General features: G+C 40.8%; 33 protein-coding genes, 2 non-coding genes and 1 pseudogene across 52 annotated transcripts; 19 read left to right on the top strand and 17 right to left on the bottom strand.

Moving 5' to 3' along the window:
* Positions 1-300: 300 nt before the first annotated feature.
* LOC130695609 (uncharacterized) lies at positions 301-4111 on the top strand. Its single transcript, XM_057518772.1, has 3 exons — positions 301-660; positions 712-3354; positions 3431-4111. Exons 1-3 carry the CDS (start codon positions 301-303, stop codon positions 4109-4111), a joined length of 3684 nt encoding a protein of 1227 aa, XP_057374755.1.
* A 2348-nt stretch (positions 4112-6459) lies between these two features.
* Trnae-cuc (transfer RNA glutamic acid (anticodon CUC)) lies at positions 6460-6531 on the top strand. Its single transcript has one exon. It is a non-coding gene; the product is annotated as a tRNA-Glu (tRNA).
* A 361-nt stretch (positions 6532-6892) lies between these two features.
* On the bottom strand, positions 6893-6964 carry Trnag-ucc (transfer RNA glycine (anticodon UCC)). Its single transcript has one exon. It is a non-coding gene; the product is annotated as a tRNA-Gly (tRNA).
* A 7307-nt stretch (positions 6965-14271) lies between these two features.
* Positions 14272-17733, bottom strand: LOC130695607 (uncharacterized). The gene is made up of 3 exons (XM_057518770.1): positions 17594-17733; positions 15829-17488; positions 14272-15774 (listed from the first exon to the last, which is right to left on the bottom strand). Exons 1-3 carry the CDS (start codon positions 17731-17733, stop codon positions 14272-14274), a joined length of 3303 nt encoding a protein of 1100 aa, XP_057374753.1.
* Positions 17734-21787: 4054 nt separating this feature from the next.
* On the top strand, positions 21788-23137 carry LOC130695606 (uncharacterized). The gene has a single exon (XM_057518769.1). The coding sequence runs from the start codon at positions 21788-21790 to the stop codon at positions 23135-23137; it is 1350 nt and encodes a 449-aa protein (XP_057374752.1).
* Positions 23138-37462: 14325 nt separating this feature from the next.
* LOC130695504 (adenosine 3'-phospho 5'-phosphosulfate transporter 2-like) lies at positions 37463-39451 on the top strand. Its single transcript, XM_057518646.2, has 8 exons — positions 37463-37709; positions 37771-37892; positions 37961-38057; positions 38148-38313; positions 38372-38562; positions 38863-38973; positions 39039-39109; positions 39212-39451. The coding sequence occupies exons 1-8, from the start codon at positions 37509-37511 to the stop codon at positions 39369-39371; spliced, it is 1119 nt and encodes a 372-aa protein (XP_057374629.1). The 5' UTR covers positions 37463-37508; the 3' UTR covers positions 39372-39451.
* Positions 39452-41314: 1863 nt separating this feature from the next.
* Positions 41315-43662, top strand: LOC130695520 (dnaJ homolog subfamily C member 5-like). The gene is made up of 8 exons (XM_057518667.2): positions 41315-41564; positions 41628-41739; positions 41806-41848; positions 41912-42045; positions 42115-42246; positions 42410-42502; positions 42681-42822; positions 43187-43662. The coding sequence occupies exons 1-8, from the start codon at positions 41545-41547 to the stop codon at positions 43261-43263; spliced, it is 753 nt and encodes a 250-aa protein (XP_057374650.1). The 5' UTR covers positions 41315-41544; the 3' UTR covers positions 43264-43662.
* LOC130695517 (uncharacterized) lies at positions 43362-51800 on the bottom strand. Of its 2 annotated transcripts, none has more exons than XM_057518664.2 (13): positions 50998-51800; positions 49121-49229; positions 48914-48999; positions 48493-48681; positions 48324-48393; positions 48072-48238; positions 47342-47533; positions 47054-47248; positions 46837-46953; positions 46633-46667; positions 46447-46556; positions 45607-45906; positions 43362-44581 (listed from the first exon to the last, which is right to left on the bottom strand). In XM_057518664.2, the coding sequence occupies exons 1-13, from the start codon at positions 51173-51175 to the stop codon at positions 43744-43746; spliced, it is 2586 nt and encodes an 861-aa protein (XP_057374647.1). In that variant the 5' UTR covers positions 51176-51800; the 3' UTR covers positions 43362-43743. The 2 variants fall into 2 exon arrangements, with proteins under 2 accessions (XP_057374647.1, XP_059352351.1); XM_059496368.1 differs by having other exon boundaries at positions 45607-45909; positions 50998-51798.
* Positions 51801-52148: 348 nt separating this feature from the next.
* On the bottom strand, positions 52149-59142 carry LOC130695486 (ATP-dependent helicase brm-like). 3 transcript variants are annotated; one of them, XM_057518621.1, is made up of 13 exons: positions 58992-59142; positions 58012-58686; positions 57380-57923; positions 57054-57314; positions 56615-56992; positions 56157-56552; positions 55798-56068; positions 55304-55722; positions 54559-55239; positions 54019-54411; positions 53214-53948; positions 52739-53147; positions 52149-52585 (listed from the first exon to the last, which is right to left on the bottom strand). In XM_057518621.1, the coding sequence occupies exons 2-13, from the start codon at positions 58683-58685 to the stop codon at positions 52512-52514; spliced, it is 5235 nt and encodes a 1744-aa protein (XP_057374604.1). In that variant the 5' UTR covers position 58686; positions 58992-59142; the 3' UTR covers positions 52149-52511. The 3 variants fall into 3 exon arrangements, 2 of the variants coding, with proteins under 2 accessions (XP_057374604.1, XP_059352346.1); XR_009002406.2 differs by lacking the exon at positions 58992-59142 and having other exon boundaries at positions 52149-52589; positions 52676-53147; positions 58012-58726; XM_059496363.1 differs by lacking the exon at positions 58992-59142 and having other exon boundaries at positions 58012-58726.
* A 4970-nt stretch (positions 59143-64112) lies between these two features.
* Positions 64113-64931, top strand: LOC130695513 (uncharacterized). The gene is made up of 3 exons (XM_057518659.1): positions 64113-64227; positions 64293-64526; positions 64619-64931. Exons 1-3 carry the CDS (start codon positions 64209-64211, stop codon positions 64882-64884), a joined length of 519 nt encoding a protein of 172 aa, XP_057374642.1. The 5' UTR covers positions 64113-64208; the 3' UTR covers positions 64885-64931.
* Positions 64932-65273: 342 nt separating this feature from the next.
* LOC130695501 (aminomethyltransferase, mitochondrial-like) lies at positions 65274-66944 on the bottom strand. The gene is made up of 3 exons (XM_057518643.2): positions 66433-66944; positions 65707-66374; positions 65274-65626 (listed from the first exon to the last, which is right to left on the bottom strand). The coding sequence occupies exons 1-3, from the start codon at positions 66693-66695 to the stop codon at positions 65343-65345; spliced, it is 1215 nt and encodes a 404-aa protein (XP_057374626.2). The 5' UTR covers positions 66696-66944; the 3' UTR covers positions 65274-65342.
* Positions 66945-67877: 933 nt separating this feature from the next.
* On the top strand, positions 67878-75415 carry LOC130695493 (epidermal growth factor receptor kinase substrate 8-like). The gene is made up of 15 exons (XM_057518634.2): positions 67878-68598; positions 69565-69665; positions 69810-70312; positions 70391-70563; positions 70879-70999; positions 71066-71301; positions 71375-71483; positions 71576-71634; positions 71707-71926; positions 72009-72156; positions 73888-74076; positions 74137-74305; positions 74373-74508; positions 74593-74845; positions 74957-75415. Exons 2-15 carry the CDS (start codon positions 69614-69616, stop codon positions 75058-75060), a joined length of 2472 nt encoding a protein of 823 aa, XP_057374617.1. The 5' UTR covers positions 67878-68598; positions 69565-69613; the 3' UTR covers positions 75061-75415.
* LOC130695490 (DEP domain-containing protein 1B-like) lies at positions 75213-79612 on the bottom strand. 3 transcript variants are annotated; one of them, XM_057518628.2, is made up of 11 exons: positions 79434-79612; positions 79092-79360; positions 78698-79032; positions 78524-78619; positions 78107-78452; positions 77188-77999; positions 76857-77026; positions 76729-76796; positions 76541-76649; positions 75699-75872; positions 75213-75616 (listed from the first exon to the last, which is right to left on the bottom strand). In XM_057518628.2, the coding sequence occupies exons 1-11, from the start codon at positions 79479-79481 to the stop codon at positions 75470-75472; spliced, it is 2574 nt and encodes an 857-aa protein (XP_057374611.1). In that variant the 5' UTR covers positions 79482-79612; the 3' UTR covers positions 75213-75469. The 3 variants fall into 3 exon arrangements, with proteins under 3 accessions (XP_057374611.1, XP_057374613.1, XP_057374612.1); XM_057518630.2 differs by having other exon boundaries at positions 75699-75824; XM_057518629.2 differs by having other exon boundaries at positions 77227-77999.
* Positions 79613-103400: 23788 nt separating this feature from the next.
* Positions 103401-104565, bottom strand: LOC130695512 (myosin regulatory light chain sqh). Its single transcript, XM_057518658.2, has 3 exons — positions 104437-104565; positions 104024-104216; positions 103401-103954 (listed from the first exon to the last, which is right to left on the bottom strand). The coding sequence occupies exons 2-3, from the start codon at positions 104211-104213 to the stop codon at positions 103623-103625; spliced, it is 522 nt and encodes a 173-aa protein (XP_057374641.1). The 5' UTR covers positions 104214-104216; positions 104437-104565; the 3' UTR covers positions 103401-103622.
* Positions 104566-106521: 1956 nt separating this feature from the next.
* LOC130695487 (uncharacterized) lies at positions 106522-117202 on the top strand. Its single transcript, XM_057518623.2, is given in 23 exon segments — positions 106522-106630; positions 106728-106879; positions 106949-107053; positions 107135-107287; positions 107439-107663; positions 107787-108042; positions 108045-108181; positions 108264-108349; positions 109530-109698; positions 109901-110206; positions 111190-111315; positions 111469-111528; positions 111628-111743; positions 111843-112297; positions 112453-112651; positions 112791-113037; positions 113163-113337; positions 113530-113601; positions 113912-114153; positions 114767-114944; positions 115093-115250; positions 116021-116284; positions 116876-117202. Coding segments are annotated over 23 exon segments (4236 nt in total). The 5' UTR covers positions 106522-106584; the 3' UTR covers positions 117185-117202.
* Positions 117203-123313: 6111 nt separating this feature from the next.
* LOC130695506 (zwei Ig domain protein zig-8-like) lies at positions 123314-135853 on the top strand. 2 transcript variants are annotated; one of them, XM_057518649.2, is made up of 7 exons: positions 123314-123999; positions 131153-131321; positions 132051-132163; positions 132653-132817; positions 132900-133034; positions 135226-135481; positions 135582-135853. In XM_057518649.2, the coding sequence occupies exons 1-7, from the start codon at positions 123934-123936 to the stop codon at positions 135695-135697; spliced, it is 1020 nt and encodes a 339-aa protein (XP_057374632.1). In that variant the 5' UTR covers positions 123314-123933; the 3' UTR covers positions 135698-135853. The 2 variants fall into 2 exon arrangements, with proteins under 2 accessions (XP_057374632.1, XP_057374631.1); XM_057518648.2 differs by having other exon boundaries at positions 131150-131321.
* A 1947-nt stretch (positions 135854-137800) lies between these two features.
* LOC130695511 (frataxin, mitochondrial-like) lies at positions 137801-138653 on the top strand. The gene is made up of 3 exons (XM_057518657.2): positions 137801-138056; positions 138112-138226; positions 138310-138653. Exons 1-3 carry the CDS (start codon positions 137836-137838, stop codon positions 138535-138537), a joined length of 564 nt encoding a protein of 187 aa, XP_057374640.1. The 5' UTR covers positions 137801-137835; the 3' UTR covers positions 138538-138653.
* On the bottom strand, positions 138530-140358 carry LOC130695502 (protein aurora borealis-like). Of its 2 annotated transcripts, none has more exons than XM_057518644.2 (5): positions 140026-140358; positions 139510-139953; positions 139352-139437; positions 139142-139276; positions 138530-139076 (listed from the first exon to the last, which is right to left on the bottom strand). In XM_057518644.2, exons 1-5 carry the CDS (start codon positions 140171-140173, stop codon positions 138699-138701), a joined length of 1191 nt encoding a protein of 396 aa, XP_057374627.1. In that variant the 5' UTR covers positions 140174-140358; the 3' UTR covers positions 138530-138698. The 2 variants fall into 2 exon arrangements, with proteins under 2 accessions (XP_057374627.1, XP_059352354.1); XM_059496371.1 differs by having other exon boundaries at positions 139151-139276; positions 140026-140355.
* A 1804-nt stretch (positions 140359-142162) lies between these two features.
* On the top strand, positions 142163-146246 carry LOC130695508 (uncharacterized). Of its 3 annotated transcripts, none has more exons than XM_057518653.2 (3): positions 142163-142620; positions 144807-144956; positions 145028-146246. In XM_057518653.2, exons 1-3 carry the CDS (start codon positions 142519-142521, stop codon positions 145547-145549), a joined length of 774 nt encoding a protein of 257 aa, XP_057374636.1. In that variant the 5' UTR covers positions 142163-142518; the 3' UTR covers positions 145550-146246. The 3 variants fall into 3 exon arrangements, with proteins under 3 accessions (XP_057374636.1, XP_057374635.1, XP_057374634.1); XM_057518652.2 differs by having other exon boundaries at positions 142164-142620; positions 144685-144956; positions 145028-146242; XM_057518651.2 differs by having other exon boundaries at positions 142165-142620; positions 144682-144956; positions 145028-146241.
* Positions 146247-146716: 470 nt separating this feature from the next.
* Positions 146717-162312, bottom strand: LOC130695489 (TBC1 domain family member 30-like). Of its 2 annotated transcripts, none has more exons than XM_057518625.2 (11): positions 161484-162311; positions 158944-159108; positions 154068-154279; positions 152602-152727; positions 152382-152438; positions 152145-152273; positions 151001-151347; positions 150817-150922; positions 150610-150671; positions 149924-150539; positions 146717-147431 (listed from the first exon to the last, which is right to left on the bottom strand). In XM_057518625.2, exons 1-11 carry the CDS (start codon positions 162115-162117, stop codon positions 146880-146882), a joined length of 3006 nt encoding a protein of 1001 aa, XP_057374608.1. In that variant the 5' UTR covers positions 162118-162311; the 3' UTR covers positions 146717-146879. The 2 variants fall into 2 exon arrangements, with proteins under 2 accessions (XP_057374608.1, XP_057374609.1); XM_057518626.2 differs by lacking the exon at positions 146717-147431 and adding an exon at positions 148750-149647 and having other exon boundaries at positions 161484-162312.
* Positions 162313-163762: 1450 nt separating this feature from the next.
* On the bottom strand, positions 163763-168885 carry LOC130695494 (mucolipin-3-like). 3 transcript variants are annotated; one of them, XM_057518636.2, is made up of 13 exons: positions 168743-168885; positions 168089-168211; positions 167842-167995; positions 167535-167650; positions 167371-167472; positions 166071-166288; positions 165814-166005; positions 165598-165748; positions 165130-165533; positions 164901-165050; positions 164548-164778; positions 164269-164475; positions 163763-164183 (listed from the first exon to the last, which is right to left on the bottom strand). In XM_057518636.2, exons 2-13 carry the CDS (start codon positions 168138-168140, stop codon positions 163977-163979), a joined length of 2184 nt encoding a protein of 727 aa, XP_057374619.1. In that variant the 5' UTR covers positions 168141-168211; positions 168743-168885; the 3' UTR covers positions 163763-163976. The 3 variants fall into 3 exon arrangements, with proteins under 3 accessions (XP_057374619.1, XP_059352352.1, XP_059352353.1); XM_059496369.1 differs by lacking the exons at positions 167371-167472; positions 167535-167650; positions 167842-167995; positions 168089-168211; positions 168743-168885 and adding an exon at positions 166354-167002; XM_059496370.1 differs by lacking the exons at positions 167371-167472; positions 167535-167650; positions 167842-167995; positions 168089-168211; positions 168743-168885 and adding an exon at positions 166414-167001.
* A 6749-nt stretch (positions 168886-175634) lies between these two features.
* LOC130695503 (splicing factor 45-like) lies at positions 175635-177281 on the top strand. Its single transcript, XM_057518645.2, has 6 exons — positions 175635-175869; positions 175931-176174; positions 176238-176331; positions 176392-176809; positions 176910-177084; positions 177148-177281. The coding sequence occupies exons 1-6, from the start codon at positions 175756-175758 to the stop codon at positions 177246-177248; spliced, it is 1146 nt and encodes a 381-aa protein (XP_057374628.1). The 5' UTR covers positions 175635-175755; the 3' UTR covers positions 177249-177281.
* A 635-nt stretch (positions 177282-177916) lies between these two features.
* On the bottom strand, positions 177917-183302 carry LOC130695488 (cyclin-G-associated kinase-like). The gene is made up of 17 exons (XM_057518624.2): positions 183058-183302; positions 182939-183000; positions 182826-182885; positions 182656-182761; positions 182380-182590; positions 182092-182272; positions 181915-182028; positions 181526-181852; positions 181175-181458; positions 180687-181116; positions 180328-180622; positions 180020-180246; positions 179340-179946; positions 178922-179197; positions 178682-178854; positions 178426-178602; positions 177917-178360 (listed from the first exon to the last, which is right to left on the bottom strand). The coding sequence occupies exons 1-17, from the start codon at positions 183194-183196 to the stop codon at positions 178256-178258; spliced, it is 3774 nt and encodes a 1257-aa protein (XP_057374607.1). The 5' UTR covers positions 183197-183302; the 3' UTR covers positions 177917-178255.
* Positions 183303-184069: 767 nt separating this feature from the next.
* Positions 184070-185084, bottom strand: LOC130695514 (kxDL motif-containing protein CG10681-like). 2 transcript variants are annotated; one of them, XM_057518660.1, is made up of 4 exons: positions 184944-185084; positions 184682-184830; positions 184419-184618; positions 184070-184356 (listed from the first exon to the last, which is right to left on the bottom strand). In XM_057518660.1, the coding sequence occupies exons 2-4, from the start codon at positions 184825-184827 to the stop codon at positions 184295-184297; spliced, it is 408 nt and encodes a 135-aa protein (XP_057374643.1). In that variant the 5' UTR covers positions 184828-184830; positions 184944-185084; the 3' UTR covers positions 184070-184294. The 2 variants fall into 2 exon arrangements, with proteins under 2 accessions (XP_057374643.1, XP_057374644.1); XM_057518661.2 differs by lacking the exon at positions 184944-185084 and having other exon boundaries at positions 184682-184855.
* Positions 185085-186004: 920 nt separating this feature from the next.
* LOC130695516 (retinoblastoma-like protein 1) lies at positions 186005-190675 on the top strand. The gene is made up of 8 exons (XM_057518663.2): positions 186005-186353; positions 186550-187909; positions 187974-188110; positions 188170-188488; positions 188560-188834; positions 188900-189079; positions 189151-189624; positions 189699-190675. The coding sequence occupies exons 1-8, from the start codon at positions 186213-186215 to the stop codon at positions 190035-190037; spliced, it is 3225 nt and encodes a 1074-aa protein (XP_057374646.1). The 5' UTR covers positions 186005-186212; the 3' UTR covers positions 190038-190675.
* A 411-nt stretch (positions 190676-191086) lies between these two features.
* Positions 191087-194041, bottom strand: LOC130695499 (hepatic sodium/bile acid cotransporter-like). The gene is made up of 6 exons (XM_057518641.2): positions 193436-194041; positions 193130-193265; positions 192502-192673; positions 192054-192241; positions 191961-191993; positions 191087-191820 (listed from the first exon to the last, which is right to left on the bottom strand). Exons 1-6 carry the CDS (start codon positions 193933-193935, stop codon positions 191266-191268), a joined length of 1584 nt encoding a protein of 527 aa, XP_057374624.1. The 5' UTR covers positions 193936-194041; the 3' UTR covers positions 191087-191265.
* A 1915-nt stretch (positions 194042-195956) lies between these two features.
* On the bottom strand, positions 195957-198578 carry LOC130695500 (ubiquitin carboxyl-terminal hydrolase calypso-like). The gene is made up of 9 exons (XM_057518642.2): positions 198410-198578; positions 198128-198342; positions 197938-198063; positions 197665-197872; positions 197419-197596; positions 196949-197292; positions 196630-196880; positions 196423-196550; positions 195957-196278 (listed from the first exon to the last, which is right to left on the bottom strand). Exons 1-9 carry the CDS (start codon positions 198465-198467, stop codon positions 196206-196208), a joined length of 1581 nt encoding a protein of 526 aa, XP_057374625.1. The 5' UTR covers positions 198468-198578; the 3' UTR covers positions 195957-196205.
* Positions 198579-202352: 3774 nt separating this feature from the next.
* Positions 202353-227900, top strand: LOC130695601 (alpha-catulin-like). 4 transcript variants are annotated; one of them, XM_059496365.1, is made up of 13 exons: positions 202353-204503; positions 217587-217776; positions 219470-219699; positions 220044-220253; positions 220749-220949; positions 221243-221494; positions 221747-222155; positions 222678-222799; positions 222951-223001; positions 223076-223498; positions 223628-223834; positions 224184-224312; positions 226077-227900. In XM_059496365.1, the coding sequence occupies exons 1-13, from the start codon at positions 204297-204299 to the stop codon at positions 226212-226214; spliced, it is 2769 nt and encodes a 922-aa protein (XP_059352348.1). In that variant the 5' UTR covers positions 202353-204296; the 3' UTR covers positions 226215-227900. The 4 variants fall into 4 exon arrangements, with proteins under 4 accessions (XP_059352348.1, XP_059352347.1, XP_059352349.1 ...); XM_059496364.1 differs by having other exon boundaries at positions 202355-204503; positions 221240-221494; XM_059496367.1 differs by lacking the exon at positions 202353-204503 and adding an exon at positions 211338-212460 and having other exon boundaries at positions 221240-221494.
* A 674-nt stretch (positions 227901-228574) lies between these two features.
* On the top strand, positions 228575-230745 carry LOC130695496 (uncharacterized). Its single transcript, XM_057518639.2, has 3 exons — positions 228575-228803; positions 228902-229124; positions 229223-230745. Exons 1-3 carry the CDS (start codon positions 228627-228629, stop codon positions 230470-230472), a joined length of 1650 nt encoding a protein of 549 aa, XP_057374622.1. The 5' UTR covers positions 228575-228626; the 3' UTR covers positions 230473-230745.
* Positions 230651-235862, bottom strand: LOC130695492 (C-1-tetrahydrofolate synthase, cytoplasmic-like). Of its 2 annotated transcripts, XM_057518632.2 has the most exons (21): positions 235709-235862; positions 235043-235131; positions 234785-234983; positions 234486-234718; positions 234283-234424; positions 234082-234193; positions 233790-234015; positions 233532-233705; positions 233423-233469; positions 233269-233358; positions 232969-233183; positions 232790-232907; positions 232581-232715; positions 232440-232522; positions 232167-232377; positions 231836-232088; positions 231638-231722; positions 231428-231501; positions 231230-231356; positions 231020-231172; positions 230651-230955 (listed from the first exon to the last, which is right to left on the bottom strand). In XM_057518632.2, the coding sequence occupies exons 1-21, from the start codon at positions 235832-235834 to the stop codon at positions 230866-230868; spliced, it is 2982 nt and encodes a 993-aa protein (XP_057374615.1). In that variant the 5' UTR covers positions 235835-235862; the 3' UTR covers positions 230651-230865. The 2 variants fall into 2 exon arrangements, with proteins under 2 accessions (XP_057374615.1, XP_057374614.1); XM_057518631.2 differs by lacking the exons at positions 230651-230955; positions 231020-231172; positions 235709-235862 and adding an exon at positions 235466-235528 and having other exon boundaries at positions 231235-231501.
* Positions 235863-236025: 163 nt separating this feature from the next.
* On the top strand, positions 236026-239770 carry LOC130695497 (delta(24)-sterol reductase-like). The gene is made up of 16 exons (XM_057518640.2): positions 236026-236321; positions 236768-236904; positions 236980-237101; positions 237188-237283; positions 237344-237467; positions 237837-237925; positions 237998-238137; positions 238202-238232; positions 238291-238386; positions 238451-238725; positions 238806-238896; positions 238974-239062; positions 239132-239220; positions 239296-239389; positions 239452-239602; positions 239661-239770. Exons 2-16 carry the CDS (start codon positions 236835-236837, stop codon positions 239715-239717), a joined length of 1614 nt encoding a protein of 537 aa, XP_057374623.1. The 5' UTR covers positions 236026-236321; positions 236768-236834; the 3' UTR covers positions 239718-239770.
* Positions 239771-240231: 461 nt separating this feature from the next.
* LOC130695507 (mitochondrial potassium channel-like) lies at positions 240232-241389 on the bottom strand. Its single transcript, XM_057518650.1, has 2 exons — positions 241162-241389; positions 240232-241085 (listed from the first exon to the last, which is right to left on the bottom strand). The coding sequence occupies exons 1-2, from the start codon at positions 241336-241338 to the stop codon at positions 240294-240296; spliced, it is 969 nt and encodes a 322-aa protein (XP_057374633.1). The 5' UTR covers positions 241339-241389; the 3' UTR covers positions 240232-240293.
* A 4135-nt stretch (positions 241390-245524) lies between these two features.
* LOC130695519 (delta-1-pyrroline-5-carboxylate dehydrogenase, mitochondrial-like) lies at positions 245525-248746 on the top strand (annotated as a pseudogene).
* A 4709-nt stretch (positions 248747-253455) lies between these two features.
* Positions 253456-254913, top strand: LOC130695543 (uncharacterized). Its single transcript, XM_057518684.2, has 5 exons — positions 253456-253815; positions 253887-254082; positions 254178-254364; positions 254442-254587; positions 254773-254913. Exons 1-5 carry the CDS (start codon positions 253580-253582, stop codon positions 254911-254913), a joined length of 906 nt encoding a protein of 301 aa, XP_057374667.1. The 5' UTR covers positions 253456-253579.
* A 2309-nt stretch (positions 254914-257222) lies between these two features.
* On the top strand, positions 257223-259852 carry LOC130695518 (delta-1-pyrroline-5-carboxylate dehydrogenase, mitochondrial-like). Its single transcript, XM_057518666.2, is given in 11 exon segments — positions 257223-257513; positions 257574-257662; positions 257733-257866; positions 257937-257984; positions 258047-258261; positions 258318-258390; positions 258454-258549; positions 258608-258807; positions 258862-259081; positions 259150-259636; positions 259698-259852. Coding segments are annotated over 11 exon segments (1737 nt in total). The 5' UTR covers positions 257223-257451; the 3' UTR covers positions 259811-259852.
* Positions 259853-260446: 594 nt separating this feature from the next.
* LOC130695542 (uncharacterized) lies at positions 260447-266833 on the bottom strand. The gene has a single exon (XM_057518683.1). It carries the CDS (start codon positions 266831-266833, stop codon positions 260447-260449), a length of 6387 nt encoding a protein of 2128 aa, XP_057374666.1.
* Between the last annotated feature and the right edge of the window lie 5955 nt (positions 266834-272788).

Genomic DNA, 272788 nt, shown 5'->3' with positions numbered 1-272788 from the left:
GTCTCTCGTGCTATCTCAGACTCCACACGCTGATACACACTTGCAAATACTGGTCATTAATACAAGGCAATTCTACTCGCTGCATACAACAGCGAAGTCGCAACTCTACGAACTTCTGAGTTCCCCTTATTTCGAGCTACGAAACATTTTGGTCCTTCGAGCCGGAGCTCATCAGCAAGTTTGTCGTATTACTATCAGCAACCTAGAGCTGGTTGCCTTTCAGATTTCACACACCGTGATTGCACTACGAAGTATTGACTTCTTGCTGTTTCTACTTTGCAAGACGCAACCTTGAGCAAGATGGATGAATTGGGGCTCAACGATGGAGCCATTGGTGGAGACACAGCCGTGAGAAGAGATGTAGAAGGGGATCCAGCTACCATCGATACCTGGAAAAGACAGAGGAAGGTGGTTCGACATCAACTTACGACTACTACGCGCCAAATTGACACCCTCATTTGCTCCCATGGATCGCGAGGTGCCATCTCAGCGCTGATGCGACATCTCGACAGTTTGCTGGCAAGAGCAAACCAGCTTCATTCTGATTTAATGACGGTTGAAGATCAGGCTGAAAACGACAGACAGGACAGCATGCATCTAAGACATATCCAGCTCGCTGGCGAAGTTGTTGAGAGGGCCGAAGATCATCTAGCCTCAAGAGTAGGATAGCCTCCTTCGGAAATTATTGAGGCTTCATCTCGTCCAGCTCAGTCTGCCCCTGTATCAGACGCAGCCCGTCTGACCGAAAACCTCAGATCCGCCAGGCAGAGAGCAGATGTCGCGCATCGTCAAGCAGAAGAAGCTCGTCAGCAAGCCGAAGAAGCTTCCAGTCAAGCTGAGGTCGCCCGCGTTGCAGCAGAAGAGGCTCAACAAGCTCTGCGACAATTGAGTCTGGAAGAGGATCGCTGCACCTCGGTTAGCCAAGCCAGTATTCCATTCACTTCCCTCGCGTCCAACTGGTTGCAACAACAACGTCAGCTCAGTTCACTGGATTCTCAAGCAGCACCAGACGATTGGATTGATCATTATGCCGCCGGGCGTCTGAGGCCAAACAGTGGACCTCCTTGCAGTTCGTCGGTAAGAACAGAGCTTGAGAACTACACCGGCAAAGCTCTCGACTGGTTCGAGTGGATTGATTTGTTTCGTGCCCTCGTCCACGATACCAGGAAAACCGCCGGAGAGAAACTTGCTCTGCTCAAACGCTATCTGAAAGGCGATTGTTCTGACCTAGTTCACGGACTAGGAGGCGGTGAAGCCGCCTATATGGAAGCATTGCGTCGCTTAAAGCAATCTTGCGGTTGTCGAGATGTGATGAGAGCCGCGCACCTTCAGGCGATTGACCGGTTGGAATTGAAGAACGACCCAATCGGATTCAAACGTTTCGCTGAGAAGATGAGGTCGCATTTGTTCGAACTCAGCAGGATTGGAGAGACCTATGCACCGGACCTGATTGAAAAGGTTTGTCTGCGCCTCCAACTTCCAGATAGACTAGCCTGGAATGACGGACGACTGGGAGGATTGGAAACAAGGAGTCTGGACATCTTCGGCACATGGTTGAGTCATAGAGCAGCGGCTTATCAGAACGCCTACAGCATCGCAGCAGAGCAGCTTCATAGCTCTGTACCCAAGTCCGGTAGTCGTCATCAAGCCCGCAGTCATCAAACCTCCTCCAACCGGAAAACGGATTACCCTTCTTCTCCCTTTAAAGGCGCTTCCAGTCTTTTCTGCTTTAAATGTGAAGGCGACCACAAGCTGGAGAACTGTGGAGACTTCAAGTCGTTGGCAGTGGGAGAGAGAGTGGCTTTTTGTGCCAAACACCGATTGTGCTTCGGTTGCTTTGGTACCAAGCACTCCGACAGGTTCTGTGCCCAGAAGAGACCCTGCAAGTTTTCCGAATGCCGTCTCTATCACCACGGGCTCCTCCACGACTCCTCCAGAGGATTTAGTAACCCGCAAGCAGAGTCATCCAGAACGACCATGGTGCAAACAGGAAGGCAAAGGCCTTGCAGAGTAGCCATGGGTATGATGCGGCCTAAGATCTTGGACCGCGACGGAAACGCAGTGATGGCCAATGTGTTAATCGACGAAGGCAGCGACTCTACCTTGATCCGACAAGGATTCGCGAAGATTCTCAAGATCGTTGGGGTCCGTCAAATCCTAACCGTGGATGGCGTCGGGAGTGTAGTGAATCGCTATGCATCTAAACGCTTGAATTTTCAGATCAGCACCGCTTCCGGCAAGATACTGAATCTCTCTTGCTCCACTCTTCCCACCGTCGCCAGTGCTACCCCTGTGACAGATTGGGCGACCCTTAAGTTTCGCTGGGCGCATCTTGCAGATCTTCCAGTCACGAAGTCCGGCGGGAGAGTAGACATTCTAATTGGCACCGATTACTCTCACCTTTTGGTTCCTCTCGAATCTAGGGTCGGCCGAGACTATGAGTCTACCGCCACCAGGAGTCGTCTGGGTTGGCTTATTCGAGGCGTCGTTCAAAATGACGCCATCATTGCTGCTGTGCGCACGCACAAGATCACTAGCTCTACACACCTCGAAGAGTTAACAGTGGCATTTCGCCAGTTTTGTGATACCGAAAACTTCGGGACGGAATGCAAATTGGTAGGCATGTCTGCAGACGAACGACAAGCCCTTGCCATTTTGGAAGCTGGGACCCGAAAATTGGAGCTAGGATATGAGGTTCCTATCACTTGGCGGACAGGCGAACCAAACCTCGTCTGCAATCGTCTGATGGCCCAACAGCGTCTTCGGGGTCTTTTAAAGCGGTTCGACAGAGATCCGGCATTCAAAACCGATTATCGAGTCGCTATGAAGAAGACGATCGACAAGGGCTATGCCTCCATACTTTCCGAAAAGGAAGCTGTTTCAGCAAGATATTTCCTAGCTCACCACGGCGTCTACAAGGGTCCTAAGCTTCGTGTCGTGTTCGATGCCGCGGCGCCGTTCCATGGGAAGTCTTTGAACGACGCAATTCTCAGCGATCCAGCTCTTCAACCTTCTCTTCCAGCCGTCTTAACCCAATTCAGAGAAGGAGCCGTAGCGTGGGCGTCAGACGTAGAAGCAATGTTTAGTCGCTTCCGACTTAATCCCTCCGACGCTGAATATTTCTGCTTTCTGTGGCAGGATCCTGCGGCTTCCAAAGCTCTAGTGTGCCGGATGAATCGCTTACCCTTCGGTGCTACGTGTTCTCCATTTATCGCCATCCACACCACTCGACGGGCCGCTATGAATGCAGAGGTGGAAGAAGAAGTCGTCAACGCTGTCAAGACGAAGATGTACGTCGACGATTATTTGGGATCAGCCACAACGGTCGACGAAGCGGTAAAGGAGGCTGCAACCGTAAGAAAAGCATTGGCTGCAGCTGATTTACATTTCCAGAAGTGGATCTCAAACTCTGTCGATTTTGGTTCGGGAGATGCACGGGAAAGATGGGCCATCAGTATGTCCTGCGTCAGATTTGCAGCTGACGGATAGTGGGAGTGAGAAAGTGCTTGGAGTGGTTTGGATCTTTCGGGACGATACGCTGGGTTTTCGAGTCAACTGCCCGCAAGACGAGGAATATACTAGGAACAGCCTCACTAGTAAAGTTGCTTCCGTGTTCGATCCACTAGGAATAGCTGCACCACTTGTCGTAAAGGCCAAGATTCGGTTGCGAGAACTCGGAATTAAAGGATTGAATTGGTCCGATCCCGTGGACGAAAATGATCGAGCTTGGTGGGCTTCCTGGTTTACCAGCCTTCGAGATCTCGTTCTGGTCTCCATTCCCCGTTGTTTATTTTCAGAGCAATCTGAAATCGGAAATTCCCAGCTGCACCTTTTCGGAGACGCTTCCGAAGAAGCGTACGCGGCGGTGGTGTATCTCCGCAACGCTTATCGTTCTGGAAGTGTCCAAACACGGATGGTGAAAGCCAGCAGTAAACTCGCGCCTAAAAAGACGCTGTCGGTACCAAAGCTGGAATTGAACGCTGCCCTGCTTAGCTCCCGGATCGCCGCAGCCATTCAGAGCTCCCTAACACATCCGATCCAGCGACGATTCTTCTGGACAGACAGCAGCACCGTGCGTTACTGGATTAGAGCCACTGCATCCTTTTACTAGGTTTTCGTTTCTAATCGGATCGGCGAAATTCAAACGCTAACCGAGACAGAAGAATGGCGCTTCGTCCCCGGACGTCAGAATCTAGCGGACGCCGCCACACGCTCTTCCATAGGTGACGAAGTGTTTCCCAAAAGCTGGCAAGACGGCCCAGAATTCCTCTTTAAAGCTGAGTCGGAGTGGCCTCAAGATCTGCCGTGGATGGCCGCGACGCTGGAACTGAAGCACACCAAGCAGTACCATGTTCGAGCAGCTTCGGATCCATTTGACTGGTCAGAGTTCCAACTAGATCAGACTAACCTCTCTTCTTTTTTAAAGTTAGAAGTTGACGCATTAGAGCTGGTCAAGAGATGTCAGATGGATGCTTTCTTCGACGAGTTCCAGTCGCTTCAACGAGAAAAACCTCTTCCATCCGCTTCACATCTTCTATCTCTCAGGCCCAACCATTGGAGAAGACAGTTTACGGCGTTTAGGAGGACGTATCGGGCGATCCAAATTGCCGTACGATAATCGACATCCTCCTTTGCTGCTGAACAAACATCCATTAACCGAGAAGATAGTCAAAATCGTACATGAAGAAATGCATCATGCCGGCACAGATTATTTGTTTGCCAAGCTTTGCCAATATTTTTGGATCATCCGGGGGAGGGAAGTGGCCAAGAAGACCCGTAAGCTTTGTCCGTCTTGCATCAGGGAGAGAGCGGTGCCCGCGGACCAAATGATGGGTGACTTACCGGCAGTCCGACTTAATTCTTTTTCGCCACCTTTCACTCATACAGCCGTGGACTATTTCGGCCCTCTGGAAACAAGTCCGGGTCGAAATAGAGTCCTCAAGAGATACGGAGCGCTTTTTACGTGCTTGGTGACCCGTGCTGTGAATCTGGATTTGGCGGAGTCACTTTCGTCAGAGGATTTTCTGCTCGTTTTCAGGCGTTTCATCGGCTTGTTTGGTAAGCCAGCGTCCGTACACTCCGACAATGGAACGAACTTTGTCGGAGCAGAAAGAGAATTGAACGACCTTGTTCGGAATCTCAAAAAAAGACCCCAAACTAATGAAATTTCGGACCGAAAAGCTTATTGACTGGCATTTCCAACCACCCCGATAGCCTCATTTTGGTGGAGCACACGAGAGTTTGATACTTTCCACGAAAGGAGCTCTGTACCGAGCATTAGAAATCGAAAAGGGAGGGCTGCGCTATCCCACGGATGAGATGCTCCGCCCCTTGCTGGCGGAGATCGTAGGCTTCCTGAACGCACGTCCTTTGACTTACGCTAGCTCGGATCCGGTGGATTTTCGGCCGCTAACGCCAAACGATTTCTTAAATCGCGCTCCCACAACAGACTTATTGCCAGTTTCCTTTGACGACGCTCTACCTAGAGAGCGTTTTCGATATGTGCAGCGGATGGCCCGGCTTTTCTGGGACCTTTGGACTAAATTGTATCTGCCGTCCTTGGTGCCGCGTAAAAAGTGGAAAGCTGCACAACGAAATCTCTCGATCGGAGATGTCGTCATGCTCCTCGACCCAAATCTGCCTCGCGGAAAATGGAAAATTGGACGAGTGATCCAAGTTGACCCTGGTGACGATGGACTTGTTCGGGTAGTCAAGGTCCAAACGGAAGACGGAGTCGTCTCTATCTAAGGGTCGTCGGATCTTACTAACGGAGGTCGTCTCTATCTAACCGCACAGCGATAATCTTGAAGTATCTTGTTAACTGCGCCTTTTTACGAACTCATCCGTCTTTTTGTTCCCACCGGATTACGACGGATTCGGGGGGAGAATGTTACGGCGCAAATGTAGCGCTGCAGCCTATAATATCTGGCAACGCGTGTTTATTAATCCTATAGTTTTGGCGCTTTTCTGTTTTCCTATATTTGCCTTCCTCTTGCAACTTTTCGTCTGCTGTACCATTTGTCATTGAAGTAATCACCGTGTTTATCGTTAGTGAATCTGTTCCTTCAGACCGCCGTGAACTAAAATGCAGGAAACTTGTGTAGTGTGGTCCCATAGTTTGAGTGGCAAACACTGTCTCTCGTGCTATCTCAGATACCACACGCTGATACACACTTGCAAATACTGGTCATTAATACAAGGCAATTCTACTCGCTGCATACAACAGCGAAGTCGCAACTCTACGAACTTCTGAATTCCCCTTATTTCGAGCTACGAAACAATAGATATTAAAAAGGGCATGCCAATCTACTGGGTAAAGGTTTTCCTCGTCTTCGGGGTTTGGTGCACCGTAGTGGAAGTGGACACATACCGTTTCCGTAGATCCCCTGATTGCCCTCTAGGGGGAAAAGCGCGTTATTGTTAAATTATGCAGATTTGTGCAACAATAATAAAGATCAATCCCATATTGTCTAGTGGTTAGGATACCTGGCTCTCACCCAGGAGGCCCGAGTTCAATTCCCGGTATGGGAAAGACTATAAGATTTCTTAATTAATACTATCTAAGTCATAGACGTATTTCTATGAATTTTCGACATTATTGCAAATTCGTAACTCACACAACATAATACTCTATTTTCCTCTTAGATTTTTCATTTCTTTCCTCTGCCTTTGTGTAACTTTGGACAACAGTTGATAGTTGTTACTGATTTCTCTAATTAAATATTTAATAGTGTGCGATGGCCGAGAATCGGACTCGGGTCGACTGCTTGGTAGGCAGCCATGCGAACCACTATACCACCATCGCCTAATATTGATCAAAAGATTTGTATCACAAATCCATTTCATAATGACATCGCCCTAAAGAAATTCACCAACCAAATGTTTAATCATTTGCGATGGCCGAGAATCGAACTCAGGTCGACTGCTTGGAAGGCAGCCATGCTAACCACTATACCACCATCGCATTACACAACCCAACAGCTCTATTTCCTCTTAGATTTTTCATTTCTTTCCTCTGCCTTTGTGTAACTTTGGACAACAGTTGATAGTTGTTAATGATTTCTCTAATTAAATATTTAATAGTGTGCTGCAACGACAGACGAGGCAGACAAGTCTAGGTAAATACTACTCATATTTTCAGGGCGTGTAAAAATACGTGACTAAATACATTTATCAATGCTTTTATTGTAAAATGTATATTAAAATGCGCAAGCTGTTACAGAGCTAGCAAAAAGTTTGATGCTATTCAGAGACGAGAATCTTGCCAATACATGTCAGGAATTACCCACGGTTCCCGAATGTGATGACGTAACGGTTACTTAATCGATGAACTATGATAACAGATCATGCACAACTTGTATCTGCTACGGGTGCTAAGGGTCAATTTTAGACGTAAAATGCATCGACCAGGAATCGAACCCGGGCCGCCCGCGTGGCAGGCGAGCATTCTACCACTGAACCATCAATGCTGAATATATAATTCTTCTTTTATCAATTGCATTCGTTAAAGATAAATTAAAATGCCTGAATGTGTCAGTCCCCATCCTTGTGGTAACGCCTGTCGAACGGACTCAAATGCTTGAGTCAGTACATTCGGGGGGCACATCAGAGGTGACAACTTCCCTATTGCTGCGTCCGCCAGCCCAGGCTGCCAGCCGTGCAGGACCTCCGCCCTCCAGTCCAATGCGCGATTATCTTTCTCGATTGATCGCGCCACTCTTTGGAGATAAAGCAATTCTCTCGACAGGTGTGTCTAGCTCTCGTTGAAGACCTTTCTCAGCTGAGGTTGTTCGCGGCGCATCTGTCCCTACGCCGCCATCAAGCTGTCTGTTTCCGCTTCATGTTCCGCCAGGTGTCCCAACATGACATTCAGGAGGGTTGCTTGCTCCTGAGGAAGATGTACTACTTCCAGGCCCTTCTTGTGGTAAGAATCGCGCCTTGAATGCACCGATTCTAGTTCCTGGGTGGTAGTTGTCACAAATAACCAGCTAAGTACTTTGCCTCCAGAGTCGAACAGCCCGCGCTTCTGCCGAGTACCATCGCCCTTCAGGGCTCTCTCTAGCTCTCTGAACTCCTGTCGTCGCCGCTCTGCTCTTGTCTCGATCTCGATTAAGTCGAACGCAGGTTCTTCTAAAAATGGCTTTACTTCCATTGGAAAATTCCCCATCGCAACTTTGTCGAAAGTTCGTAACATCTCATCCACCTAGTTGGTTACGCGCTTAATCACCTGCTCTGCGCGTTTCGTCGGTACGTCGTAAATGACGATCCATTCGGAATCGCCTAACGCTAGGGTTCCCTCCTGGTGAAAAACAGCTCCTTCTGTCACCACGAACTTGCCTTTCATTTCATGCGCTTGGATCATCTGTCCAATGGTACAGATCACTGATAAAACCAGCATGTTCTTCATCCATCCTTGTGCCCGTTTTTGTCGGATCGGACGACCCGTTGCGCCTTTCGTCTCGGGTTGTCCAACCACTGCCGCGGTGTCGCTTTCCAGCGATCTCTCAGGACTCGTGCCAGTACGCACCTCCGCCTCCAGTTCCATCGTTGCCTCCGGTTCCTCGGCCACTGCCGTAGTGTCGCTTTCTGGTGGTCCCTCGCTGGTGTCGGCACGCGTCACGGTCTCAGCTTCCACCACGCCATCAGATTCGTCATCCGACTCTATAACAAACCTTATCATTTGAGAAACATGGACCACAATGGTTCTCTTCCCAGTAGGCTTTCGAAGTTCGAGTTTAGTTCAGTGATCTGCCTGATCACCTTGAAAGGGCCTACGTACTGGTGCAGTAACTTTTCAGCGAGACCTTTCTTCCTCTGCGGCCGGAAGATTAACACCAGGTCACCGGGTTCGTATACCGGTGCCTCACTGACTCTGGTGTCATACTGAGACTTCTGGCGCTGCTGCACCAGGGCCAGTCTATCTCTGACCTCTTCCCTCAAATTAGACAACGCCTTCATCAGCTCCTTTGGGTCGGCAAGCTTTGTTTGATTCGGCTCCGTCGCCGCTAGCAGGTCCGTCGGAATTACTGCTTCCCTCCCATACACCGGCATGAATGGTGTGTGATTGGTGCTATCTTGGCGCGCCGAGTTGTAGGCAAAGGTGACAAACCCGAGGAATTCATCCCAGTCCTCGTGATTTTCGTCCACATACATCGCCAGCATGGTCGCCAGCGTCTTGTTTTGTCGCTCCACAAGACCGTTGGCCTGTTGGTGGTAAGCTACGGACATCCGATGGGAAAGTCGAAGAAGGGCGAACACCTCACGGGTTACTTCTGCCGTGAAACACTTCCCTTGTTCGGACGTCAGCTCTCGCGGAAATCCATGCCGCAACACAATTTCCTCGACGAAGAATTTTGCTATTTGCCGAGCCGTGGGATCCGGTACGTCCCTCGTTTCTACCCACTTAGTAAGGTAGTCAATGGCAACGATCACGTTTTTATTCCCGCTTCGTGATCGCGGGAATGGACCCAGGACGGCTATCCCGATCCTCTGGAAAGGTCCTCCCACTTGCGTGATCTCCATGCGTCCTTTCTTCTTCCCATGATCCGGCTTCCGTGTCTGGCAACTTTTACATGCCTTGACATACCGGGTCACTGCTCTATCAATCTTCGGCCAGTTAAACCTCTGCCGAGCCCTCTCCAGACTTCTTGCTTGCCCTAGGTGCCCCGCCGTAGGCTCATCGAGAGCCGGTCAAATTCTTGTCCGAACCTGATCATTCTCAGGTACAACAAGCCTTCCTTCAGCACAAAGTTCCCGTATCGCCTGGAAGTGTTGCTGATCATCCCCTGCTTGATCCGCTTCCACTGCTTTACACGATCTTGTCCGTCAGTCCAGGAATGAACGACCATCGCCATGGCCGCAACTGGGATAGGTGTCGCGTGTTCTTCCTCCACCCCCTCTTGTATTGGGTAACGCGACAGGGCATCTGCATCCTAATGGAGACTTCCCTTGTTGTAGCAGATGCTTATGTCGTACTCTTGCAACGACAAACTCCATCTTTCTAGTCTGCCACTCAACTCCTGTTTTGTCATCAGCCAGCACAGGGCATGATGATCTGTCTTCACCACCACCTTCGTTTCCCAGATATATGGGCGAAACTTTTTCATGGCCCATACAATGGCCAGGCACTCCATTTCAGTGATGGAGTTGTTCCTCTCGGACTTGTTTAACACTCGGCTCGCAAAACAAATGGGCATGGCATGTCCATCCCTGTCTTGCATCAACGCTGCGCCTATTCCGTAGTCGCATGCGTCTGGGTGTACCTCAAAAGTCTTTGCATAATCTGGATGCGCCAGCCGACCTGCCTTTACCAGCGCCGCCTTCAACTCTGCAAAGCTACTCTGCTCTGGCTCTCCCCACCGGAACATTCCTTTTCCCTCGATTGCCGTGAGTGGATACGCCGTCTTGGCGAAGTTCGGCACAAATTTGCGATAGAAAGAGCAAAGGCCTACAAGGCTCTTCGCCCACTTCCTCTTTACTTTTTCACTAGCATTGAGGTTTGGGCCAGGGAACTTTTCGATGCCTTTGCAGTGGTCAGGATCTGGTTCAATTCCGGCTCGGCTCACGACGTGGCCCAACATTCGCACACGCTCATTCCCGAAGGCACACTTTTCGATCTTCAGCTTTAAATTCGCCCTCCGGAAGCATGACAAGACCTTTCCGAGCCTCTCCAGATGTTCCTTTGCGTCCCTCACAAAGATGACTACGTCATCCATGTACACAAGGCAATCGGTCCACTTGAGCCCTGCCAATACCATATCGATGAGCCGCTGGAATGTGCTCGTTGCTGAACACAATCCAAATGGCATCACACGGAACTAATAAAGGCCGTCAGGCATCACAAACGCTGTCTTTGGCTTGTCTCCTTCGGCAACTGGAACCTGCCAGTACCCGCTCTGAAGGTCTACAATACTGAAAAGCGTCGCTCCCTCCAGCTTCGATAACGCATTGTCGATGCGCGGAAGTGGATAGACGTCCTTCGTCGTTACGTCATTTAAACGTCTGTAATCGATGCAGAATCGCCACTTCCCATCCTTCTTTTTTACAAGGACGATTGGCGATGACCAGGGGCTTTGCACAGGTTCAATAATCCCCTGCCGCAGCATCTTGCCTACCTCTGCCTTAATGAGCTCTCGTTCCTGCCAGGCGCGTCGCCTTGGTAGCTGTTTGATCGGCGCTGCATTACCCGTAGGTATAGCATGCTCCAAGACAGTACACTGCCCAAGACAATCGCTGCCTTCAGCGAACACATCTTGGAAACTCATCAGAAGCGAAATGAGGTCCTCACGATCTTTCCCTGCCAGTGTCTTCGCCACACATTCCTCGAACATAGCCGGGCATTTCAGCTTTCCCTGCCGAGCGCTGCCCCTTCCGGCTGTACGTCCATCTTCCATCTCCAGGGGAAGACTGCTGCTCTGGTCGACAGCCACCAATTCTCCGAGGGATGTTCCTTCCACAATCACATGATCCGTGTGATCCACGTTCATAACGTGAACAACCGCGTTCGACTTGGTACAGTCGATTAACGCGTGCCCCGCCGATAAGCCACTTTTTTCAAGCAGCTTTTTCGACGGGCGGAGGAGCATAATTGCGTCCTTGTTTCCTCCGTCTGGGATAGACATTTTCACTGGTACCGCACTTCTCTTTCGCACCGTGACCCGCACTGTTGCGGTCACCTTCCTTATGGCATCTCTGCCTCCGGCAGCTCCGATGTCAATCGCTCCGAGCTCCACCGTCGGAGGGCTACTGAAGCAGATTTTTAGTTCTTTAAAGAGCTTTAACAAATTTCTTCCCATAATGAAGTCGGGTCCGAAAGTCTTCAGCACAACGGCTTCCCCTTCCACCGACGCGTTTTTATTTTTCACTGTCAGCGTAATTTTCCCTCTCGGTTGCATAGGCTGACCATCCGCCGTTACCACCATGGGCCCATCCCATGGGGTGATTTTCAGGTTCAACTTGCTTGCTAATGACGGCGTGATGACGGAAATGACTGCTCCCGTGTCCACTAAAGCTTCCACTGGACAACCACCAATCCAGATTACCTCTGTAGGCTGTTGCTGTCCAATTGCTTTACTTGGTTCTCCGCCAATCACAGCACAGGCTGCTTTTGGCTCCTCCCTCTCCGGCTTCGTAGGCTTTGTAGCCCTTGGCGTGCTTTCTCGACTCTTTTCTTTAGGACAATTTCTTGCCATATGGCCTTCTTCATTGCAATTGTAGCATCGGAACGGATTATTTTTCTTTGGCTTTCGATTCCTTTCGCCTTTTCAGTCGTCGATGCTCTGCCTTCTCGACTGCCCTCTCGCCTTCGCCAGCTCATCCCGCAGCTCCTGTATTTGCCGCTGGAGCTCTTGCATCTTATCAAGGCCTACTGCCGCGATAGGAGCTTTCTCACCCTCCCGGCGTGCATCTTCATAGCCCCATTCGTAGGCCGTTTTCACAGCATCTGCATGGAGTCTGGACTTTTCGAGGAACTCCTCGCAGGTCGTGATTCCAAGCGCATACAGCCTTTCGTAAAGGTCTGGGCTTAACCTCCTGAACAGGTGGTCAATACAAACTTCTTCCGCCATATCTGGTTGCACGATTCGGCACAAGTCCATAACGTCCTGGTAGTATTTTGTTAGGTCCTCGTCCTTCCCCTGGACTCTCATCCGCGGTTTCCTCTCCATTTGTCGCTTTTAAGTTCACTGCAACAAACTGCTTCAGAAACAACGTTTTGAGTCCAGGCACTTCCCTCTCGCGCGCTGGCCCTTGCTCCCCCACAAATCTCTCTCTCCTCTCCGGTCTTCTCGCAGTGACGGGAGATAGAAAGTACTCCATCTGCGCCAGAAAGCACTTAAAACATTTCTCGTTCGCAGGTAGGCTTTCGATAGAATCAGGGGTTCCGTAGCTCGCCCATAAGTTGGATCTTCTAATTCCTCTTCTGCTGCATAATGCGACGGCAGTGTCATAATTCGCCGACCGTACAGTAGATGGGCAGGGGTAAGCGGCTCAAAGCTTACGATGTCAGTTGGAACGCGCGTTAAAGGCCGATCGTTCAATATCGCCTCGATCTGCGCGATAACGGTTTGCATTTGTACGAGAGTCAGCCTTGTCCGACCAACCATTTTTCGTAGGGAATTTTTCGTGAGCGCAATCAGTCGCTCCCACCAGCCTCCATACCACGGTGCTCGTTTTGGGATGAATTTCCATGTAATTCTCAGGTTGGCCAACTCCTTTGCGACGTCAGGGTGCTTAAAGAACTCGTTCAGAATATTTGAGGCGCTGACAAATGTTGACGCATTGTCAGAATAAATAACACGAGGGATGGAATGATGGCTCGTAAAGCGACGCATCGCATCTATGAAGGCCCCGCTTGTCAGGTTCTCGACCACTTCCAAATGAATAGCCCTCGATACCCCACAGGTAAATAATAAAATGTATACAGACTCCTCTTCTTTCTTGACACGAATGGGAATTGCTCCGGTGTAATCTATGCCGGTTACTTCAAAAGGGTAAGACTCGCGGACTCGGTCTGCCGGAAGGGGCGCTGGATCTGGAAGCTTGTACGATGGCCCTCGGTCTCTTCTACATTTAACGCAACTTTGACAGATTCTCTTGACTTGTGTTCTCGCCGATGGGATCCAATAACGTTGGGTAAGTTGAGCTAAAGTCGATTCAGTGCCATAATGGAACATTTTTGATGAATTGAAGTGATGATAAGTTGCGCGAGGGAAGAGTTCTTGGGAATTAACGCCGGATATTTTGCTGAATCCGCCATTGTTGAATTTTGAAGTCTGCCTTTGCTTTTGATGATTCCGTCTGCATCCAAAAATAAATCGAGTTGGGAGACCAATGAGGGTCTCCAGGACGTTTTCTTTGACTGCAAGTGTTGTAATTCAACGGGAAAACATTTTCTCTGATACAAGCGTATCCAAACCTCTTCGGCTTTTTGCAATTCTTCTGAGCTCAACGGTTCTCTGTTCCATGAGTCGCGCGATGGATCTTTTAATCTTAGATTGTGGAACAGACGGAACACTTGAGCTGTCACTCGTAGCAGCATATCAAAACAATAATTGTCTATATCCATTACAATAGAGATACTCTTTTCTTCTGCGACTGGATCTGCTCTTTTTACGGCGACATGCGTTACACTGGAGTTTTTAAACTGCGTGACCGACCATGTTGGCCATTTCTTGCTGTTTGTCAGCCATTCTGGCCCCGCCTTCCACAATTTTGAAACCTGAAATTCTTTGAAGGAGGCACCTCTGGAAACGATGTCGGCTGGATTGTCTGCTAATTGAACATACTTCCATGTAGCTGCATGCGTCCTGTTGAACTCCTTATCTTTTTCACGCGATTGCTGATGAATGGACGTGGATGACCCTCTTCTTTGTTGATCCAATAATGCACAATCTGGCTGTCGCTCCATAGATAGACTTTCAATTTCGATCCGAGCGGCTCTAATGCCGATATGATGATAGAAGCGACTAGAGTACCCAAATATGCCGCCATCAGCTCCGACTCAGGGATGGACAACTCTTTATCATCTTTTCGTTGATAGCTTTTGATCGGCGTAACTCTAACTTTTGATTCGACGAATGATACTTCGCCTTGATGCACTAAATAAGCCACCGCCCTATAGGCTCGACGACTAGCATCACAGAAAATATGAAGGTCTCGAACTGCTGAGGCAGTGCCGAAATAAGATCTTTTCACGGACATAACTTCCCGCCTTGTGGCGTTGATGATTGAAGACACTATCTCTTTCCACCTTTCCAAGTGGTCACTGTCCAATTCTTCATCTAGCTTAACCCCTTTGATGCACAAATCTTGGATGAGAGTTTTTCCGCTTGTTGCTAACGGAGCATAAGGACTTAACGGATCGTAGAACATTGCCGTTCCTCTAAGTACATCCCGTTTAGTGGCTCTTTTTACAGGTGATAAGTTTGGAACTTGAACGCGGAGGCATTCGGTATCACGATTCCAAGTTAGACCAAGTGTTTTTGATTCCCGTGAAGTGTCGATGACTCCTTTCACTTCTAGTTTTTTCTCTACGTCGTGATCGCTGAACCCCCAAGATTGAAGTGGTAGATTCGCACTGCACATGATGCTGCTAGCCTTATGAAAATAACTTTCTGCTTCACTTTTACTTTCACAACCGCTAATGATGTTGTCCACAAAAACACTTCGCTGCATATCGATAGCAACTGAGGATCCATTTTTCGAGAGATGGTGCATGATGACAGAGTTTAGAATAAATGGTGATGATTTTGCACCGAACGGAGCTACTTTGAAGCGATATATGTCCAATGATGAGTTTGGATCCTTTGGATCTGACAGCCACATCCAGCGTAAATAGTCACGATCTGGCTCATAAAGCCCGATGTGATGGAAGGCTTTCTCAACGTCAGCAACAAAGCCTATAGCGTGAACTCGGAATCGAATTAAAAGATGAACTTGGTCGTTGTGAAGAGGCGCACCGGTCTCAACGCAGTCGTTGAAACTCACACTATCCCAACCCTTGTTGGAGCAGTTGTAGACGATCCGGATGGGAGTTGTTGAAGACTCTTTTCTGACATAGTGATACGGGATGTAGTGGCACCCTTTTTTGTCTTGTTCCCAGTAAACCTTCTCGATAAATTGGCGATCTAGCTGATCCTTGATGATGGTGGCAAATACTCCTAGCATGCCATCTCTTACTAGACGCTTAATGGTCGCTTGAGTCATGTTTTTCACCATGGTAAAATTAACTGCAAGTTCCGGATGCTCGTTCTTCCATGGGAATCGCGCCGTGTACTAGCCATCGCAGAACGTGATGCACTTTTTTACGTAGTCGGTCGCTGCACTGACCTTTTCTAGATGAAGGAAAATACCCAACATTTCCAACGACCACAAAAATGACAAGTCTTCAACACTTTCCATTGACTGAATATGAAGGTTCATGACTTGAACTGGCTTTTGCATTCTCAGACTTTCGATTGGGCCGGACACCAGACAGCCTACTTTGGAATTGATTGCCGTTGGACCTTCGCCGCGGACTGGTTTATCACCGCCGATGAAACCCCAATAGAAATCGGCACCGATTAGCAAATCGACTGGGAACAAATCTTCTCCAGTGTAGGGATGGGCCAAATCAAGATCCCTTAGATGTGGAAGTCTCTTTAGATTTTGACGATATTTATTGTCTAATGGATCGACAAGATAGTCGATAACAATTGCTCGTAGGGCAACTAGAGTCTTGTCCTTGACTTCAATTCCAAACTCCACTACATCGAAGAATTCTGGAGCTGAACTAGCATTTGCGAATCCGCACGTTTTAAGAAACTCTTTTGCTTTTGTTCGAAGACCAAGACGTCTTGCTACATCGCGTGTTATCCAACTCCTCTGCGCGCCTTCGTCAAACATAGCATTGGCGTTTACTTCACATTTTGCTGAGCGCGTTTTGAGAATGGCTGTTTTCAAGAACACGTATGGGTACGATACCATGTTGACGGAACTGGTGCTCTTGTGAGCGACTATGGTTAATTGGTGAGGAGCCTTTGAATTCGTTACTTGGAGGTGAGCATTTGTTACTGTAGTAGCTGTGACGCCGATTGGTTTTGAAGAGTCATGTAGGCTGGAGTGGTGCTGCTTCCGGCAGATTCTGCAGACTGCCCGAGACTGGCAATCTTTCCGTTGATGCTTGGCACTTAGACAATTGAAACAAAGACGCTTTTGAAGAACAATTCTTTTTCTTTCTTCAACTGAAGACACAGTAGTGCATTGCGACACTGGATGATCCGCACCGCAAAAGACGCAAGGGAATTGAAATGGGGGCTTCTGGTTCGTTACCCCATTGAACATGGTAGTTGATTGTCGTGAATAGGGCTGTTTGCTTGACGGCAAACTTGTTGGCAATGACGCGACTTGCCCAGCTTCCATAACTCTAATTTCTTCCTTTAGAGCTTTTCGTAGTTGTTCAAGAGTAAACTCGTCCTGATCGTGCTGTCGAGCGACATTTTTGCGTACTTCACCGGGTAGTTTATCTAGAAGGATACATACAAGCAAGTCACCGTATGTATCGGGAGCTTTCCTTAAAGACTCCAAACCGTGGACGTAAGATTCTACCTGTTCATAGAAGCCTCGAAGGGTCTTCAAATTAGCTTCAGGTTTTTGTAAATTGTAGAGTGCTCTCATGTAGGCTGCGATAACCGGTTTTCTTCCATAACGCTCTTTAAGGAGATCCATTAGAACTTCGTAATTTTCGTTTGATGGAGTTAGGCCTGCCACTGTGGCTAACACCTTTTGGTCTAGTTGACCCAGTAAGTAATTGAACTTGTTTATATCAGCTAACGATTCGTCACTCTCAATTTCGGCAACGAAAGCTTGCCAGAAAGACTGCCATTGCAAAATATCGCCATTGAAACGTGGCAAAGTGATTTTGGGGCGACTAGTTGCTCGAGACGGCAGCCTTGGTGTTTGTTGTAGATTGGAATCATCGGGAGGATTTACACGACGCAGTACGTTGATCCTATATCGACATAGATCACCAGCGTCTTGAATGACACTGTTCTCAGCATCAGTGGCCTCAATTTCCTCCTGCAATTCCTCTTCAGGTGTGACTTGTAGAATTCACTGATCCATTTCTTCCAGCGTCTCATAGCGTGTTTTGAGCTCGATTAGCTTGCTCTCAAGCTCGTGAATTTTCCGCTCCGGCTCCAAGTCCACATTTTCAAAGATGTTGTTGAGTCTTTCTATTAATCGGGCAGCAACCATCCTACTCCCGCTCCTCAAAGTTAGCAAACGCGTTCGATCCGCCATTGAGACAATAGAGAAACCTCGACTTGCGGAGATCTACTTTTCTTTGAAAGTGTAATGAATCGTCTAGCGAAGCCCCTTCTCACCCTCTCTTTCTCAAATAGACTAGAATCTTATGCCTGTAGCCCCTTGTTACTCAAAGCTTTCACTTACTAACCTAGTTTAAAACCCCCTTAGAAATATAATAAAAAACGAAGATATGTCCCGGCACGTCGGCTAAAAATAGATTTATGGCGGTTGGTCTAAGTTTGCCCGAAATGGCCTAAAGTTGCCCGACCGATTTTAAGCTATCGTTCAAATTCGTCCGATACCGTCCGAATTTGCCCGCCTATACCTCTCCACGGCGCCCAAAATCGCCCGATACCGCCCGATATCGCCGTCTATCTTTTAGCACTGTCCCATAGGATGGTTAGCGTATAAAAAGCCATCGACAACTCGCAGTAGTTAGTCGTCCCATGAGAGAGCTAACTCGTGTGTACCTCAGCATCCTTCCGAGCCGCTACCTCATTCCCAACAAGCTGAGCGTAAGTACCCTTCTTAGTAATATTCACTACTTGTCTTAGTCTTCCGTAGCAGTGTATGCCCAAGTAATATTTGCGTAACTGTAGGCCGTTGCCTCTCGACCTGTTCGCCCAATTGACTATTTGTGGTATTCTAATACACGTTTCTTAAATACGTATTGTCTTGTGCCTACCTATACGCGACATTGTGAGTAACAGCGCCGCGTTTAAGTTTATTTCTCCGTATTGGAGGCAACATGACAACGTCGTGTCCTCCTTTACATCTGGTGGCAGTGGTTTTTGAACTCACTTACAATGTCGTTGTATACAGGTGCTAAGCCTAAGACAAAACGTACATTTTTCCAAAAAACTAGCAAATCTGATAACATTTGCACGACAGTTTTTGATAACCCAAATTCCGCATCTGAATTAACTCAGTCTGAGACTTATATGACCTTTAACCCCTTACCCTTTCGAAAGAGATCTACCCGTTCTACACTCAATTACGTACCTTTGAGTCAAGTAGATAACCCCGAAGCTATTATACGTTCCAAGAAGATACGTATCCAAGAAACCGATAAAACAAACCTATCCCTGGTAGATAAAATTGCTAATTTCTTTTCACCAAAGAAATCGACAAAACAGTCTAATTTAACAATAAGCTGTGAAATTCCACACGGAGAGTATACTAAGATAGAAACCGTAGCTACCGAACTAAGCCCTATTGCCCCGGCGACACAGACCGCCTCTATTCCTGAATCACGTAGTGTAAGCGAAACCTCAAAAATCCGTCTAGCAACTGCCGAAGCAGGCCAAACACAAAGCAACGTCCCGACAAACAACTCGGTTCTAGAAGAAACTATCACCGACCGACCAGTCAAGAAGATCAGCATAGGGAACAACGAAACTATCATACCCCACCTCGATTTAGTAGACAAACACACGGACGAAACTGTCAGCGGAAGCCTAGCAACAAACAAAAATCCTAACACTCCATATCCCTCTCCTACCGCTTCCGATTCATTCTTCGAGTTAGTCGATCGCCTCTCAGGTCACCTCCACATTGCACCACCAAATACCAACACACCACCGGCAAATATCCCATCACACACGCTCAACTCCACGTTAGAAGTCATTAACAATCCTATACCTTTTGTACCTTACGTCGGTATCGAAGGCATCCTTGCAGCGCTAAGCCAACACAGCAACGCTATCGGCCTAGAGGAAGAGGGCACCGACATCATCGAGTTTCCACACAAAGCCGAACCAACGCATGGAAAAGTGGATAATCACCACCAGCATCGTGACACTACACAATCAATACGCCCATATACTTCGGCAGGAATTACAACGTATACGGCCGGCATACCCGCAAGCCAGTGCAATAATCAGCCATATCACAACGACACTAGAGGACATTCCGTCCGAACAACAAATTCACTCACTTCGACAAGCCATTCAGCGCGCATACCTGGGGATTTGCGATCAACACTCCCATTTTCCACTTCCACCTCACTTTTCCGACCTATTACGCAAATTAACCAAACTCGTAGGGAGAACGAAACTCGCGGAAGCCCAAAAAGCCACACAACAGCAAGCGAACGATCTGATAGCCCTTTTGTGTGCATTTGTGACCGCTGCCTTAATCGAAATCCAATCAATCATCGAATTCATCAAAGTAACGGGCCAATTCGTGCAAACAGCGCAGACATACACAAGCGTGCTCCGGAAGCAAGCCAACCCCAAGCACGCGACACGCCAGGGAACCCACTCTCTCATACAGCCACTCAAAACCCTTGCAGCGACTCTGAACACAAAGCATCAGATAGCAATCACGCTATTTTGTACCAGAATCAGACAATTGATCAACCCCTTGTTAAACCTCAGCCGCGTCACAGTTCTTCCACCGCCAGTGAAGGCCAAAATTCAATTCCTCGGAATCCAAATACAAACCGTCCAGTTTATTGCCCGCCACAAGAAATACAAAACTCTTACACTATCGGGATTGATACTAACCGAGCTCAGCCTCTAAACCAAAACGACACACACACATTGTACCCAAAGGGAGTGGACAATCAGACAGCCGAAGAACAAACAAACGCCTGGGGATACCTCGGCGACCACTCACCCACCAAGAGGACTACACACCAAGAGCAGTTATTCAAGGAAACAAAGGCCCACAATCACAGTGCCCAGAACAACCAAGAAATGGCATCACCATCAAATACTTACCGTAAAACCGAACAACGAAAAGGCAGGGAAGCCATCACCATGCTGAATCAACTACAAAATTTTTCGGGAAGTCCCGCCGTTCGCTTCGACCGTTGGATCAAACTTTTCGACAACGTCGTGGATATGTCCAACTGGGACAATTCCGAAATAATTAGCATGCTGTCAACTAAAATGTCAGGCGAAGCTTACGATTTATTGCAAAATATCTTGGAATCCAGCGATACTTAAGAGTACGAAGACATAAAAAAACTCTTCCAAGAAAATTACCACGGTTCCGAAGACATCGACTTTTACCAAACCCAGTTCGACGAAATTCAACGGAAACCTAAAGAAAATATTTTAAATTACGCCTATAGATTGAAAACTCTCTATAAACGAGCTTATCCCTCTAATTATCAAGAAACGCCAGAAGAACAAACAACTCAATTAAGACTACTTCGGCAAAAATTTCTGCAAGGGCTCGAACCTGAACTGCAAAACATTGTAAGACACAAAATTGTGTCTAGCTTCGAAGAACTGGGGTCCATCACACAAAAATACGCCAAGCGCGTCCAGTCGGACACAATAGAAAAAGACAAACGAATATTTGTCAATGCAGTGACTAATACACAAAATGACACAGCGATATTACAAGCAATCGAAAAGCAACGTGACCACATTAACTCAATCGCCTCCACCCTGAAGATGGTCACAACGGAGCCCGCTCGGCAAGAAACTAACACATCTCCTGATTTAAACAACAAAATCGATCGCCTAACAGATATCATTACAAATCTCGGCAACCTCATGCGAACAAACTTCCGCCAAGAGAATGGAATCCGCCAACCAATAAGAAGCAACTCCAGTTATTCCCCAAACCAATCAAAGCAAGTCAATTTCCCAAACCCCGCCCCGCGCAACACTTTCACTCGCCAAAGCCAAACAAACGGATTCCGTCAGCCATTCACAAACGCCTTCGGCCAAGGCGACGGAAATATCTCAGGTCAGCAACCTCCCCAACAAAACAGATCAGGTCAGGTGCAAAACGCCGTAGGGTGCTCCAACTGCGTTCTCACTAACCATAGCATCGAATCTTGCTTTCGATATTTAAAACGGCAGACAGCACCAGGTACGCCACCTACCTGTTACATTTGCCAACAGCTGGGCCATATAGCAAAGTTTTGTCCCAATAAAAGAAACTTAATAAGGCCCAACGAAATTAACGACTCTACGAATCAGGGAAACGAATAAGGGCCGGCCATAGAGTGGGGTCGACGGAGAATAGGTCAGTAAGCCCCGAAATGTTACCATCAGTCGCAAAAATTACAGCATTCAGTAAATCAGCAGCCCCACGACTCTCGGTAGAAATTCACGATATCCCGTTCAAAGCATTGTTCGATACTGGCGCGGCCAGAAGCCTATTACATATAGATATTTTTAATCAAATAGCGTTGGAACATCAACTAAGTTGCTCTGAGTCCGACGTAGAATTATTCGATGTGCACAATAAGAAATTGTTCACGTTAGGGATAGTTTCCCTACCCATGGTCTACGGCGCCAATATACTAGACCAAGAATTTATCGTCACGAACGGTATATCTGAAGCATGTATATTGGGTTTGGACGCCGCAGACAAACACGAATTTATTTTTGATGGTCGCTCTAAAACTATATTTCTTGCCCGTGACGGACCGGGAAGTCATCAAGAAATCAAGCAAGAAGGTTTATTGCCGAAAAGCCAAGAGCCGACAGTTAAAATGGCAATGACCTTAGTTAAGAGGGTTCTAATTGCCCCCAGATCTTCTCAAGTTGTAGAGGCCACATTTAAGGAAAATGGTGATAACATGGACACCAACTCCCTCTTTTTGTTTTCCCAGAGTATGGATTTACCTGAGGGAATATTTATAGACAATTTTATAAATGCTAGAAAAGATAACGGGAAATATCAGATCGTCGTGGAAAACAAATCTAATAGGGCACATGCTCTGCCGAGGGATAGTTCCCTAGGAGAGGTAGAATTCTCTTGTCAACTGATAGGCAAAGTATCATCAGGTCAAGAGTCTGCTTCTCCGGCGAACCCTCCGGACAAGGAATGCGTACCCGAACCAGATGTAGACCCCCAATATAAAAAACCTTTGGCGTCACTTCTCAACGAATTTACCGACTTATTTGCGACAAAAGACTCCGGGCTAGGAAGTACAAGTTTAATCACACATTTCATCGACACAGAGGGAAAAGGACCCATTCGACTTCGACCTTACCGTACAGGCCAAGGCCAAAAAGAGGAATTAGAGAAGCAGATAAAAGAAATGTTGCAAGCAAACGTAATACGGCATTCCACGTCCCCATGGGCAGCACCAGTAATTTTAGTGGTTAAAAAAACAGGAGAAATGCGTTTTTGCATCGACTATAGGAAACTAAATAATTTAACAAAAAAAGACTCTTATCCACTTCCCAGAATTGATAGCACTCTAGACCGGTTATACGGAAAGAAATTCTTTACAACTTTGGATTTGGCTTCAGGCTATTGGCAGATCGAGCTAGAAGAGTCATCTAAAGAGAAAACCGCCTTTATCGTAGAAAACATCTCTACGAATTCATTAGAATGCCTTTTGGATTGTGTAATGCGCCGGCTACCTTCCAACGATTAATGAACCATATACTTAGAGATGTAGCAGGACAAAAAGCTCTAGTTTATTTAGATGACGTAATCATCTTTTCCGATTCCTTCGAAAGTCATGTGAGCGACGTTCGAGAAGTCTTTACCTTAATTAAAAATGCAGGACTAAAATTAAAACTAAAGAAATGTCAATTTATGAAGCAATCAGTAAAATACCTTGAGCATGTTATTTCCACCGACGGCATCGGTCCTGACCCAGAAAAGGTAGACAAAATTGCCAATTATAAAGTTCCCACTTCAGCAGAAGAAGTACGATCGTTCTTAGGATTAACGGGGTATTATCGACGTTTCATCGAAAACTTCGGAGCTATTGCTCAACCACTGACCGCAAAAACCCATAAAAACGCATTAAACAAACCCTTCGTTTGGACTAATGATGACCAAATATCTTTCGAAAAGCTCCGCACATGGTTAATCACTCCCCCGCTATTAGCCTACCCTAATTTTGACCTCGAATTTTTATTGTTCACCGACGCCAGCGATTACGGCATCGGCTCTGTCCTCTCACAGATACAGGACGGCGTAGAGAAACCCATAGCATACGCCAGTCGGCATGCTAAAAAAATACGCCACAGTAGAAAAAGAGGCATTAGCCGTGGTATTCTCTATTAAGCATTTCCGACACTACTTACTAGATAAACCGTTTACAGTAATTAGCGATCACCGCCCCCTTCAATGGTTGGAGGAACAGAAAGACAACAACGGCAGATTAGGCCGTTGGGCCATCTTATTAGCTGGTACCAATTACAAAATTAAGTACCGGCCAGGCCGTGTGCACCAAAACGCCGATTGTCTGTCCCGCCTTCGCGTCGCCAATATTCGTGCGGATAACGTAGAAATAGATATCGTAGCTAGCCAAGCAGCAGACCCATTATGCCAAGCAATAAGGAAATATCTGGACGACGGAGTTCTTTCAGAAGAGAACGAAAAAAATATGCCAATTTGGGCAAAAGAAATTAGTTTTTATCAAATTACAAGTGGTGTGCTTTATAGAATAGAAACACCGACGGCAAAAAGCAAGAGAAATATTTTAAATCCCCAAGTTATTCTGCCCCTTACTTTACGGTGGGTTGTGCTAAAACAAATGCACGACGACCCCATGTCAGGTCACCTTGCCTTCCTGAGAACTTATCTAAAAGTTAAGAATAATTACTATTGGCCCACAATGAGAAAAGATATAAAAGAATACTGCTCTGCTTGTGAAATTTGCATCGCGAATACTAACTCCAGCCTCAGAGCCTTCCTCTTCCCACATGAACTAGCTAAATTCCCATTTCAGGTTATAGGAATAGATTTTTTAGGCCCCATCCAACCAATCTCCCCTAACGGAAATAACTGTATTTGCGTAATCACTGACTACTTCACGAAGTACGTGATTGCTGTCGCCCTACCCGATCAAACTGCCCGTACCACGGCAGAATGCGTCTATAAAAATGTTGTACTAATCCACGGACCCCCATTAGCGATCGTCTCAGATAGGGGACCGAATTTTACCTCCAGTCTATTTAGATACTTTTGCAAAAAACTCAATATCGAACAAAGATTTACCGCGGCATATAACCCGGCAAGCAATGGGGAAACGGAAAGATTCAACCGAACCCTCACGACTATGCTAAGAAAAGAACTCGTAGACGGGCAGCATCATAATTGGGAAGACGTATTAGGGGAAATATGTTTCGCGTACCGAGCATCCGTTCATTCCTCCACGAACGAGTCACCCTACTACATGATGCACGGTCGGGATTGTAACATGCCCATAAACAAAATTCTGGGAGCAGTCCCCGAGGCCGTACCCCCATCGGGTGGCTACGTCGACACGCTGTTAGAAAGACTGCGATACAGTTTTCAGCGGGCGCGAGAAGAAAATGAGAAAGCCAGAGAACGCCAAAAAGAACAATACAACAAAAGGGCAAAAACATTCGATTACAAACCGGGAGATAGAGTATTGTTAGATGTCCGGGTTGTGCAAAAAGGAGACAATAGGAAGCTTACATCGAAATTTCGAGGCCCTTATCGTGTCGTCAAAGTGTACTCCAATCGTACAGTGGATATAGCAGACAATTCGTACAACTGCCAACTAGTGCACAGTAACCGGCTTAAACCTCTGTACGAGACTATGTTATGGACGGACGAACCCATGCCAGATATCGAGTCCTCGGTCGAACCAAATGACCGATTCCGAAAGCACATCGCTACTCAAACTCGTGCAGAGGAACGATCCGATAGTGAAAACGAACTCGACCAGAATATTGTGGACCGAAGTGATGTCACGGACGATATCGAACTAGAAAGTAGTGCGCCCCAAGGTGCGGTTACATTGGAACCAACGAGTGCAACCGTGTCGACCCCAGGCGACGTGGTTCCCGAACACGTGGGCAATAACCCTACCGAAACCCCGAATGAAAACCTCCCACGGTTGCGTGCCAGGTCAACGATCCGGCCAAGGACACGTCTTATAGCAGAAATCTAAACTAAAATACGAACAGCAGTGCGAATAGTGGTGGCCTTATAAACATCTTGTTTTGACCTTAGGAGGAAAACAATAAACTAATAGAAAAGGTTAAGTGCTACAGACACTCAAGTGGGACCGGCGCGACCGTTTACAACCAGGACGAAACGCCCTAACAAGTTCATGAACTCTACGCCACATTGAAAATGGGACGGAAAGGAGTATTTAGGCAAACCAGAAACGACGAACAAGCATCCACTTCACCTCCAGATCCAACAGAACAATCATGTCCGTTCAATAGGAACCCCTTACCGATGAAGACTGGAGCTTCATTGACAACATCTGGAAGCAGGGGACCCCTTTAAGCGGCACCATCGAGCTGGACAACTCAAACGACAGCGACGAGACAGCCAGCCTGCCGGACGACCGCTCACCGTCCGAGAAAATAGGCGGAAGCCTAACAGACTCGGACTTAGATGCCTACTTTTCAAACCCCTGCAGCCTGAACCACTTGGTGGAGGACGCATTCGGGAACACCGATTGGGGGAAGTTCATGGCATTGGATCGCTATGTGACCCGTTTGAAGAACGGCACGAGCAACAGAAAATGGACACCGTTCGGCCTTCCTACCATGGAATGGCCACCTACTGATTTCATCCACAAAGCAAGAAAGGCGATGGAGGCTCAGCCGAGCAACCCACCGGCAACCAGCCCAGGATGGCTGCCAACGGCCAGGGAAGCACTACTAATATTTGTGTTTTCCATTATCATTGTATTTGTTGTCCTAAACATGTAATGTGCTCAATGATAACAATAACAACAAAAAAACAAACAAAAAAAAACCCCTCTTAACTTCTTTAGTAAAAAAAAAAAAAAAAAAAAAACGCAAACAAAAAAAAGGGGTTCATAAGATAAAAAAGAAAATAAATAAATAAATACAGCAATGATCCAACAAAAACAAAAACAAAAAAAAAACGAAAACAAACAAGAAATAAAGAAACGAACAAACAAGCAAAAAAAAAAACAAAAACAAAAAAAACAAAAAAACAAAAACAACAAAAAAAACAAAAAAAAAAAAATAAAAAAACATAACAAAAAAAAACAAAAAAACAAAGTGACTGCAACATAGAAGATACATATACGAAAGCACGTACCGACTCCTTTTTCTTTTCCCACACTACCATTTATTCCCGAACTTCTTTCTTTCTAGCCCGGGGATACGCCGCGGGCAACAATATGGTGCGCCCTCTATGTTTTCCTCGCCTCCTTCATATAGCCATACGAACTAAGCACCATACTGCCGGCTCCCCACGCCCCATGTTAAACCCATGTTCCAACTTTTTACACGCGTGACACGACGATCACGTAGACCTTCTCTCCCTCCCGCCACCCCGTATGATGCTCCGGATACAAACGGATAAAATTCCCCCACGCCTCCTACTTCAACGAACTCTCCACTAGCCATCTCTAATAAACACATTCCCACCCCACCAGGTCCTTCTTCACGCTCCCGCAAGAGTTTAAATTACCCCCCCCCCCCATGCGTGTAAACTCCCCTCCAACAACCCTTCCATCCCTCAAACACCCCCCTTCCGCCCAACGTTCAGGATGTCTTGAATAAAAACGGATACGAACGGCGTACGCGAACGTACGTCACCGTAGCTCTGTAGGCCATTCCCTCTCTCTTGTCTCTACCTTCTCTTCATGAATTTTTCTTCCCCATCCTTTCCCCACAGCAGCATTGCCATGTTTCTCCTGTAATTCTCTAGCGCGACCATTACCCCCAACCGTTGTTTCCCCCCATATAAGCTAAGATATTTTAGACCCGACCAGATACAGCCTCATAAGGCTAAGTAGCCTTAGATATTTTGTGTCCCTGTAGTTCCATACATATATGTAAACCCCCTTTCAATAATTGTATAAAAAGGAAAAGAGTACTGCCAAGCAATATGGTAGTTAAACGAAGATGTTTTTTTTTAGATCATGCTGACCCTTATCATACTGACGCTACTGCTCTCATCGACAGAAGCATTCCAAACCACGGTATGCAACTGCAATAACCCGACGGGAGTTGGACTTCTCCAATTCTCCGACGGTCTGTGCGAGCCTGCCACGCGCGCTTCTCACACTAATGTGGAGTACCGAGTAATGACCGACAAAAAGGCAGCCTTCAACTTCCCTGGATATATCTGCGGCAGATGGAAATCAATCAAACACATCACAATCAATTTCGTGGGACAAGCCATAATCGTTCCAGAACGCATCGCCATGGAAACAACAGCCGTAGAGTGCGATATCATGAGACAGTCAAAGCGATGCAACGAGAACCCAATGACCATATCAGAAAACAAATGGGTATTCAATCAAGAGCCAGACGATGTAGGATATTGGCTGAGGACCACTACTGTGGTCACCACCAACTGCATGTTGGAAGAAGTCGTTCTCTCCCGAACCGATGAAGGCGATATAATTAACACACCATTGGGAAAAGCCAACGTGTCGCACGGCTCAATATCCCATAATCACCTCACCTTATTCTGGATCGACACATATGGGAAAACAACCGATATCTCCCTCAGGCAACTAGAAAAAGGTGTAGGATACTGGTACGAGTCATCAACAAACGGAACTTGGATTCTCCAAGATGACTCCAAACAACTAGACTTCCATGTACGTCGAATGTCACGTTGCCAGACAGTGAAATGCGACAAAAAGATCGACAGTTGGACCGTGGTTGGAGACAATCATTTATTCCTCATCACATACCCTTTGGGACCAACCGCAACCACCGTGCCTTCAATCATCAAGAACAGCACATCTAACGTGAACGACTTCCTGGACATCAATATCCGGCAAAACGCTAGGATCCAATATCTAGAGGATGCCGCCATCCGCCACGAGAACGAACTCATCCGAATCGTCCAGAGCATACAATGCGACCAGCGCCGCGCCAAACACGCACAAGCTGTTTCAACTGCGCAATACAATGGATGGTTGGCAGCCACACAACTGGGTCTCCGTCAGTGCGTTAAGCTGATCGCAACCGGAAACATCGTCTCAGCCATCCAATGCACTCCCACAACGGCTACATTCACGACAGACATCACCATTTATGGGCCGCAGCCGCGGTTCGGAAACTCTACCATCGGCCGATCCGGTTGGGAACTCGCAGAGTTCACGCCATGCTACTGGACTGGTGGGATCGTTAATTTCAACGATAAACCGTATGCCTACCGCAATAACACGTGGCAACTGGTCGAAGCATCCGTCGTCGTTCCGCAGCGTGACCTAGCCGACGCTTTTCGTTACCAAGATGTCGATTTCTTCGAGTACCAGCATCAAACCAATCCCGCATATACCGATACGCCGGTTAGCCCAATGGATGTGATGGCCGACATTACAGCAGCCATGAACGAACATTCCGCGACTGGACCAAATCTAAACACAGGAGCATCCGCAATCGTCGTTTCGGCAGCTGAAAAAGCCGGTCTCGGCACTTTTACCAATTGGTTCGAGAATTTTAAAGTATACTCGTTTATTATTCTACTTATCGCTGCCTTCCTCTTACTCGCTCGCGGCTGCTATGCCCTTGGACTTTGTGGTTTAATATGGAAATGTTGTTGTAAACCCCCCCCCACCCCCCTCCTACAGCAGTGTACCGACCGCAGAATAACCGCCCAAGAGAGCCCTAAATTTCTTTTGGATTGCGGGACGCAATCTGGTATGACGGGGAGCGATGTAATGAATCGTCTAGCGAAGCCCCTTCTCACCCTCTCTTTCTCAAATAGACTAGAATCTTATGCCTGTAGCCCCTTGTTACTCAAAGCTTTCACTTACTAACCTAGTTTAAAACCCCCTTAGAAATATAATAAAAAACGAAGACATGTCCCGGCACGTCGGCTAAAAATAGATTTATGTCGGTTGGTCTAAGTTTGCCCGAAATGGCCTAAAGTTGCCCGACCGATTTTTAGCTATCGTTCAAATTCGTCGATACCGTCCGAATTTGCCCGCCTATACCTCTCCACGGCGCCCAAAATCGCCCGATATCGCCGTCTATCTTTTAGCACTGTCCCATAGGATGGTTAGCGTATAAAAAGCCATCGACAACTCGCAGTAGTTAGTCGTCCCTTGAGAGAGCTATCTCGTGTGTACCTCAGCATCCTTCCGAGCCGCTACCTCATTCCCCACAAGCTGAGCGTAAGTACCCTTCTTAGTAATATTCACTACTTGTCTTAGTCTTCCGTAGCAGTGTATGCCCAAGTAATATTTGCGTAACTGTAGGCCGTTGCCTCTCGACCTGTTCGCCCAATTGACTATTTGTGGTATTCTAATACACGTTTCTTAAATACGTATTGTCTTGTGCCTACCTATACGCGACATTGTGAGTAACAGCGCCGCGTTTAAGTTTATTTCTCCGTATTGGAGGCAACATGACAACGTCGTGTCCTCCTTTACAAAAGTAACAGTCTGGCACCTTAAACGTGGGTTTAACTCCGATGGATGTCGATAAAGTGTTGATGAGTGTGGATGAAGGTGGATGAAGATGGATGAAAGTGGATGTTCCTACGTTGTGTTTGATGACGCCTGCTGCTGCAGGGGGTGTCTGTATCGCCACGCGTGGTGGTTTGAGATTTGCCTCTCTCACTAAGGTCTGTCGGAACCGTCACGTTTGTAACGCCAACACAACAGGACTTTATCCTGGTTACGGCACCAAAAAATGTCAAGAACTTTCTCTCGACATTAACTTCACTAAGTGTATAGTTTGTTGAGTAGCCTCTTTATTCAGTTTCACGAATGTGGGGGGGGGGGGCGCAACACATGAGACTAGGCCGTTTGAAAACAATGCGTCCTGTCCGTTTGAGACAAAAAGGAATACTGCCTATACTTAGGCCAAGATCTTGATTTTTTGATGAGGGTGGGGGGGACAAACAATTGGCGCATCAGCCCTGGAGGGATAACAATTGCGCGTCAGCCCTGGAGGGATAACAATTTGCGCGTCAGCCCTGAAGGGTAAACTGGTTCGCTACACATTTAATAAGTAGACAAGAGTATCTGCGTTTTTTGACAAGTACTTAAGGACAAATTAATGAAATTGTAATTAAAGGGTGAGGGCTTCTTAGGGTCGGAAATTTCCGACATACTCTTGGTTCAGGAATTTCTGCTTCGACAAACTCTGAAAGACCAGAGGTTGATAACACTGATGTTGCCTTGGTGGCTCGTGCAAGTTTGGCAATTCAGGACCTCTTCTTCTTATTTTTCCTTTTTAATTTCTTTTTCATTTCATCTAACTTTGATTTGGTTTTTGTCTTCTTATCATAAATCCAGCTTTTTCCTGAAAATCAATGGAGTAAACTGGCCGTTTTACTCAAATGTATAGGTTAACACATACCTGTGAAGTGTGAGAGTTTAGCTGTTGGACGTTCTTCCATTTCTTAAGGATTGTAAGCACGGTTCCTGGTTCCAATTTTTTGGAAAGAACTATTGTGGTCAACACCAGCCTTATTACTATCGAGATCTTGAATTGTAGAAACACTTTGAGTTGGAATATTGGTCAATGAGCTAGAAATGAAAACGTCTTCCGAAGAGAGTTGCTATTTAAGAGCGCCGACGTCAACGCGCCCTCGCTTTTTATCAGGCTCTTCATTTTTTGGGTCCAATTCCTACAAATCTTGTTTAGACGACACTTTCAAGTTTTCCGTTTTTCCATTTACAAAACGTGCCTCTAATATCATAATCTTTAAACTTCATTATTATTTACCTTGGTCTCTCAACATTATCATGGATCAATCCATAAATCACACTATACGAACCTAGCTTATTGTTATTTTAGAGAACAACATTTTCAACCATGTCTAACCATGTTTAATCTATAGAAAAAAATTTATCCAATAGGAAAGGATTTTCAGCATACTGGGAACACAACTATCAACAATGCAACATTCTAGGGGTGCTGTTTTATCATTCAAGAGCCTTATACAATGATTTTCATCTGCAATTTGTATGGCCTTTCCCAAACTTCTGCCAGAAGTTGAATCTATAAGTCATGTAAGTCACATGAGCAACAATTGAGATGCTTAATGGTGTTTTTTTTCTTTTCTCAGCATAGGTTAATAGTAACATTGGATCTGAAAAGATTCTTGGTTGGGGCAGGACACTGAATAAATTGTAATGATTGAATGGATGACATGACATTTCTATACTTAATTTGGATTCCCGAGACGGTATTTTGTATTTAAAAAATTGAAGTGCATATCTGGGCTCCCTTCCTTTCCGTAGCACCGTTTCCCCTTGACTCGTAATAAGCCCGTAGGGGGTCATGCCCCTACTGTACGGTATATATAAAAACAACATATACCGAGGTTTGGAGGGCTCTGGCCGGAAAGGGGACGTGGGGGTCCGCTTAGTCCGATGATGTGTTCACGGAGGGCGACGTGGCTACCCACAAATCCGAACTAAAGGTTAATCGCTCCTTTAAAAATGTTCCAAATCTTCAGCTCTTCTTCCGGCTTCTCTTAGCCAAACACCGGGTAATCTCCCCGGTGGGTCAACAAGGCGTGTCTCCCCCTGCCTGGGTTGACGGCAACTTTTGAAAGGGCTATTGTGCCTTTTAAAAGTTGCAAAAATAATTGTAATGTGCAGAGAATTGTCAATAAATTTTTTTTATAAAATTTTTTTGCAAAATTTGTCTCTTTCATTGTCTGTGTTCGCTTTGTTCACACATTACATTTATCAATTTTTTTTTATTTAGCTTGCTCAATTCATCTTTATTGTTTTTGCCACCGTCATGGTAGAAAATTGATTTGTCATTATTAGTAGCTTTGTTAACGTAAAGTGTAAAGCTTCCTTATATCTCAATGTAGTATGTGATGTGTAATTAGGTAATCAATAGCTGCTTGAAAATGTCCAAAAGGTGAAAACAGGACACGAAGAACGAACAAAATCATTTATAGCAGTAGGTTATAATTTTAATATATTTATTGGGCTCTTTGTAATTGTTAAAAGAATTGAAAACGTAAAAGGAATAAATGGTATTAGAATCAATATTGAATTACAATAGTCTTTGTTTTGGTCCTTGCCTCAGACGATAGTTTAAGTTTGTAATATTATTCCTATAAACATTATTTATTAAATGTTCCTATAAACATTATTTATCAAATGTTAATAATAACAAACTAGTCTTCGTGGTAACATATCTTTGTTCCCAGCAACCACAAAAGCCCCGCGGAACACATTCAGTTTCCGTATTCACAACGAATCAGTGGTCTTTATCTATGGCATAAGCATCGACAAAGGGAAACAATAAGGGAAATGGACTGGGGGTTGGGAGGAATGATTAGAGAGGGTGGACAGAACAAGGCTAAGTGCGGAAAACATGTATTTCTTCTATTATATTTAAAGAAGCGATAGTTGTTCAGTAAACAAAAATTGTGAAAAATGAACCTTATGTAACGGGATATTAGCAATAGATAAATACTAACATAATCCGAAATTAGATTGCAACCGAATAAATAATCAAAGATTAACTAGCGTACAAACGCTAACATTGTTTGATCTCTGCAAACCTTAAAGAATATCACGGTTTCAGCAACCTTTGTACATTCCAAATTCCACGGAATAGAGGTGAGAAATACAATTTTGGAAACAAATATAAAGTTTGTAGGAACATGGAAATTGAGCGGAGAAAAAGGCCCAGTCCAATGGAGAAAAAGGCCCACTTTTGAATTTGGAAAAAAGTGGGCCTTTTTCGTCTGGGCCTTTTTCTCCGACCTCCCAAATGCGTTTAGCATTGGAAAATCTTAAATATTTCCTCTCCAATTCTACAAGTTTCATTTGCTTTGCTTTTGCTAATTTCCGTTGTCTCCTCATTGTTTCCCGGGCTTGACACTGATCAAGTTTATTAAATGATTTTTCACCAGCCATTTTTCGCGCTTGACCGTGTTTACACAAATCTTTGTATTTTCGCCGGTAGGATCTCTGAGTGGCTTCGCGTTGAACCGTGTGACCGAAAAATTTTGCCAAACTCTGTGAAACGGTCCAACGCGTTGGGCGGTTCTGTGTTGCAATTTAAAGATGCCTTACCCACGAATGGGAAATTCGCAAAAAAACCTTAGCTTTACGAACAACTTCATTTCTAGAATCTACGTCAAAATTATTGCTATCTTTTTACGATTTTACAAAAATGGCTTTTTCGATAAGCTTCTCTCAGCTGTCAGGAAACTTTGTGTAGGTACTGTATACCAGGATTAATTTACTATAAATTACGTCGACAAGTAGGAAGATATACCTATGACAAAATCGCAAACTTCATCTATTCCATCATTCTCGATTACACAATTACTGGAAAAGTCCAACACATTGTCACAGACGATAGGTCTAATTTCGTCGAAGCTATGCGGATGTATTTAGCATCTTCTGTCATTGCTTCTGTTGATAAAAACAACAACCAAGAAATCAGTAAAGAATTTTGCGTTGAAACTGTAGAAATTGTCAGAGATACAGAAAAAATTCTAGAAGACATTCTCTCGTCGTGTCATGTCTCAACTCCTTGCCCAGACTTGCCGCGCCGATCAATTTTCCGATCGCGATCTCCGATCCGATCTTTTGAGTTTGATCGGATCGGGCGATCCGATCAAACTGCGAAAGATCGGATCGGCGATCAAATTTTGCCGATCATTTTTAGCGATCATTTTTGTGCAGCATCTAACGGTAAAAATTTACACTGTTTCGCGAAAATAGCATTGGCTGTCACAGCGACAGTCACTGGCGGCCATTGAGGGTGAACACTAACAGTTTCCTTCAATTGGCATTCGCATAAATAGCAGTGAAATAGAACCCTGCGGCTGAAAATCTACAGCTAGATGGCGAAAAGTTTGATCGCTAAAAACGATCGGATCGCGATCAATTTTTTGGGATCGCCGATCCGATCTCCGATCTTTTTCAAAAGATCGGATCGGCGATCAATTTTTTGATCGGAGATCGGATCGGCGATCAATTTTTGATCGCGATCGCGGCAAGTCTGTCCTTGCCCAACAAAGTGGAATTCTTTATTTGATTCTTTGGCTGTGGTACTAAACCTTGACCATAAGCTCCGAATTTCCTTTTGCAAACAGCTTCCATCCCATCTACAAACGAAGAACTAGAATATCAGTTTGAATATGTTGCAATAATGCAGCCTATTGACGACAAGTTTCTTGAGTCTTGTTTAGCCGACATTAGCAAAAATAAGAGTAAAGCTTGAAGGTTTAGTGCTCAAAAAGGGCAATTTAATCCACGACAACTTACTTGAAAAACTTGAGCAATGGTAATTAGTATTTCTAAATTAGTAGCCTACTGATCATGTAATGTATTGCCTGCTTAAGATTTGACGCTCTTTTCACTAGGGATCCGTGAAAACACTAGGTGTTATGAAAAATGTCTGGAAAAAGTAGTGTATACCCTTTTTTTGTTAGACCCCTAAACCTCATCCCCCAGGCTAAGATGAAAAATATCGCACCAAAAACATTGTCAAATTCCACCCACCTCTTAGGACGAACTCGAAATCACAACGCGGGAAAAATGTTCGGTAGTTGTCGGGATTGAACCACTGTTATCCGTGTCTAAATCCGACACAATACCACTGAGCTACAACATCTTAATACACTATTTTATAGATATATATAATATAATTTATTTCATGGAGGCTGAAGGGAAAATTATTTTTACTTTTTTTAAGTTATAACATTTACAAATCATATTTGTGAACGACATGATGTATAAAAGTAATCATCTATATGAAACCTTGAACACCGATTTCCCGCGTCGCAAGCCAATACACACCGCTTACGCCCTATAATTACTACATTAATCCGCAGCACGTAGCACTGCTTTTTTTTGTATTCAACCTCCACATCTCCACATAACCGAAAGTATAGACAAGCATGAGCAAAAGTAATAGCGCAGTGGCATAGGATCGGATTCGTATACGGATTGCAGTGGTTCAATCCCGATATAAGATGAAAATGTTTCCCCAGTGATGTGAAGTTTATCATGACCTAAGCGGGAGAATTACAATGTGTATATTTGATATTTTTCATCTTAGCCTGGGGCATCGGGGGTTAGGGTAAAACAAAAAAAGGGTATACACTACTTTTTCCAGACATTTTTCGTAAAACCTGGGGCATTAGAAAAAGGTGTCTAGACTTAAATTACCCAACCCAACTTATAGGGGTTTTGCGCCAAACCAGCCCAACCCCTATTTAGAAAAGGTAAACAATTAATATATTTTGCCCATAGATGGCTTTTAAAAATAAAATCGGGTGTTCTCCTTTTTATGCAGGATACTGTACAAATATTGCCTAGCGAGTAGCGACCAGCCTGTGAAAACTTCATGGCTATAGGGAGAAAAAAATCAAAGAACATTGACGCCATCTAACGTCTGGGAGAAACAGTACGTCGATCGCATTGTATGTTTTTTATTTAATTTATTCAGGTTATTGAAGACTAATTCATTAACTAATTTAAATCTTGCCACTAATAGAGGCATTATGAAAAAGTTAAAGAATGGTGCCCAAAGTTACGCTTCTCATGTAAAAGAGGTGCGGAATGTACAACAACGTTTTTCCTAGTCGTAGGATGACGCTAATGTCAGCCAAAAAGTGCCAAAAAGCTGTCTACGTTTTTTAGCATGGAGTTACCCATCTCCCCTTCTTCTCTGGTTAAAATGTACACCTGTGTGTCGACTTCTGGTTGCTGTCTACAGCATTTTGTTGTGGAAAAAATTGTTTATGTTACAAACTAGTAACGTTGGGCCCGTCCAGGGCCGGGGTATAGGTGGCGCTAGCGTATCCTTACGTTATTTCTAAGAAAATCTTTCCACTCCATTTTTTCGCCCGTCTACGTTTAATTCTTTTCATAATCAAGAGTTCCTTCCTCTTGCCCGCCTACCCACTCACTGTTTCGGCCCGTCCATCCCCTCACTTTCTCTGCCCGTCAAGAAAACAGCTGAAGTTACCCGTTGACCCCCCTCTCTGCCCGTCAAGCCAATATTTGCCCGTCAAACCACTTTCTGCCTGTCAACCCACACTCTGCCCGTCAACCCACACTTTGCCTGCAAAAATTACTGCTGTAGAGGCACATCTACCTTTTTTTGCATTTGCCAGTCCTTTTGTCCAGTCGTTGCCCGTCAAAACGCCCGCCGTAATTGCTCGTCCACCCAAATTTTGCCTCTGTCCGTCTTCCCTCGCAAAGTTTCTGCCCGTCAACCCACTTCGCCCGCTAAGAGCCCGCTGTTATTGACCGTCGGCCCCCAACTGCCCGCCTGCCGTCTCTCTGCCCGTCGACCCACTCGCTGCCCGTCGGCCCACTCGCTGCCCGCCAAAACGACCAATATAATTGCCCATTGACCTTTTCCTTGCATTTGCCCGTCTTTCTCTCACAGTCTCAGCCCAGAAAACGCCCGCTGTAGTTGCCCGTCCACCCACTTTTTTCCCTTTGCCCGTCTTTTTTTTAATATTCTCTGCCCGTCAACTCCCTTTGCCCATACAAAAAACGCTGTAGTTGCCCGTCTTGCACCGTACAGTCTCTGCCCGTCGGCTGAAAGCCCGTGGACTGAAAAGCCCGTAGACTAAAAAACCCGTAGACTAAAAAATTTCCTAAATCCACATTCCACCCGCAACTTAGTCTTCCGATTCCCCATCCCACCAATTCACTGTAGCAGACAGCGGTTTTGGCGCCAGCCAATCACATCCCACCAATTCACTACAGCCAGCGGCGATTTCCCTCCAATCACAGCAAAAGCACAGCGTGACAGACACAGGCTCCACCTCCAATTTCCTTGTTGTTTTATAGAGTATAGATTTGAAATAAAATCGTAAAATTTTATAATATCTCTTGAAGCCTTTAATCTGTGGTAATAATGAAGTATGCCAGTGATTCGGCCATTCTTGTTGAGTCAAATTCTTTTTCTGGAATTAATAAACCTCCAAAGATTTTCCAAGAATCGCCTTTTAACGTAACACTATTTGGAATCGACATTTCATATCTCACCCAAACAACCCAGTTCGCCTTGGTCTCGTGTGGAGTCTTTGTCTTTTTCATCCTTTATGGATTCCTACTAGTAAGTGTGTAATGGACTAAAGAACATGAGGGAAGGGAAAATGATTTTGTTTTCTTTCAAGGAAACCATATTTGTTCAACCGACACTCAAATCTCATGGACTTTATGTAACATTTATACAATTTATTTTGTACAGCTTCTTTGCAATGGTAGAATCACACTTCAAAAATGATACAGAAAGGAGGTAGGAGGATTGAATCACTAAAAACTCTTTATGGTTTTCAGGAATATTATTTTTTGTATACATTTTAGAATACCAGTACCAACTTATATCATCATCTCATTTTTGACCGTTGCTACAATGACCATGTCCAACTTGTCTTTGGAATATCTAAATTATCCAACACAGGTGTGTAAATAAGCTGATGCATAAGCCACACTTGAAACGTTTAGTTAAAGATGGAAAATTAATTTGTTTGCACTATAATTCTCCCAATAGGTGATTTTCAAATCATGTAAACTAGTTCCAGTTTTATTAGGTGGAATAGTTATTCAAGGAAAGAAATATGGGGCAAAAGATTTTCTAGCAGCCATTATAATGTGCATTGGATTAATTTGGTTTACACTGATTGATGTAACCATTTCACCAAACTTTCATCCAATTGGTTTCTATACTTTTAATTTCAGTTTTAGAATAAAATTTAATTGATATATTTTTTTAAGGTGTCATTATGATAAACTTTGCCTTGGTTGCTGATGCTATTATAGGGAATGTGCAAGAAAAGGCTATGAAAAAATATGGAGCTTCGAACAGTGAAGTTGTCCTGTACTCATATTCACTTGGTACCATCTATCTTTTCGTGGCTTTGATAATTAGCGGCCGCTTGATTCCTGCCATCACTGCGGCTAATCAGGTTTTGTGGAAATTCCAACTAATAAGACGTTTTGACGCAACACCACTGGTATTATTTCGTAAACATCCCGATTCAGCGGTTTCGTATGACAGCGAAATATTTTTTTAAAATCGCGCATTTGTTTATTCGCTATTCTGATTTGGGAAATTTCTTGGACCCTCAGATATGTGAGAAAGCCTTTCAATCGGTCTATTGCGAAATAGTTTTTGTGATGTTCAGCGTTGCTAAAAAGCTTTTTTTATTTACTGGGAATTAACTATTTCTTTGCATAAATTTTGGTTATTAAAATAAAACCAAAAGTTTCCAGTTTCGATATACGGTTTAGGTTTTTTGCTTTCTTTTACTGGATATGTGGGAGTAAACTTGGTTCTCACCCTTGTGCGAGTTGCTGGTGCCTTTGCTGCAGTAACAGTAATACCAGTTTGAGCTGTTATTTGTTTATTCACATGATAATTTTCTATTACTGCGCATTGCAGGTTACAACATTTCGGAAAGCCCTTTCCATTGTTGTTTCGTTTATGTTCTTTACAAAGCCTTTTACATTTCAGTAAGTTGAGTTGAGTAATCCTGGCACTATTGAATTACTTGATGCATCAGCTTTTAATTAATCTTTATAATTTGCATTCCTTCTTTTACAATATGTTTATAGGTATGTTTGGTCGGGATTCCTTGTTATTTTGGGAGTGTATCTTAGCCAACGGCAAGCTCATTTGGTCTTTGCTGAAACTCGCCTTTTCAAAAGTGCTGTCAAATTTATTAAACAATTGATGGCTACGAAGAAATTGACTAAGGCTGCAATCAGTGTGTAAAGAGTTTTTCACTTTATTTATTTTTTTGGTTAAACATTTCTTTTTTGTGTATTTATTTTGTGGTGGTCTCAGTGGCAATTAAAGCTACACATGGTTAAATAAATACGGAAATTTTATAAATTGATTGTTGCCGATGTACAACTTATAGTGTCATTTTCCGTAAAGTTGCTTTTTCTTTCTGAAATCGTGTAGGTGAAATTAGAGCGTGCAACAGCCAGTTTGAAAACTAAAATAGTTCTCCTCGTACAAGCATTTCAAAGAAAAATAAATAACAATAATGAAATAAGCAATAATATAATCCTGGATAAATAATTACGACCCGGCTCAAACAGTACTACTTGAAAAACCGGTATGAAAAACTGCCGTCGCATCCCTTCCCACGCATTAAATTCGCCCTGCATACTTTTAGCGTAACATTCAAATCGATCCTCAGAAGTTGGACGTGTTTTGATATTCGCCCATAAGATAGAATAACCAAACAATATGGGAAGAACAAAATTTAAACAGGAAATCTTCGTACCCGTTAATTTGGTATTGGCAGTAGTCTAAGCTCACAAGAAAGGTGAAATGTGAAGACTTGAAAAATCCTAACAGCTTATTTGTGTTTTTAACTTAACCAGATATTGAAATTTAAATAGTGACAAAAACACGAAACAACGGAGGCGGTAAAACTCATGAGAATCTCATACACTTGTCCAAGAACCGCATTGTTGAAGAATCACAAGATCACTCTTTGCATCAATAATTACATTGTTACGGTAAGAATTTATGATACTTTTGTTCAAGAATCACAAATAACATTCCGAATCACTTTTACACAGTCCGCAAAACACGCATTGGACGTACGACGTTGCACATAGATTTCTTTTAACCCATAGGATAGTCTGTTTACTTTTTGTTATTGTTTTGTTTTGCAATTTGCAATTTAATGTAATAAAAAAATATTTTTATTTAGTATTTTAGCATACACTTAACAACGAATTCTGTGATGGCTTGCAAAGGAAAATATTATAATTGTATTATAGCAAATCAAAAATGATGTTCTACAAAATTAAGAAAAAAGAAAAATAGTTAACTTGTCAACGTTAAAAGTACGTTGAAGAACGCAACTAGATACAGAAATGTTTACCCAAACTTCAGTTTTCAGCAGGTTTTTCACGTTTCGCTAATGAGAAACTTGAAACTGCCGGGAATAAAAAAAAAACGCATCAACCGATCGCTTTTTTACCTTCTTGACTGGGTAACCGCGTCTTATCTGGGAGTTTGAAGATTGCAGAGATTACAGCAATTTCTACACCTTCGTCATCCAGAATGAATAATACGAGTGCGTGACGTAAAAAAATGTGACCTGTAGGGTTTACTAAGCGCTGTCTGTAGGCCACGCTCAAGATATCACACTTCAATGGTAGCATTACGAGCTATTTAATTCCAATTTTTGGTGGTATCAGTAGATGGGAGTTCAATTGGTGATATTCGATAAATCAGGAATGGGAGCACGCCCGTCATTTCTTATCTTTATAATTGTTCAACCACTTACACGGCTATATACTAACTTGCTTTACACCCGTTTCCCTTGACACTTTTTGGCTCTAACCGACTAACATAACCATTTAATCAATAAAAATAATAGTAGCTCCGATGATTTTCATGATTAATCGGAGCAATAGGATTTGCCTTTTAATGAGCACATCCTTAGCTTCGCAAACAGCACATCAGTTAACTTAATGTTTTTCAAAGTGGCGCAACAATATGGCTCAAATTAACAACGCTGTGTTAAGCAGTTAACTTTACTACCTAATTTTCTAATACATGGTTCGTTGCTGCTTCTTACTTCCAACATTGCTCATGAAAACCGAAGTGCAGGAAGATTCACTTTAAAAAATTTTGATTTAAAAAATAACGCTAGATGGCGTCAAGGCTTTCTTATCACCAGCTACTGACACACCGCGATTCTAGTCTGCGCATTGATCCGATTGCAGCTAGAAGCTTGAATGAATGCCGATTCTCTTCTTGTCAAAAGCTTAAGTGTGTAATATCAACGGCATTTAATTGTATTGAATTTTTTAGTTTAAATAATTTTCGGCAAGGATCTGTTTAGTTTCTGACACGTCCTCTGATTTAAGGGCGTGCTTGTGTTGGTGACAAATAACGAAAAAAAAAAGGAAAAAATATCATGGAAAAACGCCGCTATTCGTAAGTTATACAGTTAGAGCTTAACAAATAAATAGTATTAAATAGACATTTTTTTTCTTTTAGGACTACGGGTGACTCATTGTATATATGTATGGGTCTAACCAAGCAAGCTACAAGCGATGACATCAAGAAAGCATACAGGAAGTTGGCTTTGAAATATCATCCAGATAAAAATGTAAGTGGTGCTACACATAAGCCTCCATCATGTTGTCTTTAATCATACCTTCATATTTCAATTCAGCCAAGTCCAGAAGCAGCAGAAAAATTCAAAGAGATCAATCATGGTTAGATAAATCTGTTTAAAATATAATGTCCATGACTAATAAGTATATTATTAAAATTACCAGCAAATTCAATACTGAGTGACTCAACCAAAAGAAACATTTACGATAATTATGGATCACTTGGTCTGTACATTGCTGAACAATTTGGAGAGGAAAATGTCAACACCTACTTCCTAGTCACATCAGGGTGGTGCAAAGTAAATGAAAATTCCAAAAGTAAAGAAAAGCTATCTTGTTTAACACTAACTTTTGGGTGGTGTATTAAGGCTCTGTTCATTGGATGTGGAATTATTACTGGCTGCTACTTCTGCTGCTGCTGCTGCTGTTGTTTCAACTTCTGCTGTGGCAAGTGTCGCCCAAAGGCCCCTGATGAGACAGGAGATTACCATAACTTTCAGGCAAGTACCAAGAAATCCCACCTCTTCCAATACCGAGTGCCTTTCCATTTTTGGTTGCTACTTTTGTCTTCTCTCATTTCGTGTAGTTTGTTATGCTATCAAGGTTGCGCATGTCTTTACTTATGCTTGATCTTTCCACCTTTTCCCTGGGGAAACATAATAGTTGATTCAATATACTACACAGGATGGACAGCAAGAAGGTGCTGCTGCTAGTCAGCAGCCAATTGTAGTTGAACAGCCGAGGAGCTTCACAAAGGTTAGTTAGTTTTATAAATTCCACTGTTTTAGTAAATAGTTATCGTGTTCTTTTTCTTGATTAATTTAGCTTTTTCTTTATTGGCTTGTTTGAGTTCCACTTCACAACCTCTCCTCCCTCACTACCTATAAATTAAATGTATATCGATAACGAAAATTTGTTTTCGTTTCTCATAAAGAATGACGATAGCAGCGATGAAGAGGAAGCAGAAGAAGTCAAAAAGGCGCAGAGAGATGCGATATCTGTTCAACCTGAACCAAGGAATGTCAGTGAAACAACTAGCCTTAATTCATCGGACAAGCCCCCGGTTTACACCGCAGGTACAGAATAAATGCTAGTGACAAGCTGTAACTATACCGTACCGAGGTTGTTTAAGGGTGTATTCTAATATTAATGGGAGTTAAGTTCTGTGTACATTTAGACTATTTCATTATCTAGTTAAAACTTTGGCAAGCATGTTATAATCGTAACGAGAAAACGACTTATTTTTTGTGGTAGTTCAGGGTTAATGTAACAAGAACTTTGCGTTCAGCCATGTGAAGACCCAAATTTCTAGATTTTGGATTTCGAGTTTTTTGATGTTGTGAAGCTTATCCAGATCTAATCAATTTGTCGCCCTATTTCTTTACAATAATTTCTTCGTGTAACGTAAGCTTTTTTTTTATTTTTTCGGTCGGCTGATAGCAATACCGCAGGGTGGAACACCACAACACGGTTCAACAGGAAGGGCTGCCATACCTCTTCAAAGCCATGAGCCATGAATCGCAATTGGTGATTCTAAAGGATAAAGTCGTAATCTTTTTCGAATATTTTTAATTATTAGCTTCACTACCCCTACATTTGATTGACGGGGAAAATATCTAGATTGTCCGTTTATTTCCTTTCATAAAATTTGAAAAACGGTTCATTTTCTGGAATCAGTTTGGTATTAATTTTTCAGTGTGCATTTTTCAGTAGCCGAAAGAGTAAAAACGGCCGTCATTTTTCTCTTGGCTTCGAATTTTTGATTAATGTATTTTCCGTCTTTTAGCAGACATTTTCCTTTGTCTCTTTGGTAACTGACATTATTGATGATTACTTGTTGTATTTCTTTCAATTTTTCAGTTTTGTACAATTATTCGCCTAATGGTATACAAATATAGTTCTGTATGTATGTGGTACAGTATAACCAAACTTAAAATGTTTACAAAATATTGACGTACGACAAAAGCGAAGGATGGAAAAAGATTGAGTGATACTGACTATGGTTTGGTTAAGGGAAGAGTGGCGTAGATATTTTGGCTATCGGATTCGTCATTGTGATCCGTCATAGCTTCGTTTATCTTGGCTGATGTGGCTTTCCCCATCTGGCTAGGCAAAGCTGGCAATGGTCTGCACTCCAGTCCACACGGCGTCGTATTCTTGTCCTTCCAATGAATGCGCGAATGTTCAGCAACAAATTCATTCAGCGAAACGTTGACCACACTTTTCGGCAGTTGCAGTTCATTGACTTTTTTCGGATGAAAATCCCCGAATTTGGAGTGCGATTTGTTGACACGGCCTGCTTGTAATTCATTGTCGATGTCCGCTTTACAAATGGAATCAAGTGATGGAGGATTTGATTCACTATCATTGCTGCAGACTCGGTTTCTCGTTTTCTTCGTTTTGTCTATCTTGGCGTAGAGAAGCACGATTTCGTCTGGTGTAAGCGACGGTTTCGATTCGGTAAATGATGATTCACTTTGATGCGATACGTAAGGTAAAATTGACTTTTCCGTGCAGTGTTTCAAAGAATAATTCTCCTCGTCGGCGATTTTATCGAGATCAATATCCAAATAAGTGCTTTCCTGCTCCGAACTGAGCGATGAAGATGAAGCTTTGGCGTGGCAATCCTCCGGTTCTCGGCTAAAACTATCATCTAATTCGTTGTAGACAGGTTCGCATTCGGCTTTGACGACTATTTGACGCTTCTCGCTTCCCCCATTGCTGGCTGTTTTGCACACGCCATCCTTTGCGGAAGAACCAGAAGTGTGGATCAGCAACAGATTGCTCGATGCCTGCAGAAAGCGTTTTCTTGCTTTTTCAAAGGTGGTACGCATCCTACGGAATCAAAAGATTTGTTCAGTAAATGAAGAATTGCAAATGAAATGTCTTCAAGTCCCTTGAATCATTCAAAATCAAGTACTGATGAACACGATGTGTTCTTTGGTCGAAGGTAAGCTATGTTGTACAACTAAAAGAAAAATTGCATGTTTCACATTTTCGTGGGGAACAACGATCCTTATTCGTTTGAGAAACTAGATTTCGGTCATACAGCCCAGTAAATGCAAATCAAAAGTGACGAGAGAAAATGCCAGCTTGTGGCGTTGATCTATAGAGGTAGCTTTCACATATTGCGGTAGGCTTCGCTTTACTATTCAAGTGAAATTAAATAGCTCTCGCCAGCGGTTCTGATGCATATCTGACAGCTCAAAAGTCACGCATCCCGTTTTCAAAACAAAAAAAAACTGAAGGGGAAAAGCTAACGTGTGAGGCATTTGTGGGAAAAATTTGAATATTCAGGCTAGAGTGCAATCAGAAACTTTCCCATGTTCAAGAAGAACAGGGGACACGTGGAAGTAGGAAAAGAACATCGCACAATCTTGCATCTCTCTTGTTTAAATGGAATACATACTGTCTCCACTAGTCCACTGTGATTTTCGGGGATTCTAATTAAATTGTCCAAAGTTCCGTGAGTGAAAACGACGCAGACAAATTTTCAAAAGCTCCGCTTCCAACTTCCACGTTTCTTTTGTTTTTCTCTCCCATGACGCAAACTTTAAAATAGCAACTGAAGACGTTCCTCAGCAATAAGCAGTCAAATTTCTTAGTACCATCCGCTTTTTCAGTGACAGATCTGATGCGGAAAATCAGTACAGTATGTCACTGAGCAAGAAGAAAGCAGCTTCGGCGGTATGCACGGCGACAGTCAGATAAATCATCGTACTTTGTGAGGGGTGACGAAAAAGAAAAACGAGACAACTAACTAGGTTAGCCGTCTGTTAGCATGCGCATCTCGAATTTTTAATCCAACGGAACGAATATACTTGTCGAAAGAAAAGGAAAAATTTCATGGAAAACGATACCTGCACAGGTTGAGGGCAACGCCAACAACGACCATCAGGAAGAAGATGATAAAGGCGGCGACGAATCCTGTTGCCGCTATCGCTGTTCCAGCGGATGGCGTATTTTCTGATGCGTCAGTACTACTGGCGATAATCAAGCTGGAATCGGTTCCGGGTGTCACGTTTTTTTCTATCAGTTCAGCCACCGAAGTTGTTATCGGAACTGGTTTGACGAATTCAATTTCTTTAATGGACGAGGTCTGCACCCGGGCAGTAGTGCTGTCCAATGGGTCGGGTATTATCGGCTCTTCCGTCGTTTCACTGCTTATGGCAACATAAAAAAAAAATTATCATTTTAGGAGATGGAATGATTTGACTTGCTGTTAGCTCACAAATGATCCACACGTGGAACAACCAGCTTGCAAATAAACGGCGTAGAAAATAAGAGGGCAAGGATTTGTTGTTTGCACGGAATTGTCTCATTTGCGTGCACTCCGCTATTCAGGTTAGTGAAATGATCCGAAAATATACGGCCAGCTGCCCTACTGCATTCACGAAATCAATCTTTTTGTCGCCATGGGGTTATTGAAGAGCATGAAGAAACAAATGAAAAGAAAAGGGCCTTTTGTGTGTTGTTTTCTTCGTTTCTTTTTTTTTATGCCATCAATTTAGAGCAAAAAAGAATTGGTCCCTATGAGAATGTTCAGCGTGGGGGCATACTTGACAGAAGTGGGGAACTGAAGTTTACTACGCAATTTGAAGTTATTGAAGCCAATCGGAGGCAACGAAGTCGAAACGACCAACCCAAAAACAACACAAAAAAAAGCAAGTCACAGAGGCTTACAGAAGATCACCGCCTACCTCATATTGTCTACTGTTGTGGAAAACGAAATGGAGACCGGTGGATAATATGTAGTTCTCAAGGCGCAGTGAAAATTCCCCTCCGTCCAGGCGCCATTTTGCTGACACACCTGTTGAGGTCACCCAAAATACATTGAAATCGCGTTCGCAATTTTGAAAAACACGATTATTTTAAGGACGACTCACGATCACTGTTTGAAGAGGTTTGTCTGCGAGAATTCCTACAGCCGGCACAATAACCCACGTTACAAAAAAGAAATAGCAATTTAAAGACGAGGTTTAATTTCAGTAAATAAATCGACTATTCAATTATAAATGGTTCTCAGCAATCGGCTGTGACCCGCATCTAACGGTTGGCTACATGTACGTTGTGTAAAAGCTTTGCTTTACTTTGTGGGACGTATCCGTTGAAACACGTATACTGAGCGATGGATCCCGGCCTGGTGTGGCTGTCGACCAGTTTGTAGACGGCGTTGGAAATGGGCCGAGGTAATTGGCAATCAGTAGCTGCGCATACCAATAAGTAAGATTAAGTCTGGCGTAACCGAAGGCGACATTCACTTTCATTATTTACGACTTTTAATCATTTTGAATTGAATTTTCTCACGTCGACAAAAAGGCGGGGTACCAGTCCAGCGAGCGTCCTGACCACAAGTTCTCGTGACGTCGCCACCGAAAATCATATAGCCCTCGGAGCAGCGATGTCGAGCCACACTGTTGAAACTATTGTTGCTCAGACCGCGGACGGGAAATAAATCGATTTGTCCGTTGATCACAGGAACCAGCGGGTGGCATTCCACAGCTATGTTTCGAACAAAAAAAAAAAAAGAAAAATGTGCTGCGTAAGAATGCGACATGTTGTCAAACGAGTAAAAACACATGGAATCACTCTTACCGACACACTGGGTGACCTCGCTCCCGATCCAGTTGCCATCGACGCATCGCAACACTTTCGATCCGTGTAAAACGAATCCGGCTTGGCAAGTTGGCGAGAACATGTGTCCATGTTTCTCTTCCAGCAATTGGCTCTGATTGGCTGGAGCTGCAAACGCCGGAAGATCAGGTAAACCACAACCCATCGGCACGTCTAGACGGTTTTAGAAACATAACATGTAGAAAAGAAAAAAATACTGAAGCTGGAGAGCGTGACAACGTTTACTGTTGGGTTCTTGGTCTTTTAACTGTCGTTTCAACCATAGATGGGAACTACACAAAACCTACAGGAATTTCATTTCATATTTAGCGCGGTATGGTGCTAACACTTGTTTTCTTTCTCTTCTGTCCTTGTCGACGAGCTATTTTTAAATAGATACATACAAATATTTTTTTTTCTTTCATGCTATAGCTGTAGTAGAACAATTGCTTGAAGGCACTATAATTACTTAGATTTAAAAACGCTCATACAGCGACGTAAATGAGCTCAGTGAGTAGCAGCTCGTAAAGGTAAAAATATCGGGCAATGCCTCGTAGATGTGGTGGCTACTTTCCAACGGGTAACATCGAGTTGCTTGAGCAACAGTTTGAGTAACCTTAACCAAGGCAACCGCGGACCTTTTTGGCTTCAGATGAGCAATTGACTTGAAATTGGGCAAGAAGCCACAGTCGTATTGATTTTTAAAACATACCTGGCAGGCCGTAGATTTCGATTTCGCACAGAGCAAAGTAGAAATCGTGGATTTTTCTTTCGTCACGGATGTGAAGGAAACGGCCCGGAATTGCAATGGGTCCGTCCTCTCCCCGGCATTCAATTTGTACTTTGGGGGCATTAACTTGCGATAATCTCGGCGTACACCTAAACCAACGTGCATAATAATGAAAAAGGGCTAACATAGAAATCGAGATGAGCAGATGATAGGGTTGCGGGTTATGGATAATACCTGCGATATTGGATGCCGGGGGCAGAGTCCAACTTTTCGGCTATGAACACTGTCAATTCTTGCACAAAGCCTGGCAATCAAATAAAATGAAAGAGAGGAGTTGAACAAAACCTAACGACTGACGTATTTAAAAATCAGCTCGAATGCTGTCCATTCCCTTTTTACGTACCATCTGGCACGTGCAGGATGAGGCCGCTGATTAAATGGTTTTTCTTCAGGTCAATTTGAATGAATCGGTCGACGACTCTCGTGTCCAGGTAAACGCAAGATTTTAGGTTGCCGTCTACGATCAGATCTGGACGGTAGTTATTAACGACGCGTGAGGAGGCAACGGCTTTTTTGTAGGCCAAATTATCAACTGTGTACAGAAAAAAAAAATAGCTCATCAAAGCACAGCCTTAGTCTAACGAACACATTCGTAAGGAACGAATGGCAAACGGAAGTGCGGATAAAGCATTTGGATTAGCGAGGAGTGTGGTGCGATGACGAAGTGAAGAACAGGAAAATGATGGCTTTCCGTAAAAGCTTTTTCCGTCCTGTCGTTTTGTGAGCGCACACTACTGTAAATCAAGAGGTGACAGGAGACTCACCGCAACGAGGCCGACTGCCCGACCACAATCCGTCATTCTGGCAGGTACGGATTGAATCTCCCAGCAAAGCCAAACCGGGCTGACAACTGCAAAAAAAACAAAAAAAAAAGGAATAATAATAATAATAATAATAAAATAATGGGATAGACGTAAGAATCCGAATTGGTTATATTGACCAGATGATTTGATATTTGCGCTTGTACGTACCTATATTCCGCTTTCTGACCAGGATTATAAAGCGCTGCAGGGTACAGCGATATTTGTGTTCCATTATCGGCACGACCTGGAACTCCGCACATTGGCGTCGCTTCGGTCCCTAGATAGCGAATGTCATAATGGAATGAAAATAATTATCACATTCTAAAATGTAACAATTAGCTCTCCTTTTGTTAACTCATTACTTTCAACGTTTTTGTTTTTCTGGAAAAGGTGATTGGTCCATTTAAAAAACGTTGTATAGTTGAATAGTTCACTCATTAAAAAAAAAGAATGTTTCTATCTTCAATGTCGCGCTGCGTTTAGATTTAGGGGACGGATTGCCCCTCGCTAAGCTCACGGCTACGATTAATTTCTCGTTTGATGTTTACATCTCTCTTGTGTTTTAGGCGGACGTTAATTCATCAAGTCCTTCAGCTATGTCCCTCACAGCCATTTCGACTGTGATGGCCTCGTAGATGTAACACAATTTAGCTATTTGATTTCGTTTCCCTCGGCGCCAGCCATTAAGCCGAAGAAGCTGCCCTGCGGTTGTCGGTCAGTGGTTTGCGTGCAAGTGACTTTTCCAAATCAAATCGATACACTATATTCTATTATAAATATGTGGTTTTACAACCTGTTTGGTCTCGTACGTTTATATTTGTCTCTCTCACTCTCCGTTGCTCTCTTTCGTTGCTCTCTCTCTGCCATTGGGTGCAACTTGGATTATTAAATAAAATAAGCGCTTGGCGATGTCATTTAGAAATTTTTTTTGATGACGACGATGCGGAGAACAACGATTCCAAGTGTAACGTACGTCGACGACGGCGTGGAAGTAAACTAGTATGAACACATAAAAAAGTGTAGGCAGACTTGTTGAGACTCTAAAGTCAAGTGGTGCTTAACAAAACATGGGTCGAATGTACGTAGTCGTTAACACTAAAAAAATGTGGTAGAAGGCTATCTGTTGTATCTTGGCTGTGAGATGTTTTGAATTAATTCTCGTTGCCAACGGCCAGCAGATGGAGATTGCGAAATAGACGGAGCCAGGAGCCATCATATGAAGTGGGTTGATCTCGATCTCTAGCTGCGAGTTAGACAACTAGGGCATCTAACATCATAATATGACGATCTTTAAATAGGTAACATGACCCAATGGCGCATCAGTCAATTCAGCTTCGTTCTCTCCATTTGTTAGTGTAAACATATCCAACAAACCGATATGACTACAAACGCTTTTCGGGGATTTTCCGCTAATTTCCATTTGTTTGTTTCTTTCGTAGTTTCATCGCGCTGATCATTCACGTATTGAACGGCTGGCTTCTGGAGCAAATAGACTTTTTAATGCTACGTAATCTAGCGAATTCCGCTCCCATTGACTTTCTCGGCTCTGTTGTAAATGTTTTGGCAGTAACACGAAAGGTGCCTTAAACTGGGATAACTTCGAACGGGTGTGTAATTCTATTGGCACAGGTGGAATCGTTATTATATGCCAGAAGCAATCTATGCAGATTGTCGTGAAAGTTCTTCATTAAAATCGTAGAAATGAATAGATATTGAAAAAAAAAAAAACGTTTCACAGCTAGAGGTTTTGCTGGCAACAACGCTGGTAGTATCCTTGCCTTTGTTTACCGTCATAACCATCAAGTGACATAGTTGTATCTACGAAATTTCATCCAACCACGCAAGATCTCGATAAATATTTTCATTTCGAAAAATGTTTAAATCTACTACATCGAACGTAGACGCTACCTCAATTTATAAAGGGAGAAACTAGAGAGTAGCACACATTCCGCGGATACCATGACGTCCATAACGAAATGTTCCACATTGTAAAATAAAAAGGAAAAAAATATAATAAAAAGTATTTGCGAAAAGCAAAGACTCACCGAGTAGCGAAAAGAGGAGACAGACGAAGAGCATCAGCACTGGTGTTGGATCCAAGGCAACACGTCGAAATAGCTGCCTAGCAGGCTGATGTGGGATGACGGCGACAGCCTCCTCTTTCGACATAGCGGGGGAGCGGACCAACGGGTGGCTGGACAGTTGTTGAGCTTTCAAAACCATCGCCGATACGCGGTGATTTGTGACTCGATTTCCTTTTCTGCGTTTCCGTTAATGGCCTCTTCCCGTTCTGAAGCAAGCTGTTGATTGGAGATGGATCAAATTTTCGTTTGGCTCTAGATTTCGGTTTGAGTGTCAATCAACACACGTGACGAATTATTATGTTTCCTCAAAGCATGTGACAACTCTTCTTTTGAACAAGTCTTTGACCATCAATGCCTGTTACAGATTTTTTTTTCTGTTTGTCTGACGATATAGCACAAGGTAAACCCAATTAACCAATGAATAACTAAGAAGTTGGGAGCATAAGGGACAACTTTCACTGCTAAAACTCACGGAAGTTAATATCCCATAAAGGCAATTTTCGAATCTTTATTGCTGTAGTATTTTCTCATTTTACGGAAAACTTTCCAAGTCAAGTACGTTTGAGAAATATAATACTAGCTATTAACGAACGATGATCCCCCTCTCACAACAATAAGTTCCAAAACACCGCCTGTGCACGCCGACGTCTAATAAAAGCCAACAGTTTCCTCTCTGGTAACGTAACTAACCAGAAATGAGTGTTCAAACGAAAATGCTCGAACGAACGAACGATCAGAATGAATCGCAATCGGCACGTTCTATACTTCAACTTTGACAGTGAAATTGAACTGGTAACATCCGCTCGCCGCCACTACCTGGTCACGACTGACAATCCGGCCAGCTACTGCAACTCTTTTTAAGAGACCAAGAGCCCTAGAGTTTCTCACGTTTCTTTTCCGTCTGCTGTCGGCGCTATACCATTGTGTCGTATGCGATCGCATCGAATGTAGGTCAAAGGAAAGAGGCGACATAGCATCAAACATATTTTTTGAAAAAGTTGCCTGGTGACGGGTACCAGAACATCCGCAAAAACCTTCCGCCGCTTTCTGATGCACAATCCAGCAGAGTTTTGTCATTTAAAGTAAATGAAAGAAACATGGAACAAAATAACTACCAAAAATTCAAACCAATGATATTGGCTTGGCGACGTTTATTATCCAACCAAAAATGTTATACTGAGTTCGGGAGAACGAGAGCTAGTCCTTCTTAAATCGACAACGTATTCCAAGACAACAAAAAAGGAAATCGTAAGATTTGGAGAGAGCTCTTCACCGAATAGCGAAAGATAAAACTCGACCTACACGATGATGATAAGTGTAAGAGGGGGACATGAGACAAAGGTAAGGAGCAGAGCTTAAATTAATCAATCGACACTTTGGATGGTCAACATGCTTTTTTCGCTGTAAGGGCTCTATAAAGATTAAACACGAAGGTGTATGAGGAAAGCGGGTCAGAGATAAAATTAGAACGTGATTTAACGGTTACGACGAGAAGGTGCCGGCGAAGCTACGCGTGATGAACTACGAGAAGAAGTTCTTTCACTAGCACCTTCCTGAGGAACGAAAAAAGAAAAAAAAAAAAAAGAAAACGAGACAATTAAACAACTTGGATAATTTGGTTGTTGTTGAACTACAATACCCAAACAATGACAACATAGGCGGGGTGGTCGTTAGTAGGAATCATCCAACACCTATTGATAACTTGCCTCTTCCTCTCCAAAATCATCCTCTTCGTCGCTAACGTATTTGCGGCTGGTGCGCTTGCGTTTGCTCCTCCCGCCGGCAGGGGTGGCATGCCCGCTACCATCGCTGTTCTTACCGCTGCGGTTTTTACCGAGTTTGATCTTGACTTTCACCGAAGATGCCGCGTTTGAATTGTCATCCGATTCACTGGGTTGCGCGTCGTCATCGTCGTTGCCTTCATCTTCCTGCTGCTGGTGTTGTGGCGGTGCCTGTTGGGGCTCTTCCGGTTCATCCTCTATACGCTGTCTAGCGCTGGTGAATACCGACTGAAGGACAACAGAGTCCTCGTAAATGAGCGACGACTCTTCGTTATAATTTTGGGCGTTCTTGCACAACAACATAAAGTCTCGCTCCAGCTCGTCGAGTTCCTAGAAACTCAAACAACATAGTTATAGCGAGTACACAAATAGAAAACAATTTAAGAAGTCGTATACCATATATTTATCCGCCTGAAGTCGCTGGAGGATTTTATTGATGTCGATAGGTTTCTTGATTACTTCATAGTAATCGGGTAGTTCTTTACGGGTTGGAAGCTTCATGAAAGGTTGACTGAGCATCCTACCCTCGGCATCTGTGTATTTCATGACGGCTTCCAGAATCTTCTTCATCTTGCGTTTGAGTGGCGCATTGACGGTGCTATCCTTTTCGGCGTTTAGCGATCGACCTCCTCCCCGTCGTTTTTTGTTCGACGGCTCATCGTCTTCATTGCCCCCATCACCGTCGCCTCGCTGGCGCTTGCGACGCGAACCACCAGTGGTCCGCGATCGTTTAGAGCCACGACCACTTGGGCCAGGTTCTTCTTCCTCTTCATCATCATCGACGTTGCCTTCTTCTTCCATGGCACCAATAGCTTTAAGCCACTCTTTTTCGGTGAGGCTTTCACCATAATCGACATCCTTCTTCTGACGATTTCCTCGACCAAACACGCGTTCTTCTTCTTCTTCGCACGTTAACCGTTCCACCTCCTCTTCGTCTTTGGACATCCATTCTGGCAATTCAGATTCTTCCATCAGACGCGGTTTTCTTGCCGCTCCTTGACGTGCCTCTTCTCTTCGGCGTTCGATATCCATACGTTGATATAGTTCAAACTCGCTCTCACTACGAGCTATCATTTGATTGACTGTTTCATCATCAGGGACTTCGTTCTCCTCTTCGTCTTCCATTTCATCCTGGATTCATCATTATAAAATTGAAGTGCCTTACATTTTTCTTGGAAATTTTTAGAAAGGTTAAACTTACCGCATGTAGAATTGTCTGTAGGAATTGGCGTCGATCTGCTCCAGTCGATTTCTGATCAAATTTACCAGCCTGGATGACTTTCTGGTCCATATTCAACTTGTACCTAGCAGCAGCAAGAATACGTTCTTCAACGGAACCGACGGTCATCAGACGTAAAACACGCACTTCGTTAGTTTGACCGATACGATGGGCACGATCCTGTGCTTGCAAATCTTGATGAGGATTCCAATCGGAATCGAAAATAATGACAGTGTCGGCCGCTTGGAGATTGAGACCCAGACCACCAGCACGAGTTGACAGCAAGAAAAGGAAATAGTCGGAAGACTTATCGTTGAACTTCTTCAATAGGTCACCACGATCATCAGCTTTTGTGGTACCGTCTAATCGCAGATACTAAATTCAAAAAGAAAAGAAAAAATGTACTGCCTGCTTCGACATACTGACAAGCAGAATCGGGTTTATGCGAAAAGAGATGACGTATTTAAAAAGCAAAAAAAAAAAAAAAAAGAATGCAAAACAAAACAAAAAATGTGAATGTACCTTAAAGCTTTTCCAATTGAGATAGTCCTCCATGATTGTCATCAACTGTGTCATTTGACAAAAGAGAAGTACACGATGGTTCAAATGTTTCAATTTGGGAAGAATCCGATCAAGCAGTTCGAATTTTCCAGACGTACGGTAGAGATCGGGGCCAGAGACAAGCCCACCCGGAACACCCATATGTTCGCAATAGGCTTCCTCGATGTGCTGGAACATGAACGGGTGATTGCAAAGCTTCCTCAGCTGCATGATAGTGTTCATCAAAGCCTTGGCCCCTCCCTTGCCCTTCTTATCCTTTTCCGAGCCGTCAGTAAGCATAACACCCTTGCTTTGCATATGACGATACAAGACCTTCTGCAAGCCGGACATGTCGCACTTGACGATATATTCCACCTTGTCGGGCAGCTGCGATTCTACTTCTTTCTTGAGGCGACGAAGAAGGAAAGGACGTAAGACTTTGTGCAGACGACGAATGATCAAAATTGTTTCTTCTTCATTGAGTTCCACTTTTTCACCAGTCGTGGCAAATGGTGCGTTGAACCATTGCTCAAATGTAGAAACCGACTTGAAGATGGACGGCAGTAAGAAGTTCAGCAAGGCCCACAATTCGGGAAGTTTGTTTTGCAGAGGCGTACCAGTCAAAAGCAAACGGTGAGGCGCTAAATAGTGTGTGTTCAAGACCTACGTGTATGGGTAAACGAAAAAATATGTAAAAAGGCAAAGACATTGGGTTTAAGAATATTACCTGGGTCAATTTACAATGATGGTTCTTCATACGATGTCCTTCATCGATAATCATGTACTTAAAGGGTAACTTGGCCAAAATTGATTTGTCCTTAATGATGTACTCGTAGGTCGTAAGTAGCACATTGAACTTGACGGCTCTCATTTGATTTTGCACGATACGGCGCACCGTGGGAGATCCCTTATAGCATACAACGTTGACCGAAGGGGCCCACTTTTCAAACTCTAGAGACCAGTTGGAAAGAGTGGACAAGGGCACAATGATGAGATACGGCCCAGCATTTTTCTTTACTTCCATCAAGTAAGTGATCAATCCGATAGTTTGAATAGTTTTTCCAAGACCCATTTCGTCAGCTAGAATGCCGTTTAGGTTATTGTTATACAACGAGACAAGCCATTCCAAACCTTTCACTTGATATTCTGCAAAAGTGCGGAAAAAAAGTGCAAAAAATGTTAAGAACGGTAGTCATACACATGTTCACGACCCTCGTTTACCTTTCAATTTGCCGTTGATCAAAATGCTGGCCTGTCCATGGACTTTTTCGTGTATGGTGTGGGCAATCGAGTAGTAATTCTTCTCACCATCGTCAGTCTTGTACTCGTCATCCAAAGCTTTCACTTTTCTTATGACCCCAGCAGCAGTTTCTTCACTTATTTCGGGTTCGTCTTTTACTGCTACTTTGGGTTCTTCTTGGTGCTCTTCCTCGTTATGTTGCTCTTCCTCCTCCGATGCTTCTTCCCAGCCAGGATGAGCTTCCAACCAGGTCTGTCGAAAAAAAAAAATTCAAGAAATTTCATGATAAAAAAAAAGACGCTGCAACGTAAATTATAAAGCGCAAATGCTGCGACATTACCTGAAGAACAGACGCAAGCGGCGCTTCCTCGCCTTTAAGGATATTTCCGGTAGCCGTTTCTACAACGGTAACATGGAAATCATCAACAACTGTTCCATCATCGTTTCGTTGAATGCGTCTCTTCATCATTTGCTGCTCCTTCATTTTTCGTCGCTGTTCCGTTTTATGAAGTTTGACCATCTCCGTGAGATTGGCAATGTATTCGTCAGTTTGCTGCAGAAGGAAGGCGAGACGTTTGTCTTTTTTCTGATCGATCAGCTTACGATAGCCTTCTTCATCTTCAGCCATCAAGCGGCGCATACGTTCTTTCTCAATGCGCTCCTGTTCCTTCTTCTGTTCACGCTCTGCGTTAGCATGATGTAACAAAACAGCTTTGTTGATGCGCACAATTTTGGCCTGCAGCAAGGATGGGCAATTAATTGTGTTTAGGAAAATCTAATCGAAGATTTATTAAATACCTGATTATTGCGATGGAACTCTTTAAGGTCTTTGCCGTGTTGGAGAACAGCCGTGAGGTATTCTTGGTGTTTTTGACGCCTACGGCGCTCGGCTTCCATTTTCTGTTGTTTTTCCAACTTCTCAGTCGCTCGAGCTTCTCGCAGTCCTTGTTTCTTAGTCCTCTTATAAGCTTTTACATTGACAGCTGTTTCCAGTGTCGTGTCTCTTCTTGTGCACGCCAATACTTCAGATCGCAGCTGCCTCTGGAAGTTAAGTAATCGTAATGCGCGCAACTCAATCTGCGCCTTTACTCGTAGATCTTCGCCCATCGTAGTAGGCAGGTTACTCAACTCTTCTATCCGATAGGCAACACGGCTGGCCATGCGATTTTCTCTTTCCTGACAACAAATTGATGTTTATAATTCTATTCGAATTTCATAACCTCTCTGTGAAGTATACCTGTAAAATTACTACGGGATCTAGTCCTGTCGGCTTCGCTATTGGGGTGACTTTGTTTTGTTTGGAGACGAGCGTTTGCTGCTGCAGTTGTTGTGGTTGCATCTGTTGAGAATGAGGCATAACAGGTTGTTGCTGCATCAACGCCGCGTTGGGAGCAGAAACTATCGGTGGCGCTATAATGGGTTGCAGCGCAGCATTTCCCATCTGAATTGCTGTGGGTGCGGTGGCTCCTTGCGATGGTTGCATGGGATGTATTGGAATCTTCAGTTGTGATAATAAGTAATTATTTAAAAAAATTTAAAACTCATGTGATCTTGAAAACTAACCTGCGGCTGAGAAGGTCGAGGATTTGGTATGGTTCCCGGGACTGGACTCGCAGTAGTTCCAGATGTCGGCGCTCCTGCCGATGGTGAGGGGCCCATAGGTGGAAGCTGGGGCTGTTGCCCACCTGCTGATGGTGCCACGGGCTGCTGAGAAGGATATGTAGGACCCATAGGTCTAATATTGGAAGGTTGCATTGGAGAGGAAGGGACAGAAGGGGCGGTAGGTCTTTGGAACGGTTGTCCGGACTGTGAAGGCGACGGAGCGTACATTTGCTGCTGCTGTTGATCCAGCTGAGATGCCGAGCTCGGTTGTGCCTGCAGTGAAGGTAGATCCGTCCTTTTCCCTTGCGCAGCCATTCCAATATTGGTTGGCACAGGCTGATTCCGAGCCAATAAACGGTACGCCATAATTTGTGCCCGAAGCTGGTGTACTTGGGTTGGCGAAAGGAACGATGATTTCATGGAATTGGCTCCTTCAGGTCCAGAAGAATTACCATTCAGCACCGCAGAGTTGGGTGGTCCATACGGAGAAGGTGCTCCTGGTTGCCTATCATTGTAAAATTATTCATTATAAATTATATCCAATTACAACATGCCGTAAATGGCTGAAGTATGACTATATAAATTAGCACTACCTGTTGGGGTCTAATGGAGGACCAGGACTATGGCTAGTGGGTGCCATTCCCCCTTGTTTAGCTCGCATGGCAAGGAGGGCAGAATACCGAGGATCATCTTGTAGACCACGGTCTTCCATTGTAGATATGGCTCTTTGTAAAGCATTAATGTTGTCAGGGGGGTAAGGTGGTGCTCCAGGTTGTTGTTGGGATGGCTGAGAAATCGGACCACCTGGCTGTGATGGATAATTTGCTTGCTGTGGAGGTTGATGGTGTGAAACTGGAGGATAGCCTCCTCCTCCTGCCATGTAATGAGGCTGTGGAATTCCACCATGATGTTGCCTTATTGGTTGTTGCATCGGCTGGTGAGGAGGGCCCATTGAAACTGATCCTGACATTGGAGGTGGATAAGCTTGTTGTTGTTGTGGTTGTTGCTGGAACTGTGGAGGTGGATGTTGCTGCATTGGTGGACCCATGGGTGATGGAGATGATTGAGGATGATTCATAGGTGATGGTGGTTGAGGTGGAGCCATCGGGGAAGCCACTTGCTGCTGCTGATTTCCAGCATTTGCGTTTGGATGGGAATGGGGTGCAGGAGAAGCAGTTGGGTGTGTTATTGGTGATGGCTGTGGTGTTCCAGGGCCTGGTCCAGGTGAAGTCATCATGGAGGAAGAAGGTGGCTCTCCAGATGACATCCTTCACAACCAGGATATATACAAAGAAGATTATTGTTAGTATCCTCAACCTACTGAAAGTAAGATGGTAGCTGATATGGGAAAAACAATTTTTTTTTTTTTTTTTTTAGAAAAACAAACAGATAATTCCAACTCAAACACTTTGCAAATGCTCTGCAAGTAAGAATACGAAACACTAGGACTGTAAAGGGGAAAAAAAAAAGTCTCGTCTTCAACTATAACCGGTCTAATTTCCAAACAGTTAAATTTTTACGTCACATGATAATACCACGACAACCTTCAAATTGAAACAAGTTAAGTTTTTACCTCGAACCTTGTTAACTGTTACTCCAATAACTATTTTCTTTTGACAGTTTCTGTTTGGAAATTCCTTTTCAGACACAAAAAAATATGGAAAACTATGGCGTTGCTTTGCGATTGCTTGGCTTTTTTCATTCAGGTCGGGTGCCCTCTGTGGGGGTACAATGTACTACGTGGTCAACAACGCTGACTTTTCTGGAATGCAGTATTGCCACATGCATTATATGAAAGTTTAAACACATTTTATTTCCTGTACCATGTATGTTTAAAAATAAAATATGATATTGTACAGCTACTACAGCATGCGATCTCTGAAATCACAAAAAATTTAAACTACGCTTTTTGGTTTTCCATAGATGTCATGTATATTCTGATGGCAATGAAGCTCTTACTATTCTGAAGAATTGAAGTCTAAGCAAAGAAATATTTTTCGGCTTTACATGGTTATGACAGCAAGACCTAAAAAAACATTTGCGTGAAGAACATTTCGTTTTTTTTTCCGTTTCTCCAATGGAAAAAGTGCAAAAACAGTGAATCGAAGTTCAATTGGAAAACGCTTGTATAAAAAATACTGCGCTTCTTCCAACAGTGAAATCCCTGGTATACCACAGTGAAGTTGGCTACCAATATTTTGTTCCAAAACAACTGTCCGTTTCCCCGAAATAAGAATGTAGAAAAAAACATGGAATCGAATTATTATTTTTTTTTTATGTATAAACCTTATTTTTCTTTTTGTTAATCCACAGGCGCTCCCCATTTCCATCGCCTCTGTTTGAAAATTAAAATTAAAAAAGTGAACACGGAAGCATCTTAGCTGGACAGTATTGAACCCACAATGTTGGTTCAACCTACAATGTCGACTATGCTGCACAAAATGATCTTGCCGAGGGTAAATCTGTTCCTAAAAAAAAGACGCAACCAAGCATTCGCAAGCAATAATTTTTATTGCAGCTTTAAAAACATGGCACAAATGCTCGAATAATACTTTTCCAGTGACGTAATAGCTGCCATCTTAGAACGTGTCAGTCGATCGTCTGAAAATAAAATAATCAAAAAGTTTTGGTGGTGGATTATATTTTCTTGAAAATTCCTCTCAGAAAATTGTCTAGAAAGAGTAACGTGAAAAACTGATACTGCGCCTCTGTTCGTTGCATCACGTGTTCGATCAAATCAATTACTAGGTTTAAAGAAACCGGTAACCTTCGTTGCTTTATTTTCCATAAGCGGAAATCGCAGAAAAATGATAAAAACGAAGGTAATAACTGCGCGAAGAGATAACGTCTACAAGGTAAGGTCGGCATTGAATCAGATTTTTGGTCAAATAAAAATTACAAGGATCTTCCATTTCAGTTGCAGACAACGACGACGGAAAAAGAAGAGTCGAATACGAAGAGTTCGAACTCTTTTTCATGCATTATTGGGGAACAGCTAAAAGAGTTTCTGACGGCCATTTGTATTCATCACCGGGCTGGTATACCCTGATCCGAAAGCCGGTACTGAATTTCAGACACTCATCTGAGGGCGTTGGCCAATTGATTTCAAGCGCTTCATTGCTGGCATAGACTCGAGTTTAAATCTATACAAAAATAATCGGTTTTAGTATTGTATTTTCTAGAGCCTATTATTAATATCAACCCAAATGAGCTAACAAACACTTGGCCAATCCTTTAAGGTAGTCTAACCATGCGCTCTTCTTGTTGGAAGATTTTTGAAATTCCATAAAAACATAAACGGGAAAATAAAACGTTAACTATTTTTTTTTTTTAATTAAAATAGCACAATATAAGTGTTCCATCAAATTACCTTTCGTTACTCGTGTGCTACTCTCGATGGTCCCATTTTTATCGATGCCATTTATTATTTTATTATTGCCACGGGATGGTAGTGGCATTTGCTAAAAATTGTGTTGATGAAAGGAACGGCCTGATAGACGGATCTTGTACCAAGATTTCTTTAATTGGAGGGAATAAATCGTTGGATTGATTCGAAAGTGCGGACACCATAGCTCGGAATACATTTTCCATTATTTCCAAACGATGCACTAAAGATAATTGGCCTTCTGGTGTGCCAGGAACACCTGGAGCTTCTGCTGAGGCTCCATCATTTTCCTTGTCCACTGTTTGCCCAATCACTTTGAACCTCTTGTAAACGAAAAAAAGCGAAGCAATTCAGTCTCAACTTTATTGCAACAAAGTTCCGTTTTTAACCGTACAAGTTGAACAATTTAATAAATAACTGAGGAAAATTGGATTTTTCACAGTTCTTACATACTCTGCCCATGAGAAACATAGAGCGCTGCTCTCTCTATTTGATATTTCTCTTTCTAGCTGACACGAAAGACAGCATTTCGCGCAGTTACTCTCAGGTGTCAAGGCTTGCTGCATATCAGATATTGCGGAGACTGATCAATTTTAACTTTTAGAATTTCATGATTGAATGCAAAAAGAAGTTCGGTTTTGTTATTTTTTTGGTTTTAGATTTTAAAAAATTCACGGTTGACCGTAGGGAACTGCCTCCTAGACTTGAAACTGCCCGTGCTCCTTTTTGGCCCGTAGACCGAGGCGGAAGTTAGTTCCTCATAGAATGGTACTTGCTGATGGACGCAATGTACACAAAAAAATTGTGAAAGCTTGAGTAAACTGGGCATGTTCGGTTTGCTTCCCCAATTCTTAGCAGAAGAAAGCCCCACCTGACCATTTACGTGAACCATCGCACAACCCTAATCGTTTCTACTTTACTACCTTGTGGGTATTTTCGAAACTATCGGGATTGCAGCCAGGACTCACGTCAAATTTACTTGTTTAGCGGGGGGTGGCAACTCCCATAACCGACTTTCTTCCTACTCAAGTTTTACTTTTTTTTTCAATTACCATACTTACCAAGTCTCTCCTCGTTCCGCTGGATCCTTATCCTACGTCTTTTTTCCGCGCCACTCTTTTCCGCCGTCGCTCTTCGTCCGCCGCCATTCCCGTACCTGCAATTAGATAAACATTCATTATCACTTGTAAAAGGCTACAGCTCATTAGGGCACAATCTGACGTTTAATGTTCAATTTAGCAAACAAAATAAACTCAATTGGCAATTTTAACAAATGAACTTTATTCTTTACTTGTTTTAGTATCTTTCGAATAAAATTTCTTTTATGCTAGAGAAGTAATTATACGCGAAAAAAGCCACAAGAAAAATCGTATAGTCCAACCAGAGGTCGTGAATGGAAAGTGTCCCGCCGTAAGACCAGTCATCTGGCACCGCTGGCTGATTTAACTTAACAGGATCGTCTGCTATTTTTCTGAAAGTTTTGTTTACAATGTGAACATTTAATCCTACAAATAATTTTGCAAAGTATTCGATTCGTAAATCCAAGTTTTTCATAATGAGTGATCACAGGAAGTGGCCGTAATTATGTATAGTTTCATTGGGGATCGAAACCAGCACCATTTTATTCATGTTTATTAGGGATCTGTGCGCTTGTGAGGGTGTCCTGCCTATCTACACTCCCTGAACTTATCAGTAAAGCAATCGACTGATGATAAAAGGTATTACACGTGTTCGCCAGCAAATCCACAATTAGTAGACAACGTTTTCACCTTTGGGAAAACTCCGCTTTACTCAGCCATTCACATTGTCAACAAGGTTTCAGAAGCCGAATGGTCTGACTTGGAAAATCTATTTAAATTGAGCACCATATATGCAAGTGCTGACTGAACGTTGTGGAATGAAACCAACAGAATTGATTGCCAAAATTACCAAGAGATCTCTTGACAGCTTAGTTAACAATGGAAGCAAGCAGTTATGTGTTGGCTGCCAATTTTGCCCCAAAAATCAGAGAGCTTCATAGTGTGGTACTTAACCTAAGTTGGTTGCTACAATTGTATTGGTAAATGTATCATTTCTAATTATTTAGGTAGAGTCTCTTACGTTGCGCCATCCGGTCACGCGTGCCATCGTTTGTGCAGCACTGAAACGTGCGGAGCTACAGGAGACAACGCGCATACCAAATTTCACTGTAATTCAGCCTTAGCAGTTGTTTTCATAAAATTTGTTTTAACCACATGGTGTTTTTTTTTCTTTGATACCTCGATTTTTAAGGCCCCATTACTCGCAGCCAAAAGTCGGCGTCTACGGCAATCTTACTTAAAACTACTCGCCACAACGCAACTGACAAATTGGACTAATATGTAACATGAGTGAGACTTCAAGAATTCGATTGATTGCCCATATTGGCAATTGAAACTGTACGGCTCGCATTATTATTTTATTTCGATGTGCTTATCATGAAATTAAGAAAAATTTGTCATAAAGATTTCAAATAGTTAAATCTGCTTGTGTTGCCAATTCGTACGTATGGATATTCAGTAGCCACAAAGGAGTTTTGATTACACTGTGTCAAAGATACACTATGCAAGACTCACCTTTGCGCATTTAGACTAAGAAACATGTTTCATCTTGCTCTCAAGTCTCAACATAATATTCAAAATCAAACTGTTTTATCAGCAAATACATGTGCTCTAGTAGTTAAGTTATAAATAATTTAAAGCAAATTCAGAGTTTTGAAATCATAATAAAAACAAGGTTAATGACAAGGGCATTTAAGAATATAGAATAATTTCGAACCTTTTGCATGAAAAAAAAAAAGACGTATGGCGATTCCTGAAGTTACCGAGCGCCACTAATGGTTTAAATCGGGTTGCCCCATAGGGCTCCGCCAAAACAAGGGTTGATTCGGGTTAAAAACAAAATTTATTCATTTCAGCATTTGTGTAATCAACTCTTTACTTAGGAACAACATTTCTTGCGCCTATAATTACTAAAATTGTTTTTTGATACCATATTTACTTTGAAAATAATTGTTTGTTATAAGGACTCGAATTGAATATATCGAACCGGGAGCCCGAAAAATGCAGTATGTAGACCCCAGCGGCACAGCCTATGAGCTGAATTAAGGAGTTGGAGCATGATCATAAAAGGCACTACAAAGAAGTCATAAAATATAATGTTACGTGATAATCGTAGGAAGCAACAACCCCAACAGGCAACACAAAAGCAACAAGGACTAAAAGTAGCTAAATCCTGAAGTTCGTACTCCATCCTGTTAAATTTCGTAACAACAGTGTTGCCACTCAGAAACACGCTTCACGGCTTCTGCAGACGAACTGATTTACGTTCCTAGTGTGTCGCGTTGTTTTACTCCCGTCACATGAACCTGATCAACAAAACATAGTGATGACATCAAAAGCCCTAGGTAAATGACAAAACGCATTCGTTATTTCACTTTGGACACGTTGATGTCTTTTATGTGCATTCTAGACATTGGCAAGGGCGGAGAGTTCTCGCTGCGAGCCCTGTTCGATCAGAACAACCTTGGCGTTGAACCAGAAGAACAATCTTTAGATGTGCCACAGGAACCAGTCGCTCAGAAAGCACACAGAATAACCTTTAAAAGGGAAGAAGTGAGCCATGTGGAGCAACAAAGCTACTGGAAAAATGCTGGAATGTGGACAGAACCACTGTTTTTTTCCACTGGAGATACACGCTTCAAAGGTAAAAACCAAAGGTTTATTCAGCCTTTTTTGTTAATCTGTAATCATAAGGGAAAAAAATTATTTTTGACATTATGGGATGCTTTTTTGCAGAGGCTGTAGATTTTATTCACCAACCAGCAAAGGAGGAACCGTACCGCGATAGAAACAAATGGTATGAGCAGCGAGAAATATTGAAACAATATTATCGAAACAAAATGCGCCGAAACGCACTATGGTTGGCGGGAACTAATCAGCGAACACAGAAGAAACGGCCATTGATAGATGCGTCAGACGAGTCATCGTTTCAATATTTTGGCCAGCAGGACGAAATCGAACGTCAAAAGAAAAAGAAGCCCCACAGGACTTTTTTCAAATGAATTTACCATATTTTACAAAAGGTTCAATAAAAATTTCTTTTTTTTTTGCATTCTTTTTTTGCATTCTTTTTTTCTGCAAATACTTTAAAAGGACTACTCTTCCCTGTAATCTTTTATTTGTTTAACTTTTTCTTTGATTTTCAACTCTCTCCACTGTAGGTACTGGAAGATGGATTGTAGCTAAACTCAGCAAAAAAAAAAATATTACGCTCTATGTGATAGGAAGGTTATTCATCATTTTTCCTTACAATCACTTGACCTACTTCATGTCTGGCATGTCTGCAGTTAATGTACGGACGGATCTAGCTGAGGGAAATATCTGTTAAAACTGTCAGCTTCCTCTTAGGTTTATGTCTACGTAGTAATAAAAGCAAGCTAGATTATCTTGATAAAGATATATAATCTATATTGAACTCATATAAACTTTTGAACTAAGGCGTGGGGCCATAAAAAATTAATCACTTTTTAATATAATATTTGGTAGGCACAAAAGGCATTTTGGTTACTTGAGCATTAATCATTTTTTTTCGAATTTCGAATTGCACTTCTGTTCCATTTTTCATATACGGGCGCTCCACATAGCCCATAGACACGTTTACTCCTGGCAAGCTGGGAGATGGACATCCCGAAGTGATCTCCCCTATCAGTTCACCGTCTTTTGAATGAATAGGGGTGTGTCCTCGAGCTGGTGGTCCACGAGACACAAAACCTACTCGGCGCCGGCCGGTAGTGGATTTAAGTTCTGCAAATTAGGTAATCAGTAGTTATAATTTTGTTTGGGTGTATTAACGGCTGCTAAAATCACAGAAGCAGACTGCAGACCTTTGAGAATGTTGGTTGCTCCGGGAAAATCTGCAGCCAATCTTCGGCGTTTAGCGACTAGCCAAGCCAAAGATGCTTCAATTGGATTTATTTTCTCGTCCATGTCGCTTCCGTAAAGACATAGACCAGCTTCGAGCCTTAAAGAGTCCCGAGCACCTAGTCCAGCTAACTTTAAAGCCCCTTTTGAGGAATTCAAAAGCTTATCCACAATATCAGCTGCAGCTTCCGGCGGTACAGAAATTTCCACCCCATCTTCTCCAGTGTAGCCACAACGAGTAATTCGGCAATTGGGAACTCCGCAAACAGTAGCAACAGAAGTCGTCATGAAATATAATTGGTTTAAAGGAATATCAACATGAGGTTGCAGTATAGACATCATCAAGGGGCCCTGTACAGCCAGCAATCCTCTTCCTTCCAAAATTTCTATATCAACATCAAGACCATCCTTCTTTGCTTGTGCTAATTTTGAGTTAAGAAGTGACAAATCTTTGTCCCTGCAGCCAGCATTGGAAACTACATACAAATAACCTAGCGAGGTTTTATTAACAATAAAATCATCAATAATTCCTCCATCATCTGTAGTGAAAACAGATAAAGTCCCATGGTTGCTTGGAAGACTCTGAATGTCACCTACCATTAGACCTTCAAGAAATTTAACATTGTCTTTCCTAGAAGAAAAATATGGATTGTGACAATCATTGAGGTACTAGCTATGTCTATGTTTACCCGTGAATGTTGGTTTGCAGCATGTGAGACACATCAAACAAACTGCAATGTGAACGAGTATGTTTGTGAGATGCAGCAATTCCTTCAGATGCATACTGCACAGGCATAAAGTACCCAGCAAAATCAACCATTTTCCCATGATGTTTAACGTTCAAATCATAAAGACATGTTTTCTTTGGGGCACTTTTATCGCTGGAAAATTTACGACTTATAAGAGGGGTAACTTTTGATGCATTACGATACTGTCGGGCAATATTCAACATTGTTTTAGTCTACGATGTTTAACAATACCTAAAACTGACCTAAACTATCGGAAAGATTAGAGTGTTCTGTTACACAATTTTTTTTCGGCTTATCAATAGCGTTAAACTTTTTTGTAAACGTGTGAATCCTAGTCAGACTAAGTATATGAAGTCCTAATATCACAAAACAATGCAACAGCTGATATCTGTTGACAGCAGCTTAAAAATGCGACTGATAGATACAATACCGGGCGATTCAAATCTGTTGCCAGCTCAAAAAAGTCCGAGCGACGTGCGCAATATCGCATTCTCGCATGATATTTACTGTGAAGTTTATTTATTCTTCATCACGCCTGAAGGGTCAATAATTAACTTTTCTCAGCCATATGAATTGTAAGGGCAGTTGTGCCTGTAGCTAATGTTTAATATTGGGATAGTGACCAAGCGACTTCTGCACACGCCGTTGTGTACTATGATTCTCTTTATTAATGAAGCAAGTTTCCATGTGCAATAGCATTCCGAAAACTTGGCAAAGCATAGCTGCAAACGAAAATTGATAATCTCGACGTACTCAAGAAAACAAACAAACGCCAAGTCAAATCACGTGTCCTTGAATACGATTCACGTATATAGCCTATGGCATCGAGACAGGAAGAAGAGTTGATTTTTTCAGCTGGAGGCACTTTTGACTTGAGCTTTCCCGTTTTCTTGTTTTTTTTTGTTGTTTTTTTACTCTCCCCCGCACCTCTTGTACAAACGGGTTTAAGCACACTGGACGTAAAAGTTGCTGAAACCGTCAAACAGTTTATAGGTTTACGTGAAATAGTTTTTCTTTTTCGAATCAACAACTGCCTACGTAGTAGTACATGATGAAAAGTAGACGAATATTTTTAAATAGGCAAAGACATTAGAAATGACGAAACATAAGAATGTGATAGCTTTGTAAATGTATTATTTCGCTATTGCCATTGAGAAAATGGGTGGAATGCCAAAATGTGAATAGTGATACCGCCACGGTAGAGTTGATGGCGCTAGTATCAGAGAAGTTCTACCTGTCCCACCTGTTTTTATCATGCCATCGCCTTTTTCTGGCTTTCTAAACCCCTGTTTCGAAATTCTTCCTTCTCTCTCAAGAATGTTGGCGACGAGGGAAGGGAAGGAGAAAGAATGGATAATGGAGGAAAGGAAGAAGGGCCAGCCAAACCTCCAAAAACACCACAAGCAGCGATGCACTCGGGCTGGTTTTACTCGCACCAACAGAGGCTCGAATCTATCGCGGCATATATAGTACTTTGGCTTTCTACGCCACGAAAAAGTGGATTCCCCAATTCTCCCTCATCAGAAAGTTTTTCCGTCTCTGTCTTAACATACTCGTCTCTCCTTTCTTCTGCTTTTCCAAAGAAACCTTGAAGAAAGCGGCTCGTTAACACCAGTTGGACGCCATTGACGTGTTATTAAACATCATTGTCAGTGAATTTTGTGTTAGTGCAGCAAACTAGAATCCATTTTCGGATTGTTCACTCGACTTAGACAACCTCCAATACTGAGTGTTTCTGTTCTGTGTTCCGAGAGTCGTCGCCATCATTGAAAAAACGGTGCATAAAAGTAAGGAATACGAGACGTGAGAGGGAAACGACAAACAGATAAGCGACCGAGCAGCAGCTAAAGTTGGCAGGGCAAGTCTATCTCCTTAATATAGAGAGATATCGGGCAAAAGGCGAGGTCATTCAGTCAGCACAGGCAATCGACGGCGTAGATGGTTTTTCAAAATTGTTAGTCTCAGACGAGACCAATGTGAAGTTCACTGCAGAGGCATCGTCTGAAACACCTGTTGATGTGCACAGTGCCGTCGTGTCGTCCATTCTCAAGCACCACATTGATCGAAACCAGCATCAGAACAAATTACACTATCGCCTCTTCATAGGTTAGTGATTCGTTTATGTTTAACTAAATTTTGGATTTTGACGTGAAAGAAAAACAGCCTGTCTAGAGCTATTGACCATCTATTATTTGCTTGGCGCGCAAAGGTGAAAGGCACCAGATGTTTGTGCTGATCCGTCAACCAACGGCCTTCACATTTCAAGATGGCCATACGAATCGGCTGCATTTTCGTTTGCCCTATAACGAGTATAGCGAAATCGCATTCCCACTTGAGTCAAAAGGTCAAAAGTAGAAAATTTTTAATCGTTTAAAAGCTTAAATTATGCGTCAAAAGTTGAACATTTGTAAAAGGTTATAAGTGGTACGATGTGAAACGGCAGCAGAGCAAAGAGGGTGTGAACCTTTCGAGGGCATTTCATTTACAATTTCTCGATTCCTTCAACAAGTGTGAGAGCGGTCTATCCAGAAACGTGTTTGAATGTAAGCTAAGGAAATCGACCCTGTGCTTCAAAAAAAAAAAAAAAATTTTTTCTCTCTCTCTCTCTCTCTTTCTTTTAAAGTAGGATTGGCTTTTTTTTTATTGGGGTCTTTCACACAGAGAAAGTAGGTACGATCGTGACTTCAAAGAAACGCAGCTTTTTGGCTGCGGCTGGACATAAAAATGGCAAATTTTACCCGCAACTAGGCGACGATCACAATTTACAAGGCTTCGCGGTGACGTTATTACATTATTTTAGTCAAGGTGTTGTTGTTAGTTGCATTAGTTAGACCTAGATGGATCATCTAAGCATATTATCAGCTGATAAGATGCCATTGTTCTTTGATAAAAGAAGCTTAAGGGAATACGTCACGAGCATTCAGGTTGATTATTCATTGTACATACGCGAGCTCGTTTTGTGTTAATCAGTTGTAAGATTTGACAAGCACCGGATTTGCCTATGTGATAAAAAAAAACGTTTTATGTACTAGTGGAGCCTATTCCTATTTTCATTTTGAGTTTTTCTTTCAGAAATTAGTTCAACGCGTTCGAGCGGAGTTACTCTGCTGTTTAGTTCACCATGGCTTATCGAGAAAATCGCTTGCCGGGCCCAACCAACGGTTACTCACCAGGTAGGAAAAACAATATAATTTTCACTTAAGTTATGAAACCTAGATTACGCTATCCGGGGTGAGACGAAATTCCAACCTTTTGTTTAGTTGTCGCTGACGTGTGTTTGTTGGCATTTGCCGCACGTATGTTTATTTTGATTTCAGGTGGAGGCAACGGAGGTGCACAAGCGGATATTGAGGACGGGCCAAGCTTTGTTGTCGAACACTTAGCTACGTTTACCGTTTCGCAGCAAAATGAAGTCATGTATCCAGCAGACGGAATGCGCCGACTGTTGCACATGGAAAAGACGTCGGGCATCTGGACGCAGAAGATGATTTTGCGTCTTGACCGTGAGTGGGTCACTATTCAAGATTTCGAGAATGGCGAAGTGGTCGAACGTTTCCCGCTTAACCTGATCGTCGAGCCGACTGCTTTCACCAGTTTGGACCCAAAGGATTTGTACAACAACATTTTCATCTTCGTGGTTGGTGAGGATCCACTCAACCGTGACCCACCCGAAATGCACATCTTCCAGTGCGTTGGCGTCTCCTCAGAACTCGTTACCGAAGATATGAAGATGTACCTTGCAGGTAATTACAGACCGAGCAATCCTTCGCGCATTCCACCGCCACCGAACAAGCCGCCACCAGAGCCACCACTCAACGGGGTACATTTGATTCATTTCGTTTCCAGTTGTAGTGTGTCATCAATTCTTTTAATTCATCGATTATTGTTCGTGTTGCAGGCCAATCAAACAGTTTTTATGCGCCACATGAACGATGACGCCAGTTCAACGTCGAGCGAACGCTATGAAAAGGACGTGACGGTACTGAATCGCTGCTTTGACGACATCGAGCGTTTCATAGCTCGTTTACAACACGCTGCTGCAGCTCGCCGCGAGCTCGAACGCCGTAGGAAGTATGTCGCCCTTTTTAGAAATAAGATACCAATCACTTCCCTCCCCATCGGCCATTTTGGCTCCCCGTGAAAAGAAAACGAAAGAATTCGATAGTTAATCAGACGTAGCTTATTTCAACCCGATGTGTAATAAGGTTTCAAGCGATAAAAAATGCCCTGAAACGTTATCGCACTCGGATATTTATATTCGATGAGTAATGAGAAGAAAACAAAAGGAAATCGTTTTTCTTTTGATCAGCGTGCATTTCCGAACATTCATGTCAGCGTTTTGAAATCAACGGAGGAAATAGTAAAATTTATTTTTTGGCACCACAGGTCGCGGAAATCCAAAAAGAAGGAACAAGGTGATGGTATGCTTTCCATGAGAGCTCGACCACCTAGCGAGGCCGAATACATCGACATCTTTCAGAAATTTAAACTTTCCTTTAACTTATTGGTACGGATTAGAGTTACTTTTCGTAAATGAAGAATTTAAATTAAACTGATCATGCTCTTTCAACAGGCCAAACTGAAATCGCATATTCACGACCCCAATGCTCCGGAGTTGGTACACTTTCTGTTTTCGCCATTGACGCTGATCGTGGAGGCATCACACGAGTCTAATACGGTGCCCAATCTTCCGGCCTGTGTCGTCGCTCCACTGCTCACATACGACGCCATCGAATTGCTTTCAAACTGTTTATCCAGCAAAGAAACGGAGCTGTGGCACTCTCTTGGAGAAGCTTGGCACACTCCAAAGTAGTTCTTCATGTTGGAAATGGTCGTTCCGTTATACAATTTTTTTTATTCTTTTACATATTTTGACTGATAGGGATAAGTGGAACAGCTACGTCGTCCCTTACGTGCCCACGTTCATGGATGGTTGGACACCGGATGCCTCGTTCTTCCCTGAGGAGAAGGAAGAGAACAAACGCTCAAATGTATTTTTCTGAAATGACTAACTTCGTTTTGTCGTTGAAATCGAACGTAGTTTCTTGAAAAGATATTGATAATATATTGTTTTTTATTACAGACGGAAATGACGCGATACAGTAGTGAGTTTTTCTATGACAGCGACCGTGGAGATAGAAGGTGTTTGGACAAAAGTTTAAATCTCATATTTTTTTTCGATCGAAAATAACATGAACGATTTTGGCTGTAAAGATCGCACTCGCCACCGTCTGATCGCGATTTTGGTCCACGTAGTGACATTTCTAATGATTCGATCGAGAAGAACGGCGACCCGGCTGCTCGTTTCGAGCATCAACAACGTCGCTGGCTGTCGGAATTGAAAGCCCGTAACGCCAAGATCGTACAGGTTACCTATCCGCGAACAGCCAACAACGACAAGGAACTGACTGTCGTCCGCGGTGAATATCTGGAGGTAGGGAAACTGGACTTGCCGTAGTCTCTTTCTTATGTTTTAAATCTTGTATTCGACGTATCAATTGACGAATATTCTGTAGGTATTAGACAATAGCCGCAAGTGGTGGAAGGCCCGGAACATGCATGGCGTAACGGCGCACGTGCCGCACACAATCGTGACGTTGCTGGTGCAGGACGACGACGTTTTCACTCCTCCTTCGTCTGCCGGTTGGCATAAAGGCAAAAAAGGTGATTTGCGCTATTTTTGATTAGCACCGAACGAACGTTTGCGTAAGGTCTATTCAATATTTACATCATCACAACAACGTCCAAAAAGGCGCCTCTTGCCGTAATGGTGAATGAATAAGTGAAACGCCATTCACCGCCCGTCCCTTTTTTTCCTGTGAAAAAGAAATTATCGGCTTGCTTGCTTTTTTTTTCGGTTTTCACCTTATGTCCAATCATCATACATCAGCTTTCATATTGTTTTATACATAAAGCCTCGCTCTCTTTCTCTTTTTGTCTGTCTGGTTTGTCTTTTTTCCCTTTTGTTCTGTGTGGTCGTTCATCTTCGTCGTTTGATGATTTCTTTTATGTATGAATGGCTCACGTGGCGAATAGCAAATATTCTTTCCTTTTTCCAAGAGAGGAAATATTGACACGGTTAAAAACAGAATAGAACAAACGATGGATGATGTTGTTTCCGCTCCCTCTTTGGACTGTTTCTCCAGTTTGCTGTTGAACAAGTGTGGTCTGTTCACTATGGCTAACCGTCCACTGGCTGACCCCCAAATGTTCATTACGTGCACGCACTATTGCTCACGCTAAAGCACCACAAGCATCAATCATGCAGACATACACTAACACATGACAAGTGAAAATTATATATGTTGACTTGTTCAAGTCTCATTTGAGTAGTCAATGGTCAGAATTCTAGCTATTAAATACGATTCCAGATCGGTTTTTTCAAATCCTTTTTCCCCTCCTTTGACTTCTCTTGTTTCCACTCACTGATTCTTTTTTTTTTTTGCCTTTTATGTGCATTTTTTTACATAGTACGATGGCATTCTGTTTGTTGTCTTGCTTTCTTTTGACAATTATTTTTTAAAGCGCTAAATTGAGGACATCCCAAAGACGGTCATCGACCCTTGCATTATCCTCTCACGTTGTACTACTATTTCTATCCGTCTGTCATTACAGTCCATGTGTGTTTTATTTTTACTCTTCCGTTTACATTTGAATTGTGTACGAATATTTGCTATAGGTGCTAATCGTTGTGTTTTTTCCGGCTGATGACGCATGACGAAATGTGTGCCGTTGTGTTGAGTATGTGGTTGATGACGCTGATCGTTTAAATCTGAATGCTGTTCTCGTGATGGAAATATACCGTCTATATATATATATATATTGTCGTATATGTTTTCGTGCCGTTAGCGCATTGATGTCTGTCCGTACGCGCTGCAAATCGCTATTCGCTCTCTCTTTCCTTGCTTCGAAAAATCCTATTATAACTTTCTTTATCCAGGACGGGTTTTGAGTTTTGCCCAATGACCACCGACGCTCCCTTTTTTTTATTATTCACATAGAGAAATGATGGTTAACTAGCGAATGCATACCTATTACACAGCCACTTCGTCATGGTCCAGCTGTGTCCAACTGCAAAGTGCCGCTGACTATACGTCTGTAACCTCATGAATAATTCTAACGAGCAAGTTGATGTGGCTTTCTCTTACTCAGAAACCGAAAAACGAAAGTAGGCCAGCAGTTGGAGCTAAGCAAATAACGACAATTAACTGATTTAATTGTTGAGTATATGACTGGAAGTTGGGCCGTAATCGTTCTGGCCGAAAGGCTAGTTCGTTACCGTTACAAAAATGAACGCACAGCGTGCTAAGAGACATGAGTCTGAACATTTGCTTCGCTCAAAACATGTAGACAGCATAATTGTTTGACTAATTACTTGGTGATTACTTGATGAAGGGGACACGAGTGACAGCTACAGCGAGGATAGCGATGGCCTGCCAGCGAAGAGCCGTCGACAAAGACCAAGAGCCGAATCTGTTGTCTCCATTCCACCACCACCTCCACCTATGCCGCCTAAAGAATCTGAAAAGAAGCATAAACCAGCCAAAAAGGAGGAAGTCATCAAGCCTAAACCTTTACAAAAGAGTATGCTTCAATACCTATAGTTTTAGATGGAATCGATAATTAATCGATCATCTTTTATAGGCGCCAGCAATCAAGACCTTATGGTGGAAGAGCTGAAACATCTATTGGACATTTACCAACCAGAAAAAAGTAAATTGGACATTCGTAAGACTCCCGAAACGTACATCACACTAAAATCGACTCCCGATGAAGTCCGTAATTGGCTTAAAGCAAAAGAATTTGACATTGTGTAAGGATTGATTACGATGGGCGCCTCGTTTTCACATTTTTTTTATCAAATGCATTTGTTCAAATAGAATTCAAAAACGCTTGAATGGTATGAGTGGCGAAGAGTTGTTTAAACTCAAGAAAGCCGATTTGGAGAAATACTGCGGTAAGGAAGAAGGTCGTCGACTGGACTCGCAATTGACGCTGCAACGTAAAGCCTCTGGGGTATTACATCATTTTCTGATTTTCATTCATAAAAACTGAAACTGTTCGAAAATGAAGCAATTAATTCATTCATTACCTTAATAGTACCAAACAATGCGCTCGTCTGAACTACACGAAGCGTTGAAGAGGGCAAGGATGAAAACCGAAACAGATGGCAAGAACGGGAAAGAACAGCCGAAAGCTAAAAGTCAACCAAAACGCGAAGAACGCGATACTCCAGAGCCCAAGGAGTTTTACTTGAACAGCGGGTCTAGTGATCGTACGCCCTCACCAACGCCCGTGAAAAAACATGCAAAAAAACCAGCTAAAACCAAAGTACCTCTGAATTTAGACGTCGGTAAGAATCTTTTTTTTTGACATTAAGATGCTGATAAATATTTGAGTTTCTCTCTACGCCAGTACGTAACTCAACTGATATGCTCCTTATTAATTTTTTTTCAATATATAGACTATGATTCCGACGATGACGTCCCAGTTCCGACCGGCACGTTGCGTGACATCATTCGCAAGCAAAAAAAGAAGATGCAAAGTAATAGCAGCTATGACGACTAAGCAATTTGATTTCGCCATTCCACATGTTACATCAAATTCTTATGTGTGTGGTCCACCACACATTGCTGTTTTACTGAACCCAACAACTGAAGCAGATTTACTTATATTATTACTTATATCAGAGCAATTCAAATTATAGAAATTGTTCGAGAAATTTATTTCAGTATTCCGTCAAAACTAGAAATGTTATTTCCTTTACGTTTTCGAGTAATGCCCCACCCTTAATATGGCACATTTTTTTTTAATTTCAGAGTAGTAAAAGACTTCAAGTAAATCGCTGATTGGTTTAAACAGCTGGTGCAACAGCCCGCTGTTCAGTTTCTGACACCGAAATACACGTTATACAGCATAAGAAGTTAGTTAAAAAAACTAAGAGTTCCTATTGAGTATTGTCATAATATTTTTAGAATCAATTAAGACGTAGATTACGGATGCGGGACAGCACTCTAGATGGGTTGCTTGGCCGCTTTCCATTCGATTGAGGTCGTTCTAGCTTGAGCACATCCGCTTCCGTAGGGAACTTGCTTGCGTAAATCTCCGGATACGCAACTTGAAACTATTCCCATTAAGAAAATATGTATTTTAACTAATGCCTAAGAAGATTGTATATTTAAAAATTTGATTAACATTGTGTTTACCTGCTTCAGTCTCTTGCGTTTTTCCTTAAGCGGCATATTTTGATTATTTACAATGTGCTCCAAAAGTTGATAAATTTCTTTTTTCGATTCGTCTCTCCGTTGTTCCTCGAAACGTTGCGGCGAAACCTGAACACAGTACGTCAGGGGTACGACATCGTCAAGTTGAAAACGGATCTTTTTTGTTTTTCAAAGAGAAACGAATGGGAGGGACAAAAGTTCAAACAGACAAGAAAGCAAATAAAAAGAAGAGCAAACGGAACGAATAAATAGAAAAACCACGTGCAATCGAAAGAAGATGGACGAAATAAAAAGGAAAAAAACAAAACAAATAAAAACATCGAAATAAGTAAAATACCAAACGACGACGGCATGCAAATACATTAAGACGACTAATTTTCTTAATAGAAATCTTAGCAACGAGAACACAACTTAATCAGTTTAACGTAACCTACATGTCGAACGTAATCTAATATGTACTCTACACATACCGACTTCTAACATATGCGAGGACAACACTGTTGGCAACAATTTAACTGCTCCTTTTCGAGTCCAACTAACGAGTATCGTTACCAAAGACGGCTGTCGTAAATATAAACATCTGTCTACTCTGAAACGTAAAACGCGCCGGGAAAACGCGTTGTTTGAACATGTACGATAAAATAAATTCGATTTGGTCGAAGCGATTTGGCAATAAATGTTCGCTGGCTGTACCGACTACCCAGCATTAATATGTGCCATAATTCACAGTTTCTCTAATATAAGCAAAACTACAAACACAAAACTAGGATAAGAATAGAACAGAAACTACCCATGACTAATAAATGAATAAAAATGTAGCATACTTTCTCGCGTTGAATGTCGCCCAATAGGTCACGGACTTGGGAACATAGCTTATATGGCACCGTCATTATGGCTTCAGAATTTTCCATTAAGAAACTTACAAGTCGCACGCTGAAAGGCAGAAAAATAAATAAATATATATAAACGTCCATGTATAAAATAATGTGATAAAAAATAAAATAAGATTTACGCTAAAAGTTCATCGTAATCAGCTTCTTCACTCGAGCAGATAATACAGCGATAAAACGTGTTCACCATCTAGTTTTGAAATACAGTCAATTTAAAAATGCTAATCAACCAAAAGTTCAACTATCTTACCAAAGTTTTCATTTGGATTTCTGGGTCAAGTACTAGTTTTTGATTTGCCGATACTTTCGCCATAAAACGAAGAAGCAGGTGAAGTTTTCGCCGCCGATCTGGCGGCAACAGTAACGTAAGTAACTGAAGCAGCTCAATCGCCATAGCTTTCCCACCAGCCGTCACCAGTCCTGAGCAAGGAAAAACATGTCTCGGTTTAGCAAAACGCCTTCAAAACATTGTTGATTTTATCCACTAATTAACGTGACAAGCAAACGCCACAAACACACAAGCTGTTTTTAAACGCATTGGAATTTGAGGAGGTTAAAGCGGGGAGGTTGAAGCGGGTTACCGGGTTTGCAAGCTTTTGCACCATAGTAGAATTCAAGACCTTTCCGGCGACCAATGAGTCGTTTGCTTGGCGAATTACGGTAAATGCGAAGTTGTCCAGATAATCCATGCGATTTGTCTTGTTCTTCTGAAACGTGATAGAGGTTCTCGTAGTTGTGATGCGTGGTCGTCGTTCCGATAGACGTATCGGAGAAGGATGGACTCAACCCCGTTGCCATTGTTTGGTGACAGCTAAGACTGGAGACGCTTCGACTGTGCATGACAGTTGCATTACATGCCATCCATGAATCGTTTTCAATTCCAGAAAATCTGTCGGAGTTTGACCGATCCAGACGGTCGAGTGAGCCGAATGCAGCCACATTGACATAGCCACCAGATTTACTGCGAAGACGATCAAGGCTATGATACATGCTCGGATTTTCGCTGTGATGCTGGCGGCGATATTCATATGAATTTAAAGTTCCACCCCGGTCTCCATTGCAAATTTGATCAGGCGATTCGTTTACACGAGAAATAGATGTGCGACCTGCAGACGTAACGATCCTAGTCATAGGTTCGGCGGTCGTGAATGCTGTTTCGTAACATGCGTTAGAAGGAACCCGATGAAGTCGCCGGCTAACAGAAGTAACATGCCTAACAAACATATTCCTTCCTCCACCGGTTTCGCGATTCATCGCTATGAAATCATCCATGCATTTTCGAACGCTTGGCATTTGGTAGTTGCGTTGGGTATCGTTAGCCATCCTTTGACTTCGATTGCGGTTACAAGCTAACGGGCTCTTCGCGACAGGCAATGTTTGGTGATGCAACGGCCTGTCACAAACAAAAGAGGTCATAAAAAGACAAAAACAAAGTCAATAAGTGGTATTTGATCACAGCTAAACGACTGAGTCATTTTTTAAAAAGGGAAACCTAAATACCGGTCTTGATGCTCTGGCAAAAAAGTGCCAATAGGCGTTGAAGTTTTGCGATGAATCGGTGACGCCATTTCTAGGACTAATCCTCGGGCAGAATCACGCGAATGAAGGCTAAAAGCGTCGTCTTCCCTGTCATCTGATGGCTCATTTGGTTTTCGAAAGGTAAGATCTGCCGCTTCGGAGCGAATAAAAGCCTCGACCAAGATATTATACAGGTAGAATGTTGAAAGCGGAGTAGACGCATTTGTGAAGTAGTCGCAAATGACTTTGAAAACATCCTTTTCTGAACCTTGATATTCAGGCAGCTTATGATTCTCATTTGAAGGCCAATTTACTAAGGACTTCATGCCTGTAAAACCATTATTATTCATAATTATAGAGCCACATACACTAGAAAAATTTCAGCAATTAAAACTGTACCATACAACACCCATGAAGGAGGAGAGTCTGAATCCTCCATTGGTTGAACAACACCCCTTAGTCCAACATGGGATACATTCCATAAAACCCATTTTCCTACACAAAAGAAATAGTAAATAGAAAACAGGTCAGTTTTAACAAAATTATGTTAAATAATTATATATTATATATTACCTTTGATCTCGTTTGGGTCAAGAAATCCATTTAGGTTTGTAAGATTAAGGATCTTTGCAACCTGTCTTAAAGCTGTGTTTTTCCATAACTCCTCAACTTCATGATGATTAAGTTGTTTGGCTGTTAGTTGGCATTGTACCAAAGTTTTTGCATAAGTTGAAGTTTGAGGTTTAGTGGTTGGTGGTGCACAGTTGGTCATTGGTACATCTTTCTTAGCTTGGGCTAATTTTGGTGAAGAGTGGTATTCAGTACAATTATTACGGTTAGCTAGTGTAGCCAATGGTGTTCTACGTCCAGGAGTTCTAGGATTACGAAATGGTGATCGATTTGTCAATCTACAAAATAAGAATACATTAGAAACGGTCAACACCAATGGCAGTCTATAGATATCTACCTATATAATCCATTTGTTTCCATGCGCAGATCAGCTTTGGAACCAACACCACGGACATCTTCAAAAACACCTGCTTTTAAAAATTTGGACAGAAGCTGCTGGGTTTGTTCTTTGGAAACACTGGGTCCAAAATGAGAATTTTCTTTCAGTTGAGAATGTAACCAATTTGTAGCTTCTGTGGCAGTAAAACAGTTATCATACTGCTTGAGCTGTCTCCAGTGCCTCTTCTGTGGTACACCATTGTTAAAAATCCGTAACGCTTCATTCCACTGTCAACATAAAAAAAAAATTTAGCTTAATATAGAAGTGGATTTTCAGTCAACATGGAATTTATAAACTAACGAGTCGTGTGGCACGGTAGGGACCAGTAATAGGCTTTGGCGTTTCCATTTGAGGAATTAAATAATTATTAGATTACAGCAACACCAAAAAAGGGCTTTTCAAATCATCCACTCCTCCATCGAAAAACAGCACTCAATAGCATCGTAAGCTTTACAAACGTTTGTTAGTAATCAAACTTTTACAGCCGGAACTACTGTAACCGTAATTTTCAAAAAACTTATATGAATAAGAAATGCCGCTATCCTACGCTGCCAAACTCTTTCAACACATGATTGCCAGATTTCCTACATGAACCATGGTTAGGGCTCGGCCCCGATCGTCTTTGATCGGGGCAAACCGCGGTTTTTCATTTAAAAATCGTCAAACCGTCGGTTCGGTTTGGCCATTTTTGACTGCGGTTTGGTTTTTGGTTTGCAACTGGGCCAAACCGGTTTGAACCACGATTAAAATCTTTTTTTGAAATTTTGCTAAAATTTCAAATCAAATAATTATTACTAATTGTTGTGAGCGTAATGGCGGTCAGCAACTCGTTATAAATCAAATTTCCGATCAGATTTGTAGGCATCGCGATCGAAAATCAGTCGATCTTTCCGCCATCTAGCGACAAAATTTGTTACTGATGATTGTCTGTGCAAACCGCAAATTCGCGGTGCAAACCGTAAAACCGTGGTGCAAACCGTGCAAAACCGCGGTGTAAACCGCAGTTTACAAACTGCAGGTACAAACCGTCAAACCGCGTTTCAATCGGTTTGAAAAAAACAACAAACTGAACCGCACTGGTTTGACCTTTTTTTAAAAAAAAACCGTGCGGGTCGGCCAAAATCGTACCCCGATCATCGCGGGGCCGAGCCCTAACCATGGTGTCACAGATGATGGTGTACTCAACTCCATCTCGCTCAGCTACCTGCCACCGTCATTTATGATACTGAATATTTTAATAATAACTTACTGTTTTTTTCTAATGCTTATATAAATAATAAAACACCTATTATTTTTCAAATATTTTACAAATTTTTTGGGTTTTCATTTTAATAATCAAAGTATTTTAAGTTTCATAAGTGGAGCTCGGTACTTCGATCGAATAGTTTCGATTATCGTGCCAGTACATTCCCGTTTTTACACGCAATTCAGAGCTGTGACTTCAATTATCAATAATTATATCGAAATTTTTAATCTTAGCTTTTTTCCCATTACGGTCTAGCAGTTTGTGCCAGCTTAAAATGCCCCTTGTAGCCTATAAAACCTTGTATAAACTTAAAATATTGCGATTAATTGACGAAAATAAAAAAACTAAATAAATGAATTACATGCTTGGTATCCGGGGTACTAAGCAGTGCAATCAGGTTTTCAAACTGGTTTTCTTTTCTCCCCACACCGGTTTGGACCCGGCTGATTACCCAAACGCCCATAGGCAGATAAAACCCGTAACCGTACACCGAAAGGTGCAGGGTCTTGGTGTTTCGTTTAGCATTGTTTTTACTTTTCTATGATAACAAGACAGTTACTGAATTTCTATTAATGTAACAAAAGACAAGATGAAATTTTAAAAATGAATTATAATTATTTGTAATTAAGTTAAAAGTATTGGAACGTACGTAAAAATATCGAGAAATACTAGCGCAGAAGTAGTGACAATTTACATGAATTTCTAAGAAAATGAATAGTTGGTTAGTTAAATATTATTCTATAAATTAAAAAAATATTTAACGAAGATAAAATGGAATGTGTTTAATATACAAAAATGAAAACAAACAATAATGTATGGTTACGTGAACAATAGATGGCGTTTCCAGTTTGCAATGCCAATAGGAAAACTGACGTGTAAACATGGCAATACGTTTTCACAATGGAATTACAGCCACGTTCCAATCGGATAAGTGGGTGACGTGTTGATCTGCCTAATGAGTCTGAAGATACTTACATACAATTGGTTTCGCCTTTAACGAACGAATAGACTACTATAGACGTAATTCGGGGTGGGATCATTTAAAGGGTTTTTATTTTGGTATGGAAAAGCTGCCCTATCGGGATACATCTGTCCATTGTTTGAAAAACAATGGAAGCTTCATTTTGGTGGACTGCTGATTTGTGCTCCTATTAATGCAATGGTTAGAGCATTCTTGAAATTTCTTACCATTTTCACGAAATTTTGTGATTTTGGTTGACTGTTAGTAAAAAAATTCAGCAATAAATGGTTCGATATATTTCAGTAGATGTTGGGGCTCTTTTTTCTGTTTATACAGATCAATTTCTGTGTGGTTTTGAGCATAATTTACGTACTTTTAATCCTGCATTTCTTTTTGACCTTCATTCTTTCTAAAGGAATCTGAGCCCTCCACACTCTATTGCTTTCTTAATGTTTTTCCATTTTTTTATCATATTCAATTCATCTAGAATTAGTCATTTGATGTCTGTTTGCTTCAAATCTTTGTTCCGCTGCACTCATTGTTTCATTATCGCGAACGTTCCCATTCCTCAATATATATTTTACACGCGTGACGATTGTCTGTTCTTGTGTTTGGATTTTGAGAGCATTTCTCTGATGGGCAACTAATGCTTATAGAGACTCTTTCTGCAGGACCAATTCTTAGCTTTTTAGCTTTCGCCCATTCTTGATTTTTCTGCAATTTGTGTTCCTGAACTTCAGGAGTTTCTGCAAACCTTTTCACTCATTTAAAATTTTTTTGCTGCCCTTTTGTTCTTCTGTAAGGAAGCGTTTGGATGGAATTAAAAAAAAACGCAAGGATAACCTAAACAGTTCTAATACATCTGAGCCAACTATTTATAATGACAACCATTCAACCTTAAGGAACTTGACGTCAGTTATCCTTTTGGTTCACGATGGTAACTTTAAAAAACTAACACGCATGACACCGGACCAACACTGTTCCTATTTCTATATTAACTGCCTTTGCTTTAAACTGTCTCACAGCCTTGGTTTACCTTATCGAATCGTGGCAGGCCATTAATGACATGTCAGTAAAAGTTAAAACACCCTTGTTAATATAATGTTTCATGAAAGTTTAAATATGAACCACACATTTATATATATATATGTATCTTGCGTTTGACTTTATAAATAATATGCAGGACTTTGTAAATACAAAGCCATCAAAGGAACATTCTAACCATATAATATTCATTGTATTTGATTTTGGTAAATCATATCTGCAAAAAAATAAAATCCGAAGCCAATCCAATTATTTGCTGATTTGGGTTGGATTTTTGGATCATTCAAGACAGTAAGAGTCCACGAGTAACCTAACCTAACCTAACCTAACCTAACCAATCCAATCCAATTCAATCCACATCCGCAAATGATGTGATTTGGATTTGATTTGATTTGCGGATTTGATTTGTTAAAATCCAATACACTGATAATATTTAGGTTTCTATGCAAATCGCATTTTAATATCTATATATTTACATCCACAGGGAATTTTACTACACATTAGTTTACCAGTGGATGTTCTCTGTGATTTTATATGAGATGGTTTCTTAATGGATTAATGGATGATGGGATATCATCATCCTCAGATACTATCACAGATTAATTGCGTGGGTGGTGTAGATACAGATCACTCTTAAAACAAAGGAAGCGCTAAAGCGCGGAATGCGTAGATGTTAGATCTGTTTTAATGAGCAGGACAAGCTCTGTTCCACCTTGCATATTTCGATTCTTTTTTATATAAACGCAATTGTTTAATACCATCTTATCTCCGTAATAAGGCTCGTTGACAGGAGGTAAATTACAAGTATTTGCTGCCGAGTTGATGGCGGATCTTGGCTTTCAGTAACAGTAGCGCCTGAGATGGTATCAGAGTTACTTGCTTCATCCCCACACGGCACGACGGGCTCCTCAGTACCTCTGCAGAACTGCCTACTTTCCTCCTCAGTCTTCTACATAACCATACTAAAGTCCTCTTAGAACCTTCTGTTTGGTCGCCTGGTAGCTGCTTGACAGGCTCTTTAGTCCCTCTTACATCCTCCTCAGCTAGTACCTAGAACCTCCCATGATGAAAAAAATTGTGTGACATGTCTTCGATATACCCAGGGGCTTTATATAAGTTTTATAGGAATTGAATGTAATTAACACATAAAATGAATATTAAACGCCAACAGAATATTGGAAATTTTATATTCAATTTCAAAAACTTTATCTTTTATTGGAATTGTGGGTGAAATAGGACTGACTTTTAAAATAGTTTAGGTCAGTCCGATTTTTCCAAGGTATTTGTCCTATTTCTATTTCGAGATAGTACTATTTTTTAAAATTGTTCCAATTGGAACGATGGGCCTCCACACTTTCCCGCTTTGGACAGGGTCAAATGAGGTTGGAATGAGCTGTATTTAGTTTTTTAAATACCTACGTTTTTGCTAGAAACATAATGTCCGTTTCAAATGCAGTTTGTTTAAAATATATCTAAAATAACAGATTTTTAATCCCTGAAGCAACTTCATTTTGCTCACAGACCGAATATCTCGAATATAGAAGTAGGTAGAACCAAAATCCTATAGATAATTTGGTTAAGTATAGATAATTTGGTTAAATTAATTATTTTTTTGTGAACACATTTTTTTAAACACATTTCCCTGATTCTTCATTTTCAATGATATGGCCAGCTTATACCGACGGAATATTACAAGACCTCCCTGGAATATGCCGATGGATACCCGAAGGACGTCCTGTTGGGCGGGAAAAAGACATGCCATGAACAAGTGGGAATTATGCAAATACCTTTGTTTTAGTATTCCTGGTTACAGTGAGAAATGAGTAATAAACAATCGAATACACGAGGATTGAATTATTATGAGAAATTTCTTTGTATTGATAGGTGACATATACCGCAACATACAACATGTAACTTTCGATATCAGAAGAGAAATAAAAAACCCGGTCAATTATATTATACACCCCTTGCATTATTATTTTTTCCCTTGCTCTTACAGTGCCGCAGCAAAGCTTGTATCACCTTGATGGGATCTTGTTCGGTTATGATTGGCTGAGTCTTTTTCGCGGCCACTATAATGAAAAATATTAGATACTATTGAAATCAATTACTTTTATTTTTTATACTTATAATAGATTTCCCGATGTTCCCATCTGAGAGGCTGGGTTTTCTCTATGTTCAAACCAGCTGAAGTGTTTTCCTACATCCTTGGTGAACAAGCGCCGTGTAATGAGCCGAATGATGGTTTTAGGTTCGTGGCCACCAATCCCGATAAGATGATTGTTCAAAAAATAAAATTGGAACAAATTACGAATGTACTACTGATAATTATTTATAAATTTACCAAGCATTTTTTAATCCACGGCTTGTTAAGGTCTTCACTAAACTTCTTGAAATCCCCCATTGTGGTGAGAGGCAGAGTCTCCAAAATTTATTCATTTTGGTCTCTCTCCAGATCTTTTTGTTTGAGAGGCGACTATATGTTCTTTGGTCGGTAAAGAACGGCAATTCCCAGAGAGCTTTGGTCTCGCATTTCATGCGAAAGAGACACTATCCCTCGCTGAACAAATTCATCGTGAGATTTTACATTTTAAAAAAGTGGCTATACAGTAACAGACTGAAATAGAAAATAAGAAAACCCCATACCACAGTGATTTTTGGAAATTCTGTGCCATCGATTGTTGGCTCCATTTCCATTCGACACCAATAAGGGGCTGTTTGAAATTGTTGTCATAATATTTCTAGATGTATTTGCAACGTCTGATGTATTATCATTTTCATCATCCCTGCAGCCTACATAATAAACAGCAAAAAAAAATTTGAAATCCAAAACATAAAAACAGAATGTATAAGTTTGAATAGTTAATGTTACCATTATTCGTTCTCAACTTTTTCCTGACTGTAATGTTTGATACAGCCACCAGATAGCGCTGTTGCTATGTGGGGGAAGACTGTAGAAGAAATACAGTGCGTCGTAGCCAGCCAAGGAGCATGGTCACAACCAATCTGCCTAATCCAAATTATATCATCGGCATCCGACTAGTTACTGTGTTGTTATAGCACAGGACATTACACTGACTACTAAATAAGTTCTTGTCATTACCAACTATTAAAGGTGGAAAATCACGCAATGGGGATGCCGAACGCCTAACTGATGTGGCCTATTCAAAATAAACAAAATAAGTCTAAAACTGAACGGGAAGTGGTGGGAATACTGATTGAAAGGATTATCTGTTTTCGTTATTATATGAATTTTACTTAGTTAATTACCTATAGAAGACGAAAGAGACAAAGAAAATGGAGGAGAAGGAGTTGGTGGGGACTCGTCTTCGGAATTATCAGTCAAGACTGGAAGAAGCGTTTTTTTCAAGGAAGGTGTTGTCCAATATTAGTTTCGCTTTCCTGGCGCTCCTGCTGCGTTTATCCTTTTCTGAATCGTCGTCAAAATATCTTCCATCTCTAAGGCCTTTTTTCCTTACGCCTTGCTTCTTGGTATGTATCTAAAGGACAAATTATATTTAAAAAATCAATAATAATTGAAAAAAAGGTTCGCTTTGTAATCTAAACAGCAAACCCATACCGAAGCCTTTCGTAACACGGGCAGGGTGCTTTTCCCATTTCTCCCTTTCTGGCTCGTATCCTAATTCTATGAACTTTGTCAAGTCCTTGCATTTGGGGAGCCACCAACAAACTTCGCCGTCAAAACCACGATATGGGTACCGTTGCAACCCATGGGTCTTTGCTGCCACCCAAAATAACAAACTTCCTCTACAAAAATAAACATTTGTATTTCAACTGGAAAAACTAGACTACCATTCATACGTATACCTATCTTATAACATTTCGAACATACGTTTTCTTACTCAGATCTTAACAATCTTATTGCGTAAAGTGAGATTAAGCGTGTTCTTCCATGGCAAGTGGAAAAACTGCAAAAGAATTTTCAATGTCAATCCTATTCCCTATAAAAGTTGGTAATCTTACTGCTTTAAATTTGATGTCATTCAAATGCCATGCTTTTGACCTTGGGCATACATCTCCGACGACAAAAATATTATACGAAGATGAAGCTAAAGGATAAGAAAACAGATCAATTTTACGGCGAAAATTTTTCCCCACAATGAAGTCCCCTTCCTGGTTTCTTATTAAATTGTCGATCAAGACGAGAGACCAATCTTTAAGAAAGACACAGTTATCCGGTGCCTTGCAACTAAGAAACCAGGGCCCAGCCACATTTCTTTGTATTCTACGGTTAGTTTAAAACTATTTGGTACAGGGCCGCTATCATTTTGTACTCGAAAACAACGGTCATGGAGATCGAATTCCAGTTTCTGTGGCGTTGAATTTACATGTACTATTTCAAGTGGGCGCTTTACTATTTACTGTAAAGCTTGATTAGATTGCCGCAAAAGTTTTTTTTAACTTTTGAAGATAATTTTCAAATGGATAAGTCTAAAAGTTTGGTAATAATCCAAAGCGCAACACATCGTTGCGGCACATCGGTGTAGCAAATTATGAACATTAAAAGACAAAATGTGTCCCATAAATTTGTTTACATTCATTAACGAATAAATGTAGAAGTTGCCTAGCATATTCATTATGCATAACGCATAAAGTGTTTGAAGAAATAATCTGCACGGCGACATGGAAAACAAGGAAATTGTTGAAGCATCTGATTGGCAAAATACCAGCAAGGACAGCAGGGCCGACATAACTGTTGAAATGTCCGAATTCCGTGGCCTTCCATCTATCTATAAATTTTAAGGATTTATCCGTCCTAGCAAATTCCCTAGGTATGTATTGTTGTTTCTAATCGATAGCTTCTAGCAAAATTCTAAGAAGAAAGACCCTTTGCGGATATGTATTTATATCCGTCTTTGCGTTTATGCATAAACTCTTTTAAGCATGGGGTCTTCGAAATTTGTTAAAACGTAGTTGGTTACTTAGAATCATATGTATGCTAGATTGCTGATTGCCTTGCCGGAAGATATTTTAACTATGAAACTGCTAAATTCTACAGAAGCAGTATTTAGTTAACTTTCATGAAGAGTTTTATGATTGTCCAGATGAAGTATAACCGGTAGCCGGTGAAATAGGACTGAAACGAAAAGGAATGGAGAATTAGGACTGAAAATTTCCAGTCCTATTTCTACCGGAGAAATAGGAATGGGAGAAATCGGACTGAATTTTAAAAACTTTTATGACAGTCCTATTTATCCATGGCCTCACTCCTATTTCTCCTTGGCATTAGTCCTATTTCTCCTTAGAGATAGTCCTATTTCATTTACTTTGTTCCACTAGGAACGATCCGGCAAGCAATTTTAAAGTATAGATAAAGGTAATATATAAAGCAAGATTTTAAAAAGGGTAATGAATAGAAGCCGACGCTCTTACGCAATATGTTGCCTACCGGATTGGAGGCTCATCGTTCGGCGTTTATGAATGGGACCACATGGATGAATCATCTACTAACATGTGTTCATCTAGGTCACCCGCGCTGCGTATGTTGTGGTGCAATTAATATGTTCACCCTTGATGAGTAATAAAGATGTCAAGAAGAAATATATGTTGAAGATGTCTATTTGGCTTCGTTACACAGCATAGAAAACTAATATTTGGGTAGCAAGAATTTGATGATGTTTCCCGACTAGAAAAATTGTAATTTGGAAAACCTGTAACCTTTATGTTTTTAAAGTTGTAAGTAGTAGCACAATGCCTTTTTGATTGACATTTTATGGAGACTTAGAGTGACATCTTGGCCATGTTTTCCTTTTGAAATGTCTACGTTTATCTGAACCAAAGCATTCTTTGAAATTCCGGAAGGTGTGATGCTAAGACGAGGTTTAGACGGAATTGAGTAATTGAACTTGTGTATTTTCGGAGCGATTACAGTATACTGCCTGTCAGCGTAAGATGCCAGGTGAGGTCGCTTCCATCACCGGTGACAATCACTACGGGATAATACCAGGACGATGGGGAGACTCTTCCTCATCAGGCGTAGTAGATGCATCCGCAACACCCCTCAAAAGGATAACGTTTGACTTTCCAAAATTTTTTCCATTGCCGTCGTAAGCTGTCAACCGCTTTCAGATGTGAGCTCACCTCGCTGTATCTATACGCGTTAATAGACGAAGCGCTGCTGGTGCGATGACTGGGCTTTTTGCTACCGGTTGCGGTTGCCCCACCACCAGCGCTAGCAAACCGCTTAACATCCCCGCAGCTTTCTTGTCAATAACACTTGTGATGTTCAATTACAGTATCTGTCAAAAGCTTGCTTGTAGAACCCACTCATGTGAGGTTGCCGAAAAAAATTCTTCCGGTTTTTACTATCCTTGCTGCTGGCAAAACCCGTGGCAAGCCAATTCCGTCTATCTTTTTGCCGGCGCACTGGAGCCGTATGGGGATAGAGACAGTGGTACCCCCGCCGTAAGTACCTAGAGGTTTCGACAGACCTACCCCAACAGACCTACCCTTACAGAAAACGAAAATCATCTCCCGTTAGACCTACCCCGACATATCTACCCATGAAACAAACTGAATAATGCTTCCGGTACAACTACCCCGTTAATAATTGATTATAAAAAAGCCGTCTTATCTACCCATTTGTTTAACTGAGACCGACAAGCCTACCCCTTCGCTGAACACTGATCGACAAGTGTACCTCTCAGATTAATACAGTCCGGCATATCTACCCTTTCGATTAATACAGTCCGATACACCTACCCCTTTGATTAACACAGTCCGACATACCTACCCTTTCGATTAATGCATTCCGACTTTCCTACTCCTTCGCGGGAAATTGATCGGCACACCTACCCCTGCGGTTAATACACCCCGACACACCTATACCCCTTCGGTTAAAACAGTCCGACACTCCTACCCCTTCGTTTTAAATATCCGATTTACCTACCCTAGAGCCCGGCGCACCTACCCCTTTGTTACAGGGCTTTTTAAAAATGTATTTAGACTGGCTTTAGCCTACCTCTGAGAAGCAGCATCCATTTTTAATCATCTTTTTGCTCGTAAGAAGATAAGATGAGGAAACAAGATGCTTCCGCTTATCCTACTGTTTGCATCATTTGGAATTGGCGGTGGCAGTTTTGTTATCAAAAACTGAAAATATTATACGGTTAGAGATTGGTGAAAATAGTATCGAATAAATTTTCACTTACCAGGTTGCAGGTGTGGAATTTTATTTTTTACTGTTAATAGTCTTTTTTTATTAAACGATGACTTTCTGGTGGCTTTCGAAGAGGAAGGGAACCTGCAGTGGGTTTGGTCAACGCCCTTTTAGGAGAAGATTTCTTTGATAGTTTGGCCTTTACTGCTACTTTTCTAGAAGGTTGAGCGCAAATCTCTTCCGCACTGTCAATTTCAGTTGTTTCTCCAGGAATGTTAAGCCTTCTCCTCTTCTTTTCTCGCTGTCCTCTTCCTGTATTGTGAATATTCAAGATAGGAAGACCAGAGAAATAGAGGATGTCGTCTTGGATCCAATTCTCAGCTACAACAAGTAGCCAGTTACCTTTTTCACGTGACGTTTTCGGTATTTCTACAATCCAGAGAGACATAATGGCAGCAAATATTTCACGGTTTACAGCAACAAACGTAAAACAAGCGTTTGAAAAATGGTGAACTATACTGACTTCGATCCACATGCATTACAGTTGCCGTTTACAATAGTTTACTGTCTTATTTGAAAATTGTGGTTAAACATATATCAAATTATTTAAGTAAAAACCTTTTTAAGGTATTATTTCTTTTGTTGGAAATTCGCAATGAATATTGTCATACCGGATTTGCTTTTAATGATTCTTGTATTTAAACTAGAAGAGCACAATACAACACAGAAAATAAATGTGACTATAACTTTACTTAACTCGAACGATCGAATGGGAAGAGTTAGGATGATCCGTGAGAACTAATACGAGGGCTAAAATTGTATAGTTTTTATACCCCATAACTGATATACGCCCTTTCTCTAGAACTTGGATAAATTCTTAAACAAACAATCTTTGCTAACCTGTCTACGTATGTTACAGCATTTTTCGTGGAAGGCTGTACCTTGCGCAATTACGACGTCGGTTGTCACGTCTTTTCAAAAATGATAGCCGCGTCAACTGTTTTTCCCTCGCGACAGTATGTTAAAAATACGTCCATTAAAAACAGTTTGACATCCTTGTTAAACTAATCAATCGATTTATTTAGTTTTCCACATATAGTATGTTATTGTTAAACATCGCTAGCAGACAATAAGTGGATGGGTTTCAGTTCTTTTCGTTCATTGGATTTCTAAAAGGAATTGATATTACCAGCCTCCTTTGGATTGCTCTAGAAGAGATTTTACTCAAAATTCTTGATCACTGAGGTTGGTATTTATTGGTTGGTTGTTGAAAAACTGTGTTTCTTGAACGTGGTATAGCCTACATTAGCATCTGCACAAAGCAAAAAAGCTTTTATGGAACCTAGTTACGAACTGCAAGGTAGTTTAACACAAAATAATTTCACCGTACTACTTTGCTTCTTTGTAATTTGCGGTACGTAATTTAACTTTCTATTTTTCTGGCTTTAGCTGGTGCTTTCACATGTGCATTTTGCGTAGGGACCAACTACTTTATTTATTCTTCCAACTAATTTCGAGTGTATTATTACCTGCCTAAGCCTTACGGTTCTGTAATCCTTCAATTTTCATTGTCCTATTACTTGTTTAGGTGAGTTTTCATTCATAGATAAACATTATGTTTTTCGTAGACATTCATCGCTGTATCCATACTCTCTTCGGCAGTACCCATGAATAAGCGAAAGGTTAAAGATTTCGTTGGTCGGAGACAAAGAGCTCGTAGAATTCGTAGAATTGCTGATGAACAACTAAATGGAAATGGAAATGATTCCGTCACTTGTGACAATGAGGAAGTGAGTAATTTACCGGAAGAGACGCCGATCAATTATATGGAAGTAAGGGATGTTGGTATTGTTGTTGGCGATAGTTTGTCGAGTCACGGTGAACGTATTGACGTTTCATCCGTTGGGAGACATAGTGATGTTGAAGGAAGTCATTACGGTTCTACTGAAGATGAAGAAATCTTTGTAGATAACTTAAGTGTTGGGGATTCAGATGAAGCTCAAGAACTCGTAGAACTCGACTTAGTAGGTGTTGATGACGGTTAAACTGTTCTAGAACGGCAGCAATTATTTAGAAAACGAATCGCCCATTGGGCAGTGGAGCCCAACGTTTCAAGGGATAGTGTAAACAAGCTTTTGGCTATCTTTAGAGCTAATCAATATCTTTCTCCCCCCCCCCCCCCCCCCCCCCCCAAGAATTATAAAACGCTGTTAGGCACACCTCGTAAGGTAAACACAATCGAAGTTAGTCCCGGGCGGTATTTCGAATTCAATCTACTCGATGGTATTATCGCTTCTTTGAACTTAATAAATGTAATTTTCGAATTTGGGAAACTATAGTTAAAATGTTTGTTGGTGGTGTATACTATTGCTGTATGAAATGTGAAGCCCAAGGAAAGTAATGTTTTAAACGATAGCGGTATATGTGGAAGGGTAACATATCCGGAATTAGATGCGTTGCTAAGAACGGACGAGTCCTTTAGAAATCGTGAACAGAGCGTTCATCATTTGGGAAGATCAGTTTTAGAATATAGATGTGATTGCCTTTTTTTTCATTAATCCAATGCAGCTTGTTTATTTGGAGCGTATGAAAAAACTACTTCAGATTTTGATCAGTGAAAGACGAAACATGCGAATCACAGAGTGTCATCCCATCAAATTGCTGAAACTTTCTCGCTTCTTAATTTCCATCAAAGAACTTATCCCAATCGGGTGCTGGATAGCATCCGAAGTTGAGATGCTCGCATACAAGGTGACGGTGATAATAATGTCACTAAAAACTTGCCATAACTGAAAGACCCTTAATTAAGTATCCAGTCGCTGCTGTGCAACCAGTATTGAAGCTACCACGCAGGTTAGTTTTTATGTATTGTTCATAAATATTACATATCTAACCTGCATATTGATTATAGTAAATTGTTAACTCGGCATTGCTGCATAACATTTTTCTTTTCTATCTATTAGATAAAGGAAAATTTATTCCGGTGAAAAATGTTTGCCAGTCACATCCTGAGATCGACACCGGAACAATTCCAGCTTATTGTCATTTCCATATTTTCATGAAACGTTTTACTTTAACCATGAACGACGAACATTACACAGTCTTTCAATGGCAATAATTTTAATTCCAAAAAATAATTCAGCCTGTGAATAAAACAATTTAAAACCACCAATCTATTTACTCATTTGTATATTGCATATATGGTGCGAGAAGGTTAAGGACGCCTCGGTGCCGCGCACGCCAATTGTAATCTTTCATTTTGGGAACATACTTTTTAACTGTTGCTTATAGTGTTACACGAAATTGTTGTTGTAATGCCGAAAATAGTTTATTGAGGGAAAAAGTGGAAAGATGTTTTTCACAAGACAGCATGTAGACATCTGGTGGACATCAGTAAACTACACTAATATCTGACATATCGTTCTATAGGCTTACAGTTGTTTTAGATAACTAAATACAGTAATCAGACAAGTTGATATCTATTAGATATCAAAAAGTTATCACGTTCTACTAGGGAGTAGCTCTTCCTGGCGAGTAACTCGCTTTTGTTCTTTTTCTTGCAGGAACTTGATGATATCTTCTTTAGTGGTTTTTTGCGTTTTACGGTGGACGGTGAGCCATCTCCCGTAGAACATTTGCTGCTTCTGCCATCGGAGTCATCTTCCGTGTTAGCCGAGCTGCTTGAGCTGCAGGCGCTCCCGGCAATTGGCAGTGTAACATTCGGTTTTGGATAGACTACCGCCCCTTGTCCACGCATGACAGCTGGGATCATGCCGTCGTCCTTTGCTCCGAGTTTTTTAAACTCCTCATCAAATTCGGAGCGTTGCAGTACTTCACCAGTTGTTCCATTCTTTCTGCTTGCAGTGGTATGCCGCTTTTTCACAGTTTTAAATCTATTGATAACAAATGGGGTTAACAATAATAAATGACATGCGCAAAGTAGTATTCTTACCGGTTTCCAACATGTTCAGGAGTGAAATGAGAAGCTAAATACTTCTCATTTAACTGCTTAGCGAGCTGCACCCACAACATCTTCTTGGTTTTGAATTTTCTCATGGGTCCAACCTGTTGGAAAAGTGCAGCGTACATTGTAAGCATCTCTCTGGTTTGTGCTTCGTCCTTCCACTCGAACCTGCCGCTGTCCGTTTTGGATTTCTTTGAGACTTCGTTGGAATTTGTTTTTAGAGCCATTCCCTTGTTGCAAGTAGACATAGCTACTCTGGAAGTATCCCCAACCTCATCGAACAAAGTTCCCACTAAAAAAAGATCAGTTATAGTAAGGGAAAGGTAATATACGAGAGACTGATTAGATATAGTGTATAAATAATAACAATATATAACTGCACACCTGCTCACCTGAGTCATCCTCTATATTGTATACAGCATAAGTAGGGGACATCGGACTGTTTACACTTTCCATCTCTGGTTCGATGGGTTTTTCAGGGATGGCTACATAACCAAAACGAAGAGCCTTAGCATAACTTACCTGATCAGTCCTTGTTAAACAAATCAGGATCAGCAGACGAACGGGGCATTTACTAGTAGACGATTTTTTTGTATAATGTAACAGTTACATGGTTTTTGTTATGGTCGAAATTTGTTTACATTTTCAAAATGAGTGATGCTAGCGAGAGTGGAAGTGTTTGAGAATGCGTTAAATTATATCGTGATGACGATAAAGCGTTGTCCATAAACGAAGAAAAGATGACAATCGTTTTTTTGGGGGAAAAAGATTCCGCAGGTATTTTTTAAAATGTAACTATAAAATAACAAATTTTAATTGTTGTTTCTTTATTTTTATTTTAGGAAATATTTCTATTTACAAAATCTATTTTCAAGAACTTATAGACTGTAATCTAATTACAGTATCTACCGATCCTGATTTGTTTAACTAGGACAATCAGGTAAGTTCTGCTGAGGCTCTTCGTCGTGGTTATGTAGCCATTCCTGAGAAACCCATCAAACCAGAGATGGAAAATTTAAACAGTCCGATGTCTCCTACTTTTGCTGTTTACAATATGGAGGATGACTCAGGTGAGCAGGCGTGCAGTTATGGTTTGTCATTTTTTAAACACTATATGTAATCTGGTTTTCATATTTTACCTCTCCCGTATAACTGATCTGTTTTTAAGTAGGAACTTTGTTCAACGAAATTCAGGACACTTCCAGGGTAGCAATGTCTAGATACAATAAAGGAAAGGCTCTGAAAAAAAAATTGCAACGAGCTATTAAAGAAATCAAAAACGGACAACGGCAGATTCGAATGGAAGGACGAAGCACAAACAAGAGAGATGCTCAGAATGTAGCTGCATTTTCCCAACAAGTTGGACCCATGCAGAAGTTCAAAACTAAGAAGATGTTGTGGATTGAGCTCGCTAAGCAGTTAAACGAGAAGTATTCAGCTTCTCATTTCACTCCTGAAAATGTTAAAACCGGTAAGAATACAATTTGTGCATGTCATTTATTATTTTTCACCCCATTTTCTATCAATAGATTTAAAACTGTGAAGAAGCGGCACACCACTGCAAACAGAAAGAACGGAACAACTGGTAAAGTTCTGCACCGCTCCGAGTTCGATGAAGAATTCGAAACACTTGGCACAATGGACGACGGCATGATTCCAGCTGTCATGCGTGGACAAGGGGCGGTAGTCTATCCCAAACCTTTAACACTGCCAACTGCCAGGAGTGCTTGCAGCTCAAGCAGCTCGGCTAACACGGAAGCTGACACCGATGGCAGAAGCACTAAGTTGTCTTCGGGAGATGGCTCACCGTCCACAGTAAAACGCAAGAAGACAACAAAAGAAGACATTATCAAGTTCTTGCAAGAAAAAGACGAAAAGCCAGTTACTCGCCAGGAAGAGCTACTTGCTGTTCAGCGCCAGCAGGTTGAAATCAAGAAGCGGAACACGAAAACCGCAAAAAGTTCCGCGAACAGAAACTGAAGGACCTGGAAGAGAGGAACTCCTTCTAGCTTTGCTTTCCGGAAAATTGTTGCAGAACAAGCCGGCTGGTGGTGCTGAACAATAACTGCAGCTTATCTTCAACAGCCACACGATTATTAGCATTTCTTTAATTCAGCCGTAAGTTACAAAACACAGAATTCAAATTTAGTCAAATGACCTGTTCAACCCTGCCATCTCAATTCAGTTTATTTTGCGTACCGTTTCAGTGTTTGTTCCTGTAATTTATTTTCTATGTAATGTAGTTTCAAAAAAAAAGTAATAAAGAAACGTTCATTTGTTAAAGTTATTAATTTGATTTATTATTACCATTAATTTCATGATTTCATTCATTCATTCATTCTTTAATCAAATTAATTATACAGGTTCTGTCGAAATTTGGTATACAGATCATCAGCCCTACATCTTCGCTTGTGCTCTCCGATCATTTTTGAAATTTCCCGGTTTTCTGCATTCCCTAAAGTCCATGGGGCCGGTTCTTCGTCTTAATCGTTTGTTATCTCGCCATTCCCTCCGTTTTCAGCGGAAATGGATCCGTCAAAGTGTCATTTCTAATTAGACATAAATTATGAAGAACGCAGCATGACACAATGAATTTCGATCCAGTGTCAGCTGTATGAAAATCCATCCGCACAAGCTGTCGGACGCGCTGCTTTAAAAGTCCAAATGAATTTTCAACGATGACTCTTGTTTTGTTGAAGCGTTTATTATAGAACTTTTCTGCATCAGCCTCTGGGTTTGTGTATGCAGTCAGAATCCAAGAGGAAATGGGGTATGCACCATCACCAAGAATGTGATAATTTTCACCACAAAGCTCTTCAAGTTTTGGATACATAAACGACGACTTGTAAATTGTAGAATCATGCATCCTACTTGAAACCCCTAAAGTAATTTCAAATAACAGGTAACAGTAATCAAATATAAAATATTATATTCGCTAGAAGTCAATTACCTGTGAAAACGTCGATGAATAATTTGTAGTAGCTGACAATTCCTTGATGGATCCTCGAGGTCTGTTTGTGCCGATTAACATAAGATGACGCCATCGATCCAGCTGGTGTTCTAAGTGGCATATAAGATCCATCAATAGCTCCTAAGAGACCAGGAATACCTCTGATCTATTACAATAATGATGTAATGATTAAGTAATAATGGATTAAAAAGTCAAACGAAAAAAATGCACCTTTTCAAATTCATTTGCCATATTTTCTTTTCCCCTTTGGGTTGCTGGAAATGAAATTAAACGGGAAGTAATATCATTAAAGTAATCCATTACTCTTCCCATTACTCTGTGGAATGAAGACTCTCCTATGCCAAAACGGCCTGCCACAAATCTTATAGTGCTTTTATTGCCAGCGTACCTCTAAATAGTATTAGGGTGTTATGCGATTCCCATCAACAGGTTGAATTTTTTTTTATCATAAAAAGGATTGATTGTTCAGCATTTATTTTTTCAACTCCTCCATGGTTTGTAGTCTTTGAGAAGCAGTTTGAGTTTGTGAAGTTTTCGATAATTGACTCGCAGGTTTCAACTTGCATTCTAAATTTTCTTTGAAACTAAAAATATAACGTAATTCGTATTATTAAATAAAGACGTTTTCTCTTGCTTTATATTACATAAATACATAACTCAGAAGGGGAATAATTCTTTACCCCACATGTGATGAAGTAGACAACTTTGGGTCTTCCAATTTTTTCTTTTCGATGAAAAAATTCTCTCAAAACAATGAATTCACTATCACTATCGGATGTGAACTTATCGAATTCGATCAACTCAAGATCCGATTCGTCGGAAGACGATGAACTTTCCATAATTAATGGCAATAACAAATCTCCTACAACATCAACATTTTGAATACCTGCCATTTTTTGTTTACAAACAAATGCGACTGCTTGCACCCGGACAAAAAATGTGTTCCAATGGACTCAAAACCAGGCAATGCTCCGGCTGGTGCATGACGTCATGGCTAGTTTTCTGACTGCCCTAACCCTACTCTTTACTAGCCGATACAAGTTAACATCAAATTGCACTGCCAAATAGGTCTCCATTTCGACATAGGTCACAAAACCTGCAGTGTTTTAACAAATGACTAATCGTCGAACGGATGGATTTTGCCAATTTTTGAAAACAAATTTTCTAACAGCACCTGCATTGACAACATCCTCGAGAGATTTAGGGCGCGAACGCACTGACTCTGAAATTGATCTGAAGACAAGCACAGCCATGAGGTTACAGTTTTGCATGAGTGTTTTCCGTAAAAGCTTCGGTTCGTTGTCATATCCAGGAATGTACATTGCGATTGTTAGCATTAATCTAAACAACGAACGAAGTCAGGTGGAACATCTAGAGGAAAAATTGTTATTGACACCGCTTTTACAACCACGTTATTGGTCGTATTACAGTTCCAGAAAAAGCCAAAGAGAACCATCACATTTGTATAGACGTCTACGGATGAATTGAGGTTTTGTGGAAATAAATCTGAATACCCCACAGTCATGTAGTTGTCTTGGTATCTCCATTTGTATTAAAGGAACTAAATCCCTCCCGAAGACCTGCAACAATGAATTTATCAGCAATCACCTCACAGCAATGTATAAATAGCTTACTTGAGAAGTTTTCAAATTCCAATATAGTGTTGAATAGGACTGACCCATTCAAGGCTGCTTCCATTATGGTATTTCTACTTGAGACACATTTCTTAAGATGGAAAGCCAGAGATTGCGTATAAACCATGATTGCATCGTACGCGTAAGCAGCGTAAATGGATGAGGGCAGCAAAGACACCACATCCTTTCAAAAATTCTATCTTTTACGAGCTACAATATTTAGCATTTTTGAAGCCATTGTATACCTTGTCTATTGGGTGTTTTTGTCTGGAAAACAGTCGAAGTCGCCGCGTAAAGGATTTCAGCTTCTCGTTTTGCAATGTTGCGGACAATCATTATATTTCGAGGTGTCGTTTTCGCTTTGGAATACGTATGTTTTGGAGCCTGTGATGTGTTGGGTAACCAAGTGTTTTGTGTAGTGTCAAAGCAGCTGAACAGTATCTAGTTACCACCACTCATGGTGCCATAAAGATGCGATAGAGGCACTGCTAGATCCAATGTCGGATACGACCACGATTTGTATTGTGGGCGTCATGACAAACATAAATTAATTTAAGGACATAATTGCTAAACTACATATAAATACAATGAAATACATGTGAAGAATAGTTTGACATCCAAAGGCACGTGAAAAATTTCTTAAATATATTAAATAATGATTCTAGCCCAAATAAGCTGGTACCAAGGACCAAACTTTTTAGCAATTCTCTGCGAGCCGAGCATATGAGCCGAGCCGAGCATATGAGCATTTAAAATTCTATTCTAACGACCCCAACACGTTACAACAATGGCGTCTGCATACTTAAACACGCCTTCGAGTTTCTATTACCGTTTCCATCAGCCTCTTGATGTATTTTACCCTAATAGTGTTCCCACCAAATTTGGCTCCAAGGAATCTACCAGCTACCATCGCTCGGATAATCCGACGAAGAGCTATGAAAACCCCCAGTCCGTCCGTACGCATAAAAACCCACCGGTCGCTCAAGCGGCCCTAACAGGCGCTCAAACGGAAGCACCAGAAGATCAAACGGACGCACCAGAAGAGTCAAAAATCGTTGAGGTACGTACTGTAGCCGGAAGTTTCAGAACGCGCGGATATACCTGTAAAGGCTGCATGCGCACTATCGGTTTGATTGTATTCACGATCCTTGCGACCTTTCTTGCTGTCTGTGGAATTATGTATTTGGCAGACATGGAAAAATTTAGTCTTTGGACACAACTTCCCAAGGAATTACTGAACGTAAATGCGTATATTTTTTCGGGCATACCGTTAATAAAAAACAAAATACTTCCGTTCAAGTGCAAAACCAAGAACATGAGTGCAAGCTAAACGAAATCAACGTTTTTTGTTGCCGTGCGCTAAAATGGAGGACGCCTCAAGTTTCTCAACCACCGCCAGAAACGGCAGAACACTTTGCTACAACATGCACCTTTTTTAATCTAATAAAAATTAAGTGTGCTATCAACGCAGAATCAGCTTGTTGCGAAGAATGGAAAAATGGCAGAAACCAGAACCAAACTGTGTTACCGCTACCGGAAATGTTTAATTACTTGAGTAACAGTACAGGGAATAATCAAGAAAATGGAACAGCATAATCGTCAGTTGCAAGGTCATTTACACTGTATCACAGTTTCACTTGATAAAAACCAGAAATGGTTTTATGTGTTGTTTCATTTGCTAAAACCAGAAATGGTTGCGTCCACTGGTAAGTGTATCGAAATTGTGAATACAAGAATATAATGGCCAAGCATATTATTATTGTACTAGTAACTTTGGGCCCGTCCAGAGCAGGGGGATAGGTAGCGCTAGCGTATTTTTGTGCCGAGCATAGGTCACCTTAACGGAAATTTTTAAATTAGCTTTACCTTTTGTTGCCACTTGATGGCAGCATATTAGAGACCGAGACAATTTAGGCAGGAAGCCAGGCTGGTCGCGAGGCAATATGTACTACTTATTACATAATCGCGCCTAGAGTTGAAACGAGCTTCGCGTGAACTTGAGCTTTTCGTAAGCGCGCTCACTCATTTGATGAGCTTGAGCGCGCTCTTTTTAAAAAATGCGAGCTTGAGCGTGAGCTTTTGGTCCATGAGCGAGAGTTTAAACTGAAAAGCAGGTTGGCTTGAGCTTGATAGTTGACATCTAAGTGCTAACTTCTTTAACAATTAGTGCAGTGTATAATACAAACCCTGTGTCACTTACTGAATTGTGTTGCGTCATTTCTCCGCCACAGTCTCAAAACATCCTTATCTATCTTATTTCGTGTAGTTTGTCTCCCTCAGTGGACAAACCTCACACTTGTAAGTAAATTTCCTTATTGTCTTTTCTTTACTGAACTAAAACTAAATAACTTCTTATTAACTATATTAAGACTAGAAATCTGAGAATGTCACCGAAAAAAAGGACAACTGCTTCAGTTTCAAGAACCCCAACTCTTCAAACAAAAAGGCATCGAGTTGTGAGTGATCAACCAAATCAAGTTGATTGTGAAACTGTTGATTTAGATAGCAATCCTGATTCTGCCAGTGAAAGGTAAAAAATTAACTGATGGGCTATTATGCCTACGTTGACTATTGTCATTATTTAGTTTCTATTGTTACTCGTTACTTAAAATACACTTTTTCGTTACGAAAAAATACACTGTTGCCACTTACTAGTTTTATTTTTTAAATAATTGTTTAAAAATGAGCTTGAGCGAACGTGAGCTTGAGCGAGCTCAACTTTTTTTTACGAGCTTGAGCTTGAGCTCCGCTCACTTTTTAGCCATGAGCGAAGAGCTTGAGCTAAGCTCACGTTTCGGTGAGCTAGCTTCAACTCTGCTCTTTAGGGCAGCCATTGGAAATCGACATAAGTGTGATTTAATAAACCGGGATTGTTGTAACGTTTCGTGTTTCTCTATTCTACCGCCAGTCACCGATGCCACTATGAGCCTACCGTATGTAAAAATTCCAGTCGTATACTCCTCTCTCTCTTTTTATTTATAGGTATCTTAAATTTGTGGCCAATCTTTGCAGAATTTATTTTTGATCCGTTTTTGGTTCGGCAAACTGCTTCTGCAGGAAGAGGTACGACAGTGACTACGTTGCAGTGTTGTTTTTATTTAAAACAGGGAACGAACAAAATTGACGAAACACCCCCTTATTGCATAGGGAAAAATAACAAGCTGATGGAAATAGACCGATAGCACAGAGATTATGTCAGCGACACCTGTGAGCGCTTTGTCACCGACTGCCTGCTGCAAATAAACAAGGTTCATTGCAAAGGCGGACCTAATCGCAAGACCCGGATAGGAGAAGTCATTATCATTCACGACGACAACACAAAAGCTTCTGTCGGTTAATTTACCGCTTCTGTTGGCTTGGGCTGGAACCAGCCATAATGTTGCCGAACGCGGTCTTCGGATGTTTGATGACTAGCATGCTATCCACAAGCATTGGTGATAAATTTTTTTAAAATTTACTAAATACCCTGTTCTTAGATTAATGAAGAACCAAATTTCAATTAGCGTGCGCTGATTCCCCACCCCATCTATCCGTCCGCGCAAAACACCGGCCACCATATGAGCCCATGTTAAAAACTCAGAAAATGGGAGGTGTTCAAACACTTAAAGCGGACACTACCTCTAACTTCGTGCAACGACCCCCTTGTACACACTGTGACGCACCTTTAAATACTTAATTGAACACTAATTTGAAATTTTCAAATGGACTGAAAAATTTACTTGATTTAAAATACATTGATACGAAGTTCTATTGCTGAGTAAAATGAACTGGTTGTAGGACAAGCTATTTCATGGAAGAAACCCAAGAGCAGTCGATATTATGTTCAGTTGATATGTCACTTCGTATATAGGATGTAGTAAAATTGGAAGCCTAGGGTTTACGCATTAGTTGTTCGGGTTTGAATTGGTACAATCTGCCTAGTTACATAAAAGAAAGTAAACAATCAAAAACATAGGAAAGATAATGTTTGCCCCTTAGTATTACTTGATATTTCACTTGTTACTTCCATTGTCATCCTTCGTTTGGACGAACATAGAAAAGATAGGACAAATTTGCAGTTGTAGGTTCCTGGAGTTATTCGCTTTTCGGCCCTTGGCATACCTAAAACACTATGAGAGAGTTTGAGTTTCCTTCGATGGCCCTGCTAACTTCGATTGATTTTTTCCTGCTTCCTAATGTTTTGTTATTTTTTTTATTTGCCTTTTCTAAGAAATTAATTTCGAATCCGAATAGGAAAGAGAAAGATTTCAAAGCGCATTAGTTGTTCCTAGGAGCCAGAACTTTATATGCTTCCGTTCACAGCAAAGTAATTGTTTGCACTAAAAGAATCAACGATTTTACCCACTATATTCTTAAGTCCGTTTTTTCCTGGTAAGGTACAGTTCTTGATTAGTAAAATTTTCCAAAATACACAAATACAAGTAAGTAAACCATTGTTTTTAAGTGGTTGTCTCATAAAATGCCATTGTCTCTGAATCAGTGGATCCTATCTTTCGGAAAAGATAAGATAGAATGGCATAAGTTAAGATACCTCTGGTATCTTTTCGATAACTTGTATCGGGCGTCAATTTGAGCGAAAAAAAAGTAGCTCTATCTTCTGCTAAGCCAGTTTTAGCCTAAAGTTACCGAAAAGATACAAGATACTTTCGGCGCCGTCTAGCGGCAACAAGTTCATTTATTTGGAGTAAAATTTTCGGCTCTCATTGTTTTAGTCATCCCTTGTCTAGTGGATGTGGATCAAATAAATGAATTATGAGGCTACAAATTCGATGCAACCCAGAATTTCAACTAAACTTCAATTCAGAATTTTTTTTATTTATTTTTGCGTTATTGCTAATTATCTTGTATCTTATTTTATCTTATCTTTAGCCTAAAATGGGAATTTTTAAAATTTTTTAAAATATCTTATCTTAACTGTTTTTTTTGTGTAGTATCTTGTATCGAAGCATTTTTTCGGTATTTACAAAATATCTTAACTTAACTTTGTGTTTTAAAATTTTTTTTACAGTAACTTTATCTACAGGGTAAAAAAAAAAGATAGGAAGCACAGCTCTGAATCTGAGTTTATATATGCTGTACGGTAAAGAAAAATTCGAACAAACTCTGTGAAAGTGCTTATTATCGGTTCTCCTCTCACAGTTGCTGTTTAGTAAGGTCTGTTCGATTAAAATGAAAACGAAAACAAAGTAGAGCGTTTACCTTACTGGCGCTGCAATGGACGCTATTGGCACCATAACATCCACATTTGCACAGTAGATATGTCACCTGATTAATTTAATGCAAATGGTGTGCACACAGTATGAATATTTTCATGCACAACTGCAAAATAGTTAGTGAATATTTTTATTTTTTAAGCCAGCGTAGCCATAAAACTGTAGTTGAAGCAGTGGTCAAAGAGGCAAAAGCCCTTCATTAGTAGCATATGGTATGGGGGGAAATATTCGGAGGATGAATTACAATAAGAAGTAAGGTTATGGAAGGCAATCTGTGTAGGGAATGATATTGACACAGATGATAACATTTCTCATCATGGTTGCAATTGCAACAGCCTAATCATCTTTATCAATGGCTCCATGCTTCAAAATACGGGTAAACTCCAAGTAATCAAACATGCTCTTCTTGATGGGAGCTTCTCGGTACATCTCATCTACATCTTCATCAGTGAAGCGGTCTCCCATGGTTGTTAGAAGTTCTCTCAACCTTTCTTCATTGAGAAACCCAGTATTTTCTTCATCAAAACACCCAAAAGCATTCTTGATTACTTCTTCCGGGTCAGTACCCTGCAGTTTCTCTCCAAACAATGTCAAAAACATTGTAAAGTTGATGGGACCAGGTGCTTCATTCATCATGGCTTCCAAGTATTCATCAGTTGGGTTTTTACCTGGAATTGTAAATCATTTGTATGTTTTTTTAAACTAACTCACTCATAAAATTTGATAATGTGTTTCACCAAGAGATGCAAGCATATCATGCAGATCTTCCTTGTCTACGAATCCATCACGATTTTGATCAATCATGTTGAAGGCCTCTTTAAATTCTTGAATCTGAGCCTGGTCAAACATGGCAAAAACATTGGAAGTTGCTCGTTGTGCACGCTTCTTTGTGGTCCCACGACGTCCAGCTGTTTTACGGGATGACATTCTCTGCAAAAATAAAATGTATGACTTAATATTTTAAGAGGAATAAATGAGACAAAAGAAAGTTTCACCAGAAACTATTACCATATATGGTCACAAATTTTACATCTACATCTAGGTCAAAAATACAACACAAACGAATCCAAATATTGCGTACTTAATGAAGGTAAACTTAAAGTTTCTCACACATCTTCAACAAACAGTACTAAACATGCAAAATATTTACCCTTAATTGATCAAATCACAATAATAGAACGGTTTTCAAAAGAATGAACTGACACTTCGATGGGCACTCCCAGCAGTGAAATTACTCAACTGAATACTGACCAAGGATTCCGCTAGGCGGTGAGGCAGTTGTTGGCTGCCACCTAGCGATGGCTAAATGTTTTATCAGAAGAAGATTCTGAGAGCGCGTAAATGACACGCTTATAGACGAGGTTATTTATAATCCTTATCTTTCTCATGTAGTGTATCTGCTAAAATCCATTGTTTGCCAATTCATTTGTATCATTATCACAGATAGGCACTTGCGCAGTAATTTGTTATAATGCAAGAATGATTGAAAAACAAGAAAAAACTAGAAAAAAACTACGGCTGGTAAACCCTTTAAATGAAAATCCAAGTCATGAAATATACCTTGAAGTTTTGTCCATTATTTCACTCGTATGCTCGATGAAAATCTTGTGTTTCCTTTGATTCTCAATAGCAATATGCATAAACGTTGCCAAGCAAAAGCAATCGCACTTTCTTTGAACGCGAACAATTTGTACCCACTAGCATCCCGGTGGAAATTATCTTTGCAAAGAAGAAAATCAATGTAACACAAAACCCATGAAACAAGCCTAGAAAAGAAAAAAGGGGCTCAGTATACGACAAACAGTTTCGTTTGGCGTATTAATGTAGCCTTTTGAAATACGAGCGGTTGCGTGATGCAATAAAATAACTTTTTAAGCGATGATTGGCATACATAGATAGAAGGCATGGTAAAAAAAAATATGTATATAGTGAAACCAGGGAAGAGTTATCGTACCAGAAATTAGATGAGTGGGCGATTTGATTCCACAATGCACAGCAGCTATTGAACATGGCAACCATTGAAGATACAACAACACAAATCGAGCACAAAAACACGATAGAAAACTGGTAATGAACGATTTTCTTCTAACGAAATATAAAGTGAAAAAACTAAAGCGGCTGACAAATGCTTATGTGTCAGTTTTCTTGTGCAGCAGGCCATACGAGCTATCATTAAAATATTTAATAGGCCCACAGTAATGCGACGTTATGCCCTGTTTTGAAGTTAAATTCGTTTCTAAATTCAAAAATCCATTGACGAATCCGATTATAGAAAAGTAGAAAGTATTATCACATGCATGTTTCAACTGCTTCGTCACTTGGTTTTGTGTTTATCTGCCTGTTTCCAGCATTAGTCTAGACGATGGTAATTGTATCCTTTGCTAATTATTAGTAAACATTTTTTTCTCCAAATTTGCCTTTCCATGTAGAAGATATTAACTGCATTTGAATACGGAAAAGATACAGTATTTTCTCCTCGAATTACCAAAATCAATGTTTTGATATTTCTTGCTTATACCGTTTTAAACCTTTTTTGTCTTTTGATCCAAAGGTGGAGGTGTAAGAAATGAATAATAAATAAATAAAAATTAGATAAATAAAATAAATAAAGAAACAAATAAACAAATAAAATTAACAGTATGCTAGCATCTGAAATTTTAGCATTTTTTGTGATTTGTTTATTCAGGTCTTTAATGCTGGAATTGCCCCTAATTAGTCATCGATCAAACACGCATGATAGGTAGCAAAAATTGCCTTTTAATATGAAATTTAGTCACATCCGGTTGAGCACGTATGAGAAAATGGAATGAGACGTATTACTCGTTCCCTTTTCCCCGTGCTCCCGATCCTCTCGATCTCCATAGCACCGTTGCTATAGAGATTGACATATCTAGTCAAACCGGATGTCTTATAAGCTTGGCTAGCGACGTTCTATACGTCTACATTGCTCGATGACAGAATGAAAACAGATACGACATTCCTTTAGTTGTTTTCTTTTTTTATTTTCCGTTCTTTTGCCAACTTGAACTCAATGCCACGTATTGCTGAAATCCGAGCTTTTCAGTCGTCCTCGGTCGTCCCCTTTACAGCTGACTAGCGCACAACCTCTTACGACGTTAGCAAAAAAAAAAAAAAAGCCGTAACGTGGTACATCAGCTCTAACCATCAACCAGTAATCAGTCAAATCAGCGAAATGAACGAAAATCAGCAGTTCGATAACCTAATATTCAAGACATCGTAATACCGATAAATGCGTCGAATCAAAAATTGGTAACCAGTTGATCTCGCATTGCCAGACATGAACCGCTCCGGCTTACTGATCTCTCTCGTCCTCCTCCTCTCCTGTAATAATATAAGAGTTTTGCTAGGCTTCAAGTTCATCGAATTGTAGTGTTCTCAATCTGTACACTGTTTTCTTTTGTTTTGTTTTTGTTCGAGAAGATGCAGCAACATGCAGCTGCTGGGATCCTAACCACATTTACGTTTACGACTACTCAGGAAGAATGGAAATTGGATCGCCGAAAGCTAGTTCCATTCAAATCGAAAGTCAGCTCAGCGTGCGCGTCGTAAATACAGATCACCTGATTTTAAAAGTAGGTTTTAGGTTGACGTTGCACACGCAATAAACCTACTGACAAGTAACTTAGTGAAGCATTTTTTAGTTGACAAATTCCAACGTCAGTGGCGGGCCAGAGAACGAAAAGTGGTTAGATTCATGTTCACGACATCTGGAGGCAGAATTTGAAGTTCAACTAAGAAACGTCACTGTGAGTAAACACATAGAAAAATAACGTTTTTAACGTATAGTGTGCTCAATTTTTCAGTGTTAACCGTACTGGACTTGTTAGGTGCAATCATTAGGTTATTCTGTGCGCTCACGTGTCAGCCAGTTGGCTATCGGTTTTCACAAGGGAATCGCTAGTTTATTGAGTCTTCGCTATCCGGAAGCGGAACTGAAAGATGGATACATCCCCAGCAGTCGGACGTTCACGTCGATGGAAGTACGTTCTAAATACTTGGCACTTTGACGATTTGTTAGCAAATAATTAACACATTTCCTTGAAACGCAAGCATTTTAAGCCATCGTAACATCTCAAATTGCTTAGCTGAGTACCTGTAGTTCTGTTGCAACTATCGAATTTTTTAACATAGGAGGAGGTAACAGGCCGATGTGCCAACGTCTACGAATGGTATACGTTGGAAGGCGAACATAGACCAAGCAACGAACATCTCTGCCCGTCGATTTCCCCAGGCCGATATCAATTATTTAAGACGAGAGATTTCGATAATTGCACTCATTTGCCCATGTATAATCTCATGTCCCCGGCTGGATGGAGATGTCGGCCAGGCACAGCCATTTGTGAAAACTCTCAATCAGTAAGCCTGATGTCACTCTATCAAACCAATAAAGTCGATGATTATTGCATGCCACCAATTTCAATTTGAAAAAAAAACGATTAACAATTGCAAAAAAAATCTTATCTTTAAATGTTAACATAGCGGTCGCTAATCGAACGCGTGGACCTTTGTGGAAGTTTGGCCAAGAAGAAGCTGGACATTCTGCACTTAGAATCACGAGAAGATTGGATTGGCCAGCCATGGGGAGCCAAACATCGTCAATCCACGCCTGGCAGAATGAGCCTCATTCAGAGGATGACGCTGACCACGAAGCGTCAAAGCCAAAGCAAATCGGATGAGCCGACTGATCCGCACCGAGATGCAAAAAAAAAAACGCAATCGCTGACTTACGTTTCGAGATGCCCGAATCGGATTTTGCGCTGCTGATGGACGACAAGGCGACCAATGACTTTCTAGGCGAGATCAAACAGTTGCGCTCAATCACTTTCCAGCCAGTGGAGCTCGTTAATCGAAAAGCATCCAACTTGAGAATAAGGGTTACCATATATCCATTCATTTTAAAACAAATAATTACCAATTTATGTTTTTCTTTTTTTATTATTATAATTTATTTTCTAGTTGTCAAATCGCTTCCAGTCCCTCAGTCCGCTCCAGTTGGTTACGCTGACAAAAGAGGCACGGCGTCAGCTTACACCGCAGCTATGGTACGGTAGGCCTATTAGTATTCAAACGTTCTCCAGGAAAAAAAAGCACAAAAAGGGCAACTAATTTACATTGTACAAGCGTCACACGTGTAACACTTATACAGAAACCTGCATGCGTGGCACAATTTAAGATTTCATGCCTTGGGGGCCCTACGTGGTAGAGGACTTTTTTCTTGTTATTGGTTTTTTGTTGTCACTGTTCTTGTTTCCTTTTTTTTTAGGGGGAGGTAGGGTTGTGTTTTTATTTATTTATATATTTATTTATTTATTTATTTATTTTTGTTTTCGTGTTTGATTTTCTTTTTGCTTTTGTTTGTACACACCACTGCGTTCAGTAGCGGCGTTATAGTACCCCTGCGCTCTGTTCTATTGATTGTGAGTAGATGCTCCAGCATGTCGATGCAGGCTATAAATAGTATGCCAATACTGCGGCCAAGAAAGAATTACAGTGCGGTGTAAATGGGGCTGTATTCGCAAGGCTAAAAGGCTTCAGGCATTACCATATTTTACATTATGTTTGAGATCAGTTTACATTTTGATACGGTAAAATAGTGCTTTTGAACTCGACGAAATTATTCGAGGCGTTGGGCTTAGTTGTGGTGGGTACCGGAGGAAACGTTTCATCATTGCATTTTAGAAACGTTTAATAATGTTGTTGTTGGATCTAAAAACGATGTCGAACTTCTGTTGCTTTCCATATCGTGTTAGCATGATTTTTACACAACAAATAAAAATCAGTTATTTTACCGTTGATTTCAAAAACAATCAGTAGGAAATTACAAGAGATTTTTCTTTGCTTGATTTTTTAAAATACCGCATGTGCGCACTGCAAAATTTTGCTAATAAACGAAAAAGTTTCACGTGTAGCGATTCGCACGAAAGGGCATAGTTTCGGCTAATGGGAGAAGGAAAGGGCTGAATATATAGGATACTAAACGAACGAGGCTAATAGCCTGACTTGCAATCAATACGTTTCGCTTAGAGAGTTTTCGCGAATGTTAAAGAAATACGGTTGTCTAACGAGCGTGTCAATTCAAGCCGACACGAGTACGAAAACAAGTACACTAACTGTCTGTCTTATAGTCACTCTACTTCCATGTCGCCAAGGAAAAGTGAAGCAATTTGATTTATTTATTTATTTATTATTTACTCAATCGAACGTTGATGTCTATCGGAATAGGTCGTTCTACTTCCAACAAATGGCTATGGTGGGGTCTGCCACGACACTGGATATTGCCAAGGAGTTGATCGAGAGACACCAGATCTCCAACGAAGACATCATGAATATGATATCGGGTTTCAGCATGTTCCTTCGGGATCCATCTGATCATGTCCTCGGCCAACTTTTGGTAAGCGAACCCTACTGGGGAAGGCCAACTTTGTCATTCATATTTCCGCTGTCTACATATACTTGCTTTCAGGGAAAGTTTATCACATTTACTAATTATGGGTAAGCTGTCTAAACAAAAATATGGAGAGTGTGTTTTATGAAGTTTCGTCAAACAGCATTTGATTCGTCTTTATTTTTGTTGTGTTTTTTTATGCACAAAGTCTTTGTTGGACTTGGAGGTGGTGAGACGGGAGCCGGATCTCCGCCAGACGGCCATGGTTTCTCTTGCCTCTTTTTTTCGCGTGGCTTGCATCGATCGATTATCAGCCGAATCCCGCTTCCCGTTCCAGTATTTGAACACGAGCGGAAACGAAACGCGAGATATTTGGCCTAGACGTCTCGTGAGAAGAATTGCCGTTGAAATTAACCGAGGCGATTCTGGTGACCGCAGCGCCGCTCTATCGGCGCTTAACATCCTCGGTCATCCGTCCCTTATTCCAGTCGTCGTTCCCCTAATCGAAGGCAAGGTAACTATACGAAACTATAAAAAAAAGGGCAGCAAAAAAAAGAAAGAAATTATTTGAAAATTATTTTCTTTTTGACCAAGTTGTGTGAGACGAGTAACTCCAAATATTAGATTTGCTCTCGCACAAAAAAAAAAAATCATATAGCAAACTTCGTCTATCAGCTTGTGCTTGTTCGTGTTGCCATCCCCTTTAGACTTGCATTTATGTTTGACCTCCCACCTTTTTATGATGAAAGGATTCATTAGGAGGCCGCGCTGTGGAAATAGGCGGTGTAAATCAGTAGGTCCTACGCGTTTCATCTGACGATTTATTTGAGGCCCCCCCCCCCCCCCCTTTCGCAGTACGTAGACCAAATGACCGGCACTCGAAGCTTTGCTCTTTTTTCGGATCTCTTCAGCTACAGAATCAAATCAAAACAAATCAGCTATGGAAGGAATCGATCCGTGAATCGCTGGTTCTAAAAACTTGAGAAAATGGAGGTACTGCTTTCTTCGGGGTTTTTCGCTAGTTGCGCGCGAAGTTGATTTAAGTTCAAAAAATAAAAAGGAAATCAATCGACATACCTATATCGTTGAGACGTTCCACTACAAAGAGCATGACAGCTCACGGTGAACTGAGGGAAGGGGGTAAGGGGGTTCGAATTACGGAAACGGAAACATTTCATGGCTGGTAAGCCTCAAAGGCGCGTCGTTTCGTTCGCATTGACGCTAACAAGGCGACGATGCGTGACGGAACGAAATGAGAAACGGGAATGGATTTATTGTTGATTACGTCACACGTGGGTGTGTATCACCTATGAGGCTTACGACTCAATCTGACGTTTACCGATGCGATTTTACATTTTGCGTGTCGCAGTCTTTATTTTTTTATGATGTTATTTAACCCCCCCTCTCCGCCCCCTCGCCCACCTACTTTTTTGTTGATGCAATACTAAACAAACAAAACCTAGCGTTAAAACGAAAAACGTTCCGTCGTCTGGTAAGGTTGACGCAAATCCAGCAATCCGGACAAAGGCTGTACTGGCGCTTCATAAGCTTGCGCACCACGGCGACGCTACGGCGATCAAGATCCTGCATACAGTCTACGCCAATCCGTCAGAGAATTACCAAGTAAGACGAACTTAATACCTTGACTGAGATATATAGACCTCTTTTTTGCCGGCATTACTAATAAGCATGACGCGTAGAGCTTACTGATGCAGGGAATTGGAAATTTAATTTCTACATTTTTTTTTCTTTTTGTGAATCCCGAAAATCGTTAAGGTTCGATTGGCAGCGTTCACTTTGCTGATGCTCAGCTATCCTCCTATTCACGTATGGCAGGTGAAATTTTACACTTGTTTCCATTTGACCGAAATAATTACATTCAAAGCTTAATATCCCTTCATTTAACATTTAAAGAAAAACTGAATTCATTTACAGGCTGTGGCGGCACGAACTTGGTTCGAACCAAGACAAAGTCACGTAGCTTCATTCGTCTTTACCACGTTCGATACACTGGCAACGCTGCGCAGTCCTCAGCGTTTCCTACAGAAATTGTAAGCAATTCGCTATAGCCAAAATACTATGAAAGCGAACACGAAAAGACGTACGTCGTTTTATGTTCGGATTGTTCCGTCTTATTGCCTTTTAATTAGATCAATGAGAGCCAAACAGGTGCTTCGGTTGACCAAGCCGGTCACCGGAGGACGTTCAGCCAATTACATTTGGTCATACGAGAAGAGGCGTCGTCTCCTGGCCAGTTACCTCAGGTTGGAGACGTTCGCCAACAAGGCGTCCGTTTTCCCCAAGGAGATCTATGGTCGACTCAACTTTAACCTGGGCGCCGTCGACTTTGATTTTCTCGAATTTGAGATTCACGGCCATCACATGGAGTCGATCCTCAACCATATTCTCGGTGAAGACAAGCTGCGAAACACGTCGAGTTTGCACGACTGCTACAACAGGATGTCGGCCCCCGTCGATGCCCTACTGGCTCGTCTCAACGTGAGCCATCCTTCTGGGAACCTGGGCGAAGGTTTCCTTCATTGGACATTAATGGAGTCGATTGAAAAGTTTTGGTCTTTTGACGGGGCCGCTAAAAGCATCCGAGGTCTTTCCCTTTTTATTTTCTATTTCCAGCTCCTTTTGAATGTATAAAAAATACATCACCCTTTTTTTTTCTTTTTACTTCAACTATCTTGCATGAGCAGAGGGATTGAAACTGTTTAAACTATATGCATTTGAAAAAAAATCAAAAACATTCAGGGTACTTGGAACCACCGACATCGAGCTGGAATCCCGAGTGGCTTTACCTGCTACCGTTGGTCAACGTCGACATCAGATGGGCCAATTCAATGGGCTTTATCACGCAATTTCGGGTGACGGGTCAAATCACTGCCACTCTGAACGGCACTCTACGCTACAGTCGTCAACCGGCGGCAATAGACAGCCATCTGAACCCAACGTAAGTGTAGGAAAAAAAAACAAGCTTTCGATTTGAACACTGTCCCCCTTCTGGTTGCATGTCCCCAACTGTTTTTTCGGTTCTATAACGACATATTGATTTGGGTCTTGACTTGTTTCTTTTTCTGATTAAACCAAAGTTTGGCCCTTGAAATCGATTCGTCTATCGGCATACAACCGAGTGGCAGTGACGTGGACGGTATAACATCGACGTCCAGCATTCTTCTTTTGGCCTCTCTGCCGGGCCGTCTGACTGCCGAGTTGACCCAACGTCCCGTCGAGCGGCTCGATGTCAAATGGAGCGTCGACGACGAAGATGAAAAGCAAGAATTCATATTATTGCATAAAAGTCATTGCGTGGATTCCTGTCCGAATGAAACGTCTCAGGTGAGTCTTTAAGAGAACTCACCATCTTTGAGGGCCTTACATTGGCTCATTTTGCTGGTGCAAAACATCTGTAGAAGTCCTTGTGTAGAAAAAGTTTTGAAAGTGGGTTGCTGTTGACATGTCAGGTGGAGACGTTCGACTGGAAGAATATGATGGCGAACAAAAATGTCGACTGGCAACAACTCTTGTCGTTGATCAGTTTCTCCTGGCTGCCGAACGAGGATATGGCCATCGGCTGGAGGCAGTTCTCGTGGCGCAAATCAATCCATCCGACCGTATTCCAACTTTCCGTCCAACTGGGTATGGTACACACGATTACTTATTATCTGTCTTTGTCCTGTTCTTTTCTTTTTTTTTTTTTTTTTTTAAGTTCTTCACGCTCAGATGGCGATCGTCTTCTGGGCCCCTAACCCGTTTCGCAGTGGCTAATCGTATTTGGTTTGATTTTTATTTCGTTTCCCCTTTTTTTCCGACGTGGGTATTGCCGTGAAGATAGGGCACAAGAACCACTCGCATGGATGATGAAGTCTGGAACTTCTGATTTACTAAGAACGTCAATCTTCGGTACGTCAGTTCAGTTTAGCCTTTGAAAAAAAAAAATAATAATAAATAGATATAAAAAAATATAATAATAATAAAAAGAGGGAGAAGAAGAATGCGATCCCGTTCTTCGATTTGCTTTTTGCGTCTTACATTTTCGGCTTTTGATCTGCTGTTCTGAAAGCTAAATAGATTTATGGCAGCCCAGATTTATTACCGTAGCACACGTCATGAATAAGTTCGCCTTGCTGGGATCTGTTGTTCAGCTAAAAAAAAAAATTCCCCCCTTTCCCCCCTTTTTTATTTTTGGATTTTTCATTTCTCACACACACAGCAGGGAAAAGTCAAACGATGATGGGAAGAGAGGAGCGGGAGCGAGCGTCGCACGAGAATCACAAAGCAGCGCAAGTGACAGCCGGAAAAGAGGCGAGCGTTGCCGCCGACGATCTGGTCGATTCCACCGCCATCGAAATACCATACGCAGTGGGAGCAGAGGCAGCAAAGCCGATTGCCTTAAGTGCAGCTGTTTCTGGATTCTCCACTTCCTCTTCAGCCTGGCTTGAATTACCCACGCAAGTACAGTATATATCAATTTATCAATCTTTTTTTTCTAGCCTGGCTTTTCCTCGGCCCCGTCTCTCTCTCTGTTTGGGTTGTCTGCCCTTATCTATCCGTGTCATTTTTTTTTTTGCCCGGGTTTTTCTTTTTTCCTTTCTCGTAGTTGTAGATTTCTTGCGAGAAAGCGCTATCCAGAGATTCTCTCTGTGCTTGCCGACAAATATTGATCTCCCTTTTTTCTCCTTTTTGTCTCTCCCATTTTGCGAGGCACATCGTCTCGCGTAGTCCAACAAAGTATCGCCAACCCGTTTCTCATATCCCACCCCGCCCTCTCCCCGTTTTGCGACCTACTTTGCCTTTAGTTTTATGCATTATCACGCTTGCGTTTTTTTTTTTTTCAGCCGAGTGTATTTTTGTTCGAAACTCATGTAGAAAAGGAAGCTTCTCTCCTGCCTTTTTTTTTCTTTTTTTTTCGAAATCGATCGCAATGTAATTTTTAGATGCTGCAATATTTGCTCGAATTCCTTGACAGCGTATATATGTGACTGTTCTTTGCGGATATTTGCTCCAATCGAGTGTCGTTTTTTCTTTTTTTTTTTTTTTTTTTTTTTTCTTTATCCAACGGGGAAAGATTGGACGGCTTTTGCTCAGCATCATCAGCGACGAGCCGCACGGACATAAAGGAGAAGGAAAACAATGGAAAGGCGATCACCTGGCTGTCCGATGGACGTGGATCTGGAAAGACGACGTTGCCAACGTGACGGGTTTTCACGATTTTCCGTTGGAAGCCGATCGGACCCATTACGTTGGTACGTAACGATGTTGACAACAGGAAAAACCCTCTAGCCATAATTTGTTGTTTGATTTGATTTCAAAAGCGAGCTGATGTATCGTACAGTAAAAAATGATGAACATGCTGATATTGGAAGAGCGTAATGTTTCTATCCTCTTACATAGGAGAGTGCCGCGTCGGAAACAACCAGATCACCACCTTCGACGGAGTTGTTTACGACCCTCGTTTTGTTGATGATTGTCAATACATGGTCGTGGCAGCCACCGGCCCCCAGGATAAATTAGTCATCTTGCTCGATCGCGGGTCCAACGCATTAAATCAGGTAGGGACAACATCGACGTTGTCATAACATATCGCGTCACGTTGAAACTGTTCTCGTTGGCTCCTATCAGCTCATAGGCAACGGTTCATGGAGCGTGCTGATCGTGCTTTCGTTCCCGTAATGTTTCCTTTTTTTAATTAAAATAATTCCAACATTTAAAAAGCTTAAGTCACATAGTACGTCCTAAAGGTTCAGCCAAGTTGTCGTATTGATTTTATTTTTATTTATATTCTTTTCTTTTTTCCATGGGCATAGATGGAAGAGCAAATAAAAATGGCAGTCAAGATAATTAACAATTACGTCTAGGTTTTTGATCAAATCAAAACAAAAGCTAATGTAATCTGCCATTTTAAAGTAGTTTACTGTTATCGATACGGAGCACGGCACGGTTCGGTCACATCCAAATTGGCTTTTTTAAAAGTCTTGTTAACGTCAGGTCGTTAACTCTGCGCAACAAAAACAAACAGGCCCGTTGCCGTGCTGGCAAACGAACTGTTTAGTCAATATTATATCTATCTGATACGCTTATCAATGTAACAAGCATACTGCGCGTAGCTGCACTATTTGCGTAATCATGGATACTGTGCCTGTTGGAGACCCCTCATTAAATTGGCGTTAAATCGCTGATAAGTATGTATTAAGCAGGAAAAATGAGATGTCAACTTGGCGTTAGACTATGTTCTTATTACGTGTTGGACTTAACTCTACGCCCTACGTGACGATCAATCACGTCTCGATAAAGAATAACGCAACAGAACATCTATCAACAGGTTCTCCGACTGATTGTGTCCGACGACGTCGTCCACATCGATTTGCCTAACAAAAGATTAATCGTCAACGGCGTGACGATTCCTTTTCCGCAACTCGCCGATGCCGACAGGCATGTCAAGGATCTCGGCGGCTTCTCGCTGGAAAGCCCTTGCAACGGACCGTTGCTGTTCGCCCGAGTTAAAGGCAACGGCTCGCTCGAAATTGAACTTCCCTTAAGTGGATTAATGCTGCGCATCCACTCTGAAGATGCAATCGTCATCAAAGTACGTATACGCGTTCAGTATTTTCATAGTTCATTTCCAGATTGAGACTACAGTAAATCATTGAAGTAAGCTCGAGAGCAATGTTTATTTCTCCTTTTTCTTTTTCTTAGATAAAAAAAATAATAATAAATAAAATAACAAAAGATTTAATAACTATAGGAGCTTTAAAATAAGATGGTGTAAAGTTTATAATTTTTTTGTTTTTTTTTTGGGGGCCAATATAGTCTGTCAGTTGCTCACTAGAAAGGTGGTATTAAAAATAACGATTTCCGTTTTGAGCATTAGCCCATTCTCTATAGCGAACTCTTTTTCAACTGAGATTGACGAAGACAAGATGGACGAGTCACGAACGCCGGCTATCGATCTGCTGCGCTATAAGTGAAATACAATAGCTGCTATTCCCAAGACGGTGGGCTGCGATACGTATACTGTTTATCGCATAATAAGTCATTTTCTCGATGGATTTGTTTCCTATTCACGAGTTGCAGTTAAGAAACGGAGGGGTTATTAGAGGAACAAGGCACCATTGTGCCGTTGGCTGGGAGCTTTTCAATGTTGGATACAAGCTCTAATTGTACTGTTCGTTTACAGGCGAGAGAAAGTTTAGGAGGCCAAGTGCAAGGACTGTGCGGCGATATGAACGGCGAGCGTTTATTTGAATTCCGCGGCCCCCGTCGGTGTGTTCTCTCGTCTGGGAGCCTTATGGCAGCTCAATACCAAACTTCGGACCGTCCGCACTGCTTCGTTGTCGCCTCCCACGATCCGCAAAAGCATCCAGCGCTTCAATCACCAAATGGACGAATTCCACTTCATAATTTAAATGACTGTCCTCGGCAAGAGGGTGCGCCAACTGTCATCAAAATGCCCGTCGGTGTTCACAGTCAAATTGATGACTTGTAATACAAATGTATTCATCATGTGTACTCCGCCAAAGCGTCACTTTGTTCCAACAGAGAAACATTAACTAAAAATCGAGAGGGGGCAAAATAAAAAACGAACGGCATTCGCTTGCCTCTACATGAAATATGACGTTTTTTTAAATTGAAGCACGGGATTTCAACATTTGTTAGACGTATTTTCATTTAATCATCTAGTATTTCTTTTTCTTTTTTTTTTTTTTGTCTTTTTCTTTTTTTGGTTGTAATTCTATTTGTTCGTGGAAGGTCGTCAGGGTCGGCCAAAGAGACAACAGTTTTTCAATCTTCGACGTTTACTGTCTTGTTTGACGTTGTAGACCATTGGCTATTTATGCTTCTTTTTTTTAAATTTTTTTTTAAATCGATCGATTTTTAAAGAGAATTTCAGTGAATAAATATTGTTTAGAAAGATAGAGTTTATTCTTACGTCTATATGTTGCAATCGCGTTACAGACGGTGAAAACCGACCATAGAAATAAAAGTACATATTCTCGTTGCAAAGGCTGTCCAGTTCGATGTCGATATTCACTTACCACCATTCACAGATCAAATCTTTGGTATGTTTGGCATGGTATTTAGCCTCCTTTGACATTTTTGCATTTTTGTACAAAAAATAGAGATGCAGAAGAAAGAGAGGAAGAACAAAAAATGTGTCCATTATGACAATATCTCTGTACAGATGCCAAAATCACTGTAAATATGCAAATATTTTTGTCAAAATGCCAGTAATGTGAACCTGCATTTGAGGTACTCTTAACTGAATTATATACTTAAGATCGGCCCTTCATAAATGGATATATAAAATGGATATGCGATGTACACTGTACACATCAAATTTTATCAAAAGGAACTTATTGCCTATTCAAATTCGAGAATTGGCCGATTTTCAACTTGTTTCCTTAAAGATAATCTATCGCTTTCACAAGCATTCCTCGCTTGGACGAGAAATTTTGATTCTTTTGCGGCATTTTTATGAAATGAAAATTCAGCAAAATTCCGCCACATGGCTCAGAAATTCCAATCGCTTTGCAGACATCTCCGACGTTTTTACAGGAATTCTGGTATCCATCAGCTATGCGAAGAATTTCTCCTCAGCCGGTAAACTTCTGCCTAAAATTGCAGCCGTGGCGGTATTACATTAGTGTGCCATTAGGAAACCAAAAGTCTCATTCCGTTCTGCGCTGCGTATCGTATCGTAATCAGTGACAAGAAAATGGGAACTCGATACACAAGAAAAGTCCTCTCATTTGTTTTCTGAATTACGGATGCTGCCCGTTTAATGGCATTTCATCGCTTGCCACGCCCTCTCAGAAAATAAAAGACAATGAAAATGAATTAGCGGACAACGTATATACGTTTGTGGATCTCCTGGACAGCTGTGCTTAATTTCATCCACTGAAACAGACAATCATCAGACTGCGAAAGGACATCTACGCCAAACAATGTTACGTCGGCTTCGAGGCTTTATTCGGTTACGAGGTAGGTCTATACACACGCACACAGTGTAGTATGTTGTTTTGTTTCAGCAGAGACAACGTTTAATTAGGAGTGGGGCGCTAATAGCTAAAGGATTTCACGCTCGACCATCTAAGTTAGCGGACGAGCAAACTATACTTCACTGACGCGCAGGCCACAAGGCTCGCTTTCAAGTCCTACGGCTTCTTTTACGTCCAGTCATAGAAACAGATTAATACGGGCAGCCACCAGAGGAGCTGCCGTTTCATTGAGTATTTGACCTCGCTTACTTAACTGGGCGACTGTATCTTATCCGCAGTGACAATATGGCAGAGGCAGGCAAGAGAAAAGCGAATAGTGAAACTGCAGTAAGCAAGTGGCACCATACGTCCTGTAACCCCGGACAGTCGTCGCAAGTTGTGTTTGCGCCACAGTAGATATGACGACGTCATTTTCTTTTCCTCTCTCTTTTTTTTTTTTTTTTTTTTTTTTTTTTTGTTTACAAAGAATATCGCAGAAATACGAAAAATAAAATAAAGAAGAATAGGACAAGATGGAGAAAGAAGGAAATGCGTTTAGACTAAAATGGGAGACGCGCACACAAGGAAAAAAAAAATAAATAAAAATAAATAAAAATAAATAAAAATAAATAAAAAAAAAGGGCTCACTGTTTGGACGAAGGCTAGAAAAGCCACAGCCGGCCGCGTGATAAATCCATGGAAGAGAGCTACTCACGCTTGGCCGAGTGGAAGTGATGCTTCATAGACCTCAGCTGTAAGAGCGTATATATATATATATATGCGACTATACGCGATACATTTAGACATAGGTCATTGCTACGTATAATACTGAAATAGGGCTGTCGTGCAAGCGTCTGCCTCATTATGGCAATGTATTGCGATGCTGGGACAAAAAGCGACCGCGTCGACGATATGAACACTTGGCTTGAACATCGGGAGACGGACCAATTCAATGGCATTGCTTTCAACTGGTCCAGGCTTTCTTGTATGCACATCACGTGGATTTTTCGTACGCTGTTTGACCAGATATATATTTATCCTTGTCTTCGTGCAACAAAAAAAACAAAAACAAATCAAGCGAGCGTCGTGCAGCTTTGTACCGTCTGTGTCGCGCAATTATAGACTGGCAAATTTTCGTTCCAAGTTCGCGTTCTAAACTGTACACCAAACTTTCGGAAAATTGTCTAACTTGACGCCGATAACCCCTCGCCGCTGCACGCAGCGGGTGCCCCGTGGAACAGCGGTTTAATGAGGACGAAACACACAGAACGAGCAGCAGGACGGTATAGGGCCGTGTAGAGCTCTATTTATTTGGAGTACAATTTGGGAAACCTTCGGTGTGACGCCTGGGGGGTTCGTTACGCACTTCAAAAGATCTATTGGTTTTGATCCCACACCTTCTATGGTTGAGCTTAACCTAGTTTACCTTGTCTGCATATACTCCGTGCGTCGTCAACTTCTAAGCGCATTTGCCTCTCCCCCAAGAACCTGTACACCCAACGCGAACGCATTTGATCCCCTCATATAGGAGAGGAAAAAAAAAAGGGGGACATGTCGAAACGCGAGTGTTAAACAAATGTTGAAAGAGATATCGACAACTTCAGTTTTTATACTGATCGAAAGCCGCTTATGCTTTATATAGCCTAAACAAAGTATATAGGCCCTTATAATGTACAAGTGTTGCACGTGGGTGTGCTATCATTGAATTCAATTATGAAAGCATCTACAAAGTATCTTTATATCAGAAGCCTGTATAAAAGACGAGCAATTGTACAGTGCTCCCTCCCCCCCCCCCCCCCCCCCATTTCGTAAGGCTTTTGCGCTCTACAAGATAGTGCCTTCTGTTTGGATGGGTCGGGCTGATGTTGGCCGTTTATAAAATATCGGGTCGAAAACCAGTCAGGCGCTCCACTGATGGATTGCGAACGATCCCTCATCGAGTTTCATCTGGTGTGGTCGCTCTGTCATCGTTTTCTAGAAAGCAGCTAGCCATTTGGACGTCAAGAGCAGTGCTGTACAAGAAGGCACGCGCGCAAAAGAAAAGTAGCTGAGTAGACCATACCAAGCATCACAAGCAAGTATAGTGTAGCAAACAAGACCTACCAGAGTGCTACCAAGCGATCCCGTTCGCTTCACTGATTTCTCTCTCTCTCCCTCTCTCTCTCTCTCTCTCTCACTCTCGTTCAACTCGTCTCTCCCGTTCATCTTGCCATTTTATTATATATATATATATATTCTTTTTTTTTTTTTAACATCGGTGGCTTTGGTATATAGCCCTTCAGCATGCAAGTCGTCGGCTTGGGGGCTGCTGTTGGATTCTTTTGCTTTTTGCTTCCGCTATCCATACATAGTGTTAAAGCTTGCTCGCCAGCTCGCTTGCTTAATGCTTCATGCCTGCTATCGATGCCTTTTTCCCCGGATGACTTCCATTTGGCGTGCTCTCTTATTACATTTCCCCCTACTATGATGATGGTTGCCCTTTCGTTTCTTGTTGTGTTCTCTTCCCCACATTTCCTTCCGAGAGCTCCGCTGCGGATGATATGAACAGCTGAATCGGACGCAGTTAAACCTGCGTGAGCCTTAATTTCATTAGTCGAATGGAATAGGCCGCGTCATTAATTGCCATTGCACTTTTTGGAATGAATATAAACTATGGCCACATCTCATCCGGTGAACTCTCGCATTTATTTTGTTATTTGTTTTGTTTTGTTTTTTCTCTCCAAAAAAAACATTGTAATGTATACGATCAATGTTTTCTCTTGATATAACGTGAGCCTACGTCTATAACTGTGTGGCCCTGAGTCCGAAATTTCGTAGACCACAACTGCCGTCATAAAAAAACAACAACAAACGAACAAGCCAGGGATAGCCGAAAAACATTTCACAACGGTTATCTACATGCTTTGCTATATGGCTACTGTATATACGCCATACCGCACATGCAGATGCAATATATTTGTATTGCTTTTGTTTATTTGCTTGGACGACAGACATCGTGTTAACCGCACACATCTGCATTCCTTTACAACCGGCGAGCAAGACCGTAGAAATGGAAAACGATAAAAAAAAAATAAATGTTAAAGTTAATGCGAATAAAACACAAAAATAAATAAATAAATAAATAAATAAAACGAGAAACAAGTGTTACTCCCCCGGTGGACGACGAATGGCAATAGTGGCCTGGTGCAGATGGTTTTCCCCGTATCAGCTAATTAGTGGTGCGATGCTGGTCGAATTGTAGATACGCCCTGTAATAAGACGACATGGCGCTGGACGGCGGACACCGCTTTTGGAATACCGAGTACGTGTAGTCTACTCGCTCTCGTGGCAACGCGCGTCTATTCGCGAACTGAAAGAAAGAGAGAAGTCGAGGTTTTGAAATATCTAGACGTAAAGAGGAGCATTTTTTTCGTTTCCTTTTATTTCTTTGTGACAAAGGATAAAAGTGGATGCATAAAGACGGGAAGGCGAGGAAACGGAAACCCATGATATGTGCAAGTTATTATCTGCCTGGTTGACATTTCTTGGTCATCCGTCACTCTCCCATGATGGGTAGGTACGGGATAAAATTTTTTTTTTTTTTTACACTTTATTTCTGATTAATGCTTAAAAGAAAAGAAACAAAAAATGCAGCTGTAGGTACGATTTTTTTTTTCCTTTTTACGTTGCGTGAAGTTCAGACTTGACATGTTCAAATAAAAGAAAAATAAATAAAAGTTTCTCGTCTCCTACTTGAATTTTGAAAAATGGAGTTTGGTAAACAATTTAGCTTACGCAAGACGGCGCACGCTTCGAAGAAAACAGCGAAAAAAGTTACTTTCCACTTCCAATAACTTGCTGTGCAGTACTTTTTTCTTTTTGCAAATCGAGTTTGGAATATGCCCTGTATCTGCTTTCCATTTGTGCTAACAGTTGAAAATAAAGAAAAACAAAACGAACATTTCGACGTTAACTTATGGACTTATATTATTATTGATTAACTTACTTATATTATTATTATGGAAATATTGCACTTCTTATAAGTGTAGACAACATCCCCTGCCAATAAACCTTTCCGAAATCATCCCACATGATATATGCAAAATAGAAGAAAAGATAGTTTTTGTGCGGGATGAGCTCACCCATCTCAACGGTGCCATATTGCCAATAGAACAAATTAGAAAGCTTCTTGCATTTTCCAATCCATTTTGCACAAGTTTTTTTGGTGCCATTATAAATGGGTTTTCATTCTAAACAGTTATTGCGTGCGCTCCAGCACATTTTTCACGTAAAAAAATAGCACCCGCTGCTCCGAGCGAATAACGTAGAACGCCAATGTATACACTATATATATGTATATATATATATATATTTGCGCTTCTCAAAAAGATATTACTGTATCCCAGACGAGAAATAAGTGCTGCTGCGAAATACTACAATCTCATTCTGTATGCGCTGTACTATCGGCGCGATGTATCGACTGATGTATACAGTCTATCCGCTTTGCGAGAGACATACAGCGAAAGAGAGCGGAAGGATGTACCGATGGGAGCGCGCACGCGTAGTACGTGCCGAAAAAGAAATAAGGAAAAAAAAAGAAAAAAAGAAAAGAATATAATGTACAGAGATATCGAAGAACGAGCTCCACATGTCACCTCGGTGCGCGTTTCGCTCTCCCGGAGAAGCCAAGAAGAACAACTTGACGCTATGCGAGTCCACTGTATATCTGTACAGCTCTTGAAGAGGCACGTCGTGCCGTGCTCTCGCACAGCTAGTTAGCAAACGTTTCTCGCTTCCCCGCTTTGACTCTCAGCGTCTCTTCTGTGTAGTACCTACTGACCCTTGCTGTTATAGTGATAGCGATTCGCTTTCCTGACTCTCGTATTTCGCGTTACAGTTCGCTGCTTCGCCCGTGTCTGTTGAACGTACGAGTTGATGCTTGTTGTCTCATTTTCGTTTCGTTAGTGCAATCTGATCGCGTCAGATGATTACGTGTGACCTAATAGAGCCTAAGGATAAAACTGGCTCGATTGTTACGTACTCCTTCTGTTCATTGATGTAATTGTGCCCTCTGGAAATTTGTTGATTCAACGGGAGCTTTGGAACGTATTGTTGAAAAAAAAAAAAAGGACAAACTAATAAAAAAAAACAAGCGATAGTTTTCGAAACGTATAGAACTGTAAAAAAGTGAGTAGAACTGTATTGACTAATCTTCGAAATCCAATGATTTTTGAAGTTATTCACCGAGTAGTCGTCGGTGCTGAAATTTAGTTCTTATATGTGGGCTCAAAAGAAAATGACGCCGAACGCGATGAAATCTGACCGAAGGCGATTGCCTATTGCGGTGAGTGCATTCATTTGATCTAATTAGGCATTGGCTTTTATCTGAATGCGGCATATGGTATATTTGAATCATAAAACATGCATGTGGCGCAGCTAACGTCTATGGCGTGTCTTAATGAGCTTTCGGTTTTGTTTCCAAGCATTCGGTCTGCTGCAATAATTTAATTATAAATCCCGAATTCCTGAACGAGAGCGGAAAGGTTACAGTCGAACGAACACTTTTCTTTTTTCATCGTGGAAAGTTGTTTTAGTTTAGTTTATCAATTATGAACATCCAGGATTTGAACGTTACGTTGCTGCTCATACTGTCGAATAGAATTTTTAACGTCGCATCAACCTACGCGCTTGAAATAATCTGACAATTCAAAGGCATTTCCGTTTTTATAAATACGTCTTTGACAAACAGACGCTTTTAATTGTTTGCTTATTAACTTTTATTATGCGTGAATTTAGAATCAAACCTTTTTTTTTTCTTTATTCGATTTAGTCCCGGCCATTGTTCGGGGTTACTTGACTCCCATCTCCGTACGTTTTGTGTGTGACAGTGTGATCGTAACGGAATAAGCTGATTTTGACGTCAATACAACAAACGTTTGGACTACAACAGAGAGGGATTGAGACAAAAAAAAAAAATCTTGCTTAAAAGGGAACCCGTTTTGAATTTCAATGCAAGTGATAATGCAAAACATTGCATTAAAATGGAATATGACATTGGAATAGTTTAAGACGCGTCGACGGTTTGCCTGAAAAAATAAATAAAATGCGATGCAGTAACTACTGAAAGTTTCGCGTCCCGAGGATAAGTTTTTTTTGACATTTTCAAGTAGAAAAGTTTTTCCTTGTTGCGAATAATAATTGCTTTTTGAGAACGACTATTTTAAAGTTTTCGGAGCTCGTGAATATTTTCCGCCAGCGAATTTGTCCCGTATAATTAGGTGATTTTCTTTTTCTTTAGTTAGCTGTCACATAGGCGCATTTGGGTTCGTAGGCTTTTTAATGAACTGGCGCTAGATGTGGATGCATGCAAAAAAAAAAAGCTGTCGGCCTCTTTTTTTTTTTTAAGTGCAGCCATAGGGCCGCCGGAGAGAACTTTCGGCAACGAAAATATATAGTTGACAGTGCAGCCAAAGTAAACTGTAAGATACTGTTAGCACGGGCAAGAGATCGTCACGGGCTGGAACAACGATGTAGGCCTTTCGATATAGCGCAACTTCTTTCTGCAAAGACCATTTCTTTTTTCTTCTTCCTCTCCGTTTCCTTTTTTTTTGTTTTAAATTGCCTTGTCAAGACGAAATCTGACACCAGACAACCTACACAACAGTTTAATCTTTTCTCGTCACTCTCGTCTCTTTTCTCGCATCCTTTTCTTTTTTCTTCGTCCTGCTCATATATCACGTATTGCGGTGGTTCGCACAGCAGACACGGGATTTTCCTATGACTGTGCCCCAGCAGGCTCAGATGCCTATCTCTCGTATTTGCCATTTCTTTCTTTTTTTTCTATTTAGCTGGTGGGCGCAATCTCATTTCTGCGTTCCGTAGGATATGCCATGAAACAACACCCCACACGTTACCCCCAAATCTCGAGTAATATACATACGAGCTCTATACTGCAACAGCGTGTGTGTATAGCTAGTTGAATAGCAACACGCAGCCTTATAAAGAAGATTAACCGAAACTGTATATGCTCTGGGCGTAGTCAGTGTAAAACAAAACAAACAAAAAAAAAAAAGGAGACGAGACAAAAGTTTCAATGGCTATATGCATCTACAGAAGTGTGTCAGCTGGCCAATCAAACATCCATAAGCGATTTAGCGTTCACCGCTGACTTCCTGGGAAAGACAGACAAAATTCTCAAGAAGAACAAAGTAGGCTATAATTAAACGTCTCGGCCGCATAGAAATGAATGTTGGCCTATGCTGAAAAATTGCCTAAACTTGCAATATTATAGAAGATCAATGACACGCACTGGGGCAGCTTCAGCAGAACACTCAGATGTATTGTTTAAGTTAGTGAATTGCTTAAATTGAAGCTGACCCTCCTTTTCGTTGTGCTTTAAAAATATATGTGCATTGATGTATAGATCCATATCGGGTGCCCGTATTGATGTCGTTTATCGATTTGAATTGTGAATGGGAAATGAATGGTTCAATGAATGTTTTGTCTATGACGGGGGAAGTCGAGTGTGTATAATCTTTCATTCCGAATATATCTAGCCGCTGTGAAAAATTTTCAATTTGCAATCGTCCTATTTTCAAATTTCGCGTAGAAAATATTGGCACGTCTTCGCTGACAACAACCAATGTAGCTAGTCCCTGATTGAATTTGAACGCGGCTTGTTCATCTTCATTTTATCTTCTCGGAAAGCCCACTATATATGCCGAGACATGTTTAAGAGGACTGGTTATTTGTTGTCGGATACCAATCGAAGTATGGCGACAGGGGGGATTTAATGCACTTGTCATACTTAACGGATGTGGTTTGGACGTATATATATATATACAGTATATAATATATATGTACTGTATACGTGCACACAGTAGTCAATATCCGCATTAGATGGTGAGCCTGTCCTGTACTTGCCAAGACGGGGATCTGCTGATGACAAAAGAATTATTTTATTTTCTTCTTTTTCTCTTTTTCTTTTTCGAGGTCTTGTCGGGAAAATCGTAAATAGACTAGGCGTAGCGTATGATTGTACTGTGTGTGTGTACACTGTACATTAGGGCATGGCTATACAAGTAACGTACGCGGCTAAAAAGAACTGGCTTTGCGCGTGTCGTTTATATATACACAACGATAGCAGTCCGCTTGACTTTTCGACCGGGAAACGAACAGGCTTTGGCTATAGCCTATGCGTGTGTTTGACGGACAAACGCATCAGCCTGAAAAGGTTTCTGCTGCTTGTTTTTAATCTATACAAACGGCCCGTAAGTTTAACTCCTACGCTATATATCTGTATACTGGATATAGCGAACGGGGGCTGGCATTATGTGGCACATGTGTACTCTGAAGTTAAGTAGTTGCACTAGCTGTGTGACGAAACTATATATATATACAGTATATATATATATTCTACGTGGAGGGAACTGATCAAATGGGCTTTGTCCGAATGGCGACTCGTGCGCAGGTTTTCTCCGCAACCGAAAGTTGTTGATCTCTGACTTCAAACTGAGTAGATGCTGTAATATACGTGGGCAGGTTGAAGAATAACTTCGTGCGTCACACCCTGCCTTTTGTTTTCTATGCCTAAAACTTGGTTCATAAAAATATTACAGTATACACTGCATATTGTATGCGTTGTATGCGCTTATCTCGCTCACCGACAACGAGTTTTCGAATGACGCGGGGAAAGAATGGCTCATCGAAAATGCACACGCCCCAAGAATACGGTAAACATTGGGGAAACAATGGAGCAAACTCGCTCGACAGTGCGCGTCTTCATATTTCAACAGCAGCAGCAATGTGTGTCCAGAAATAGACCATTGTGCCCCACTGATATTGATTTGTCACAATTGAAAGTTTTTCTAACCATAGCCGCGTTGCATTGTGGATGTTCATATCTATGTACAGAATGGCACCCCCATCATTGTTTGCCAGATGCATTGTTATTGTGAGTGTGTTGTGACTGCGGTCAAACATCGTTTGCCGCCACGACATCCGTCTGACTCCTGAAAACACTACCATGAGCAGCTGTGCAAGTCGAAGCAGATGAATTACGATTGTACGATTTTCCTTTGTTATTTTTTTTCCCTTTTACTTTACTTGCCAATAGAACGAGCAAAGGGGGACGGTTAAAGAACCATCGTAAAAAAAACGTAGTGTGTTGCATAACGATTCATTTTCCCTTTCTCTTCTATAAAAACGGCTTCTATAAATTTTTTGCGATTGTTCTGTAAATGTTTAACGATCGAACATAAGATAAATATTAGTCGCTTTCTGATCCAAATTTGTTTTGGATTTAACAAGAACAATTGCTGCCACAGGCTGAAAACGCGTTCTGAGAAGCTAGACTGTTTCATCCCTACGTATCCGCGGAATTCGCCTATGTTATAATTCAAAAGCGCCTTCCGACTTTTCGGAAATGCATCGCTTCTTCCTGTTAGGCTCAACCTTTTCTCCAATGTGTTAAAAATGACGTAATTCTGTACTTTATCTGAATGGGGAACTATAGGCTACCCAGAAGCTGTCATAATGGAAACACAGTTCCTACTCGGACGTGATAATTTGTTTGAATAATTAAGACAGTGGAAAGTAATTTGATATATTCTCTTTACGCACTCTAATCGCCATGGCCTTTTCCTTCAGGAATAACACTTTTACACACAGAAAAAAAATTATATGCCCAGGTCTACTTCACACTTAAGGAAATGTAGCTTCGCACAGAAGTTGTTTATTGTTGCTTACTCAATCATCCTCACACATTTGTCAGGAAAAAAAAAAAAAATTTGGCAGTCGTAACAACATCAGAGACAAATTTGACGAGCAATTAATCACAAAACATTTAATAGATGAAATCAATTTTGCTCAAATTGGCCGACTCAGTTTCGTTGAAAGTCGACCGTTTCGTGAGTTATTGGTATCGTGAATAATTGAAATTATTATCGATAAACGCCATTCCCACCAAGATTGCAATTCTCTTGATTTTATCGGAAATTTATACGCTGGGAGCGATACGAAATCTTATAGCTGACTGCTGGGCGATCGAATTCCATGTTGCTTTGCCAGACTTGCAACAACATCGCCACCACCCTTGACATTTGATTATTTTGTCCTGCAATTTCTTTTACCAATATTTTTCTTTAAAAAGCGATATATAAATCTGTGACCTCCAATAAATCTATTGACGTGTGAATTCAAAGTTCCATCCGTACGCATCTAACGCTGTAAAAATCTCCAAAATTGCATTTGCTTTTCAATATTAAACGTTAATGTGAGGTTATATTGTATCGAGCTTTCTATATTTTGATGAAGCCTGTTTTGAGCTCTTCCTTAGCTGAAACTCATAATGCTTTTTGACATCCATCTTTATACGCATTGGTGCGCTAAAGTTCCATCAAAATAATTTTGGCTGATAAAAATAAAACGACCTAACTTCGTGAGGCATCGCTGTAGATTACGGCTCAAAACGCGATTGACGTACGATAAAAAAAAAACAATTTATCGATCTGCCCAGTTAGAGTGTACGCGCCTTCTCGATGTTGCCTTTAGCGATGTAGGCAAGCTTGGAAAGAAAAGCTTGTTATAATACTTAATGCCACAATATTGGGAATGGGCCCAGAGGTTTAGGATTCGCCTTGTCTATTCGTCTACGGATCATGACGGAAAATTAGAACAGACCGTGCCATAGTCGATTGAAAAATTACGAGCGGAGGAATGCTTTATAGTGTCTTCTCTAACCAGCAAGAAAGGGGAGATCGCATTTGCTTCCAGAATTTAAAGACCCATTCGACGGCTGAGCTTTTTGTAAGGAATATAAAGGGAGAATCTCGATGTGTTCCCAAAGCCGGCTTCTTTTCTTTTTTTCATTTTTTTATAATAACCTGTGACGCACTTCATAGTCCAACGGCCAGCCTGTGCACTCACTAGGGAAATTAAGAACGGAAAGAGCTTGGTATCGCGGGTGCATAAAATCTCGAGAAGGAGGAAATATTGCGAGTAGAGACACGCTTGACCCAACTACGAAGAGCCAAGCAAATAACATGTCAGTGCATGATTACCAAGCGTTAATGGGTTTATTGTCGTTATGGCTCCCAATGCCAAACAAATGTTGGCGTCCTTGGCATAGGTTTTGTTCAGTTTTTCGTTTCTGCCTTTCCGTACTTATCACCTACCATATAGGAAGCAGTCCACAGCTAAATAATTTTATGACGAAAGAGAGTTAAGTTTTTAAAACAATTAATTTCATAGTTTTCCCTGGAAGAGCAGATTGGCTTTCAAAAGTACAAAGTTTTGTAAGTAGGCCTAATTGTTTCGGCTACTGAAGCGCATCTGTTTAGAGGAAGACCTAAAGCTGAATAGATATAATATTTCCAAAACTAAAAGGCCCCGCCAGGATATTTTCAATTATCAAGACGGCAAGTTCTTGAAAAAAGGGCATGCCCGGATTTTGCCGTAAAGAAGCTCGTGCAATATACGGCTAAAAAATGAGATTTGGATAGTTAGTTTAAATTATTCCAGGAATGCTATTACCTAACCTGAAGAAACAAAACCTATTCTTCATTTTTAAAGATCTGTACCGTACATAATAGGCCTATCTTCTTTTTTACATAATTACATTTCAAGAATTTAAATTGGGTTAAAAAGAAGCTCCGCATGTTGCCATGAAACAAAGATTTCGCTGCTAATTTGAGAATAAGAATATTTAAATCACATGTACGAATTTTACAATATTTCCTATCAGTTATTTATTGCTGATAGTAATTTTACCGAAACAACTGTCAAATAAAGTTTGAAAATGTGGAAAACAATAAAGTGGAAAAGTTTATGCATGGTTGGCGCCGCTAGATGGCATTAGTTTCCAAGAGCCTGTGAAACTGTAACGATGCTGTAATAGCGCACGATGTTGCCAGATTGAACTTATTGTTATCTACTAAAGCTAAAGAAAGATAAATGCGTAATTAATTTAGATAACATCCTACTAATAGGGTGTGATAATACCTTCAACTACGATAACTTTGAAAACTTGACCGGTTAGCACTGTGTTAGCATCGGTTATCAAGCGTGAATGAAACACGTTTTGAGCTAATGTGGTTGCTCGCCATCTCTTAACTTTCTTCTCAATATAAAGTCTCTTCACAGGGAAAAGGTCGTCGTCTTCGCTACGCCCAATATTATATCTTTGCGGGTGGTTTATAGAACAAAGTTTCAATATTATACTGTTGATAAAGTGTATAAAAGAAAACTTCCGAGAAGGTTAGGGATCAGATTTTTTTTCAGTCAGGTTTTCTGCCGATTGAATGTTTTCTTTTTCCTTTCAAAACCTTACTATGTGCGTATGATCTATGTTTTACTTAAAAATGCTAGGTGCTTTTCAGGTCTTAAAGAAATGTGCGTACTTATATAGTGTAAAACAAAGTGGAAGGCGTTAAGCCTATAAGCTTCTACTGTGATTTTCACATTTAATAACTGGCTTTATTTATTCCTTATAAAAGAAGAGGACCAGTTGGATCACGCCCACGATATGGTGGTTGATATGGACAAGCCTGCAGAGCTCAGCTTCGTGGACGACTTTGGGGAGTATTGTTATGGTTGGCAGTGGCAATAGCGGAAGCAGCCTGCACAATTTCAACGCATCACAAAATAAATCAAATTTCGTCACCTCGGGTAAGAAGAAGTTTTGTTAATTTTTGCAAGTGTAGACATGTTAACTGAAAAAAAAAAGAAAAGAAAAGTAGGAATTTTGAATGAAATAAAAACGTGTTCATGCATCGCTCGTGTACCTTCGTAAACAACGTTCGTAAAGGTAAAGAAGGCAGCCGCTTATAGCGTACTTCGGCTTTGACGATGTGGAATCGCTAACCAAAAGCGCAAAAGAAAATCGTAGTAAAATTTTGCCAAAAGGGTACCTAATGCCCATGGTGCCCTCATGTTATACTCATACGTAATTTTTTTTTTTATGAAATCACTTGAATTAGCAACATCCTGCCAATCAAATGTTGGTTACCAATAAATCAATCAGAAAGAGTGCGCCAGTTAATAGGACACGCTAATTAGTAAAACTGAATATAGCTGACTCTTTTCAATTCAAATGTTCTGCTTCGGAGAGGAACAAACGCAAATCCTTTCGGGAACGTGGGGGAACTTCACGACATAAGAACTCCTCTCCGAAATAAAACGCGAGTATTCTTCATGCATCAGTGGGCATAGGCTACTTTGTGTCATGAAGACTGATGGAGAAATGTTCTCTATTCAAACATTATGTTCTTTAACAAACGTTTAGAGAACTTAGAAATGCAAATCTTAGACCTTCATTGTATCAAACTAATTTCTTGTTGCATTTGTGATTGCTAAACTATAGCGTAGGTTGTAATGACAACCCCATTTACATTCCAGGACGGCGATGGGATTCAAACGAAACAGAACCAAAGATTAACACTGTCATCACCGCCCAATCGGGAGATACAGCTTTTCTTCCTTGTCATGTGGCGCTGAGAGAGGATCATGGCGTAAGTTTGACGAATGAACACCAAAGATAAAAAAAAAATGATTGGCAAAATATTAGACGTCCTATATAATTGCTCACGTATGCACATGTAAGCTGGCACAAACAGAACATAACTTAACGAAAATAATACATTTCAGTTTTAGCAACAGAAAAGCAGCTAAGCGTAACCAACTAAAAAAACTTCTAAAGCAAAACAAAAAATGCGCTACACGTGAAGTTTTCCCTACAGTGTTAGATGAGATATAAAGTTGCTCATAAATAAAACCCTTTTTTAGTAATTTGTATATAGTTTCAGTTGCCAGAACATCACAGCGAACTAATAGCTACATAAATTAGAATAGAATATGTTACGAATTACTTCAACGAATGACTTACATTGCAATAAAACTGTTATTTTTTTCCTTTGTTTGCTGTAAGCATTTGGCTACTTGACTTGTTTTTCTGGTATTATGTCAGAAACATCCCAATTCTGATAGGTATTACTTTGTAGGTATCTTGGGTACGTCGACGAGATTGGTATATTTTGAGTGCAGACTCTAAAGTATATTCAAGAGACGAAAGGATTCGTGTTACTTCGGTGGACAATACCGAAAACATTTGGACGTTGCTCATAAAATACATAAGAAAAGATGACGAGGGTATCTATGATTGTCAGGTTGGAACAGCTTTATTTTGCTCTTGAATTCAGAAGTATAACGGCCGCTTCTGCTTTTCTGAACTGATTTTTCTACTTACAGATCACGACTAGGAAATCCGCATGGACCCAGTCTGTCGAATTACGAATTGTTGAACCACAAGCTGTGCTTGTCGGGTCTGAAGATATATATGTTGGTGTCGGGAGTCCTTTTACAGTTACGTGCGTCATTACGAATGTAAGTGAATTCTTTTTAAGTTTACGTAGTTTTTTTTATCTACGTTAATCACCCTGATTTTACGGAAAATTCAAAGACAAAGAGGGCAGGCAAATATAGTTTGTTGTTGAACGCTAGATATATTTTTCTGAGTTTTCTGTTACAAGCGAATTGGTATAACACGGAAGTGTACCTGGTTAAGAAGTCCTTAATTTAGAGTTTAGTCTAGTTGTATGCGTCTTTAGATTTAAAAATCACCGGCTGTTTTCAGAGATTTTTAAGATTTGCCCTTCCGCTATTATGCTGCAATTTGTTGATCGATTTGTTGATCAACAACCTTCATTGATAATGCATAGTTTTAAAAATGAGTCGATAGCTCATTTTTTTCTTCAAAAATTACTCAAATTTAATTGCCATAGCATAATCCTTTTTAAAAATTTACCCTCTCATGTACGTGTGAGGCAAACTGCTACCTTTAAGAACATGTAACAAAAAAAATAAAAATCCTGAAAAGAAAGAGTTGGTATTCAGATATAAAAGGGCAATTGTTGTACTGTACGTTGGTCCATCAAATGATTTGAATTATTAGGAACGTAAAAAACCACTTTACAGACATTGTTAACATCTAAATTGGACAGCTGACGACACGTAAACCCTGATTCATGCAGAGTAATGGATGTGCATTTCGTGTAACAAACGAAATGTTGTTGTAGTGGAATTAATGAGCTTTGCCCTTAAAAACCTATAACAATTATATTTGACTACCTGCTACCTTACAAAGAATATTCTCACAAAAATTATATAAAGGTAATAGTAGGCAAAATATGTATACCGCATTTTCTTTATACATTTCATCTAGAAAATATCGAACAATTTGTATAGAAAAAGGTAAACAGTAACGATATTTTCGTGGGCTGTGGTCATCTGCTACCAACGATCGCAAAAATAATCGGCGATAAAATTTATTTGAAAATATCCTTATGTTAAATCAATTTTGATTGATTGTTTTCCTATTGTTTTTTGGCAGCACCTAGCAATAAAAAAATCCTGTTTTCACTTCAACAATCAATAGCCAATAGCCGATTGTAATGATTTTAAAATGATTCGATCACCGACAAAATTTTTATTGAAATTTAATCATTGCCAGTTTTAGTCGCGATTACGGAATCTGTTTGATAATCCCTCCGAGGCTCTGCGATGCTATAGGAAATGTGGTACGAGTACTTCTGCAGTCCTGCCTCAAAAAATCCAGACAAGAACGTAATATTTTGAAAATGAAAGGGTTTAGCGGTCTCATAGCGCTGCTATTTTACATGGGAACTTACGGGATTAAAATAAATTAATTAAAGCTATATGTAACAAACACATTTTATGAGGGAAGCTGAATATGATCTGGACGCATACTTTTTCAAATACACATAGCTCATTTTATAGTAAATTATTTTTCACTTTCTAGCAATTATTAATAGTAAAGAAAGTGGAAAAAGTAGTTATAGCACCAAAAGCTTACCTTTTGCTTCCAATATTTAAAAAATAATTATTATGAATTGAGAAAGGATTTCAGTAAATGAGCTGTGTGCTAAAATATCTACTTTCAAATAATATTCTATTTCCTTAAAAATTATGTTTACCATAAGTAGATTTAAGTAATTTATAGTAATCTCATAAACTCCCATGTAAAACCTGCAAATTCGAATTTTACGTTGCCATTTACAAAATTTCCCGGTTTAGTTCAGATGCACCCATTCGAGTACGCCTACACAGTCTCATAAGCTTTGGCTCTACTATTGCGCTCTGAAGAAAGAAAACATCTATGCTTTCTCTTGTCTCACTGTTTTGCAAACCACAGACTTCATGCCACGCTCTTTACGTTAAAATAGTAAAAATTCATGTCCTCTTTCTTACTTCCATTTTTTGACCTCCAAAGACATTGCAATTAGTTTTTATGCTTATCTTTTTATTCTATTTATTATCAGAATAAAATAAAATAAATATAGATATTTTTTACGATGAGATAAGCATGAAAATTTTCATTCGGCAACGAAACCGAAATCAGCCATGTTCATCCTGCTGTGCTTTCCTTTCCTGCATTTAACAATAAATGGACGGGCAGAATGAAATCAAGGCTGAGAATTTTCGCGTGCATCTCCTAATCCATTTTTTTTTAACTTATGAATTACTAATCAATGTCCGTCGTCTATTTCACTGACAGACCTTGAAACCACCAGAATATGTCTCTTGGAATTTTGACTCAAAGTCTCTAAATTTTGGAAGTCATGAACAACTCCAGCAGCCATCCAATTTACAAAAAAAGTGGAATAGGGCAGGTCATACGATAACATTTGATCCTGGACCTCCATCCGTCAGTCGATTACTTGTGAATAGTGCCAACACTTCTGATTCAGGTCGTTACACCTGCCAGCCCTCCAGTGGACTTTCAGCATCGACAAACGTTCATGTTGCACTAGGTAAAATACATATGGTAAAATGACAGAATTTGAAGTGTTAATTTGATGTTAATGATACGTTTTTGTGGTATGCTTCAATTTTTTGTCTTCTATTTCGTAGGTAACGAAATGGCTGCTATTCAAGCGACCGACTCAGCTAGCAAGAACGGACATTTTCTCTTGGTTCTGTTAACAGTTTCGGTGTTGTTTCCTTTATGTTTCGGCCTTATGTTGTAGTATCAGAGGCACATGGTTGTACAAAAAATCACGTATCTATTTAGACATTTTCTTTACGTTGATGTCAGGTAATTATGATCCAAATCAAATAAAAAAATTTAAGCATGGCGTTGTATTATTGGGACCAAAATGATAACACAAATAGATTGCTAAAGTTATATTAACTAATACAATTGTGAAATACGTGTTTGCATATCTGGAATTCTTACAATTGGCAACGTTGAAATCGATGATCTTGTTGGGGGTAAATCAATAAACCATTGTTGTTAACAATCCGAATGGAAGCGATAAATAGGTTTATTGTTTTGGAATTGGAACATAGGACTGTTTCAATTAGTGTTTTCATGTAAGCGTATTTAAACGTTAACAAAATCGAATAGCCCACAGCAATTTTTGAATCAAACCCCAGAAAAGCATGGCCATCGACTCATCCGTCACCAGTTTTTAATTCCCGATAAAGCAGACTTTTAAGTTAGAAGAATCTCGCGAAGTGCATGGACATGCAAAGCAATTCTATAACGAAAATCTTGTTTTTCCGAATTTTTTAGCACATTACAGAGTTGCAGATATATTTTTTAGCTTGAACATCCAAAAAGATGGAAAATTGCCTAATTTCCCGAACTTTAGGTAGAGAATTCTAATTAACATAGAAAGATTCATTTCAACTAGCAACATTTATCTCCATCTGTGTAAAGAGATTATGCAAATGTTATACTAAAATAGAAAGTCTGGTCTGGACAGTTTAAAATCGGCAACTTCTAGCGTTGACTGAATTATTATTTAGCTTTGCTTCACCAGCTGCTCTTTATCACTTGTGATTACTAGACTCGATCCGCGTGTGCCGCCTGTTGAACAACCTCTCGTCTCCGCAAGGATGCGCTTGAGGATCCTACCCGAGCGCCATCTAGCGCTCGCAGAGCTAAGTATGGGAAGCGAGATTGACATGGAAACGAGCAAGGAGGATTGTCATAGCGGTAAAGGATTCGTATGCAACTTCCATGCAAGTCCTTCTAATTTTTTTCAAAATCACCCAAAACCACATCTCTTGGAATTGGATAAGAATCACACGACAGAATCAAAATGAACACTAAATTTTGATTAAGTTATTGGTTTTGTCGTTGAACGAATCGATTTTAAATTTAATAAAACAAAGTGCTAATAACGCCCCAACTTTATTTATCGTTCCTCGGATTCGATCGAGATCGAGAATCGACATCATTGCTGATGCACTTGCAGACGAACAATACAGTAACGTTAAAATAATAGTTAAAAAACGCAGTAGTATACATTTTCTTTAATTATGCCAAGTACTCCTAATCAGTTAACAACCCACAATCAATTTGATGTTAACTACCCACATCTTATTACGCATCGACCTTGAATACATTATCGATCAAATAATAATAGAAACTTTTTTTGCACAATATTATTTGTTTATTGCATTTTGCCCTTCGTCTTGTCACTAGGACTCGGTCCCTGGCTACTCCGGCCGGACTATCGGAAGTTACATTATTTTTAAGCATCGTGCCAAAATAATATGGATAACTTTTGGCATAGTTAAAAGCCCTCTCATAGTTTAGTAAGTTGGAATAAAGAATAAGGTTTCCTTGAAAAGCACCTTCAGACAAGATTTCAGGCTGGAAGATGAAAGGTTAGAGGTTACAATTCTCGTTATTGTCACTTACACGGGAACGGTACCCACAACAAACATTCACACAAAATGATACATATTATATACACATACTATAAGCGAAGGATATCCAGTTAATGCAAGGCTCCTTCTTAAGGAGTCACACGAGGGTAGTCAGCTTACTGAAAGCTCCATCGTAACGTTCTGTACTTCCTGGTTACGTAAATACAAACGAGAACAGAAATTCTTGTTTACAGAAACAAATTATTTACAAGTTCTTTAACTTACGTTTTTAAATTAGGTAAGTTTGATTTGTGAAGAGCGACATTTGGAAGTTGGGGAAATGTAGATATTTAATTCTAGGTATGATTCGCAGACAAAATAATTCCATCAGTGCCCTCTAGCGGATGAAACTTTAAAAAAACAAAAAAAACAACAATTTATCTGGGTTTGATACCTAAGCGGACGACATCACCATAATTTTGCTAATAGCATGATCCGATAGAGAATGTTTCCTATCAGACTTTGGCAAACAAGCGCGCAGCGGTTGTTACCAAAAATTTCATGTTATTTCACATTCAACCATGGTTATTCGTCTTCCAAAATTTTAGTTCAAAGTAATTTCGGGAAATCTACTTATCAAACAGTATGGTCACCTTCGCCTAGCAAAATTGGTTGGATGTTATTCTCCGAGGGTCACGCTGCAAATAACAACCATATTCCTGAAGAGTATTTATTTGATTAGAATAAGATATCTTCACATTCTTGTCTTGTTTCTTCTTAGGATATCTCTACAGCACTATGAAAAAATTTGTGAAGAAACTCTTGAGAATTTGTGTGAAACACTAGACCAATTGCTTGAAGAAAAGTACCCCAATAAGTTTGATGTTTCCCTTGCGGTAAGCCACTTAATGAATTATTTCTATGTATAATGCTTTACCATTTTTTTTTTTTAAATCTCACACTCATTTGATTTGAACAGAATGGGGTACTCACAGTTCAGCTTGAACAGCATGGCACATATGTCATTAATAAGCAAACCCCTAACCGTCAAATTTGGTTATCAAGTCCTACCTCAGGTCCCAAACGGTACGACTGTTTAAATGGTCATTGGATATACTCACATGACAAGACCACTCTTGATGATTTACTGAACAGGGAGTTCAGTGATATTCTAAAACAAAGTGTAAAAATTGTATCACTTTTTTAGTAAGATTCCTGAGCAGTTTATTAAATTTCATCATTTTATTACCTAAATCACATATGTAACTGATTTGGCACAAATTCTAAAAATCATGTTAATAAAAGAATCACACTTAGTTGAAATATTAGACATACAATTTGTGTATCAGGCTGTTGAAAAAAAAATTATTAAAAGAGGATTTTTGTGGGTGTGGAACATTCCTTTGGTTGACCCACTTTGTCAGCACCAAAATGCATCGTCTCGGGTTTGATTTCATCAACGAAATTCGTATCCCTAGGTTTGATAACGTTTGGAGAACCACCAAAGTAGCCAGCTTCATACGTTTCCATTAGAACTGTTCTGTCAGGAAAACTAGATGGCCGTAAATCAGTGCTTCCCCAGTTCTGGCTTGTCGCTTCATCCATAGCAGCACTTTCTTCGAGATGCGCACTTATAGGTGATAGAATAGGCGGCGAAACCGGATGAGATGAAGGACTGAAAGAAAAGCGTGAGCTATGAGGACCAGTAGTTAAAATCGGACTGGAAGACTGCTCGCGACTCCTTACCTATAGAAAAAAAAATATAGGTTTATTAATATAGCTGAAGAGAAATATATCATTGTGTGACATGCATATGTTACTGCATCTTCAGGCTGTGGTGTGGTATTCATCTGAGAAAAGAGCTTTCGCCGAAGGCTGGAAGCGTTGAGACTGGAATCGTCGCATTCACTGTTAGATGAGGTTGATGACTGAGCAGCAGTATGGTCCTATACGTTCAAAGATATGAATTTAGATTTTTACCTTTGAGATATTCAGGACTTTTAACAAACCTATGGCATTACCTGGGGATCATTCATGTACTGACTGAGTATTTCTTCAACTTCTAGTGGTAGGACTGGAGGAAATGACAAGCTAGTTTGAGTCCATACTGTACAAAGCAAGGTCCAAGATATCAAGTTAAATATTCACGAAGTGCCGCGAATTCTGTACGAAACATTACCATTTTTGCAAGTAGCTTGGGATGGTGAAACTTCTCCAGGCGTTTTGCTTTTAGATCTAGCAAGAACTCTGGTACGAGGATGACTCCATGGAGAAGGAGCAATTTGTTTTTGACTAAAGAATTGCAAAATTTTCTCTTGAGCTTCAGCTTCAGTTGTTGGGTCTGTCAAATGATGGTTGAAATTTGGGGAGAAATCGGTTGGGTTAAGTAGAGCAACATGCTCAATTCGCCAATTAGAATCTTGGTCTTCAGATGGACTTAAGACACGTGAAAAGACAGACGGTGAGAATGTTTCTAGGTGAAGGTGCTCAGTCAAGTTTGCATCAAAAGGGTTTTTAGGATTATTCTTGATTGGTGTCTTGATGGATGTAAAAGAGGGAGGAGGGGTCATAGAAGGCGAGTTCCACTGCATTGGACTTGCACCAATGTTTTCTTTATTTGGTTCTACAAACAGGGAAACAATGTTTTAAGATATTGAATATCTACAATCCTAGAAGAAAAATTTTAAATAGCAACCTGCTTTCATGGGAGTATGGTATTGCACTTGTTCCATAAAATGACTGAAAGACTCTGCATATTTAGTTTGAAGGATGCGATTTGGACTCCGATAAGCATCTGACTTCGAAAACTGGTCGTGCAGAGTTCTTCTGGTATTGTCAGTCATTTTAATTCACGTTACAACTTATAAGACTTTTTCAAAGTAACTTGGATTGCTTCTTCGTGTGTATAGACAAAACCAGAAAACTACCTTGAAATGCAGTAAATCAATAAAGAAAGGCGTTGGAAAACAAACTATTGCTAAGTGCCGAGTCTAAGAGAAATTTCGAAGTTCGTTTAATCGCTAGAGCAGCTGAATTTGAAAGTAACTCCGCCCACGGAAAATGCCAAGTCGCTCAAAACTCCAGAGATTGGAAACCCTCATTATTCTGAAAACCGACATGAGCGCCATCTGAAAGCAAAGACGTTCACAAGGAACTCATAACAAAGTGAGTTTGAACAATAGTTTTATTATATCGTTGGAAAAATACGTTGTGTCGAACTGAAAGTCAAGGTAGAGCGGGTTTAATTTAATAGATTAACTGAGAATTAGACTTGACGAGAAGATGGAGGTTCGACATACAAAGACCTCAAATGCTACCATCTGGCGGCTGACTAAATAATGGTAAGCGACGAACAACCTGCTTGCGAATACACAGTTGAAACGAACCAAAATAAATTTCTGCATTGGAAAAACGCCATTTATCAATCAAACCTTCAATAAAGCTATGAAAACAAAACAGGCTTTTTGTTTTGTGCTACAGTATTTTTAGATAAATATATTCACGGAGAGCATTTTGAAATGATTTGTTACTATAATGACGCAAGAATACTTTTGATTAACTTATCAATACCAGGAGTTGGCTGGAGCCGCTGACGCCAGTCTATCGGGATTCAATAATGCATTAGCGTAAAAGAAAGCTATGAAGTTTGTCACGGCTTTGGCACCTCACACTTATTCAATTGATCCAACGAAAAAATAAATTTTTATGTCTGCCTTTTTCAGAAATTAAATGAGAAATGTCGCGAACTTGACATGATGAAATTCATCTTTTTTTAGCAAAAAAAATAACGAACGGTTATAAAAGAAAATTGCCGAAGGCGATATTTCCTACCATATACGGAAACGTTGTTTTTGAAGTCCTCATATTTTTTCTCTATTTGTTAATACCCGATTCACACATCCCATCGAAACAACGTGCAATTGAGACACGAAGTTTCAAAATAGCGTAATCTTCTCGAAAATCATCCGTTTACCATTGCCTTACTTCAATGCATTTTTCGGTGGCGCTACGAATAGTTGACTCAGTTTTTAAAATATTAGCTGTTCCCTCTTGCTTTACACTTCTCGCTTATTCTGTTGACCGGGCTTACTTATCGAGGTAGCACTTTCTAAGGGCTTTGAGGTTTGCGTGGTCTGCATTAATCTTAAATTTTAATCCGAACCACAGTGGCTTCAACTGATCGTGAAATAATTTACCCTGTTTTTCTGCTTTGTTGAATATTCAATGATGTTCCGAATACAGCCCTTTAGTGCAACATCCAGGGCATGATTCATATCTTTCTATAGCCCAATAAAAGAATCTTTGTGAGTTTGTAATACGTGTGCATTCGGTATTATCCCGATTCTACACAGGACAATAGAGCAATCAAAATCTTATGACCGTTGATAAACATAATGGCTTCAATCTATTGCTTACGCGTTTGAGTTGTTGAATCTTGTTTTTGAAAATTGTCTACAATTTTTAGGTTAGCTGCATTTATTTATTTCTTAACTGAAAATCTGTCTAGGATAGCCGTCATCAGTGTAAGTAATTTTCCTGTTCTGCCAAAAACGGGTTTCCAAATTCCACAATTAAATAATTAAACGGTCAATGGCGATGTACATTGATAATAATGCAATCATCTAATAGGCCTACACAAGGACATGCTGAAGTGCAGGAGTTGCAGACACAGTTGTGCAAATGATATATTTTCCTAGATTTTTCTTAGAACGACGTCCGTGCAGTGCGCAAGTGCGGTGGTGGCCTCCAGCAACAGCGGCGGATAATGTTGCCAACCATCTTTCGAATAAAGTCGATACGATAGTCGTCACGTGAGGGAGACTCGATACGATAGGCATCACGTGAGGGAGACTCGATACGATAGTCATCACACAACGGAGAGATCCAGGTTTAGTGGCTCTACGAAAAGTTCGCTCCGCTTTGCCAAGCAGGAAATCGGCGTGGTAGAACAATGCATCAAAGAAACGTTCTTTGCCTGTCGTTACGGGAAGTGCATTGCTGTGCACACATCTCAAGAAGTGGATAGTGCTTTCTATTTAACCTTAATCGTGTACAACCTGTTTCCAAACGATTCCAGACGCTGTCATGTCTCAGAGGTTTTAAACTCGTGTCTTTCTTCTGCCATATTTGATGCTAGATCTATCTGAGATCATGAAACGAGGTGATAAACAGTGTTTAGCTTTGATGGATGCTCGTAAATGGATCAGCAGTCTATTTACATCCTACTTTTGTCCATGGTTCCTCCCGTCGCGGTCGGCAACACCACCCAGAACATCCACATCGGAAGATGGTACGTCTAAGTGGTATCTTCTCCATTATTCAATAAACGGAAGAACGGCAATCAAGCAAATGGGGGGGGGGGGGGGGGGGGGAACAACGTCGATCGCCTCGAAGAACTAGGAAGGGGAACAAAGGAAAGCGGAGTAGGAGGGAACGTTGGGCGAACAGGAAGGATCAGGAAAGAAAAGAGGAACAACCAATAAAACAGCAATAGAGTCGATGGGAGGCTGTGTAAAAAAAAAAAAAACAGGAGGGTGAGAAGAAATCAATAATCAATAGTCACATGCGAATACATATTCAACGGTTCAAGCAGAATCAAGAAATGGCCGGAATGGCCGCTTTTCCTTTACACGTGACATGCTGCTAGGAAAAGAAAGGGGAAAATAAAAATCATCATTTTTCCAACCACAAGTTCGTGAAGGAAGCGTACCAATTCCTGTGGTTTATCCTATCCTTTTATTCCTTGCTAGTCTCTTTTGTCTGTTGACAGTTAAATTTGTCAGTTCCTTCTCATTGCGATAATGAGGATGCTGTCGGTAGCGGCCAGGAAAAACTTTCTCCCTTTCGCTTTTGATGAAGTCTGAAGTCAAAGAGGTATTGGACATAAACTTCTACGCCTTGCAGTCCTTTCGGCTCGCTTGCTTGCCGTGTCGCTTAAAGAGTTTTGCTTAACGCTGGCTGCTTCGCACCACTATTGCTGATAATGAACAGCTCAAGGGAGAACACTGGAACAGGGAATAAAAGTCAGCTCCTTTCGGTTTACCGAAGCTTTGCCTATCTGCAAGGCTAAAATCGAATGCGACGCATCGCATATGCCAAACTCAATATCTTCTGCCGCAAAAGCAGTTGCCAAAATCAATTCCAGGACGATACTGTCTATCCAAACATTTTTTTTTTTTCGCCGATCTGAAATTCAGTCTGCCAATTGTGCGAGGGCTGTCTGCGTGCCTTGCAATGCGATACAATAAAACGTAGAGAAAAAAAGAATATACCGAAAGGGGAAGAATTGCAAACTATGCGGCAGATTCACGAATGCAGTCTATCGGGAAAAGGGAGCAAGGGGGGGCTAGAGAACATGCAAAGCCATTATTAGGTTGTTCTCTGCGCAACACAGTAAACGCACGCAGAAGTAGACCAAGACCGCTCAACCGAGAATCTCCAAGCTTCATCCTCCCCTGGTAGTTGGTGATAAAGACGTTGCGTTCTCCGAAAAAGCGAGCAAGTTCCTAGTTCTCCGCCGACCGAGAAAGTCGGCAGTACAGTCCCTGTCGAGAAACGAAGTTGTATCACGAGTTTCGAGTCCTAAATTTTGTTCGGTATTTTAGACCTATTGTAGAACCGGTTTAGACACGTAAATCATTGGATGAGGGTCCAGAAATACAGCCGTTACTACGCGGATTCAAATGAAGACATTTAACTAATTCAGTGATTATCGAGGGTTTCTCGGATAAAGCGAGGATAATGAGGCTGAGGTCTGCTAACTGTTAAGGCCATTACTGGGAGTAAAGCGAGAGAGGAGATCAATACATTATTCGCTGCAACGATCAAGGTGGGTAGCAATTTGCATGGTGTCATCAGGATATGTCTGTAGAAAGGCTGAAAAAAAAAGCAAATCAGGAACGTTTGAAGAATCCTGATGGTTTGCACATATCAAGAGCTGCTGGGTCGGTTAACAGAGGATAAAGTATGTTTCTCGTTCTTGGGTACATTCTTTAGAAAGACTAGACAAATTACTTGAGTGAATGACAACGCACCTGTCTACCTCGTTTAAATAAATTAGCATTAACTGTGGAACTACAAAATCATTAGCTGCTGGATAATCTTGGACGTTTCACATAGAAAAAAGAGTAAAATCAGCAAGTGGAAAACTGACCTGCGCGGCCTTTTTTGTGTGATTACCATCAGCCATATGATGAGCGGCAATTAACAACTTGTCATCTACTTGTATTTATTACTGGAAATATGGCATATACTGCTTTCCTAATCTACCTCTAAACAGACTATTTAGCTTACAAAGCGAGAGTATGAACTTTGCCAATGTATAATGGAAAAAGTTTTTTTTTTTTTTTAGTAGTAAAGTCACAGCCAAACGATCCAATTGTCAAGATGAAAGGAACGATGACGAGAGGGGACTCGACTCTGAATTGGACGCACCGCGACTTTGATTTGCCTGATTTCTGCTTCCGCACAATACAGCAGGAAGACGTGAGCCAAGTTTCTGATTTTCTGCTCAAACACTTCTTCGCCAAAGAGCCACTCGGCCAGTCGCTGAAACTCGACCCGAATGAGGAAGTTCGTCCTTGGCTGCCCAAAATGCTGGAACACGAGATACGCGAAGGATTATCGGTTCGAATAATTTGCTTCCATGTTGGTTATGCTGCACGACAATTATTTTTAACGTTAACTGTTGTGGTTAGATTGTTGTTCGACATCGGTCTGCTAGCGACGAAGAATCGACGAGCGAAGACGTTGGCGAAGTCGTTGCCGTTTGCCTAAATGACGTTGAGCGCAGAGTTAGCGATCCCGAAGATGTGAACATCTTTTCGTTCGTCAGTCGTGATTCGCAGCCAAATATGTGGAAGATCACTCGCGTGCTGGACGAACTTGTAGCTGACGCGGACCTATTCAACTGTTATCAAATCGAAGCGCTCGTCTCGTGTCAGATGCTGTGCGTCGATCCGCGTTTCGGGGGCCGCGGTCTCGCTCAAAAACTAATTCAATTGACCGAGGACTTGACGAGAACGTTGGACTACTCTTTGATCATCTCGGAGGCGACAAGTGAATTCTCGGCCCGGGCTTTCCTCAAAGCTGGCTTTCTTTGCCAAAAGACGCTGCAGTACGACACGTTCGCGTTCGACGATGGCGAACAGCCATTCCAGCAACTTGCGTCCACCAGCGTCCACAAGACCGCCCGACTAATGATTAAATATATCAAGTAGTTGTACCGAAATGTTTTTCGTTTTGCCTACATCTATTTATGTGTTTAATTTGTCTGTATCCGTGTTTTTTTTTTGGTGCTTTCACTGTGAAGTTATTTCCATCGGTTTTCTTCGCTTGCCTCCCTTCTGTTGAAAATTCAATTAGCAGAAGTGATGGGGAAGTATGTTACGGTAAACGTGCGCGAGCGAGCCGTGAGACCCGGCTATGAAAAATGCTAACAATTTAGTGTTGAAACGACGATCTAAGTCAATTGAAAAAAAAAAAAATCGATAGCCATACGACATCTTTATTTATACCTGATAATAGAACAATCAGCAGTCATTATATTTGTAAGCAAACTGCGCAACATAGAGCTCTTTGGAATCGCCAGTCTAAATTTTTGATTCACCATTTTTTTATTTCCCATATTGAGCCATCCAAACAAAAAAACTGCATGAAATACGTAAATTTGGCCTAACAGTGGAGTATTTCATTCCTATTGGCCCTTTGAAATTTCTGGATAGGAAAAAAGGAATCAGAGAAAAAGCTTTAAAGAATTTGGAATATATGTGTTTTTTTAAGAACAAGTTTTTATAAAGAAAGGGGATTTTTTAAACATTAAAATTACATAATGATGAGGTCAACAAAATATTTAAAAAATTCCTACGGTATTTGTTTTCGACTGCGACGCATATAATATTTTGCGCATCTTTTTTTGTGTATTCTAATCACTTTATAAAGTTAAGCGCTTTTTTGCTGTTTTTAATGGATATTTTCGTATGTTTCCATTCGATCGTATTTTATGTACGGCAGCATATCCAATACACGTAAAAATAATGGCCCTTTTGTTTTATCAACTTTTTTTTTGTGTTTTCCCAGCCAATTTCCTCTTATCTATAAAAGGAAAATCTATTATGACAGATTGTTCGTTATGTTTTATAGTCGATGATATCCCCTTGAAAGGATCCGTTTGGAAATTCCTCGGTTGCTGAAAATCTAAACTGTTGCCAAAAACCTTTTTTTGCTTGCTCAGTAAGGTAACCACATATTTGATTTATATTATTTTTCTGAGCGCTATAATTCAATCCCTTCCAATAAAAATGGAACCCAGTGAGACGGGTAATTCACAAATCAGCTAGACAACCAATTTATTTTGAAGTCGTTTTTTTTCTTTTTTGTCTTCGTCCATAGAGCATTGTTTTCCTGCTGTGTACAAGTGAAGAAGCAACGTAAAAACGTATTAATTACTACCGTCAGCTAATATTGGAAATACAAGCTTCAATAGAAGTTGCGTGATAATAACAGAACAATTCTTTTCTCATACAGTAACTAGGGGAGTGTTAGACATAATCAAAACTTCTGGGTAGGGCTGTATAGTCCTAATTTGACAGTGACGTCTTTCGGTGTTCGGGTCGCTTGTCTCGGGAACGGATGGTGATGGACGGGGCTAATAGCGCTGTTACTATTGTTTAACGAACTTCTTTGTTGGTCATTAGCGTCCCCGAGATCTGGTTCCTTGGTGGTGTCTAACGAAAGGGACGACAACCCGGTCGAAGTCGTTACCTTAGGACGGTCTTTTAGTTTCAATAACATTGCGGAATTCTGCTCCAGCAGTTCTTGAACCAAACGCGAACGGTTAACGGTTATTGGCGGCGCTCGGGTCGTGGTTGCCATCATTGACAGTGATGTTCCTGATTGACACGATGACGGCGTCACCCATTGTTGCTGTTGGATGGTGGACGACGTGGCGCTTCCGCTGTTGCGACGCTGCTGTTGACGCTGTTTATTGTGCTGCCGTTGATTGTGATCTTTGGACGGATACGCCACATCAGCTGTCATGTTGCCAAAGGCAGGTTGGCCGTCGGGTTTGTCAGAAGGCGTCGACGGTGCCGAAAAATAAGCCTATATACGTTACACACGTTTACGGGCATTCAAGAATACAAAATAAATACCGAAATGTAACCAACTAAAAACCAATCGATATACAAACTACAAAACGTGATTTTCAAATGATAGCCAAAATAGTGGAAATGGAAATTTTTGGTGGGATTTGAGAAAACTGGGTGTGGCCTACTGTGTCGTGCAGTAAAAGAAAAAAAGGATGCCCTGCATTGTGGGGACTCCAATCAAAAGCAAAGAGAATTATGTAACTCGACGCACAGTATTATTCAAATACTTCAACCCTTAGTAAAATCACAACCCATGTCTTCCTTTCTCATCAGCTGTGCATCCATTGCTAAACGGCTTTTGCCGCGAGAAAACTGTTCTCTCATTTAAGGTGTAATCATAAAATATTTGAGCTGATGATTTTTTTAAAGGCCTAGACCATCGCCGAGAGTCAAGAAGTTTTTGGGATGAAACCATGCGGCAAACATAAAATGCACGATGAAGCTGCAAGCGGTAAGATAAGAACAGATATTCAAGCGAAATTAGAAGGGGGGCTCGTGCTGTAGCTTCAGGGGACGAATACATTCATTTTTTACTGTCTATATGGCCGTACCAATACAACGTTTTCGGGTTCCTGAGTTAAAGCAATAGAACCGAAGACACTTTGCTTTACGGTGGTTAATGAATTAAGAAATCTTGAACAACATAATTGAAAAATAATAGATAGCTTATAAGATTAGATACATTAGCCTCTACTACATATTGTTTCTATCCAAACTTAAAGTTAAAAAATTAACCTTCATTTGGTCCCAAATTCCGACTCAAAGTGCTCGTTGCTAGAATTAAGTGTTATACGATCATAATGCAATGTTGATGCATCGACCGTGTCGAATATAGCGTTATCTTCAATTCACTTACTTGCAAGGAAAAAGTGTGTTAAAACTGAAGACCCTTACACGTAATGTTACATATACAGCCCAACAATAAACTGAGAAAAACGGCTAAATAAACTATCGGTTTCTTTATTACTTTTAAAGTGCCACTAGAATTATGAAAAACATTTTCTTAGAATTGCTTTTGTAGATTCCATCGCGACGATATAGCATTTCTAAATTTCCTGAGACATTTAAACTTTTTCTTAACGTATACTTGTTTGAACCATATCTCATGAAACCTATAGTTGTGATGGTTGAACTATATCAGAACTATATCAGATACATGGAAGGAAGGTACTCTTCCGTACGCCAGTTGCACTCTTTGTTCGTTCTTTTAGCTCTATATGTTCACGACCAAGCATATATGACTTTGCGATAGCGCTTGCAGACGTCTAAGGTCACATGTACGCACATATTATTACGTACACAATTCAGAAGAGTACAGAGAAAAGCGAAAAACAAGCACAACAAGTAATTAACAAGACGACGTTTTCAGAAAATAGGATGACTGTAGGGCAGATCGGTTGACAGTGGTTCGAAAAGAGCAACAACGAAAGACAATCCGGCTGACGAACAAGCAGTCAGTGACAAGAAGCAATGACATAATAATATCAATAAGAAAAGCGGCGCTTCCTTCAGTCCTAATTACACCGTCTTATCGTCGGAAGTCGAACGGGTTGGAGGGGGAAACGCAAAAACAAAAAAAAAACTTGAAAGACATTTTAAACCGTTTTGGATTGCACAGACAATGGAAACGAAGAACACAAACAAGGGTACGCGAAGAGAACTAAAAAAAATTTAATCGTTTATAAACATTGAATAAAGGGTACGCTTTGGCGTGGTGCCTCCCGTTCAAAATATAGTTTGATTCGCGGCACAACTAACAAACTAGCTGAGACGTATTATACACCTTTGTTAAATTTCCACGCCATCAGTCTCAACTCTTAGATAAATAGTTTTGTCGAATAGGCCCTAAAATTAGATTCTCACGTCGCCACAAAGAGCCGTGGGGACTGCTTTGAAAAATGAAGGATGCTCTCTAAATATTCTGTTTTTAGCAGCCGTAAAAATGTTGTATTAACAAGACCGACGCACTGTCCTTCATCAAGTCCTGTCTTCTAACCTTTAAACCTAACATAGACGAACTTTTCTTCCAATTTTTCATAACTTGGTGAGTGAAACGCGATTTGATATATTAGGCCAACATCATTTTTCTTCGTGGCAGTTCCGAGAACTCGTACGGAAAGGGCATATTCAAAAAGCATAACCATCGTGTTCCAGTGCAAAAGGCCTAACCTGGAAAATCAAAATTTTTAAATGCCAATGCCTTACACCGTGACAAGGATTATTATATTTAAAAAAAAGAAAGAAACACGCGATCGCTTCAGATTGCCCATTAAAAATGAATAGATCAGAGTGTGCAATAGCAGTGAATTGTGAGCTGTAAACTCGGTGTGAAAATCAAACAGCAGAAAATCTGTGCGTTTGACACGCTGACAATGACAAGAAGCTGACCTTATATTCAATCCCCTTTTTCACCCTGCAGCAATCGAATGATAAAACATTTCGTACCTTGTCATCGGTGGTGTTCGTTCCCAGTGCCGGGGGAATCCGCGGAGGCGGCAGCCTTAATTTGGGTGCTTGCTGCGAAGGATTGGACGAAGTTGAAGGCGACGACGATACCGAAGGCCTACGAGTTAGCAAAGGCTTCCTACCCGCTAACAAGTGGTTGACAGGATTGGTGCTAGACGAGGCGGAAGATGACGAACAAACGGTAGTGGCTTCTGAGGATCCACGTCGAGCGCTAGTGGCCGCACTGGACGCCACTGACCAGAACATAACGTGCGCTTGTTTCTGCCTCTCGCGAAGCTTGGCGTATTGTTTTCTCAAGGCAGCTATGTCCAGCTGGAGTTTCTCTTTCTCGTTACTGGACGAGCCAATAGACGAGGCTGATGAAGGTGTGTGCTTTAAATTGCTCGATTTCCGGAATGTAATGTCTGTGATGCGTCGGCCAGTGTGACGAAAAATGGAAGATGATGTCATTAGACCACCAAACACGGTGGCCACGGCGTTCATGGCTTTCGTTTTTTCCTCGTCATCGTCCTCTTCCGCTTCGATATCCGGATCGTCGTCACTGTAAAACAAGCGAACGCGGCCACTTCCACCACTCCATGGCGTTATGTTGTATCTGGTAATGAGAGGCGGAAAACATTGAGAATAAAGCAGTCATTTCAGCAATGAATAACAGGAGAACCTACCGGTATTTATCGCGGAGTTCATTCAGTCCAGGGAAAGGGAATGGTGCCATGCTGACGATTGTCTGCAAACGTTCAACCGAGAGAGGATGTATATTTGCATACACGATATTTACATAAGTGATAGAGTCATTGCTTAGTTCTTGCCATTGAAATTCAAATGTTATTTTTAAAAATTATGCAATTCGTAGTTTATAAAGAAAATCAAACCTGGACCAGGTGGTTGGGTTCCATTAATCCGAATTCGAGCATTTCGCGAGCCAAAACCGCCATGATTGAATAGAAATCATCACAGGTCCGCACCGTCAGAATGCGTCTAAGATGAAAGAAATAAAAACATTAAAAATTCCAATTGAAATTTACGGAAGGCAGAACAAATAAACGGACAACTTACTCTGCAAGGGTTTGCCAGATGGCAAGAGCGGTGCGCAGGAGGATGTCGTTGCCTTCGAGAAAGATCAGATCCCACACACGAAGGACGGCAGCCTTAGGTAGGCAGGTGGCGAAAAGGGTGAGAAACCATTGCATCGTGAAGACGTTAGTTAGTGGAGGCTCAATGCAGTACGAGGACGATGAACCGGTGCTCGACTCGGACTGTTGGAGCATTTCGAAATGACGCGACAGGGCAGGAAGCCGCTGACGCAAAAGATCTCGAAACACAGCCATATCGATGGACAAGCCCCGTAGGTTGTTAGCAAAGTAGCCGGTGGGAAGGACACCTTCGATCAAATAGATCATCATCTATCGTTTTAGAGAAAAAAAAAAGTCATGAAGGACATGTTGCATATTCAATCAAGACAAAACGTGGCAATTTGTGCTGCCGTGTTGAATAAGAGATACTTTTATGGAACATTTAAAACTTGATAAGCTTGAGCTTGAGCTCGATGAGGGCTTGATAAGACTCACAAAGATTAAATATTACTATTATGTTTACATTTTGTATGAAATAAAAAAGCATTGAAAATGTCGTTCAGTAAGGGCCAAAATTTTTATACTTTTGGGCTTAATTGTTTGTTATTATTTCATTTTTTTTCAGCTTCTTTATAAGCCGTTCGTGGGCGACTCATGGATTTTGATTGCTAATCAGGGAAGTAAACTTCAATTTTTCACTAGTTTTGAATAATAGTTGCTAGGCAAAAAGGCTTAACATTCAATAGAAGGGCACCATAGACTTCCGCTTTGCAGAGAATACGGTAAGAATAATAGATGGTAACCTCTGCATAATCACATTGATCCTATTTTTCTTTTGTTCCTCTCTCAAGTTGTTAGCACCTTGTCTGGTAAGGCTCTTGGGTTCGTGCCAAGTCCTCTCAATATTCATGCAGAAACACGAACTGTATACATGTCTTTAAATCTGAGCTTTACGACAGAAATTTTGCCACTCACGTTCTAAAGTGTCAGTACAGCGGTAAACGCAACCTTCCCATTGTACGCTCTTCTTACTTTCGAATTGAACACGTATAACTAGAAATATACATCGCATTACGAAACTTACCCAATGTAAAATGGATAATAAAAGCATTGAACTGCTTACGTACTTTAAGGCTTTCGACTTCGGAACGGTTCATAACTTCAAGCAGCAGGGCGGCCAGAACATTAAGCCCTTGACAGTAGCCAACTTCTTTGTTCCAGCGGGCATAGGCCAGCAATACTCGCTTGAGTAGCGCCTGTAAATAATGAATATCCATGTGTGTGTAATGAGATTGCACATTTTTTTTTCAACTTCAGAATGGTTCGTGGGGAATTTTTAAGGGTTTCTTTCCGTCCATAGTTACCTGATTAGGTAAGGCATCTTCTCCGCAGAATAAACTACATCCCGTCCGATGAAGGTCCTGCATAAAATCAAACCGATTCATTATTACAGCCAAGTTTAGATAATGTTGTAGGATTAGTTTTCCGTGAAAATCTTCAATTATTTCAGGGTACATAGTTGAATAGGGAAATTTTTTGGCAACAACATATTCACGCTATGAAAAAAAAATTCAGTCTCTTTACCCGAACAATCTGGGCACCGAGATCCTCGTCATCTGGGTTGATCCGATCATTGAAACAATTTCGTTCGACGTCCGACCAATCAACGCCAATCCGTAAAAGATGTTGTTCAGCCAGCGCCAGCCACAGCTGATCGCGACAAGGGGCGACATAACAGAAGCCGGTCGTGACCAGATTATTTTGTTTAAAAAAAAAAAAAATAAAGAGATAGAAAAGATAAAGCAGTTTAATAGTCACTTCGTGAAATTGGCTGAGGAAGAAGAAAGAACGAAATAAAACGATGGTTCTACACTACATGAATTTCATAATTTTATTGTGCAATATGTCATAGTGCATATCTTTGAATACTATTGTAAATTTGTACTACAGAAACCCCATAGTTTAACTTCCTCATGTATTCATTTGCTGATATACTTGTATATGCATAATAAACAACATGCGAAAATGCGGACCTATAAAGCTACAGATTTCATCCTGCAATAAAACTGTGACGAGAAGAAAACGCTATCCGTTAAACCACGTTTGTAACAAGGAAGGCAACAACTCTTTGCGATGTACTCTCCTGCCAACGCAATCCTATCAATTGAAGCATCGGCTGCTGCTAGTGCAACGAACTAGTTATGCCATTTGCAGTGGATCGCAGTAAACAACTTTGCTTTAGGCGGCCACTCTTCAATGTTACCGGTAGATGTGGGATCCTAATCAACCAACTCTCTTTCCCCCCATTCAATTTGCCTTTTCCCTGTGTGGCTTTTTGATAACCACCGCAGTGCACATTCCGTTATAGTTTTACAAATGTAAATTTCAGTTATTGAAATTGCAAGGGAATCTTGCTGCGAATCGTACAGCATTGGGAGATAACAATCCAATGCAATAGATTTCTGCGTTTGCCCACAATTTTAAACAGATTTTACAGATGTTATGGAAAGGCACATCCATTTGATGGTATGTTCTCGTAAAATAAACAATAGTTTACTTTGATTGTTATTTCTTGCTTACAGTTTCAGAACAAAAAAAAATATACAAAAGCAAATATGAATGTTCAGTATATAAACATTTTTCGGCGACGAAATGAAATGGGTATCAACTGGTTATACGTAGGCTCAATAGGCCTAACGTACCGACACGCAAAAATCCTGTGCACACCGACGGAAAACATATCGATAAGAATAGGGAAAATACCGTGATATCCGAGCATTCTTAAACGAGTAGGAAACAGTCTCACTAAAGCTGACGAGGAGCCTGCAAAATATAACCGACTATTTTCTGAAATTTCACTGTTTAAAATAAGCTACGCTAAATAACGCAATTTAGCTCCAATTGCTATAGAATTGCTAAATTTAGCAGCGAATGTGTACAGTTTAATATATACGTAACTAAATTTAAGATATAGTTCAACGAGAGCAAAAACAAAATATAGTTGAGAAAATATAATAATAAAACTAAGCTTCTAAACGTAACAATGTTACCTTGCGACGAAACTCGGGGGGAACACCTCCCGGAAGTCGAGCGACCATTCGCATAGCATCGTGCCATTGCTGAAACCCGGAGGACTCCGACAGCTGGTGTTGTGCTGGTTTCTGTTGTGGAGAGCCGGAGCAAGGCGATTGAAGTGAGGAAGTTGAGGAACCGATACTGCTGGTTGGTGGATCAATGCTGAATCGCATTTTGGTATCTTGACCTAATCGAAAAAAATTGGCCCATGTGTAAATAAAGCCAATCGAAGTTGAATCACTATTACGAAATACTACTAATTAGACTGCTGACGAGTTCTCGCACAGCAACGCTTATCGATTGCTTTTTAGGTTCTAATTTAGGAACGTAAGTTGTTGTTCGCTATAGTAACATTGGACTGGAGGTGAACGTGCATTGCTAAGTCGAAACTGACAGGCGAATATTACGAAAGCCAATATCCTGTTGCAAGTTTCTTGGTATATTTTCATAATAACATGAGACATAGCAACACGCACACTCTGTGCTCGCCATGCATTATGCAGGAGTGGCATAATGAAGTCAGCCGAACGGCCTCCCGACGCGAGACGTCGATTCACGTTATGTTTTGAAACACAACATTATTTCCTTCATTTTTCTGAACTTGAATGTAAGGCAATTTTTGTTTACACTTGATGATATGGAAGCCTCGGTTGGTTCTAGTTAAGGTCGCTTTAGCGATACCGAGTTAATGAAAAACCAGTATTGGCCTAAATTTAGGACCAATTCAGTTATTTCCAACACACAATTAATGTTCCACTGTGCTCGTGTTTAACCGGACGTAAGTTTGGCGACTATGCTAAATGAAACCTAATCACCCGTTCTTTATTTAAGGGGATCCGTATCAGTATCACTTATTGGTTTTGGTTTCTTATTGCGCCGCGCGCTAGACATTTCCGGTTACCTTTCTTTGCTTCACCCCCTTTAAAAGAAAAAAAAAAATCTTCCCTGTTTTTATTTTGTTGATATCCGTCCTCCTTTTACTAACCTCTGACGTATAAAAAAAAAACTAATTTTAGTTGGCACTTATTTCCGTTAAGGACTAGGATCCTTGACGAACATTGCAAGTCCTCAGGACTTGTATGCATTGCGATGAAACGGGATGAAGTAGTTAGAAACCATCAACAGAAAAGAATTAATGATTAGTTTTGAACAGTTTTGTGCCCAGCCGAAAGCAACGCTACATTTGCCCTGTCGTCGTACATCATCCCATGCGTTAGACTATATGATGGATAGATTCCCAGAAGCGACCGTTGCATTCGTCGTGGATACATTGGAAAATAAAAATCCATTTTATTGAAAACTCCGATAAAGTCCCGGCATTGTTTTGTCGATTCAACCTTCTTTTCTTTGCTACTTAATTTTCTATTTTATTTTATTTTGTTTAAAAATTTTTTTTTTGTTCTTTCCTAGTTCGTAGATTATTGTTCTAACACTTCGCACGGCGTCATCCTAACTCGAATGACAGATAATTTAATGAGAAAAGATAATCTTGTTAGCGAGTGTGATTGTCGTGTACAGAACCAATTTCCGCTGTTGACGTGTCGAAACGCATAACACGGGGAGGGGGAAGAGAGAATGGATAATAACGAAGCGGATGGGGGAGCGAAATAACGAAACAGTAAAGAGGGGCAAAAAGAAGAACATAAGACGAGTGACCTTTTCATGCAAAAAAAGGAAAAACACACAAAGGTGAAAGTCGATAATGTGCCGGAAGTTCCAAATGGAACGCGTAAAAGAAGCCAAACTGCGATTTTTTTTTTTACATCAGTTCAAACTCTTTTGAGAAGGTGCTAAAGAAGATTAAGGGTTCGTGATTCTGATCTAATTCATAATGCTTCGATTTTTAAATTGCGGGTTGAGTTTTTTTTTTTTTTAATTACAGTAATTAGTAGCACGTTCGATTGTTACAGTATTTGTTAACTACAGCATATTTCAAGCAAAAGACGTTTCACGCACGCTTGCCATAACTACGAAAACACGTGCATTGAGCAACATGTGTTTATCGTGTTGTCCATTTGATTAGCTGGAACATCAAAATCAATCACATCAAATAGAGATAGCGACTTTGATGCACGCGGATCAATACTTGACGGAATTAATTGCGCCATTTTTCAAAGCAGACAGTCAGAAGAACAGGCGAATGTAAATGAAGAGGAAAGTCTCCATTTCCCCCTGTCCTTCGACGTCCAACCGCCGCGCTTCCTTTACTCTCCATTTTCCGGAAAGGGAAAGAGATAAAGTCCTTAGTGGGAGCTTTTAAAGAGACATTTTTACGGCATGTGCCGGCGACAGGTATTTCATTGGTGTACACGACATCGAAATAAACGACCGCCCTGCCAACTCATCCACTTAATTTTCAAGAGCTGCTGATGTGACGTGAGTGAGCGACCGGCATCAGCGCTGATATTTTACGATGATTGCGAACGCAAAAGTACCAAAAAGTATCGCGAAAATTTATGGCTAAACAAAAGCAAAAGAAGAAGATATAGGGGGGTTCCAAGTACGTGTCAATAAAGTTTAAGGGAACGAAGAAAAAATTGAGAAACGTTGTACAAGCAGGAAAGTTTAAAGCAAAAAAGGGATCCAGAATTTAAACCTTTGGTCGACGGTACACGGCGAAGTGAATTGAAGAATTCGTTCATCAGGAATCAGCGGACACAAAAAGAGATCACCAAACGTTGGTACCGCAAAAAAATCAGCCGGAAATGAAAAAAAAATGGAATTCACTTTTAACAATCCCGCTCCCTGGAACACTTTTTATTTTAAAAAAAAGTTGGGGGGGCAACTGGAGGAAGAGAATAACACACGCTAGTCGACGATAATTGACACGCACTTTAGCGATACGTCATATAGAAACTGTATCGGCGTAAGAGCGAAGGCAGTGGCTGCCTTGCTTTGTTGGAAGGGGGGGGGAGTCGCTTTTTAGTTGTTTATGTATATTCGATGAGTATATTGTACGACGTCGGGGAGTTTCAAAAAAAAGAAACCCTGCCGCGATGGAGAGGAGCCGTGAACTGGCTCGTCGTTGGGCATTTACAAAAGGCTGAGGATATTAGGCACCGCACAAGCGATACGATCATTGTGTGTATGTGTGTGTGTGTGTGTATGCGTTGGTTGTGGGCGGACGAACGAAACGAGCATTTTCCCAATCCACGCGTTTTGGCCAGCACAGCGCACGCGCATTGATACGTTCCAATCGATCCACGCACAGGAGCCTTTCCCCACTTTACTGTTTTTCCGCCATATAGATCCAGCATCCTTGTCCGCCCACCATTTCGTCCTCATCGATGGGCTACGCTTATAACTCACGCACATGCTATTCACGAAAGCGTCATAGAAAAATCTTTGCCTTTACACGAAGGATCATTTTCTTTCAGCTTTTTCTTCTTTTAATTCTTATTTTCTACGTGAAATTTCGTTTAGCGTCTTGTTATTATTATTATTGTTTTTCACCGTTTTTCATATTGTTACGAAACATGCACTTGTACAAGTAGGTCCTTCAAAGCATACGCCCTATTGTCTTAATAGAGTTTTACCGGCTGTCATTTAACATGGGACCCAAATCAGATCAGCCGGGGCTCTTTGTTGCTTGTGACGCGAACGTTCTACTTGAATGACCTGTCCGTGATCGTTCACCCACGCAATTGTAAAGATGGTGGCACTCCTTTTATAATACATTAGGCCCACGCCATTTTTGCCCATCGATTTCGTTGCCTTCTCTGCGTAAAGGTTTTCATGTATTTTTATTGTTCCGTTTATGATGCACTAGTTCCTATCAATCGGTTCGTTCTCTTTCTCTACCACAACCGATGGTTGTTTCTTTTGTGCGAGGTGAAGGGCTTTTTCGCTAACGTGAAGGTAAGGCTGGCTTTTTACGATTTGTAGTAATACTTAGTACATACATACAGAGATGGAGGCCACGTATAGAGATTATGCCGGAATACTGTACGACGTAATCGCTGTGAACAGAAAGAAACCTTATCTTTCCCCCTGACTCGATTTTCGCTCCATATTCGATTTCCCCTGAACATCTTTTTATTTTTCTTATATGCCAATGGTCTTTTCTTTTTACGTGGGTTTTTTTTTTTTTTTTGCTTCTTGTTAATCTTCTCCGTCTGGCTGTTTTCCTTCTTTCCTATGTTTTTTTCCCTGTTCTGCTTCCTCTCCTTTCTTGCCATTTTGACATGAATGTATTGTTGAGAATTGAAGAGGGGCCACATGGGATGGCGTTGTATGGTCTAGCTTCGGTAGGAGAGAAAAGCTCTATAAATCTGCATATCGAATAAGCGATCTTGAAGGGTTTACCGATTCCACTTCCAGCCAAAAATCTTTGACTTATTTTCTTTTAAATTTTATTTAAGGATGCAAATGTTGATTGCGCATTGGCATTGTTTTTAGTTGTTATGCCGTCAGTAATTGGGTGGCCTAGAGAAGATGTGGAATGGCTATGCTAATGCCACCATTATTTTTTTAAGGAATGGAGGACGATTGTTGTTTTTCGGAAGGCAGTTTTCCTTTTCTTCGTACGAGCCAAGAAAATGTACAGAAGAGGGCGCTCTTCAGTGCTTCAACGCATTAGCTACTTAATTGCGTTTCATATAATCGGAAACGAGTTATGAAGCACCAAACGAGCCGTTTATGCAGTGCATTAAGAGTGGCATGCGAAAGTCAGTTTTCATTAGCATTTTTAAATATCAGTTGTTTCATTATGTCTTGAGCACATTGTTTTTAAAGCTTTTTTTTTTTTTGTTTGGATGCCACTTTTACGCAACGAAAGACCGGGATTTGATACTCAACGCCATCGTGCATCGCGTTTATTCGTACGCTAATTATTCGTTGACAGTGGCTTACTTCTTTTTGGCGAGGCGGCTTGGAGAATGGCCGTGATGACATCGCAGTGACGTTCACGCTCAAGGACTAGGCGGTCACGCTTGGTCAGCTGTTGAATCAGTGACGTTGTTACACGCGAAAGAGCTTCACGCAAATGATCGCGCATCACCACCAACTCCGAGGTATCTGTAATCGTATAACATTTAAATTCAGCGACAACGGTTTTTTTTTTTTAAATGCTATCTAATTGATTAAAAGTCATGTATGCACCAGATGGTTTAAAACAGTAATCGTTTTAAAAAACATATTACGAAACGAATGCGATACGAAATGGCTAAACATCAGTAACAAAAGTGGGAAATGTAAAACTGTCGGAATGCGAATGACTTATTCGACGCTCGTCTGGCCTTACAAATGTGGTATCAATAGTTCTCTAGTGCCTTACCCGACCTACTCATCTACGTCGTTTCGAGGGAACCGTTTACTCACAAATTGCACTCTATTTATATGCAAACGTGTTTTTCTTCTGAAACGTCTAGCAGAATAATCATTCATAGAGAGTCAGCGCTTCGCTTTGGGCAAAATGCGTTCGTTCCAATTATGTTGGTTGAATTCAATTAGTTTTCGCACAATTTCCTACCTCATTTTTGTTTTTCCCCCCTTTTGTTTTCTTCCCAAGTCCCACTGTTTTCGCTTTATATAAATAAGACGGGAAATTGATTCTTGCTGCCCAGGCGCATAGGATGTACATCAGCGAGCGAGCGTATTTCAGTCACGGGCCTACCGAAGCGCCGCATTCGATGTACGTGTTTCCCTAATCTAAACGAATCGGGATCACCGGTCTTATATGGACAGGGCGCGGTGTAAAGGTCATCATGTCTGTTGGTTCTGATTTTAATTAGAAACGTAAAGAAAACGCTATAGATTAGAGAAAAGCAAGTAAAAGATGAAACACGATTTTCGGCAATCACATCTATGTCGCAAACATCAGCCAAGCCGTACACGATCAGTAATACTAACGAGAACATAGCCATGGCATTGGCCCGACTTTTTTTTTTTTAGCAAAACTGAAGCGTCGTTTCCACTTTGGATGGGCGCAAGTGTTTGTCTCTGGCAATTTCATCATGTCCTGAAAGCTTTTTGTTCACTATCCGTTGAACTTGCGACGATATTCCATGAGGAAAGAACAAATCAATATCGGCCTCTTTGCCTTTTCGACTTTGTTCCTCCCCCTCACTCTCTCTAACAGATTGGCTGGGTTGTGTAATCTGATAAAACATTGTTTGTGCTTAAATGTCAGCGCTGCCAGTTTTTCGTAAAGAAGAAAATAAAATTGCTTAAGAAAAAAAAAATAGGTTCATTTAAAAAGCGACAACATGGCGAAAGCTGGCGTCTATATATTGGAAAATTCCCATCTAGCGTTCGTCTATTATGCGAGTAGAGAAGAGGAAGCGGCCTGAAGCGTGGGAAGGAAACGCAATTTTGTGCTAACTTGGCATAAGTGTGGGTTGCCCGCAATCTAGGCACACCGTAAATGAAGACATAGTGCGCAAAGGAGGACACTTCCGCAGCTGAGCACAAATATCCAGTTAGTTATTGCGCAAATTACGCGTTTAACATACTTGTATAGGGCGAAAACAAAAGCAACGTTTCAGACTTACAGTAGTTAGGTTCTTAATTCTAGAGATAATTAGAATTGAAATCCCTACTTGTGCAACTATGGCTTAAGTAATTAGGTTTTAATTATATCCTTAAATCTTATTTTATGCATTTGTTTGGGAAATGGTCGAACGCAATTTCGTTTTTCCTCTTGTTAGTCCAATTTCCTTTTTTCAAATAAATGTATACTTAAGGGAGAGTGTAACATTTGTCCCGTACCGGAAAAGGGTGCCGTTTGGCCTAGACTACGGGATGCATCTTGATAACACAAGTAAATAAAAATAAAAGAAAGGGAAGTCGCTCGCGTTTGCAGGCCTTTGTCCTTCATAATTACAATCCCATTTCTTTTTTTGGCAGAAAATTTACAGATAACGTTTGGCTGGTGAATTGGAGCCTTGGCCGAAAAATCGTTATCACGGTTCAACAAAATTGACTTTAGAATAGAAATTTTTTGGACCGCCCTAGATTTTTAATTTTGTTGCTCGCTAATCAACCGATGCAACTCGAAAATTCTAAAACGAACTTTTGCATCTTATACGAATGCGTTATAAACTGTATCCTGTGGTTAATTAATGTGGCCCGGGTGCGTAGCCAACACGAGATGAGATCGGAAACTCGGAGGTTAGCCGAAATCGCTGTAAGAAAAATGAATGAGCTCAGTTGACAAAGAATCAACAAAGGAGAATAAAGGCGAAATAAATCGAAAAGTTACATCCACATTGCTCGGATAGCAGTTCTAAAGGCGTCGAATGGTGTCAGCCACTCGCATACACATATATATTATCAATACGCTGTGGGAGGAGGAAGCTAGGGTTGGCCGATGAAATGCGTCATGGTCGATACCCTTGGATTAGGTTATACGTACATGGTAACAAGAAGAGAAACAGGATTCGAGTTACCACCTTTCTTTTTGAGGGGCTCGACGCACTTGGATGAGAAACGCGAGCCTTGTATCACTTCGCCTATTCCATTGTTGGCCGACTCGCTGTTGGACACGTCTTCGTTACTGGAGAAGGCTTCGTCTTCGTCCCCGCTGTATTTTCTGCCAGGCTGGCGATAGATTTCGTGTAAAAGATCGTCTACCAACATGCTGGAAGATTTACGACGCCGTTCCAGCAGGCGGGCAGATTGCGTGGACGGGATAGTTTCTACCGTTCTCGGCGTCTCCGACAGAAAGGCGGACAGTCTCAACAATTGGCCAGGATCTAACGTATTAAACGCGTCGTCCAATTCGACCAGATTTGGAATTCCCGTCACTCCCGTCACCGCACTCACACCTGATTCTCCATTGGCCGGCGACGACGTCATCGCCCGGCTGTTTTTGTTGCTGCCGTTCGCCGAAATGGTCGTTGCCGAGTTGCCGGTCTGGATCGGTGTCGCCACCCATCTGTACGGATCGACAAATCGACCTCTGTCGAGATACGCTGGCCGTATGTCGAACGAATCGAAACTTCTTGCGTCTCCGTATGTGGCCATTTGCAATTTATGGCTTCGGTAGGATAAATCGGGTAACTTTTTAAAGCTAGAATACATCATGGCCGCGGAGCGCTAACACACACACACACACACACACACACACACACACACACGCCCTACGTCATGCACCTGGCGGCTTTTTTGTCCAAATCGACAGCTGGTGCGTCAACTGGCACCAGTCGAAACAGTTTTAAATACACAAACGTTTCGCGTTCTCGTTAATGTTTACTGACGTACACCCGCCAAGTTTTTACGAGAGCTCTCGTTGTTATGGCTCCGTAACAGCACCACACGCAAAAACGGGCATGGATTACGACGTTACCACTAAAAAAAGGTGACACTTAGAAGTTTTGTCAGAATTTATTTTGAAAGAAAAGAAAAGCGTTAGGAAGAATTGCACGCGGGACACGGACACGTTTGCCGATGTTCGACATGGAACACCACACAGTTTGCAGGAATTGAAAAAAATAAAAATAAAAGTACGGAGTGGGTCACTTCAGGCTCGCTTTGCGATACGAGAGAACCGGTCTGATGCACTGAATGCTTGCGCTACGATGACGATGCGGTTCGCTTATCTCACTTTTGGAGTTTTGTTGATACGTGCGGTGCACCAACGACTGATTAAGGGGAGGAACTGAAACTTGTTCCTAGCGGGCGGAAAGTTTCCCCTTATTTGCCCTTCTCCCTACCCTGACACACGCTAAGATATACAGTGGCACACCAGAGAAATGACTGTTGAAGAGGTTGGAGCAGGTGGATGTCGCTTTCAGCTGCCATCACGCACAGTGGAATGCCCATTGTGTGTGGCTCTTCCTGTTATCTATCAATCCGTATTGTTGGCCTATAACTGAACCAAACCACTTTTGGACTGAAATCAGATGGTGTTTGTATCAAACTGTGCGTACACATTGATGTGTGGGTGACGGTTGCTATGGAAACGAGCTGAAATAACAGCCCTAAGCTCCATGACAACGGACTGACACCTCTTCAAGTTGTTAAATCGCTACGTGAGTTTCGAAAGCATTTCGAAAAGAATGCAAGACACGAAATCGGATACTGGTCATCTCTCGTCTAGCCGTTCGCCAACCACGCAGACGTTGGATATTAAGACACATCTGTCAGGCGGGAAAACTATCACGAACGAGCCATTGCGCTATTCGACGACCGCTGGAGAATACGGACGATACTTATCGCTGATAAAGAAAGATGAAGTGACGGTAACAAGGGCCGACAACGAGGCGACGGCCGCCGGTGCTGGCGACGGACGCAATCACGACACACCCGAGTGTTCGACGAAAGCAGATACGTTATCCATTCCTCTGGGATGGAGGCGATTCACTCGCCTTCAGAGTCAGATCGGAATGTACCGCAGCAGTTCGTTCAATTAAATTGCTTTTGTTCTCCGCCGCGTATTAATGGCTGCCTACTTCCGGGTAAAAATTGGTTTCCCATAAATCCACATATTTCCTCAAGGACGACGTGAACTATTTTTCATTTCAAATATTACCGGGTTTTGTTGTTAGTTATTCTTTAGAATTCTAGCGATTTTTTCTGCTTGTGCGCATTATACTTTCGAGAAGCATCGTAGAGTAATACAGAGCTAGTGCTAACCTGAAATATTGGCCCCACATATTTTTCTTTTTTTTTCTAAGGGCATCGTTGAAATGGCTGAAAAAAAAATAATAAAAAAGAAAATGCCAAAATATAAATGCAAATTGTGTATAGAATCTTGCTTGTCATACGGCTTTCAATTATTGGTCCCCCGGGGAAAAAAATTTCGAATTAGAATTTTCCATATTTGTGGATACGTATTTTGTTTTAATAGACATTTTATCTTTCGCTTCCATCGTTTTCTTTTCCCCGTAGCCCTGAAGAAAATGAATCAATCTAGCAACCTGATCAATCAAATTACAATGCTTTCAAGCTAAAATGGGTTGCCGTTCTTCCGCTTCTTCGTCTTTCTGACCATCGCTGATCACCTCATAACCACATCTTCTTCGGGTCAGCAATGACCAGAGTTGAGGAAAGCAGGCTTGCGATTCGTAAACGGGCAAATTGTCGACACAGTCGTCATTAGCGATAAACTGGCGAAGGTCAGACTTTGGGAATCCATCCGTGTAGTACATCTAGAGTTCAAGAGAAATCACTATTAAGCTCCCATCTATTCAGGCACGAAATGAATTAAGAGAATCAACTAATAACTTGACGTACCTTGATGGTCTCATATGTATCCATAATTAGGGCTATGAAGAGTGAAAGCACCACGTAGATAAAGAGTGAGATGAAAGAGTAGAGGTAGAGCCGTGAGAACCACCAGACTAGCGCCGACCTTTCCGACATGCCTGCAAACGTGGCAAACATGTCGTCGCCGTTGACCAACGAAAACAGACATTCGGAGGTGGAAGATATCGTTTGAAACTGTAATAAAAATGAATACGTTGAATGACTTATGTGATCGTATTGAAGTAAGGGCCAAATTGAAGTAAAAACCTTGAAATGATATGGGCCGAAAATAAGCCATCCACAAAAAGTGAATCCGGCATAGATCAACATGGCGCAGAGCAGAAACCGGAGCACAGAGGGGAAGGCTTTCTTCAGCGTCACGATCAACATGTTATAAGTTCGGAAGAAACCCAAGTAGCGTAAAACTCCAAACCAGACAAACAGGTTGCCCGTCCCTAACAAGACGCTGCACACATCCCACATGTCTTTTTCTATATGCTGAAGGGCATTCGTAAGAAAAGAGTTAATTCTAATTAATAATTTCAGGTTAGAAAACACCACATTACACACGCCAAATGATGATAATAATAAAATTATATGCCGAAGTAATTTCATTTTACCTGATTTTCCATAAGTTCTTTGATGATCGATCCGCCAACCAACAAGACATCATTGATGATGATGAGGACATACCACAAATTGAGAAACTCAAGCCGATCATGCTTACTCATGCAGCGATTAAAACGGCGTTTGAAAAACTCATTTGTTTCCTAACGAAGAAAAAAAAAGTGTTTTTAATGGGGCCAATAGTTTGATTTCAGCAAGTTAAAAAAAATAAAATAAATATACCCATTTCAACAACTGGGCCTTTATGACAGCCCTAGCACAAAGAAAGAAGGAGGCGGCACACGTGAAGATGACAAAGATGTTCACAGTGCTACGGAAAGACTTGGATGGTCCATCAGTGACGGGAGGATTAACTTTTCCATGACAATCAAGGTGCTGCGCAGATGTAGTCAGGCTGACCAATAATTGTCCGTCTTCACCTTGATTGTTGAACAACAGCGCAAGATCGAAAGAGTAGCAGTCCGGACCATTAAGTGGACCATTGGGTTTAAAATGGATTGATTTAATGGAGAACAACAAAGTAGCTTGCACCAGGGAGAGGCCGTTAATAGTTATGTTCTTTTGTCGCAAGAAATCTTCGCTGCTGAAAGAGGACATATCTGCATCGATCGGTATTTCCACGCATTCTTTAAAGATAACGAAGAAAAAATGAGGACGTGGTGCGATGAAACAGCTTTTTCATTATATTACCTTGCTTGGTGTGACTATCAAAATTAAATTCATTGCTCTGTGGCTCAAACTGGCTATGGATGTAATCAGTTTGGCAATAGGTCATCCAAGAACCTTTGGAATTCTTTAAGTGAAAGTAGGCACCCATTGAACTGGTTTCCAAATTAACATACTAGAGAAAAGAAGGAAAGTTTTGCTGGTTTGTTATTGCCAATGTTTTATCAATACTCAACTTACATTATCTATCGCAAAGTCCAAGTACTCGTGAAATTGTTTTTTAGAATACACTGCTAATGGTCCAGCAGAGGGAGGATAAGGAGGGGCTTCTCTTGTCACATCCCACTCTTGCAAGAAAATGTGTGAAAACACTACCTCTGTGTTTCTGGCATAAAAGACATGGCTATCGCGAAAAGATGCAAATAAACACAACTGGACACATAAGAAAAATTAGTTTGGTAATCTATGTGCAATAAACAATTATAATACACAATTACCTGCACAGTAACAAAGATAATCTTGATAATTTGAGTGAACAGTTTAAATGGAAACCTTCTTGTGGCTGCCCATTTTTGCACTGGGTTGAGGAAAAAGAACCTCAACCTGCGCTTCAGTCTCTCCTCTGCTGGAGTGTGTCTTGGAACAAACAAAGGGGAATCCATTGTCACACCATACTCAGCTGCGCTGTTTGTGCTTGTTGCAGTAAACATTTCACCTAATGGAAAGACAAAACAAATAAACCATATACTCTATTTCAAACAAACTCCATAGCACACCAACCATTATATTCAAAAACTAATTGATTGTTCTGATCAGATACCCATTCACCAACTTCATTACCTAACACAGGGAAGCTATGAGGGGGTGAAGAAACCGTAGAATTGATTGTGGTAGTGCCTTTGAGGTCTTGGCTGACTCTTCGTTTCCCAATAACTTGATTATTAGAGAAAGATAGAGAGTCATTATACACATTGTTTTCCTCTGGTTGAGCAGAAGCATGACTCGAAACGGCGGAGGCTGAAGCTACAAGAGTAGCCATACTACTATGTACACTGTAGTTATTGACAACTTTGGATGATCTAAACAATACTATACAAAATTAATCCCTACACTCATCTCATTCTCGAAACCATTAAACTACGAAAGAGCACTACTGTTTTGACTGCTCTTTGAGTTATTTTCTTCTTACAGCTGTTTACGTTTCGTCTGCTTCATCACTTGTTTATGTAGACGTTTATAACCGTATTTCAAATGTCATTTATAGGGGCAAGATTTGCGCACGAAAACGAAATTCCTTCCAAAGCAACATACATGGCAAATTTTACCACAGCCAATTTCCAGTAACTAATAGCAAGCTCAGAATTTCCTTTTTAACGCCCCGTAACATAGTTTGTTCAATGTGAAACGCCCGAGACCTTTTACTTTTTCCCAACGGTGCCAAGATATTCAAAGAATTTTTAAGACTTTCTCGGAACAAAAAAAGGATACTTAAAAATGCAGAACACAACGCAAAAAAAAAAACTTTTCGGAACAATTCGGACAACGACACGTAATTTTTTTCTGGTATTTCTGATTTTTATCGAATCCCCAAACTGTTTCACTGATGAAAAACGCCCAGTCGCTGCAACTGAAACACACGTGATTCAATTCCGATTACGTCACACAGCCTTTCTATTACTGCTGTTTTATCTGACCGCCAATGTTCACAAGGGACAGCTGTCTGGTGACTCATTTCGCGTTTAATTATCTGATGTGCCGTCTTGTAAAGAACGAATATAACAGGAATTTGATACGTACTATGCGGCAGAAATATGCTCGGATGAAACTTCGAAAACCCCGTTGGTTTAAGATTAAAGTAATGGTGATCCGGCGAAGGCAGCGGCTGTGGTAGCTGGTACGCTGCAAAAAAAAAATTTATCAGTTGATTTTTTTTTATATTTACAATCGGTTAATTGATTTACAATCACGGCCAAAGTTGATATCCTCTAGAATCAGTTCGCTGCGGAAGGGCACCGCTGACAGATTCGGGGCAGCTGCCGAAAGTCGAAATATGCGTCGCCATCGATGGCGGAATAACCTGTAAAATTTTAATAATTTATTTCATTTATCGAGCGGAAATAAAAAGATAAATATCTCTTTGTCTTTCGTCAACGTACTATTTAAGCCACGTACGACGAAAGGTGTATTAAAAACGAGCCTAACGCCCCTTCATCATTCTACATCATGGATACGTTTGTGAGTAGTTAGCCAAAGGAGCTCTAGACGAACCTGTGAGACTGTTGCGAAGGGGCGGGGCCGGCGTGTGGGCACTGGTGTTGGTGTTGCCGTTGTTGTTGATTGTGTGATCCGGTGATAGCTGATGGACCGGACGGAGAGCTGGAACGATTCGACTGCTCTTGACCCAAAGATCGGCTCCGACGTGCTGTTTATATTCAATAGAAAATAAATAGCTTAGCACAAAAGTAAAATGGGAACAATAAAGAATAAAGAAAACGTCCAATCCGTTGACCGTTACCTTTGGTATGAAATGTAGCTGCAGCTACAACCGACGTACAACATACCCCCATCAACTTTCAAGCAACCCCTTTCGGTTTCCTTCCGCCCCTCGCGTGCTCGGGTTTGATTGGCTGGCTCAGATCTAATAGAAACATTGGTATATGTTCAAACAAGAACAGGCTAACAGATCACTGAAAAATAAGCTTTGGTAACAGTCGTTAATGCTTATGATGCATCCTAGTCTTGATTTTTAACACGTTATGCCATCAAATGCTATTTGGCACTTAATTAGTGAAAGAACGTGGGCACAAAGAAAAAGAAGCCTGTGACTGTGATGATAGTCTTTCTTGTACTAATATCAAGAACTGTACGTCTCTCAAAAATAATTCGTTTTTTTTTAGTTAGGCAACTGTATAAAACAAATGGCCCACTTATTTGGCGGTCATTACCCACGAAAATATCAACGGCCTTCATTTTAAATCTACCGAAGAAACGAGCACACACACTTAGTGATGAAATTATCCATCAATTCGGATAATGCCTGGCATGAATTCGAGAAATGGCCTTCTTGGTTTGGACACAGCAGCTGAGAGAGACAATTACACAAAGTGGATTCAGTTTTCTCTGAGAAAAGGCAAATCACAGACAATACGGTAAGCATTGAACACCCTACCTGATGTTGAGAAGACTGTCACTTTGGAAGGTTCGCTGTGCGAGCGTTAGCTGTCGGACTCCTTCGTCTTTGCTAGGTTCGAGTGTGACTGACGACTTGAGGAAGGTTGAGAAAGAATTTTGCGGAACTTCTCTCCAGAGACTTGTGGTGGATGAAGGCCTATTCTAATACCAATAAACTGCCTTGAACCAGTTTCTCCTTGAACTTTGGACTTCTTAGTTTACCCTACGAACAGAGATACTTACCCTCTCCCCCCTCCCCTTCCCAAAGAAAAATAAAAAAAGTTAATCTTCTCCTTTTTATGATACGATGACATTCCTCCATTTTTTGTCCCCCTCCTATTTTATCTCGAAGCTCATGAGGCATAGTACACTCTGCGGCGTGTATGCAAGTAGACAGTGACACTTGTTTTGTATAAAAAGGATGCACAATCTCCAAAGTACGAAGAGTGCAGTAAGTTACAAGTCATAACATCATCCGTCGTTCTAGCTGCACTGTGTTTGCTGATGGCGGTCACGCACCATTTTTGTGGGACTTTCAAGTAATAAATGTCGACTGCCTATCGTGTGTGCTTCCTTGGCCTTCCACAACACGTTGAAATCACATGTGCTTCTTTGAGTAACACCACATCGCTGTTGTCATTAACAAAGCATGGCTACCGACTGCCACGTCTTGGAATTAGACTGTGTTAATTGCCCTGAGGACTTTGCTTCTTCAAAATCAAGGAATTTCCAAGATAGTGTTACAGTTTGTAGACCGACAATACCCGGGCATTCTAGAAAAAGAATAGTAGTTAGCGCCATTAAGCAACAGAGTTGATTTGATTTGATTCAACAGAGGAAATGAGCAATTGCCTCATTATGCTTATGACTGAATGTGGGTAAATGACTGCCTTTAGAAGCGTTTTCTAGTTTCAGTATTTTATTTAAATTAGTGTCATAATAAATTTGAATTTGCAGACATTGCAAATATTCAAATTGCAAGCATTAAAACACACTTTAGATAAACTTTCAATAAAAGACCCCTCTGTCCTTACATTTAAAAGAAAAAAATAGCTGTCAATATTTTTTATAGTTCGAATATGAAGGTTTGAGAAATATATGCGGAATATAAAAATAGATTTTCGTACGTTGACAGTTTTTGGCAGTGTCAGGAAATCAGGAAATCTATAAGATTTACAATATCTAAGTCCTAAACTCTGAAAAAAAACGAGGCGAAGGAAAGGGGGTCTTTTACAGCAGTGGAAGAATTTCATGCCTTTGTAAATCTGCAACAACACAGATACATCAAATTAACGTGAAAGAAATGGTTCAAACCAAACTGCCAAAATAAGCTGTACGGAGTGTAGTTGCATAAATAGTTACATAACTAGCTGCAAAAATAGTTGCATAACTAACTTCATGAATAGTTGCATAACTAACTGCATAAATAGTTGCATAAATAGGGGTTATGAACGCTATGGAACTGATGCGTCAGTGAAACGTAACGAATGCGTTGTCCACCACTTAGAGTAGCTGTTTTTCATCGACGCACAAACCGGATATTTTACAGGGCACAGGTGAAGAGTACGGTACGCTAATCTGCGTTGCGGTAATTGGCAAGGAACTTTAAAAAGTTTGTTGTTTCATTTCTTTCATTTTGTTTTAATTTTTCGTTTCCTTTTAGTATGATTAGTAGATCAGTCCGCGTCCACCATAGATTTTACAAGTATGGCATATGTGTCCCTAACAATTTTCAGAATTCCCGGAAATTGGCATTAAATAAAAGTAAAAAAAATAATGTGTTTGTTTATTTTTCTCAGCTTACCTTTCAGCAGTACCTTAGTAGTAGTTAGACGGTCTCGGAAATATTGGCAACGTTGGAAGAGGTAATAATGCGATTATTCGGGAATTTTCCCACTCCAGTCCGCGATGTTGGCCATTTATTGAGTGGCAACACCGTTAACTAACCATTCCGCATGATGGTTCGTGCAACGCGGAGAGTTAGTCAAATCCTATTTTAAATATATATTGTTATTTCATGGCTTTATAAACCATAACCATTATAGATGAAATAGATGTGAAAAAAATAAATAAATAATTTCTAAGAGTAACTACACAGCTTTTTGTATCCACCTAAAAATAACAGTAGGAATTCTTGCATGTCACTTTGTCACATGTCCCTGTTCTGCAACCAAGTGAATATTAGCGTTTCAATTGTGACCGTCTTCATTGTCGGCTCATTTCCTATCGTACAAATTATTCAAAATGCGGCGTAGAATGCAGCGCGAAAGACAACAAGGTAAACCAGAGCAGAGAATGCCCACAGCTAATGGTACAAGTACCGAAACCCGGAATGAGAAGGAAGTTCTTCCAGAGACCAAATCCAGTACGAAGATCGAAACGGGAAGTTCAATTTTCTCCAAACTAATAGACAGATACAGAACATCAAACAAAGAGAACAAGGAGATCTCCACTGGTCATCTAGACAGAACTAGCACTTCCAAACAACCAGAACAGACCAAAGAAACCAGAAAAGAAACCAGAAAAGAAAACCAGGAAGGTGACATCACTGTTACTGCAAACCAAGACGCCACCGGAACTGCGAAAAACAAATGGTGGAAATTCCGCTTTTCCAGAAACGTAGAGGTGAAAGATGTTGTAAACGACACTGTAGAGCATCCAGAAGCTACGAACAAGATAAAGCATTATTGGCGGAAATTTGCCAATTTCGTGAAACTGAAAAGCAAATCAGAAGCCACCGATAGCTTAGTGACACCAGAGGAGCTTTCACACAAGACTAATGCCGGACCTGAAACAAGCAGTACGAAATCATCAGAAATCACCGGAGAAATTCGAGAGAGACTCTCGAGATCCGGAGATGCATCTGGGGATCAAACGAAAAGTGGACGCAAAGAGGAAACTAAACTATCGGATCAGAATTTTCGTGAGCCACCGAGCAACCCTAACAGCCCATACAGACTTCAGCTGAGGATCAATGGACTATTGGTGAATATGACCGTTGATTCCGGCATTCACCATTCGGTTATTACCACGCGCACTTGGGAAGCAATGGGGATGCCAAAATTAGTGCCTGTCGAAGTTAGTTTGCATGGAGCACTTGAGGGCAAAAGCCTCACGGTGACTGGAAAATTTATGGCTCATATGCAATACGGCCAACGGACCTTCAGCCTGCCAATGCTAGTGATAAGCGAATCAAATTCATATTTAAAATATGAAGGTTTACATCTACTAGGAAGACAGTGGCTTTGTTGTCTTAACTTGGATTGGAATACCTATTTCAATCCAATTCAAAGTACATACCTTCGAGAAGAAACTGAAACAAGCAGGAAGTTGGCCCTGGAATTGAGATCCTCTTGTAATAGCCAACCATATTTCGTCATCGTAAGTGTGAATGGTGTGTCAATCAAAATGATGATAAATACCTGGTACGGACGATCTGTTATTGGCCATGACGTATGGGAAAAACTAGGAAAGCCTAAGCTAATAATAAGGAAAATACCTTTCGTAGAACCAAACGAAAAAGTGATGTGGCAGGAAGGAGAATGTTCTGTTTACGTAAAGTATTCAGGACAGAGGCACCGCTTTTTACTTAGTGTACTACAGCGAAGTAGGCGTACGAATTCCCTTGCGATACTTGGAACCGATTGGTATAATGCTTTATCACTCGATTTTAATTCAATCTTTGGATCAATTCAAAGCTGTAAAGCAAGAAGTGAAGATCAGAAAGCAAAGTCCGGTTTTATAAATCTCATTCCTCCTGCAGAACCAAGTGAAAAGTGTCAAATATGTGGATATAGTATGACTTCTACACCCATTGCTGAAGCTAAACTTGGCCAGAAAGAGAGTGCTTCAATAACGTGTAATGTAAAGCAAACAAAAGCCGTTGATGGGTTGCTGCCACCTGAGGAGCTATCTCGCGAGACCGAAGCGCAAGTGAATACACCTATGAGCGCGTTGCCAAAGTTTGAAAACGTTAACGAAAATCAGTTGGCCAGCAGATTTGATACAATGGACCCAGACGTGGGTCCAACTGTATCTGAATGCGGCAAGGAAATCATACCGTTTAGTGAAACGTTTCAAGAACTACCAGTCGTCCCTACCAACCTAGTACTCAATTTAGAGATAAATGGATTAGAAGTGGTTATGGGCATACATTCCGGCATTCATCATTCGTGCATTAGCGCGTGTTTGTGGGGAAAAATGGGGAAACCTAGCTTAGAGCCTGTCGAATTCGATTTCGTTGGCCTGATTGGCGGCAAGAAGATCAAGCTAATGGGCAAATTTATGGCTACTGTGCAATACGGTCAACAGACATTTCATTTGCCATTGCTAGTGGTAAGCAATTCAAAACAGAAGAGACTTTTCAAACTAGAACTCATAGGACGAAGTTGGCTATCCAGTCTAAACTTGGATTGGAATAAGTTTATGAAACCCGTCAGCGTAGATTTTCGAGAAGACCAATATTGGAGGGACTTGGCCTTGGAATTAGAAACCAGTCCTAACAGTGAACCATTTTTTATCACAGTAAATGTAAATGGCAAGGACTTGGAAATGTTGGTAGATAGTGGGACCATCATCACTTTTATAGGTCATAGTGTGTGGACATCTTTAGGAAAACCGAAGCTAGAACCAACGAAGATGACTCTGCTAACACCCAATGGAAGATCTATAGAGGCGACAGGAAAATGCTTTGTCAACGTGGAGTATTCCGGTCAAAAATGCGTTCTGCCACTGTTTGTACTTACGCGTAAGAAGTGTATCGATTCCCTGGCACTACTTGGAAACAATTGGTTTCACCGATTGCCAATCGATTTTAATGATCTAATTGGAAGGATTCAATATTACAAGAACTAGTGAGCAAACAGAGAAACCAAAAAGATCACGTAAATAACGAAAACAAAAGCATGCATACGATGGTGACAAAAAAAATTTACATCATGAGTAATCCAGCTGAAATCAGAACCGAATTTCAATAGTTGAATCATTTAAGAAAACCAATCAACTGAATGAAAAAAATGAAACCCTTAACAAAATACAATTCGGAAAGCTTTCGTTTTTCCACTGAAGACAGTATACTGGTAAGTGGATGTCCAAAGGGAAAATCGGAATCCTACGTGATTCAGCGCTGAAAAAACTGAGGTTGTAGAGAATTCCAGTGAAGAAATTAAACTGATAAGTTTATGTTCAACTGGAGAATCAGTAACCTACGTGATTCAGCGCTGAAAAACTGAGGTTGTAGAGACTTCCAGTGAAGAAATTATAAACTGATAAGTTTATGTTCAACTGGAGAATCAGTAACCTACGTGATTCAGCGTTGAAAAACTGAGGTTGTAGGACTTCCAGTGAAGAATTAAACTGATAAGTTTATGTTCAACTGGAGAATCAGTAACCTACGTGATTCAGCGCTGAAAAACTGAGGTTGTAGAGACTTCCAGTGAAGAAATTAAACTGATAAGTTTATGTTCAACTGGAGAATCAGTAACCTACGTGATTCAGCGCTGAAAAACTGAGGTTGTAGAGACTTCCAGTGAAGAAATTAAACTGATAAGTTTATGTTCAACTGGAGAATCAGTAACCTACGTGATTCAGCGCTGAAAACTGAGGTTGTAGAGACTTCCAGTGAAGAAATTAAACTGATAAGTTTATGTTCAACTGGAGAATCAGTAACCTACGTGATTCAGCGCTGAAAAACTGAGGTTGTAGAGACTTCCAGTGAAGAAATTATAAACTGATAAGTTTATGTTCAATGGAAAAATCGGAATCTACGTAATTCAGCGCTGATCAAACGTTTTTGTTTGAGGATTTTGTTCTACATTTTTCGATGTTTGTTGAGGAAATTGAGGAGCTGGAGACCTCCAAAGAAGACATTAAACTGTGAAGTTGGTGAACTTGGTTGCGTACATTTTTTTTTGTATTACTCTTCTGTGTGGAATTGAAACCACGCTCAAATGTCCATCGTTGTGGGTTGTGATCATGCTCATATTGTCACGAATTTAAATACAACTGCAGTTTACTAATACTTAACTAGTTTCTTACCGTTCATTTAGTTCATTCACCTTGATTTCCGGCTGTAGAATTGATTACTTTCGATTACGTAGAAGATGACCATTTTTCTTTGATTTCCAAAGAATAAACATTCTGAAGCAAAATTTCTCAGCCAAAACAAATAAATAAAATCTAGTTTTTTCTTCAATAGAATGTTTAACCCTGCCTACCTTCGGTGGATATAGCCTACCTTTAGTGTAGACACTTTGTGGATTAGAAATAGAAGTCAGCACAGTTTTCTGGGGTATAACACTACTGCGTTTGGCCACCTCTCCCTATTACATCGTGGGCACAGTTATCCAACTTGTTTTCTTTGGCTGAAATACGGCATAGAATCGCAAGGTTTTAGCTGTTGGAATTGGTAGCTGGGTAATTGCTGCTCACTCAGGACTGCGCCGGTTGCATACTCATGTCCTTTCGGCGTTTGTTGATTGGCCCTGTCTTCTTCTTTCAGTTCATTCGTCAGGGTGAAAAGCGAATTTCACTTTCCGTAAACGAAATGATTGAGCACCGTGGTGCTCAGACATTGATCACGTCCGATCCGCTGGATGAGAGACAGAGATGCCACTTTACAACTGGCCAAGATCCGGACTGGAGGTGAAAAGTTCCCAAAAAATCTCAATGCCAGTACCGCCTTGAGATAAGTCGTTCGAATACACTATGTGACATTAACGACATCATACCATAGTGATATTAGATCATTTGTGCAATCCAATCGGTTGATGTGTACTGTAGCGCCACAGTGGCCTTCAAAGGCAAGAGCCACATACCATTGGACAAGTATATCAACATGGTGGGCCGTCATTGCAATACACTTGACGGAAAAAAAACATGGTAATATTTATCCGCCAGTAGAAGCGTCTGTGAGTGTGCTAAGTGCTAAGACAACAAAGCTAGAGACGTCGAGTATTTATATTTATAGAAAAAGAATTCTTCAATCCAAAAGGGGTTGTCCTGTTGCAGGAAATGTCTCTGTATGATGACATAGATGAAAATAAAGCGAAGTCTGTCACAGGATGGTCTTCAGGAATCAAGCTTTTGCATTCTCAGCTACACTTAAAAAAAGCTATGGTAACACAGGTATTCGAAATTTACATCTTAGTTGTCCATTCAGGCCTGGAATTAACAGTGTTTTCTTTAGCCGAAACGAGAAGGGATTCGGAGATCTGCACATACTTCTACATCTGCTCCAACTACCACCACAGTTGAATTACGAATTAAAAGTGAACCAGAGATAACAAAAATAAATATTCATCAGGCAGCCCCAATTTTGACAACAATCATTCCTAAACAAGAAAGATCATCACTGTTCGCAGAACTAGAGTGGGATCCCAACCTGGAATATGACCCCTTACATCCAACTGACTATGACAAAATCATTAAAGGTATACAAAATTCTGTGCATTTTCAAGAATAGCAACTGATGGTTAATAGTTTGGGTGGTCTAGAGAGAAAAGAGAGACGAGGCATTGAAATTGAAATAGAAGAAGCTGAAAAAAAAAGAAAGCCAAGAGAGGATCGTGATGTAAAGCCAAGAGACAGGTAAAATAGGGGTTTTGGTGGTCATATAGTACTTATTTGTACAATTTTGGGGTAATTTAGGTCATCTGTAGGGGGTTCTGGCTTTGCGGGGCGCTTGCACTGTGACGACGAAGATGAACCGATTGTAAAAAAGTCTTCCGCTACTGGTGGAGTTGCCATTGCCCCACCTCCTTCGCTCCAAGACACATCATCGCCATCCTCTTCTTCTGTTAGCTCTTCCGCAAGTGGAGTTGGAGCTCTTGGTGTTGCTGCCAAAATCATGGCAAAATACGGATTTAAGGAAGGTCAGGGACTTGGACGGCAACAGCAAGGTATTGCAGCTGCACTTCAGGTCGAAAAAACAAGCAAGCGAGGAGGACGTATTATCAATGAAAAAGAAATAATGCCTCCACCCCCACCTGTGGCACCGACTGCTCCAAAGGCAGAATTGACGATCGCTGACATCATGAAGAATCCATCGAAAGTCGTATATTTGCGGGTATGCTTATATGCAATATAGACAAATAGAAGAATCTTCTTTCTTTCTCTCCATTACAGAGATATGTGTATAAATCTATAATTTTTTTCCTCACTATTAGAATATGGTCGGCCCTGGAGAAGTTGATTCAGATTTGGAACCTGAAGTTCGGGAAGAGTGTCAAACTAAATATGGAGATGTCAACAAAGTCGTCATATTTGAAGTACCAAACGCCGAAGAAGAGGAGGCTGTACGAATATTTGTAGAGTTCAAGCGAGTGGAAGCTGCAGTCAAAGGTAAATTATTCGATTTATAACATACAATTTCAGAAAAATTATAACATTGTTTTCTTGGTGTAGCCGTAATTGATCTCAATGGCCGATTCTTTGCCGGTCGGCAAGTGAGAGCTGGATTCTATGAAGTGGAAAGGTTTCTGAAAATGGAATTAAATGACTCGTAACCTTTACAAAATAGACTCTTAAATCACCAAAACTATTAATGAACAAGGGAAATCAAACGTCTTGTTTTACAATGAGGTTATTTTTTTCTTTTAATTTTTTTAAATTTCTAGTTAATAGTTCGAGCAGATAAACGAATGCTATAGTGTAGAATATTTATCATTTAGTTTTGTATACATAGGTACGACCATAGCCTTGGGAATGTTAAATTAGTAACTCACGATTCCCCGTTTTTTTGTTTCGTTTAAAACCGCTTAATGTCGACGAAACTTGTTGCAAAAAAACGGGCTTAAATCCACGGGTCTGACGCCTTTCGTAAAGCTGATTAGTACGAGGCCTCGTATTATTAGGTCTGATGATCGGATAAGTACTTCGCCTACCGGTGTAGGACGTGGCAGGAACTGGAGGTAGCTCCTGAATCCGTTTTTTAAAGTTTGCAATTTTCTGGGGAAAAAAAATCTATTTCTTTTTCATTCTAGAATTTTAAATAATTCTAGTTTTCGCTAGTAAAATACAGACGGGTAATAAACAACATTCTCACTCGTTAATGCCAGTTGGCTATGACACTAACAATGTCCTTAATACCCACATGCGACTATAACTCTAAAACACCTGTAAATTTTAGAAACTCGCCATTTTCCAAAAATGAAACACATTTAGCAAAAACTCGTTGACGATGATGCAGACACGTGTATTACTTCTTGAAAACCGGTAGGAATTAAACTTTAACCGGCGGAGACGACTTCTCCGTAGTAGAAACAAAAGAACAATTAAAATCACGGAGAAGAAAAAGAAGAAAAGCAGTTGAAAAAAGCTCTAAAAACGTGATGCAAGCTATTGTAGCTGAATCTGAAAGGAAGTATGGGACGGTAGGGAGAGACATCGATTCCAAGTTACGACTAGATCATGGGCTTTTCGTCTGAGTTTAATAGCCCAAGCTAGACAATTATAAACACGTAAATAGAACAATCAACGCTCGTAAACTATGAAGAATGGAGGAATGTATCTGTTATCGAAACATGTTTTGCTGTGTTACATCGTTTTCAAATTCGGACCAGGCGTCGTTCAATTCCATAAAAATCATCTTCGCAATTTTCTCGTTGTCAGTTCCAGCCTACAGATAAAAAATTTTACGATTAACTACTGGTGTCTCAGTACACTTATTGAAAATTATTGAACCTGCTTGTCCGGATGAACTGCCAGGCAAGCTTTACGATACATTTTCTTGACATCCGTGTGCGATACCAGCTGATGCATCCCCACCTCTTGCCATTTGGTGCCCTCCCACAAAACAGTATGAAGAGAACAAAGTAAAGCTCGAATATTACGTTGCTTCCCTTCCGTCCATTCCATTATCTGTCGTGATATCCAATGGAAAACATTTTACTAGGCGAATGTAGGTTGGAAGGGAAGCATGACGTGGCATTACACTAACCTTCAATTTATCTGGATCTATGTCTTTCGCTAGTTCCTCTTTACGCATGGCATTTATGGTTTTAGGACCAGCATCTCTCTTCGTGCTAGTGAAATCGAAACCCTGGGTTCCTAGCAAATCCCCAAACATATCACCAGCCACTTTAGGTCTCGGTAAGCCGCCACCTCCTTTACCTAGAATTCGAAGAAAAGCAAACAGTTAATAAACCCCTTCCTTTGAATTTCCAAATTTAGCTATTACTGTAATCGTTGCGACCAAAAACTGAGTCAAAATTTGTTCTAGAATAATCAGCTTGGGCTTCGCCAGGTGTTTTGACAGGATGATGAGTGGAAGAATTTGTAGATGCCGAAGAGTTTGAGGTGGGATGTGGGCGAGTAGTCTGTGGTGGCACACTATTCGACCATACGTTTTGTGGCTTATGAAGAGGTGACCCACTTAACGACGTTGACGGGCTCGTAAACGACGCACCCGGCGCTGTTGGAAAATTGGAGAAACCGGTAGCCGGATTCGCCAATCCTTAACAAACGAACATAATCGAACCATTAAATAACGTAATAATGAAACTTCTTGAGCAACTGATAGGCATAAGAGAAGACTTCTGGAGCCCAATTTGCATATTAGTAGTTAAAGTTGTAATGGATAAGTTTTCTGTCAGTACCAATATTAATGGGCGGATTGGTATTCAAAGATGGGCCCCATGCCGGTGCCTTGGCAGTATTGGTATTTGCTGCTCCAGTTAGCCCAATTAGATTTCCGAAATCAGCGAGTGGGTCCTTAGCTTTAGTTTCCAAATTAGGGGTGCTCGAATTGCGAGGAATGTTGGGTAATGTCATTGGCCGAGCTCCGCCATTTGAAGGCTGTTTAAGTATTGAATCCCAGTTACCCAAAAGAGATTCGTCAGGCGGTTGAGACTGCTGAACAGTGGCAAAATTGCTAAAGCTGTTCGAAGAACTCAAATTATTAATCGGAGTTGATGCAACGCCTGCAGCCGTTCCTGCTAAGGGATCAAATGGGTCCAAAGTAAAGAAAGGATTGGCTGGGGCTGCGGTTGGAAGAAAAGCTAAATTTGCAGCTGATGATTCATTCGAGGAGTGAAATAAGTCCTGAAGAAAGTCGCCATTGTGACCACCTCGGTTCTCGGTCAAAATATTACCAGATGTGTCGGATGTCAAATTCAATAACCCGCATTCTTCATTGGCCAACGATCGGTTAGGTAATGAACTTGTAGATTCAGATCCCAAATTCAACAGATCTACATTCAACTCCTGTGAATTAAAAACAATGGGAACTAATGGTAACGAGAGGACTTCTAATACAAAAAACAACAAACAAAAAAACCTGAATAGGAGAAGAAGGCCGTACAGGACTGACTGACTTGCCAACCAAGGTAGGCTGTCTGTCGGCAACATGCTCTTCAACATCCCCAACCTGGATGGGTTTACACGATGCTTCTACATCACTGGGATTACTCACGGTTACATCGCAAAACGTATCAAAGACTTCGTTAATTTCTTCTCGAGATGCAAATAGTACCATTGCGTTTTTAGCAGCGTTGTCGCACGCGCCTGGAATTCAAGTAATTTATCATAACAATAATTATAATTTTTAATACGCAATATTTAAAGGATAAATTGTAGAGTGCTTACCCCAGGGTTCTGGTTGAACCGTACGCTCTTGATCAAGTACGAAAAAGCTAAGTGATGCTGTGAAGTTGGGTCCATGTAGGTCCCCAATCTCAGCATTGATGGCCACTTCGTCAAGTTGATTACGTGACAATCGTAGAGTTGTTTCTTCCTCATGAATGAAACCAGTATGGATTTGAAACTGACATATTTTAAGCCCGGCTGGCCTTCCCTGTACAACTCCTCCAAGTGTATTACGGGCGTGATAGACTGCAACAGTAATATCGCCACATACAGTTGTGTTCAGCTGCAGTATAATCTAAGGATCCAAAGACAACATTATTATTTTCAGGTAAAAAAACGAAGGAAAAAGTAAAAATTACTTTATTCTCTGAAACGTGATAAACGCGCATCCGTTCGTACTCGATCAACGTGGAGAGAAGCCGTTGATCACCTTGAAGAATTTCTACATAAGGTCGACACCCGTCTCGGTTTTTCGTAAACAATGGTACTGGACTCAATGTGAGGGTAGCCAGAGTGACGGGTTTGTGGTGAGGCCGTGCAGGCTGTGGTTCAGCAAACAGGCTCAAATAATAGTTAAGATAGCGATACTGGGACGCGTTCAGACCGGGAGGGCAGCGTTTGACGGCGAACATCTGCAATCCTTCTTCAATAGAACGGAACAACTGAGTATAAAGAAAAAGCGCTGCTACAACCACTGCTGAAGATGCTTTTCCATCCATGCAATGAAGGACGCACACATTCTTTGGGTCTCGGTCAAGATAATTATACATGCTTTTACACAGGGCATATCTGAAAAACGGAAATGTCAAATAAGTTGCTTAAGGCATTACGAACTTTCATTACGTACAAAGTTCTCAATGACGGAGCATGACGCTGAGGCCAACCACAACAAACCAAATTGTTGAACTTGGTAGACGGGTATGAACGTCCGGAAACATTGTACACTGTATAATGTACCCCATGTCGGGCATCGAGAGCATTTCGGACATCGTCAATGTGGTGGCGATATGCCGATTCAATTCCTTCAGCTGGAAATGATGTAACGATCAACCGCGAAGTGACATAGCTAAAATCAAGCTCCAAGCGTGCCATACTTTGCTGCACTGTTTGCATCACTTTCGTGGATGTATCCTGCAAAATACCAGACTCCACATTATTTGAAAAATTAAATAAATGTTTATAACAAATTGCAGTCCACCTTGAGGTTTTTAAAAAGACTTCCTGCTCCTCCTTTTAAAGAAGATAATAATCCTAATGTAGGTTGAGAAGCAGTCGTTAAATGCGAAGTTGGAGCAGGAGTAGGATGATGGTTGGCAGAGGGATTCGGAGGTGGAGGGCGGCGTGGTGGCTGAGGCGATCCTTGTGTTGCGATTGGCGCGCTCGGGCGACTTTGCGGTAGCGGCATGGCTGCTTGTATTGGTAGGCTCAATTTAAGTCCACATTTCAACTGATATCCTCGAGTTTCTCCTATAGCTGCAAGACGGTCAAGAACGTCAGTTATCGTTAAACGCATTCGTGGATCCACCTAAAAAACAAAGCATCATATTTCTGCATTTCCTCAGCGTGTTTTCAACGATTGTAAGGTACTTTCAACATTCCACGGATAATATCGTGAAAGATATCGTATCGACCGTCATTGCTCGGTAGCATAAAGTTGCCGTTGAGAATCCGCAACTTTGCCCCATCTTCAAAAGGGTGCACCTAGTGTTAAAAAAAAATGGGTTTTAATTTACGTTCTTCAAATTCGAAAAATAGTAAATCTACTTGATAGCAAAGCACATAGAGTACGCATCCTAGAGCCCAAATGTCTGCTGCGGGAGTTATAGGAAAATTACTCCACGTATCGATCATTTCAGGGGCACGGTACACTGGCGTGGTATACTTCGCCATTTCTTCTTCAAGTAAACCACGCTGAGATGCTGACCAATCTGGACCAGGAAAATATCTAAAAGATAGTTATAGTTACTTGTAAGACTACCTCCAATTTTTAAAGAACTAGCACATATTATGAAGGCAAACATAACATAGAAATTGCATTCAAATAAAACCTACTGCTGGGTTGTAGCACTCCCAAAGTCACACAATTTGATAACACCTTCCGCAGTGAGTAGTAAATTTTCAATTTTAAGATCACGGTGGATTATGGGTTGATCCAGGCTGTGAAGAGCTTGAACAGCTTTACAGGTCTGCCAGAACACAGAAGTTATTTCTTCTGGGGAAAGTGGTGTGTTTCGAACTCTCAATGCATCAAGCATAGTTCCTCCTGAAAATACCCGGCTTATGACATAAAAATCTACTAGATTTGAAAAGATATGCAAGTGTCGATACCTGAACACAGCTCAGTAACCACCAAGTACTCTTTTGAACCTCCTCCTCTATCATTACAGCAGGCAGAAATAAAATTGATCACATGAGGATGACCAGCTAGTTTTTTCTAGAAAATGATATAAAACTATAATGCTGATTAAATTTCACTTCAAAACCTAGAATTTATTTACCAAAAAAGCTACTTCCTGTATAATGCTTTTGACAGCATCTGAATCAGCTGCAATAAGTCTCTACAGAAAACATGTTTCGTCAGACATGTCTAATGCAATATAATATGGGTTACTTTTAAAGCATAATCTTGGCCGCTCTGTACATCTTGGGCAATAAAAACAAAAGCATATCCACCTACAGACTTGTAAATATATCATACATGAAAAATTTTGACAAGGCAGTTGGTTGCACCTTCTCCAATTTGACGTTTTATCCGAAGCTGCACCGAATTGACATGGACCAAAGCGCCGATGAGAGGATTCTCTGCAGCGCCATTATAGTTACTGTTAGCACTAAAATAATTAGCAGCTGACTTTAAAAAATCGGCCATTTAGAGGATGAGGAGATTGAATAAAAACTGAAAAAGAATTAGCACGAAAGACGTAGCCGCGAAACTGGTTAATTTGGAATCGTCTCTTCGTCTTCCCCGTATATACCTGATTACCCCTGGCGGCAGCACGCCGATCTTCCCGCAAATCACCCTTCCCTTTAACACCAAGCCTTTTAATATTCTGACACAGTAGACCAACTAGTGATGCCGAACATCCGGACAAATAAAACTAATGTCAAAGATAACAAAATGCAGGCAAAGGTAAAAATGTAGTTTTTGAAAATGTAATTTTTTTATAGTCAGCTGATTATTTACTTGCCAATTTAAAGCTTAAACAATATTTCCAGGCGAATCCTATTTACCTTGATTTTAGTTGGTGTTACAGCGAAGGCTACGTCAACATTGGCATTTTTTAAATTGTTGTTTTTATATCGTGCTGTCGTTACGCCTCTGTAAACTTCTTGTGTGCACAACTTATTTTCGTCAAACGCATGATCAAATAAAACAATTTTTAAAAATTCACAAAAAAAAAAGAGCTGCCTTTTGTTTGAAAGCATTTTCAGGTAACGGAATTTTAACAAGAACAAAATACCACAATTTCCTTGAAAGAAGAAGCAACAAAATTGAATAAGATGTTACCGCAGGGGCGCTGAACGCTATATATTTACGTCAATGCAGCTATGGCGTAATTACGTGACAGTACAGCGCCGATCGATAGATTTCAGCATACTTCTTCTTCGTCAATGGATTTCTTACGCCGTTCAATGTTATGAGAATAAATACCACCTTGGTATCAATCTTGTATACTTAACTGAGATCAATTCTAAAATTTTTGGCAAAGTGACAGAAAAAATAAAATACAATGCAAGTGCATCCCTATGCAAAAAGGATACTGCAATAGCTTCTCATTATCGAAATAAACATAGCGCACGGGAACAGCTAGTTTTTACAATGCTTACATTGGTTAAACGATCATAAAGATTAACTGACCATTTCACATTTTCACTCATTAAAAAGAACATAATTAAGTGCACCAGATACAGTTTGGTTATATAATTAAGATTCACACACTTTCCATTGCTGATTGTCTTTAAAGCATCATCCATCTTTTGCTTTTTCGTCTTCCTCCTCTATAGGTGTTTGAATTTTATTCATTGCATCTGTTGTGGCAAAAATCCAAAAATCCTTTTTGTTTTAAATATATAAGAGCTTCAAAACTAACCTTCAAACTGGTGTGGATACTGAGCTGCTGCTTTAGCTTTCATGATTTTAATTCTCTTGAAAATATTCTCCAGATCCTTCTTCACTTCATTTAGAAGTTGTACATGTTTCTTGAACTCTGTAGTTGCTTTTTGTAGATGGATTTGAGATAGTGCATTACAGTTGACTAGCATTTCATTTGTCTTCTCAAAACGTTGAAGCCTGTGTATGTTAAGATAAGAACTGAGTTTTAATAATTCCTTTAATTAACAACTAAAATTTTACATCTGTTTCTGTGCTCGAATGATGTGTTCTATGTCATGTTGGTTTGTGAATCCTGCACAACCTTGAACAAATACTTCAGCTGGAGTAAAATTTGAAAAGCATTCAAAACCCAGTTCACTTTCATGCATTGACATGAAGTTTTCCATTTTCTATTTGTAAAGAGCAAGAGAATCATTTATTTATAAAGTAGGAAATACTAGTAATTATTCAAAAGTAAAACTTTTACAAGAAATGAAATTATGTATTCAATGGATAAACATACCAGCTACGAGATGAAAATCACAGTTCTGTTATATTATGTCTTGTTCCCATCCACAACAACACAATAAACACAAATAATTTACATTGACGCAGTGCGGGCCTGTTTTTGCTATAGCTATGCCCATGAAGTACAACCGTGCACCCATCCCCTTGAAGCGTGCGAACAAGTCGTTCTCTATGGGCAAGCTGGGGAAGACACCCTGAAGCAAAAGTCTAGGTGGCACTGTTAAGCATAGCTGATCCGCATGTTGGCGAGATCTGTTAAAACTGTCTGCGGTTTCAGTTGTTGTGAACATTTTGATGTCGAGGTTGCTTCTCTATTGAATGCAAAAATGATAAAAATACGACCGGAAAGCATTAGCGTTATTGGAAGTAAATAACAAGAACGTTGGTTTTTTTTACATAAATTTCACCTGCAAATCATACAAATAAATCACAATGTTGCTTCAAGCTATCTTACTTTCCACATAACCCAAGGCCAATCTTGGGTTGAGAAGGTAGGCAAACCATATATTCAATGTCGAAAACCAAAGCTTATTGTGTAGTTTAGGTTAACATTTATATTTACGCGCCAATTAAAGGTTCAACTATATGCTTAACAGTGCCATCTGGTATCAAGTTGCACGGTACCCTTTCCTCTTAGCTAAAAAGCAAGTTTTCGCATTTGATTCCGATCTTACACTATTATGCTCATCCTTCAGATTACGAGAGCTAAAGATCTAAAAAATAAACCGTTCAAATAACGTATTCTGTGGCTTCTGCCATCTATCAAACTTTTGTTTAAGGTATTCACAACATAAGTTGTGTATCAAAACAAATATTTCAGTAATAACATTAGCGGAAAAGGTGAACATATTTTTTTCTTTTCACTTTTATGGGTATTTGGAAATTATGAGTTGCTTAGAATTTTAAGTTTTTGTGCAACCCAATATTACATCTTGTCTGGCCTTATTTAGTATATGCATCTGATACAGCTGTTTTCATTTCGCGCCAAATGATAGTTATGGTCCCAGCCCGGTTCATACCACCACTAGAGGCGCCCTTAAGCAAGAGGGCGCGAGAGCCAGTCGTAGCTCGGAAAGAAAAAGGGAATTCCCGCCACGAATCGGCAAGAGTAAGCTTTGTGTGAGTTTTTCTACGTCTGAGGCGGCGAATTGCAGTCTGTTTTACTTGTGATACTTTGGTTTTCACCCGATGTAGCTGGCTTTTGTTATTAGAAAGCATAGCTGCTTTATTGGTTTGATAGTTACGTGCTTATTGACTACTCAAGATGGGTTTATCTGAAGATGCCGACCAAGAAAACACAGAAGAGAGGTTTCGTGGCCTCTGTGCCGATCTCAATATCGACAAAAACACAGCGGATGAAGCCTGGCGAAACTATGAAACCATTTCAACTAATTACACTCTAGAGGTAAATATGTATTTATGGCAAATAAAAGAATACATTATAATTGTACCACTTTTTATAAAATGACATCTTCACATTTACTGTACTTTTTCTGTCTATGTGAACCAACTTTTTTGCATCCCAGTGCATAAAACATACGTCTAGCTAAGTTTTGTCATTTGCTTAAATCATGACTTTATTTTGTGTGTTTTTTAAATAGGGGGACCGAATCCATTGGCTATGTTGTGCCTTGTATGTTGCCTGCAGAAACAGCACTGTTCCAACAGTGGGACAAGTTGGAACGGTTGAGGGCAACTGTGTCAGTCTAACCCAGCTTAGGCGAAAATGCAATATCAGCATGTTGGATTTCTTTGATAAATCTAGGAAATGGTCAGACATGGCTAACCTTTCTGAAGAATTGCGTCGAAAATTCGTAAGCTTGGAACGCAACTTTGAAGTCTGCTCAGTGATTTTCAAGAAATACGATGAGATGTTTAAAGAAATTTTCCAAGATCCGGCTAACGATCCTCCAAGGCAGCCACGCTCGAGAAAGTCGCGCAAGCTCCCTTGCACTGCCAAAGATGTTTACGACTTTTGCTGGGCTTTTTTCGTTCGTGTCAAGACAAATTTCTCACAAATCCATGAAGAGCTAGTCAGCTGTTTCCATTTGCTGCTAGCGTGTCTTGACTACATTTATGGCAATTGCCTTATTGCCAATCGCCGAGACCTCTTCAACCCTCAATTTCCTGGTCTACCCAGCGATTTCAACAGTCGCGATTATAAAGCGCCTACCGAACCCGGTTGTATCGTTGAGTGCCTGTATTCACGAAACAGCGGTCAAGACGAAAAAACCGTCGTCGACGTAAAGCGTATCAAGACACACGTACTTAAACCTTACGTCAAAAGCCTCATTGATAAAGAGACGCTCAAGGGGGACAAAAGGACTCTGTGTGGCATTCTCGACACTGCAGTTTTCGATTTGAACAAGAAAGTAGTCAATAATGACTACGAAGATTATGTGCATCGCGTCGGCGATTTTGATGAACGCATTTTCTCCAGTCCTGATGCATTAACAGAGATCGGAACCCCGGTGAAGGCCACTTTTAATAGTATCGCTTCTTTTGAGGAACAGAAGCTTATGGTATACCCAGCTCGTCGCAATTTGCAATCGCAGTTTGACGGGTCTCATCACTTGGCACTGGCCACGCCTTTAACCGGCCGAAATTTTCTCAAAGCCAAAGAACCTGGATCAGTAACGCCCGTGTCAACGGCCACTCAGAGTGTCAGTAAGCTGCAGGCTTTAGTCTCGGGTCGCCAAACGGGCCCTAGCGAAGAGCTTAGGCGCATATTCAGTGAGTGCTCTAATAACCCAGGAGAAAGCATCCAGGCCCGCGTTAAAGAAATGGGCGAGAAATTCTGCAACCACTATGTTAACCAAGCCGATGAAGGTCGTACGAATGGTTTCAGCATGGATATGGCTCGCAAACGTCTGCAATTAGGAGAAAGCCTTTACTATAAAGTTTTGGAAAACATTATTAATGACGAACGAAGGCGTCTCAAGCCAGGCACTGATCTATCAGGTAAAATGATAAAAGTTGATTCCAAATGGTAACTGTTTCTAACTTTTTTTTCATGTTCATTTAGGAATTCTTCAGCAGGACATGCTTCATCAGCTGTTAATCACGTGCTGTCTAGAGATTGTTCTCTTCTCCTACAACTCACAGCGCACATTCCCGTGGATACTGGAAGTCTTCCCTATTCAACCTTTCTACTTTTATAAGGTATAAGCATGTTTTTGTTATGATGCCCTTTATCCGTCTTAACGTAAATTGAAATGCAGGTTATTGAAGTGCTGATTCGGGCTGAAGATTTATCCCGTGACGTAGTAAAACACCTAAATCATATGGAGGAACAAATTCTCGAGTCTATGGCATGGCGTTCCCAAAGTCCGCTGTGGGAATACTTGAAGAGCTGCGATCAACCAATTCCCTCTTGCGAAGAGGTATCGCTGCCAAGCCAACTTCAACCAGCCACGCCCTCGGCTGCTCAGACGCCGTCCCAGTCATCAGATCCAGTCAAAAACACTCCGCAGCAACCAATTCCTTATTCGCCGTCGACTTATGTCACCAACAAGAGAGCAGAATCTAGTCTCGCTGCCTGTAAGTATAGTACAATCAACTTTGGCTGTTGCAGCACTGGATTATAAGTTTCGGTGCCTCTCTTTTCCTAGCTCTTCTGCAATCACCCGTTTCATCAGTGGCCTCAGTAAATGAACGTACTCCAGCCCAATCTTCGAGACGAAAGTTGTTTTCTGGTTCTGAAACAATTCAATCAAGTCCTTCTACCACAGTGGCTGCTGCTGGTTCCGTTGGCAATGCAATAAAGGCTCTCTCTGAATCGGAAGCCAACGAACGTAAACCTGAACTTGTCCCCAGTCCCGGTGTGGTAGCAGCTGCCGACAATAAACCTAAGAGAACGGGATCGTTGAGTCTATTTTTTAGAAAGGCAAGTTTAACTGAAATGCTATAAATATGTACAATCAGGAAAATAACATTATTTTCATTTTTTAGTTTTATCATTTGGCATCCGTTCGGCTACAAGACTTGTGCAATCGTCTGGAGTTGTATGAAGAAGATTTACGCAAGAAAATATGGACGTGTTTCGAGTACTCGGTGATGAAGCACAGTGACTTGATGCAAGATCGCCACCTCGATCAAATTTTGATGTGTGCTGTCTATGTGATATGCAAGGTCAGTTGTACCGCGATTCCTTGTAGAACTGTATTTGCTAATTGTTCCTGTTTGTGGGTCCATATTTTTAGGTTACTACTAGAGACAAGAACTTTACAGACATCATGCGTTGCTATCGAACACAACCTCACGCTTCCAGTCACGTATATCGCAGTGTTTTGCTCTGCACCAGAGCCCGGCGTGGATCAGCGTCGTCCACTTCAGGATCAGCGTCATCCGTAACAGGAGGCAACAATCCGTCAGCAACGCCTAGTCCTTCTCCAAGTGAAGAGGAGGACGAAGCAACAGCTTCTTCCGCTGTCAAAGGTAACACTGAGGAAAAGAAAACCGAAACGAATGGAGAGAAGGCCCTTCCACCAGTTCGCTCTTCGTCGACGTTGCCGTTCCCACAGCCATCGTCTTGTCCTCCCACTCCGACAGGATTAGCTGGCACTTCATCCAGCTTCGAGTATGAGGATCGAGGAGATCTAATTCTGTTTTACAACACAGTCTATGTTCGCCGACTTCAGGCGTTCGCTCTCAAATTCTCAAATCGGAATCGCCTGGTAAATAAGTATTTAAAGTTATATTAAATTAAATAGTACTTAACGAGCCTTATTTTCCGGCTATGCCAATGTAGGAATCATTACCACTGTCGCCTCTGCCTTTACAGCGTCCCGTTACTCTTTCTCCACGCCGTAAAGTGTCTGCCAAGCACACGATCTTCATCAGTCCTCTGAAAGCCAACGTTATCCCGCATTCGCCATTGCCGATGCGCTATAGCTTCAACCGTAGCCCGTCCAAAGATCTTCAGGCTATCAACGCCTTTTTACGTGAGGAGCGTCCGACGAAACGCTTGCTCTCCTACGAGATTGGTTCACGCGACCATGTAACTGACGCGGCCATGGCTCCTCCACCGCCTAAGTTCGCCATGACAGTTGAAAATGCCGGTGCGGCGCGCAAGATCTCTTTTCATTAAAACAAAAAAAATAACATTCTGTGACACTTTGCTGCAACCAATTTCGCTTGATTTTCTGACCCTTCTCGCTCGACAAGACCGACCTGGATTCTTCGCGCGTCGTTCCTCCTTCCCTTCGTTTCTCGCTTTACTTCGGCCCCCGTCATGCATCTGAACCATTGAAAACACTAATTTTGTTTCTCTGCTTCATCGTCCCACAACAAAGCAAGAGGTACCTCCCTCCACATTTTTTGTTCATCAAGCATTCATCTTCTTTTAATGGTCCATTTTTTTTTGTTTGTTTGTTAATTTCAACTTAATTGGTAAAACTACTATAGTTTTTTCCTCTTTTTTTTTCTTTTTTCATTTAATTGATTGTGGAATTGGATTTCGTGTTGGCTTTGGGTCGATGTTGAATGTTTATGAAAGAGTTTGTGATGTGTTGCTTGTCTAAAAGGAAATCGGTGATGAAAGTACGACGGAACGGTAAAATAGCTGCACCACCATCTTTGGAATTGCAAACGTTATTATTATTTTTTTTTTCTATTTTCACAATCAATATTTCAGTTTTGAGATTTTTCTAAGACTTTTGAGCAAAAGAATGTGTAGTACTTTGTTTGGAGCATAATTACAAACATATGGCTTTCAATATTTTGCAACAGATGGTTTTATTTATTCACACAATCCTGACAGAAGCTATCGTTAATGTTTTAATAAAAGTGAGAAGAGATACGGATTGGATAGTTCCAAACGAAATGCGTTGTGGTATGTCGTTTTAAAAAAAGATGTAGACAATTCACTTGAAAGGTCCGTTGCTAGGGTACAGGTGCACAGCTATCACGTTACCGCACAAACCAATGTCTTTAGCCTTGTACCAGTCTAGTACGAGCATCTAGTTGGCATAATCTGCCATACCCATGCTGTAACGCCAAGCAAGAATTTTGTGTGAACAATGTGTGATGCCGTGATTGCGTCAGCTGGTCCACTAGCTAATTATCAGCTTTAAGATAACGTAAAACGTGACTGAAAGCCATGACTAGACAGAAGCCAGCTGAATATGGGAAACTGGATTGGAATCGAAATTTTTATTTGTATTTTCTTCAAGTGGCGTGGCTTAGGCCTTTACCGACGTTATGCACATTCACTCTGAGCTGTGGATAAACTATTCTGATAAAAAATGACGAAACACGTAAGAGGCAGACTTGTAAACAAGTATCGACGGCTTAATTTCTTGCTGGATGTTGTCTCTTCAAGCGATAATTCTGGGATCAAGGGTCGGTGAACTGGGCACAATAAGGCTTGGTTGTCTTGCCCAGGAGAACTCGGGGGGAATCTCTCCACCATAATAGTTGGGCGGTGGCGTTTCGATTTTTTTGCTATTTCGATAAGTACCATTAGTACCGTCAGTGTAATCTTTCAGCATCAAAGCTTTTGCAGTTTCCTCCTCATCCTTTATGTTCGTTTTTTCTTCTTTTTTACTACATTTTTTGCAACATCTATAGGCCATGATGATGCCAAAGCAGACGAACAAAATGGATGTTGTCATCACAATCTGGGCAATTGCTGGCAGGGCAGCAATGTCGCTGTATGGGGTCGGAAGAGTTGTCTTGAGTAGAACGAAGGCTATATTAGCGTTTTGCATAGCCGTCTCTAAGGAAACAGCAACAATCTGTGGACGACCGAGCCGTGTAATCCAAGCAAAAAAGGCACCGAACACGAAACCGGCAAGAGACACTGCGAGACCGGCTGTCACCAAAGTCCAGTCCAAAAGGATGAAGATGTGCGACATGCTGTAGAAACCCAACTATTGTAAACCAAGGAATGGATTTAAGATACACGTTTTAGATACAAGGTAGTATTGTACAGTTATGCTCTCTATGTTAGAAAGAATGTATAACGATTGAAAGTTAAACTGAAATGGCTAGAACAAAGCTACTAACTTACCCCAAAAATGAAGATTATGAAGCAAAACGAAAACTGCAAATAAATTCGTATTAATTAGAGTCCAATATGGATCATCGATATTAAAAAACTAACCGGCTTGATTATTTTGACGGTGAGGAATTCAGCAAGGGAAAGCTTGAATCGACGAATTAAAAGTCCGATTCCAAGCGGAAAGGTTAACAGAATTAAAGAAATGGCCATATCCAGGAAGGGCACTTGCACGGACGAACCTTCCGGCAGGAAATAACCAGATAACAACCACAACCATAATGGCATCATACCTGGAGAATGAGCCACCATATATTCAAATAACAATTCAATTATTAATGTTATGGGTAAAACAAAAGGCAAAGTAGTAATATCATAATCACAGTTTTCTGAAAAATGTTTAGTGTTTGAGCATTGATTTCCCAATAAAATAAAGCTTTCTAATATTTAATTTTTTTAATTAGTGAGTTATTTTTTATTTTAATTAGTGAATGTAAAATTCAATTTTATGTCTACAGGAAACTGCTAGGTATTCAATTAGTTAATTACTGACCCATGGCGGCTATTGAAGAAATGAAGGTCATGGTGATGCTTAGATTGACGTCACCATCCAAAAGCAGCGTCCAAAAATTTGAGGCTATGCCGCCAGGACAAACGCCAATTACCAGCAGTCCGAAACCCATCAAGGGATCGTCGATCATCAGCAGGGCCACACCAAAGGCAAACTATTGAAAAATTACATTATTTATCGTTATTCCCTGACTTTTTCCCTATTCGATTTGTTTATTTATTTTTCTGATAGTTTTCGTTCATTTTTAGGGTAGCGTTGCATTTTTCTTGCGAACATAATGCAATTAAGTTTTGGGTGCAAGATCTTTCAGGATTATTTAAGATAGCATTCGGTGAACAAATTTCGAAGGCGTTTTCGATTTCAAGATCCCCCCCCCCCCCATATTATCTTACAGTTTGTGTTCTCACAACTAATCGTACAAAGCCTTTGTAAGATCTCACAATTAATTTCAAACCTTACAGGAATCAAAATTAAATTAAATTTAAGTCCTTGGATCGTCAATCTCATCAAAGTCAAGGCCATTCGATTTGATTGATCTTAATTTCAAAATACATTCTTTGGTTTGATGTTCTACCAGAACATACGGGTAAAGGCACGGGCCGGCACTTACCAGTGGCATGAAAGTAAACTGAGAGAGGAAACCGACAATGGGTCCGACTGGGCGTAGGATGTTTTGTTTCACTATGGCCATATCTAGTGCGCATCCCATGTTGATTGTGTTCAGCACTGCCATAATAATCATGATCCTGCCAAATATAAATATAAAGTCTGTTCAAATGTTCCTCGTCAAATTTTTAGAATCACGAAAGGCGTAAAAAAAAAATTAATAAAAAATCTACAATTAAAATTGAAAATGCGACTAAACCAGAAAAACATTCATTAAAAAATGAAACACTGAAAATGTAAAATAACTCACACAGTGAATATATTGTCCATTGTATCGCTTGCGCGGACTACCGTCACTTCGTAATCGGAAAGCACTGCGATTGTATCCGCGGCAGCCGAATTATTATTTGGCAAAATATCGAGAACAAAGTTAAGGTCGACGTATCCAATGACCTGCCCCGTCACTTCGAGGGATTTATTGTTGCCCTCGTTGACATCTTCCAAAGTAAACACTAGCTCTTCTCTGTTTAATACTGCAGTCAGATCGTTAGTTGTAAACACTTTAACGACGAGAAGGGCTTCTGATGTGACATATTCTGGTAGTTCTTCGTTTCCTGAGTACGTCAAGGTTAGATTGATTGTGTACGGAATATTTTCCGTAATGCGTTCAAGCTTGGGTGGATAAGCAATTAATACCCATGGACCAACATCTTGAAAGGGTATTGTTTCGTTTTGGTCCTCCGCCTTGCTGGCTAAAAATCCAGCGAGAAGAAAAACAACGACGATCCGATTTAATAAAACGGACCGCATTGTGATGTTTGCCTGCACTTGATCACACTTGACTACTGGAAATGTTTAAGCTGAGTAACGACTATTTGAGTGTAGGCCTATGTGCCATCACTTTAGAGCATAGTAATCTTTCGAAATATATAAGAGAAGGTGGGAAGCAATGATAAATGCATGTGTAAATCGCCTAAGCTGCAATCGATGATGAACCAATAATCACTATCGTGATAAATTTTGTGTCATCATATGTTTTCCCATTTCGACCCGCCCAGCCTTATGAAACTAATCAGGTTAGCCTTCGCTTTTATCGTTTAAGTGACATATCTCATCAACGTACAGCACATTAGACAGGCAGTGAATAATTTTCGCTTTGTGCAAAGTTATCACTTTTGAGCCCAAACAAAATTGGTACACCGTCTTCTGATTCTATAGTTGATGGTGCTACCATAGCGGTGAATATAACATAGTGTTTTAGGGTTGGCAAAAATAAATGGATCATTATTTTTCTAATGTGGAACCGATATTATTAAAACGATGAAAACAGGAAAGAATTATATAGGGCTTATCGCGGCCTTATCATCTCGATCCCCTATGCGTTTAATCAATTTACAAGTGTTTAAAAAATGCTAAAACTGCCAATACCCAACGAATACAACAAATTTAGTGATGGCAAAAAATCAGGAACTCTTATACATCCAATTAGAGAGCCTTTTATCTTTGGAGATGTATTTCCTGGTTTGCGGTTAAATGTTAGCTTTTGAATAAAATTGCAAATAATCCGTCCTATTCTCTCAAGGATTAATTATATGACTGCTAGGCTCGGGGAATAATAACGACTGATTTTGAATGCTATTTACGTGAGTAGGCATTACATTTTGATAATAGTGAATCCATTATGATGTTTCAAACTCTCGCTTAAGTGACGAATCGGCGATTACGGAACGGGTTTTTCCACCACGCGATTTACTGTATCGACTGTGCCGTGGAAAGTTGATATCACTTATTTGACATTCGACAATGAAGGAGGGTATGAATTCATTGACCTGTTGCGAAGCGAATCAACAGGTGCTCAACGATCAGTGCTAGCCACCCTATTTCAGGAAAGCAAATTATTTAACATCAAAATATTAACGTAACGACACGTGATCGGTGATCACGGTCCATATCAGTCGATCAGCATTTCGTAGTCGCCATGACATAGTATTAAGTATTGCTTATTGTTATGGCCCGAAGACTTATATTAACGTTCTATACGTTTGAAATACATATCACACAAAAACGTTAACTGAGTCGAGGTCAAGACTAGGACGCCAAATGTCTAGCTTAGATAGTGTTATCCGATTAAGGGATGAACCAATTAAAGCAGACGTTCGATGTTCTTCAATAACTGAACCACTATAAAAAAAAAGATAGAGGAGGATTAAAATACGAAGAGTCAGTGGGTACATCGCCTTGTTTCTGATTTAAAATGATAGTGATGGCTAGGCTGCATATGAATCTTGCTTGTTTTACAGCAGTCAGACAAAATGCAACTTTTGCAGAACAAAGGTGCCGCAAAGAAAACAGAAGTGACTAAACAAAAATAAAACAATAAAGAGAGCGAGAGAAGGGAGAGATAAAGAAACTACCAATCGGCAGTTTCGAATAGGTTTACCATTAAGTAGTTGGATGAGTCTTGAGACGACATACCACAACAACAAAATAAAATCTACAAAGATAATATACTGCTTTACTGCAATAAGTTGGTCAGGTTAATTAGATATGATCAAATGAAAACAAACCATCTACCAAAGATATGGCCTTATCTAAAGAATTAAAAGTGGGGCAAGGAATCCCGTTAAAAGCGAGTTATATAGATAAACGTACTGTTAGCAACAGTAAGTTATTACCACACTGTCCGAATTCCATTTTTCATCTTCAAAATAACTAGATCGGACAAGATTGAAAAAAAAGTAAAATAAACATGACAGATCTCTGGCCTTCGTCTCTTATGTTAGTCTTCCCAGCATACCAACTATAGGTAGGCTATCATAGAGAAATAAGGCTTATTACGAAGTTTGATTTATTTTTACGCAGCGAATCGAGTAAACAAACGGCAGTTCATAAATTGTAGTATATGGGCTTAGCGAGCAAGCATCATCGGTCTCGGCGACCGACATCAGTCAGACTGGCAGTTGAGACCAATATTAAGGATAACATCCAACGCAGATGCATTGAAAAAGAATGTACAATGTCGAGGACGAATGATTCCCTATGTTTAAGGAAGGGGGTCGATGGTCTTGCAACACAGCAGTCTATCGGCGGCGTTTGTATCGAGAACGGCCTTTCTTATGGCGCCCATTAGGTGATTCTGTACCAGGACTACTCCTAAAACCCAAAGGAAGACATTAAATATAGTAACTTCAAAGTTGATCTTGAAGACAGCAAGATTTGGTTAGCACGGTAAACGGTAAACCCTTGCTGGTACCCGAGCATAAATCATTGCGAAAAATGAAGTGATAAAGTAAATACCTGTGCGATCGCTTTCTTCTGGTTGTATGCTGCTCGACAAGTGAAGCCAACGTTCCTCTCTCTGCTAACATGGAAAGAAACGTGCAAATAAATTCGTCATAATTATGGGTGCGGCGACAATCATCAACCTATTAATCATTAAAAAAAAAAGATTTTCTATAGGTCATAAAACGTTGAACGGCGAAATGGAATCAGCAGTAAGCGAACCCGGTATTTTTTTCGTTTTTCTATCTCTTCAGCAAGAAGAACTTCATACGTATCAATTTCTTTTTCCAAACTTTTGAGAAGAGCCATTAAATCACAAGGTCCAAAACGCTGTTGTTGGTTTTTCCGTTCTGCAGTAATATTTGTATCCATCTCTATCATTCCACTTCTAGAGCTGCTGATACGGTCTGATAATGGTTGAGAATCGTCATTAGCTCTCAATAAAAGATTTTCGGTTTTGCTGGCGACCGCGTCTGTAGGGGGCAGGTCAAAACAGTTAAAAGGGAATAACATTTTAGGATCAGCAATAAAAACTTATTACCTCCCACCAAATCAGCTGTTTGGGCGCTCATTTTAACGACGACAAGCCGACTGAAATCCTTGACAAAATTACTGTTTGCTAGATCGGTGCTCGTTGGTTGTGGCTGAATCAGATTAGGAGAGTTAAAAGCTGATCCTGATTCTGATGCGGTGTCTGTACTGTAATTGCTAATTAAATTCGGAGATGTTTGGATTGCCAGCATTTCGAACGAAGGATTCTCGGCTTCCATTTCAGTATTTCTGTATTCTTCGCCGGAGGCCTTATCACTTGGCGTTTCTCTCCCAGTTTCTCTGGGACCACCGGAGAGCAATGTCAATTGTCGTAAGGCATCTAAAACAATTTTCCTGCTCCAACATCAATTAACAAATTGAATAATCGTAGAAGTAAGCAAAGTAAAAGAAGAGGATATAAATGCGTGTACGTTAAAAAAAAAAAATAAAGTGTCAGCTTGTTTGGTTTTCAGTTGTTACCTGTTTGTTTTTAACAGATTTAATCTCTGGCGGACCGCCAATCGTTTATCCGGAACGACAGCCATAAGGCTGAACCGGATATCATGATAGGGCTCACCTCCAGCGGTTGCTGACCCGATTCGTTCTTGTATTACACGCCTAAATAGCTCTGTCCAGTCTTCGTTTGCAGCCCAGGGTCCTATGTGAAAGTTGAGGGCGTAAAGAATAGCACAAGAAAAAAGTAAAATGTAAAAAGAAAGTGCTAACCATGATCAATTGGAAAAGGCTTTAAGCCATCTAGCTCAAATAGTTGGCCGTCGACGGGTACATAGCTGACGAAGTGAAACGCTTCGGCACTAAATCGACCTGACGAAGGGACGTTGGCATTACGCTCGTTTCTGTCGCAAGCAACCGCCGGAGCCGCATGCGAATTGTGTGCCAATGCCAGCTCAGGTGTGTTTCCAATGGCTAAGCCCTGTGTAAAAAATGATTAAAAAATTATAATTTATTGTATCACAACTTTACTTTCCAGTGATATACCTTATTATCAGGACTCATACCAGAAGTATCTAGCTTCAATCTAGATAGTGTGGGGCCTAGAGTAACCTGTGGGCAATTCAAAAGGATGGAGAGCAGTGCATGTGTAGCACAGCTATTTGGTACCACCTGATATGAATAAAATTGACTTTTAATAACATGCAAAGAAAAAGATTTCTGGAGGACAACAGACCTGATGGGCAAAAAACATATTATTAATGGCTGCTTCATCTTTGATAAACTGCTCGGCATCCAAAATGGTTTTTCTTCTGGATCGTTCTCTCCATCGAAACAAAAAAATGTAGCCATAAACAGGGGCATCCCCATCAAGGGGTTTCTGCAAATCATATACTTCTTCTACTTGGACTCCACATGCACCCAGATCTTCCAGTAACAAGGTGAAAATTCCTGACAGGTAAAATTATGTCACATTTTAGTAAGGTATACAGTGACCTCCAATAAGTAAACAAATTACCTGGATCACTTTCAAGTTCAAGCCAGCCTTCTGACAAATCATTGATGTCTATCGGCATATTGCAAAATTTTCAGTTTACGCAATTGAATTCAACATCTTAACTTGATAAGTCAATAAATGAAAATATTTATGGCACAACAAATTCAATTGTAAACCATTTCCTACTCCAGAGGTAAGACATTACACTCTGAAGGTGGCGGTTCCCTACATCTACGTCGTCTGCGCTTGAAATACGAGTTACCTGGGGATCCAATGCGTTGGACGATTCTAAGTTGGTCCAAGATGCATTGCATTTAAGATTTAACCACCACGAGGCGCCACTCGACATGAGTTGCAACAATCGCACCAGAGAGGCTAGCAATCTAGGACGAAAAAAGTCCCCGTTCTAAGCGAACGCAGAAGGCAAATCCTTCTGAAAACATTTTAAAATATACACTCGGCTTGTCCTCATGAGTCAAATCGAAAGGAACCATTGTTATGTCAAAGTATTTCCATTGGTGAAAAAAAAATCTTTACTGTTGCAAGAATTATACAAAATCGGAGAATTAGCGGCAAGAACGACGAACCTGAAGAAAAATTTCATTTCAGCAGAAACCACGAAAGTGAATTCTTGACTCAGATCTGATTCTAAGTTAATTAAGCACTCCATTGGGGACGTTACTCAAGCTGCGAATACAACCAACACGTCTAAACGTTCTTTTGTTTGGTTTTTCTTTTATTTATTGTTGGATGTGTAAGTATTTCGATCGGTGGTCTCCTTGGAAGAAATCGGAACGGTTCCGTTCCATCTATGCTGACAAATAATGTGTTTGGCATACATACATTTCACATCCATCTTACGATCGGCACAAAACGGTATGTAATGTTACGAGGAGTTGCTTAGCATGCAAATTATGGAGAGTACGATAGTCCTATAATAAAGGCAACAAGCCAGACTATTCGGCTTTATTGATGTTGCCATATCTTAAACGTTACTGCCGGTGTCTGCCGTTGGAAATCGTAGTTTTAGCCTCGATCGATTAATTGGTCAGCTCACTAAAGTATATAGTTTGCTAGTGTAGCTCAGGGCCATCTGGTCGATTGCTGCAAGGCAACCAGACGTTACCCGTAACTAAAGAGGAGGGGGAAAATAACAAAATGTCATAGGGTTTGGACGGTTACAAGTACTAAGGACTACATACATGCCCTGCCAATTCACCGAAACATCAAAAACCTATCGCCTTCGTCCACTTGACATCTGGCATTTGTCCTTTTGGCCGCTCTTTATGCAACGCGGTAGGGATCCCTAGTATTCTCCGATAGTCTATATTTGCATCTTTCATATCTCACGTTTACAATGTAGAAATTTTCCACCTTCATCTAAGAAATTCATGAAGTCCAACAGTTTGAAATGGAATACTCGAATCTGTGAGAAAGTATCCTGACACTGCCTAAGGCTCATATTTGATAGGATACGTTAGGGCAAGGTAAGGTTACGTTTAAAAAATACGATATATATAGTGTACATCTATAAAGCAAAGCAAATGGAAAGAACACCCAGAACTCCTACACGGCATCCGCCATGACTGCTAAATAATTCAGTGCTATAGTCTAGTTTGCTGTACACTATCACAGGCCAAGATCGATGCTTGTGATAAAAAAAAGATTCTAACCGGTTGCCATGAAATCTATACTAGAGCATCATTCGATTTATTAGGTTGGCCATACGTTCATCCGCCAATCCGTAGATGCCTTTCGTATAGAGCATCAAAAGGAATCTTGTGATCTTGAACCGTATTAGAGGTTTATAGCTTTTCCCAATGAACACTAGAATTAAGATACGTCAGCTGGGATGGCATTATATGTAAAGGACGTCTGCACATGTGAAAACTAGGATGGTGTATACCTAGATGGTTAGAATTTAGCTAATGACAGTTGGGCTAAGTATAATAAGAATGCGAACGGCATCGGTGCACTGAGTTAGTATTCGCATAAGGCAATTATGGAGGATTCACGCGGATTTCCCCGTTACCAAGTCAAGCGTGTATGCGACATTAAAATTATTTTCGAAACCTTTACTGTATTTCTGGTGACATTTTTCACCACAACATTCACGCCATACCACAATCACAAGTTTCAGTATCCGAACTTTTGTGAATGATAAATTTAATTTGGGAAAACGTTTCTCCTCCCCGTTCTACGTTTCCCGTTTCGAAATAATGGTTCGTTGTATTATTGCCAAATGTCTTTAGTTCAGGCTTTAATAATTACATGTTTATGCGTTTCTCTGAGCCATACCTTGAATTTCACCATATACACAGCTGCGAAATTGTAAAGAGATCAGCGTAAGCCGTTTGTTTCGTAATAGTTCCTTTTTATGTCATCTACCCATCTCGTCATACTTGTCCAGTTTTTATCCGATTTTGAAGAAATGACGTTTAGACGAAAATAAGCCGACAATCAGCTTGACAACTTGATACCTTAAACTTTTCTTTTTTCTTTCTTTTTTTTTGTGGTTGGTCAATATCAAACGTGTCACTAGCTCCAGGCCCCGAGTTCATTTCATACGCCATCCCCTGCATTTCACTTTCATTTTTTTTTCCCTATGGTTTGATGCTTCATAGTCATAGTCAAGCGGAAATCGAGAAAACCGAGCAATTCCTGTAGACTACTCGGCGTGTTTGTGCTAGCACGTCATGATGTACGTCAATACTAAGCCAATTTGTGCAGTTGCTTTCTAGCCGAAATACGTCAAATTTTTTTTCAGTTGTGAATTCGTTACAAACGTCTTGGTTTATTCCCTGGCATACATATATATTTTTTATGACGCTTTTAGTTTTATAATTTTTTTTTTTAAATCTTAAAGAAGGATGCAAATTCGAAATTGTGCCAAGACAACAAAAACCTTGATGTCAAGTTTCCGGGATAAAAGCAGGTTGCTTATAGTGACTAATTCTGCCACCTCTTGCTTTCTTGCCAATAGTGTTAACAAGCTGTACAATATTTCCATACTGTTTTTTTTTCGTACGTAGAATGTTAGTCGATGTGCCGGTTGTTCTTCTTGGGTTCGTCAGTTCATTGGACCTTTGGCGCACGATATTAATAAACCAATAGAAACACGAGGACATTCAGGACACGTTGACAATAACAAAACATAATCAATAGATCTGTTCCTAGTCTACATCAAGTATCATTTTACTAAGAAACAAAACAGAATAAGTCTTTAGCAGCATGTCGTTATTTTGCCTTTGTTTTTCAGGAAAACATCGAGAAAACTACAAACAATATTTAGTATTGTCTTACAGTCGTCAGAATATTGGCTCGGCAACCGCACACAATGACATATACGTATATAGAACGTGAAGCCAGATGCCGTTGGGTTGCATAGGGAGGGATGGAAACGTAGGGCAACAGTGTCTGGCGCAGATAAAAAAGAGACGAAAGCAAAGAAGAGAGCTAATACGAGTTCACGCTCTTTCGTTCAGGCTCTAGGTGGTGTGACGCGCATCATTCGACCCCGTGCCGAGCTAAAATAGCATCTACTACATAAGAGCGGGTGTGTCGGCCAACATATGTGACTTCGTGTGTGTCGCTGTGGACGCGTGAGAGCTGCTAAGACAAGCATGGGGAGGCGAGAGGCATGGGGCTCACCACGGGAATGACGTGGGCGTAGCCCTATACACAAAAGAAATCCAAAGGAAATTTCCAGTCTCCAAAATCAAAACTCTTCCAACTCCCGCATGCAGACACAACCTCTTCTCCTCTTCAGAAGAAGAAAACACAAAAAAATATATATAAAATAGAATACCAAAAAAAATATATAACTCTCTTGTTATAAAGGAAGCCAAAAAGAGGAGGAATCAAGAAGGGTCGGTGGGAGGAGGAAAAGGTGTAGGATGGGGGGTTGAAGAGGGAAAGTGGGGAGTTTGGGAATAAGAGGAACGAAAACACGCATTGGACGCCAAACCTTCCAACGTCTCTCACTTTTTTTTTTTTTTTTTCAGTTTGCTGCATTACAGAGCAGAGGATATATAGCGAGCTTGTGTGTATATGGACGGCCAGCTTCAAAACTTTGAGAGCCCGAGATCAGTACGTACACTGTCAGCGCCGTTGCTACTTGTACGTTTTGTTTTCTGCTGCTGCTTCTACTTGTGCTGATTCTCAAACTAGTGCTACGAATGCCGCTGCTACAGCTGCTTCATCAGTATATACGGCACTGCGTGAGGCTTGATGTTGCTCATTCGGCGTCGAGTTTCTGTTGAAAGTGGTGGGCCGCAGGAACGTGCAAAAGCTTTCGGTCGCAGTGAGAATTCCTTACACTGAGCTGGGTATTTTGGGAAGAAAAAAAACAACAACACGAATAAAAGAAAATAAGAAAAAAAAAGACAAAACAATAAAAGGAGCTGAAGAAGAAGGCATAATACTTTTACAAAGGGCAGCCAATAGTTGTTGTTGGTGTGAGGCAAAGATGTAAAAAAAAAAAAAAGCCAAACTTATCTATTGGAGAGTGCTTATCGCGTTTAGTAATGCGTAGAATCGTTCGCGGTTGTCAACCTTCCCCTGCGCCAGTAACAACATGAAATCAAACGGTATAGTGCAACAAAAGTCTGCGTCAGCGCTAGAAGTCAGTTAGGAACGTGTTGACTTGTACTGTTGCTTTTAACAGTTTTATTTTCCTTTTGAAGGGGGTGAGGGAGCATTGTTTTTTTTTATTGGAAAATTGGATTTGAATTAGATTTCGGTTTTGATCAGGCGGCGGCAAACCCATTAGATAGTGAACGATGCACTTTTGGTGAGAGGTTGTCAGTGCGCACGATGGAAGGGCAGCCAAGGGTAAAATAGGGCGTGGTGTTATCGTAATTTATTTCCTCTTTTTTCGTGTCGGCTAACTCAAATGATAATGGAAATTTTAATTCCACGGCAAGCGCTGTCCATCGGGTGGCAGGGAAGGTTCACCAGTGCAGTCGTTTTCTTTCTGCGTTAGCTAACCAGATTGTAAAAGTCTGAACAGATGTCGGTACTGTGGTATCGCGTTAGCATGTGCCTTTGCTAATGTCTGTGCACGAGTGTCCATCTGTTGTGTTTCTGGTGTCTTCTGCATCTCATCTGTGCCTTCATGAAGCACTCGAGGACGACCGATACACAATCCAGACTGAACAGACACATACCTTCGCCGTGCAGTTGGCCTGTGCACACTCTCACTTCTGGAGTTTTCATGCCTGTAGACGGACGGATCAGCTGGACTATGGATTGCTGTTGCTGCTACCGGTCTCGATCGATATATAGATACCGTGTGCTGCCCTCTTTTTCTATTCGTTCGTCAGCTGGCGAGAACCACGGCGGCATCCCGGCGAGTGAATCGTCGTTATAACTACGAAAAATAATAGACTAAGCAAGTGGAAAGAGGAAACTCAATTTGAATAAAACGCAATTGGTAACGTGAGAATTTAACGACAAACAGTGAAAAAAAAAAAAAAAATTTTTTTTTTTTTTTTTTTGAAGACAAGTGCACAAATCGAACGTACAGAAACAACAAACTCGTGAATTTGAACTGAAGGATTCACACGGGGGATTTTAAATTTGCCCCGTTGACTGTATGAGCTTATGTAAATCCAGTTGATTTCGATTCACGTCAAACAGGAGACTCGAGATGAGCCGGAGTGCGTACAACCGAGAATCCATTACCGTCCTGCTAAAGAAATGTGCGAATAAAAAAAGTGGATAATCGCACAACCGCCAGCATCTTACCTTTTATTTTTAGCTGGAATTTTGTAACTATTCAAAGCAGTCGCATTGTTCTACCCCACAATTAGACACTGAGTACAGCCAATGGTTGATAAAGAAAATTGTTTTCGCCAACTACTTGAACGTGAGCTGGGATAGCTAAGTGGTCAAACTGAGTGGTGCCATGGCTTGCTCTTCTTCTGTTGCTACTGGTGTCACTCATGTAGCCACATCATCTTCGTCATTATCGGCTGCCCCGGTGACCTCATCTAATGCCCCAAGTGGTATTTGTTCATCCTTCGCCAGCCACAACCCTCGGCCACCGGAACGTCACAATCTGCAAATCCATACGAAGAGTATCGAGCAAACACTCATACCGCTCGTCACGCAGGTAGGCACACGCAAAGCTATATACCGTATGCCATGCAAGGGAAATTCATAAACGTGATAGGCTATACACTCGAGAGCCAGCGTCGCTACGATAGATTAGCGAAACATTATCATTATTGCTGGTTGTTTGCTCAATGGGCGGCCGCTTGCCGCCAGTAACCATATACCCCAAACGATTCAAATAATTTATTGAGCTAAGTAAAAATCTATCGTTTCACAATAACGATATACATTTTGTCAGTCAAAAATGTGTTCAGCTACATTAGAATTTCTTTTGAAATAAATTTTTTTTAAAGCAAGATAAGGTTATAAGACAACACGGAGACTATAAAGGCTACACGTATCGACGAATAGAGTTTCGCTAATTATTTCTCAACATCCAAACAAATGTGAAATATATCCACAGTATAGCTATTTCCTTTGATGCTACGAGGAAAATTTTTGTTGTTTCTTTTCCAATATGTTAACCTCGGCTTACACTCGTTAGTGTAAGACACTCTCCCCCATAAGCACCAACGTAAAAATGTCGAGAAAAAAATGATCGCTTTAGGATATTTTTGGCGTGCAGTGTAACTGGCCTATGCTTCTGCTGTTCTATGTTAGGCTGAACGAACTCCAGGTTGTTTCACCAACATTTTTATGTATGTTTGCGATATACGGGTATGGGCCGTGAGGCTGGACTAAAACAAAGAAACCATATTGAAGTTTAAAAATTCCTTCTATTTTTCTAGTGTAACTTTTTGGCAAAGCCGTTTGCTTATTAAAGAAGTTTCAAAGGCATTGCAGTCATTTATTCTTACAAGAATGAATCTCTTTACTGGGAGACTGAGCCTATTGTTTAGGGAAGCTTTCATCTTTCCTTTGAAGCTTTTGTTCTTATATTGCATCAAACACTGACATGTTGCGTCGTACAGTAACAGGTTGATGTACGATAGAAATCTGATATAAAACATTGATTGCCCTAAACCAATATAAAACATTTATTCTAGAAATACTTTGTTTGGTTACCAAGAAGATTTAACCCATCCTGCAAGTTTTTTTGTTTTATAAATTGTAACTTTGTTAGATATCTTTCTGTTTTGATTTCATTCCGTTCAACTGCCCTTTTTCCGAGAAGCGGCGGAGATTATTCAAATGGTGTAATTGAGTTGGCATTTAAAGACCCGGTATCACGTAGCAATTAAAATTAAAACATGACCGTTAAACTAATATATCCATTACATGGCAACGACTTAATGGCCATGATAGTAAGTGGCCAGGAACATTACACGTTATCGAAATGATAAAAGGTCTAGAAAATAGACGAACGGTGGTGTTGAACTAACCCCAATTTCGTGTATATGTAATTGTAATACGAGCAAGGGAAATGATTTGGCTTTTCCGCAGTAAACAAAGGGCTTCCTCCCAATATTCACCATGGAAGTGCACAAAGTTTAAGTGTATGTTTAGCTGGCATTGACCACATTTTTCGTAGCTGTACAACCGCATTAATTTGCGCACCCAACAGTTGGAGTATACCAAAAATCGATAAAGTTCATCAAAAGTAGCCTCTCAGCCGGTAAACTCCTTACAACGTAGTGGCGTAATAATACAGAGTACGTCATCGAGACCACGGGAAACTATAAGGAGTTGAGGGAGGTGGGACAATAAACTGGAAAACTATTCTATAAGGTAATCAGTTGTGATGTCGCCTCACTTTAAAAGGCACAAGGGTAAACAAAACATTTGTAGTCATGTTCATAAAGGAAGTGTAAGAAGGGAAACAAATTAATGTCCAAATACTGAATGAAATATATCAAGGTCCTTAAATACAGCTCAAATAAAATATAATGAACTGCGATAAATAAACGAAGGGATCAATAATATAACGGCTTTTATATGTGTATAGCTTTAACTTGGTGTCTTGGCTGTGACAAAGGAGCCCTACTGTTCAAAGTCCGTTACTAATGATATTCTTTTTTAATCCTTGCCTCCTTACACTAAACACTTACGTAAGACCTAAAGGGCAATAGCGCGTTTCCAATTATTGTATTGACTTTTGCATAGCGGCCCATTAATTCACAGGCATCAAGACCTATATGAAGATACAAACTTTCATTTACCTCAACTCCCATCAATTAGCTTACGTAGGAGAATAAATTCCAATGCCTAGCTATGTGCCATAAACAATGAAACGTCTTTAATTCGTTTTATTCCACGATCCCATCATTGCATAGTTTATTTTGGATTTGACTGGTATAGGCTATGGAACCGAGGAACTGCTCGTATTTCAGTTATCGATTTATTCCCTTGCAGATGTTTGATCCATTTTTTTTATTGGAGAAAGACTTAGTAGAAACGCACTGTTCCAATTCACCACACCCATAGATGTAACCAGAATTCAAGAACGCATTTTTCATTTTTGCTACAAGTTTCGGTCTACTAACACCCTGCCCTACCCAACGAAACATTTCCCGGAAAGCATTTGGAATGATTAAGTGGGCGAGAGATTAATTCCGCTTGAGATAACGTTCTTCCAACCAGCAAGTGAGTACAACATCTGCTAGATGAACCCCGCCGCTGCTGTATAGGCGCTCATCGGTGAACAGGCAGTATTCCGGCCGCCATAAGATATTTATAGCCGTTCAGCCGCACGTTCTTCGAAATCAGAACTGGCTTCTCTATCGGCACGTAGAGTGCAAAGAGCGTTACGTACAAAAAAGCCAGAGCGGCATGTTCAGCATAGTTCAGTGTTTTGTTTTGTTTTATTTTATCACAAACGCTCTTTCGGGGAGCGGTGCTGGACCTGGGAGGGAACTCTAAGCACCAGGGGGGATGACAATTTTGCAAAAACAAATGGTTGCTCCAATTGAAATGAAAATAGCTCAGAGCTATAAAGTTACACTGTTTATTTGCGATAATTGGATAACGTCCCACTGCGTAGTCCATTGTTAATTTTTTCAAGTCGACTATTTGAAACAGCATTTACTTAGGGTTCGTAGTAAAGTTAGGAATAATACGTTCGGGAATTCCTCAATCCTCGGGATGTACAAAAGACATAATTTGTAAAGGCTTGTTACTTCACAAAGGGATTCATCTAACACGTCTCAAAGATCTTCCGGCTGGTATCTCAAAGGTCTTCCGGTGTACATCTCATAGGTCTTCTGGTTGGCATCTTAGGCTTTGGTTCGGCATCGGAACTATACCTCGATAAGTGGAACTATAGATCCAAATTCGAAGAACATTCGATGAGGTGGGAATTCACTGTAGTGTAGAGGTCTAATGGGAGCTTTTGTCGTTGATCCTTCATATTTGGTGTGTTACCCCACAATTTATCGCTAGATGGCAATCCTACCACAAGCATGGTTGAATTTCTATCGCCCATCTCCATCCCTTCTTCTATTCAATATCGTCACGAAACCCGAGTAAACACAAAACTTAATTTCGACAATACTTTAAAAGTTTGCCAGAAAAAAAAGTGGTTCGAATTCTTTTTCCCAATATTTTTATTGGTATATTTGAATACTTTAACGGCTAAGGCTCAATAATGGATATCTCTCAACTCCTATACGCCCGACCGATAAATTTTTACAAAGCTCTTAAAACATAGTGCAGATGCACGTTTTTTTTTTTGCGATTTGTTATTAAGCTAAAAGGTCGTGAACTCATACTGATACACATTCCGATCAGGGTTACATCGAAGATGGTTTAGTTATCTGGGAACTATTAAGAAATTCATAGAGGATCTCAGTAGGGTCTTGTGTTCAATAGAACGTTGATACGTGCTGTATGTATGGAATTTAGCTTTACATTATCAACCACAAGAAGTGGCCATCGACGAGTGTGGATGGGATGTATACTTTAGAGGCGAATGGTGCGCCACAACGGCCAATCGGAGCTATTTAATGGCTATACAGCATTAAAGTATATAGTTGCATTTTTTTATGGTTATGAAGTGATACAGGAAAAAAAAAATCTAAGAATACCGTAACATATCTGCAGTACGCATTACGAGTGTAGAAAAAGCCCCCGTATATAAGCCGACATGCAAATGTCGGTTTGCTGCATCGACTTAAGGGGGCGGCATAGTACTTTTCATTTTTGTTTCGTATTTTTTATCCGAATACATTACGTGTCAATACGACCGGTAAAAAGAAAGAGGGAATATACCTTTTTTTTTTACTTGGGTTTTGGCCCTAGTTGACCTGAACGTGAATTTCCGCATTTTCGTCCCCTTTGTTTTCCTGATCTAAGTAGATTTTCTTTTTTTTTTTAAAATCTATTTGACTTTTCTCCTTTTTTTCTGAATTTCAATTTTATGCGAGAAAAAGTTTGCATGAATTCCAGCAAGCACAGCTGATGGAAAGGCACGATTAAAATGCACTGTTTTATCGGACATGCGCAGAAGCCGGCGCCTACGATGTTCTGGCGTGAGAAAATCACGCCCGGATGGGACGGTTAAAAATTCGCTACGTATCATGCTCTCCCTGCGTCTTTTGCTTTTATAGTCTACATACCTCTAACATAACTAAGCCGTCAGTAGCTAATGAATCAATCGAGATAGATTGTTTAACGGGATGGAGATTTGTAAACCACTTATGCCACTACGTTCCTTTAAAAAAACGAATTTTTTTTTAATTCTGGTGCTTGTATAAGTTTCTAAGTTAGCCCTCGTGCATTACTTAATTTCATCGTCAAGTGTGCAGTTAGAAAACTTCTTACTTAAAGTGCGTACATCATATACAAATTTAGTTGCCTATATTTGGCACGCATTGTAATTTGGTTAGCAATCCCATAATACCGAACAATTATATTTGTTGAACAAATGATTACTTGCCATTTATTAAACGACAGATAAACTTCTCCAATCGAGCTAACCGTATGATTTCGCTCCCTTCAAATTATCTTTCATTTTGCAAAACTACATTTTTGTACATAGAAGTAAGACGGCCTTACATTTGTGTGTTCCGACCTTCCTAAGAAGTCCCGTAATTTCACATTGCAATTTGGCCATTTTTTGTTCTATATATATAGCTTTTATGGTTGCATTGTGTGAGATGGCACAGTTAGGCATCATTTGGACCTTCGTAACGTCTAATGGACCCATTCACTATTTACCCACTTGGTCACTACGAAATGCGATCGATCACTACGCACATCAATAGTATATTGGATGACAACAAACCTTATGGAACTTGAAGTCGGGAGTCATCGAATCAAATGTACCCATTACGTTTATTTGGGTGATTGAGCGCTTGGCTATTGGTGGCCCCAGCTTGTGGCCAAGGGTCGATCGTGAACATGACTTTTTCCTATCAGTTTTAAGTGAAGCCTGCCACTTTGAAGTTTCCTTAGTTTCAACCACGAACTGACGTGTATAATAACTTTATTTCAACGGATTCATTGGATCTTTTAAATTTGAGGGTCAAGTTTTAAATGCACTTCGTTCGTTACTTATAGGGCTAAGCAATTCATGTTGAAAGGGCAAAATTAGGATATTTACCATTGCTTTCATTTTTCCGCTTTATCTTTGTTTGGTGTCATGCAATGGTCATTGAAAGTACTTAATTAACCAAAATAAAAGCGTGGGAGATAATTTAACAAAAGCTTTATACCTTTTCTGGTAGCACTATGTATATATATATATATAAGCTGATATTCAGACAGATCTTACAAACCTAACCCAGACAGTTGCTTTTAAAAAGAAGACAGAACGTTGCTACTTTTCTTATTTATATATAAATATTTCTTTTTTATTCTCTGTGCTTTTTTTTCCCTCTCGGCTTCTCGGGGCTCCTAGTTGCTAAAGCATCGATTTCATCGATCCTCCGCCAAGAACCCAGCGCTGCTGGTGGCTGAAACAGACAACCCGCCGTATTTACAATACAGTTGACTTGCCATTTTTTTTCGATTACTATTTTTCGCTTCTGTCATTTATTATGGGTGAATGTTTTTAAAGAAAACATTTAACAAAGGAGATTACAGTCCATTTTGTGCCAACAATCGTTGAATCGTGTGGCAACCGCCAAAATTGCCAGTTTGGCATCTGTAAGGTATAAGTTACGTGACTAATACGGCTGATCATAACCCAATCGATCCACGCAAGTTGCAGCAAGTCGATGATTCAACCCTGCGATGTAGGGTATCGGTAACAAAAGTTCCGGACAACAACTTGTAGCCGTTGAATTCACGCACATAGATACGCATTTATACCGCGTGATGTGTGCGATAGAGAACGTACAGTATATAGTATACAGTAAATTCGAAAATCGGATGTTCTTTATTGTAAAACAAGACGCGTGCAAGCGTTAGCAAGTACATTTGGTTTCCAATGTCGTGATTTCTTCTTACCGCTTGACGCAAGAGTTTCTGCAATTTTATGAAATCTAAGTTAGCGGGTCTGTCTGTCTATAGGCCTATACGGAGAACGGCAGACATCGAACATCTTCGGTAGGCTTACAAACACGTTTGCAAGGCCTATACAGGAGCAGCAGGCAAGTCTGAAACTTCTCGAGTTGCTACCGGAGAAGATGTATACCGAAGAAAAGAGAAGAATGGGAGAGAAGTTTAGAAGGAAAAGTGAACAAAGAAAGAATGAGAGATATAGAAAAGGGAGACATCAAAGACGACGAAGAATCAGAGAGGCAGGGGGTAAAAGAAATTGTAGAACGGAAAAGCCGACGTGAGCAGACATGTTCGAGAGCTATACACATAGAAGAAGTGGGCGCGAGCGCAGCAACCGGGTCAGCTTTATTGATCTAAAGGCAGGGACTGAGCCCCCTTTTCCTGAAGTAGAACCTATACAATTGGAACGCTCCACCCATGCGTCTATAGCTCCTCCTGTCCTATCCCCCCCCCCATCCTTCCTGCCTTCCTTGTGAATCTTCTTGCTGCTTACGGTCGTGAACGAAAGAGTCGACGAGCAGCGTAGGGAAGGAGAAATGGTAGAATACGAGTTGGATTTTATTGGAGGGAAGTAACGATGGTGTAAGAGCCGTGCTTGTGCTAGTTTCTAGTGGTGAGCAGGGAAACACAGCGAGGTTGAGCTGAGAGCTAGAAAAAAAGAATTGGAAGGGTCTACAGCGCACACGCACCACCAGTTGTGGCTTCACTTTCGTTCAATCAGGTTGCAGTTTGTAGGCAGCGCGATGCTCAACTGTTAACATCGTTCAGGTCATCGGCAAACATGTTATACCATCGTATAACACGACGACAAAACGACAAAATAAACTCAGCTGCTCCGACCAAGAAAACAGTTCAGTGAAAAAAAAAAAATAAAAATAATAAATAATAGAAGCAAAAATAAAGCGTCCCTAGATCAGCCTGATCAGTAGTGGAACCAGAAGTGGATCGTAATTGAAAAAAAAAAAAAAGATTATTCTCCTATTTGGATTTTCTTCCGAAGAAAATATATTCTAATCTCGTACTCTCCTTCAGTGGCGTTTCGAGTGTTGATTTTTTTTTCACACACAAAAAGTCGTGTCGTTCGCCGTATTTGACATCACCAGGCTTGTGGCAATCGCACACACGAACCAACTTGTATATGCTCACAAGTATTCTGGTCCGAGGAGTTCCCTGTAGCCCCAGAGACTGTTTCTCCATTCCGTTGTGTATTAAATATATTAGCACGTGAGCTGAGTACCGTCGGCGATTCTTTTCCTCTCGTTTGACTATCGCCTGTTTTTGCTTCGTTCCAAGTACACAGTGCTTGGCGTTGCTCTTTCGCTCCGCCATTCTCGTTCGTCTATTACCAAGATTTCTTTACGTGCCGACGGTTCGAGAGAGAAAGGAAGGAAAAGAAAAAAGAAACAAAACATCGGAGGATATAGAAAAAGAACGGAGAAAGCAGATCAGCAAACTCCGTGTTTATTGAGGGGCAACATCACGCAGCGGACGTGAGAAAATTACTGATTGAACCCCCAGACGACAAAGTGTTGCTCCGTGCCCCAACGATGTCGTCAGCAGAACACAGCAGAGCGGTGAGTCTGGCGTAGCTCTAAAAATTCCTTCTATTTCGTTTGCCCAGGAGATATTTTGATTTGGGGTCCACGTGCCAACAGCAACCAACTTCCATCGAATCGCTAGATTTGCGATTCATCTGAAGAACAGAATTTGAACATTCCCCGTTGATTTTTTCTTCTTTTTTTTTTTTTTTTGCTGACTTGAGCAAGATCGCGATTGCAAGTGACACATCCGTCAACATGGAAATCGCACAATTTTAACCTACATTTTCGTACGGCATAGCTATATTTTACATAATAGATATGGAAAGAAAACAGTAGCCTTCTCGGCCATGGCAAACGCAAAGCAAACATTGAATTACGGCACCTCTAAGCACTCTATGGATTCATTAATTTTCGTGTTTACTGTCACCATTGCAATATATATAGCTTATCAAGGTTTGTCTTAACAGACGGGAAAGATCGACGAGCCGATCCGTTTTTCTCTATAACAAGGGCGTTTCTCATCTCTTCAGGGAAAAGCCGCAAATGGTTCGCTAGTAAGCTAAATTACAAACGGATGAATCCCGAGTAGAAACGTGGCGATTGCCTAATTATTTTGCAGTGCATTTGGGTAGAACCAGAAACTTTGCGTGTACACTTTATTCGTTGTCCTCAAGCACCCTTGAAGCAGCACTGTAATAGGCTAGTTTTTCTTGCAGGCTTTAGGCAAATGGACCAGTTGATGAGGACTGCTTGCCATTTACCAGGGTGACTTAGCTTCAACGCAAATAAGACAATCTTTTTATAAAGATTGTCATGTAGAAACGTAGGTCTAAATATATAAGAACTCAAACAAAAGGAGGCTCTTTAAAAAACCAATCACTCGTGTAAAAAAGCTGATTTTGACTCACCACAATATCAAGTGTTGATTAGATATTCAGTACCCGCACCCTCATGTCTTGGTGTATCGGACCGAAATATGTATTCTTTGCCTTTCTATTCAAGTGACTGTATCTCCACCCACCGATGTATACCTCTTCATTGTCTTTATGGACTTGACTTGCTTTCCCTCTTGTTTTGGGAGCATGTTTGCTTTAGCACATTAACTTGGTGATGGTGCATCATAGCAGACAATCATCTCAAAAAGTGGCCGGCAACTATACAAAGGGGCATACTGGGTATATATCTGTACAGCTTTCGTTGCCTCTATGGGAATGTAACTTAACGTGCGGTAAACGTATAATATTTGTTCATTAATCTTCGTTTCGTGTAACCAGCTCGTTTGCCTTTTCATCCTCGTTCGGACGTTTCTTTCTCTTTTTTTTTTCATATTGCTTTTTCAATCATATTTACTGCTAGCCAGTTTGTCTCCCTTTCTCTCTTTCTCTTTCTATCTCTCATTCTCACTCCTTCTCCTTTCTTCCCTATTAATCAATAAGTTGGACTATTGATTTCGCAAACCTACCGAAAAGAGGACAGACACAAGAGAGAAAGATAGCGAGAGAGAGAGAGAATAAGAGAGAATGAGAGAAAATGAGGCGAGGAGACAGGAGCGTGAGCCTCACGCCGTTGACATTCTCAGATACAGCCTCTTCATAAAGCTCTCGAAAGTCAGATTAACCCGGCGACCGGATCCATGCCCACCGTGACCCGCAAAACAACTAGTAGCGATGTGGTCTGGCTTGCTAAATGGTCTAGCGTATAGAGCTACTCTATAGCTTCTGCTTATATCAAGAGAATGATATCAAAATCTCAGCGGAGACTTGCGTTTATAGCATTCAACGTATATATGCCGGTATTACTATGTATCTATACCAGAACTAGTTACATTTGATTTACTGGGATCTACTGCTGCAAGAGCTGACAAAATAACCAATCACCAAATCAATCGGCCGTTTTTTTTTTCGAGAGAGGATCTATATTGATGTAACAATCTGATCGAAAATAGTTGCAAAGGATTTCTCTTAAATACGATGCCCCGTCGTTGCTGTAGTGTCTCCCTGGTGACTCGAAACAAAGCCCAATGCTAAGTGACTAAATTGAGCGTTATCGATGTAATGCCACTGTCCTTATATATGTGCTCCCCTAAAGACCATTCGTTAGTATACAATTCGTACGCTAAGTACTATTTACGAACGGGAGGTTGCAGTTGTACGCCCCGTTGTTTCCTTACAGCCATTCAGTTGCGCCGAACATTAGTCCACATGGATAGCTAGATAGCTAGAAATTAATTCCAATATACATAGCGAAAACAGAAGCGTGATAAAAATAGAATTAACGAGCGCTGAGATTTGTTGCGGTTCTGTTTTTTAATGAAGAGTGTCAAAAATGGTCAACACTCATTCCCAACTCAACGGAATTCAAATAATTTGTTTTTATATTAGGAGGGAAAAATAGGAGAAATAATTAAAAATAACGTAAGGAAATACAACACAGATGATCAGTGTCACTAATAATCAGTTCCTTTATATTTAAATAACGTTTAATTGAGTGCGGCGGAATTTGTAACCGGGTCGATTGTGGCTGTCACACCGCATTGACGAGCTAACCTTATGTTGTTTTTTCGTGCTGTTTGGGCCAAGAATTGTTGATAACGTAAGAAAAATTCTTGGATTAATTATAATTGTTCTCAGGTATGATCCAAATGCCTGAATTATTTCCGTATATTTGTCCTAGAGAAGTGTCTCAAGGTTAAGTGAGGATCGCTGTTGCGCAATCAAAAAAGCAAGATAGAAAATTGCTAGAGTCATTGGTTTATTTTTTCTTTTGTTTTCGTTGTTTCTAACGCAACCGCTTGATCGATTAATGTGAAACGAACCTTTCAGCAGGAAATAGGAAAAAAAAATATTATCAATGTTCCGTTTTTATCGTTAGCTCAGCGCATAGGTCTTATACAGCGACTGTCTATTGTAAGATAGACGAAGGCATGTTCTGAATTTTTTTTTTTTTCCAATGTTCAAATCTCCTGGTATTTGTGTTAACTGCTATGCAGTCTGGAATGATTTGCATATTTTTTGAAATTTTGGAATTCCTTCAACGTTAGAAGTCGCTAGAAAGTTTGTGCGTCCACACAAGCGATTTGTTAGCGTAAGGCAAGTTTCACAGGGAGAATTTTACTTTTAGATGTTAAAAAATTTTTTTGTTTAGTTAATTTAACGACCGCAATAATAGCTCATGAATGGTGTTAACTACTGCTGTCGAAGTTGTAGTACTTGGTATACTTTACCAAGCGTTGCAACAAAGAATTGACTGTCAATAGGTTTTACATCTGGTACAAGGTGAATAGCGAAACAAATAAACCTTAAAAAGTTTTATTGCACGCCCAGTCACATCCACACTTTTTAATAGTAACATTAGTGGCTTTTGTATCTAAAAAAATTCCTGGTATGCACCCATAAAAAAATGCACGATAAAATTCCTCAAAAAACGCCAGGATCGCCATGGTGGGCTATCACTCTGAAAAGCTGGTACGGTTTTTGCGATGGGAATAAAGCCAATGTTCAGTTAAAAAAAACAAAAAAAAACAAACAAAGATTAATGGAATTCCAGAATGTGATGGGCTAGGCTACATAATGTTTGAGAGACATAGCCTCCACTCCATACCGACTTCGGTATTTTCCCACCCAAAAAGGCCTTGAAGAATTCCAGAATAGGTCGTAATTGATAAAAATTAACGTGCCTAAAACAATCAATCACAGGAAAACGATTAAGAATGATTAAAAAGCTAAAATTCACTTAGAAAAGGAAAAATAAAAATAAATTCTGCTGGGCCAATTATTCCTCGTTTAATTTTCAATTTAGTGCTTTGCTACGGAACTATGTACACCTATCAAGGTTTTTTGTTGTTTTTTTTCCAAACCTGCGAGCTGTTATCAATCCCAGAAGCACAAAATAAAAACCGAGTCTGTACAGATTTCAGTTTGAAAATAGTAGAACAAAGCAGTAGAATACAGGCACGATTGCGTTAAATCCGGTGCAATAGTTAGATTTATCGTACGATCCCGGAAACAAATACCATTTGGAACAGGGGGATTGTCATCTACAGAACCTTGGCTTCTTGTGCGCCACTGGCAAATGTAAATGGGGGTCCTGGGGTTCAATCGCAACATAAAGAACCAGCGCGCCGCCTTCCCCCGTATACTATATTTATAGCAGGTAATCTTTTTCGACATCGTCTATGGTCCACAACATGCCAGTATTTTACATGAACACGTTAGTCTTCATGGGGTGCACAAAAGACCTGAAGTACCGATACCAGTAAAGAATGATGTATGGGCCTTCGTGGAACAATGATTTGCAAATCCCCGATTCTAAAAAAACAAAACAAATTTTGATCAAACAAAAGCAATGTATTTCAGAAGCAAAATAGTATACATAGAAATAAAATGACGGGGGAATGAATAAACTGCGACCGTGTGCGAAAAACCCATTCAACGCATCCAGCAAGGTGTTTGCAATTATAGGCGGCCGTTGACATATGGCTCTAGAGACTTAATTAAACATCTTAAAATGATATGTCATTCGTTGAGAGTGAATGTACACCATGTACTTTGCTGTATAGATTACAAAACCAGTGTCCCTAGGTAGTAGAACTAAAGTTATTATGGGAAGTAAAAATACTCCAACAGCCTGTAAAAGCTGAATTGGAATTGAACTTTGGAAGCAGTAAGCGATCCGTGTCTAATCCAGACGTTATTATTTATTTTTTAAATTCCTTCGCCTCGTGGCCTTCTTCCTCTTTGCGTAGCAATCTCACAGTCTGAAAGGAACAGATGGAAATGTAGCGTGTAAAGGATGCAGACTCATTATGATTCGAAACACTTGGGCCACAGTATAGCAGTGGGTGTTTGGCTATATCTTATTCGCCATCACAGACACCGCATAAAATCAAAAATAATGAATTTTCATTCAATACGATTATTCAGGGAAAATTAGTAAAAATTGTTTAACGTTCTGTTTTATGCAAAAAAAAAAAAAATAATCTAACCGTTGGTTGGTTAGTGAATATTCAATTTAATAATGCATTGAATTTAATTTGCTACACATCACACCGGCAGCCCAATTTTGAAAATTGACTGTGATGCATAAGATCGGGTGTTGGAACTGAAAACAATTGATTGAAATAACTGTTTCTATTTCTATGTGCATGTGTTTTTCGTTAGATTACGACGCTGGTGTCGGCTCCCGATCGACCTTTGAAAGCTGAGCGCTCCCGCCGAGCATTAGGCCGTGTTGGTCGGGCTGTCCAGGCTGCTGTCGAACGATTTGTATTGGTTGGTGAAACCATTGCAGATGACAACAGTGAAATCAAGCTGGATATGTATGAAGCCTGCAGGGAAGCCCGCCAAGCAGGTATGACCAAATCCGTTTCCTTTGCCCCAATTGAACAGTAATGCGCTCAAACGAAAAATAATTGAACAAAAATATGGGAAGAAGATAACAAGGTAGACCTCCTTGAAGTGTGATTTTTAAACACCAGTTAAAATCATGTGTTATGCGCGATTATAAGAAATTGTAAATGAAACCGAGAGTTATTGGCACTGTAAAAAACCGCTATTGATTATAGCAACAACCGTACACTGTTTTTGGCGCACGAATCACGCACAATAAGGATTCTAAACAGTTTAAGGCTTCCTCCCTATTTATGAAAATATGTCAAAGCTATTTTCTAAACCAGTAGAACACCACTTTTTTATGGCGAGACCTTCAGAATATCATTAACAACTCTTCCACCTGACACATCAGATATTTATAATTAACGAACAGGGCTTAGACGGATTTCACGGAGCCAGCTATGCACCAACACACAGCAGCGACCCCATCAGCCTTATTCTTGACCTTATATTATACTCTTGATAACATTATATTTCAATTACGATACTATACGTTGAATTATTAAAACTTTTGGGGGGGGGGGGGAGTTGGCAGGTTTGAGAACATTTGGTTTTAAATTCTAAAAATGATTTTGACGTATCTGGTATAGAATATTTCAGGTACAAGTGGCAAACTAAAATATCGAAGTATCTTGAGATATTCAATGCAACATTGTAAGCCCCTAATACCTATTTGTTAGACTGGCCTAGGTACATTCTATAACTATTACGACTATAAATTAGCTTACTATCTCCATATTTAACTTCCACATTGTGCGTTGGTTTGCTTATTTTTAAAATCTAAGTAGACCAAGTCTAACATGGAAAAACGAAACCCCCTATTTTTTTAGCTAAAACAAAACCATCTAAAGGTTTCATAAATCCAGCCAAGCCCTTAGTCTTCTAAAGTGCGCTGGGTTATATATTGGTTGTATAGCGTCGAAGTAAAATAAATCTCCACAAAAAATCCTTCGACTTGTATGCAAATACATTTAAAATTGAATTCCCATAAAACAAGCAATTAATTGGAAATGCCTGTCGTTTCGTTATTTTAAAAAAGCTTTTTCATATAGGAGCAAGACAAGTCCGCCGTCTTCCTTATTGTTTTTAAGCACTGCGTGGTGCTGTGGTTGCTAGTAACATATTCGCTTTGAAGTATATAGCATTTTTTAAAATTATGGTCAAGCAATTTCAATATCGCGGTCTCGTTTTCTATTAAATTTAATCTTTCTCAGGGAGGCCAAAGCATTTATTTATTGTTATATACTGTATACATATTTTTTTTTTATTTGAAAAAGAGCTCTATTTAATGCAGGAAAAAGTAAAGGAACATTGAAACTGGTGATTTGCGAACGTGAATGTTACGGATTGCCTTTCTAACTAGAACATCATCAATAAATCTAGTTTGAGCTGCGACTCTCAAAATTTCCCTCTTAATCAGACAAACCGTTTAGCCGAAGAGGAAATTGCCAACGTTAGAAAAGCAATAAACAAGGGGACGGAGGCGTTTTTTTAGTTCTACTTGTGAGTGACTATAAGTCTACCAGCACTTGCTAGGCTTTCAATCCCAATGGTCAGGATTGTTAGTTGCCTCGTGTACCGATATCGTATTAAATAACAGTAACTTACATTGAAAGGAGCATTTTGTTTTACATTGCTATGTAAAATTCTAGGTATAGCCATTGAAAAGCTTTGCGAACTGCAATACGACGAAGCGCAATCGTGCTGCACGGACGGAGAAACAAGTCCATCAGGTGGAAGCGGTTCTATTGTTGGAAGCTCTGCAATTGCAGACAAAGGTTCTATGGTACGAGCAGCCCGATGTCTACTGGCGGCCGTCACCCAAGTTCTCCTGCTGGCTGACACTATTGTCGTCAAACAACTACTGCAAGCTAAAGATAAAGTAAGTTGATTAAATTGGCTTCTGAAACGAAAGAGTATGTGAATATTCACCCTCACGATTACCTGCCGAAGAAGAGCTTGCTTATATAGGTTAAAAAATGATATTTTAAAAGCCAAGTTTGGCGGCTATCTTTCACGGGTTTCTTGTACAACGCGAGTTAAGAACAATGCACAATAAGAAATTGATATTATATTAAGTCTCTGACGAATCGAAAGTGCGATTAGGTGACAGAGAATTAGTGGTTTTGGTATTCAAAAATGTGTTTATAACTTATAGTAGTGTCTGATAGGACACGGCTTCTTTTGCTTTACAATTGTTATTTTGTTCTCTCCGTGTCTTTTCAGGTGTCGAACACGCTGACGCGTCTAGAGGGAGTCAACAACTTCACCGAGTTTGTCAAAGCCTTCAGCCAGTTCGGCAGCGAGATGGTCGACTTTGCTCACGTGACGGGCGACCGTCAAAACGATCTGAAAGACGAGAGACGGCGAGCCCAAATGAGCGCCGCTCGCACCATCCTCGAACGATCCACACTCATGCTTCTCACTGCCTCAAAGGTACTACTTCCTGATATCTAGTTTATCTACAAAATTCTTGTTCTGCGTAAGCTATGTGAACCGTTTTAAAACCTATTGGGTAGTATTTTAACATTTCTACAGTCCGTCTAAAGCCTAATACGGTACATCTCAGAAGATTGCTTAAAATTGAGTATACACGTATTAACAAAAGAACAATTGTTTGGCTGAAGGTTTCACTTCAAATTTCGTTAAGCGTAAAATAGGGATGACTTGCGGTGTTTGCAACGCAAGTAAAAAAAATAAATAACAAAAAATTGATTCATCGTAGAAATTTACTGCTAATAAGGAGGCATTTCGTTCATTATCCATCAAAAATGAACATTTACATTTTTAAACGACAACTTCAGTTGAGGATGTTGTTTCAGCCATACAAGTGCCTTGAAGTGATGAGTTGTGTTTTCCATAGTGTTTCGTTTTATCTGTTTATCTCGCAAACTTTATCTAAAATTTAAAAAAAAATGTGACTTGCTCTAGACGTGTTTGCGACATCCAGAATGTACATCGTCTCGAGAAAACCGGGACACTGTCTTCTGCCACATGAGACGCGCCATTGATCTCGTTCATTACGTTGTCAAAGATGGTCTTTTACAAACCAGCAATGACCATGCGAGCAACGACGTACGCACCACTGGAAACGGCTCTAATTCTTCACCAGCGCCCAACCAACCCAAAGAGGTAGGTTAATGCCTTAAGCAAATGAAATGTATACGTGACGCCCTATAGAATATATTTCCCAATAAAACGAAGCACGATAAGAGGCAAGCAACGCTCATCTTGTTTGTGCTGTTGCAACAAAATTTAGAGCAAACTTTCACAAATCGTTTTTCCATCTTCGCTACGTGTTAGAAAAGTAAACTTTATGCTATTTAACTTTAGCTACCCAATTTCGTGCGTTTCGCAGTTGATGTAATTCCCTTACCCTTTTATTACAAAACAAATGTTCCATTCTATGCATGAACGCAAAGGAGGATTGGGACGTCTTGTTAACGGCGTGTGGAGCCATACAGCAACTTGACGACTCCGTGGAGATGACACGGCTTACATTGGCTCCAACGGCTTGTCGCGAACGCTTGACTTTGGCCCTGAACGCAGCCATCGAGCGAACGCAAGATTTCACCGATTCGGCCTACACATCACACGAACACCGTGAAAACATACTTCTCCTGTGGGACCGGGTTAGGTCGGGGCTATCTCACGTCATTCGAGCCGGAATAAATTTAGTATGTATAAACTTTTTTAAACAAAAAAACAAAACAAACATTCTCGTTAGATGCGCATTCATAGTATAAAACTTGTATGACACAGTGACGCATAGAGTTGTCCGAAAACTATATTCCCAGTTTGCGTTTCATTTTTTGAAATGCAGATATTTCATTTGAATTTGCAACTGAATTGTGTAATTTAGCTGGAATAGGAAATGCAAGTCTATACTGAGAAATGATAGAACTAAAGCGGACATTTTTTTTCATTAGGAACAAAGAGAAAGGCATTCGCCAACTGAGGAACTAGAGACGGCTATCAGAACGCTGTTGCAGTGCACTCAGGAATTACGACTTCAACTTGAACAAACGGCCTTAGAGCAGGCAGCAGATCTATTGGCCTCGTCGAGGGAGGATGCCGATTTGATAGGCCATCTTCGGGCAGCCGCCATTTCACTTGATGGTGACAGGTTCGATGAATGCGGTGAACGCTTCCAAGAGCACGTCGATCATCTGCAAGAAGTGTGTAAGCTCCTGCGTCACGTGGCGCCCACCGAAGCCCTCCAAGTTCAAGCCAAATACGCCGAGATCACCGTTCGCATCTACGGACCCCAAATGCTCACAGCTACCCACACCCTCTCGCTTTATCCAAATTCCAAAATCGCAAAAGAAAATTTCCAAGGTACTGTATATATGGTTGACGGCGTTCCCTTATACTAAAATGGGGCGAGCTTGTCGTAAAATTGATAGGTTCCCATGCATTCATAATATTTCTAAACTATAGGTTTTACGTGGCATGAATTTGAGACTTGGGTAATTACAGTAGTTTCGGATCCATTGCTTATTATTGATTTTAAGTTATTTAAATATTTTATGCAACAAAACGCGGTGAAATTCAAGTATCAACATTTTGATGCGCAATTTGCGTATAACGTGGGCTTATATGAAATCTTCGTTAGATTATATAGACATGCTTCAAGCTATTTGAGCAGCTTAAAAGCCCTATTGTAAAAATAGAGTTCTGCTGTTTCACTGTGTCTAAAATGTCATCCTTAAAGTCACCTGAGTAATAGGTAATTATTTATTCTAATTAACACTTCACCATTCTATTTGTTTTTTTACATGATTACCACTCTACTGCTGTGGCTCAACACGCTCGGTGCAATGTTTTGCTATGGTTTCATTTTAACGTGCCCCTGCGCAGTCTTCTCCGATTGCTGGCAGGCGCTGCTCAATGACGTCACCAATCTGGCCAAAGAAGTATCGGAGCTGCTGCAAGGACGCGCGGCAGAGAAGCACGTCTACATGTCCCTTCCGCGACCGGGCGTGAGGATATTTTATATGTTTTGGAATTCCATCATTTCATTTTCGTATAACATTTATATTGAGCCTGTCATAAAGGCACCGCTTGCAAATGCAATAATATCCCAGTATAGTACAGTTATTGTATTTCTTTTTTTTAACCTTTATTGCATAGAAACATGGGACCACTAGTAAACCACTGAAGCCGGGCAAACTCGACTCTGAGGTAAGCCCGTTGAATCATTGTTTTGAATCATAAAATCATTGTTTTACTATAACAATAAATGTTGAAAAAAACAGGAGCAAGCGAAAATAGCCAAAGCTGGTCTGGAGATGAAGCTCATCACGAGCGAGATGGACGCTGAAACGGACAGATGGACGGAGGCTCAGAATGCCGCTCAACAACAACTTGCGTCTGCAAGAGGGATTGATAGGGAATCAGCTGTTGGGGTGGCCAATCAAGGGATGGTTGGTGGCGTTGGCAACGAAGCGGTCAGCAGCAGTGGACCGGGCGTGCCAGTAAGTCCCACTAATGGCGGCCTCGACGAGAACAATGACATCGTGAAAAGAGCGAAGAACATGTCTTCAATGGCCTTTAGCATGTACCAGTTCACACGTGGCGAGGGCACGCTTAAAACAACACAGGACCTCTTCACTCAAGCAGAATATTTCGCTGAAGAAGCCAATCGACTGTACAAAGTCGTCAGGCAATTCTGTTATCAGGTACATACGTTTATCTTTTTTTTTTCATTTAAAACATGAATAAGTTAAAAAAAACAATTGCAATGAAAGCTGGTGAAGCAGAAAGAAACCACGAATAAAAATAGCTTGTATTTCAATATTGTTTGACAGGTGCCGGCTGGAACGTTGAAGAAAGAATTGTTGGACTACGTCGATCAAATTCCCACCTACGTCCAGCAATTGCAATTCACCGTTAAAAACCCAACGGTGGGCAAGGCAGCGACGTTCACCAAAGTCGACGCCGTCATTCAAGAGACCAAGAACTGCATGAATTGCGTCTCAAAAGTGGTCAGCACTTGCTTCGAATGCGCCAACAAGGTTATTGCTTGTTTTTCCAATCTTTCTTTTATACTTCATATTAGTTGTTTACATACCATCCTAGCGCACATAGCTACTTTAGATTTTTATTTAACTTTGTCGAAAAAATTCTATTCAGCAAAAATCTGTTGAATGACGCGGTTCGATGCCACGGGTTCTAATCCTCGACATAATTGCTGTTTGGTTAATAGTCTGTTCATCTAATGGGACAAAAACATAAAAATGAACGAGTGGAAAAAAAATAGGCGGAAACGAAAACTTCCACGTTTCGAAAAGAACGAATGAAAATTTAGATTTAAAAGAAAAAAAAACAGTTTCCACTTTGGGATTTTCTTTCTTCAAATTTCAGTATAACTTGTACATGTCGGACACTTTGGTGTCGGATGCCATGACAAGCAGCACTGGTAGCGAGGATCACCAAACCTCATCGTCGATGATGTTCAAACCCGTCAACGACATTCAGTCCAGACTAGGGAAGGTATTATACCCGTAAACAAAAACAAAACCAAATGCAAGCGTACAAAAAAAAAAAAAAAAGACTTGAAACATAAAGCAAGCCAAGCTTCCCAGCGCATCCGAAAATGACGATGTTCTACGTCCTAGTCGCAGACCTTCCCTTTGTGTTTCTGTTGTTGTTTTTTGTTTATCGTTCTTCTTTGAACACCGTGATAACATTTGAAAAATCAAACTCTTCTGGTGTCTTCCAGCTTTTGCTTTAAATATTCATGTGTATAATATGCAACAACAACAAAATAATCGCCACTGTGTCTGCACCTAATTCATTGGTTCTATAACAAAATTGGTTAATTTCTGAATGGTGGCCAGGGTTACGTTGGCACCCCAATCAGGAAACTTGCCTCTGTGAATTTTGCTTTCCGTATTGCCATGAAAACCAAAAACAAAATGTAACGAAAAACAAAGCAAAAACAGAAACCAAAACCAAAAAAACAAAATAGTTTACGTATTCGCAACAACAAAGGCTTTACGTTCTACGTAGGTTTTATGTTAACCAGGAATCCTGTAAACTAACCTAACTAAAAACATCCGCCACATCGACGGTACCTAAACGCGCTGCTCTAGCTTTTCAAATGAGCTTTTTTTTTACATGATTAATTGAATGAGCACCTTCTTTCATGTGGTATGCATTGGAAATCGACAAATTAACCGAACCTCAAAATAAAACTGAGGTGTTTGTATCGATGATGCTCCTTTCAACGGATGGTTGTTAAGTCCGGTATATAGCGCTGAAAACCAGACTCACAGCGCGTTTCATTGTAACGTTCTAGCAGCCACCTGTAGTCGTCTATATCTTGCATAATGATTATACAGTATATCACGTAATTGATGTCAATCTGTCACGCTGCCACATAGCCTACCAGGCTTTGCTGCTACTTGATGCGTCTCGTGATGTTTGTTCGTCCGTTTCGAATGAACTTGTTGGTTCAGTGTGCATATAACAACTATCATTATAAACTTAAAATTAATACGTATAAGAGAACAATGGGGCGGTATAATGCACGGCCGCTCTAACGCATTCGATCATTAAAAATAAAATGTATTTACATTTGCTATTTAACTCTAGTGGCAAATAGAAAACGATTAGTTATCGTCGTTTTGCCACGCATTCTTGCTGCATTTTTTTTATTATTAATTTTAAAAAATTTAAATTTTTTGTCTAACCTTCTTAAATATGTGTCCTGGAATCACTCAGATTATTCTTGGACACGGAGAACAGAACAAAAGAAAAAAAAAAAAAAAGAACTGCATGATTTCAGCTTTCACGCTGCGTGAGCGCTTAAATGAGCCATGGACGGCGTTTTCGCGAACAGCGCACTCACAAGTGTCAGCCGTTCATGGAACTGCTATTGAACATAGTTTACTGTGCAAGTAAACTACCGTACTTGCTTACATGCGTTTTAAACGGTAAAACCAGATGATGCTAATCCCGTCCGTTCCACTGTAACACACAGTGCGTTACAGCATTCACGTACGACGTATGGTGATGACCTAATCTACGTTCATATGTCTAACGTGGCGAGCTTTTTGTATTACGTATGCAACATAAGTGTTTGCCGCAATGCAATTAGTTGAACGTGATTAACAGTTTGACACCTGCTCGGTATTTGCACACATTAATGAAACAAAAAATACGCTATTGAATATGTGTAATATTAATTAAGTGTGATTCTTTTGTTTGTTTTAACAACTCACGTCACTCAATGTGTTGCTTATTTTCCTACAGTACAACCTGGACTTCCGTGGATTGTCACCCCGTGGACGTTCTCCAGGCCAGCGAGGTGACGACGATGGTGGTGGTGCCGGAGGTGCATCAGAAGGTGGCAAGGCGAACGGAGGGGCAGGCGGCGACCCGTCCATCTGACAGTTCGGGATGGCCCGAAGGGGCAAAGGAGATTCACGACGGACCCGCGTTTCATTTTTGCTCTTTTAACAAAGCCAAAATCCTGTCATAGTAACAGCTTACAGAAGACAACAACTACAAGTAAAATGCCCGATGACAAAAAAAATCCAAAACAAGCGTAAATTTATTTACGATGTTAATCGCCGTTTAACAACAGCATACCAATTACTAGTACAATAGACAAAAAAAAACGCGGACAACAAAATGACAATGCCTACAGCTATCACTTTCATCAAAACAAGTACATAATTAAAAATTGGCTTGGTAAAGGCAAATGATTTCAGTCAAGATGTATTATAAGTTTGCCATATTTGCACAGTTTTTAATCGAACATCGTGAATATTTCGCCTCTTGATTTTTGTTATTTATACGACAATTTCATCTTCCACTCTCAATCTATTTACGGGCTGCTCGTAAACAGTGCAGGAACACGTTCAGTGTATTAATCAAACGATGGAGCGTTGTTTAAATTCTTTATTGCGGTTGTATACGTAAGATGGTTGTACATTGTTAGTCGGATATATGCCTCTTCCCATAATTTTTTTACCACCTTAAATTCTACACGTGTTCGTTATTTACGGCAAATCCAGTAAGAGGAATTGTCTAAAATCGATTGTGCAATTTACTTGGCTAACGAAGTCTACTATACGAGCTTGTGGATGGAGTTTTTTTTTTATTGTTTCAGTAAAATTGACGTTAGTGAAAAAAAAAAAAAAGTTGCGAAGCTTAAAAAAAAAATTAAACAATTCGATTTCTACCAAAGAATGAAAAAAAAGAAATTTTCCTCGTTCGTAAACGGAACTCAACAATGATGGTGAAACGTTATCTGCCTTGTTTAGTAATCCAATTGGGGACTTAACGAAAGATAATAATTAATGAATGATTTAATCGAAACGGTAAGAAAAGAAAAAGTCAACCAAATTATTCAACACTGAACGACGGCATTATCTTCATGTTACAGTCTTAGGGACAAACTTTGCCAAATTAGTTATAGTCAATTGTTTGAATGAATTTACGGAAAACTGATCGCCAATACCTTAAACGACGTCAACGTTTTGTCTACGATTTTCTTTAGATTATGTACTCGACATCGGTGGATATTATTTGACACAAACCTATTCGGCAATGTTTTTCTTTCACTTTTGTTTTTCTCTTGCTATACATCCAGCACAGGTTTTTCATGTTCAAGAATATCTCAAAGTGTTGATTCTGTGTCTCCCAAGTTGTTAATGTGTAAACGAATGAATAATCACCTTGTTGTTTGGCAATTGTTTTTCGGTTTCTATCATTGTTCCATTTCTTTACATTTATGGTCTTTCGATGTTTCTATGTCATCCACCATTGTTCGCCATTGTGTAATGAACTAAATCTGCCTTCAGTGTATATCTCTCAACCGAATGTTGTTTTATTGTCATATAGGCTATGTTGATGTTTGAGAAAAAGGAAAAAAAAAAATTTACGAAGCACGGTAATAATGATGGAAATTTTGTTCACTCACCATACAATCAATCTTCGTTCATCTGTTGCATGTAGGCAACCTGCCACAAAAATATCTGCAGTTCTATGACGAGCCATCTGATGTGTAATAAATCTGATGGACGTGCTGTAAATTGTGTTTATGTAAATCAAATAAACAAATTTAAAACAAATTTAAGGATCTCGATGCGAAATATCAAATTTCCTAACTGAATCGCCTGAACCAGCTTCTGTATATTCTTATAGGCATCCCTTTTCACCCATCTATATCGTATTCCATGCTGTTCATTTTGCGATAAAAAATAACGAAAAAAAGAAGATTGTTTCTTTTTGCAGGGTATGGCTTTAAAGAACGCCAATGTGTGTTTCATGCGATATTCAGTCAACAAATTTGTATTATTTTCTTTGAAACCCCAACTCACATTCCATACAAAGTTCATAGTTGTTTATCGATCGTCTTAGTGACAGTCATAAACAAATTGTTTGGAGTGTACGTTCAGTCGCAAGCCACACTTTCTTTCTCCGATGATTGAAATTTTTGATCCACCAATTTGTATAGATGAGAAGCAGTGCACCTTCTCTGAATCTCCTTCTTCGATATTGAACGAAGGCGGATAAAAAATGGTTGCATAATTGGTGACCGCCGCCAGCATTGCTGGGCATTTAATTATAGATTACAGTACCACAGTAGATTCTCATCTGGTCACACACTCACATAAAAACGCCCCTGTCTCATCCTTGCTGATTTGACTTCCTCTTACTGATAAACGCTGACGGGGTTTCGTTATTAGGGGACAATGGGCAGTCACAAGCGAAGCTGAAGTTGAAAATAGGCAATGAATCAAGGATAGCACCAGTACCACATAATTGTTAGAACTCAATGGACTTGTAGTCAAAATGCTCTTGCTTGTGCAAGTGTTTGTGGTTACTTCAATTTTGATTGTCCACACGCATTGTCTGAATATTGACGAGGAGAACATTACATATACGGACATCCAATCTTCCAACCTATATTGCCATTCATCCAAAAAAAATACTAATGGGAGAAAAGTTGTTTGTGATTTCCGCCACACGGTTAGTCAATGATTTCGACAGAACTAAATACAATAATAAATGCAAAATAATATTGAATTGTAACCGATTTGTGAAAATGCATTGATAATTCATTTCAGGCCGCAAAGTTGGGGAACGCAGTCCTTTTAAAAGAAAATGATGGAGTGCAAGATGAACAATTGTACCTAGAGGTTCACAACTGTTCCAAACTTTTCATTTCGTCTGCATTCTATTCGTGGAGGCGTATATTTACCTCACTGCATCTGACAATCGGAAATGTCGATGACGTCGAGCAAGAAGACGTGTCAGAAGATTTTGATCAACCTCTCGGTGGTTTCATCAGTACGGTTTGATTTAGTTTTTTATATTTCTATTTCCTCCTAAATTTAGTATAAATCCCCATTCAATCATTCGATTTATGGTTATCATATTCTTTTCAGGTTTGGCTTTAAGAAATGTGAAAATGAATTCGTTGGCACCGTACTTGGTTTCCGACACCAAGGTTCTGCAGATTGACATTCAAGGATGTCAAATTGGCATTATATCTGAAAATGCTTTCCGCAACGTGGATAAATTGTGGCAGCTAAGGATTGTGAAATCCAACATAAGCCGGATCGAAAACCGTGCCATGCCGAATGCATTACTTATAGAGCCCCGGAAAGTCGTCAACGTAGACGAGCGAAAGCCATTCATTTTCGACGAAACACGTTTTGGGACCCTTGAATCGGATGCCATTCAGTTAAACATAACGGAGAAAAATGATTATTTCAACATAATCAGTTCTCAGTTTCTCAGCATTTTGAAAGGGGGAATTCGCATTTCGGGTTCGGGTCATGTTTTGGTGGTTGACTCGCAATTTCACCAAATGGATAATGATTCGGTTGTCATTAATCTTCGAGGAGCAGATCCTGAAACCTCTCATAAACTATTAGCCTATTCTACTCTGACTTTGATGGGCCTTGATATTTTCTCTGTGAATGTCGATAATTTCCTTCGTAACTTGCAAATCACGAATGGTGAGCAATATTTAATGCGCCTTAACTTTCGCTTTCCTGGTGCCCTTTCTTCTGTCGTCACTTTGGACAATAACACGTTATCCCACATTTGGAATCCTAATCGAAAAATGTTTGTACAAAACTGGACAGTTGTTTGCAATTGTCACGATATTGTTAATAGTTTATACGCGTTAGATGATACTGGTTCCGGAAATGAAAACCAAGACTTCGAAAATGGGACATTTTCTCAGATGCCGGGCGAACTAGATGAAGCAAAACCAACTGAGGCCTTCTTAACCATGGTTTCGTCTCCCAATTGGCCAATCCCTAACGAGCTGAGATGTTATAAAGATGATGTAAACTCGGTTAGCATGGGCGAGTACAGTGCCCTATTTTGCACTGATAATGTGGAAAAAACAGCGAATACGAAACATGCAACTTTAGAACCAGATCAAACATCAAATAATTACGACATGCGAACGATGTTTTGGTGCCTCGGAATCACGGGAGGTTGTGTTGTTGTTACCGCCGGAATCGTGTGTTTCGTTGCTATTGTAAGACACCGAAGAAAAAGCTGCAAGATCCATAACAAGAAAATTTCTGCCTACCGCCACAATGATGTTAAACAAGTGGGTGTTATCAGTGAAGATCCAATATGTGGATGTGACGAAGGAGAAGAAGAGAGTCAATTATAAAACTGGGACATGACGCTTCCGTCTAAAAGCTTTACGACAATTATTCATTTCCAAGCAAAACTTGTTTCCAGGAAAAGAAAACAAGAAGAATACTACATTTTTGGCATAATCTTTTGGTTTTGCATATTCACGAACAAAATTTCAATAAGAGTAAAATTTGAATGAATCGTTAAAAAACTTGATGCCAATATTAACGTGTGTATTTACTAGTGTTATTTTAGCTTTTAGGATAATGAAAATTTAACCACCCGTTCTGAAAATATATGTTTATATCTGATGGTTAAGTTGGGCATATCTATAGTGTTCAACAAACAAAAATGGTTTTTCTTTCGTTACACCTACTGAAAACTACGAATTTGGTCATTTTTTCGATGGCAAAGATCGCCAGCTTTTCTAGAACAGGCCTTCAATGTTGCCCGTTTCCAAGTTCAAGTCGATGTCAAAAATGGCTGGGCGAGTTGGAAGACCCGGCATTGTACTCATCTATTAATAAACAATGGTTGTCATTTTACTGCCCAAACAAAAGCCTACGATGACAACTCGTTACCGTTCCAACCAAAGGGTACAAAAATCCGGCTCCGACACTTGCTCTAACTTCACGAATTGGCAGGGTAAATCCAGTGGGTGCTCCTTTTAATGTGGGGTCGTGCGACAGCGATAAATGGGTTTTCGCCATGCAAATTGGGAAGTCATTGAACCCCTTTGAAAATTAACGAAAATATTTCGTTTTTTTTTTCAGTTTTAAAAGTTTGCTAACCTGCGACTTGTAACGTTCGATCTGAACTTTAGCTGCAGGAGATATTTCAATTTTCTCAGCGCCATAAATTTCTTTAGCGATAACCTCAATCTTCTCTTCGATTGATTGTTCCAAGTTGTACAAATACCTGGATATCAAAGTGGCATGTTCAAAGCAAAAACTAGTAAGATTAGGTTATTTTGCAAGTAGTTAATTTGCCTGAAATTGGATGGCTGCTCAGCTGCCTTTACGACCGCTTCGGCTAAGGCTGCAGCTCCTTGACTACCTGTTGCCTATGACAAAACGTTTGAATCAGTAAAAGTTGAGTAAAATAAAATAAATAAATGAAAAATCAAACAATTAACATAAAAGAGATAAAAAAAGAATGTGGTCCAGTTTACTGAACGTCAACCGAAAGTAAAAGAGTACCCAGTGTGAGCAGACTACAGCATCAAAAGCTCCATTATCTTTACACAGGCCCTGGAGAAGACTGAGTTCATCTATGGAATCCGTCCTACAAACAGCAAGCAGCAGAGAGAGAACGAGAAAAAGAAAATGAAAATCAAACAAAACAAACAATCTTAATTAACATCAAACTTGTAAAGTAATCAAGAAAGAGAAACTTACGTGAAACGATTGATTGCCACAACGACTTGTAGACCAAACTTCCTTATGTTCTCTATGTGTTTTTTCAAATTTGAGAAACCCTTCTCCACCAATTCACAATTGGGTTCGATGTATGCGGCCGGGATGGGATTTCCTGGAACTACTTGAGGACCACCGCCATGCATTTTCAGGGCACGTACTGTAGCAACCAAGACGACGACATCTGGCTTCAAGCCGGAAGCACGACATTTGATATGCATGAATTTTTCCATTCCTGAAATCCAAAGAACAAACACAAATGGTACATAGGAAAAATCTAAAATGATTATTAATTAAGAAAGAAATACAATACCTATATCAGCCCCAAATCCAGCTTCTGTTAAAACAAACCCGTCGCTGCCAACTAGTCGTAGAGCAATTTGATCTGCCAACACAGATGAATTTCCATGAGCGATATTTGCAAAAGGTCCAGCATGAACGAAGACAGGTGTTCCCTCTAGAGTTTGCATCAGATTTGGATGAATCGCATCTTTCAGCAGCACCATTAAAGCCCCACTTGCTCCCTAATTTTGAATTACATGGAGTGGTATTGTTGACATCACTTAAGTATGGTGAAGTAACATACCAAATCGTCGGCAGTGATTGGTACCCCTTGTTTACTAGAAGCCACTACCATTTGGCCCAAACGGGCTCGGAAATCACTGTATCCTAAATGCGATATGAGATTAGAGGTTTTCTACTATGATAGATGGAAGGATACGCATACCTGTGGTTAAAGCTAGTACAGCCATTATTTCGCTTGCTACAGTAATGTCAAACTGGCAATCACGCTCATGTCCCTTTTCGGTGTCACTTAGTCCAACTCGAATTTTGCGTAAAAATCTGTCATTGGTATCCATAACTGTACAGCAAATATTGGCGTTATGAAATGATTCTAATAAAAATCGATGACGAACAGGGCCACGTCTAAATTACCTCTTTGCCAAGTTATAGTTGCCGGATCAATATCGAGACGAGCAAAATTCCGTATTTCGTCCTCAGTTAACGAATCAGGATCGACTTTGTTAATGCCCAATTTAGTTAATCGCTTTAGCTAGAATAAGACGTGACGTTACAATTACAATGAATAGTTCCAACTCAAGTAAGATGCATACTTGAATAGCTGAAAATTTGCGCGTGCCTTTGTCCTTCGGTACTAGGCGGGCATATAAGGCCTTATCAGACTGAGTAGCTTCGTGAAACATACGGGCTTCAATTTGGGCAGCAAGAAGATTATTCGCAGCCGTGATTGCATGGATGTCACCGGTTAAATGAAGATTGAATTCTTCCATTGGAATTACTTGAGAATATCCACCACCAGCTGCTCCACCTGAAATAGTTGATAAAATAACAATGAGTTTTTTTTTTCGCAACGAAAAGAAAAAAATTGCATTTCAGAATGATTCAAGTTCAACCCTTGATTCCAAATGTAGGCCCTTGTGAAGGCTGTCTGACGCAAGCAAACACATTCTTGTTCAAATGGGCGCCAATTGCTTGAGATAACCCTGTTTAACGTTAAAGCTCCAGGTTTATCAAAATGTCGAAAGTGCGTTGCAGTATTTTACAAACCGATAGTCGTAGTTGATTTTCCTTCTCCCAATGGTGTTGGAGTTATTCTTCATCACAGAATCACGCATAAGTACTAGCTCTCATAAACACGTACTTGAAATTAGCTCACCCGCAAACGATGACATATTTTCCGATCGGCTTGTCAACCAATCGTTCCAGAATTTTGATGTTCACTTTAGCTTTTGTCGCGCCATACGGCTCAACATCCGCAACAGACAATCCAATTTCATCTGCTAATTCCATAATATTTTTGGGTGTTTGGCTACGGGCTATGTCAATGTCTCTGTGTAAAATAATTTTATCGAATTTATTATTATTATCGAATTTAACATAAACAGATTTGGTTCTAAATGCTATGGCTTGTTACCGTGGAACTGGTTCGCTTAGTTTAAGCGGTAAATAGGATAAATTCCATTTAGTATTAGCCAGCTTGGAAACAGCTTTTTTAGCAGCCAAAACTGTATTTTTCATCAGCATCGCTACAGTCATGGGTCCAACTCCACCTGGAACCGGAGTAATCCAACTGGCTTTTGTTTTTGCGCCTTCAAAATCGACGTCGCCCACCAACCTATTACCTGATGTCTTTGAAGGGTCTGACGCAAAAAAGTTCTTATTGTCAATATCATGGCTTTAGCAACTTGGAATTTGTGTGCACTTACCCGCAATCGAATTAATGCCGCAGTCAATTACAACTGCTCCTTGTTTAATCCATTCACCCTTGACCATATTCGGCTGACCAATTCCCACGACTAGTATATCTGCACTAGCAACCTACATGGTTTTCCAGGGTAAAACAAAAAGATACCGAGATCTCCCTTTACTTGTTGAAGTTGCAGCTTTAAATCACATGTTTCGGATACCAATTCGGATAAATTTTTGGTCTTCGAATGGCAAACTGTAACAGTTGCATGGTGCCATTTCAGGAGTTCGGCAGCAGGGGTTCCAACGATCTTCGAACGTCCAATGACAACGGCTTGGCTTCCTTCAATCTTTATCCCTGTTCTAATTTTTAAAAAAACATGATTTATTTGTATAGTGGACCAGCCTTGTATAAAATTCTAACCTTTTAATTAATTCCATGCAGCCATTTGGAGTACAAGGTAGAAATCCAGAAACCAGATCACCTACAGCCACTTTCCCTTGATTTATTGTGTTTAACCCATCCACATCTTTGCTTGGAAGAACAGAGTCTGTGATAAGGGTGGAATCAATCTTGTTCACTGAATCAAGTGGCATTTGCACAATTATCCCATGAACACTAGGGTCCAAATTAATTTTATTAAGCACCCTAATAAGCTACAAAGAGACAATACAAAATTAGTAACTCTAACCTCCAAAACTGTGATTAGTAACTGATATTACCTCAGCTTGAGTAGTAGATGAGGGTAGTACTACATGTGTTGCATTAATGCCAATTTCTTCAGCAGCTTTCATTTTCATTCTGATGTAAACATTTGAATCTTCTCTGGCACCAACCTGAATTATGTTCAGTCCTGGGGTAAAACCAGGGTATTGTTCTTTAAGTTGCTTGACTTGCTCACTCAAACCAGCTCTTATATTCCTATTAACGAAATATGTTACATGAGAAAAACCAGCAGCAGAATATGTCTGTTAACTTACTTTGCAACCTCAGTGCCAGAAAGTAACTGTCCTGTTTGCTCCATTGTTGTAAATTTTTTAAGGAACACAAAACTGTTTGATGCAACTTTCTAAAATAAAAACATGAAATTAAGTTAAATGCAAGATTAATACAAAAATTTATATGAACTATCATACAGTAAATTATGCACTTTTGAAATATAATGTGTTACTGTTTACTGAATTTATGAGAATACACAGTTAAGTATGTGTTACTATAAAGGAAAATTGATTTACATCACAAAATACACGTAAGTAATTTTTGATGTAGTTTGAGCTTCAAAAAAAACCATCTATTTTGAGAAAAAATTATGACATTTTAGTTCACACATTTTGCCTTAAAAATGCAAACAGTACTATGGACATTGAAATAACTATACAAAGTATTATGGATATAAATTTTACTTGATCAACTACTGCTCCCAATGTTCATCAAGATTGAAAGTCAAAAATGAAAATGGAAACGTAGAGGCGATACGGTAAAACAACTATGACAGCTTAGGACTACTTCGTTTCAGAAGGGTTCCATCAGTAAATACAAACAACTAACGATAGCGATGTCTTTTCCGATACTAAAGTTAAAACAATGTTTGGTATAAAGAAAGTTTTCGTTGCAATTGATTTTATAATGGTAAAACACCCACATACCGTAAATGTCCTCTCTTGAGCTCGACTTTGCCCTTCAACACGTAGAATAAAGTTCACTTCGTTTAAAAACAACCTTAGGCAATGTAGTGTTTGGTGTTTACTATCGGATAGGATATAACTTCGCATTTCCCGGTTTTCGTCAAAAAGTGGATGTGGATACCGCACCCGGTAATCTGCGGATATGATGGTTGGAGGTATAATCCCGCTGCGTTAGGGCAGCCACCAAAACTTAGTATTGGCTATTGAGGGATTTTTGACATAAGATTTTAGCTATCAATAACAAATGACTGATCTGTACTGTCTACACTGTTTGGGAGTTTAGACTTGACGTCCAAGTGGAGATAGAACCAAGCGAACTTTGAACTACTCTGTCTTACTAGTCTTCCCTTCTGTATGACTGCCTAATGTTTGCTTTAGTTGTCATTAGTTACATTCAGATTGGTCTATGGTCAATTGACAGTCACGAGGGAGTTCTCCGGGAGTTTCGCCACACTTTTTTTTCTTGCCCTACTGCCAGCAAAGAACAGCTGTTTAAATGCAGTGAAGGTCAAATCTGGGCAGCAACAATAGCAATCCACAGAAAAACTTTTGTGGCTTGAGCTTCCTGTAATAGGTATAAATTTTGATTCAGCTATGGAAGTCTTTTAGTTGTATAACTTGCCATAGAATATTATGAACACAGAGATTGTGTTTCTATCACCTTCTTTTTTACTATTTTCTAGGTACATGAAACCCTGCTAAAGAACCAATTGTTCATCTTATTGTGTCACCAAAAGTCAGACCTATGTATATTTAACCAATTGAAACTCAAGAACATTCTTTCGTTATCTGCTTAAGTTATTCTTTGCTGGATTAGGCATTTTAAAAAACCACTAGTTAAAAATCATATTGAGTTTATTCTTCTAGCCAATGGTTAAAGTTGTTATCACTTGCCAAAGGAAAACTAATATACTGAATAAGAATATGTTAGATATGGCTTATTGATAAAACAGACAGTTAATCTATGGTGACTGCTTGAAAAGCCTAAAGCATACTTTCTCTTTGATCTTTGCATTACAGTGGTTCCTGGGCTGTGACAGGCAAAAGTTAAAATTCTGTTACTTTTGTCATAGAAACAGATGATAAAATGGATACAGCTGTTTGGAAAAAGAGATTGATTCGCCTGATGGAGGACAATCGCGGTCTCATTGTTCTCTGTAAAGTTATTTTTACCTATTACCGGTATCCATTAACTGAATTAGATTTTTTTTATTATTAATTGGGTTTTACAGTGTTCTGCTTACCTGCTTCCTTCGTTTTCGATGTCGCTCTTCAGTTACGTAACTGGTTCTATCGTACCGTTTTGTCAGCTCCTCAACGTCATGACGAACGTGTTCGCCAGATTCAGTCTAAGGTAAAACGTCATGGGCTTTTTTGTAGCTATTCTCATAAGCTAGGAAACAAATTAAACTGGACTCTGCGTCTAATTTGCTCGAAAAGGTGCGCCATTGCAACGATCTTCCCGATTCAGAAAAGAAGAAAATGTGCACTGCCCGGCCAAATTGGCTAAGCTTATCTACAACATTCTTCAGAAAAGTAAATCTTTCTCATGTCACTGAATACCATTCTTGCGTTAATGCGCTTTATATTATTTAGGATCTTTGTCACAAAATCCCTATTCCGTTGTACGACATTCTTGAACTAAATGAGGAAGCAATGACCGTGCGCGTTGAGCCCATGGTAACTGTTGGTGACATTACACGTTACCTAATACCCAAAGGTAGTTTTCTTGAACTTCGCACCATAATTATTTTATTTACGATAAGTATGCGGAAGTTACAGCAGTCACAACACGTTATACTATATCGCAAATCCTAACAGTTGGATCGTAGACGGTTAAAGGTAAGGTGCAATGACCATGTGCACCGTTTCCCCGTAATGCAGTGGCCAATGCTAATCATCCATACATTTCTGGAAATTGTCATTTGGAATAATGTTTTTTCTCTTTGGTTGCGCGGAACATTGGTTGAACTTGTGACAGTCAACGCGTGATAGTCATTCAAGCAGAACTCGAAACATAGCTGAATTCGTTTCACATTCTTACCTTGTTAAACCATACTCTACCATCATGTGCTTTTATGTTAAACAGGTTATACATTGGCGGTGACTTTGGAAATTGCTGATGCTACCCTTGGAGGACTAGCATTTGGCGTTGGCATGACCACGTACTCACACAAGGTATCTATCCCTGTTTGCTTTCTTGATACGTGCCTTATTGACATCAATGTTTCATTCAACTTCATTATTCAGGTTGGATTATACCAAGAGACTATTGCTGCATATGATGTTGTGTTGGGAGATGGTAGCTTAGTCCGAGTGACTAAAGACAACGAATACTCGGATCTATTCCACTGCCTTCCGTGGTCGCACGGCACGCTAGGATTTCTTGTGTAACGAATTAAATTATATTTTTAATGCAGGTTTTTTCCGTACGAAATTTTTGCATTACTTTAGTGCCCTAGAAGTCCAAATCATTCCAGTGAAAGTAAGTAACGGAGACCTGGAAATCCATGTTGCATTTTGTTTATTCCCTTATTTTGCAGCCTTATGTAAAAATGGAGTACATTCCAATCAAGGGACAAAAAGAGTATTGTGACAAAATACGTGAATTATCGGGAGCAATGGATAAAGACAAGCAAGTGCTTAATTTACCCAAAATTTCGAATGATAAAAAAAAAAATGAATAAATCTGCTTTTTCTTAGACACCCGATTTTGTGGAGGCAACCATTTTCAGCAAAAATGAAGCGGTTATTATGGTCGGTAACTTCGCGAACGTTAAAAATGCACAAGAGGAAGCACAGATTAATCACGTTGCTCGTTGGTATAAACCGTGGTTTTACAAACACGTTGAAAGCTTCCTCAATAAGCCTCCAACCCAAGAATTTATTCCACTACGCGAGTATCTGTTACGGCACAATCGCGCCATTTTCTGGGTAGTCGAATCTATGATTCCTTTTGGTAACAATCCCGTTTTCAGGTGAGGAGCTTCGTGACAAAAGTTAAATTTTATCATTAGAGCTTACGATTCTACGTTACCATTACATTTTTAAACGACAGATTCTTGTTCGGATGGCTATTGCCTCCCAAACCTGCGTTCCTGAAATTCACTACAACACCGGGCATTCGTGCAATGACTTTTACCAAGCAGGTCCGGAAAAAAATGCCTTTACCTTATGACTTACTTTTTTTTTATGTTACCATTTTTTTGTGTTTTGCTTGATGTAGGTTTTTCAAGACATCGTCCTACCAATTAACGTACTGGAAAAACAAATTGATGTTTCTGAAGAAATTTTCGACGCTTATCCTATTTTAGTGTATTGGTTAAAATTTTCCTTTATAATTCATGGTTAAAAACGAAATTAATTGGTTTTATCGAAAATTAGATACCCTTGCAGAATATATGATCACGGGCCCCATACTGGCCAACTACGTCCTCCTCGACCTGATCAAATGTGTCCTGGTACTAACTGGGGTATGTATCTTAATTATTTATTTTTAATTTTTATTGTGGGTTTAAATAAATTATTCGCTTTGTGTTTGAAAACAGGTATGTTTAATGACCTTGGCGTCTATGGAGTGCCAGGGCCGGTGAAGCGTAAGCAACGTTTCGATGCTGTCGCTGCCATGCGCAAAATGGAAAAGTACAAACAACATTTATTTTTCGTTCCTTGGCTTAAACTGTAGAGATTTATTCCATTTTTAGATTTACCCGTGACGTAGGAGGATATCCGTTCCTGTACGCCGATATCTTTATGGACCGAAAGGAATTTGAAGAGATGTTTGATCTCGCAGCTTATGAAAGAGTTCGTACTAAGTATCATGCCAACGGTGCGTTCCCTCACCTTTACGACAAGGTACGTTTGTAAAAAAAAAAAATTTGAATTCGTAAATTTATTTTGTTATAATATGAAGGTTAAACCGGAGATAGACGTCATCAAAGTTGGCAAAGAGTATATGGATCCTTTGTAGGAAATACTGTAACTTGATTTCGCCGTGCTTAATTAATAAACAAATAGGCTGGATGAGACAAGGAAATGCTCCAAATCGATGAATGAAAAATGTGTCCCCCGTTGAACATTACTTTTAGCTTTAACACATTGTTACGGGAGAAAAATATTCCTGATGATTGATACGCTAAACATTACGGTTATCAATGTTTTTGCCTACTTGAATGGATCGAAGCATACTTTTTAAATTACGGCGTTTTTAAAACTCTTTAAGTAACAAAGCTTTTTGCGTAATTAGCTGCCGTGTAGACGGCTCTTCGTTTCTAGGCTACATGCTAGAGTCTGTATACTTTTTGTTCTAAGCTACAAGATAAGGTATATATCATACGAGGTAGACATATTCTACAAGCTGATTAACGCTACATACTTTATTATGGAAATTAATAATCAAATTTCATTTACAAGAATTTCGACTACCATGACTAAGACACATTAAATTGTAAATTTTATGTGAACTGTGATAGAGATTGACGCTGAAATAGCCAAAAAGATTTCTATTACAGCCATTTTACTTTACTGTCACAATAAACATATTATGTTACATACTGAAGAGCTTGCATAGCGCCCAAGTGCAAGTTGGAATTAAAATAACAGTAATCGCAAATAGCCGATTACTATGCTTTGTATGCTGATCAAAGAAAGTTTCTACATCATGCTGCGATACGAAAGATGGCTTTGTAACTGCGCCAATATTTACATCCACTGGAGAGAGCGAAGTTTCTAACTGTCGGCTTAGTTGTAAAATAACGTTTTTTTGGCTATCACATTCATCTTGTATCAATTGTAGCAAAGAATCTTTTAGCTCCTTCCATTTTCCTTCTGGAAAATCTTGAAGCTTGTCTCCTTGTGATGCACGAGAATTTTGCTGTATCGCCAATGTAATTTGCTTTGATAATTCCTCTGTGTCAGTAAGCAGCTGGTTGTTTTTGGTGGTACTTTCCACCAAATCTCTGAGCTCCTTCATTTTTAAACGATTATTGACTGTGGTTCCAAAGACACCTACAATGGTACCTAAAACTGATCCTATAATTGACCAATACTTAGTTTTCTCAGCTTGGGCTCTTTCTTTCTCATGCGAGTCCCTCACAGTATGTGACAAGATAGCGAAGTTTTCTCTTTCTTCTTTTTCTAGTTGCTGAACTTCTTCTTTTAAATATTTTTCTTCTTTCATTACCGAGTGCTCCTGGGTAATAAGTGCAAGATATTTGTCATCTCCTCTAGGAACGCGATCTAATTCCATATGTAGCTCATGTAACTTCTGCTGCACAAAACTTAATTTCCTTTGTACATCTCTTCTGTCTTCTTGAGACTTAATAAATTTGTTTTCTGACTGAGAAGTTTTAAGATGAAAAACAACGAAGGTTTAACGAAACTAGATACAGTTCAATGTAAGTTCGGTATCTTACCTGCAAAACTCGTTGCTGTGCTGCTTTTACTTCTGAAAGACCAACAATATCCTCATATTGTTTATTTTTATGATACATCCAGGTTGAAACCGTTCCACTCACAGGTTTCGCTGGTAGCTTTTTTGGTAAAGATTTGACAAAATGAATAAAGGCCTCTGTTACATTTTTGTTTGACATTTTCCATTTGAATTAGTGCTTAACGCACATTGCACCGTGCACGATACGAATAACAAAGTTACAAACACAAATTCGTCTGCTTTTGCGAGAAGAGTTTCATTCCCATCCGCCTATTGGAAAGTTGAAACCATGACAACTTGTTATCCGACAGGTTTCTCTCTTTGATTGGAAAATTTCGCATACAGGCTGATCAGCAACTCCGATCGGCGCCATAATAGACGATTTTGGTGGAATGGTCGATTTTTCCGTAAATATAAACCGCCAACCAATCAAGATGCCTAATGAATTTATTGATCAACGTGTAAGAAGTAGGGAATCTTGTTCTGGTTTTCTTTGGTTGAAAAGCAATTACTGTTAGACTTCCGTAGTCGGTTTTCTCATCTACCTTTTCATTGGATTTCAATGGATTAGTCATTACCCGCTTCTTGATTTACACTTTGTGGTTACATAATACATGATCTACGTCTTCCACGCTTTTAAGGGAAACTTGACAATTCACATATGTTTTTTTTCCCTACGATTTACCGAAAGAAGGAAGATGTGCGAGTACAGGATAGTGCCCGAAATCAGAGTTGGGCGGAGGGCGCTCTGAGCGAGAAAGGGCTCGCCGTTTTTGCCCTCCGTGTTACCCCCCTCCAAAAAAAAAATCGTCTTTTTTTCCTACGAACGAGTGAAATTCAATGCATCATCTAAACGTTCGACCATACCTCTAACAACTGCTTTCTAACTCCTCTCTTACCCCACTCCCCATGGTACCGCATGAAAAGACAACACAATTTTGTTAGGTTTAACGCTGTGCATTTTCAAACTACAACCAAAGAGTAATACACGCAAACAGCATTCACGCACACACACAAATCGTTTACAACAAGACTTTTGACTATATTATTTATACCAAAGGTAGGCTACACACACTCACACACACAATTTTGGGAATGCACGCTTCTACTTAATTATTATTAGTATTATTCTTAATTTAGGTTAGTCAATGGAGAATGTCATATCATTGACCGCTTTCCATCAAGAACAGTTGCTGAAGAGTCTTCTTCCCTTATTAGGCCTTTTTCCCGCCTGATGTTTTTGGTACTCACCGCCACGGCACGATATCGGGATATCGGGTTCTTCGGCCCTCCTAATAGGGGAAAAACAGTCGTAATACTCATTACGATAATGTTTGGGAAGTTTCGTTTTTCGGCCACCAGGTGACATGTGTACTATCGTTTGCTATTGTTAGCTACATTGAAATTATCATCCGCTGTTCATTTCTATTGCTTTTCATTTTCATAATATTTTTAAATTATTATATTAATATTTATTCCTTTGTTGCGATCTCTATGTTCAATATTTTAGCTCCACTGCACAGCTTAGAGACTGCACACTGGTATAATACGGTTTTATCTTACTGAGCAAATGCAATTCATTGGTATGACTAAATTTTTGTCTCTGTTGGACCGACAGGATGGTTCAAACCGGGTGGCACAAGTCGATCACGACGCCTGTACAACTACACCCTACATCCCAGTGGCCGCTACGTACTTTGGGATGTCAAGGAAACCCGGAAAGGAATCGAAGATTGTGAATCTGCCCGGATTTATACACATCAGGTATTTTTATCGATTTTTCTACAGGTTTTTGAACTAGTTGGAGGTTTTAAATATCTCTTGGGTATGCTTACGGTACGCTATCATGACATGTATATGCTGATTTGTCTGTTTTGTTTTCTAAGTTCCTTGTTTATGGAAATTTTATTGAAGGGGGAGTATTGTTTTCGACTTTCTTACCATTTTAGGCGTTTTTGTCTCCAGTAGACTGCACAGAGCGACGGAACTTGGTGTATAACTGCGACGTGGGTGGAGTGTATTACCAATGGAAGTTCTATACGCGCTTTAATGGAAAATTCTATTTTTGGGTTCACAAATGGATTCCATAGGATAACTATAGGGAAATGTCCTTACAATCTAGCTTTTAATAGGGCTGAATGGAAGTTGACGTTGCTTAATGTTTCGAATGCAAAATTTTAATCCCGGTTTGGAATAGTAGAAACTGTCCAATGAGCTATCTGTTAGTGTAGTTGAAGTCTCTAGCGTCTCATTTCTCTCAACAAGGGCAGAGATGTGTGTAAAAAATCCTTGTAAAGCTAGTAGGGTATAACTGGCGTTGAGATAAAGAAAACCTGTACATCTTTCCGCCTACCGGCTTTTGTCTTTAATCGAGGTCAGTTATCGAGGTGCGCTACCTGGAATGGAACCGGAGATGACTACGGTTCTAAAATTTTTGGCTGAGATTATGTTAAGGTTGGACCACAGAAAACTGCTGACACGAGCGAAGAAGCGCATTGTACGTGCCACTATCACTGTGAAAACTGAGTAAAAAAAATACCTCAAGCATTCTGTAGTTATCCTGCTGAACTGTTGCTCATATTAAACGACTCAATAAAATTTTCTGTTCAAGCCATCGTATTTTTCACTTCCACTCGAACTACCAAACTCTAGAATTGTAAGGTCTTTTTCCACCTGTGGTAATCCATCGCAACCGAATGGTGTACCCATTTACGGAGTTTCTTACTATAAGGGCTTTCATTGCTGTACACACTTAACAGTCATCGTTTTATACTGGCAAGCCTGTTGTGTATATTAAGAGAGTTGTCATTGCACTTATATTGGTTAAAAGTGCTTCCCAACTACACTTGCCTCCAGCAGACGGCTTAAGCGATTCGGGTGGAGAGTGTAGCGAATAGAAGTTCTGCACACACTTGAACGAAAAATTCTTTTCATGGATGCGCCACTGATTTCTGTAGGAAGACGAGTGTCATTACAAGTCTTTGGTTTGATGGGGCTGAAATAGAAGTGAAGGTTCCGTAATGGCTCGAAAGAAAAATTTTTATTCTGTCGGGGAATAGGAGACACGGTTTATTAATTAGCGACCTACTCGTTTACTTGAGATTTCTATCGTCTAAATTGTTATGCAAAAGCTGAAGCAGTTTTATTTATTCTTTCGGTTCAACACGTCTCTTTGTATGTATAGCCACGGAAATTGTACTCAAATAAAATTTTACTTCATTTCGTGCAATTAGTGATATTAGTTCGGGGATTTCAATTCAGTACGAGTCTTAGAATACTCTATAACTGTATATACAATAATAAATAGGATTTTATTGCACATATAACAGTGATATTTAAAAATACGTTTAGCATACAACGGCAATTTCTCAGTTTAATGTAGCAATTGAAAGTCTTTACTGCCTCGGTTTTCTCACTGCTGAATCACTTGAGTTCCTAATTTTTCCTTTGGACAGCAACACGACAAACACGATGTGGCTGGCCAAGTCAACTCTGCGTTGGATGTCTTTTCACTGATTCATGTGACATCCTCGAAAAAGGAAAATTCATCAACTAAACATTCAGTTATAAAAATTGAAAAAAAGCTTTCGCAATGTTGCATCCCGAATAGTAGGAAAGTAGGTCTATAATTTCGTTGAATGTAATAAAGTAAAAGATTTCTATAGTTTAACATATTTTTGTTTACTAAACATGGCTTGAATAAAATAGCGAAGAAATATTTGAAAATTAGAGTTCTTCAATAAAAGCCGGTGTTCGTCGTCATTTCGTTTTCGTTAAGTCCCTTCCATGGGCGGGTCGAGTTACGCCGATTATGTGCACGTCTATATGCACGCGCTGCCTTCCAAAAAGCCCACTGTAGTTGCAAACACACAAAACTCCTCCCCATTTATCCTTGGTTATTTATACAGCAGAAATGTTTACCGTCGGTTACCTTACGTGTCAGTGTTTTCAAGGAAGGGCCATCTCGCCACGGCCACGAACAATAGGCAAACTTAAAACTGGGCTTCATTTCTGGCCGTCTGCTATTGTCTTACCAAATTCTCCGCTTGGATCAGTAGAAATTACAGATCCCAGCGGAGTTTCTCACCTTCTTGATACAGTCCTGGCGTTTCTGCCGTTTTCTGCTTCTGCTTATTAATTTTTGTTAGACAGTGCTACCTAGTTGCCGAAATGTGAAAGGTCCAAAAAGTAAACAATAGCAAAAAATCTGTCGTCTGGATTGATAAGATCTCGAATAACGCAAATTACCTACGGCAAAAGTAATAAACTAATAATGTTACATATTATTTTCTGTTTTAGAACTTCATAAATATGATTGTTTCGTGCAAGTATTCTATTGAATGGTGGGATATTCAATCTAACGTGCTGTGAAACAATAACCTTGATAATATGATATCTACTGCGGCTAGCCCACCCTCCCCTCACGCTCCCAGAATTTAAAACATGTTGTCGAGTAACAGTACGTGACCTTCACTATTCATACTTTTGCCATATACTTCTGCTTATCAGGTTGTGGGTGCTGCCTTTGTTAGCTGAAAAAGAACCAAAAGATTCCTACTGTAGCTGCATTTTCTGATCTTTGCATTTTTATTTTGCACTATTTCACATACAACAGACTTCCTTACAATGATTTCCTCTATTACAAAATCTACTCTTCATCTCTTATCTACCAAAAGACTCTATGTGGGGTGAGAACATATCAAATTGTTAGCTATATGAATAATCTCTACTAGTCTTTACTAATTTAGGAAATCATTTTTGAGATGTCTCAGTGGACCACCTATCTTTCAAGAACCTGTTACGCAACCAATTAATTTGGTGAATGAACCTATTCTGGGTAAAATGGACTGTAAACAATCTGCTATGTGACACTTGTGTTTGACCTTCTGTGTCTATGATTACCTTAGATTATTTTAAAGGCAGTTCAGAAAGATCCTTACTAGAAGATGCATTGCAATACAGACAGTCCACTTGTGAAGAAATCCCAATTGTAATTGGTGGCAAGGAATATTGGACTGATAATGTTCATTACCAAGCGATGGTATCCTACATGTGTTATGGTTGTACAGTTCATGTAATATACTAATTCACTATTGTTTTTCTTTATATAGCCATCTAATCACCAGAAAAAGATAGCAAAATTTTGTTATGCTACTCCTGTAATTTAACAGCCAATGGAAGATTGTTTGTTTTTATTTTAATGGTTACATTGTGAAATTAGGAATTGCTGCAAAAATCCATCAGTGCTTCACCAGAAGCTAGAAAGTCATGGGAGAAGGTTTCTTTGCACAAAAAATTGACATTTTTCTAAAAGCAGGAGATTTGGTATCTACAAAATACCGAAGCCAGCTTATTGCGTCAACAATGCTAGGCCAAGGAAAAACGGTATTTCAAGCTGAAATCGATGCAGCTTGTGAATTGGCGGACTTTTTAAGGTAAGCCAAAGCGAATAGTAACAATATTTCGAAATTTATAAAATTAATATTTTTAGATTCAACGCAGAATTTGCTCAGAGGCTGTATGATTACCAACCCGTGAATGTCGATCCGTCTATAAGGAATTCAGTACGACAGAGATATATGCACCATTGAAGCAAGTTGAGTCATTGTGTTCCTTGTTTTGTTCAGGTACGACACAGAGGACTCGAGGGATTTATTGCTGCCTTTTCACCTTTCAATTTTACAGCAATAGGAGGAAACCTTGCATATGCTCCGGCTATTATGGTTTATTTTCTTATACCAAGTTAGTATTTTGTGGTACTTAATTGGGCTCTGGCTTTAGGGAAATGTGGTGCTCTGGAAACCGTCGGACACAGCAATGTTATCTAATTATATCGTGTTCCGATTGATGGAAGAGAGCGGAATTCCGCCTGGTGTGGTGAATTTCGTACCGGCAGAGGGGCCTACATTTGGCCGTGTTATTACCACCTCTCCCCACTTAAGTGCCATCAATTTGGATCTGTTCCGTAACTCTAGAAAGCAGTTAGAATTAGACGCCGAAAAATTGCAATAATTTTTTGCCCTCTATGATAGAAGATTTCACTGATTGTGGAAGCAAGTAGGACAAAATGTGGACCGTTTTCGGAATTTACCGCGGCTGGTTGGCGAGTGTGGAGGGAAGAACTATCATTTTGTCCATTCTTCTGCAAACGTCGAACACGTCGTTAACTCTACTCTTCGTGGTGCTTTCGAGTATTCTGGGCAAAAGTGCTCGGCTTGTTCCAGGCTTTATGTTCCATCTTCGTTGTGGAAACAGGTCGAAAGAATAGCTTGCTAACTAACGGTATCCTCGTTGCTCAGTAAACCTTTATTTTATCATTGCAGATAAAAGAAGGCCTCGTAGAGGGCATGAAGCAAATGAAAATTGGACCGGTTACCGAATTTGATACCTTCACATCATCAGTCATTGATGAACGGGCGTACAATCGCATAACCTCCTACATCAAACACGCTGAAGAGGCCCCTCACCTCGAAATCATTGCTGGGGAACATCGAGATAAGAGTATCGGTTATTTTATTCAACCAACGTTATTAGAAACTAAAAATCCGCGGGATCGCATAATGGTTGAGGAGATTTTTGGGCCTGTTCTTACTGCATTCGTTTATGACGATAACGCAGTGGAGGAAACATTAGAACTAGTTGATTCTTCTACATCCTTCGCGTGAACGGGAGCAGTGTTTGCCGAGGATCGTGAATTCCTAGTACAAGCCGCAGAACACCTAAAAATGTCTGCTGGAAACTTCTATATCAACGACAAGTCAACTGGCGCTGTTGTCGGTCAGCAACCTTTTGGAGGAGGTCGGTTGTCAGGTAGGAAAAATTCAGTACCCAATTGCATAAGCTCCAAATATTTACTGTGTAAGGAACGGCCAACCGTACTCTTTACATTTCCCACGCTTGCAACCCTTTTTCCCCCTCTTCCGCCAACAGGTCATCTGCCGATGGCTCTGGCCTTCAAACTTGTCACTTCTTCACATAGGTGTTACATTTACATGCAGAATATTTATTCCCGTTGGGACACTTAATCCTAAACGACCTTGCTTCTTCGTATAAATGGTGTACTTTTTCCAGATTGCCAGCATTCCACTTTTAGTAATTCTACCGTGCAGTCTACTTTTTACTGCCAAGCAGTCTACTTTCAGTTGTCATCACAGCGAGTCTTCTTTTAAGTGCCATCTCTGTCAGACTGTCTCCGTAAGTCTCCTTTCGTCAATTATCAATTTGGTCTTTGTAAAAATACTCGAAAACAGTGCAACAATACAGTTCATCATCGCTATCCAATAATTAAAAGTAAGGAATAGATTCATTTCGAACCTTACAACTGTCATCTAAACATAGGAACTAACGACGAAGCGGGAAGCCCGCATTATTTGCTTCGATGGACAAGTCCACAGGCCATCAAGCAGTCTTTCAGTCGTCTGACGCAGTTCAAGTATCATATGGAAAAATAAATCGTTCCTGAAATAAAATTGCGACAATTATTTTAACTCAAACGACGAGCACAACTCGTCAGAAACTTTGTCGAACTTTTTGGCAGTTTAAGTATTAGCAAATAGATCGGAAAATTGTCTGTAGAATTGTTAGAATTATTCCCTTTGTAAACACTATACATTTTTTATCTAGTCTGCCAATCCAAATATATGTTTTAATGGCAAACATACGCCGTTAGTTCTTTATTTGTCGGACTTCGGTTTATTACTCTCTTTGGTATTTGCAATTAAATAGGTAACTTTAAAAAATGGGAAAAGTCAGGTTCATTTTTCCGGTCTTATTTAGGCGTTATTAAGCCGTTTACCATTTTTCTTCTATCCTTCGTTTTCATAATTACTGGAAATGCCTATATGTTGCCTATAGAAGAAACGGAGATACAGTCAATAAACAAAATGTATTGGCTCTTTGTTGAGCTGTTGTGTGATACGCTGAAGGTACGATTCCCGAACAGTAAAATAAAATTATAAATTATCCAATAATGCAAATGTGGGAAGACTATACACTTCCAAATTCTGTCAAAATCGGGAAAAAAAGACATTCGTTAAAATTCAACAAAATCACACGGCATAATCAAAATAAAGCGCCAATTTTGATTAAGTTATTGGATTTCTCGTTAAACCAGACAACTAGTGGTGGCAAGAAATACTCGTCAAACCTAAAGTAGGGTTTCATTGCTGCGTCTTCCCTAATTAGAACAGTTTTTTTTTATGTTGACGCGCTGGTACAATATGTGATTAAAATGTCCATCTTTAAATTAAAAGCTTTTCTATGAAATTATCTAATAGCGTCAAACTTAAGCTTAATGGACAGTTACACCATTGCAGACATATCGGCTATTGTATTAAGTGCCTGAAGGGTTGAATTTCGGGAATGGGGCACACACACAAGGGGGATTTGTTGGGTTTAAAGAAATCACTGCTCACGTGAAAAACTAGGTTGGGTGAAAAAAATCCAATTGTAAAAGATGGGAAAACTAAGGTTTTGTAATGAAGATAGGGGCCAAAAACAAAAACGGTTCGTTTCTCATCGGAAGAGATAACTGAGAGTTACGCATGAAGGTTCCTTAGCTGCATTTTCCAGGTGCGTAGAACAAATACTTATTTTGAGGATCCCTGCAAAATACATGAACAGAAGCAGTCCAAGAACGAAGAGGATTGCCAGTAGTACGATGGAGAAAAATCCACAACATACTGGGAACGCGCAGCCTTTGCAGCCATATCCTTCCGCGTTGCAGATTCCAAAGGGTGTTTGTATTGTAACCTCTTTTTTTCGTTTTAGATTGCCCCCACAACCGGGCGTCGATTCTTCGTCGGCACTTGTCCCTGGACTTTGGTGTTCTAGGTTCGACAGCTCTACATCTTCGGTTGCCCTCGGATTTGTCTGCGTCTCCGATCGGTGCATCAAGGGTTTTGTGGGAGCTCTTTAGGTAAATACAACATTTGGATTAACATTAAAAAATGCAAGTAGTGGGTGAATTTACCTTGTCTAACGTTGTGGGATTTTACAATAATTGTTACTCGCGCCAACGATGGTTTCTCAGAGCCGTCTCAACTTTCTTGACTTCTAGCTGGCATGTTCTATTTTCATGGAACACGAGCATGCTAGCTTGTGTTCCATGAAAATAGAACATATGCTAATGTTTCTTGCAAAGTCATAATTAAAGTTTAAACAAAATGCTCTGCAATACATCATTAACTATGATAATAGGTACCATCCAAAAAATTCGTCCGTAAAATGTAACGAAGCTAAGATTTAAAAAAAGAAAAAGAAGGGGGAAAAAAGTAAGAAAATAACGTTGGAATTCAAAAGACAGAATGTAGATGGCGTGCTCTCAGCTTCTGAGTACTATATAAGCCAACATGGTCTCCGCGGGTTGACTCGACCGTTCGGGTTCTAAGCGGCACACGATTCTCGCACTGTGATTGGCTCTCCTACTGTGATGCCAAGGGCAACAGCACTGAAAAAAAGCAAGGCGTTCAAGTGTCGTCTGCTTGTGTCGTCTGCATCGATCTAAATTTTCCAAATAGGCCCAAATCACAAATTAATAATAAAAAATTATAAAACGTTCCTGAAATCACTACTGACATCTTTTACTACAACCCCCTGGACTCGACGGTAAGAGTTTTTTTTTGTTTCCTGTGAACCATGATAATGTAAGTAGTTTAATCAGTGACTGTAAAAATTTGAATATGAAAATAAACCGAATGAAAAAATTTTACTTTTCTATTTGTATTATAATAACGATAAGCCTATACCATAAGACAAGTATAGAATCTTAAAACTATTTTTAAACTTTTTTTTTTTACGTAAATAGCAATTAGAAATTTAAAAATCCCGCCAAAAAAGAATGGCATCCGTCTTTCTCTATTGTGATTGGTTGTTTGCAATTTAGTATTTTTTCAACTAATTTTACTAAATGTTGTTGTATAATACCCACCAAAACATTCCTGGTGACACAAGGAATCTAGATATTACCTTGATAACATTTAATAAACCTAAAAAATGCCCAAACGAAAGGCCCAAAGTTGTCGACTTTTCGTAGTCCCCCCCCCCTCCCAAATGCCGTCCAAACATAAAATATTTATTAGTGGACAAACTATTGGTCCGAAATGAATTATTTTAATTGCAATGAATAGCCCATAGTAAGGGCTTTCGATTTTTATAAAATTTAAAGCAGGATTTCCATGGCAAAAAATTTAAAAAATTTTCTTTTGCAGTTTTTGCGATCCAAGGATGTAATGGACCTAAACGACAAAACGAAAAAAAATTTTCCATTCCCGAACTTTTTTGGTTACGGAAATCCTACGTTTAATTTTACAGAAATGGAAAGTCCATACTAAGAGCTATTCATTGCTATTAAAATAATTCATTTCGGACCAATAGTTTGTCCACTAATAAATATTTTATGTTTGGACGGCATTTGGGAGGGGGGGGGGACTACGAAAAGTCGACAACTTTGGGCCTTTCGTTTGGGCATTTTTTAGGTTTATTAAATGTTATCAAGGTAATATCTAGATTCCTTGTGTCACCAGGAATGTTTTGGTGGGTATTATACAACAACATTTAGTAAAATTAGTTGAAAAAATACTAAATTGCAAACAACCAATCACAATAGAGAAAGACGGATGCCATTCTTTTTTGGCGGGATTTTTAAATTTCTAATTGCTATTTACGTAAAAAAAAAGTTTAAAAATAGTTTTAAGATTCTATACTTGTCTTATGGTATAGGCTTATCGTTATTATAATACAAATAGAAAAGTAAAATTTTTTCATTCGGTTTATTTTCATATTCAAATTTTTACAGTCACTGATTAAACTACTTACATTATCATGGTTCACAGGAAACAAAAAAAAACTCTTACCGTCGAGTCCAGGGGGTTGTAGTAAAAGATGTCAGTAGTGATTTCAGGAACGTTTTATAATTTTTTATTATTAATTTGTGATTTGGGCCTATTTGGAAAATTTAGATCGATGCAGACGACACAAGCAGACGACACTTGAACGCCTTGCTTTCTTTCAGTGCTGTTGCCCCTGGCATCACAGTAGGAGAGCCAATCACAGTGCGAGAATCGTGTGCCGCTTAGAACCCGAACGGTCGAGTCAACCCGCGGAGACCATGTTGATATAAGCCCACCCATGATTACCCCAGTCTGCAGGTGATTTCACAACAAGAGAATAATACTTCGCGATTCTTCTCATCAACTTATCAGATTTGCGAGAGTAGCGAATTCGTGTTTTTGTTTATTGGCTTATCTTTATTTTTATGGGTAAGTGTGAATGCATTCAATAACGGAATTTTTTTTTATATTTCTGACCAATCTCATCCCTTTCGATGAACCATAGACCTTATAGAAAGAAATGTCTTTTGTTGTAATTTTTTAAACTAAAATTAGAATTAGCCTCATCATTATGCTACTACTATTATAAGTTGCCATATGGTTACTCGACCACCAACAGTAGTTGGGCTTAAGAAAAAACCAAATTATTTTTTACCCAGTTTTGCTTTTCTCCTTTTGGGCCTACTCAATGTTAATCATTGGGTTCTGTTAAATCTTAAACATTATGTATCTTTTGAATTACTTGTAAATAAAAAAAAAAATTTTGTGGCATTAGCAAAGGTGTTACAAACATTATTGGCTCGTCAGTTGCCCTATTGATGCAATGGATGACATCTTAGCAAAGTAAACACTGAACTTGTTTGTCAGACCATATCTTGTTTGTGCAAATTGCACTCTGTACATTGAGATTGTTTGATTACATGTCATTTTTTATAGATCATGAAAGGCAGCAATGTGATAAAGTGATGGATGATGCTAAAACTGTAGAAGTTTTGCTGTGAAGCCAGAAGTTAAAAAGTGTTTAATAATTAAAAAATAAATGAATCGTTTCTGCAACAGTATAATTATTTTTACATGCTTATAGATCTGGAGGACAAAGAAAAAATTGGGGAAAAAGTATGCCAATGGACGGCACAGGAGTCGCAGGTTGATGATGACTGTGTAGCTGGCATGGCCGAGCCCGAGTCTTATCGCAGATTCGGCTGGGGCTCAACATGGCCAAGCTGACTCAGCAATACTCAAGCCATACCACTTTCCATCCCGACGAGACCTCGGCTCGATAATGATTTTGATCGACATGATTCCCAGTTTATTTGCTTCAAGCAGGAGAAGTTTATTCAGCACTTAGTACTAAAAGCCCTTATCATCCAACTTTAGTTTACTTCATGCATTGAAATGGCTTTCGACATCAAAATTAAAACCGTTTTTGGTTGTTCTATCCCCGATAGGCTTCCTCCACCGAACGTCATGGGAATAAAGACGAAAAGGAACTCTTCCAAGTAACCGTGTGTCATCTAGCAAAAGGCCATGAGACTTTCCCTGTTATTCACCACGGAAATCTGAACATCTTCAATGACATTCTCGCCAAGCATAATCATTATGGCGAATATGGAAACGCGCTTTGTACATTGGGAGATATCTTGTGGCCACCTGATCGCCCACTCCCATATCCAGCGTGGGGGGGCAATCAAGATGCGACTTCATGTAGCAAGTCTAGAACGGTTCCATGAATTCATTTTGGCATTGACAACTTGCGTGGAAGATCAACTGAAAAGCCATTGCTACAATACTGTTGGAAATTTCTTGACGTAACAAACGAAATAAGAATCTGCGGTAGCAAAATTAATTTCTCTGAAATATTATAAATTTTCTTATTTAGTTTCTTTGAGAGCTATAAGAATCGGAAGGATTTGACACAGTCTTTGGAAAGCTTCTATGGTGAGTACAATCCTCCAATCACGGCCAAGCACCACACTTGCGTCGGTTTGGGCTTGGACTTAGCTGGAAGGATAGTGGAATTGAAGCAGACATACCCTGGTATCAGTTCTGCCCTCTTCTTGGCTTCATGCGAAGAGGTAAATAATCTCGTCGATCAACATCGATATTCGAACATCTCTGTTTACTATTATCCTTCTAACTGAACGATCTGTTTGTGGTATAATATGAAAAGGATATTGGAAACGTCAATCGATATGTTTCGACTCCAACTCCAGATACCCGCACGTCAGAAAAAGAGCACGTCGTCATTGCTTTAAACATTGAACTGGAAGGTCGAGTAGGCGTACTAATACTAGATACTGGCTACCATGTTCCACGACCTGTGATAGTTATGGAGGATCGCCTATATCCTCACACTGGTATAATACGGTTTTATCTTACTGAGCAAATGCAATTCATTGGTATGACTAAATTTTTGTCTCTGTTGGACCCACAGGATGGTTCAAACCGGGTGGCACAAGTCGATCACGACGCCTGTACAATTACACCCTACATCCCAGTGGCCGCTACGTACTTTGGGATGTCAAGGAAACCCGGAAAGGAATCGAAGATTGTGAATCTGCCCGGATTTATACACATCAGGTATTTTTATCGATTTTTCTACAGGTTTTTGAACTAGTTGGAGGTTTTAAATATCTCTTGGGTATGCTTACGGTACGCTATCATGACATGTATATGCTGATTTGTCTGTTTTGTTTTCTAAGTTCCTTGTTTATGGAAATTTTATTGAAGGGGGAGTATTGTTTTCGACTTTCTTACCATTTTAGGCGTTTTTGTCTCCAGTAGACTGCACAGAGCGACGGAACTTGGTGTATAACTGCGACGTGGGTGGAGTGTATTACCAATGGAAGTTCTATACGCGCTTTAATGGAAAATTCTATTTTTGGGTTCACAAATGGATTCCATAGGATAACTATAGGGAAATGTCCTTACAATCTAGCTTTTAATAGGGCTGAATGGAAGTTGACGTTGCTTAATGTTTCGAATGCAAAATTTTAATCCCGGTTTGGAATAGTAGAAACTGTCCAATGAGCTATCTGTTAGTGTAGTTGAAGTCTCTAGCGTCTCATTTCTCTCAACAAGGGCAGAGATGTGTGTAAAAAATCCTTGTAAAGCTAGTAGGGTATAACTGGCGTTGAGATAAAGAAAACCTGTACATCTTTCCGCCTACCGGCTTTTGTCTTTAATCGAGGTCAGTTATCGAGGTGCGCTACCTGGAATGGAACCGGAGATGACTACGGTTCTAAAATTTTTGGCTGAGATTATGTTAAGGTTGGACCACAGAAAACTGCTGACACGAGCGAAGAAGCGCATTGTACGTGCCACTATCACTGTGAAAACTGAGTAAAAAAAATACCTCAAGCATTCTGTAGTTATCCTGCTGAACTGTTGCTCATATTAAACGACTCAATAAAATTTTCTGTTCAAGCCATCGTATTTTTCACTTCCACTCGAACTACCAAACTCTAGAATTGTAAGGTCTTTTTCCACCTGTGGTAATCCATCGCAACCGAATGGTGTACCCATTTACGGAGTTTCTTACTATAAGGGCTTTCATTGCTGTACACACTTAACAGTCATCGTTTTATACTGGCAAGCCTGTTGTGTATATTAAGAGAGTTGTCATTGCACTTATATTGGTTAAAAGTGCTTCCCAACTACACTTGCCTCCAGCAGACGGCTTAAGCGATTCGGGTGGAGAGTGTAGCGAATAGAAGTTCTGCACACACTTGAACGAAAAATTCTTTTCATGGATGCGCCACTGATTTCTGTAGGAAGACGAGTGTCATTACAAGTCTTTGGTTTGATGGGGCTGAAATAGAAGTGAAGGTTCCGTAATGGCTCGAAAGAAAAATTTTTATTCTGTCGGGGAATAGGAGACACGGTTTATTAATTAGCGACCTACTCGTTTACTTGAGATTTCTATCGTCTAAATTGTTATGCAAAAGCTGAAGCAGTTTTATTTATTCTTTCGGTTCAACACGTCTCTTTGTATGTATAGCCACGGAAATTGTACTCAAATAAAATTTTACTTCATTTCGTGCAATTAGTGATATTAGTTCGGGGATTTCAATTCAGTACGAGTCTTAGAATACTCTATAACTGTATATATACAATAATAAATAGGATTTTATTGCACATATAACAGTGATATTTAAAAATACGTTTAGCATACAACGGCAATTTCTCAGTTTAATGTAGCAATTGAAAGTCTTTACTGCCTCGGTTTTCTCACTGCTGAATCACTTGAGTTCCTAATTTTTCCTTTGGACAGCAACACGACAAACACGATGTGGCTGGCCAAGTCAACTCTGCGTTGGATGTCTTTTCACTGATTCATGTGACATCCTCGAAAAAGGAAAATTCATCAACTAAACATTCAGTTATAAAAATTGAAAAAAAGCTTTCGCAATGTTGCATCCCGAATAGTAGGAAAGTAGGTCTATAATTTCGTTGAATGTAATAAAGTAAAAGATTTCTATAGTTTAACATATTTTTGTTTACTAAACATGGCTTGAATAAAATAGCGAAGAAATATTTGAAAATTAGAGTTCTTCAATAAAAGCCGGTGTTCGTCGTCATTTCGTTTTCGTTAAGTCCCTTCCATGGGCGGGTCGAGTTACGCCGATTATGTGCACGTCTATATGCACGCGCTGCCTTCCAAAAAGCCCACTGTAGTTGCAAACACACAAAACTCCTCCCCATTTATCCTTGGTTATTTATACAGCAGAAATGTTTACCGTCGGTTACCTTACGTGTCAGTGTTTTCAAGGAAGGGCCATCTCGCCACGGCCACGAACAATAGGCAAACTTAAAACTGGGCTTCATTTCTGGCCGTCTGCTATTGTCTTACCAAATTCTCCGCTTGGATCAGTAGAAATTACAGATCCCAGCGGAGTTTCTCACCTTCTTGATACAGTCCTGGCGTTTCTGCCGTTTTCTGCTTCTGCTTATTAATTTTTGTTAGACAGTGCTACCTAGTTGCCGAAATGTGAAAGGTCCAAAAAGTAAACAATAGCAAAAAATCTGTCGTCTGGATTGATAAGATCTCGAATAACGCAAATTACCTACGGCAAAAGTAATAAACTAATAATGTTACATATTATTTTCTGTTTTAGAACTTCATAAATATGATTGTTTCGTGCAAGTATTCTATTAAATGGTGGGATATTCAATCTAACGTGCTGTGAAACAATAACCTTGATAATATGATATCTACTGCGGCTAGCCCACCCTCCCCTCGCGCTCCCAGAATTTAAAACATGTTGTCGAGTAACAGTACGTGACCTTCACTATTCATACTTTTGCCATATACTTCTGCTTATCAGGTTGTGGGTGCTGCCTTTGTTAGCTGAAAAAGAACCAAAAGATTCCTACTGTAGCTGCATTTTCTGCTCTTTGCATTTTTATTTTGCACTATTTCACATACAACAGACTTCCTTACAATGATTTCCTCTATTACAAAATCTACGCTTCATCTCTTATCTACCAAAAGACTCTATGTGGGGTGAGAACATATCAAATTGTTAGCTATATGAATAATCTCTACTAGTCTTTACTAATTTAGGAAATCATTTTTGAGATGTCTCAGTGGACCACCCATCTTTCAAGAACCTGTTACGCAACCAATTAATTTGGTGAATGAACCTATTCTGGGTAAAATGGACTGTAAACAATCTGCTATGTGACACTTGTGTTTGACCTTCTGTGTCTATGATTACCTTAGATTATTTTAAAGGCAGTTCAGAAAGATCCTTACTAGAAGATGCATTGCAATACAGACAGTCCACTTGTGAAGAAATCCCAATTGTAATTGGTGGCAAGGAATATTGGACTGATAATGTTCATTACCAAGCGATGGTATCCTACATGTGTTATGGTTGTACAGTTCATGTAATATACTAATTCACTATTGTTTTTCTTTATATAGCCATCTAATCACCAGAAAAAGATAGCAAAATTTTGTTATGCTACTCCTGTAATTTAACAGCCAATGGAAGATTGTTTGTTTTTATTTTAATGGTTACATTGTGAAATTAGGAATTGCTGCAAAAATCCATCAGTGCTTCACCAGAAGCTAGAAAGTCATGGGAGAAGGTTTCTTTGCACAAAAAAATTGACATTTTTCTAAAAGCAGGAGATTTGGTATCTACAAAATACCGAAGCCAGCTTATTGCGTCAACAATGCTAGGCCAAGGAAAAACGGTATTTCAAGCTGAAATCGATGCAGCTTGTGAATTGGCGGACTTTTTAAGGTAAGCCAAAGCGAATAGTAACAATATTTCGAAATTTATAAAATTAATATTTTTAGATTCAACGCAGAATTTGCTCAGAGGCTGTATGATTACCAACCCGTGAATGTCGATCCGTCTATAAGGAATTCAGTACGACAGAGATATATGCACCATTGAAGCAAGTTGAGTCATTGTGTTCCTTGTTTTGTTCAGGTACGACACAGAGGACTCGAGGGATTTATTGCTGCCTTTTCACCTTTCAATTTTACAGCAATAGGAGGAAACCTTGCATATGCTCCGGCTATTATGGTTTATTTTCTTATACCAAGTTAGTATTTTGTGGTACTTAATTGGGCTCTGGCTTTAGGGAAATGTGGTGCTCTGGAAACCGTCGGACACAGCAATGTTATCTAATTATATCGTGTTCCGATTGATGGAAGAGAGCGGAATTCCGCCTGGTGTGGTGAATTTCGTACCGGCAGAGGGGCCTACATTTGGCCGTGTTATTACCACCTCTCCCCACTTAAGTGCCATCAATTTGGATCTGTTCCGTAACTCTAGAAAGCAGTTAGAATTAGACGCCGAAAAATTGCAATAATTTTTTGCCCTCTATGATAGAAGATTTCACTGATTGTGGAAGCAAGTAGGACAAAATGTGGACCGTTTTCGGAATTTACCGCGGCTGGTTGGCGAGTGTGGAGGGAAGAACTATCATTTTGTCCATTCTTCTGCAAACGTCGAACACGTCGTTAACTCTACTCTTCGTGGTGCTTTCGAGTATTCTGGGCAAAAGTGCTCGGCTTGTTCCAGGCTTTATGTTCCATCTTCGTTGTGGAAACAGGTCGAAAGAATAGCTTGCTAACTAACGGTATCCTCGTTGCTCAGTAAACCTTTATTTTATCATTGCAGATAAAAGAAGGCCTCGTAGAGGGCATGAAGCAAATGAAAATTGGACCGGTTACCGAATTTGATACCTTCACATCATCAGTCATTGATGAACGGGCGTACAATCGCATAACCTCCTACATCAAACACGCTGAAGAGGCCCCTCACCTCGAAATCATTGCTGGGGAACATCGAGATAAGAGTATCGGTTATTTTATTCAACCAACGTTATTAGAAACTAAAAATCCGCGGGATCGCATAATGGTTGAGGAGATTTTTGGGCCTGTTCTTACTGCATTCGTTTATGACGATAACGCAGTGGAGGAAACATTAGAACTAGTTGATTCTTCTACATCCTTCGCGTGAACGGGAGCAGTGTTTGCCGAGGATCGTGAATTCCTAGTACAAGCCGCAGAACACCTAAAAATGTCTGCTGGAAACTTCTATATCAACGACAAGTCAACTGGCGCTGTTGTCGGTCAGCAACCTTTTGGAGGAGGTCGGTTGTCAGGTAGGAAAAATTCAGTACCCAATTGCATAAGCTCCAAATATTTACTGTCATCTAAACATAGGAACTAACGACAAAGCGGGAAGCCCGCATTATTTGCTTCGATGGACAAGTCCACAGGCCATCAAGCAGTCTTTCAGTCGTCTGACGCAGTTCAAGTATCATATGGAAAAATAAATCGTTCCTGAAATAAAATTGCGACAATTATTTTAACTCAAACGACGAGCACAACTCGTCAGAAACTTTGTCGAACTTTTTGGCAGTTTAAGTATTAGCAAATAGATCGGAAAATTGTCTGTAGAATTGTTAGAATTATTCCCTTTGTAAACACTATACATTTTTTATCTAGTCTGCCTGTTGCCACTCCACGCGGTTGTACGGGAAGAGAAAATAAGAAACGATTAGTCTAAAACAAAGATTTGATTAAACATGGGCGAGCCGATGTATTCAGATAAAGCCGCGTTGGTTGCCTGCCAACGGACGTTGTAAATGGAGACACAGCACGTAAAGGGGGGGGGGGTCTGCACAAGAGCCACGCGCAATGGCTGCCAAAACCACGCGCCTCGTGTAGAAATGAAAGGGTAAAATTAGGGCGTCGTCGCAACACAGCACTGCAAGTGGTCGGGAAACAATACAAACTTTCGGGAAAACGGGACACGATCCTTTGCCAAAGGAAGAAACACGTTGAACTTGTGCGAAGTTCAATTAACGGACGGAAAAAACGGGACGAAACGAGTTTGAGGTGTTTGCTGCTTGCTAGCGAGGTCGAGACTGAGGTCGAGTGAGGTCGGAAACCCTAAGCTCCGCCCTTCGTTACCGAATCTCTTCCTCCGGCTGCGGCGTTGCCAGATCGCTTTTAAAAGAGACGGTTTTGGCGAGCTCTAACTCGGCAACATCGCCGGCCCTGCGCTTTGCCGTGCCAAGCGCACCTTCCCGCACTAGTACGGATTCGAGGAGAAATAGCGAATGCGCTGGTCGATGACGCTCGGTTCCGTTCGTTTGTATGTTCACAGAGCGAACGACTCCGTCGTCGCCGGGAAAGGTTTGAATAATCTTTCCGGTAGGCCAAGTTCCTCGAGGCGTTGCTGGATCAATGATGACAACAATATCTCCGACCTGGAGGTTAGGATGCTCTTGGTACCATTTCTCTCGTTCAGTGAGACTTGGTAGTACCTCTTTCATCCAGCGCTGCCAGAATTGGTCCGCGACTGCCTGTGCGATGCGCCATCTCTGCTTAGCGGTTAAATCATCCTCGGTAAAGACGTCGGGCGGTAGATTCGGAGTTGCGCGACCAAGCAGTAGATGGTTAGGAGTTAAACATTCTGAATCGTTTGGGTCGTCGCTTATCGGAGTAAGCTTGCGGCTATTGAGAATATTCTCAATTAAAGTGAGGGCGGTCAGTAGGATTTCATCGGTGAGGCGCTGGTTTCCTAGAACGGCTCGTAACGCGATCTTGGCGGCCCTTACCATTCGCTCCCAGACACCTCCGAAATGGGGAGCAGCTGGCGGATTAAACACCCATTTGGACGGTTGTCGGTTTAAATGACGTAGGATGGCGTCCTGGTTTAAGTTCTGGAGACATTCGGCCAATTCCCTCTGCGCGCCAACGAAGTTTGTCCCATTATCACTATGATAGGACGCGGGTACTCCTCGACGATTTTGGAAACGATCGAGAGCGGAAATGAAGGAACTGGTATCCATTGAGTACGCCATTTCGAGGTGCACACACCTTGACGTTAGGCATGTAAACAAGCAACCCCAACGTTTAATCGTTCGGCGGAAAATGGTAACGTTGATAGGCCCGAAATAGTCCACTCCTGTGTGGGTAAACGTGGGATACCCAACCTTCAAGCGGGAAGTGGGAAGAGCAGCCATGATCGGTGTGGTCCCCTTTGCGCTTCGTCTCCTGCAGAGGTAGCAAAGATGGCGAACTCGTTGAGCCGTGATGAGTCCTTTGGGAATCCAAAACTCACGACGTGCCTCATGATGAAGCTCGCTAGCCGAAAGATGACCCCGATCGCGGTGTAATTTGAAAAGGATGAGCTCGGTCATCCTTTCCGAGCGGGGAAGAATGATTGGGTGGCGGCTATCGATCGGTAAGGGCGCTTTCTCGATTCGTCCACCAACACACATGAAGCCTCGATGGTCGAGAAATGGAGCCAACTTAATCAGTTTTGAATCCTTTTCGATTGGGCGGCCGGCCCGTAAACAGTTCATCTCTTGCTGGTAGGCGTTTGCTTGCGTCCGCTGGAGAATGAAGGATTTTCCCATTTGGACCTCATCGGCCGAGAGTCCATTCGCTCTTCGTTGATTGGGGTCCCTCTGCCGCGCGTTCCAGATAAAACGAAAGAGGTAGGCGACGGCGTTAAAGATGATCTGCGGTCTCGATTTCCTATCTATAAGGAGGTCGATTCCATCAATTTCCCGCTGGACTACCCCAATCCAAGCCGTTTCTCTTATCTCCGGGTCGGTTTCGTCAATTACTGGTAGGGATTGAAGTTCAGGCCAGTTGTCTAATCCTCGAAGGAAGGACGGTCCAGAGAACCATCGATGGTCGATGGTGAATTCAGACGCATCTAGACCGCGACTGGCGTCGTCTGCCGGATTGCTCGCACTTGGTACGTAATTCCACTGATCGGGAGTCGTGGTCTCAAAAATCTCACCGATCCGGTTGCCGACGTAGTTATTAAAGCGACAATTCCTGGAATTAATCCAGCTAAGGACGGTTGTCGAGTCGGTCCAGTAAAAGATCTGGCCGAAGGCGAGGTCGTGTTCAACGCACACTTGCGTGCCGAGACGTGCGGCTAACACAGCGGCGTTGAGTTCCAGGCGGGGAATTGTCAGAAATTTCAGGGGAGCGACTCTGGCTTTCGAGATGATGAACTTGACGCTGGCCGGGCGGTCATTGAATAAGAAACGGACGTATGCGACAGCGCCGAAGCCTAATTCGGACGCGTCTCCAAAAATGTGTAGCTCCGTTGCTGTAAGATCGTTTCGCGGTGGAGAAATACATCGTTCGAGAACGAGTTTGGAGAGTGACGGCAACGTTTCGGTCCAGCGGATCCAGCGATCGATAAGATCCTGGCTTAGTTCATCGTCCCAGTCAAATTTACGGCGCCAAATGTCTTGCATCAGGACCTTTGCTTGGAAAACTATCGGGGCCAGGAAGCCGAGGGGGTCGAAGATGCTGAAGATGGATTTCAGCAGATCCCTTTTAGTTCTTCCTCCCGGTTCCGCTTTAGCACCAAGCACGAAGACGTCACGTCGAAAGTCCCAAACTAGCCCAAGAGTTCGTTCAATAGGATCCTCATCCAAATCCATGTTGATAGAGGCTCCTTCCTTTCGTTGGCCGGGAATTGCCTTCCGTACAACGTCATTTGAGGTGGCCCATTGAGTTAAGGGAAAACCACCAGCCCTCAACACCCTAGTCAGTTGATGTGCGGTCGAAATAGCCTCGCTTGTGGAAGGGAAAGACGTCAGCCAATTGTCTACGTAAAAGTGTCGGGAAATTTGACGTAGCAAGAGCTTTGGATCTTCGCTGTCTTTCACAGCTTGTTGCAGGGCGTAGGCACATATGGCTGGTGATGAGACGGCACCGAATAGGTGAACTTCCATCTGATAGACATCCGGGGGGTTTGCGCTACCCGGTTCACGCCAAATGAAGCGGAAGGCCGGCCCATCAGGAGATCTTATTCGTACCTGATGGAACATCTTTTCGATGTCGGCAACGAGTGGGATAGCGTGTTGACGGAAACGGAGAAGCACGCCGATCAGGTTTGTCATGAGGTCAGGTCCCTTTAGAAGAGCATCGTTCAAACATATTCCGTTGTGTTTGGCCGATAAATCAAACACAACTCTACACTTTCCTGGCTTGTTCGGGTTGAAGACAGGGTGATGAGGACAATACCACGTTCGACCGAGGGGTCCGGCGTTGATCTCCTCTCGGGATAGCTTGCGTGCGTGATGCAAGTTGACGTATGTACTGATGACCGACCCATAAACCTTGCCGAGGTCCTTGTCTTTAATAAGTTTTCTTTCCAGATTAAAGAAGCGACGTTGGGCGAGGAAAAGGTTATTTGGGAGGTCCGGATTGTCCATTTTCCAAAGTAGGTTGACCTCGTAGCGTTCACCGTTGTGTCTTGTGGTGTTATTCAGAATATCCCACGCTCTCCTTTCTTCTCGACCAATAGGTTTAGTGACGTTCGGTTTCGTGCCGAATGTATCAGCCTCGACGAATTGCTGTAAAAGAACGTCACATTCCCTTTCTGCAAGGTGGGAATGGAAACAATCGCGAGTGTCGTCACTGGGTTTTCCGCATGGCCCTCCAATGTACCAACCGAAGGCTGACAGGTAGGCACGAGGTGCTCGTTGGTCAAAGGGATCTTTGCGCGTTTCGAAGATTTCTATTGCGGACGGGTGGTCATGACCTATTAAAATTGCGACATCTTCCTTTGTAGTAGAGTGGACCGGAACATGAGCGAGGTGAGGCCACTGCTCTCTAAGACTAGCAAGATTGATCGGGCGTTTGTCGAGTTCGAAGGTGTCCATCACATGCGCATCCGAGATGTCAAAGGAGAAGCGACCGTCAATTGAAGTGACACTGAAATTGACGATCTTACGATCGACAGATTTAGTTTCACCGTTAACCGTTCTTGTTGCAACTCGTTCGACTTTGCCTCGTAGATTGATGAGAGCCGCAGTCTTCCCCCTTATCACGGATATTTCGCTTCCAGGGTCGAGGAGCGCATAGAGTGGATATTCATTGCCGTTGGCCTTCAGGATCACAGGAACAATCGGTAGTAGAGTACGGCTACCTGCCGATTTGGTTGCGACAGAGCCGGAGAATTTCGTAGTCGTTGATCCTGGGCCCATCCTTTGAGGGTAGAGCCGTGGAGCGCCATGCAAAAGTGGGTGATGGATGCCATCGCAGTCGGGCTTCGAGCAACGTTCGGTACGTGTGCACGCGCGGCTAAGGTGGTCGCTGCCTAAGCAACGAAGGCACAAGTTGGCTTCCTTCACAATTTGCGCTCTTTTCTCCACGGGGATGTCTCTGAATTTTCTGCAGTCTTTCAGACGGTGTGGATGCTTGCTGTTGCACCCCGGACATCTAGAGGCTGCTTCGTCGTTGTTCGGTTTCGGGGGCGTTACGGACGTGGTGGTGAATACGTTAGGCTTGTGTGGAGTACGACGTTTCTCCTCCGATGGTTTAATGTGCTGTCTATGAGGAGTTTCGATCGAACTCGCTCGGATAGATTGTTCAGCCATTGAAACTCCGTCGAGCCACTGATCCAAGTCTTCAATCGATGCAAGAGTGGGTTGCATTGCCCAACTCTTCTCGCCCCATCGACTCTTCAATGCTGGAGGAAGTTTGGAAATCAGCTGCGAAAGCGTGGTGTGGCTGTAAAGTTCCATTCCGTATCCTCCCAATTTAAGCGTTGCTACCACGGAGTGGAGATCGGCGGAGAAAGCCCGAAGGGCACTAAAATCGTTGTCTCTAAACGGCCGTAGTTTGAGAAGCGATGAAGTGCAGGCTTGGGAGACAATCTGCGGGTTTCCGTATCTCCGTTGAAGTTCGTTAAGCGCGTGTTGGTAAAGCCCCGGGTTGAGAAGAGCTCCTCCGATGTCCTTCCGAATGGTCGGTGTTAGCGCGTCATACAGATGAGCGATGCGTTCTGCGTCAGAACTTACGGCATCGTGGACGAAAACCTTGAACATCTGTATGAACATCGGCCAGTTGCGAGGATCTCCATCGAAGGTAGGTGCCTTCATCCGGGGTGGCTTAATACCAGGGCGATTTGTGCCGGCGGGCGGAGTATTGATAGTGCGAATCCAAGCGTCTGGTGTATAAACGGTAGGCGGATGTTGCACTGTCGGCGGATGAGCGGGTGTTCCTGGGTAGCCTGGAAAGGGAGTCGACGCTGGTTGTTCGTTATTCATAGACGGTGTGAATAACGGCAAGCTATATGTAGTGGTAGTATTTGCCGGCCCGTGTGACGAACCGGAGCCACTCGGGAGCGTAGTCACAGTTGGAATTCGTGCGGACAAACCCGGACCATGTGACGGACCTAAGTTGGCCGGCCCAACGTTCGTGCTATTCGGAAACGCTGAACCCAAGGAACTCGGTTGGTTGGTGTTTCCCCGAGAGAAACCGGTGTTAACATTCCCAGGTGGAAGCGTGGTCGGAGGTTGAACAGGAAACGTAGGGATGTGTGGCATGGAGCTCGAGCGTGGTAAAGAGCTGCCAGGCGTGAAAACTTTACTAGCGAGATTGCGCATCTTTCCCAAGAAGCCCACCGTTGGTGTGGGCGGTGTTGTCGCCGTCGATTGGGTAAAGAGCCTCGTAGGTGTAGGTATCCTAGACGTGGATCCTACTAGCGGTGTGTTCACTGTAGAGGCTTGAGTAGCAGTGGAGGTAGTGGCAATATTCGGTAGACTTACAGCTGGAGTAGCTGAACGTGACGACGAACCGCTTACCCTGGACATGTTGCTTGTAACGGAAGAAGCTCGTGTTGGCCCAGGCTGCTCATCTGCAATAAGTTCGGCTAGTTGTCGTCGCATGATGGCACCGCTTAATCGTTGTCGGTCCATCTCGTTTCGTAGCTCTCGCTGTTTCCTTTCGCTCTCGACTCGTTGTTTATATTCGTCAAGCTCCCTTATCTTTGCATCCTCCTCTTCTCTGCGCGTTGTCTCTTCCAGGGTTTGTTGAAGCATCAGTTCGGCTTCCTTCTCCCTTTGCTCAGCTTCGTGAATTCTAGCTTGTCGGGACGAAACACTGGAATGTCGTGAAGAGGCTCTGGAATGCACGGAAGAGCTTGATTTTGGCTTCGTCCATGCTACATAATCGTCACAATCGGCCAAGGTTGATTGGTGGTCATAGATGACAGCTTGTATCCACTGTATCTCACCTTCCAAGTCATTTGCGCTGCAATTGGGAGCGTTGCACTGGACATATCGATCGTGGCACGTCTCTAAACTGTCGAACTCACGAACGTAGTTAGCGCGGAGCGCTCGTACAGTGTCACGATCTTCACCAATTCTTACAGATTGCGCGAGTTTCTTGCCCGCTTTGGTATGGGCCATCTTTCCATTGGTTCTTAGCCTCTTGAGGCGGATAGGATCAACAATGGTTTCCACATCGGACAATGCTTCTTCTTCTTCATCGATGGAAGTGAGAATAGTAGGTACGATAGCTTGAGCCATGATGCAATATATTTACCAGAAAACAGCAGATATCAAGGGCGGAGTCGAGTTGACCTCCTACAAAGGAGACGACAAACTAGATCACGGAATAAGTTAATTCAAGCGACGACGGACGATTCGGTCTTGAGGACCCGGGCGGAAGAGTTGATTTAAGCCGATGTAACGCGTTTCGTTCGTTTTGGTGTTCCGTATCCGAACTAATCTGCGGCGTGGCGATGATGGCGTCGGTTCAGGTGGAGGTGCTTCGTCCTCTGAAGAGGGGCCAACTTCACTGATGACTTCACAATCAGAGAGGTTCGGTATAAAGTCGTCCTCTTCGGATTCCGATTGTGCAGGAGGTGTAGGTGGGTCAACAACAGGTGAAACGGGCCACGGATCGTACGGATGAAAGACGACCTGTCTAGGATTCGATGGCGGTATGAAGTCAGCTAGACGTGGTCGCGGTTCACTAGGTTGTTCTTCAGAAGTACTAGCAGCAGTAGTTGTATTAACGTTGGAGGCGGTCGCTTGCTGGACCTGGATCCGATGAAGGGCCTCCGCAATCCTTTTCTTGCTACGTAGTAACTTGTCTGCCTTCTTCCTCTTCGCGCTGTTAAACTTGCGCGGAATGGTGCTGGTTGCCGGCCGGCCGGACGTTAAGACTAGACGGACTGGGCAACTGCTGATGGACGGACGATGGTAAGGTCACAGACTAGACGGGCAATAACGGAAGATCCAGCTGACGATCAGTAAGTCTGGAGAACTGGACAGCTGGTGTAGGGTACAGCTGACGGGCCAGTAAGGCTGGACAGACTGTACACCTGAGGACGGAAGGCACAGCTGACGGTCAGTAAGGCTGGGCAAACTGGACAGCTGGTGTAGGGTACAGCTGATGGGCCAGTAAGGCTGGACAGGCTGGACACCGAAGACGGAACACAGCTGACGGTCAGTAAGGCTGGACCAAACTGGACAGCTGGTGTAGGGTACAGCTGACGGGCCAGTAAGGCTGGACAGACTGTACACCTGAAGACGGAACACAGCTGACGGTAAGTAAGGACAAAACTAGACAGCTGGTGTAGGGTGCAGCTGACGGGCCAGTAAGGCTGGACAGGCTGGACACCGAAGACGGAACACAGCTGACGGTCAGTAAGGCTGGGCAAACTGGACAGCTGGTGTAGGGTGCAGCTGACGGGCCAGTAAGGCTGGACAGGCTGGACACCGAAGACGGAACACAGCTGACGGTCAGTAAGGCTGGACCAAACTGGACAGCTGGTGTAGGGTACAGCTGACGGGCCAGTAAGGCTGGACAGGCTGGACACCGAAGACGGAACACAGCTGACGGTCAGTAAGGCTGGGCAAACTGGACAGCTGGTGTAGGGTGCAGCTGACGGGCCAGTAAGGCTGGACAGGCTGGACACCGAAGACGGAACACAGCTGACGGTCAGTAAGGCTGGACCAGCTGGACACCGAAGACGGAACACAGCTGACGGTCAGTAAGGCTGGACCAAACTGGACAGCTGGTGTAGGGTACAGCTGACGGGCCAGTAAGGCTGGACAGACTGTACACCTGAAGACGGAAAAGGCGCAGCACGCGGCCGCTCTATCGAGAGCAGACCTACGTATTTCAAACGGAAGCAAGGACTCGTGGACGCTCTACCGAGAGCAGACCAACGATCCAGCACGGGCGTTTCGTAAGAAAAGGGAAATTCGCGGACGCTCTAGCGAGAGCAGACCAACGAATTGCAACGCAACACAATAATTCGTTATATTACACACATTAAATCAAACGTGAATGCAAACGTAATGTAATATAATAGGGAGGGCGTGTTCGGGTTGCTGGGCTGCTGGGCGGATGTTTCTCGAGCTGCGCCGGAACGGTCGGTTGTTGTAGTCGGTCGTCTGCCACGCGGGACTTTTTCGTAAATGCGGACGATCAGCGTGAAACGGAAGGCCAGGTATTTGAGGTAGCGTCTCCAAAATGGCCAAGAATAAACGCCGACCGCGTGGTGATGGCCGCCGTACCGAGTTTCGAATTCCCGGTCGATGCACCAAATGTTGCCACTCCACGCGGTTGTACGGGAAGAGAAAATAAGAAACGATTAGTCTAAAACAAAGATTTGATTAAACATGGGCGAGCCGATGTATTCAGATAAAGCCGCGTTGGTTGCCTGCCAACGGACGTTGTAAATGGAGACACAGCACGTAAAGGGGGGGGGTCTGCACAAGAGCCACGCGCAATGGCTGCCAAAACCACGCGCCTCGTGTAGAAATGAAAGGGTAAAATTAGGGCGTCGTCGCAACACAGCACTGCAAGTGGTCGGGAAACAATACAAACTTTCGGGAAAACGGGACACGATCCTTTGCCAAAGGAAGAAACACGTTGAACTTGTGCGAAGTTCAATTAACGGACGGAAAAAACGGGACGAAACGAGTTTGAGGTGTTTGCTGCTTGCTAGCGAGGTCGAGACTGAGGTCGAGTGAGGTCGGAAACCCTAAGCTCCGCCCTTCGTTACCGAATCTCTTCCTCCGGCTGCGGCGTTGCCAGATCGCTTTTAAAAGAGACGGTTTTGGCGAGCTCTAACTCGGCAACACTGCCAATCCAAATATATGTTTTAATGGCAACCATACGCCGTTAGTTCTTTATTTGTCGGACTTCGGTTTATTACTCTCTTTGGTATTTGCAATTAAATAGGTAACTTTAAAAAATGGGAAAAGTCAGGTTCATTTTTCCGGTCTTATTTAGGCGTTATTAAGCCGTTTACCATTATTCTTCTATCCTTCGTTTTCATAATTACTGGAAATGCCTATATGTTGCCTATAGAAGAAACGGAGATACAGTCAATAAACAAAATGTATTGGCTCTTTGTTGAGCTGTTGTGTGATACGCTGAAGGTACGATTCTCGAACAGTAAAATAAAATTATAAATTATCCAATAATGCAAATGTGGGAAGACTATACACTTCCAAATTCTGTCAAAATCGGGAAAAAAAAAGACATTCGTTAAAATTCAACAAAATCACACGGCATAATCAAAATAAAGCGCCAATTTTGATTAAGTTATTGGATTTCTCGTTAAACCAGACAACTAGTGGTGGCAAGAAATACTCGTCAAACCTAAAGTAGGGTTTCATTGCTGCGTCTTCCCTAATTAGAACAGTTTTTTTTTATGTTGACGCGCTGGTACAATATGTGATTAAAATGTCCATCTTTAAATTAAAAGCTTTTCTATGAAATTATCTAATAGCGTCAAACTTAAGCTTAATGGACAGCTACACCATTGCAGACATATCGGCTATTGTATTAAGTGCCTGAAGGGTTGAATTTCGGGAATGGGGCACACACACAAGGGGGATTTGTTGGGTTTAAAGAAATCACTGCTCACGTGAAAAACTAGGTTGGGTGAAAAAAAATCCAATTGTAAAAGATGGGAAAACTAAGGTTTTGTAATGAAGATAGGGGCCAAAAACAAAAACGGTTCGTTTCTCATCGGAAGAGATAACTGAGAGTTACGCATGAAGGTTCCTTAGCTGCATTTTCCAGGTGCGTAGAACAAATACTTATTTTGAGGATCCCTGCAAAATACATGAACAGAAGCAGTCCAAGAACGAAGAGGATTGCCAGTAGTACGATGGAGAAAAATCCACAACATACTGGGAACGCGCAGCCTTTGCAGCCATATCCTTCCGCGTTGCAGATTCCAAAGGGTGTTTGTATTGTAACCTCTTTTTTTCGTTTTAGATTGCCCCCACAACCGGGCGTCGATTCTTCGTCGGCACTTGTCCCTGGACTTTGGTGTTCTAGGTTCGACAGCTCTACATCTTCGGTTGCCCTCGGATTTGTCTGCGTCTCCGATCGGTGCATCGAGGGTTTTGTGGGAGCTTTTTAGGTAAATACAACATTTGGATTAACATTAAAAAATGCAAGTAGTGGGTGAATTTACCTTGTCTAACGTTGTGGGATTTTACAATAATTGTTACTCGCGCCAACGATGGTTTCTCAGAGCCGTCTCAACTTTCTTGACTTCTAGCTGGCATGTTCTATTTTCATGGAACACGAGCATGCTAGCTTGTGTTCCATGAAAATAGAACATATGCTAATGTTTCTTGCAAAGTCATAATTAAAGTTTAAACAAAATGCTCTGCAATACATCATTAACTATGATAATAGGTACCATCCAAAAAATTCGTCCGTAAAATGTAACGAAGCTAAGATTTAAAAAAAGAAAAAGAAGGGGGAAAAAAGTAAGAAAATAACGTTGGAATTCAAAAGACAGAATGTAGATGGCGTGCTCTCAGCTTCTGAGTACTATATAAGCCAACATGGTCTCCGCGGGTTGACTCGACCGTTCGGGTTCTAAGCGGCACACGATTCTCGCACTGTGATTGGCTCTCCTACTGTGATGCCAAGGGCAACAGCACTGAAAAAAAGCAAGGCGTTCAAGTGTCGTCTGCTTGTGTCGTCTGCATCGATCTAAATTTTCCAAATAGGCCCAAATCACAAATTAATAATAAAAAATTATAAAACGTTCCTGAAATCACTACTGACATCTTTTACTACAACCCCCTGGACTCGACGGTAAGAGTTTTTTTTTTTTCCTGTGAACCATGATAATGTAAGTAGTTTAATCAGTGACTGTAAAAATTTGAATATGAAAATAAACCGAATGAAAAAATTTTACTTTTCTATTTGTATTATAATAACGATAAGCCTATACCATAAGACAAGTATAGAATCTTAAAACTATTTTTAAACTTTTTTTTTACGTAAATAGCAATTAGAAATTTAAAAATCCCGCCAAAAAAGAATGGCATCCGTCTTTCTCTATTGTGATTGGTTGTTTGCAATTTAGTATTTTTTCAACTAATTTTACTAAATGTTGTTGTATAATACCCACCAAAACATTCCTGGTGACACAAGGAATCTAGATATTACCTTGATAACATTTAATAAACCTAAAAAATGCCCAAACGAAAGGCCCAAAGTTGTCGACTTTTCGTAGTCCCCCCCCTCCCAAATGCCGTCCAAACATAAAATATTTATTAGTGGACAAACTATTGGTCCGAAATGAATTATTTTAATTGCAATGAATAGCCCATAGTAAGGGCTTTCGATTTTTATAAAATTTAAAGCAGGATTTCCATGGCAAAAAATTTAAAAAATTTTATTTTGCAGTTTTTGCGATCCAAGGATGTAATGGACCTAAACGACAAAACGAAAAAAAATTTTCCATTCCCGAACTTTTTTGGTTACGGAAATGGGGCACACACACAAGGGGGAATTGTTGGGTTTAAAGAAATCACTGCCCACGTGAAAAACTAGGTTGGGTGAAAAAAAATCCAATTTTAAAAGATGGGAAAAATAAGTTTTTGTAATGAAGATAGCGGGCAAAAAGAAAATCGGTTCCTTTCTCATCGGTTGTCCTCTTTCATTACGGTCATATTTGTCATATCGCCCACTTGTTCTGTTTGAAAAAGTCACCAGTCCTTGAAAACATGAAACCGTAATAAAGTAGTATTTTCTTACATGGTTGGTCTTCCCATATAGATGCCTGGAGTAGGAGTATGGGGTCGCTGAGTAATTGAGTAGAGGAGGTAGGGCGCAATTGGAACACGCGGCAATTGAAACAAAAATTCTACCACTTAAAGTATGCAAGAGATTTCGTTTAAAAAATTTGAAATAACGGGAATTAGGGTTCTACATTTTTAGAAAAAATTGGAGGCTTTAGACTCCAAACGTTTTCGAGTTATCCCTGAAAATTGTTTTTTGACTGTCCATTTTTTGTTTTTTCGCAGGCAATTTTTTCGTTTTCACATCTAAAACGATGGAGAAAATCATTAAAAAAGGTCTTAAATCGTTCGTCGTTCATTAAGCTATAAATTGATGACATTAATTTTTTTCTAGCTAAATTTTATCCCCCATAAACATTAAAACTCCGTGAAGACCCATGGTCGGAGCAGTTGGAACACCTTGTTCCA

This window comes from Daphnia carinata, chromosome 7, assembly GCF_022539665.2.
Source record: "Daphnia carinata strain CSIRO-1 chromosome 7, CSIRO_AGI_Dcar_HiC_V3, whole genome shotgun sequence".
Lineage (NCBI taxonomy): Eukaryota > Metazoa > Arthropoda > Branchiopoda > Diplostraca > Daphniidae > Daphnia > Daphnia carinata.
The sequence above is the reverse complement of the archived record's forward strand: the minus strand, read 5'-3'. Positions and strand labels throughout refer to the sequence as shown.

What these genes read in the sequence shown, in the direction of transcription:
- LOC130695497 (XM_057518640.2), top strand. Translation starts at nt 236,835, where the DNA reads ATGGATACAGCTGTTTGGAAAAAGAGATTGATTCGCCTGATGGAGGAC. An exon ending in TCGCGGTCTCATTGTTCTCT is followed by an intron (nt 236,905 to 236,979) that starts GTAAAGTTATTT and finishes TGGGTTTTACAG; the next exon opens with TGTTCTGCTTACCTGCTTCC. An exon ending in ACGTTACCTAATACCCAAAG is followed by an intron (nt 237,468 to 237,836) that starts GTAGTTTTCTTG and finishes TATGTTAAACAG; the next exon opens with GTTATACATTGGCGGTGACT.
- LOC130695492 (XM_057518632.2), bottom strand. Translation starts at nt 235,834, where the DNA reads ATGCGAAGTTATATCCTATCCGATAGTAAACACCAAACACTACATTGC. An exon ending in AAATATGTCATCGTTTGCGG is followed by an intron (nt 233,470 to 233,531) that starts GTGAGCTAATTT and finishes TCTGTGATGAAG; the next exon opens with AATAACTCCAACACCATTGG. An exon ending in CTGTAGTCTGCTCACACTGG is followed by an intron (nt 231,502 to 231,637) that starts GTACTCTTTTAC and finishes GTTTTGTCATAG; the next exon opens with GCAACAGGTAGTCAAGGAGC.
- LOC130695514 (XM_057518660.1), bottom strand. Translation starts at nt 184,827, where the DNA reads ATGGAAAACTTCATGTCAATGCATGAAAGTGAACTGGGTTTTGAATGC. An exon ending in ATTCGAGCACAGAAACAGAT is followed by an intron (nt 184,619 to 184,681) that starts GTAAAATTTTAG and finishes TAACATACACAG; the next exon opens with GCTTCAACGTTTTGAGAAGA. An exon ending in GTATCCACACCAGTTTGAAG is followed by an intron (nt 184,357 to 184,418) that starts GTTAGTTTTGAA and finishes TTGCCACAACAG; the next exon opens with ATGCAATGAATAAAATTCAA.
- LOC130695520 (XM_057518667.2), top strand. Translation starts at nt 41,545, where the DNA reads ATGGAAAAACGCCGCTATTC. An exon ending in AATATCATCCAGATAAAAAT is followed by an intron (nt 41,740 to 41,805) that starts GTAAGTGGTGCT and finishes ATTTCAATTCAG; the next exon opens with CCAAGTCCAGAAGCAGCAGA. An exon ending in GCCCCCGGTTTACACCGCAG is followed by an intron (nt 42,823 to 43,186) that starts GTACAGAATAAA and finishes GTCGGCTGATAG; the next exon opens with CAATACCGCAGGGTGGAACA.
- LOC130695502 (XM_057518644.2), bottom strand. Translation starts at nt 140,173, where the DNA reads ATGACTGACAATACCAGAAGAACTCTGCACGACCAGTTTTCGAAGTCA. An exon ending in CCATACTCCCATGAAAGCAG is followed by an intron (nt 139,954 to 140,025) that starts GTTGCTATTTAA and finishes CCCTGTTTGTAG; the next exon opens with AACCAAATAAAGAAAACATT. An exon ending in AGTACATGAATGATCCCCAG is followed by an intron (nt 139,277 to 139,351) that starts GTAATGCCATAG and finishes TTGAACGTATAG; the next exon opens with GACCATACTGCTGCTCAGTC.
- LOC130695494 (XM_057518636.2), bottom strand. Translation starts at nt 168,140, where the DNA reads ATGGGGGTATGTTGTACGTCGGTTGTAGCTGCAGCTACATTTCATACC. An exon ending in AGGCCCAGTTGTTGAAATGG is followed by an intron (nt 165,051 to 165,129) that starts GTATATTTATTT and finishes TTTCTTCGTTAG; the next exon opens with GAAACAAATGAGTTTTTCAA. An exon ending in AAGAACTTATGGAAAATCAG is followed by an intron (nt 164,779 to 164,900) that starts GTAAAATGAAAT and finishes AATGCCCTTCAG; the next exon opens with CATATAGAAAAAGACATGTG.
- LOC130695506 (XM_057518648.2), top strand. Translation starts at nt 123,934, where the DNA reads ATGTGGGCTCAAAAGAAAATGACGCCGAACGCGATGAAATCTGACCGA. An exon ending in ATCAAATTTCGTCACCTCGG is followed by an intron (nt 131,322 to 132,050) that starts GTAAGAAGAAGT and finishes TTTACATTCCAG; the next exon opens with GACGGCGATGGGATTCAAAC. An exon ending in AAACGTTCATGTTGCACTAG is followed by an intron (nt 135,482 to 135,581) that starts GTAAAATACATA and finishes TCTATTTCGTAG; the next exon opens with GTAACGAAATGGCTGCTATT.
- LOC130695503 (XM_057518645.2), top strand. Translation starts at nt 175,756, where the DNA reads ATGTCTCTGTATGATGACATAGATGAAAATAAAGCGAAGTCTGTCACA. An exon ending in CTATGACAAAATCATTAAAG is followed by an intron (nt 176,175 to 176,237) that starts GTATACAAAATT and finishes TGGGTGGTCTAG; the next exon opens with AGAGAAAAGAGAGACGAGGC. An exon ending in GATGTAAAGCCAAGAGACAG is followed by an intron (nt 176,332 to 176,391) that starts GTAAAATAGGGG and finishes GGGGTAATTTAG; the next exon opens with GTCATCTGTAGGGGGTTCTG.
- LOC130695512 (XM_057518658.2), bottom strand. Translation starts at nt 104,213, where the DNA reads ATGTCATCCCGTAAAACAGCTGGACGTCGTGGGACCACAAAGAAGCGT. An exon ending in TGATATGCTTGCATCTCTTG is followed by an intron (nt 103,955 to 104,023) that starts GTGAAACACATT and finishes TTACAATTCCAG; the next exon opens with GTAAAAACCCAACTGATGAA.
- LOC130695513 (XM_057518659.1), top strand. An exon ending in TGGAGATACACGCTTCAAAG is followed by an intron (nt 64,527 to 64,618) that starts GTAAAAACCAAA and finishes GCTTTTTTGCAG; the next exon opens with AGGCTGTAGATTTTATTCAC.
- LOC130695606 (XM_057518769.1), top strand. Translation starts at nt 21,788, where the DNA reads ATGTTACCATCAGTCGCAAAAATTACAGCATTCAGTAAATCAGCAGCC.
- LOC130695601 (XM_059496364.1), top strand. Translation starts at nt 204,297, where the DNA reads ATGGCTTGCTCTTCTTCTGTTGCTACTGGTGTCACTCATGTAGCCACA. An exon ending in TGCTTCTCACTGCCTCAAAG is followed by an intron (nt 220,254 to 220,748) that starts GTACTACTTCCT and finishes GACTTGCTCTAG; the next exon opens with ACGTGTTTGCGACATCCAGA. An exon ending in TGTCCCTTCCGCGACCGGGC is followed by an intron (nt 222,800 to 222,950) that starts GTGAGGATATTT and finishes TTTATTGCATAG; the next exon opens with AAACATGGGACCACTAGTAA.
- LOC130695500 (XM_057518642.2), bottom strand. Translation starts at nt 198,467, where the DNA reads ATGCCGATAGACATCAATGATTTGTCAGAAGGCTGGCTTGAACTTGAA. An exon ending in TGAACTTGAAAGTGATCCAG is followed by an intron (nt 198,343 to 198,409) that starts GTAATTTGTTTA and finishes TTTACCTGTCAG; the next exon opens with GAATTTTCACCTTGTTACTG. An exon ending in AATCTGTTAAAAACAAACAG is followed by an intron (nt 197,293 to 197,418) that starts GTAACAACTGAA and finishes ATGTTGGAGCAG; the next exon opens with GAAAATTGTTTTAGATGCCT.
- LOC130695516 (XM_057518663.2), top strand. Translation starts at nt 186,213, where the DNA reads ATGGGTTTATCTGAAGATGCCGACCAAGAAAACACAGAAGAGAGGTTT. An exon ending in AACCTTTCTACTTTTATAAG is followed by an intron (nt 188,111 to 188,169) that starts GTATAAGCATGT and finishes ATTGAAATGCAG; the next exon opens with GTTATTGAAGTGCTGATTCG. An exon ending in TCTCAAATCGGAATCGCCTG is followed by an intron (nt 189,625 to 189,698) that starts GTAAATAAGTAT and finishes ATGCCAATGTAG; the next exon opens with GAATCATTACCACTGTCGCC.
- LOC130695508 (XM_057518651.2), top strand. Translation starts at nt 142,461, where the DNA reads ATGCTAGATCTATCTGAGATCATGAAACGAGGTGATAAACAGTGTTTA. An exon ending in AACATCCACATCGGAAGATG is followed by an intron (nt 142,621 to 144,681) that starts GTACGTCTAAGT and finishes TTTTTTTTTTAG; the next exon opens with TAGTAAAGTCACAGCCAAAC. An exon ending in AGATACGCGAAGGATTATCG is followed by an intron (nt 144,957 to 145,027) that starts GTTCGAATAATT and finishes TGTTGTGGTTAG; the next exon opens with ATTGTTGTTCGACATCGGTC.
- LOC130695507 (XM_057518650.1), bottom strand. Translation starts at nt 241,338, where the DNA reads ATGTCAAACAAAAATGTAACAGAGGCCTTTATTCATTTTGTCAAATCT. An exon ending in CACAGCAACGAGTTTTGCAG is followed by an intron (nt 241,086 to 241,161) that starts GTAAGATACCGA and finishes AAAACTTCTCAG; the next exon opens with TCAGAAAACAAATTTATTAA.
- LOC130695609 (XM_057518772.1), top strand. Translation starts at nt 301, where the DNA reads ATGGATGAATTGGGGCTCAACGATGGAGCCATTGGTGGAGACACAGCC. An exon ending in AAGATCATCTAGCCTCAAGA is followed by an intron (nt 661 to 711) that starts GTAGGATAGCCT and finishes CGTCCAGCTCAG; the next exon opens with TCTGCCCCTGTATCAGACGC. An exon ending in CGGTAAAGGAGGCTGCAACC is followed by an intron (nt 3,355 to 3,430) that starts GTAAGAAAAGCA and finishes TTGGTTCGGGAG; the next exon opens with ATGCACGGGAAAGATGGGCC.
- LOC130695499 (XM_057518641.2), bottom strand. Translation starts at nt 193,935, where the DNA reads ATGCGGTCCGTTTTATTAAATCGGATCGTCGTTGTTTTTCTTCTCGCT. An exon ending in AGTTTACTTTCATGCCACTG is followed by an intron (nt 192,674 to 193,129) that starts GTAAGTGCCGGC and finishes ATTTTTCAATAG; the next exon opens with TTTGCCTTTGGTGTGGCCCT. An exon ending in TTCTTCAATAGCCGCCATGG is followed by an intron (nt 192,242 to 192,501) that starts GTCAGTAATTAA and finishes CTCATTCTCCAG; the next exon opens with GTATGATGCCATTATGGTTG.
- LOC130695542 (XM_057518683.1), bottom strand. Translation starts at nt 266,833, where the DNA reads ATGGCTCAAGCTATCGTACCTACTATTCTCACTTCCATCGATGAAGAA.
- LOC130695504 (XM_057518646.2), top strand. Translation starts at nt 37,509, where the DNA reads ATGAAGTATGCCAGTGATTCGGCCATTCTTGTTGAGTCAAATTCTTTT. An exon ending in ATCTAAATTATCCAACACAG is followed by an intron (nt 38,058 to 38,147) that starts GTGTGTAAATAA and finishes TTCTCCCAATAG; the next exon opens with GTGATTTTCAAATCATGTAA. An exon ending in GTGCCTTTGCTGCAGTAACA is followed by an intron (nt 38,974 to 39,038) that starts GTAATACCAGTT and finishes TGCGCATTGCAG; the next exon opens with GTTACAACATTTCGGAAAGC.
- LOC130695493 (XM_057518634.2), top strand. Translation starts at nt 69,614, where the DNA reads ATGGCTTATCGAGAAAATCGCTTGCCGGGCCCAACCAACGGTTACTCA. An exon ending in AACCAACGGTTACTCACCAG is followed by an intron (nt 69,666 to 69,809) that starts GTAGGAAAAACA and finishes TTTTGATTTCAG; the next exon opens with GTGGAGGCAACGGAGGTGCA. An exon ending in GAGCTCGAACGCCGTAGGAA is followed by an intron (nt 70,564 to 70,878) that starts GTATGTCGCCCT and finishes TTGGCACCACAG; the next exon opens with GTCGCGGAAATCCAAAAAGA.
- LOC130695490 (XM_057518628.2), bottom strand. Translation starts at nt 79,481, where the DNA reads ATGGAAACGCCAAAGCCTATTACTGGTCCCTACCGTGCCACACGACTC. An exon ending in TGCAAAAGCTTGCAAACCCG is followed by an intron (nt 77,027 to 77,187) that starts GTAACCCGCTTC and finishes TTCCTTGCTCAG; the next exon opens with GACTGGTGACGGCTGGTGGG. An exon ending in AAATCCAAATGAAAACTTTG is followed by an intron (nt 76,797 to 76,856) that starts GTAAGATAGTTG and finishes TTTCAAAACTAG; the next exon opens with ATGGTGAACACGTTTTATCG.
- LOC130695517 (XM_059496368.1), bottom strand. Translation starts at nt 51,175, where the DNA reads ATGGTTTTGAAAGCTCAACAACTGTCCAGCCACCCGTTGGTCCGCTCC. An exon ending in CCCGGCATCCAATATCGCAG is followed by an intron (nt 48,239 to 48,323) that starts GTATTATCCATA and finishes ACGTTGGTTTAG; the next exon opens with GTGTACGCCGAGATTATCGC. An exon ending in TACCCCGCCTTTTTGTCGAC is followed by an intron (nt 46,954 to 47,053) that starts GTGAGAAAATTC and finishes TGGTATGCGCAG; the next exon opens with CTACTGATTGCCAATTACCT.
- LOC130695489 (XM_057518625.2), bottom strand. Translation starts at nt 162,117, where the DNA reads ATGATGTATTCTAGCTTTAAAAAGTTACCCGATTTATCCTACCGAAGC. An exon ending in ATCTGGCAAACCCTTGCAGA is followed by an intron (nt 150,923 to 151,000) that starts GTAAGTTGTCCG and finishes CTTTCATCTTAG; the next exon opens with ACGCATTCTGACGGTGCGGA. An exon ending in CGAACACCACCGATGACAAG is followed by an intron (nt 147,432 to 149,923) that starts GTACGAAATGTT and finishes TAACGTATATAG; the next exon opens with GCTTATTTTTCGGCACCGTC.
- LOC130695501 (XM_057518643.2), bottom strand. Translation starts at nt 66,695, where the DNA reads ATGTTGAATATTGCCCGACAGTATCGTAATGCATCAAAAGTTACCCCT. An exon ending in CTGCAAACCAACATTCACGG is followed by an intron (nt 66,375 to 66,432) that starts GTAAACATAGAC and finishes TTTTTCTTCTAG; the next exon opens with GAAAGACAATGTTAAATTTC. An exon ending in AGCAACCAACATTCTCAAAG is followed by an intron (nt 65,627 to 65,706) that starts GTCTGCAGTCTG and finishes CCTAATTTGCAG; the next exon opens with AACTTAAATCCACTACCGGC.
- LOC130695486 (XM_057518621.1), bottom strand. Translation starts at nt 58,685, where the DNA reads ATGTCATCTGGAGAGCCACCTTCTTCCTCCATGATGACTTCACCTGGA. An exon ending in GATCAACGGCAAATTGAAAG is followed by an intron (nt 55,723 to 55,797) that starts GTAAACGAGGGT and finishes GCACTTTTGCAG; the next exon opens with AATATCAAGTGAAAGGTTTG. An exon ending in TCAATTGGAAAAGCTTTAAG is followed by an intron (nt 54,412 to 54,558) that starts GTACATTCACAT and finishes TTTTGAATTTAG; the next exon opens with TATCTGCGATTAGACGGTAC.
- LOC130695488 (XM_057518624.2), bottom strand. Translation starts at nt 183,196, where the DNA reads ATGGCCGATTTTTTAAAGTCAGCTGCTAATTATTTTAGTGCTAACAGT. An exon ending in GGCCTTCTTCTCCTATTCAG is followed by an intron (nt 179,947 to 180,019) that starts GTTTTTTTGTTT and finishes TTTAATTCACAG; the next exon opens with GAGTTGAATGTAGATCTGTT. An exon ending in CAGTTCATCCGGACAAGCAG is followed by an intron (nt 178,361 to 178,425) that starts GTTCAATAATTT and finishes TTTTATCTGTAG; the next exon opens with GCTGGAACTGACAACGAGAA.
- LOC130695543 (XM_057518684.2), top strand. Translation starts at nt 253,580, where the DNA reads ATGACATTCTCGCCAAGCATAATCATTATGGCGAATATGGAAACGCGC. An exon ending in ACTGTTGGAAATTTCTTGAC is followed by an intron (nt 253,816 to 253,886) that starts GTAACAAACGAA and finishes TTTCTTATTTAG; the next exon opens with TTTCTTTGAGAGCTATAAGA. An exon ending in TCGCCTATATCCTCACACTG is followed by an intron (nt 254,365 to 254,441) that starts GTATAATACGGT and finishes TTGGACCCACAG; the next exon opens with GATGGTTCAAACCGGGTGGC.
- LOC130695607 (XM_057518770.1), bottom strand. Translation starts at nt 17,733, where the DNA reads ATGGTTGCTGCCCGATTAATAGAAAGACTCAACAACATCTTTGAAAAT. An exon ending in ACGCTGGAAGAAATGGATCA is followed by an intron (nt 17,489 to 17,593) that starts GTGAATTCTACA and finishes ATGTCGATATAG; the next exon opens with GATCAACGTACTGCGTCGTG. An exon ending in TTTTCCTTCATCTAGAAAAG is followed by an intron (nt 15,775 to 15,828) that starts GTCAGTGCAGCG and finishes TGCGATGGCTAG; the next exon opens with TACACGGCGCGATTCCCATG.
- LOC130695496 (XM_057518639.2), top strand. Translation starts at nt 228,627, where the DNA reads ATGCTCTTGCTTGTGCAAGTGTTTGTGGTTACTTCAATTTTGATTGTC. An exon ending in TTTGTGATTTCCGCCACACG is followed by an intron (nt 228,804 to 228,901) that starts GTTAGTCAATGA and finishes AATTCATTTCAG; the next exon opens with GCCGCAAAGTTGGGGAACGC. An exon ending in ACCTCTCGGTGGTTTCATCA is followed by an intron (nt 229,125 to 229,222) that starts GTACGGTTTGAT and finishes TATTCTTTTCAG; the next exon opens with GTTTGGCTTTAAGAAATGTG.
- LOC130695511 (XM_057518657.2), top strand. Translation starts at nt 137,836, where the DNA reads ATGTTTCCTATCAGACTTTGGCAAACAAGCGCGCAGCGGTTGTTACCA. An exon ending in AACAACCATATTCCTGAAGA is followed by an intron (nt 138,057 to 138,111) that starts GTATTTATTTGA and finishes GTTTCTTCTTAG; the next exon opens with GATATCTCTACAGCACTATG. An exon ending in AGTTTGATGTTTCCCTTGCG is followed by an intron (nt 138,227 to 138,309) that starts GTAAGCCACTTA and finishes TGATTTGAACAG; the next exon opens with AATGGGGTACTCACAGTTCA.